The following is a 284,653-nucleotide window of genomic DNA, read 5'->3' as shown; positions in this document are numbered from 1 at the left end:
TCCCAAACTGAATTAAGGTATTAACTAGTAATTTGACAACATCCAGATCTTTTGTGCGCACAGCATGCATCAAGGTACAGTCTTGGTTATGATCTAAAATGCCATATTCAATCTCCATTTTATAATTTTTTATCAGAAAGTTAAACATTTTAACCTTATGGTGTTTGCAAACCCAGGAGATTAAGGTTAAGCCATGTTTGTCACACAAGTTAAAATCACAACCTTCTCGTAACAACCAGCTCAATATGTTTAATCGCGCTTTATAACTCTCATCTGGAATATTACAAGCAATCGATAAAGCAATTCTTCCATTTTTACCAGTTAAATCGACACTGCTGTTATCGAGTAAATATCGTGTATTAAATACGCTAACATAGTGGATACTTTCATAAAGCCTTCTTAAGAGTGGGTTATTTGTTCCAGACCAATAATTTTGATACTCCGTCATGTTCTCCATCGTACAACGTAAAAATTGTCAACACAAGCAAGAAAGAAAACACAAAGTTTATATGTGCTACCAAAGAATAACAAAGCACAAATAATAATTTTTGTCAATTACTTTCGCGATTACATTTTCTTGCAACAACACCTTGGGGACTAACATTAATATACTCCAGTTGCTATGGTAACATGGAAAGCAATGATCAATATTGCTTGATATATTCTTAAACTGCTCGTAGTATGATTAAAAAACAAAGAAATAATTAGCTATTGCCAATAGGTGATACTTTTTGTGCTTTTTTTAATTTTTTTATCCATCCAATCTGGTTATATTAGGGCGACTAGCTTCAAAATATATTCTGAAGCAGGGTTTCCTATGGTCAAGCAGTGAGTGTCTTACCGGCATTCTCTACCCGAGCCCTTTGAGGTAAACCTCCAAAGGTTTATCTGAAAGAGCTCTGGGGTCGAGAATGGGACAAATGTTTACCTTTTATTTTGCTAGTTAAGCCGATAAACATCTCCCTTGATCTTTCATTACTGGCAACTAAACTAGAGTACATAATTTATAATCTATGCAAATGGAAACCGGGTTACCCCTCGACCTTGTCCCCAGGGATCTTTTTCTTGGAGAGTATAGCTGAGTAGAGCGCCAACAAAGAATTTAAAACAAAAGGTAACGTGTGCCAATTTTACGTCTTGCATTGGAGTGTTATAATCCGTAAAATGCTTTAAAAACATCCCAACTTGACATTTTATTCTGATGACAGCTTGTATGTGTAAAATTGAATAAAAAACGAGTAGAATGATTAAAAAGTGGGTCAGAATTTATTTGCACAATGATAGGAAATTATTGGGTTTTTATCTGGGATACAAGGATAGCCCGCTGTAAGTGCTTACACCCTCGAAACGATCGCGTCTACAACACCGCAAATATTGTTTCAGAATTGTTAACCATGTTGAAATTAAAGCAATCATGATAGATATGCCATATATTATTTGTGATTTATTCTTTTTCACGATAAGTGAGTCTTTTTTTGTCTTTTGGTTACCATTCTCAATCCCAAGTCAATTTAAATAAATTTAAACATTTTCTTACAAATACAACTGTTTCGAAATACACTAGATGATGAAATTAAAAAAACATTGTTGTAAGCATAATATACTTGAACAAACCGTTTCAATCTCGTCACCAGGGCGCCTTGTTTTTTTTGACATTGATACGGCGATACAAAAAGAGATGAAGGGCGCTGGGACAAGATTGCAGCGGGTTCAAAAATAGGGTTTTATTTTTCTTTTAAAAAGCATTTCTCACCATTGAGACGAAGCATATTATTTCTAAATACTGGTAAGAGCCAACTACGCCATGAGTTTATTGACAACAGGATTGAAAATGACAAGGCTGTCTAGAGGCTTTTAGTTTTTGGACCCTAAGTCAGAGGTAGAGTAAGTTGACATAGCGTCAGCAATACCCATATCGTGACTGCCAAGTAATGGTGCAATTCGCAGACGAATTAATTAGAAAATAAGTAGAAGGTTTACCCATGAAACTTACTTATATATCTCCATGCCCTATTTTCTGGATTTGCAATTTTAAATCTATTTATCTTTTATGTTAATCGATCGTGACATATCGAAATTGTTTTATCTAAACCATCAAATTTACCATAATGCTAACTGTTTTTTGGATTGCTACAATCCGAACACTTTTTGCGATGTCCAAAACGGCAAACTTGAAAGCCCGCTTCTTAAATCCAACCTAGTTCCCAGGTTTTTTTACCTTTTTAAGTGCTAGCAGTCATTAGGCAACAAACCCTGGGGGCAAGGATATTCTTAATTCATGGATCAAATCCGGGGAGGAATGGTTCAGTTTCTTTTGTAACGTTTTAAATCGTTTCTTAATTAAAGAATAACTATGTTACAAGAGTAAATAGGTTGAGTGGTTCCATAATATGGAATACTTTATGAATATGTACATTAAAATATCTGCACTCTGTGGTTATATCTGTCTACAACCGCAACATGTCCCTCATCTGTTAAACAAACACCTGAGGGATGCTTAAACTGAGTGTCTTTATTACCTTCTGTTCCAAATTGTCCAAAATATTTTAAATCTGGTGTTAAAATTTGAATTCTATGATTATGAAAATCACCGACGATAACGTAACCTTCACGATCTACAGCAATACCGGATGGTCTATTAAACTCACCTGATCCGGTACCTTTCACTCCCACTTCTTTTACAAATATTCCACCATTGTCAACACAAATTAACCGGTTGTTTCCAGCATCTGCAACCACATATGAATTATCCTCTGTAACTGCCAAATGCGTGGGCGAATCTAATTGGCCAGGATCGCTACCTCGAGAGCCAATAGCAAGAATTGGTTTCCCATCCACGGTAAAAACTTGTAACCGGTGATTATCACGCTCAGCGACAACAACGTAACCGTTTCTATCGATAGCTACTCCGGCTGGATGGTATAATTGACCAACGCCACTGCCTAGAAATAAAAATAAATAAAATAATGGAATATTCCAAACATGTACTATAAAACTAACATAAACCTGTATGAGCAGGTACTCAGTAAGAATTAATGTAAAGTGTCCGCTATATACTGGTTATTGTAAAAGTTTCACCATAATTCAACCAGTTCCAAAAATTGAAACTACACGACGTTTGATGAAAATTTGAAGCGTGAAACTGACATTTTAAACCTTAATTCCAAGGTCTATAGCGCTTTGCTACTTATATATAAAACGCTACGGGCCTGGGCTTGAAGTTGACTATTACATACAATAATTTATGATGACTTTTACTCTACCTTTTGTGCCAAACTTTGCCAAGAACGTTCCGTCGGCACTAAACACTTGAATTCGATGATTCTCCCAATCAGCGACGAAAACGATACCACTTTGATCAACAGCAATCCCAGTTGGTCCTGTAAACTGTCCATCTTTTGTTCCCTTTGATCCGAATTCAGTTATGAATGCACCAAACTTATCATATGCTTGCACTCTATGATTTCCATGATCAGTGACGTATAGATGGCCATCTTTATTGACAGCCACACCCCATGGTTGTTTCAGTTCTGAAGGTTTGCTACCGTACGATCCAAACGTTAGGAAGGGACTCTCAATCTATAACAGATATGTAAGAACGATTTTAAACAATTTTGTGGTTCTATTTGTTGATTCATTGATGAGGAATACTTATTATATGGGATAATATTTTTTAATTTGAACTTCACGATTTTTAATATACAAGTCTAGTCGAGCCAAACTTTAATAGTTTTGTAAAAGATTTCTCATGCGGTTTTAACTAATTTTGTTTTGATAAAGTTGGAGAAAAGATCTTAACCGAATAAAACATTTTTGCAATGTATTATATATCAGACTTTAAATCTCTGTTAGTCTCTAATGATCTGTTAGACTCTAAGGATCTGTCAGGTGATTTACCATATAAAGAGAAATGGAAGAATATAAATGGCGGAATGTAAAAAATAAAATGAAGAAGAGTATTAACGTGACATAAGCCTCAAGTTAATTCAAGTTGTTTAATGACGAGCGAACTAAAACTAGAGTAGCTGTTATAGAACTGTCGTCTTCGTACTTGAAGCAGAAAAGAAGTCTTGTAATTAATCTTACTCCAACGTTTTTTTCTTATTTTGTTGTTGCTAGGAACAAGGTTTGTTAGTGATAATTAAAACCAATTAAAACTTAACTTTAATATGATCCTGCAAAGAAAAAAGTAGTTACAAAGCGGGTCATAAACTTACTTTCAGGTAATCAATGCCATCGTAAACTCTCACCACAAAATGATTGTTTGGAAAATTTCTTCCTCTTATCTTTACCGTCACATCGTGTTTACCTTTAGTGACGGGTGTATAACGCACGACAAACGTGCCGTCGTTGTTATTATGTAATTTATTGTTAACGTAAAAGCCTTCAGGAGCCTGGACCTTAATGCGTATCGATTCGTCGTGCGCATGCTCAATGCAAGGATCTCCGTTATGGTCAAACACTTCCATTACAAAAAAAGTTTCAATCCCAACTTTTCCGGTGTTAAGACCAGGTCCATAGAGGCGCGTTTTTGACAGAAATACCGTGGATGTGGATATTTTCCCCAAATTCTCAGCGATGTTTTTAACGTTGTCTGTATCATAAACATGATCAATGACGTCATTATCATCTGGCTCTTTGTAATCCAGATTTTCTAAATTTAATTTTGTCAGTCTCATTTTCATGACATCAAGCAATTCAAATATTTCAGCCTCGCTACCATGTTTGAATGCATAATTAACAAATTCCGTAGCCGACTTGTTTTTCATTAATCGTAGTTGTAAGTCTTTCTGTTGATCGTGGAGAATTCGGCTTTTTCGCTTGTAAATGCTGTCAATAGTTCCTAAAAGCTCTTGGCATCTAAATTCTATAGCTCGAATGCACTGTTCTCCACAGTTTTTTATGGCTTGTTTCGTAGCAACAGTCCGCGCGTGCAATCTAGCTGCCATGTCTTGAACTTCATCGACGGCCCGTTCGACTGGCGGAACCTTTTGTTTTTCATTTTCTTCAAGTAACTTCAGAATGGTAGGTTTCTGAGACTCCAAAGCTTCGGTCAATCCTGTCAACGTAATTAGAAACAGAAAGGTAATTTTGCTGCAATTTTTTTTTTAGAAAAACTTTTTACATAAAAAAACTTTGATTCTGTCCAATTGAGAGATTTTGCATAGCATCAGAAGTTGTGCAAGTTCAAAACAACTAGTCTTGAAAAAGGGTGAAAAAAAGAAAAATTAAACTTGTTTGGTTACGCTGTCTGTATAAAATTCAAAAACTTACGTTCAAATTTATGTCCTCTGTGTTCCAGGATAGTACACTCTTTGCATATTAAATCCTGACAAACTTCGCAGTAATATGTAAAAACCTCAGGTTCATGGTCTGGACAATACACATTGCGATGAACACTACTCTTATCATATCGCAATGTGTCTAACGCGATTATTTTGTGATCCTTTGTCACGCGGATCCTGCGATGGGCAGTAACACATTTCATACAGAGAAATTCAGAGCAGTCCATGCAACGCGATATTGCGTCAGCATCATCGCTACAGCTGGTGCAAATAATGGCGTTCTCTTTGGTGCATTGTATAAGCAGGTAGTCCATAGCGTTATTTGCGAAAAAGTTGTACGGTAACATCGAAACGTCGTTTTCCGGAACTTGAGTTATTTCGGTACAATGAAAACACTTTATATACGTCTTTTCTGTATTTTCATGCTCAATCTTTGCAACGTTGTTAATAATACACTCCTCACAGAATGTGTGTAAACAATCCAGTACACGTGGGTGAAAGAACGTCCGCTTACATATACGACAGGTTAGGTCGATGTCTTTTAGTTTTGTGTGGTCATGCTCGACATTGGTGTGTGTGTTTATATCGATGTGCGCTGCCATGCTGGACACATTGTCAAAGTTAAATGGCCATTTCTAAATGAAAGAAAGTTTGACGTTATGAAAAGCGTTATGAAGAGAAATAAAACCTTTCACTGTTTTGAGTTGATACACAGGGAATTCTAATTGAAGTCACACTTTATATAATGAAAGAAAATCAACAATAATTTCTACGTACAACCTTTCACTCTGTAAGTAGTGATGTTCTTAAGAACGTTAAACAAAATAATAAATATAATATGCTGTAATAAATGTCTGTTATGTACAGGTTTGTTTGTTAACACAGTGTCTGTTACTATAGACTTACTATAAATTTCTGTCCTACCTTAGATGATATTTCCAACTTCAAAATCAATTTTTTTAACACAAGACGCGGCTTAACATTTTGAAAAAATTTTATTTTATATTTTTTTGTTTCGCTTGATTGCATCTAATTAATCAAATCACGCTCAGTGATTTTCACCGAACATGCTGAGAAAAGGTTTATCAGAACATTTCAACTCAACGAATAAAATCATGCGCAAAGCGAAATATTTAGAAATTTTAAACCAATATCGATCCCAGGCCTTTTTATAAAGAAAGAAGTGCCAGAGAAAAAACGCGGGGAGCGAGTTGGGTTTTTAACTGATTTATTGGAGAATTTTTTCAATAAAAGCGAAACTTTTCTAGCTTTATAAAGGGTAGTAAAATTTCTTAATAATGTGGCATTCTTATTCTTCCCAAAAAATTTAAATTGGAAATTGAACCTCTTATTTATAGTAAAAATATTTTTAGAATTCTCATAATGAAAAAATTATTAACACTGTTTACTTCAACTTTCTCATGCATGCACGACTGATTTCAAAAGAGCTTTCTACTGAGCATGCGTCGTTCAAGCAATCGTTACGAGCTCTCGAAAACTTCTTCGGTTCAAAACAACGCATTCTAATAAAAGAACTATCAAATTGAATAAAACAACGAAGATTTGAAGGACGAAATAATGGCTATAGTGAGAAACGCTCGAGATATTTGTGATTTAAATTGTAGCTTGTGTGAAGAGAACTTTAAAAATCCAAAAGTACTACCATGTTTGCATTCTTTCTGTCAATCATGCCTGGACGCAACAGTAAGGTAAAAACAATACTTCAGTTTCGGTAACTAAATCAATAAAATAATCTCCTCTGTTTCAAGCAACGCGAAGATTGTTTTCTAGGGTTAGATGCTTTTTGCTTTTCATAGATATTAACTTTTAGTAACGCTATCAGGACCATCTGAAATTCTAAAAAAGAAAAGTAATACTTGTAGCGTTGCTTTATGGTCACGGAAGTATGTAACGGATACAATTACGTCCTTAGGACTCTTTTACGCCTATGATATTTGATAAACGGTTAGAGCCCTAGGTTGTAACGCATCGTTTTTTTATAGTGACGTGGATAATGTTTTAGAAGACTTTGCACCTATAACGATAGCAATATTCCGTCTGTTTGTGCATCAAAACTGAGTGGTGTTAAGAATGCACGAAATATTAATACGGAAAATAAGTTTAATGATTGAACTTCTGGGGGGTTTTTTCCAGGCTAGCGACTAGTCTGTGTTACAGTATTCGGCTTTCCATTACTAACCCTAAGATGGCAGCTGCAGATTTTGATGGGCAAAGTCCCGTACATCTTTCCTGGGTCTTTATTTCGCTCTCAGATTTGTCGCTAGCGGAAAAGAAGTGCTTTGTGCTAGCACGTTTTTTAGAAAGCAAAAATAAGCCATGGGAAAGATATTAAAAGAAAGTGTTTAGTATATTATACTTTAAAAGTCTAAGTTTTTTATAATCTGTTGTTTTAATAGGGGACAAGAACGGGTTCTGATATGTCCAACATGCAGCATTGACATTCCTATCCCCACAAAAGGTATGGACGCATTCCCAACCAACTCTTTCATCAACAATATGCTCAACATCCTTGCTGTACAAAATCCAACAAATTGCACGAATTGTGAAGACAGAGAGCTAGCTACATCAAGATGTTTAGACTGCGTTGAAAACTTGTGCCAAAATTGCGTCACAGCTCATGAAAGGATCCGGCAAACTAAGGGACATAACATCATTTCTTTTGAAGAACTACAAAACAACGCCGTGCACGATGCCATAAAATGTCCATCATTCTGTAAAGTACATGATAGAGAGGTAAGTCATTGATGCAAATCTGTGATTAGCTAATTAATTCTTTACTTAAAGCTACTTTGATATCATTACCTCAACCTTGTTCCCAGGGCTCTTTTTTCACTTTTCTTTTGGCTGACGGCACTCAAGAAAGAAGAACTTCTTTCTTGAGCGCCGTAAGCCATAAAAAAGTGAAAAGAGCCCTGGGAACGAGGTTGATCATTGTCTGCCTCTTTATAATTCAAAAAAGTGTTAAAACATAAATTGATTATTCTTCTCTAGATGCTCAAGTATTTCTGCGAATCTTGCGACGACGCCATTTGTCGAGACTGCGCGATATACGAACATCGCGAGCATCACTATCTAGATTTAAAGGAAGCAGTCAAGTCACACAGAGAAGGTGTCACTAACTTGTTGGACAACAGCAAACGGAAAATTCCTGTCATAAAACTTGCTCTGAAGGAAATTACAGAAGTTGCAGAAAGTTTAAGAGAAAGGTAACAGCGTTTATTTGCTACAATCGTAAACATGCAGTGTAGTTATTGTGTACATATAGTAATGGCTGCAACATTGTGGTAGCTCCATCACAAACAATTTCGCGATGTTTCTATAATAATAGCCGTATTTCAGTGTGTTCATAATGCTTGCAAACAACTTCATTCCAGGTGCCCACAAATTAAAAAATTTGCTGACCAGCAAACCCGTGGATTTTTCACTGGTTATTGACTACTCTTACATAATATCATTAAATGATTATATTTTGTAGAAAAAATTCGGTTGCTAACGTCATCAATGAGACTGTTGACTGCCATGTGAAAAAACTAGAGGAGAAGCGAGTTGAATTGTTGGACCGTTTGCAACATACTTTCATTGAAAAAGAAGCTGTAAGTCGATATAAAGATATGAAAATAAATTATATATAGCAATAATAATGAATTATATCAAGTCGCATTTCCCATCTTCTTTTTAGCTGGTTACTTTTATAGCTACAGCTTTACAGCTTAAGACATTAAGTCCCGGAAACGAGGTTGGTGCTTTTCAGTTCTGAAATTATTAACTAGAGTTTCTGACTTTTCAGGTATTGAAAGAACAACATCTAAGTCTTGAAATGGATTTAAACAACCTGCTGACTGGTAGTGAATTTGTTGAATTCATGATGCGGTATGGAAACGAGGCTGAGATTATGATGGTAAAAAAACTCATGGTATCGAGGCTGACTGAACTAAATAATAGTCAACCACAGTTAGAACCAGAAGAAAATGATATCGTCGAGTTCTTCTCACAAGATGAGGCTTTAAAGGTAAAATTATAATTATTTACTTATTTTTTTTTATCAGCTGCAACCTCGCCCCGGTTAGGTTTGTTTGTATTGGAACAGACAACAAGTTCTGGGGATGGAGTTTTATTAGATGGTGTTCTGTAAAAAAAAGTTATGTGTCTTACCCAGCTTGCACATGATGTTTAAGCTTTAATTAAGAAAGAAACAGTTAGACTTTCGCACTAATGCTACAAATAACATACAAAATGCTGTCATGTCTATTAGAAGGGTAAGAACACGTAAATTAACCGAAAAATATTGGTCTTTCCATTACTGGAAAATCCTGAAAAGAATATAAGCCTGGGCGCACAAAGTATCACAGACTAGACGCGCTTCCTTAACGGATCTGTGATTTATTTATTATAAAAATAATTTTTTCAATTTTTAATTCAATTGCAGAGCGTTATTCAGAAGTTTGGAATCCTAAGTACCAGTGATACATTCCCGCCATTATGTGTCGCAGTTGGAACAGGAGTGACGGCAGCCAAATTGAATCATTACACTGAATTTACGTTGATGGCAAAAGATAGATTTGATAATCCAATAGGTCGAGGTGAGAGCTTAAATTGGAAATCATTTTGTAATTTGCGTAGCTAACACCTTCGCTGGAAATTGCGTTTTTTCCTCCTTGCGGCTGCTAGTATCAAAAATATCTAAAAATATGATCTTTAAAGCCTGGTACTCACTGTGATTTATTAAGACGTAAAATTTACAATCTCTCTAAAACCTGTTTATGTTGCTGGTTCCCTTTGAAGTCTAAAATCCAATGTTATGGTGATATTGTGGTTTACGTTTCCCTTGGGGGTTCGTTTAAGTGAGTTTTTGTGTCCGTCCCCATTTTAGTTATAATATAAAATTATAACATGGATCTAAACCCTAGAATAGCCACAGTGATTATCTAGCTTAAAGTTTGTTAAAACTGTTTGAGCCACTTTAACATTCACAAATAGAAAAATAACATCGCATACGTATGTTCAGTTTTTTTTTATAATTCCACTTTTTCTGCAGGAAAACAAAAAGAATTATGTAAAATCTGTGTTAAACACGGACGAAAAGTAAGAAAAGAAATGTCTATTTAGTTAAACATTGTTAGCAAAAGTGGCTGGCGATTTGATTCAATTCATAAGAAGTTAAAGTATTAAAAAAAAACTTTCCTCTAAGTTATGTGCGACTTGTTGTTTTTAGGTGGTGATTATGTGATCGCTAAGCTGACAGATGGAAAAGGTTTGACAACTAATGTTGACGTGAAGGACTGTCAAAATGGCTCCTACACAATTGGCTACACAGTACAAAGCAAGGAAAAGCACGCCCTCTCTGTATACGTGAGAGAAAAGCCGATACATGACAGTCCTTTCGAAGTAAATGTTATCGCTGGTATCGACTGCGAAAAAATCGGTCCCATGTTAACGCAGTTTGGATCAGGAGGTGTAATTTCAAGTGTGAAGAATAATGACAATTATGAACCGTGGGGTGTGGTATGTGACAAAGATGGAAATATTTTGGTTACTGATCATAATAATCATAAAGTCCTGGTAAGTCACGTTTTTTGGAAGTTGCAATGCTGTCTCTTTTCATTTTTCTACAGCTTGATAACATTGCTTATTCCCAGGGCATTTTCTTTGTCGTTCGGTGATAACGTTTCAGGAGCAAAGAGATAGGCAATACTGTCAGAGATAGGGAATACTGTTTCATGAAGTTTTATCCTTTGATGAACCATCTGAAACAAAATTAATCAAACGTTTAAAGTTTCCTTTCTCCTTCTAAAAGTGTCTTCTTATTAAAATTTTTGTTCTTCCCACAGACGTTTGATGTTAATGGCAAGTTACTTTCGCAATTCGGTGTACGAGGTAAGAACGATGGAGAAATGTGGTATCCTACTGGAGTTGCTGTTGATAAACAGCTCAATATATACGTTGCAGATCATGGAAACCATCGTATACAGGTAATCTTCATATTGACCCTTCAAAATGGTAATAGATTGTAGAAAGAACAGAAAGGTCGCGTTTTAAGTCCGTTTCCAACCTCCACTGTAAGAAAAATCTCTCCTAATTCGTAGCTGATTGCTCGATCCCAGTGCAGACAAAATTTAAAATTTACCTACTGTAAAAAACAAAACAAAACAAGTTGAGCTCATAATCTTTTTCTTTTTTAATCGTTGCTCTTCAACATGTAATTGCTGTTTTTGAGCATAATTACATTAACTAATTGTTGAAATTTATGTAAGATTGTCAAATTGCTAAGCTGAATGGCCAAAAACATTTTCAACCTTGTTAAATAGAATGCCTCACTCAGAGCTGGTTCATGATGTCATGCATAATTAGTGAGCTTCAAGTCTAAATTCTTAACAATCAATTAGGATAAACATATTCCTAGATGAATTTTCAAGCTCTTTTATACAGTCGACGCTCGTTATCTCGAACTCCCAAGGGACCGAAAGAAAAGTTCGAAATAGCGAAAGTTCGAGATAACGAGCGTATTTCATGAAAAGTTCGAACTCAAGGGACCGAAGAAAAAGTTCGAGATAGAGAAAGTTCGAGATAACGGAGGTTCGAGATAATGAGCGTCGACTGTAGTTAATTAATTAGTTTTTTTAGCGGGAGATAAGCTGTAAGCATTGTTTGACTTTATGTAACTATTCACAGCAGAAATAAGATGTTTAGTTAATCTAGGAGTAACATGGCTTGCTAAGTTGTTGTCTTACTTCAGAGATCCCCTTCATCTGATGAGAGTATTTATTCCGCCCAGAGTCAATTCCATAGGACATTCTTAAGTAGCAATAAATGTAGAAACGGAAACAGTTCTTTGAGTGAATTAATTATTTGTGGAAGTTCCTCCATGGTGAAAGTAATTCCAATCTCGTTTCGTGCTTTTAGGGATGTTGTACTGTGTGCGTTTGATGTGCATATCAATTTTGAATGTTACATTATTTCATGTTTTCTCTTTTAATTAAGTTAATAGCAAGACTTAAATCTGTCCAAGCAATAACAAATCTTTCTGCTTCCATAGACATACACAAAAGATGGACAGTTTATAAGAAAATTCGGAACACGAGGAACAACCGAAGGACTACTGAAAGGTCCATGTGGAATTGCAATCGATCAGGAAAACCGGTTAATTGTGGCCGACCGTGACAACCACCGAATTCAAGTGTTCGATTTAAAAGGAAATTTCCTGTTTATATTTGGAGGGTCGGGGTCTGCGGATGGCAAGTTTAATTCGCCACGTCATGTTGCCATCACAACTGAAAATCACATCTTGGTGTCAGATACAAACAATTATAGGGTTCAAAAGTTTGACCAGAACGGAAAGTTTTTGTCAAAATTCGGTACCAAAGGAGCACAAGATGGCCAGTTTTTGTGTCCGTCCGGATTGGGTACAGACAGTGAAAATAATATTGTTGTTTCAGACTTTAAAAATATCGATGCACAATTATTTAGTTCTGATGGTCAATTTATTAAGAAACTGGGTGCAACAGTCAAGCAGCTGTCAAAACCAACAGGTGTATTCATAACGAGTCATGGTAACGTTCTTGTTGCCGACAGAGGCACACATAAAATACATATGTATTAAATAACAAGTCATTCAGCAGTGAATGCTCAAACTTAGATAGATATATTCTCAGTAAAAGAAGTTTATTGGTGCTCTGGCTTATAAACGTCTAACCATCATGCCTTGCAGATGAAAATCTTTTGTATATATGTAAGAAAGATTAAAAATAAAAAAATACAATTTTATCAATCATTTCTAAATATGTTGTCAGGGTTTTATTGTTTCACAGTGGCGCTAAAACCTTTGGTGTTTAGGTGTATTTAGCTTGCAAGCAAGGTAGTAAGTCATCTGGCGTACTTGCCCCATCAATATGTCGTAAATTTGAAACCCTGAAAACGAGGCTTACCTAGTCTTATGAATCATGTGGACATTTAACATAAAGATTCTTTGAAATTCCAAACCCACATCTTCTTGTGCCCCGTCCTGATCGTGGCATTTCGAAAACCTTGTAACTATTATTGTAGTATTTTAAGTTTTTGGGATAAAACAGGAAAAAAATCTGACTTGAGTCTGAGAGCACATGCTTTTTTTTTAAAAAAAAAAGGGTTCCATTAATAAGCCCATGAACTTTTTGAACTATCATGTTATTTTAAACAAATTTATTTTGTAAGAAAAGTTATTGATAGGCAATAGCAATGGAGGTAGGTTTATCATATCATGTTTGTTTTGTAAACAGTCATATTAGCTACTCTAGGCTCCGTCTACCGTCATTCCTCTAATTATAATTAGAGAAAATAAATTATCTGGTTTTGAAAATTAAATTTCGCCCAAAAAATAAGATGAAAAATTGACCTTAAGTTGCACTGAAATAGAGGGGTTTAAGTTTTTAATTTCCTTTGTTCTTAATACTTTTTTCTTTCATCTATCTTCGTTTTTCGTTGTACTTATTTACTTCTGGTAAAGCTGCTTGCCATTTTATTAAGTAAATTTAATTCGACGTCAAAAAATAAAGAAAACATGTCCCCTAAATTATCTGGTTCACACCCTAATTTGAGGAAAAACCTACTTCATTCGCATTAAACAAAAATTAGTAAAAAGAATGTGTGTGACATTCTTTTTACTAATTTGTGTGACGGTGCCCTATTTAATAGTTGGGTCAGTGGTAATAGTACTGTATCTTTAAACATTAGAAAGATTGTTACCAGGCAATCGAAATGATGGGTGTAGGCGATAAAAATGACTTATCTATTAATTAATATTTATCACTATTATAAGCGTCAACCACAATTAATATATGCTGATCGTACAATAAGTGGTTTGTTGACTTGACCACGACAACTTGAGTTAAGAATTTAATGTTATGTTGATCATATTTTTGTTGTTTAAAAGATTAACAAAAGAAAAAAATAAAGAAAAAATAATTGAGTAAGTGCAACTTGACATTTAAAAAAAGAAGTGTCTTCCCTTACGAGAAATAACCCCAAATAGTATTTTTATTTGTCCAAAGCAATTTAAGAGGGCATTGATTTGTAGAACTATACTTTTGTTACATGGCGGTAATACAATGTCACATCTAATAGTTGTAAGAAAAGTCACGTACCATCTTTCATAGACAGAGACATCTTTCGACCTTATTAAGATTTTAGAAGGCTAAACGATTGTTAAAGCAGAGAGGCGACAAAATGGGAACCCATCACAGTTGAGTACTAATTAACAAAAATTTAACAAGAAAAAGAATTAAACCATACATTGTATTATAATTATTGACCTTTTTATAACACATAATGACGTCATCTTTTCAATAAATAAACATTGTTTTTCCACTGTGATGAAACTTGATGAAATAATGTCGTAAAAAAAATGCTTTTTCATCAAAAAAAATTCAATAAGTAACAGGGCGCGATAAGTTTGTTTTATATTCAAAGGTGACTTTTGCATAGTAGTAAGTATAAAAAAAATATAGTTGAAAATATAATATGAGATGGGATTTTTTTTTTCGAATAATGATCTTTGTTTTCTTGCATTTCTTTGTAGGCTAAGTTTTGAACACTTATTTCCACAGCGGAATTGTGTGAATGAGAATTTGCAGTGTCTCTTTTCTGTGCTTCATAGAAATAATAATCACAGACTAATAAAAGCATGCTTTCCTCAGGTTTCGCAAAAATACAGTATTAAGACTGAGTACTACTTGCAGTCAAGCCGCTTTCTTACGAAAAAGAAAAAACATACTATTTAGGAGATATGGTGTTAAGCTAGCTGTTTCGTTTATGACACATTTTTTTACTGAAGGTTTCAATAAGCAAAATTAAATAAACTAGTCGTTAGCCCGTGGAAAAATCCACGGGTTCGCCCGTCGCTAAGCTACAATTTTGCGTGACAGACAGACGGACGGACGGACGGACAGACACACGTATACGGGCATTATAATATAGATAAAACGAATTTGTTATATGTTTTTTTCTCTAATTTGATGTTATTGTAATTCTAACGATGATTATACAATGTGAAAGAACGTGCAGAGAAAAAAAACCGGGTCAAATGCGCTAAGTGACGGAAAAATTGGATAGTCAAAGGTTATTTTAAAGTTTACCGTGCTTTTAAAGAATGTCCAAAAGAATGAATAAAAATACAACGACTAATGCATTCAAAGGAAAATTCCTTTTGCTTAATGTTAAAAGGTCATTGCATATGATTGAAGTGGATGACATAAGGTATAAACTTTCTATTTAAGCAAGTAACGTATATTGAAGAGAGCATAGAAGATCTTACTTCACTAACCTTAAAAAGATCAAACGCTTTCTATGGCAAAAATTTGAGTCAATACAGAGTTTTAGAAGACAAACAAAATTAGTTTGCCAAAGGGAAAGATGATATAAAGTATAAACTTTTTAATTTAAGGAAAAAGTAACGTATATTGAAGAGAGTATAGAAGATCTTACACTATGGTGCAAAGCCGAAACAGAAGAACACACAGACCTCGAAATGGTGGCTTCAGACGAAGAAACTACATGCACAACAAATCCATGCAACAAAATGCAGAAAATGAGAAAAATAAAATCGACAATCATAACTGGAACGTTGGTAAGTGCAAATATATTTTTCTCAAAGAAAACTTAATCACAAATGTATAAAGCATCATAAAATTTAAGCTTGCTTAAATATTAAGAAAAGATAAACCATGCTGCGGTTCATTCATCCCATTTGATATTAAACAATACAACCTCGTTTCCAGGGCATTTTGCTTAGTTGACGAAGTTGATAACGACGAAAAGCATCGTTGGCCACTCCGTAATAACGGCTCAGGGACCACAAGACCCTGGGCACGAGGTTGGGGAAAATATCATCTCAGTAGATTTTCTAGTAAGGTTTCAAGTACACACGTCACCATGACAGTACGCCATCTTTGATTATAGAAATTGAGAATAATTCTGCTGTTTTTAGACACCTCTATAGCTGACAATCAAATACGAGATTTGTTCACCAAACAATCATACTTTTCTTCACACTATAATGCTCAAAACGAACTTCCTCACCGATATTTTGCTTGTCTGCACGTCCTCTTAAAAAATCGTGTCGAGATATTAGAAAATTCAAAGTCATTGTCATTGGCTGCAGCATGGGCTCGGAAAGATTATACAATGGCAGAGTACTTGCTGAAAGTTCCTGATGAAAAATTTGGTATTAAGGAAGTATTGAGAGCGGTGACCATATTGGATTCTGCGCGAAACAAAAGAGCACAGGAAAGATTACTAAAACGTTTAGGATCACAAAATTGCAAAAAGAGGGGAAAATTGATGATGTTGAAGTCTCTTATTGGATCAATCAAAGCTGACATTCCAATGGTATGTTTAATAAAAACATCAATTTTTTACGAATTTTTCAAAAAAAAAAAAAGAAAAACAGCTTAGCCGAGACGGGACGAAATTGTCTTGTGTAGAAAATCTATATAAAAACAAAGTAATTTTTGGTATAATGCTTGATAACAGCGAAATCCTGACAAACTTCTCGTTCCTACAATCGTCCTGTCCCGAGTCTCATATCTAAACAGCCACTAAGCCTGATTGTGTTTCTCGCATAAGCAAATCCAGCCTGCTCTCGAATTTTCACTTGCTGATAAAAAATATGTTTTTTAGGCTGGCTCATTAAGTGGAGCATTAATCAAACATATCAAATTATGGGTACGCACGATTCCTGTCGAACGATTAGAATTCTACGCCATGCATTTTCCCTCGGAACCATGGAAGAAACTAGCAAATGTATGCCACTTAAATCCCAAAAAAGATTTTCCACAGTGCACGTGGTTTCTGCCATTTTGTTTTGAAAAGACTACATTGCCAGAAACAATCTTGCTTTCGGGAATAGCTAATTTGAACAGCGAAAATATTAATGAGGTTATAATGAGGACAGATATTGACTACACGATTGCAAGAAAATGGGTGGGTTATTTAACAAATGAAGCGAAAAAAAGAATTGCAAGTTACAGTAAAATCGATACAGTACTATGGTAATGACAGTAGTTGTCTTTAGACCCATATCTGTTCAGTCGATTGAAGAATATAAATATTATCATGTCATGAACATGCAAGTCTATTCTAGCTACGTTTCAACATCTACAATTGTCATGCGCGGCAACTGTTGATGTCGAAACGTAGCCTAAAGTAAACTCAGTTTTTAATGAAATTATAATATTTCTATTATCATCAATTATCAACAAGACCGAAAGGCCTCAACTTTTGAAAATTTATCATTTCCAGATTTGAGAATTTTGTTTTGGGTTTACGTATAAAATAATGCTTAAATTTATCAGAATTTCCCAAAATTCCAGTATCTGCTATATTTTTGTGTTTTTATGTGAATTTTACTAACATAAAACCATAAGCTAGAATGAGTAAAATTTTAAACTAAAACGCTGAAGCTGAGCTTAACTTTATCTAGAAACAGAAGTGTTAATTTGCACAGCGGCTTTGTGTTCTGCGCATGCGTAAAACTGTTTGTATTATGTACAGGTACTTTGAAGAGCTACAATGTGACTTGGTGGAGAAGGTGTTGTACGAGCGCTTACTAAGTAACGAAGAAATCAAATTGTCGTATGGAAAGTTAGTCGAGAGAATCATTCACTTCAAAGGAAGAACTACTTTGGGTAATTCTTAGAACTTTTCACCTCTCTTATTTTCTGACCTCTATTATTCCACATTAGATTACATCTGGGATAATTCTGACTATAATATTGTAAAACTACTGACAGTGCAGGCTGATAAAAGGTTACAGAGTATGGAGTGAGTTACGATTTTTTCTTTTCTTTTTTATTACTTTCGACTTCAGACACAATATATCAACCTCGTTCCCAGGGCTTTTTGCTCTCATCGGAGCTGCGCTTATTGATAGGTCTAACGAAAAAGTAGTCTCATCGTCCGATATGCAAAAAGAGACAACAAGTCCTGTGATCGAGGCTGAAAGAAAATTTTTAAAGAACAATTTAAGCTTAAAAAAAATATTTTTTCAACTTTAAATAGGGGCGTTTATTGGAGGGAGGCATTTAATTAAAAATTAAAAAGTTTTGTATTTATGAAATATTTTTTAGTTTAGAGAGAGTCTTTGTATCTTATCAATAAGATTATGTTTTGCATCTGTTTGCCTCTTCAACATCTCATTCTGTTCACTCTCTAATGAAAGGATTTGTTTTCAAATATTGTTTTCGTGAACCAAGATTGTTTGGTCTTAAAGATCTCCTTCTGCTCTGCATTTTCTTTTTTAAATCAATGAATCTTTCTACCTTTACTATTATCATTTTTAACATTCCGGAGAGAATCGTCTATTAGAGGTTGCGATATGTAAAGGGGCGTTAATTAAATAGGGTGTTAAATGGAGGGGCCTTAATTTAAGAGGGCGTTTAAAAGAACAAGGGCGTTTATTAGACGGTTTACCGTATATATATTTAATAACTTTAATTTTTGTATTGGTTGTTTCAGATTCGAAATGGACTCCCCTGTGGTAGTGATAGGGGACAAATCAGGTTCGATGGAGGTCGCTATTCGCACTAGTACAATCATTGCTAGCTTAGTGGCTGCAGCTACAAACGCTGATCTAGTATTTTTTGATAACAAGAACGTGATTCCTTCATTTATACCGAAAAATGTAGCAGACGTAAGTAACACTTGTAAAATTGTATAAATTTAAAAAAATATTAAACTTTTATATTTTGGTCAAGAAAAAAATGCTTAAGAAGAGTCTCACTTTTTTATGTTGAGGAAGGGTTCCACCATTAGTGCTGCTAGACGGTGACACTAAAGTCACATAATTATGTGACGTTATATCTAACATCTGAAAAAAAATTTAATGAATAAATTGTTATTATAAAATATCCCTTGATTCGACTAGCCGTGCCTTTTATGATATCGTGTTTCCCTACACTCATTATTTTTTATAAGCATAAAGCTTATAAGCATACTTAAGCTCACATGCTTAAAAAATAAGCATATACTAAGCATATTTCCCTCCCTCGGAATTTTTTCCATTTCTTCCCAAATCAAGTGTAAAAAATAGTATCACACAAAGGACGAGGTTAAGTGATAGGAAACAGCATTTTTGCATGAAATAATCTTTTGAACTAAACTATGTACAAATAATTGGAACAAAATGTTTAACTCAGTCCAGCAACTAGCAAGACAGGTAAGCATACGTTAAGCATAATTTTAGGCTCAAATTGGGAAAATCTTAAGCATATTGAGCTTGAGTCCAATTTACCCGTATGCTTATAAAAATAATGAGTGTAGCTTGTACCTTGTATAAACTCCTTGAAAATTGTAGTAATCCGTAGTTTGAGTTGTTTTTTAGGTTCTGCGTTTATGTGACGAGATCAAAGCTGAGGGAGTAACCATCCCTGCTGCAAGTCTCTATCCGTACTATGAAGAGAAAAAAGTCGTAAAGACGTTTGTTGTCGTCACTGATGAAGAAGAAACAGGAGTCTGTCATGGCGATAGGTACAAATTTTTTCTGTTTATACTTTTCCAAAGTAATCGGTTGGAGATTTTCTTACTTGTCGGTTTACTTGGTGTATCTGTTAAGCTTGAGGTGGTGTTGAATTATTTGAAGACAAAGGTGATGCCTAAGTGGGTACTGTCAAAATGAAAGTTAAAATTAAGAAAGTTTAGGGAAGAAGATTTCTCATTCAAGTAAAACAAGAAACAAACGAATATCTACGTAAAGAGGGAGTTTTTTATCACTTTTCGAGATGTTACTGCGGTTCTTGAAAACTTACTTCCTGCAAAGAAATGGCTTCATATAAAAGAGCTTGAAAAGTTGTCTATGAATTTTTATTTTTTTGAAAACTCTTTCTTGGTCTGGGAGATATAAGTTAAGTTAAGTGGGAGATATAAATTAACTAATTATAAGGAATTATAATGTCATTAATTGGAGACTCAGAAACGAGTACTGGTATTAATGATAATCAGGGTAACTAAGTATTAATACTCATGTAAATATGTTCAAACTATCAAAATGGATAGGTGAAAACATGTTTACATCACAACATACCTTGATAAACTCGGAAAAGCACCGCATTATTTTTAAATCTGTCATGCAATTAATTAGCATAATTATCAAAACTTCTTAGCCAATAAATCTTGAGAACCGGTCCAGATTTTTGAAAAATAGATAAATTCGTTTTGCAGGAGTTACGCCTTGCTAACCAACAATTTCTAGGAAAGTAACCGTAGTTGTTTTTAAAAGATCACAATTTGTAGATTTTTATTATCAGACGACATATTTTTATCATTTGTCATCTGCTATAGCAGTTGGTCACCATTCTCTTTCACTCATACCATGTTTTTTTAAATGCAGTATAACAGTTGTTAATCTTCCTTAGGTTCGCACACTTATTCAAAAAATATTATGAAGAAGTTTATCCAGCACGCTTGGTATTTGTTTCATTCCTGGAACAATCCGAATCGGGAGAAATGATCACCATGTTAAAAGAACATGCACCAGATATATCACCAATGCAATTCCGGTTCAACATAAATTGTCCCGATTTGACAAAACTGGATAACGTATTTGGTTTATTATCAAGCAAAAGCGAAGGTTTTTCGAAACAAGTTAGCAACGCAGAAAATTTGTTTCGACAGAAGGATATAACGAAAGCTGTGGAAAGGTTAAAAATATAATTTTTATATATGTAGTTAAAACGCCTATCTTTTTTAATTATTTGGAAATAATTTCTTCTGCTGAGTAAATGTATTTTATGCGTTATATTATATAAGGTATCTTGATTTTACTTCGCAAGGCGTGTGCTCTCGGATCTTTGGTGTCCAGGAAAATGAAAAGGTACTAACAACCATATTGCCGGCGTGAAGGTTGGTGACGAGTTGATGTTGTGAACATCAACTTTTGCAGATTATATTTGGTTTATATTGTATCTGTGGTCACGACCTAAGCATGCCACTGTCTAATTAATACAGACCAACCTAGTTCCCAAGGTCCGTTTTCGCATATTGTTTATAACAAAGATGTCCCGAAATCACAAAATCGGAAAAGGACCCTGGGGACATGGTTTGATACAGGCTAGGCTTCGATCCTCAAAAAAATTGTCGTAAACGTTACGCTATGGTTTTTAATTTTAAAAGTTTATTTATATTTTAACAGCCACTCAAAACAAAAACACAAAGCGTTCCTTTTGAATTTTTTCCGTATTCACTTAAAAGTTACACAAGTTATAATCTTCTCCACGTGAAAATCTATGCCATTTCAATAATTCGTGGTCGATACTCCATCATCTCCACCAACAACAACCTTTACAACATCGTTAATAATCTGGATAACAATTTTCTTTCCTTCAATAACAACGACTTTGTGTACTTTTTTTAATCCTTCGACAATTTTTGGTTTGTATTTATTGATCAATTCTTTTGTTTTGGCGTCGATTTTGTCTCCAAGATCAGTAACGGCTGTTTTTACTTTGGCCCAAACTAAAAAGAAACATAACTTGTACAATGGGGTTCTAACTATAGAAACGAAAATGGGAAGAAGGACAGACGATAAATAGGTAAAAAAATGCCAATATTTCACTACTTACTGTCACCAAATGAGAGAGCACTTGGTTGAGCATCACTAATCTCAACGTAAATTTCGGAAGTCTTAATTGAAGATGGACAGATTCCACCAGATGTAGCACTTTCACCATCAGCAATAACTCGAACAATTTGTCCACACACCTCGATGATGACTTTCTTGGTACCATCAACAACCACTTTTTTGAAGTTGTTTAAGGCACCAACAATCTTTGGTTTGTACTCTTCCAAGACTTTTAATACCTTGCCTTTGATGTCGTCCTTCAGTTTTGATGCAGCGGTCTTTACTTTGTTCCAAGCTGAAGTATAATATCCAGTTCGTTCAGAGTCCAATTTACAAAGCAGTGAATAATGCACAATTGTGATAGATAAATATAAGCATGCTTACTGTCAGAAATACCCCTCTTGACAACAGTAGTCGACGCCCCATCATCTCCACCAACAACAACCTTTACAACATCGTTAATAATCTGGATGACGATTTTCTTTCCTTCAATAACGACGACTTTGTGTACTTTTTTTAATCCTTCGACAATTTGTGGTTTGTATTTATTGATCAATTCTTTTGTTTTGGCGTCGATTTTGTCTCCAAGATCAGTAACGGCTGTTTTTACTTTGGCCCAAACTAAAAAGAAACATAACTTGTACAATGGGGTTCTAACTATAGAAACGAAAATGGGATGAAGGATAGGCAATAAGTAGGTAAAAATTTGCCTTTATTTCACTACTTACTGTCACCAAAGGAGAGAGCGCTTGGTTGAGCATCACTAATCTCAACGTAAATTTCTGAAGTCTTAACTGAAGATGGACAGATGCCACCAGATGTAGCACTTTCACCATCAGCAATAACTCGAACAATTTGTCCACACACCTCAATGATGACTTTCTTGGTACCATCAACAACCACTTTTTTGAAGTTGTTTAAGGCACCAACAATCTTTGGTTTGTACTCTTCCAAGACTTTTAATACCTTGCCTTTGATGTCGTCCTTCAGTTTTGATGCAGCGGTCTTTACTTTGTTCCAAGCTGAAGTATAATATCCAGTTCGTTCAGAGTCCAATTTACAAAGCAATGAATAATGCACAATTGTGATAGATAAATATAAGCATGCTTACTGTCAGAAATACCCCTCTTGACAACAGTAGTCGACGCCCCATCATCTCCACCAACAACAACCTTTACAACATCGTTAATAATCTGGATGACGATTTTCTTTCCTTCAATAACGACGACTTTGTGTACTTTTTTTAATCCTTCGACAATTTGTGGTTTGTATTTATTGATCAATTCTTTTGTTTTGGCGTCGATTTTGTCTCCAAGATCAGTAACGGCTGTTTTTACTTTGGCCCAAACTAAAAAGAAACATAACTTGTACAATGGGGTTCTAACTATAGAAACGAAAATGGGATGAAGGATAGGCAATAAGTAGGTAAAAATTTGCCTTTATTTCACTACTTACTGTCACCAAAGGAGAGAGCGCTTGGTTGAGCATCACTAATCTCAACGTAAATTTCTGAAGTCTTAACTGAAGATGGACAGATGCCACCAGATGTAGCACTTTCACCATCAGCAATAACTCGAACAATTTGTCCACACACCTCAATGATGACTTTCTTGGTACCATCAACAACCACTTTTTTGAAGTTGTTTAAGGCACCAACAATCTTTGGTTTGTACTCTTCCAAGACTTTTAATACCTTGCCTTTGATGTCGTCCTTCAGTTTTGATGCAGCGGTCTTTACTTTGTTCCAAGCTGAAGTATAATATCCAGTTCGTTCAGAGTCCAATTTACAAAGCAATGAATAATGCACAATTGTGATAGATAAATATAAGCATGCTTACTGTCAGAAATACCCCTCTTGACAACAGTAGTCGACGCCCCATCATCTCCACCAACAACAACCTTTACAACATCGTTAATAATCTGGATGACGATTTTCTTTCCTTCAATAACGACGACTTTGTGTACTTTTTTTAATCCTTCGACAATTTGTGGTTTGTATTTATTGATCAATTCTTTTGTTTTGGCGTCGATTTTGTCTCCAAGATCAGTAACGGCTGTTTTTACTTTGGCCCAAACTAAAAAGAAACATAACTTGTACAATGGGGTTCTAACTATAGAAACGAAAATGGGATGAAGGATAGGCAATAAGTAGGTAAAAATTTGCCTTTATTTCACTACTTACTGTCACCAAAGGAGAAAGCGCTTGGTTGAGCATCACTAATCTCAACGTAAATTTCTGAAGTCTTAACTGAAGATGGACAGATGCCACCAGATGTAGCACTTTCACCATCAGCAATAACTCGAACAATTTGTCCACACACCTCAATGATGACTTTCTTGGTACCATCAACAACCACTTTTTTGAAGTTGTTTAAGGCACCAACAATCTTTGGTTTGTACTCTTCCAAGACTTTTAATACCTTGCCTTTGATGTCGTCCTTCAGTTTTGATGCAGCGGTCTTTACTTTGTTCCAAGCTGAAGTATAATATCCAGTTCGTTCAGAGTCCAATTTACAAAGCAGTGAATAATGCACAATTGTGATAGATAAATATAAGCATGCTTACTGTCAGAAATACCCCTCTTGACAACAGTAGTCGACGCCCCATCATCTCCACCAACAACAACCTTTACAACATCGTTAATAATCTGGATGACGATTTTCTTTCCTTCAATAACGACGACTTTGTGTACTTTTTTTAATCCTTCGACAATTTGTGGTTTGTATTTATTGATCAATTCTTTTGTTTTGGCGTCGATTTTGTCTCCAAGATCAGTAACGGCTGTTTTTACTTTGGCCCAAACTAAAAACAAACATAACTTGTACAATGGGGTTCTAACTATAGAAACGAAAATGGGATGAAGGATAGGCAATAAGTAGGTAAAAATTTGCCTTTATTTCACTACTTACTGTCACCAAAGGAGAGAGCGCTTGGTTGAGCATCACTAATCTCAACGTAAATTTCTGAAGTCTTAACTGAAGATGGACAGATGCCACCAGATGTAGCACTTTCACCATCAGCAATAACTCGAACAATTTGTCCACACACCTCAATGATGACTTTCTTGGTACCATCAACAACCACTTTTTTGAAGTTGTTTAAGGCACCAACAATCTTTGGTTTGTACTCTTCCAAGACTTTTAATACCTTGCCTTTGATGTCGTCCTTCAGTTTTGATGCAGCGGTCTTTACTTTGTTCCAAGCTGAAGTATAATATCCAGTTCGTTCAGAGTCCAATTTACAAAGCAGTGAATAATGCACAATTGTGATAGATAAATATAAGCATGCTTACTGTCAGAAATACCCCTCTTGACAACAGTAGTCGACGCCCCATCATCTCCACCAACAACAACCTTTACAACATCGTTAATAATCTGGATGACGATTTTCTTTCCTTCAATAACGACGACTTTGTGTACTTTTTTTAATCCTTCGACAATTTGTGGTTTGTATTTATTGATCAATTCTTTTGTTTTGGCGTCGATTTTGTCTCCAAGATCAGTAACGGCTGTTTTTACTTTGGCCCAAACTAAAAAGAAACATAACTTGTACAATGGGGTTCTAACTATAGAAACGAAAATGGGATGAAGGATAGGCAATAAGTAGGTAAAAATTTGCCTTTATTTCACTACTTACTGTCACCAAAGGAGAGAGCGCTTGGTTGAGCATCACTAATCTCAACGTAAATTTCTGAAGTCTTAACTGAAGATGGACAGATGCCACCAGATGTAGCACTTTCACCATCAGCAATAACTCGAACAATTTGTCCACACACCTCAATGATGACTTTCTTGGTACCATCAACAACCACTTTTTTGAAGTTGTTTAAGGCACCAACAATCTTTGGTTTGTACTCTTCCAAGACTTTTAATACCTTGCCTTTGATGTCGTCCTTCAGTTTTGATGCAGCGGTCTTTACTTTGTTCCAAGCTGAAGTATAATATCCAGTTCGTTCAGAGTCCAATTTACAAAGCAATGAATAATGCACAATTGTGATAGATAAATATAAGCATGCTTACTGTCAGAAATACCCCTCTTGACAACAGTAGTCGACGCCCCATCATCTCCACCAACAACAACCTTTACAACATCGTTAATAATCTGGATGACGATTTTCTTTCCTTCAATAACGACGACTTTGTGTACTTTTTTTAATCCTTCGACAATTTGTGGTTTGTATTTATTGATCAATTCTTTTGTTTTGGCGTCGATTTTGTCTCCAAGATCAGTAACGGCTGTTTTTACTTTGGCCCAAACTAAAAAGAAACATAACTTGTACAATGGGGTTCTAACTATAGAAACGAAAATGGGATGAAGGATAGGCAATAAGTAGGTAAAAATTTGCCTTTATTTCACTACTTACTGTCACCAAAGGAGAGAGCGCTTGGTTGAGCATCACTAATCTCAACGTAAATTTCTGAAGTCTTAACTGAAGATGGACAGATGCCACCAGATGTAGCACTTTCACCATCAGCAATAACTCGAACAATTTGTCCACACACCTCAATGATGACTTTCTTGGTACCATCAACAACCACTTTTTTGAAGTTGTTTAAGGCACCAACAATCTTTGGTTTGTACTCTTCCAAGACTTTTAATACCTTGCCTTTGATGTCGTCCTTCAGTTTTGATGCAGCGGTCTTTACTTTGTTCCAAGCTGAAGTATAATATCCAGTTCGTTCAGAGTCCAATTTACAAAGCAATGAATAATGCACAATTGTGATAGATAAATATAAGCATGCTTACTGTCAGAAATACCCCTCTTGACAACAGTAGTCGACGCCCCATCATCTCCACCAACAACAACCTTTACAACATCGTTAATAATCTGGATGACGATTTTCTTTCCTTCAATAACGACGACTTTGTGTACTTTTTTTAATCCTTCGACAATTTGTGGTTTGTATTTATTGATCAATTCTTTTGTTTTGGCGTCGATTTTGTCTCCAAGATCAGTAACGGCTGTTTTTACTTTGGCCCAAACTAAAAAGAAACATAACTTGTACAATGGGGTTCTAACTATAGAAACGAAAATGGGATGAAGGATAGGCAATAAGTAGGTAAAAATTTGCCTTTATTTCACTACTTACTGTCACCAAAGGAGAAAGCGCTTGGTTGAGCATCACTAATCTCAACGTAAATTTCTGAAGTCTTAACTGAAGATGGACAGATGCCACCAGATGTAGCACTTTCACCATCAGCAATAACTCGAACAATTTGTCCACACACCTCAATGATGACTTTCTTGGTACCATCAACAACCACTTTTTTGAAGTTGTTTAAGGCACCAACAATCTTTGGTTTGTACTCTTCCAAGACTTTTAATACCTTGCCTTTGATGTCGTCCTTCAGTTTTGATGCAGCGGTCTTTACTTTGTTCCAAGCTGAAGTATAATATCCAGTTCGTTCAGAGTCCAATTTACAAAGCAGTGAATAATGCACAATTGTGATAGATAAATATAAGCATGCTTACTGTCAGAAATACCCCTCTTGACAACAGTAGTCGACGCCCCATCATCTCCACCAACAACAACCTTTACAACATCGTTAATAATCTGGATGACGATTTTCTTTCCTTCAATAACGACGACTTTGTGTACTTTTTTTAATCCTTCGACAATTTGTGGTTTGTATTTATTGATCAATTCTTTTGTTTTGGCGTCGATTTTGTCTCCAAGATCAGTAACGGCTGTTTTTACTTTGGCCCAAACTAAAAACAAACATAACTTGTACAATGGGGTTCTAACTATAGAAACGAAAATGGGATGAAGGATAGGCAATAAGTAGGTAAAAATTTGCCTTTATTTCACTACTTACTGTCACCAAAGGAGAGAGCGCTTGGTTGAGCATCACTAATCTCAGCGTAAATTTCTGAAGCCTTAACTGAAGATGGACAGATGCCACCAGATGTAGCACTTTCACCATCAGCAATAACTCGAACAATTTGTCCACACACCTCAATGATGACTTTCTTGGTACCATCAACAACCACTTTTTTGAAGTTGTTTAAGGCACCAACAATCTTTGGTTTGTACTCTTCCAAGACTTTTAATACCTTGCCTTTGATGTCGTCCTTCAGTTTTGATGCAGCGGTCTTTACTTTGTTCCAAACTGAAATGGGAAAAATTTGTTAGAAGTGAAAAATTTAGATTTGGAAGAAGTTAAGACATTATTATAGAAGTATGATAAAAGTGGAAATTCAAGAAAAAAATCATACAATCTGTAAGGGCGCGTTTTTCTTCAAAATTTTCGATAAATCCTTCTTCATCTTGGCGATTGATTGAGTACGATGAGATGGTGCTTGTGATTGCCAACAAGACAACGAATGCTAATGCAAACTTCATCTAAACAAGAAAAGTCATTTTTTATTCATTTCGAATATTAAGAAAAAAAGAACATTCACAAGTCACAAGTCATTTTGTAAAGATGTTCTTACCTTGAGAGATTGTCAGTGCTCGACGAGTGTCCAAGTGATTTTTCTGGCGATATCTTGAACATTTATGCATTTTCACAGCTGTAGTGTTTACACAGTTGACTGACGCATAAGTATCTTTGAAAGGTTAAGCCACACCTCAAATACACAAAAAATTGATCGCAGTGAATCGCAATGTCATCAAAATTCATAATAATCTCAATTTTTTCAAATTCACTGAAATGACATTCTCAACTCTACTGTGAATTTCTTCAGTGAACTACTACGCATTCAATAATTATATACTTCCAATTTATAGAAAACAATTCTAATTTTTCATTTAGTTCTAGCAGAGAAAGCGAGCCAATATTGTATGGGTGACTGAGACAATCATAACTTATGTAATCATCTGTGTTCAATATTTACTCAAGTGCAGATTGTGAAGTGGCTTAACGTAGGTGTTATCTTCTCACTTTCCACGATTTATACTTCAACACTAAAAGGCTATTTACATGAAAAATCGGTTGGGACGGAACGTTTATCGGAATGAATTTTGTCCTGCCGTTATATGAAAAAAAAACTTGTCCTGCATAGTTATAACCCGTCCTGCATAGTTATAACCCGTCCTGCATAGTTATAACCCGTCCTGCATAGTTATATCTGAAAGGTAATAGTCACAATAAACTGGATTGTAGTCTATATAATGTCGGACATTTGTCATATTTGTACCATGGCAAGAAATATAAAAATGTGGCTAAAAAGATGCTGGCAAGCACAGTTGATCTGAAATGTTTTAGTAATTATGCACTGGCTTTAAACGAATTATTTTGTTAAATTAATCGTTTGTACCTATATCCATGCTATTTGATCACAATCCATTATTTTTTTATTGCCCTTCCTTAAATTACCTAAATTCTGAAACTTAGGAAATATAGTTAATACAAAACTATTTCTCAAGCTAATTCCTTTACATTGTTGCAAAATACCTTATGCAGGGGCGGCACCACTAGGGGGCTGGAAGGCCCTTGCCAATAATCAAAGCTTTTCTGAAGTCCAAAGTAAATGCGTTTTACATGTTTTAGGACTCTAAAAACTGTTAACTTCCAGGGGCTTCGCCCCGGACCTTAACTGTTTCGGCAACTCGCTTCCCTCGTTGATTACCAATAAAATCTAAAAAACTTCCAATATGCCTAAGCACCCCCCTCCCACGTTGGAAATTGTGGCGTCACCCCTGTTATGACAACTTTCACGTCAATAAGCCTCATTCTCGACCCCAGAGCTCTTTAAGATAAAGTCAAAAGTACTACTTTCGAGGTTTTAATGAATTAATAAGCCTGTTTGTACTCAAGTTATTGCATTTTTGATATTCGTGAAATGCATCCTTCCCCTCCCCTTCCCCTTTCATTGTTGTTAGATAACCTAAAACTTTCTGTTTACACTTTCTTGTCATCAAATAAAATTTGCATTACAGTTGTTGTTGTTGTTGTACAAACAGAAATAATAACAAAGTGTTCATTGATTTTCGACAGCGCCACTCGGGGCGAAATCTTTAAAATCGTCGGATGGAAGATATATATACATAGATAGAGACAGCACAGAGCTTGGACGCTGCGCAGTTATTGGTGGTACAGATACCGTGTACTCTCAGTTTATCGCATGGCGTGGCTTGCAGGTTAACGGTCAACCTCGTGTTTTCAGATATTATTTTTGAAAGTTTTGAAACCGTATTTTCCTGCTGGTGAATGCTGATATCAATATTGCATTGTTCCAGAACATATATTTGTTTGTTAAAGTAAGACGTGTTGAAGCCCTAGCTGGGTATTTTGTACTGGCTCAGGGCAAACATACAAGAATACATCTTAAAAGAAAATTTGATTGGAGTGTCATTGAACTAGGTAATAAATATTTAAAAGTTTCCTATAGCTAGCTACAGTATTTTTCGCACTTAGCAGGACGCAGTATTTTAGGGATAGCTAACTATAGGCTAGCTACATATAGCTGAGTTTTCAATGTTTACAAAGTTTGTAATTTCTGTGGCATACTAAGGACAGGCATGAATCGCGTACAACATATCTAGGTAAATTAGCTTCTAACTTTACTGATTTTAGATGGAAAGGAATTGTTTGTCATAACTATTATTAACTTCTCTTTTTAAAGCTTACCTCCCACTTCAAAACAACTAAATATCACTCGTACAAGATTAGTATTTTTTGTCTGAGTTCACTTGTAAGAAATAAACGCTATCTTGTTTTATCAATGTGGGTGAAATGTGAATGTTGCTGGAAACACGGCAACGGCTGTGACATTGTAGCTCCGCACTTTGGTACAAATATGCACCCATAATGCCATGACACCGAAAATAGGTTAAATTTAAAATATTTCCAAGTGATTAACCATTTAAATATGGCAGAGGAAATGTGACACAAGTGAAGGAAAATATAATTTTTAAGTTTACATTATATATTTTTATATATATATATATACATATTTTTACAATATACCAATTTTTTTTGTTCAATACCTCGGCTGTCTTTAATTTGTTTGTTGTTTTACGACTCATAGTTTTGTTGCAGCTTTTTTTTACCATTTCGTCAGAGAAAAACATAATTGTAATATAACTCTTGTCTTCCCGTGGTCCTAATTTTATACTGTATTTTGCTGCATCTAATTTTTGTAGCTTAAGGCATGTGCAATGTAAGTGTTGCACTGGTTGATCAGGCCTCAAAAGACTTGTTTTCTTGCACAATAAATTGGGCTCAGTATTCAAGTAATGGTACGTGATCGTGTACGATCGGAATCGTGTACGCCAACAAGAAAATACGCGGGATCGAGCGCCATGATCGTGTAAACTTGTTCACGAAGACCTATTTTTATATAATATATGCACAAAACATTTTTTCTATTGTCGTAGAGCATTGTTTTACTGTGAATTATCAACATCTCGAGGATTTAAAAATTAAAAAATAAAATTAAAAAATTATTTTCAAATTTCACGTACACGGCTTTTCAGGCCCCATCTTTGATGTCGCGTACACGGTGCCTGATGCCAATGGTGAACGTAATTTTTTGAGGCCTGTTGATGTTAAAATATCAAAATAAATTGATATTTAAATGTTTTTATTAGGTGTTAGAAAATCAACTCCAATGGGCACACCTGCTTATCGCGCATTATTTGTACTGCTTGAAGTGCATTATTGCAGTGTGCTCTGTTGTTTTCATTTTTTATATGCTGAAAAATATTTTTTTAGCTATATTTATACTTTTTAGAATAATAGTTTGAGCCAGTACCAGTTTCACTCTTTGGGTCGTAAATCAGCGAAATACTGGGAAAATAAAAGAATTTTGGAAAATATAAGCAATTTGTATTCTGCAAAAAATTGTGTAGGTTGTTCAGAAAACGGCAAACAAATAAGTTTTTAAGGACAAAATTTGTGTCCGTTTGTGCCAGGCAAAGTGAATATTATCTTTCTCATCAAAAAATGTCGCAAATGTTAATCGTCAAATTAACTGTCACAAAATGAATAACATGTATAAATTGAACAACAATAACATATATTTAAATTAATAAAGCTATTACAATCATATCTTTCGGTCATTTTTCACTGTGTGGGAAAATAGGGACAACCTGGGACAAATTGGGTCACGTTCCTGCACCCTGCACCCTGGTTCCTGAATCCGTTTCGAAATCAACACGTTGATGATGTTATCAAAAATCATATACATTTTCTTGTCAGTATTTTCAGATTTTTACGATAAAGGCAATGAGTATACAAATTTTTGGTACTTTGGGGGGGGGGGGGGGGGGGGGGAGAGGCGACTTTGCAGAAGTCAGTAAAATTTTTTGTTTGTCGAAAAAGGTTTTTTTTAGAACCCAGGTGATGTCCACTGCAAAGTTGTACACGAGCCTAGGTTACACAAACCAGTAGAGTACAAGCAATAGTTTGATTGTTGAACCGAGGTCATACAAATACAAAGTTTAGAAAGTATTTCTCATGTTGTTACAGATAATAGCACTACATAGGTGAATATTTATAATAGCACATTTGTATTTCATTCTCAACAGAGAATGCTTCACCCCGATCAAACCTCTAATTATGACGGGCGATTATAATGCGTGTAAGTCATATTATAGAAGAAGATCGAATCCCGCTCACTGGCAGGGAGTATGTTAGTGATGAACAAAGTAGTTCTTCTACAATATGATAGCACTACTTTACGTACATTTCATAATTCATCAGATTCCGATAAAGGAAAAGGAATATTGGGCATTGTAAGCGGCGATAGTTTTGCTATAGTTTGGGGTCACCCACAAATTTATTTATTTGATCCTCATAGCCGAAATAGTTTAGGACAAATAACAGAATGTGGTACATCAGTCCTTTTAAAATTTGATCCATTGCAACAAGTTAAAAACTACATACGCAAAATATATGTGTCCCCTGGTCAAAGAAGGTGTCTTGAAACTCAATATTTTAAACATACTGACAACTGAACAGATAACCGATAACATTATGCTTTCCATTCCTGGAAAAACCAGAGCAGAACAGAAAGTACCGTAAATCCAAAAAAGGCCGAGTAAAGCATTAAGAGTCAACAAACACTTATAGAAAAACAGTACATGGCCAAGCTAAGGTAAAAGAATTAATAGGCATATATCAAAAAATGGTACAGGGTCAAGCTGAGCTAAGAGAGTCGATAAGCAAATATCAAAAAAATAGAACAAGGCCAAGCTAAATTAAAAGAATCAATAGGCAATTTTAAAAAAGTGGAACAGGGCCAACAAACGCAAGAAAATGCAGCCCAAGAAGGTAAAGCAACTAAACGTACGCGTGTTAACATTTTGCCCGATCCTAGCGCAAAAATAAACCAATTTAAAAAATGCATTGAGAATGGACGATTTTATATTTGTGTCATATGTAATCGTTCTTTGTATATAAGCGGTCAATTAAATTATTTCGCAATGTCGATTATTTCAGAAGAACATTCGTTTTAGAATACAAAGTTTTGATGGCAAAGAATACATATGTACGACATGCCATTTAAAACTTACAAAGGAAAAATTTCTTCCCAAGCCGTATCTAATAATCTTCAAATGTTTGATTTCCCAGTTATACCCAATCGTTATACCCAAAAGAATTTTATTTAAACGAATTGCAATAATGCCTAAGGGTCAGTGTCCCAAAATAAAAGGGTCAATCTGTAATGTTTCAATAAAAGCTGATGAAATAAGCAATGTCTTACCAAGAGAAATGGATAATAATGGTGTAGTGCAAGTTGCGGTTATGAAGAAACTCAATTTCAAATCTAACGTTTACTTAGAGTCTGTAAGGCCAGATGTTATTCGAGAAGTCCTTTATTATCTAAAACTAGTTAACCCTCTTTATGCAAACATTGAAATTAATGTCACAAACATACCACATTCATGGATTAATTTAACATCTAAACAAGAAACTAGGGAAAGTGAAAATGAAATGAACATTGACTTTACAATAAAATCGCCACCAAGTAAAAATATCAGTTTCGTAAAAACCAAGACTGAGGATAACTCAGACGATAGCGAAGAAGAAAATGAAAATCAGTTAAGCGAACATCGCTTGCTTTGCCAAGAAACATCTTTTGTTCCAACTATTCCACCTCAACAAATTGACGACGGAAATATTGTTATTGCTCCAGGCGAGAATAAAATTCCCATACCAATAATTTCTGATGAGCATTGTGAAGAACTTTCCCACCCTGATTTATTTCCAGCCGGTAAATTTGGATATCACACGAAAAGAAATATACCATTTTCCCCGACCAAGTATTTCAACCAAAGATTATTTCACACATTCGTAGAAATGTGTGATTTGGTATGGGCTGCGGTCTGTCATGGTGGTAACGAAAAGTTGCAAGGGGCGCGAATAGTATCAAAATCAAAGCCACCACAAATAGCGCGCTATATTAACCCAAAGTTTTGTTTATTTATATAGTATACCCAAAATAATGAAATCAGTAGATATATATTCTGTTCGAATTTCGAGAAATCTTGCATCAAATGAAGGTGCTCATTGTCTTGAAATGATTGCTTTGATTTACTGTATGTTGACAATGTTATAATGTTCAAAATTGACTCCAGTTGTGTGCTCCGCAGCCATACCTCAGTTATCGAAAAATAGTCACAACTAGTTTGTTTGTGCCTTAATATTTTATAAATTTTATCATTGTATATTTTATATTTTAATAAATACATTTTAATTATTTATCATCATAGTGTTGTGTGAGTGTTCAAACTGCTTCAGTTCTTGTTGTTTTTACATGAGACATTAGAAATTCGATTGACAAATTTCTTATGTTAAAACTTGGACATCCATGTGTATGTGTACAAATTAAAACAACATTTTACGACGTTTCGGGTATCATACACCCATTTTCAAGTAAAATAAAAATTATACAACAGGTCTATATCAACAAGAACGTTGCCATAGATACAAGATATATAAACATAACCAATACAATATTCAAGTATAAAGTATGTGTACAATACGAATGTGTGATCAAACCGGACGGTTTTCTTGTTAAATTATAGACAGAAGTTTCAAGGAGAGAATCTTAATTTAAAAAGTCGCATAAATATCGCTATGCAAAAAATTAAAGCGGACGGTCTTACACCAGAAATGATGTCTTTAAATTCAAAAGAAAGAGTTAAGTCGTTTATAGCCAGTGACGACGCTTTCACGTTTATGAACACGTTGAAAGGAACTCCTGCATATTCGAAACGATTTCTCTTTGAAGTTTTGGCTCTGGTAAAACAGCTAGGACTCCCAACGATTTTTATTACTTTGTCTTGCGCAAATTTGAGATAGAATGAACTGGTTAAAATCATCACTAAGCAACTAGGAAATGATATATCTGAAGAAGAAATCGACAATCTAAATTATTATCAACAAACTGAGATTCTTAACAGCAATCCAGTTCTTTTATCAAGATATTTCCAATAGCGAGTTGAGACCTTTTTGAAAGCCATAGTCGTCAACGGACCGTTAGGTAAAGTAAACTACTACACCATTAGAGTTGAATTTCAGGTAAGAGGTAGTATCCACTCTTTATTATGGGTTGCTAATGCACCAATTTTCCGTAACGATAATAAGAAAGAAAATATTGCCTTGTGGATAACATAGTTAAGTGCCAGCTTCCTGATAAAAAAAGCAACCCAGTTCTTTACAAACTAGTTTCGACATATCAAACACATTCTCATTTCAAATCTTGTCGTAAATATAAAAAAAGAATTGCCGATACTCGGAAATTTTTTGCAGACCATACAATTGTCGCTGAGCCTTTACCTGACAACATCTCTAAGGAAGAAAGGGAAACACAACTAAAGGAAAGGAAGACTATACTAGAAAAGTAAAAACTTACATAGATTCAAATTTGAATCCAGATGAAACTAATTATATCCAACCAGGTACAATTGAAGAAATTCTTTAAAGTTTAGCCATTACAAAAAAAGAGTATGAAAACGCACTGAGCATATCTCCTGATAGTGGATTTCAAATTTACTTTCAAAGGCTTCCAGATTCTTGTTTTATTAATAACTATTTCACAGAGGGTTTGATGGCATGGGAAGCCAACATAGACATTCAGCCTGTTCTTGATTATTATAAAGCGGTTTCTTACATGTGCGCTTATCTATCTAAAGCTGAAGACAAATCTTCAGAAACGATGAAAAAAGCGGCATCGCAAACATTAGAAACTGGTGATTCGTTATTTGTGCAAATGAAATCAATTGCAAATGCTTATCAAAATCATCGTGAAATGTCAGTCCAAGAAGCAGTTGCAATTATAATGCCAGAAATATGGTTACGAAAGACATTTCATGTTGTAGTTTTTGCAAGCAGTAACATTCTAGAGAAGAGATATAGGGTATGTCGTAACGAGGAAGAGATTTTAAGTTTGCCACCAGACAGTACTGATATTGTTAAACGAAGTATGTTGGATAGATACATGGATAGACCAAATCCAGAATTTAAAAAAAGGAGATACGTTGGAACAAATGTGTTATGCTGAGTTCTTGTCAAGCTACGCTATGAAAATAAAACCGAAACCAAAAGATAAAGATGACAGCCAACCAAAAGTACTTGAAGAAATAAAAGCTGATATTCACATGGAACCTCCTTATCCAAAAACTCTACCTCTTATGTCCATAAAAGAAACGTTGTCTTCACGAAAAGAAAAAGGTGTTCTAAGGTACCATGTGCCTAGTCGAGAAAAAAATCCAGAAGGATATGCACATCATTTGCTTTTTATGTTTTATCCTTTTCGCCAGGAAGCAGAATTGCTAAGCAAAAACTCAGGTACTTACTTAGAGAAATTATTAGAAAACAGTGTATTAGAAATTATAAATGTAAATAAAAGAATATGCGAACCATTCGGTGAACTTGTTGAAGAAGCGATGATAAATTTTCACACGAATGTAAATCATCTTGATTCCTTCGCTGAACAAGAAAATGACGAAAATTACGATAGCAATGACAAAAAATGAGACCGAAAACATCCCAGTTATTAGGAACACTTTTTCATCGGTTTGTAAACCTCGAATTTTCTATGAAATCCATAAAACGAAAATTAAATGAAATTCAATCAAGTTTTTGAAGTCGTAAATGGTTGGGTTAGAACTTACGCAAAAAGCTTGGCATGTAACGCACACCATAAGATTAAGCCAATTCACATCTTTCTAAAAAATTTCTGAGATGCAATGTTTGATTGAATTATTAAACAATATCAGAGTAGGTAAATTAGAAACGCGACACGAAGATTTACTGAAATCTAAATTTATTTTGCAAAATGACCCGAACAACCCCAAAGATGAGATTCATATCTGTGCTGAAAACCAACCTGCCTCTAAACACAACAAAAATATGCTAAACAGTATAGTATCGGATGAAATAAATATAGAGGCCATTGACAAAATTCCAGAAAATATTCCTGTGTCAATGGTGCAAAAACTCTATAGCCGCACTCAAATGGAGACAGGTGGACTAGCTCAAAACCTTCTTTTAAAACTTAACGCGAAAGTCATGTTGACATCAAATATCGATATATCTGATAAACTTATTAACGGACAGATTGGGACTGTTCATCGCATAAAAACCGATGGATTAGGGTTAAAAATGGCAGACGAAAACACAGGAGTTAAAGCTATGAGAACAGTCCATATGCTATGCAAGAAAAAGTTATTCCAATAAGCAGGATAGAAAAGGAAATCAAACTTAACAAACAGAATCTAACTTCACCTACTATGAAATGAATGCATTTCCCACTAATGCTGTCATGGGCTTGTACTGTTCACAAGGTTTAAGGAAAAACATTTGATAAAATTGATGTTTCTTTTGATTTAATAAAGCAACGAGCCTTTCACTCAGGACAAATCTATGTCGCATTAAGTCGAGTCACAAGTTTAGAAGGTTTATACCTAACGGGGACATTTTCCAGATCAGTTTTTAAATCAGACACATGAGCAACCGAGCAATACAATTATATGCAAGCACATCAAAAGATACAGGCGTAATTAGTGAAAATTTTATCATAGTAACTTTGCTTAATACAAGGTCCTACAACAAACATAAAAATGATATTAAGTCCGACAGCGTTCTCATGGAAAGTGATTTATTATGCCTAACAGAAACTCAGATGTCATTTAATTCATACTGCGACACAAAACTAAATTACTTTACTTTAATTCCAAACAACAATGTGGATAGGTTTTCTAGTCTTTTAGTTGGTCATAATGAAAATAGAATTATTTAATATTGTAAAAATTGCAGATGTAATAATTCTTTAAAATGACGAATAAAACCTTTCAAAAGAATCCTGTTAGTTTTCTACTTCTATATTGTAAAAATTCTCTTAATCGAGAGGAGTCATTATACCTTATTCAACATTTTTTGGGAAACGAAATGTTATACTCGGAGATTTTAATGTAAATACATTTAGTGACGAAAGCTATTTCCTTGATTTTCTCACTGAATATAAACAAGCTGTCACCTCCCCAACTTTTATATCCGGTTCACTTATTGACCACATCAATAATGTCCATGAGAATATCCTCAACACCTTTGAAGTCGATGCGCTCGTCAAAAATGTCTATTTTAGTGATCATGATGCAGTCAGGCTTAAACTTTCTCTAACATGATCAATCTTTAAATCAATTTCGTCCCCAGAGCGAAAGATATTTACGCTGGCTTTACCTTTTTGTTTTCTTTTTGTTTTTAAACTTGTCAAACTTTTGTTGCAGATAATATGCAGCGGATTTTTTTTCTCTGAGGATAGTCTCGCACTATATACTTATTATCTATGCTGAAGGCGGAAATCTTCAAGCCGTCGAGCTTCTTGTTTACTATAGAACACACTTCTTAAGTAAAATTCAACCAAACCAAATGAATGCACAACTTTTATCAAGACAAGAACTTCTAAACTGTCTAACCAGCTAAAATTTTGGAAAAAAGACCTGAATATAGTTATTGAAATCCACAAAACTAAAAACATTAAAAGCTAGCTAGCTCAGAGTGTCGGCTAGCTAGCTAGCTCAACTAATGTTTGCCGCAAAATTTTTTTATATTTTTTTATCGCCTTAACGTTAACAAAATCACAGAATCACTATGATGACCAACTCTATTTGTCTGAAGAAAAACATATTGTTCCTTTCACTTGTTTTGGTTTCTTCACCAATTGTTCACCTGCTAAAAATACTAGTTTAATTTTGACATCACGTGGCCTTTGCTATCTTAACACGACATATCTTTAAGAAAAATCTGAGTTATTAGGAGAAATGTTAATAATCACGTGTACGGGCCTGCATATTCGTATCGCCGTCCTGAACTTCAAAAGGATACAAGATGCCGAGATTAGCCTAAACATGATTCTTTGAAGCCGAACTGAGCTAAAAATTCTAACTAATTTAGCTATGCTGAATAGAAAGATAAAAAAACTATGCTGAATAGAAAGATAAAAAAACAAGCAAGCAAACAAAAAACGTGAAACAAAAGTCCCAAAATCTTCTTTTTTATTGAAACAGCCTAAATGAAATTTTATTTCTTCTTCAAAATGAAACTATTGCGCATGCGTATAAAGCTATTGCGTATATTTAAGTCCTTGTGCATTTGCACAAAGTTATTACGCATATGCAGTTCACACAATCTTGATTTGAAAAACTGCATGTAAACACAACGAAATTTCATTGCGGTTTGAAAACGTATTTCGGGTCCATGTGTGGGCTGCTTAACCCTGTTCCGTTCGGGGTTATTCGAACATATTATGACCGGGGGAGGAGTGTCTATAACGTTGAGAGGCTTTTCCAAATTGAAATAAACTTGACGCATTTATAACACAACAAGAAAGAAAAGTTATACTTATGTCAGCACTTTCTCTGAGACCTTATCGAAAGCTGAAATATGTCCACAATACCTTTATCTGCTCAAAAGTCAATTACTTTAATTCTAGAGCTAACTTTAACATTCTGTTTAAAAAGTTTCTGATTGCTAAACTAGTGCGGGGACACACCGGTGCAGCCGCCAGTGAACTTTTCCTTTGTTTAAATAGAATGAGGAAATAACAACCTACGTGCTTGGACACGACCCACTGTGTTACTTTTGGCAATACATGCTAGTCACCACCGTCGAAAAATCACCTCCAAGTAGCGACTGATGGAGATAGTTTTACACATACAGCCAGATAAAAGATAGACAATCTGTATATACAGGAATTAGGATGTTATTATCTGTATACCATTTCAGAAATGTGCGGTCTGGTAGTTTCTACAGTTACTACTTTCATCACGGAAATTTGCAATGCAATTGTAGAATGCAATTGTAAAAGATTTATGGGATGATTTTGTTGCTTGTTTTTTCTCAAAACTAAAAACGTTTATGCGAATCGTTTATCTGAATTTGGATCGACATGTTGAAGAGAAGGAATCCCCTCCTCCCTCCCCCTGGACCGAATAGGGTTAAGATATCGGGGAGTAATGCGGAAGTGGAAAGGATAGGGAGTCAAAACATCGAATCCTAGGCTCATTAAGTATCCGTTACTTTCTTACGAGAAAGGAGTAGAAAAAAGAACGTAACCGTATTGTATTGCTATATATGCATGTTATTACGTTAACATGAGAGTTACAAAGTTTTTTAGTCTGATGTGCCTGTCACTCCGTCAGTAAGGATTTTTACAATGCCACCATGAACTTCAATAATGATTTTCCTTGCTCCATCAATAACAACTGTCTTCACCTTAGTCAAAGCATCCTTAATTTTTGGTTTATACTCCTCAATTGCTTTCTTCGTTGCATCCGTGATCTTATCTCCCAGATCTTTCATTGCTTTTTGAACCTTGCTCCAGGCTAAAAATAAATTACATATATCAGCATCAGGAAAATCAATTTTAGATTTCCGATACAGGTGCATATACGTATCCTCAAAGTTAACAGAATACAGAGGCAGCTCTTTCCTTAAATATGTTAAAGAGTCAAAATAGATATTGAAGAGTATTATTATAGAATTGTTAATGTTCCTTTCAAGAGAAAAAAAATAGGTAGCTAAACTGTAGATTCTTTTAAAGATTGTCGCTAGATAGTGCAATACACTTACTATCTGAAATCCCACGTTTCACAATTGGTGTGTCTTTGTCAATCTCTTCGAACATCTCAAACAGATGCACTTCAGACACAGCAATAGCTGACTGTGCTTTAGTGATTGCATCAGAAGCAACTTTCCCAGTTACTTTGGCAATGACTGCATCGATCTTTGCCTTGATAGCCAGACATCCTAAAGTGAAAGCAAAATTACATATTCTTATATTCCATGTAAAAAACTTAAGATTTTCGAAAGTCCTGTTACTGTATTTGTTCATTTTTAAAATTCTGATTTTTGATAATATATTAGAAATACTTACTATCTCCAAGACCAAACGCTGTCAAGATGCTGCAGAGTTTTGTTGAGAGCTGATCCAAGCGTCCATTGAATCTGTCCACAGCTTTTAAGATTAAAGTTCTTGTGATAAAGCTGACTCCACTTAAAGCATTTTTTAAAGCTTCTTTGACTTTCGCAATCTTATCTTAAAACATAAAATCAAACACCATCTTTAATTTGTCACAGCATCGGAGAATGCGCGCGAAATGAACAAAAAAGTCATAACATTGAAATATTTGCAAGAAGGGAAGGGATGCTTCTGAAAACTTTTAAAGTTGATGTTGTTTTGATTTGTTTTGATTAGTGCAGAATGAAAAATACGCAAAAATTAAAGGGTTATAAAATCCCCTGATCTCTTTTTAAAGGATAAACAAAAATCCATATCACATGTTGAGAGCAAATTTAAATTATAATTTTGTTTCGAAAATATTAACCAAAGCCAAATTAATGAAAATGTATTCTTACAAAGGCATAATTGGCGCATGATTGGTATTTCAGTGCAAAGCATAAAAAGTCTGACGCTTAATGTAAGAAATAGTAATGTTGAGATGAGAACACTCACCGACGATGAGATAAGCGTTACTGCTGGTTGAAAGAATTTTCTTCATGGCTTCATCAATAACCTTGCTGAATATTTCAAATTCCTTATCACCAATCATTCCGACCGTGGACAACGTCTTTAACCATTTCAACATACCTACATCAGATAATAATGTCATTGTGTTTCATATAATCTCCGCTGATTTAGGTAATTTTCGTCGAGTTTGCGAATTTATCCAAAACATTTTCTGCCCAATAATCCCTGAAAATTCCTGGATTTTTCGAAAGTGATAAAAATAAAAGTCAACCGCTGTGATATAAGCATTATGTTAATAAGTAGGCTTTAAATGAAATCAAATCGAAATATTATCAGTAAAGATATAAAAAAAATTAAAGTGTCTTAAAATAGTTTATTAAGTGGGAAAAAAAAATCATCGTGAAATATTTCAACATGGCTGACTCGCAAAAATTAATCTTCTTGTACACCATTTTTTAGAAAAAAATAGTTTACGCAAAAATTAATTGCCTTACAGGGGCTACAAAGCGGTTCAAATAAGCTCCCCGACATGGAAAACTCTCCATCCTCGTAAATTCTGAATAATAGTGTCAAATAAATAGACCACTGGAAAGATCAAGTATTGTACATACAAATTGGTAATGAATAATTTCTTTTTTTTATGATAAGTTTGATATTTTTATTGTTATTTTCTAATTAAAAGAAATATTTTTTTTAGTATTTTTTTGGCGCTAAAATGAGCTAAATATATTAAATATCAGTATTTCGAAAGTTTGTTTTGACAAGGAAAACACAAGAAGACAACATGGGGGGCAATATTTGTTAAAAAATGCTATTCGACTAGCTAAAAGATTTAAAAGTGATGTTGTTGCTTTGACTGGCTTTATGTGCAAGAAGCTTGTTATATGCAAAATTTAGAAGAATATAGCTAACTAGCTAGTTCAAAAAAAGTTTCAAGTTTATTTTATTAGAAAGCTTGATTTAATAGCAAGATAAGTGCTTATCGAATAAATTATGGATGTCCAATATATGTATGGAACGTTTCTGTCATTTTTACTTATATTTGGATGTCAATGTGATATTTAAGATGATTTTAAACGTTACTTTTCGTGTAAGTCACTAAATTCAAAAATCAATAACTCGTTTTGAAGTCCCCCTTAAGATATCCAATTTAAACTTGTTCTTACAAAGCCGAATTTATAGGTGTCAAAATAGCTAGAAAAGATATCAAATTTTACCGTCCATCACAGCTTTCACTTCTTCTGTTGTCATGTTGGAAGAAATACGAATTACAGAGTGCTTTCCTAAGCGGATCACTTGATCTTTCATGTTGGTATTTTTCAACGATGGCAAAAAGGCTTGAAATAAAATTTCAGTATCGTGAGCAATCTCGCTAACAGCATCTGCCATGGCCATGTTGGTTATTTGAACTGCATCAGTAAGTGATTTGCTAGCTTTCTGGTATTTACCGCATACCTTTAAACAAGAAAAACAACAAACTTAATCAATTTAGCGTTTTACTGAAAGATCTTGCTCTACTAGGTAGTGATCCTATGGATTCCTCGTAAATGAATTGCTTGCATTTGAATCGGCTTGACTCTAAAAGATTACAGAATTATATTTCTGTATCATGCTTAACTGAACATCACTTACCCGTCCAGAAAACATAGCATCGCATTGAAATGCATATCCTTGCGAAATTACACCAAGAAGGAGTATACATACAAGAGACTTCATCTAAAATATAATTAAACGTCTCATTAGTATTAGCAGTATTTTTACAATGATTTTCAGAAGGAAAGGTGACAATTGCTACCTACATTGTACTTTGTTGATGAAGTAAGTGTGTATACTGTCAAAGATCTCACAAGAAATGAAATCCAATATGCCATCAGCGATATTTTAAATGCAAAGATAAAACACCACGTAGGCTTGGTTTGTTGATACAGTTGGTTGAGATCTTGAACGTCTCGAAAGCTGAACGGCTGTTTAAACAACACATAAGGAGTAGAAGTGGCTTGGTGTTTTGAAATAGTCCACTTTGCTTCCGTCTAATAGGTCGAGTATTTAACTCAAAGTGAAAAAGTACCATTTAATATATATGCACAATTGATTTTTTGGATATTCTTCGAAATGGACTACATTATAATAGCTAAAGTTCGCTACTTGTTTGATAAATAATTTAAATCAGACAAACTGGGTATAAGAAGCCCTCCCATGGTGCGAATTACTGAACAACCCACATTACATGTAGGGACAGACCCACGCCCTGTCTGCAAATACTTTGTTCAAGATTGTAGCATAGTGAAATTAATAATTCTCTTTAAACTGGAAACGACACCATCAAGTCTTTAATTAGCGTGTTTCTCTAACAAGTATTTCATTTGACTTAACATATTGCAACAAAAAACAACCATCTACTATTTTGATAATATGCCAAGTTGACTTCACCGTCGTTTTACTAAAGTCATGGATGTCTATGCTTGTGAATATGCTAATAAAGACCCTGGGCGTTAAATTAAAGGCTTGGGATATTGCTGATGTTCGGACACGCCCTCTTCATACCAGCTGTGTATACGCTCATTGTTTTTTTTATTGTGCGTGAAAGTTTAGTAACTAATGTTTAAGATTTATAGTTGAAGAATTATTAACATTTTCTGTGAACGCGTGAGTGACGAATTATCGAGCATTACAAGATGCGTAAAACCGATAAAAAAGCTCGTATTATGTTTTTTGTTTTAGAGCTAAGGCTTCCGTCAAATTATGTTTTATACTGTTTAAGACGTTTTTTTTAGAACTCTAAAAAGCAGGGCTATAACTTTAAAGCATGGGTACTGATCGAAGAAACACATTTTACTCCGGGATAAAGTCTTTGAATGGAAATCTTGTAATTTCACTTCGGTCAATTTAATAAAATATTGGAGTTAGTTTTACTTTGCCAAGAGTGATGAAATCTCTTGTGATAAAAGCCAGTTTAAGTAAACTTCAGACCCGACTTGATTTCCGCTCGCCAAATTCTTAACTTTTTGATTGCTTGAAGCATATAAAGATGCATTTACTTGGAATGTCTTTCATCTTGTATACTCTTAAATTAAATTCTTGATTATATAAAGTCATAAAAATAATTTAATACTAATAACATCGACATCATTCCTCGGGGCTCACAAAGTCTACCATTTATGCAATAAGAAGAGACGATCAAACGTGAAATTTCTTTTAAATGTCATTCGATGCTACGTTGAAAGGTTATTGCAAATACCAGCGAATATTATCAGCAGTGCAGAAGTTTTGTGTTTTTGTCAAACACCAGTCCCGAATTTGTTGATGTGCCGCTGCTATTTCTCAACTTTTTTGAAAAAAATAAATGTGATTTTGAAATCCTTACTTGAAACTTGATAAAATGTGAAATCTTGAGATTCTTACAAGAAACCATAGTCACAAGAAACAGAGATAGTCTGGAGATACATGTAAAGTTCTTTGAAACTCTTCACAACCCACCACGATTAAGTTTATGTTTTTTCAAACTTGCTGTTCTTCTGGTAACTTGCCAGCCAACAATATTTCCAGGCCTTGTTGATGGTAAAGGCTGGATTGACTGTTTGACTTTGAAGAACGCATACAGCGATAAAACGTACTAACTACATACCCACTCAGGTAACCAATGATGCTCATTTCTTTGTCAGAAAACTCTACACTATGATCTTTTAGTTTTACAACATCATTTCTTCATTTTAGCACCTGACAAATGGGCAGGAACATGGTTGGCTAGTTCAAAGCCAAGCAGCAAGCTACAATTTTTATTAAGATTTTCACCAAAAAGATTACTTGATTCTGATATCACCTTGTAAAATAAGGAATAAAACTTTTCAGCCTCACCACGAAAACACTGGATAACATCTCGAATAATTGCATAAGTTGGCAAATCATTATTTAAGGTACCAATTGTGAAAGACTGAAATTCACTCATAATTGATTGTGGGTAACATTCAGCCTTTCTATATACTTCTTAATGTAAAGGGAAAGAAAAAGAAAAGGAAGAAGAGCTTAACCCTATTCGGTCCATAATAACTCCTTAACGCTACGTTGTATGACTATGATACTTAATGAGTTTCAGTATTTATTTATTAGACACCTGCATGCCAAATTTTTGGTCCCATGCCTCTCAGAGGCTTTGATGTTGGCTATTACTCGAAACTACCCCTAAAAATCTCTATGAAACCTTCATAACTGGGAAAATATAATAAATAACCCCTGTTCGGATTATCCTTAGAACTTGAAACTTACGACACAACTTTGTTTCATCATGAAAAATCATTTTCCATGTTTTGAACATATGATTAATCAGATTCCCGATTTTTTCGGATTTTACCCGAAAATCGGGGAAAAAACCCGATTACGAACAATTTTTGGCAACATTTCATGCTATCTATGTGAAAACAGGATAATATGTTAAGTAACTTTTATTTGACTTTCAGATACCTTAAACAGAATGCAAAAATTCGCTTTAGAACTAGAGAAATTGAATTTTAAGCAGTCAGTGGCATTTTGAAGAAGAAAATGTGCTGACGCAAGGAAAAATTTATTGCCGCCCTTTTGTTCTTTTAATAATAATAATAATAATAATAATAATAATAATAATAATAATAATAATAATAATAATAATAATAATAATAATAATAATAATAATAATAATAATAATAATAATAATAATAATAATAATAATAATAATAATAATAATAATAATAATAATAATAATAATAATAATAATAATAATAATAATAATAATAATAATAATAATAATAATAATAATAATAATAATAATAATAATAATAATAATAATAATAATAATAATAATAATAATAATAATAATAATAATAATAATAATAATAATAATAATAATAATAATAATAATAATAATAATAATAATAATAATAATAATAATAATAATAATAATAATAAATATTTAAAGTGGCTAGCCCAGAAAATCACAAAAGCCTATAGTTAGTGGATTGTTTCCACTGGGGGCCACTAGAACAAAAAAGAAACAAAAAATGATAAACCTTAGACTGCCTCAGCTCAATCAAACATAGTAACATTTATAATCTGTGAAAATTGAAAAGAAAAAGAATAAAAAATAAAAATTAAAAAGTTAAAAAGTGATCTCCATTAGCATTTGCCAAATACATTAGAGATGGAAGTCTTAAACGAAAGCAGACTTCCATCACAGGTCACTTGGTCTGGAAGATTATTCCACACTTTTGCAGCTCTAAATGGGAAGGCTTTTTTGCCAAATTCCGTGTTGACCAAGGGAAGTGTGAACCTGTTTTTTAAAGCTCCTCTTGTTTGATGATTATGACAGTTTTTTGTCAAAAGGAATTTTGAGCGCATGTAATCAGGAGCAATGTGATTCATGGCTTTGAAAACTAATATGGCATCGTTTTTGATGAGTAAATTATTCATTGAATATTCCCTCTCTTTCCCAAGAAAGGTACGGACACATTTTAATCGTTTTTCTAGTTTTCCCAATCTACCTTGGGTGGCACAAGCCCATGCCGAGGAGCAGTAGTTGAAATATGGCATGACAAGTGCATTAATTAAAAGGTTTTTTGTGTGAGGTGCAATGGTTCTAATTTTAGAATATTTAATTAGTATTTTTCTATTTATGTCATTAATGTGCTTTTCCCATTGCATTTTTTGATCAAATGTTACCCCAAGATATTTAACTTTTTCGCTCCTCTTCAAAGGAATACCCATATAGTTGATAGTTTTGTTCTCAACTTTTTTTAACTGGCTGTGGTTGCCGAAAAAGATTGTCTTTGTCCGTATTAATAGTCATTTTGTTATTATTCAGCCAGAGGTCGACTTGCGAAAGTTCTAACTCGACCTGGGAGACAAGGGTATCCAAGTTTTTATGAGACGAAATAATTATTGTATCATCTGCATATAGATGGTGGTAGTTTGAATTGATGACAGATTTTAAGTCATCAATATACAAAAGAAAGAGCAGGGGCCCCAACACAGATCCCTGCGGCACCCCAAAAGCGTCTTCATGAAGCAGATCTGATCCTGTGTCGTTTACAAGAGTCAGCTGCATTCGGCCCGTTAAGTAGGACTCGAACCAGTCAAAGGCAGCATCTCTGATGCCAAAACACCATAGTTTTTTTAACAAAATTTTATGATCAACAGTGTCAAAAGCTTTTTTAAGGTCAATGAGCACAGCACAAACAAAGGTATGTTGGTCGAGCTCAGTAAGAATAAAATCAGAGACATCGACTACTGCAGTTTCTGTGGAAAAGAGTTTTCGAAATCCGGACTGTCTGTCATTCAGGAAGTTGTGCTCAGAAATAAAATGAGACATTTGCTCATGCACTAACTTTTCAAAAATTTTTATAGGAATTGGCAAAATGGAGATAGGCCGATAATTAGTAGGATCTGTTTTATTGCCACTTTTAAAAATAGGCGAGACCCTTTTAGTCTTCCAACATTTAGGTACATAACCAGTAAATAAAGATTTGTTGAAAAGACTTGATAAATAAATACTTAAAACTGACGAACCTGCTTTTAGCAGTCGTGAACCAATTCCGTCCAAGCCTGTGGCTTTATTAAGTTTTAGTGAACTAATTATTTTTTCGACACTTTTGGTCTCAATACGAGCCCACCGAAAATCGTGTCCGCTAACAGGTGGATTAACATTAGTAGTGTCAGAAGAAAATTACTAGTTTGGCACCAACACTGACAAAAAATGAATTGAATGTGTTGGAAATTTCTTTTGGGTGAGAAGTTTCTGTACCATCGTTTTGGACTACTCGTTTTATCGAGGTAGTATTGCCTGACTTATCAGGAACCAGTTTTTTTAGGGTTTTCCAAAGTTGTTTTGGCCGTTTTTGAAAGTCCTGCAAAACGTCATTATAGTTTGATTCCTTTTGTGACGTACTATAAGTGCGCCAAGTTTGATTCAATTTAAACGAGCCTATAAAAAGTTATTGAGAGGGGGGGAGGAATCCCCCACTCCCCCCGAACAAATGGTATAGTAGGAAGAACAAAAGAATACAAGTATTTGGGAAACTGGATAACATCAGAAAGAACGTTAGACATGCAGATACAGAAAATAAAAAGGAAAACTAAATGTCATAATAAAAGAGATATCATCAATTGGAAGAGAAGAAAATTTCGCCAAATTTAGCACTGAGGTACAGTTAACAATGTATGAAAAAACTGTAGTACCATCTATAGTTTTTAACTGAGAAGTGTGGATAAGACTAAGAGAAAAGGACTTGGTTAACCTAGAAGGAATACAGGCTGCTGCATTAAAGAAAATTTTAAGAATGCCAAATGGAACACCATATTGGGGGATTTTAAAGGAGACTGGAATATGGCCAAATTTAGTACCAACATCTAATACTTTATGAAAATCTAAGTACTTAGATGAAAGTAGACTTGGTAAAAAATAGTGCTAGATAAAAAAATGAGAGGAACAAAATAATGGGAAAAACTTGGAAATAGAGTTGAACGATATGGATGGTATGATAAAACAGGAATGAAAAAAACTAGTTGAAAGAAAAATATGTGAGAAAATAAAAAAAAAAAGGTGAAGAAAAAGAAATCACGATGAAAAAACTAAGACACCAAAAAAATCAGAAATTTGAAAGGCAAAAATATTTGAAATAAAAAAAGATAAGTGCAGATACAAAAATTTGGTTTAGAGATGAATGACATAGAAAACAACCAAGGGAAGGGAAGGAAGTGTGAATGTGTAGATGAAGAGGTTATGGAACATATAGAGACGTGTGAGAAAGTGTGGTAGAAAAGATAAAGAACAAGATAAGAATGAAGCAAGTAGAAAGTGATACAATAGAACACCTGGAGAGAGCGTAAAAATGGATACTTGGTGAAAAAAGATACCAACAGTTAAACGAATGAAGTAAACGAACGAGGAAAAAAATTGGATAGGAAAAAAGGAAAAAACAAAAAGGACAAAAAGAAAAAAGGAAACAAGTCAAACAAGTCAAACAAGGCACCAAATTGCTTGGAATAAATTGGAATAATTGGCAACAACAAAGAGGACGAGAACAAGATCAAAGATTAAAGATTAAAAGGGGATGGAGCCTTTCTTCTGCCGTTTCTTCTTTTTTCTCTTTGCTCCCAGGTGCCAGTACTTGCTCTGAGTGTTGGTATGTCGTGAAGGCCCTCTTTTTGTGAGGCAAATTTTTTGTCAGTGTTGACATGAAAAACCGGTGTGAGCTGCTGTATGCATAGTGTCGATGTCGTTAGTCACTTCATCGCTAATTTCTGGCTCAGTTTCTGTAATATCTTCGTCAATCAACCGCAAAATCAAATCAAAGCCGTCTCCTGATAGGTAATCTTCCTATCTGTCAGCCATTTTATTTTAATATGATGCTCTCATGCTTCGGCCACCTGCAGTCGGACAAGTTCATAAAAAAATCGGCTATTTCGGGTCGATTCATTATATTATCTCTGTTTCTTATCACTATGAGCAAACAAAAAAACTTGTTAATACAGTTTTTTTTTAATTCTGTGCTAATTGACCTCTGCTTGAAACCGAGGCTTGTTAGTAAAAGTCAAAAATTAAGAAGACTTTGACCGTAATTAATTAATTCATTTAATAATGCTGAATATAATCTTAAAGTTAAAACATCAATATTATAAAATTATAAAAAACGTGTAATCAGGAAATATCTGAGCTGTAACTAAATTTTCCTTTCCAAAATAATTTAGAAAAATTAAAGGTATACTAGAAAAGTTCGCAATGGAAGTCAATCTTTCCCAATTTCTTCATTATTACTAAATATTTCCTCTGTTTTATAGACTATTTAACAACATGTTAGAAAATCATTTGGCCATAATCGCCTTTAACTTTGCTTTTATCTATCAGAGAAGAAGCAATGTGCGAAACTTAGCAAACCTAGGTATAACAAAGATGTAATTTAGTGAGCAATAATGTTGTAATGCAACAATAAGGATGAAGAGAAACATCTATGATGAAGAGTTGTATATATATAGTAGGGTCATGATTTGAAGAGAGTTAGTTGTTGAATGATACACAAATGTGTTGTTTATTAGTTCCTTCCTTACTTCATAAAAAAATTGCCTGAAATACTTTTTCAAAAATGACGCAAATAGATATTTCTAATATTTATTAAGTGATTTGTTACCAATAATACATAATGCAAAGATTTGCAGGATCGAAAATGATGATAATATGTCAACGATCAGATTCAGCAACCTCGTTCCCAGGTCTTTTTGTCTCTCATTGTCGCTGCGTTTATTGATTCTCGCCGTCCGAAAAGCAAAAAGAGACAGCAGGTCCTCGGATCGAGTTGTAGTTTTAGCAATGTTAATGCCCCACTTTTGATGATAGTAACACCGATTACTGCTGCTGCTTCTTGTGCTAATGATGATAATGATGGATGAAGACGATGGCGATGGCGATACAACCAATCCTTTAGTAGATCTGAAAACTTTGTTGGTGATGAACATGGTTAATAAATAGCAGTTTCTTAAGGAGGTGCTCAGCATGTACAAAAAAACGGACAGAAGAATTTAATATCGGCAAATAAACCAAGGATGAAAATCAAGGAAAATTCGTGTAGGTTAGTGATTTCTAAAAGTCTTGTTAAGTGGTGCGATTGATGCATGTGGCGCGATTGATGCATTTGGTGCAATCATAGAGATATAATAAAAGAAAATAACTCTATGGCGCAATTGACGCATTCTCAATCAGTAGTGAGTTATTTACGAATTACTGAAAAATAGCTAAAAGTTGAGTTGCACGAAGTATAATATAGAAGGGACTACGAATTGGTTGTAGTGAAGTCCGATTATCTTTATACAATCTATCTTCCTTATCTTTCGCCCTCTCGAATTTCTATCTCCAACAACCTTTTAGGATCTTTGCAAGTTCCAGAGACAACATCAAAAATAAAATACTGAAGTATTTAAGAGAAAAAACTAAAAGGTTTTAAATTTTCAGGTCAATCTACATATTACATATTGTAATAAATAATTTAAATATGAAACACACAAAAAATATTACTAATATATTTGGTTTCGTCATAAAATTATTACTAATAATTTTTATGTTTCGTCACAGACGACCACGTGCCGTTACGATTAGCGAAATAATGATCAGAAAAGAAAAAGACTGCTGCAATATTCTTGGCTTTAAACTCTTTACTTTTGAAACATTTATAAAAAGATCTAAAAATTTTATTGTACCCTTTTTGTAATTTTTTTTAGAAGAAAAATTTAATAAAATTGCTAAAGTTTTTTTTTGGTTTCAAAGTTAATATTGTCCGATTCAATTTCGTTACAAGGGCTTTTGAACTTTTTCTCGAATTAAAACAAAAAAATAGTTCTGAGGAGAAAGGGCTTCGAATGATTTGATTGGAAAGTATAACCATAAAAGAATGTTTCTCGCAACAGAGTTTTCCACCTAGCAATATGCGAAACAAAAGTGATGATGACATCATAATTTGATGAATCAGCATGATATTGCATTTTAAATTATTGGGGTTATAGTCTAGTGTTAAAATTAGCAGCTTGTTGAATAATCTTTGTTTCCACACAAAACCATAAGAAAGAAAGAACAAAATACTAAGGAGAGTTTCTATTATGTTTAAAGATTTTGCCTCGATTACCTTGCATTTTCCTTCTTATATATTAATTAAAAACCAAATATATAAAAGGAGCAGGTGAAAAGGAGAGCGAGAGAAATGATGTTTTTACCAGACGTTATAAGCTGTTCGCGTAAAACAATAAGATCACGTGTTCAAAATATAAAATTTCTCTCATGTTATTGGACAGATGTTAAAACGTTAGTTCCCAGACCTGATCAGATTATTCCTTAGTGTTCTTCAATTAATTTTCTTTTCTTTCTTTATTTCAACAAAAACTTAAAAATATATAATAGAGTAAAAAATTTTGTAAAAAAATTCTAATAAAGGGAATAGAAGTGCGAAGTGGAAGCTTCTTTTTTATTCGTTGGGGTTATAATCACATTTTCCGTATGAAGAATATCCAAAACATTCCACGCAAATGAAAACCTTGGAAGAATATAAGAAAAAAGTGAAAAAGAAGAGTCCTTGGACTACTTGAAGTCAATAATATAACAAGATACATTATATATAATTAGACGAATATAATAATTATGTCGCAAAGAGATATCAGACGACAGTCAACAGCAGTGTCAATGACGGGAAGTCAGTCAAAAGCTTCTTCATTACAGAAAATAACAGGACCAGAACGAAAAAGTTACACTAGTTTGTTTATATTCGGTGAATCAAATCCTGTTAGAAGATTATGTCGAGCAGTAAGCGAGTCTAAGGTATCCTTTTCATGAAAAGATGGTTACTTACTTTGAGGGTGAAAGAAGAAAAAGAAAGTTTTCTAATTTAAGTAGCTTTGTGTCAGAAAATAAACATTTTATGTCGGTAACAGGGATTCAATAAACTTGAGAGTTAGGCCAAGTAGCATAAAAGAAAAGACACACATTATTTCATTTTTGTGTAGCGTGGTTAAATACACACACACAAAATTTTATTTTTAGTTTTTTTTGGATTGTAGTTCACTTTACGCGGTATCTAATATTTCTTCTTTTATATCTGTAATCTTAAACAAAATATTTCTATGAAATGATCTTTTTTAAACCATAGTTTTAAATTAGATAGACGCACTTTTAAACTTTCCAATGTTTTACAAAAGCTATTTATTTCTAGTTGCCAAGTTGAAAATGTTCAGACTAGTATAATTTCTGATGTCTTTCACATGTCGCCCTAATCCAATCTTCTGGGCGACAAAAAGCCCTGGTTTCCATGCTCTGTCGCGACTGTTAAGTAGCACATGTATCTAATAAGGTAGCATATTTGTAGCCCTCAGCCTGCAAAGTATAAACCAGTTTAATGCCTAAACGTATCATACTACACAAATTAAGTTTCTGCTAATGCAGAATCAAGATATAAAGCGTTCAGATAGAAGACAAAATTGTCTTTAAAATTTTAAACTGACTTTAGAGCTTCTACTGTGCATAAATATTTAGCAAAAATATATTTTTTATTTTCTTTTGACATTTAGAAAGCCGACATTACTTTTTTATGTTTTCGTACTCGTTGTATAGACTTGGGGTAGGCTACGTAATATAGTGTGGGGTAGATGTTTGTAACAACATTATGCTTGCTACTTATGCATACATTTTTGTGTCAGTGTTATCGTTATCCTTAACATGTGTTTTTCCAGCCATTTGATCACTTTATTCTTGCAACCATTGCTGTAAACTGTGTATTACTAGCACTCAACACTCCACTACCACATCATGATAAATCGAAGTTGAATCTACAATTGGTGAGCCCCTTTCCTATTCTTCTTCTTCTTTTTCTTCTTCTTCTTCTTCTTCTTCTTCTTCTTCTTCTTCTTCTTCTTCTTCTTCTTCTTCTTCTTCTTCTTCTTCTTCTTCTTCTTCTTCTTCTTCTTCTTCTTCTTCTTCTTCTTCTTCTTCTTCTTCTTCTTCTTCTTCTTCTTCTTCTTCTTCTTCTTCTTCTTCTTCTTCTTCTTCTTCTTCTTCTTCTTCTTCTTCTTCTTCTTCTTCTTCTTCTTCTTCTTCTTGCTTCAACAATATTTATATTTCATAAAGAATATGTTTTTTGCCTGATAGCGTTTAAAGGTTGTTTATATTTTATATTAGAACTCCTATATCCTTTTCTTACTATTGATATAATTAATAATTCACCTCATTATTTATATTTTGATGTTATAGGAAAAAGCGGAATTGTATCTACTTGCAATCTTCGTCGTGGAAGCCATTTTGAAAATAGTCACGCAGGGTTTTATATTACATCCGGGTTCTTACCTTCGAGCATCATGGAATGTGCTCGACTTCATAGTCGTTGTCACAGGGTAGGGTAAAAATTGTTGTGAATCTAATTAATAATTTATCCAATTACTTTTATTATTACTTATTTTTTATTACTGTGCCATGTTTTTACATCACGCAATGAGATATGGAAGTTTAAAAAGAAATTCGGTTTTTAAAAACTTTTGAATAGCATTTGAATCCTGAAATAGCGGTTGATTCAAATAGTGAAGATTGTACGCTCAATTAAAGATTTCTTTTGTGTTAAATTATTTACGTAAATTATTAAAGACTAGTTACAAATTCCGTGATAGAATCCACTTAGACAAGCAAACACTTGAAAGTATTTGATTTTATAATTTCTGACGACGTCATCATATACGAACAATTTTTTCGCAAATTTGTCTATATGTTCTGTAAAGATTAATCAGAAAAATCCTCCTTTCGCTTTGCTTCTTCGCGAGCTCGTGGGAATATGCATATTAAAAGGAAGATCTTCAAGGCCAGTAATAGTTTGAAATACTGATTAAAAAATACATATGGCATCATATATTTTCGAAAAACGATTAAAGAAATATCGGGGATAAAAATATTCCGATGACGTCATCAATCTGTCAGTTTCAAGATGAGCGGGCTATGGATAAGATTGCTATTTCATTACGTCATTTTCTTTTCCTATGTAAATTTCATAGGGAAATGTTTCAGGAATTACGATGGTCTAGCGGGAGAATTACCAAAAGCAATAAATAAAGTTGATGTTTTAAAAGTTTGTTTTGCGTTGTGTATTTCGCTCTTAACAACATAACACCTCAAAACGTGTTTTTTATTTGACCATAACGTGATAAGCAATGATAAAAAACTCACCGGCTTGTCTGTTTACAGAAGGTACAGAAATGCAACAGCTGTTTTGTGAGCATATCTGCTACACATATTTTCCTTTTATTGTTCAAAACTATATTTAATTTTTCCCTCTTCTTTTTTTTTCTTTCTGGTTGTTAGTGAATAACTTAAACCAAGAGACGGTGTAAAATATATGCTAGCTGTAAATTTCCTTTTAACGTTTTTGTCGTCATCAGAACTAAATCAGTCGAAATAAACATCAAATTAAATAAAATTATATTTCAGCGTTTGAGCAACGACAGACAGTATTAAAAATGGACAATGCAGTCTTATAGACCGTTTTTAGTTTTTTTTCACTATCTTTGAATATATACAGGTCTTCAGACCTACCTAACATTTTTTAATCCAATTCTTTCATATAAACAGGGATAAAATTTCAAATTAACAGAATTTTAACTTTTTCAATTTAGCATAATGAGTTTACCTATGCTTGGATTGAACATCGATGCCAGCTCTTTGAAAGCTCTACGAGCAGGAAGAGTGCTGAGACCATTAAAATTAGTTTCTGGCATACCAAGTAAGTTGGACCTGCTGTAGTCCTGAATAGTTTGCCCACCCCCCCTCCCCCCTCTCCGCATTATTGTGTGACTGTACGTTATCAACATAAGTAATTTTAATTTGAGGCCTAGTATAGGTCAAGGTAATTCTTGCAAGATTTTCTCTATAAAACAGTCAAATAGTTTTATCCTTTAAAAAACCTGTAAGAACCATGTTTATATTAAAGATGTAGATTTATTTGCTTAAGTGTGTGTAAGTATTCCTAGTATAATGTGATTGATGCAGACAGGATAATTTTACTTAATCTCAATAACAAAATAGAACCCAACTAAAGTTACAGGCAACATTTCGGGCGAAATACACGGCTCATTTTTAATTTTTTTCAAGGTTTACAGGTGGTCATTAAATCTATCATGCGCGCAATGGCTCCCTTGCTACAAATTTGTTTGTTGGTTGGTTTCGTGATTGTCATCTATTCAATTATTGGTTTAGAATTTCTTAATGGATTGTTTCATAGTGTTTGTTTTCTTAAAAATTCGACAGGTAAGATTAAAACTTTCAGTATTCTTTTATGCCAGTATCAATATCAGGTCCTAAAAATGAAAATAATACAGTGTTGAACAAACTTAAACGGTTCATGTCGTATTTTAACCCTATTTGGAAACAAGGCGCATATTATTTTCTTTTGCTACAACCTATTACAGCACCAGACTCAACTCCCTGGTTCTTAGAAATCACTTAAAAGCTAATTTGAGGCAAACAAGAGAGCATTGTGTATTAAAAACAGAGTTAGATTTAAATTAGCATGTAAATTCATGTTTCGTTATGAAAGAAATCCATAAAAAAACTCTATTATTACATGTTCTTTCAAAATGACAGTTGAAGATAGCATTTGAACTGGTATAAGATTAAATCTGGAATACTTTTTTAAATTCGAAAATAGCGAAGACAAAAATTTTTAAAAACATATCCAGCTAAAAAATAAGTCTATTAAGAAAGACACTAGACAATCACTTAAAGCATAATGGCAAATGAAAAGAAAAGCTGCCACTCGTCTATCACGTTGTTTTCATGTAGAATTTCAAGGCGGTGAGCCCCAACTTTGTGGCGAGAATGGCTTCCAATGTGACGATAATGCTGAGTGTCGTGAACACTGGGAAGGACCAGCGTTTGGTATAATTAGTTTTGATAACATGCTACTTAGTATGTTAACTGTGTTTACTTGTATCACTTGTGAAGGATGGACGGATACGATGTATTATGTAAGTGTCTATTCTAAATCGTGTCGCACTAGGTTTATTTTTTTATTTATTGAGCATTTTAGCCTATCACCAGGGTTGTAGAGGCCGGAGAAAAGCATTGTGATGCAGCCCAAAGAAGGAACAAAAAATGAAATTTTCAAGTCACATTTGAATAATTACTGACAAAGTATCCATTATCTGAAAATAACAAGATAAGCATTCTTTCAAAACTTCTCCATGAATTTTCTAAAAACGCAAGATCAACCATTTCTTGGGCAAATGTAACGTTCTCTTGCTGAAATGTTTTTCAATGAATCAAGTGTCAAGAGATTTTAAGTTTATACTAAATCATTTTCGATATTATTTAGACATTTGATGTTTATGATTTGCATGGCTATCTGTTATGGATCTATTATTACTCCTTAAATATCATTGGTGCACAATTCATGTTGAATCTCGTTCTGGGTGTTCTCAGTGGGTATGTAAGCATATGCAAAAATATTGTTAGAGTTTGAAGTGTTTCTATACTATTCTTTTCATTTGATTGTTTAGAATTTATGAAATTTTTGTTAAGTAAAAAAATATTATTTTAAGGGAATTTGGAAAGGAAAGAGAACGTGTTGAAAATAGACAAGCCTTTTTATTGCTACGTCAAGGCCAACAAACAGATCGAGCTTTGGCTGGTTATATTGATTGGATTGATGCAGCAGAACAAGTTCTTGTAAAAGAGGAAGATGAGGAAACAGGTCAAAGTACGACAGTGATTTTGTTTAAAGTTTTGTAAAAAAAGTAACTCTTTTTGTACATGAGAAACACATTAATCATGTTTTATGGATACTTAAAGAAAATCTTTTATCCTCTCTCTTCCTTATGACAGTTTTCAATAACGTCTTTTACCAAACATTCACCGTTAAAATTCACTTGTGTTCTAAGGCCCTTTAGTACCTGGCAATGTAATGTTTTTATTGACTTATATCGATCACATGATCGAGCGCTATTTTTCTGTTTGTCCAATAACTTTATATTGCATTAGTCATATTTCAAAATTGACGTAGAACGCCTAAATTCAATATAAAAGTATTAGCTATAACTACGCTATAGTTACGGCAGACTTTATAAACCTTTCAGCGCACGTAACGTTTTTTTAGGAAGATCGAGAACGAGAAAGAAGACCGAAACTGGGAGTGTTGGTATGACGAGTGTGTTGACTAGAAATGCAGCTGGAAAAGCATTTCGTTTGAATATTACAGATTCGATGGAACAACAGTGAGTGACTTTGTTATATTTACGTAATGAATTAAAAAGCAACTTTAAACCCTGGTTATACCAGGCTTTCTTCTGTATCAAATATTTTAGATGGCTTAAGCAGGAATTTAGATAACAAAAAAGGAATTGTTTGGTGAGATAAAAACTTGCTGACGTTAGCAGTTGTGCTATGACATCATCGTTTTGATGAGGACACGAGTTTTCCCTGCTGACCATAAGTCTATTGGATTGGTTTACATGTGAATTTTGTTTGTTAAATGGTTCCTCTATTATTGCCCTTTATTATATTTCCTTGTATACTTTCATATTTTCTGTTTATTTTCATTCGGTCGAAGCACCTGTGAACTGTTGCTTGGTCAAAAAAATTGACCATTCGACAGCCAAATTTCCAGACCCCTACTTCGTCACTATAACTACTTTTTTCTTACTTAATTTCACAGGGAAACTTGGAAAGAGAAGTTCCATCGTAAAAATCGTCGTTTTCGAATCAGAATACGAAAAATTGTTAACCATGCCGCATTCTATTGGTTAGTGATAGCATGTGTGTTTCTAAACACTATTTCAGTTGCTGCGCAACATTACCGGCAGCCGAAATGGCTGACAGATCTCCAAGGTAAATATATATAGTCTTTCTGCAGAATGCCTCCTTTAAAATTGTCACTCTGATTAAGGTATGAAATTGAAAAGCCGCAGGTAATTTGTTTTTTTATTTATTATTTTTTTCCTCCATAGATATATCTGAATTGGTGTTTCTATCGTTTTTCTTGATTGAGATGTGTTTGAAACTTTATGGGTTGGGAGCAAGAACTTACTTCCGATCAAAATTCAATAAGTTTGACAGCGTGGTAAATATTTTTTGTTTTGATTTCTTAGGCTGCCCTGTGGCTTGACGCAAGTGACCCCAGGAACGAAAATGGACCAAAGCATGATTTTTTGTTTTGATTTGATTGGTAAAAATAGGTCACACCTAGCTCACAAAAAAATAGGCCAATTTTAATCTGATTTTTTGTTCGTTGATTTTGACCTCCTTGGTTAAGTATATGTTTGTGTAGCAAGTGCACCAAGTCTTTTCTATTTTAAGGTAGTAACGGCTGGTGTTTTTGAGTTGATAGTTTCAAAAATCTATGGAATCAGCATGGGTATTTCAGTTCTTCGTGCACTGCGTCTGCTGCGACTGTTCAAATTTACAAGGTAAAAAAATACTTCACATTTGTTACTATACTACAAAGAGAACAATCCCTACCCTATCGGAAGAAAAAAATATTTCCCGATGTAAAGAATAAGAATATTTCATCCTGCCAAATTTATTCTCTGACATTGAATGTACGATAGCTTCTGAAATGTAACAAATGAGGATTATTTTTGCTATTAGTGATAAAACTTTCATCCACTCACAAAGAAATATGAATGTCCGGATTAAAAAGAATGATAAAAAAATAGCAATCTTTGTTTTTCCCGACGAAAATTGTTCTCGATAACGTAACTTAACTATATATGATGCTTGACTTTTCTTCTATAGATACTGGAGCTCACTAAAAAATCTGATTACATCGTTATTGAACAGTATGAAATCAATCATTAGTCTGCTGTTTCTTCTCTTCCTCTTCATTCTCATCTTCGCTTTACTTGGCATGCAGTTGTTTGGTGGAGGGTATGTGAGTCATCGTTTTCTTGAAGCGAATCTAAAATCGATTAAAATATACCAATGTTAAGCAACCTCAAACGCTAGATGAAGTTTTTTCCATCTATCGATATCAATCTGACCATCTGACAACAGAACCAGTTTACTTTATGGCAAACCTATTAACCTCCCAAAAAAAATCCAGATAAAAACTGTAGCTCAAGATGCATTAAAATTTTGGAAATTACATTTTTGTTTGTGAACTTAACGCAATATAAGTTTTGATTTCATCTTTTTTTAGTTTTGCACATCGAGTTCAACCCCCACGGTCAAACTTTGATGATTTTGGAAATGCTATGTTGACTGTATTTCAGGTAATCTTGGTTATCCAATATTTTTTTCCCTGCAAATCAAAAAAAATAAACATTAAAAACTACATATAAATAAATATATATTTTTAGATTTTAACTGGAGAAGATTGGAATCAGGTTATGTATGAAGGAATTTTTGCATATGGTGGTCCCAAATCAGCAAAAGGATTAACCATCTCCTTATATTTCGTCACGCTTGTTGTGTTTGGAAATTGTATCCTTTTTTCATTTTTTTTATCTCTCTTGAAATATTCGTCATCATTTAAAAATCTTAAATTTAACTAACGAAATAGGTCTATTGGATATGGCAGCTCAAATATGACGTTACATAGAATAAAATGTATACTTACGTAATGCATTTTTTTATCATGCCTGGCCGGCGAATGCAGGTCCTTGTGCATCGGGGGTGACATTAAAATTTTCTACATATCCAAAAGAATAACTTTCATTAAGGACTCATAAAAATATGATAGCAGTTTAGAATACAACTAAATGGTTATTTTACTGTCTCCAAAATACTAGCATAAAAAATAAATATTAACCATTAGATCAGACAGAACAAAGATACGTTATGATATTATACCAGATTTTTCCTTAATTCTGTTCTAGACACTTTATTGAATGTCTTTCTCGCCATTGCTGTTGACAATTTAACAAACGCACAGGAACTAGGGGAAGACGAAAAAGCTGCCGAAAAGAAAAGAGAGGAACATAAAAAAGAAATTAAAGAGAAATATGCACCAAAATCTACAGCAATGTAAATAACGTTAATTCTATTTCCGTTGTTATTGTATATGCTACGGGGAATATAATCAATTGGAAATGATTTATATTCATGGGGTGTTTATGTATAAGGGTTAGGGTTATTGCTATTATGGTGATAACCAGTTAATATGCATAATCCCCGAGTTTATCACAATCCCGTAACATATACTTGATTCATTAATAAACAGTAAATAACAAGAAATACCCATTGTTCATATTGACATGTTTCAACTGTCACGTTACATCTTCAAGATTTTTTTCTATGTGTTAGACCAATGAACAGGGGCGTTGTTTGCCGTCTTATGATCACAAGAGGATTAAGAACGTCCCTTTATTGAGGTTGGCGTTACCTACAAAATGCATATCAAAATATAAACTGCTATATATTATAGCAGTTTCCTCTGTGAATAGAGTTCTGCACAACATACCATCGTTTAATGTAACCTCGTATTTATTTTTCTTTTTGTAGAGAAGGAAGAGGGTACGATCTATCAAGGGTATGCGTTTATATACTTAGTGCATTTAAATTTTAATAGAATTACAAAAATGTCCGCCCAATAAACATAGAATCAATTTTTCCTTTTGATTATTGGCGCACCATTCTGCTAGCCAAAAGACTCCATTCCACACGGAGTCTTCTGACTGTTGGAATATGGGCTTTAACTGATTAAATATCTTTTTCAGGACAGAAATGGGGTTGTTATAAGCGAATTTGAAAGAGTTCCCATAGAAGGTAGAAATTACAATTATTATATCGTGGTTAGTTTGATCATGGTTTTAAAATATTTGAGATTATATTTGTAAAATTATATAAGAATTAAATTATAAAATTACAGTTAAACGTTGACTATATAATACACAATTAATAACCACGTGACTAAAATAATTAGTATAATTAGCATATTAATCGGGATTTTTTTCCTGATACAACACAAGATAAAAAATGTTCCTTAGTGGCTACCTTTGTGGTGTTTTTAGGTGGGCATGCACTTCCAGGTCAAAACTGGATAAAGAATTTGAAAAATCCCGGTAGAATGACAGGAAATATTAAAGGTGATGACGGAAGTGGCATGTTGCAAGTCAATACACTTTTCGTATGCTTTCCTGGAAATCCGTAAGTAACATAAAATCTTTTCTAATTATGTGTGTTTTTTCACATTTTTTTTATTTTGTGTTTATAAAAATATTGCAATTAACAATAAACGTTTTCAGAACTTACTATCTTTCCCTTCATTTTCGTTTCTCATATGTTACCTAGTGTTAAAAGCTTTCCCATACTTTCTTCCATGCTAGTCAGATATTCTTAAGATTCTTTTTCGTTGCCGTAAGATTGTTAATGGACTCACTCACCCAAACCTTTTGTTTAGAATTCGCATTTTTGTGCATCGAATTGTATCGTCCAAATATTTCGACAACACCATTTTAGCTTTTATTTTAATAAGTAGTATGTTCCTTGCCATGGAGGATACTACTGGTCGTCACGTGACACTAAACAAGGTAAGCCAATGGATAATTGTCGAATTACGCCTATGTCTTTTTTAATCGATGCAAGATCTTGCTAAACATTTTATTAGTTAACATCATACGCGCTCTTTTATAAGAACAATTTTATAAGAACAAAGATTTGTGGGAAAAATGAGAAAAAAATATGTACAACTTTAGGCTATAAAAACAGTGATATGAATCATTGTTTTTAAAACTAAGAACAAATCGAGCCTAAGTTGTGTAAAAAATAAGTACAACCTAGGAAGTGTAATTCCCTGCAATTCCCTCTCAGCTCAATTGTTCATGAACACAATTACAGAGCTTGCGATCAGCAACAAAAAAGACACCAGAATACTTTAAGAAAAAAGTCTATAGATAAAAACAAAATGAATATTAATTCTGAATTTTTTTACTATTAAGAACAAATCAGACTGAAATGAGGTTCAAAAAATATAACAACCCGGCTCGTTAAGTCCGATTTTACTGGCTCTTTTAAAAGAGCGTGTAGAAGCTACAAGTGTCAATTTTAATTCTTGTTTTTGTGTTTTATAGGTCTTAAGAAATTGCGATTATATTTTTACGTCGATATTTACGTTAGAAGTAGTTTTAAAAGTAAGTGGTGTTTTTTTCTTGATTATGAACGAAAGTTTTTCTTGTGTTTACAGATAAGCCTGTACATAGTGGATATATTGCATCGCAGACATTTTCTTTTCATATTCTTGCATTGAGATCTTTTTTAAGCGTTGTTATATCAACCTTGATTTCATGTCTGTACCGTTTTTCGTACATTTTATCCTCAAACCGAAAAAACGATACATATCCTGAAAAAAAGTCGTTAACCTTGGGCATTGATTATTTACCAAGTTGTGTGTGTTCTCGATAACATTTTTAGAGTGTGTGCTGACACACCTGTACATAACGGTACATGTCTTATGCAGATTTCCCATATAGCAATATCTTTACAATAACCATTAATTAGTCCCCAATCTTCTGTGCTTCCGTGCATATGTTACACACCGGTTAGAGTTCTTAATTTTCTTTTAATGCTTTTTTTATTAGGTTATAAATTATGGAGTTATATTACATAAAGATTCATATTTTCGTGATGCATGGAATTTTATTGACGCCTTGGTTGTCAGTTGCTCCATCGCTTCACTTGTCCTCAGGTACAACTTCTCATCTTAAAGCAATTTTCTGTTTTTAGGAAACAGTATTTTTGTTATCTTTAAGTTAAAATATAGTTAAAATCTTTCGCTCACATTTCCTTTCTACAAATCATCTTGTTATAGAAACACTTAGTGTTGTTGGCACGGATAAAACTTTGGGCTAAATCCTTTTCTTTTACGACACAAATTTCCATAGGGTCCGTGAAAGAGAGTTGTAACTGCATATCCTAAGATTTAGCAGTACAAGGACGTGTATCAAATCGCAACATATTCGTGTAGATACTTCATTCCCTAATATATAACTTCCTTACATTCTAAGGGTACATTTACATGTTGAATTTTTTCAGTCAAGACGATTCATCATCCGCAGATTCAAAACGAGTGATAAAAGTACTGCGTGTGTTGAGAGTGTTACGACCTTTAAAAGCTATCAATAAAACGAAAAAATTAAAGGTAATTTTAAATTATTTTCTTAACTTACCCAGGGCTACTTTTTCTCTTTCTAGTCTCGATTATCGGAAAGATAAAAAAAACCTGGACTCGAGGTTGTAGTCCTGTTAACCGAAATTATAGAACCTTATTTCACTTTCGTTTTTAGGCAGTTTTTCAATGCATGGTGTATTCTTTAAAAAATGTCATTAATATTCTGGTCATTACGATTCAGTTTCTGTTTATCTTCTCCGTGATGGGAGTTCAACTGTTTTCAGTAAGTATCTAACTTAGATGATACCACTGACTAAACCAAACCAAACTACTGACCAATCCAAACCAAACAACTTCAGTTTTCTTTTCCATGACGGCTAACTTTGTTAACAACTTTAGCTAGAGATTTTGGGACGAAGTTTAATATTGCCTTAGGGACTCATATGATAAAATTTTCCTCTATCTGAAGCGCTCAGCTTCTCTATATCTATTTAATATTTCCATGCTTTCAGAAATCTGTAGTTTTAGTCAAATCATACCAGCAAATGCTTAAGGTGAAATTTATTCGGTGTACGTTTTTACCTTTTTTTGTTTATTTTTGTAGGGAAAGTTTAACTACTGCACAGATCCATCTAAAATGGACGAAGAAAGTTGCCAGTAAGACTTTACATTGTTTTAAGTGATATATTTTATAATAAATTTCACTTTAACTACAAAGCGAAATGACCAAATGTAGCAAATCAAGCAGATTATTTTATTTATGGTCTCTTCTTTAAACGTGCTCCGAAGTGTCACTAGTTGTACTTGACAAAGAACAAAGCCATTGTCTTTAAGATGTGACATTTCCTGTTTAGAGGACAATATATCACGTTCAAAGACAATGATTTCCACAACCCTGTTGTGAGTACTTTAACTTTACTCTCACACATTTATATCTTTCTGATTACTAAAAACTTCTTTGTTTTATATTCTACTAAAAAAGAACTCTCACACATTTATATCTTTCTGAATGCTAAATATTTCTTTGTTTTGTGTTCTACTAGGAAAGAACTCGAGAATGGAAGAACAGGGAATTTAATTTCGACAATGTTTTCAAAGCGTTGGTGACATTGTTTACTTCCTCAACAGGAGAAGGATGGCCTAAGTATGTTTGACGAAAACATTAACAAAAATTCTACCAATTTTTTTTTCGGACTTATAATATTGTATCTTCTCGTTTTTCTTATTTAGTGTGATGTTCAACGCCATCGATAGTACGGATATCGATCAAGGTCCAGTCCTTAACAATCAAATTCAAGTTGCTCTTTTCTTCATATTCTTCGTTGTCATCTTCTCCTTTTTCTTTCTTAACATCTTTGTTGCTTTGATTATTCTGACATTTCAAGAACAGGGCGAAGCAGAAGAAGGAGATAGTGAATTGGACAGAAACCAGGTTAGTGTAATATACCCGGGGTCATCAAAGGAAGTTTGACGTTTTTGCAAATGTTTTCAACTTTTTGATGACTTCCGGCAGCACTTAATACGATAAAGGACGCTTTTCCTTTTATGTGGTGTACATGTGTAATAAAATTCGCTGAAATAGACGTCATCTTTTTTTATAATGGAATCTGTAAATCCTGAGCGTCGATGTTTGAACAATGGAGCTGCATCCTTGAACACTGTAATAAGAAACAGCCTTTAAGCTGCAAAAAATGGGGAGGATTTGACCATATACATGCGAGTTGGCTTGCAAATGAAACAAAAATCTTTCATTTTCTTAAATCTGAGTATTATAAGATATGTTTATATAACTGCGCCAATTATTAGGCTATTTCTTTATGAAGCTAAGATTTCTACGACGCGATATGTCAACAACTAACTAATAAAAACTGAATACAATGCTTTAAATGTGCGCTCTTGCACGAAGTGTGTCTATCACAATGTAAATTATTCGCACAGTATGTATTCTGTATAACACCTTTTTTAGAGAGGGTGCTTACATATTGCGATGGAAGCCAAACCAGCCGAACGTTTTATGCCGGAAAACCCAAACAGTCTGCAATACAAAGTGTGGCAATTTGTTGATTCAGTTCCATTTGAATACTTTATCATGTTGTTAATTTCTGGAAACACGCTTATTCTAATGTTAAAGGTAGGTTAAGTGGAGATTTCACGTGTCAGTTTAGTGTAATTCGTTACTTAACTAGTCAGTGGCCGGTGAAAAATCAATGGGTTCGCCCATCCTTCTTATACCGCATTGCGTGCGTCTCGTTACTTGCGGTACCATTTTGCGTGACAGACAGACGTAGCTATACGGGTATTATATAGATGTTCAATGAATAAGTGCAAGAAAGCTTGAACGTTCAAATGTAAATTTAACGAAAACAAACCCAAATACATGTTTTTAAGATGCCATATCTCAAATTGATTCCTCAAACTAAGGATATTTTAACCCAATGTTTGTTATGAAAGTGCATTTGGTGCAGACACAACGTAATAAATTTTCCATTAGTTTTTTTATTTAATTTTTAGTTTGATGACCAACCAAAGGAATACGAAGCTTATTTGGACGTAGTAAATGTTATCTTTACGTTTCTCTTCACTGGTGAATTCATGTTGAAGTTATTCGCACTCAGACATGTGAGTTGTAATTTTTTAACCTTGCTGAACTTGAATGAAGTTGGTGTGAAAATCGCCAGATATGGTTTGTTAGGTGTAGCACTTACTGTCATCTCTAATGTAATCATGTTACTTTTGATCAACTTTTTTAGAATTACTTCCGAGATGGTTGGAATGTGTTTGATTTCATCATTGTACTTGGAAGTTTGCTAGACTTTGTCTTTTCAAAAACCCTTGTATGTATTTCATAACTTGATTACAACGGAGGTCTCCAGATAGCTAGAATCTTTCTCAGACCTTTGACAATACTCCCAGTTAGCGAATGTTAGATTCTAGGACATTCGAGTTAGCAAATATGTTTGCGCAATTGAACTTGCGAGTTTAAGTAATCGTTGGTTCGAGTTACTGAGATTATACCGCGTGTCTATTAGTCCTGGCTATGTTCTGGTAATTCAGAAAGTAACTTATTGAACTACAGCTTATTGTTCATCAAATGTTCTGTACTTGGTTATAACCAAATAAAATACTTAGGAATTGTGAAGGACGTGGTTAAGCAGTCAATAAAGAAATTTGTACTAGTTTTTTGGTAGAATTTAACTGAAAATACTGAAAATTTTCGCGTGAAAAAAACACCACATACTAATCTGGTGTGGCCATTTCATTCAAATTCTACATCTAAGGTTCTGAATTACTTTTTTACTCCTTAGCAACAAGGTACTATCCCATTCGATCCGAGTTTGTTCCGGTTGTTTCGTGCAGCGCGCTTAATAAAGCTTCTGCGAAGAGGATATACAATAAGAATTCTTCTATGGACCTTTCTACAATCGTTCAAGGTAAGTAATCAAATGTTTTGTGGGTTCGTAACAAGGACGTTAAAGATGTGGTATTTTTTTGTGTTATACATGAAGTCTACAATTTGTAAAATCGTGAGTTTTTGAAATCACTTTGGTGTGCAAGCATACTAACGAATTACCAATAATATTCGCAGGTAACAATTTTCGCGCAGATTTTGACCAAATTCGCAAAACTACCTGCAAATTAATGTCTAAGATTAATACCGGCGAAATGTAATTATTTCAATCCGTGATACTAATATCATTAGGATAAATAACAATTTTTGTTGGAATCTGTTTGTTAACAATCACCTTCCTAAAGTCATTCCAAAGGAAATTATAGTGCTAAGATGTTTTTACTTAAAGGGAGACTTAACACATTATTCATCACTGCAAGAGCTCACTAACTATTTCGTTTCTCATTTTAGGCATTACCCTATGTTGGCATGCTTATATTTTTACTATTTTTTATCTACGCAATTATTGGAATGCAGGTGAGTGACGTCATAAGTATTAACACACGAAAAAAAATCTGAAGATGTACCGTAGATTATATCATCATAATTTTCTTTAGATGTTTTCGTTAATAAGAATCGATTCAGAAGAAGAACCATGGGCACAAATTAATCGCCAAAATAATTTTCGAGCATTTTTCCCAGCCATGCAAGTTTTATTTAGGTAGAAATTAGTTCTTTCTCTTTTTTTTCTAACATTTAAGATCTGGAAAAATAATGGATTGATTAAATAGATTCTTCTTCTGAAATTTTGGATTTCTATTGCTAATTTTCCTAAAAAAACAACAAGAAAGACATTCCGAAGACGAGAATGAAAGGATAAATGATATAAAAAATTATCTGGAAACTACTTACATTGAGACGGCCACAAGGTATATCAGATTTTCCACAAGGGTACCTGTAATATTAAAAAAACCATTACCAAGCCTGAAACAAATCGAGTTTTAAGTTATATAAATGTCAAAGACCTACTTATATATGCTTTGGAACTAGTAAATCTGACCATGGATTACTACTACACTTTATATGCTTGATTTAGGTCAGCCACTGGTGAAAACTGGCATAACATCATGTTAGCGTGCGGAAATAATGCCGAATGTGATAGAAGTCTACCAGCTTCTGTTGGAGCAGCTTATTGTGGAAATAATTTCACTTACGCTTATTTTATATCTTTTATATTCTTTTGCTCTTTTCTGGTAAGTATTATTATTTAGCTATTTCTTTCTTGATTTTAACACAACAGAACAATTTTTGAAAAGAGAGAGAATATCTTTTCAAGGAAAAAGAGCAAAACATTGATCTGTCCACCATTGTATACAACAGCATATACACTATTTAATTTCGAATAGTCAGCGCGAAAAAAATCACGTGATTAAGACGAACGATATAATTTTACGAAAATAAACGGCGTGTGTAAAAACGCTTAAATTAACCCGCGCATTAATCAAGGCTGGTTAAGCTCTCAGGTCATGCTCTTAAATTGTTAAAAAAAAAGTTAAACTACACCCATTTGAAAAAGTATAAATATGATTTTTTAATAATTAATTTTATTTTAGCCCTTTTTAAGTCTTATTTTTTATATAAATATGTGAAATTAGCTCTCATTGAAAAGCACAGTTTCTTTTCGTGTGGTGTGTAGTAGAGAGTTTATTTCGAGCAAGAATTTCTTTCAACAAAGTTTGCAGTCGCGTCAACGTTGCTTTCAATATTTATTATATATTTTTTATAGTTGTTAAATTTATTCGTTGCTGTAATTATGGATAACTTTGGATACTTAACTCAAGATGAAAGCATACTTGGTCCACATCATTTAGATGAGTTCATACGCGTTTGGGCGGAGTTTGATCCAAGGGCAACGTTAGTAATTTGTTTTACTTATATCTTGTTTTACTCGTCATAGACCCAACACGTCATGCGAAAATACGTGTATTATCTTATATTTTTGTTCGTATTGATAAACGATTAAAATAACGCTAAAGAAATACTTTCACCTGGAAATAATTTACAGGTTGAGAAGTAGTGTTCTAAGTTGATTAATTTTTGCGAATTTCGCATGCTTGACTTGTATTTGCGAAAATTTCCGAATTCTTGGAAAGGTTCGAAAATAAGTCTTCGCGAAAATTAACATAAGGTGACTTTTTGAGAAAATTCTCTCATGCTAATTATGGGTAAATAAATATGTAAATGAAACGAAAGCTGTAATGCAGTAAGTATTTCTTTTCAGCGGACGCATTAAACACACAGAAGTGTGTCAACTATTACGTCAGATGTCACCACCTATTGGTTTAGGAACAAAATGTCCAAAAGTTGTAGCCTATAAGGTAGGTTATACTATTCTGTTTCTTATTCCATTGCACAATAAAATTATTGTTCTTATCCACTCGATAAACTCTGGCGGGTTCACATGATCATTTCTTGTTCTTTAATGCATTTTTGTCGACGCATAAGTGTGTATTGCTGTTGTCTTTTTTGTAGCGCTTAATTCGAATGAACATGCCGCTACATCCAGATAACACAGTGGACTTCACAGCAACTTTATTTGCGCTAGTGAGAACAGCCTTAAACATTATGACGGAACAGAGTAAGTGCCTTTATATTCCTCTGCATGATTTTTTCCTTAAGCAACAGTATCACCAATCTTCATTCTACGAGCATCAATAATGTGAGCTTCGATAAATGACAAGCAAATGTGGGACTTACAAATGGAGTGATTTATTGTCTAATCTGAAGTGTTAAAAAATATAAAACAGAAGGCACTGAGAAAGTAATGTACATGGATAATATACCTCACCTCAGCATTGTTTTTATTCGATTATGGAAAAGTTAGTATTGCTGTGGACCATTGATGTTTTGATCATTATATGAAAATAATACAAACATGATCAGAGACATACAGATTCTCAGTTGGAGGAGGAGCAAGATTACAAATATATGGGACTTTTTCGTATGTGGTGATTTATGGGACTTTTTCGTATGTGGTGATTTATGGGACTTTTTCGTATGTGGTGATTTATGGGACTTCTTCGTATGTGGTGATTTATGGGACTTTTTCGTATGTAGTGACCAAGGAGACCCTACCATGGTTGGAATCTACTGAGCAAAAAAAGAGATTTCAACTCGTTAGACTGGCTAAAGGCACTATAAGAATTTGGACAACAATACGAAACTGCATCAATAAAGACGAAAATAGATCAATAAATTAATTAAATTAATTAAAAAGATCAAGCCATTGTGTTTCCTCTAGTAGAATTTTTTCGTGTTTGATATTTTTTTTGGTTGGCGAAAGGAGGGTTTGCCTAATTAACTACGCCCTGAATATACCTCAACATAATACAATATTCTATTCTCTTAGATATTAGAAGAGAGAACTATAGAAAATTTATATATCTTTCAAATATTAAATGTTTTGGAACAGAAGTTTGACAATAGCCGTAATTTTACTTGATTTTTTCCTAGACAACCTTCATAGCAACGATTTAGAATTACGTTTGATGCTCAAACGAGTTTGGCCAAATATAACGAAAAAGACACTGGACCATGTGATTCCTAAGCGCCCGCAAGGTAAAAGTTTAAATATTATTAAAGTTAGTAGTTATACCTACAATAGCCGTTATTCCTTCATCAACACAAGAACTTATGAAACAGATCATCACCAACTGTCTTATGTGGAGAGGTTGGAAGATTGACTAAAACAAGTTGATTTCTTAGTTTTTGTGTAGAGCTGTATGTTGCTTCGCACAACACCTTTGCATCCAGCAAATGTTTGCATAACAAATATATTCTTAGTGAACTTACCCACGCCTGTCTGGTATAGCATGAAAATATGTCCTCTTTTTATTTTATTGCAGGTGCTAACCAGATGACAGTTGGTAAAATCTATTGCGCCAAACTGATTTACGAAAATTATAAACATTTAAAAAAGTCTGCTCCGAAGAAAACTGTGGTAAGAGTTGATACGACCAGTTAAAGCACCAACACTGTTTAGAAACAAAACCAACCTGGCAGAAAGGGCATTTTGCCTTGTTGATAAAATTATTAGCGGCAACTCTGTAATAACGGCTTAGGGGCCACAAAACCCTGGGGATGAGGTTGGAAAACAAACAGAACATAGCTGTCTTGAAATATCCTGAGATAACACCCTTAAGGTGGTTCCCTGGGAAATAAAGCCCTTTTTCATTTTTTTTTCAATATTGAGTATTATATACTGTTGGAAAGGTTATTCTCTCAGCTATAAGGTGGTATAAATGGTTTTCCAAGGTCCTGCAATAATTTTGCAAATTTTACAGAAGTTTCTATACAGTTAGAACCTAAAATTTCGAAAATTTCCTTAGCAACGGTCCTTAGAAACTGATTTAGGCCAATATCTTTTTGTTAAAAAGTCGTAAGGGCGTGAAAATGCCGCCATTTTGACGCCAAAGGGCTGTTCTATCTTGCACGGCAAAGTTTTACTATAAGATATACACCGAAACCATCCTGAAGTGCTTTCAAAGTTAGAGCTCCTGGTGAAAGGTCATAAATTCTTCCTCCATTTTTTAAACACAAATAGCTTGATTCTTTTAACCAATTAAAGTCATGGCTAACAAGAAAAGTTATCAGAAGAGAAGATCAAGGAAGAGAAAAGGTTTTAATGGTGCAAATGTTACAGCCAGCAATACAACATTAAACGGAACATCTTCAGAACCAATCCAAGAACTCACCGAACCTGAACCGTCAACACAAACTGGAGCATCAGCTGCCAAATTAGATTGTAGTACTACCTCAGAAACAATTGAGAAAGAGTTTGTTGCTAACTGTAACATTATAATAGAGAGTGACTTGTTAATGTCTTTGATTTTTATGATAGGAAGATGCCCAGACTGTGCAGCTTCTGTAAGCGTGGAACATCTATTGCAAGCCAAAATGGGAATGGCTCATTTCCTTTTAATCTCATGTGCAGAATGCCCATGGAATTTGCAGTTTTGTTCTTCTAAAGAGTGTGATAAACCAGATCCAGTTAATGGCAGAAAAGGTTATGACATTAATAGAAGGACAGTAGTTGCATTTCGTGAGAATTGTATTGGTTTCAGCGGCATCGAAAAATTTTGCAGATGCATGAATATGCCACAACCAATGACAAAATCAACATTTGAAAACATTAATTCATTGGTCCACAATGCTTATGTACAGACTTCACATGAGTCCATGGCTACAGCAGCAAAAGAAGTGCATGAGAAAACAAAAAGAAATGACCCAAGTAGTGTTGATAAAGAGGATATCGCTAATATAGCTGTCAGCGGTGATGGCGCCTGGCAAAAGCGCGGATTTTCATCCCTTAATGGGGTAATGACATTGATCGCAGATGGAAAGTGTATTGACACTGAGGTTATGTCGAAAAAGTGTAGAGTGTGATGTTTGGGAAAAGACAAATGACACCCATTCTGAGAAGCATAAAGAGTGGAAAGAAAATCATGCTGCGTTTTGCTCTATCAACCATAGAGGCAGTTCTGGTGCCATGGAGATTACCGGCTTGAAACGTATTTACCATCGCTCTGTGAAAACTCACAAACTCTGATACACTTTTTACATTGGAGACGGAGACACAAAATCTTTTGTGGAACTTTGTAGTACAAATCCCTACCCAGGACACAGCTTGAACAAAGGTGAATGTATCGGGCATGTACAGAAACGTGTCGGAACCAGATTGCGAAAAATTAAAACTGACCACAAGGGTGTAAAGCTTTCAGATGGAAAAGGCATTGGCAGAGGAAAGGGAAGACTCACAGACAAGATCATGAATACACTTCAAAACCATTATGGAATGGCTACCTTAAGGGAACTTATTTTGGCGGGAACTAATTTTGGCGGATTTGGCGGATTGGGGCAAAATCCGCCAAAATTAGTTCCCGCCAAAATTAAATATTTTACTCACCCGCCAAAATTAGTTCCCGCCAAAATTAAAAAAAATCGCCACCCGCCAAAATAAGTTCCCGCCAAAATTAAAAATTTCGTTGATCCGCCAAAATAAGTTCCCCTTAAAAAATCGACAAAAATCAACTTTTTTTCAATTTTTTATATCTTTTAGAAATATACCTTTGCGCTAGAAATATTATGTCATAATAAACCTCTAATACAAGATAATTTTTAATCAATATTTATGATTTCTAAGTCCTTGCTTGACGATGGTGACGACTTTTTAGGTTTGTTGTTAACTTTTTGCCTTTTTGGGGCTGGTGCAGCTGAGGTGTTTCCAAAAAAGTTTCGAATATCTTTTTGCTTTTTCGTCTCTTTGCTTTGGCTTTTGGCTGTATTTTTTTTACGCTTTGGTCTCTCTTCGGTTGGAACCACGACATCTAAAATAACTGCAATATGTAAGAACGAACCAAGAATCAATTCCTCTTTCGGCTCTGTATACAAGGCTTCTACAAGTTGTTGGTATCTTGCAAGAACCAAAAGATTGTTTACTGTCCCTGGTAAAGTAACAGTTATTTTACAGGGGATCTCCAAGCCTCCTTGAACGAGAGGTGATCTTCGATAGTGTACACTTGTCAACGTGGATTTCATAGACGCTCCTCTGTCCAGAAGAAATTTTGTAACCCTTGAGATTTCTTTGGGTAAATGGCCAACTGGTTTGTCATTTCCGAATTCACAAACTTTGATTGCAAATCTATCGAAAACATTGTTGTTCTCATGAAAGCAGTCCAGTGATTGATTTTCCTCAGGTTTCCAATAAGTTTTATAATAATGGAATCCTCTGACAGCAGCTGTAAACTCGAACGTCTTGTTGTAAGCCATATGGACGTCTTTTCTTTTCTAGCTCTGATGAAAAACAAAAATGTCAATCGATCGATTTTTTAATTGCCTAGCATGAAAATAGAACGTTTTTGTTCTATTTGTCAGTGTAGACCGAACTTTCCCAATTAAATAGAATGTTTTTGTTCGATTGGTTAGTCTAAACGGGCCTTAGCGAAGAAAAAAAGAATGTTTTTGTTCGATTGGGTAGTCTAAACGGGCCTTAGCCAAGAAAAAAAGAATGTTTTTGTTCGATTTTTAGTGTAAATATAGGCCAAGTGAATGGAATGTTTATGTTCGAGTAAATATACAGGATACAGATAACTTACGTTTCCTTTTTTATCTCCCGGCTTTCAAAATGTCTTACATCAGGAAGTTAGCTAAATTACAAGAGAAAGAAGCTCAACAAAGGGCCGCTGAAAAGGAAAAAACTTCAGACGAAACACCTTCAAACAGTTCTAGGGAACAAAGTAAGTATTTCTCTTTGATGTTTTTTTTTGTTATACCTACCTGCGAAGAAGTTTCTTTCTTTGTTTGAAAATTTTTAATTTTTGGTCAAAATTCGCAATTACATAGTGGTTCGTTTTATTCATTTTAGGCCCACAACCAACTGACTTCCAGCAAGAATCATCCCTTGGTTCGTTAGACTACGAAGCTGTTACAGACGCGACTGAAAATGTTAAATCCAGTGGCAAAAAATCATACAACCGTTGGTCAGAAAAAGAAAGATTTGATATCGGAAAATATGTTGCGATTCATGGTGGTGCGGCTGCAATCACAAAGTTTCAAACCAAAGACAGGCCGTTAAGTGAGAGTACAGCTCGAAGATTTGGCAATCTTTACAAAAAAGAGCTGAAAGATTCAACCCGAGAAAAACGTAGCGTGGTAACCAAATTTGTTCCTTTGAAACGCGGTAGACCTCTGTTCCTTGGCAGTCTAGATGAGATGGTACAAAGATTTTTAATTGCACTGAGAAATCGAGGAGGTGTTGTTTCAAGAACAGTTGCAACCGCTGCAGCGAAAGCTCTAATATCACGAAACCCTCAATTTGAGTTGGGGCATATTAAAATTGATAACAGTTGGGCAAAAAGCCTCTTCAAGAGAATGGGTTTCAAGAAAAGAATGAAAACGACCTCCAAAGTTGAAATCACTGAAGGAGCCAAAAAGGAGTGCGAATTACTATTTCTTCACGATATTGTTTCGACCATCGAACAACACAGCATCCCTCACCAACTTGTTATGAATCTGGACCAGACACCTCTTAAGTTTGTTCCAAGAATGAATCACACCATGGCGAAAAAGGGTTCATCGTCCGTCCCTATCGTTGGATCTTCCGACAAAAGATGCCTTACTGGTACCTTTATTATTACGCTTGATGGTTCTTTTCTGCCAATGCAACTGATATATGGGGGGAAAACAAATCAAAGCCTCCCAAAGTTTGAATTCCCCGAATCGTTCTCACTAAGCGTTAATCCCAAACACTACAGCAATACACAAGAATCCATCAAAGTCATCAAAGAGATCGTTCTAAAGCACGTTGAAGACCAGAGGAAGAAGTTAAATAACCCAAAGCAAGCTGCTCTTCTAATATTCGATGTCTTTCGAGGACAAATTACTGAGGAAGTTACCGAATTGCTGAAGAAGAACAACATCTTCCTGGTTTTGGTTCCAAGTAACATGACACATATATTCCAGCCCTTGGATCTTACTGTGAATAATCATTGCAAGCAATTCATGAGAAATTTGTTCACTGAATGGTATTCAAAACAGATCGAGAAAGAGCTATCCCTTAACAAAAAGATCGAAGATATAAATATTCAATTAAAGCTGACCACCATCAAGCCTCTTCATGCAAGTTGGCTCCTCCAGTTTTATAACCATATCACTTCGGCAGATGGCCGTGAAGTCGTTTTGAATGGGTGGAAAGCATCTGGAATTTACGACGCAGTTCGCATGGGATCCACTTCACTTGAATCCCTTGACCCTTTTCAAGATCTATCACCGCTGCCAGAAAGCAATAGTGTAATTACTCAGCCCATAACCGACATAATCAATGCGCCAGATTTATTAAAGGATAGCTTCATCAACGTGCGAGTCGAAAATGACGATGACAAAGAAGAGGAGTACACGCGTGACGAGGATGACATAGACTTTAGTCGGAATGCATTTGACATTATCATAGACGATGAAGAAGAGTAGATTTTTAGTATTTGTTTTAAAATTCTTTGCTTTGTAATGCTTATTTCTACATCTTTACCAAAGAAAATTTTCGTTGAAATTTGAAAAAATCCTTCACTCGCCAAAATTAGTTCCCGCCAAAATTAAAAAATCCGCTGACCCGCCAAAATAAGTTCCCGCCAAAATTAAAAAAAACCGCCACCCGCCAAAATAAGTTCCCGCCAAAATTAAAAATTTCGTTGATCCGCCAAAATTAGTTCCCGCCAAAATTAAATTTTTTTTAGATTTCCTTCGTCCGCCAAAATTAGTTCCCGCCAAAATAAGTTCCCTTAAGGTATTAGACAGAACACTGATAATCTTTATGCTATGCGTAAATCTGTTGCTGCTGTCCTTTTTCATTCGACAAATGAACCTGATGAAGAAAAGCGTCACATGTACTGTCCCCGAACTGAGAACTCTTGGTGTAAATATCAAAGGGATAAGATAACTGGTGAATCTACTTACAAAGGGCATTTAAACATTGATAAAGTTGTCTCAGACCTCATTGCACCTGTATTTTCAAGCAAAGACCTTGGAAGTGAGGATCTACTTAAGAAATGCCTTCATGGTCAAACACAAAACGTAAATGAGTCTCTCAACAATGTCATCTGGTCAAGATGCCCTAAAAGAGTTTATGTTGGAAATGCTGTTTTCAAAACAGCAGTAGCATCTGCAGTAATAGCATATAACAATGGAGAAACAGGACTGTTACCAGTATATTCCAAACTTGGTTTAGAACCTGGTTATTATACCGAAACTGGTTTTCGTAAAGCTAACACAAAACGTGTGAAAGAGTCAAACCGCAAGTCTACTGACAGAGTTAAAAATGACAGAAAAAGGCAGAGAGCTGCCAGAAAAGGTTATGAAGATAAGAATTTGCTTGAGGAAGGGGAAACATATGGATATGGTGCTTTTGTTGGACTTTAATTATTAGTTTATGAACAGATTAGTTTTTTTTATACAAACTGTTTTTTTTTCTTTTACCGATATTTCAAAACAAGATTTTTGCAGATTTTTGAACTCCTAACAAAGATAACTTTTCATTGGAACAAGCTTTTGAGCTGAAATTTCGAACATCAGTTCTTCATTCTATTTAGGAGGGACTGTGTGAATTAGTTTTTCAATTTTACTATTTTTTCTTCTCCTAGAATCTAGTATGTTGTCATTGATATTCTCTTTTCCGGAAAAGTCAAGTTTGGTGGCCAACCCGATGCGATTTAGATAAAAAATTAAAAAAGTAATTCACTCAGTCCCTTCAGCTACTCAATATTAACACATGTGCAAAGTTTTATCTTGATTGGAAAAGTCTACCTAGAGATATCCTTGTTAGGAGATACCATATGTTTTTAGCCTATAATTTGTTAATTATGCGCATAATTAGTGACGTCATCAAAAAAATTTAAGAAAAGAAATTTTTTTCTTCCTATTTTATTATGATACAACTTTGTGCCAAAGCATTTTGAAAAAAAACCATTTTTTGGAAAAAAATCCTTGTTTCCCAGGGAACCACCTTAAGATTTGGAAACTGTTACCAAAAATTATTGTTTTAAAGTGGTATTAGCTAACCATGTTGTTTTTAGGTTGTGTCAAATGGGAATGGTTCTGCAGTCCACAAGGAGACTATAGTGGAGGAGGAACCTCCCCCGGTAGTGGCACCTGTAAAAACAAAATCACCTTTCCATATAAGCGAGGTAAATAAAAAACTCGATTATTTTTCACGTCGCCAAGGTACAGTAGTTTTCAATTCAATATTTTCTTGTTATAGCTACTACCAAGCGTAAATGGGGCTTTTAACCTCTCCACGCCAAACTTAGCGAACTTTTTTTCATATCGTAACTCTCCACCGCAAAGGTTGTCTCAATCTACGTATTCTGTAAACAACGAACAACCACCGCAGGAGGAGGCAGCTGCTCCATCTACAAGTAAACAGCAAATCGCGCTTGCTATAAAGTCTGGTAAAAGTCCATACGAAATGTACGGTTTGCCAGAGTCAAATGAAGATGACGACTGGTGCTAAGAATCTCAAAGAAAAAGAGGTTTTTTATTGGAAAAATTGAACTTTCTGCAGGTCGTTTGACAGATCTATTTATCAACGTGCATTTTCACACACAAACACAAAAAGAAGTTACATGTCATACGTTATATATAACAGCATTATCTGAAAATGTGTGAATGTCGAAAATTAGTGACTATATTCACGACAAAATTGCAATCTTAACAGGCAAACTTACCAAGGTACATCTGTTAGAACCAAAAAGTGGCAGCACTTTAGGAAGTGTTTTTGTGAACGCTAAAAACAGTGGAATAATTGTTGGCTTATTTAACTTTCATATAAGAAAAATTTTGTTTTTACTTGAGCGGGACATATTTTTACAGAAAAAAATCAGATATTAAATTTTAAATGATTTTTTTGTCCTGTTTTAATCGAGAAGTTTATTACGCGACAGTATTCTCGTGACAACAAAAACTCAATGTGCTAACGTATAACTGTACATTTGTTCAATTTATCCAAATACGATGACAATATGGCATGAGGCTTTTGTTGGCGCCAATGCTGGTTCATAAAAGGTACAATCGATCTGCATGCTCAACTTAAGATTTAATAGAGCTGTCCTGTTTAAGTTTACTGACTAGCCATATATCATGAATTAGACCATTTTATAATTGTGGTAACCATTATGGATCTTCACGCAAGTAAAAGGATGTGACTCTGGCAGCTAGCTTTTCGGCAGTAAGGGATAAAAAAGATACGTGAATTTCTTACTCGGCGCTTTTTAAGGAGCACTATTTAAAATTTTTTGGAATTTTAGCATAGGAAGAGGTCTGGATTAACTAAGTAAATACTGACACTGAAAAGTATTTCGATGACAGAAATTTTTGCGAATTTTGTGAATTGATATCTGATCCCCAAAATGCCCATTAAATAAATTCACGGGTTTATTGTCTGACTTGTTCACATGTTTCCTGAAGAAAATAAGAGTTTACAGGCAAAATATGCGTACAGTATACTTATTTAACCATATTAAACCTGAACTTTCTTGGCCAGTGTATTGGGGGGAGGGACAAAATGTACCCGGGGGTCATAAATCCAAATTAAAAAAAAATGCTTAAGCGACGAAATTGGTATAATTATAGAATGTCTTAACTCCTTCAATGTAAGGACGTCACGGGGATTTGAAATGAAGCCCGGGATCAGAAATGACATCACAAATACCCTAAGATAGGTCAATTTCCCTACTTCAGTTATATTTTAACTTCTTGCATGTTATCCACACTATAACATATAACACTGACTTGAACTGTTCTCTTCCAACAAGCACTACAGGAACCTCGTTTTAACAGTTTTTCCATATTCTTTGAGTGAGATAGATGGATTTCTTGTGACACTTTTTCTCTCCTCAAGGTTACGTGAACAGCAATACTTCTTCAAACCATAGAGTTATTATTCAAACTCCACAACCAAAATTGTTACATCCTTCCTTTTTGCGATTACTCTTAATTGAATAAATGCAATCTATTCTGAAGTATCTTCGCTATCAGAAGCTTCTTTCTCTTCTTGCACTTCATTTTCGTTCGTTTTGTCCCAGTCCTTCATAGATGCACCCAACATGAAGTCATCACGCAATACGTCCCATTTCTTATTTTGCTTGTCGTTTTCCTTGCTATTTTCCTACATATGAAAAAAAATTAGTAGCTTTTTATTGCTTTGGGAGGCTTTGTTAGTTTTCTTTTTCGTAAATGAGAAAATATAAGTTTTGGGAATTTTAATGAAGTCAGCAGTCAGTATAGTCAGCGAATTATTAACCTGTTGCATTTACTGTGAAGAACGTAAAATATTCATCAATATAATAAGGGTCTTGCACTTTTGACAAAAGATAAAGGAAATACAAGGGTTTAATAACTGCAAAAAAAGCCCTACAGACGAATGCAATATTCTCGACCAAGCATTTATCAATCACGAATACCCTCTAACAAAAACGTAAAAACGTGTCAAATAAAAAATCATAGACGTAGTTATGCACATGTCTAATTTACCTCTTCTGATTTCTTTTTATCTTTGTTAGTTTTTAATAAATCCATAAAACTTGACTTCGTAACAGTTTCCACAGCTAAACAGAAAAAAAAATACACAACATAGCCACAACTATGGACGACCATGGTTAAACACTGAGAACTGCGGTCAAAATCGCCTTTGGAAAGCGGCTTTAATTTTTGGGAAATCAAAAAGGTGAAAAAGCTGCACAAAGAATAATTTTCGCGGTCTTTTTGCGTTATTTCGCGAATAGACCATTTTAATATTTTTTGTAAAGAATTACTTTAAACTGTAGGTTTTTCGCAATTTCAGGTCTACTTATTGAAGTAAGGTAGCTTTGAACTTTCTCATATCTGGTGCTAACAATTATTCTTATCAACTACGAAATGTGTCGATCAAAGTTATTGACTTCCATTCCCTTTATTTCTCCAAAATTTAGCAGAAACAAAAACAAACCGAAGGTCGGAGCATACGTGGCGCGTTTCTCCACTTCGAAAGACGAAAATTTTCTTATGGGTTCTTTAGAAAGTACCTACGAATGGTTTTGGGCTAACTACAATGCAATGTGGTATATTAAAGACCAGAATATAAGAATATAAATCCATCTAAATGTACTAATGAAATTTCGAAAGAAAACTTGCACCACTAGACAGGGTTTGAGAGAGGTTGAAAAGAATGAAAAAATTTACTTCTTCCATTACAGAATTATACCCCCTTAAATGCCACAAAGTGAATTTAAAATTTGTATGCTGATGCCAACATATTTGTGATGGATTGTACAAAAAGTTAATACAATCATCATGTAGAAAAAGAAGAAATAGTAGAGAAATAGTTTAAAAATCTTGTAGCTAAGGGCTCAATTTTGTAAAGATTAATTTTAGAAATTACGTCATCTCTAATAATTTCATGAAGATGTATTTTCGCAGAGATAAAAATTGTACCTTTCGACTTTCTAGCCTCTGTTTTCGCTTCCTTCATCTTCTCAGAAACAAGCTTTTGATGTGCACTTACAGCATTGAACAATTTAACAACTGAAAAAAACAATCATTTTTATACCAAAATGCTTTAAACAAACGCCCCATCTCTATATAAACGCCCATTTAATAAACACCTAATCAAAAGTTTTTTTTTAGTTTTCCTAATTCAGGAAGTTTAAAAGTAAAGAAAATAATTTTACTATATTACTACATTTCAGGTTTCAAGATAAAATTATAAAAATGAGGACATTGTCTTTAATTTGTTAGACGTATAGACCATGAGTATGAAGATATTATTGATGTAGAGCAGACAAAAATTTATTAGTAATGAATTTATGATGATAATAGGTATGTAAAAAAATGGAATTCTACAAATTTTTGGATTTAACGCTCAGTTTAAAAATGGCTCCAATAGACAACAACCCTAAAAATCTCGGGCGTTTATAAAGGCAATCGTTTTAACTTTTGAATAAAATCATGAAAACACACCTCCTTTTGTAGCAATCCTTTTTAGCAGAACTTCTTTTTGTGCGTTTGATCGTGTAGGTAAGACATGGTTCTTCTCTCTTTTTTCAAGTCGCTCCTCAGCTTTATCCTACAATTTTCATAATATATTTTATATATAGGCATTGTACCATATTTCAATAAAAAAATTGACTGCAATAAAAATATGAGGATTATAAAATGGTAGGAAGATAAGCTGGTACCTTTTTAATTAAAAGCTCTTCCCTCATTTCCAGTTTCCTCTTTTGAGACTTCTTACTCTTGGACAAGATTGCAGGCTGAAGAACAGAAGAAATCTCAGTAGCAGCATGCTGAAGTTTCGTTAGAAATTGTCAGCAGCAAAGAACAAAATGTTCACAGAATGATTCGAAAGGTTCAAAATAACCTACCACAGATTCCGGTAATGGTTTGGCCAGAATTTTCGAAATAATATCTCCCATTGCAACCATACCGTGATTTTTAACATTGTTGTCTCCTAAAATATACATATTTACATATTTTTAGTTTATTGCACATAACAAATAAAAAAGAATGAAAAAGTTTATTTATTCCATAATTTTCATTATATATATTTGTGTTTGCCAGTTATTTTCATCATTTCTTTATACCCAACAAGGACTGTTTTCGTGTAGCTACAAGGTGTTTTTTTTAGCAAAATGTTTGACCAAGGAAGTGATCCAACATAGTGTACAGAATGGTCTGACTTTGCAAAATGCACTTGACTTGGATTAGGCGCTTTAAATAAAGTCATTTGAGCCCTAAAAATAATGCATAGATATTATAAAAGTTAATTGATTTTTTTTGCCAAAATGACACTTGTTTGCTCGTCCCAGAACTTGGGATTTGCATGTCGGTTTGCAATCAAATTTTGTGAGTAAACATATAGGGCTTATGCAAGCTTACCCACAAAATTTGATTGCAAACCAAGTTGCAGATCCTGAGTTATTGAGTCGTCAGCAAAAAAATAAGAGGCCTGGGACGAGCGAGCAAGGGTCATTTTGACAAAAAAAATTATGTTAATCAATTAACCTTGATAATATCTATGCATTGACAAAGTTTGAATGCACACTCCCTAATAGGCCTAAAATTACTGATGAAAGAAAATGTTCAAATTTGCTATTACTGAAATATGACATCATAATTCATGCAGCATAATTAAATCTGAAATTCTTTAAATGTGAATATCTTGAGAACGAAAAGAGCTTTTTAAAAAATTTAAAAAGACTTGTTTACCAACTTTTTAAGCTCTATAATATAAGCCCAACATTATTTTATACCTCGGGTTCCCTTTAGTGTGCCCTGTTAAACACTGATATTTAATCATAACTTACATATCTCGTTTGATTAAAGCTTTTACACACCATTTTAAATTAGTTCTTAGAACCCTTGGCACTCACTGTCAAAATTTTAAAGTGAAGCACGATAAATAAATGGTGGGCATGGTTGTAGGGTGAGACAACAAGCACATATTTTTGATGCTCTAGTTTTTTAGCTCTGTATACCAATATTCCCATAAAATTATGGTTGGTCAGGTGACTTCAAAGAAGAACTAACGAAAAAACATATACATTTTATATATAAATTGTATATATGTTTTTTAGAATTAAAACATTCTTACATATTGGGAAAACAATATGGTCTTTTCATTTCTTGTGTCCAAATGTGTGTCCTCAATAATAAATAATTACGTTAACAATCGCTGCCATTATTGAACAAAAGCCAACTTGGTTCACAAATGTTTGCTGATTTGTGAGATCACATGATAATGTCACAAATTTATAGCAAGGTTTGAGCGATAAAAAAAAACAAGCTAAATGCTTGTAGAAAACATCCCCATAGAAAAAATAATTTCCAAGAATTTGACTTGCCAAAAACTGGTAGAGAAATAAAAACTTAAGACTGTTTTTGTTTTGCTCACAAAATGACTTCCAGCAAACTTCATTGCGCATAATCATTTGAACTTTTTTTTCTCAAGCTGGCAAATTAAAGCAACTGTCATCTTTAAAGATCTTTTAATAACACAAGAAAATTTCATAATAAATTTCCATACGCATAATATGGGCTAAACGTGCCTTTGCTATTGACAAGAGTGTTCATTATTGTTTTATTAACAGCAGGACATCAAGTCTTGCATCCTAAAAGTCCTGCACATAGCTTTAGGGGCCTTCAAAAAATTTCTTTGGCCCTGTTAGTGGGATATCGCCGCTAAGGGGGGGAGGGGGTCTGAAGTTTGAAAAAAAATCCGCTAAGGACTAAGAAATTTAAAAAACTTTTTTGTGACCAGAAAATTCTTCGTCGCTTGTGAGCATAATTCCTCTTGTCATCAATTCCGATAACTTTTATCTACAAAACACGCCCCTGAGCCTTCCAAGATTTATCTGAATGTGTGTATTTCACATAGGCAAATCCGCTATAAGAGGGGAGGAGGGGGTCCGAATCTTAGCGATATCCCACAATTAACAATAAAAATAATGGAAGATATACTGTGATAGTATCACACCCAAGTTTGTTGGCAGAGAGTTCTCAAAGAAGGATTTGTTTAATACAATTTGCTTAATGAAGTCACATAATTCTGTTTACTTTGAAGGTCATCTCTTTTAGTGTGGCTGAGTTAAATCGACAAAATTGAAAGCAGTGATGCATTTTGGGAATAAATCTTGGATCCGAGTTAACTTGCTTGAAATTTTTTATTTTAATATTTGATATTGTTAACCCGGATAGATTCCAGAATTGGGGCAAGTTGGGTAATAATACAGGCAAGTTCAGGAGTTATCAGAAAAAGGTAAAATTTTTAGTCCATAGCTATAGCTATGGGTATTTTCAGCGAGTCAGCACCCTTGTACAAGGGACAGTCTAATTTTTCTTATACTGATCTGATTGCACAGGTTTTGGTTGGGAATATATTATTGAATAATTAAATTCTTAAGAGAGTGTTTTTAAATGTCTAGCTAGGACAAGAAAATATGTGATTACTACTACACGGACTTATACATAGACTGCTAGCTAGCTATACCATTTCAACAATTTCTTGCTAGCATTTTTCGACATCATTATGTTCAAAAACGAAAAGTTAAATATAAATAAGGCTAGCGGTACCATCATCACTCTCGATATCAGCATCAATACCTCCATCATCTTCGTTAGGATCTTGAGCACGTTGTTCTGCTGCCATTTTGTTTGTTTGTTTTATTTTCTCACGGTCCACAATAATTTTGTAGCGAATCCAGACAACCTCGTTCCGAGGATCTTTTGTCCAAAAAGGACGGTGTTAAGTAAGGCACCGTGGAAAATAAACGCAAATGAAATTAATATGAGTACAATTAACTCGCGAATTGTCTAAAATATTTAAATCTCAAAATTAAATTACCGCAAAATCATATATTGTATAAAATTTCAATTAAGCCCTGAATTTTCAACCTCGATCCCAGGGCCTGTAGCATTTTTTGATATGAGGATATCAATATAATATAATCAATGATTTATCATATCAAGAAACGCTACAGGCCCTGGGATCGAGGTTGCTGAATTTTTATACAATATATATGTTGTTGTCATGATATAAACATAACACATTAATTTAAAAAATTTGCCTCAATCTTTTGGGGCGTTACTTACCTAGAATGAGTTAATCGCATTTCTTTCAAAATTTAGAAAAGAGGATCTAAGCTCTGGCATTAACGTGGCGCGGTATTATTTAGACTGAAACGTTTCGGTTGTGATGTCATGCATAAATTAGCAAAACGCTGGTTATGATGATGCGTCCGCATAGAAAGCTTGTTCACAAAAATGATTTTTATTACCTTCACTTTTTAAAAATTACATTGTGGCATTAAAAAATCTGGATTCTTTCCCGAGGATTTCAAGATATAACTTATTCTTAGACATCGATCCCATGTGTCGTCACCTTTTTCACATCGAGGCCGGCGTTACCGTTAGCTGTCAAGTAAGTGGCTTTGACATCAGGCAACAAACCCTGGGAAATGAGTACGATTAGACATTTCAATGTTTTGTTAAATTACCTCGACTCAACTTTGCTGTAAAGACTTTCCCAATTAACCTCATATAGAATTCAATCGTGGGGTTAGCTTGCGCTAAATGATTACCCAGTACCTTCTCCGCACTGCTTAAGTCACCAGCCATTGTGGATTCTCGGTGACCTTTGCTAAATTCCATGTACCAATGCCTTTTTCGAATTTTAAAAATGCATATTCTTTTTTCAGCCGGAATGAATCATTTCTTTCGCTGACAGACAAAAATAGTTAATTTATGCAATTTTGAATAATCCTACGGTTGCCGACTATTTTAATAGGCTTTTTCAAATTTAAATGCGGATTTGTTTTTTGTATTCTCGTCGCCGTTGAATTTACAAGAGCATAAAAAATAGAACTACTGTGTATTCTTAACTTCCATGACGTCACGACATGGTGCTTCTTGCATACAGCTAGACCTCGGCATTTTTTTATTGCATTGTTCAGAAGCACATCAGTCCAGAATTGTTGCGTTTTTTAGTTTTGTTTTATTTCATATTGCACTGACTTTGTTATTTTGGATGAAGTCCAGGGGTACACAATATTACTACTGCATGTAATCAAAGTTTGTGTCAATTACGCCAAATAGCTCTGTTTGAATGTGTTACTTAAAGGAGTATATCGCTACTGGTGATTCATTCATGCTGTTGTTAACTCACACCCGTGGGTGAGAGTGTTTAAAATGCAACGAGAGTTCGGCGGAGGTAGCAACAAAATTAATCAGGGCGCCGTATCGATCAATATTTGCTGTATCCGTCTATACGAACTTTTTCATGCTTATTTATTTATTATTTTCAATAAATTTATTTATCTGTTGCCTTAGTTCGAGTGCTAAAACAGTTTCGGTTTCTTGTTATTATTTAAAATTCTTGTGTGAAACTTAAAATTCTTGGCTAGAGACACCAGGAAAGCAGGCTTGTGGCAGCCATTGTAGACGCGTAGGCCAAGTAAATTGCGCTGAAATATATCCGATGTTCGTGTGAGTAGCAAATGGTCAGCCCAAACGCACAATATATTATTTAGATAAAGTAAACATTTCAAATACTTCGAAATTTACCAGCATACATCCACCAGCAAATGTACGGATACCGTGATTAGAATTAAACCACAGGTTTTGCTAGCAGAAAATGGGAATCCTGTACAAAAATTTGCTGAAAAAGCCAGAACATTCCGCGCAAAAACAGGTGTAGTACCCAAATAGATTCACCTCTCGCTCCATGTTTAAGTTTCAAGAAGTATTTTTTAACATAAGAATGAAAAAATTCTTCTATTGCTAGCCCGTCCCCCCTATTGTTCATAGGGCTTTTTTTCAGTTTGCCCTTTTCTGGTTTTGAACCCTGTGTATTTAAAAATAGATACGAAGCATTTAGTTTTCGGTGAGTAGTATAGTGTTTATTCGAATGAGCGCTCAGAGCGTAACAATTCATTTTCCAACTTTAAAGGAGACGTTTCGACGAAAGCGCTCAACAAATAATTTACATATAATAACACGAATCAATCGAAGCAAAAGAAAAAAGCACTTGTTTTAGAACTGTTGTAAGATATTTACAGCATAAAAGTAGGCCTAAAAACAACCTCGATTGCAGGTAGTACTTTTTCTTATAGTACCTGGTCCTAAAAACTAATTATGTTGCAATTTTTGGCACTTTTAAGGAATCTCAAAATAAATAAGTGAGTTTTTAACACTTTTTTATCATATAAAAAGGGAAGTGCTCACTCATTTTTTGCTATCATATTGGGCAGATCAATTGGTTTGAGTAAAAACAGTAAAGTAATTTTTAAACAGAGGATAAAAAACAGTAAATTTATCAGAGCGTGCATCTCAAAATAAACCAATATTTTTATAGTGTGTAGCACGGATAAACTATAGAAACGTATAGAAAGGCGGATTTTCACTTAAAAGCAAATGGTCGAATGAATCGATGTCAAACGACAGAATAGTGCGTTAGCGCAAGGATTACAAAGTGCGAAGAAATTACAAAGTGCGACAAAACAGATTACAAAGTACGACGGGATAAGGCAGCATTGTTTCAGTGGAAACCTGCCCGTACTGATGCATTTTTACTTGCGTAGTGCATTGTGGATATAAATAAGTCAGAATTTCACGTCAAAACAACGTTTTTTAAAATTATAAGCAAGTCATACGACAATTAATATCGTAAAATGAATGTACTCGGCTGAGTTGGTCCTGTCAGGCATCAACTATGGCAACGAATGTCCAAGCGCTAGTCATGCTATTATTGTATTCCCACATGCAAAACAGCTAACCGAATAATTCATGTATTCCACCCCTATTATTGAATTGACGAAGCTTGATGCTAATTTAACTTTTGTTGTGATTTTTTTGTAATCAATTTCATGTTGATTTCATCAAGTCATTCAAATCGTTCAAGCATTAACTTCTTTTGTTTTAAACTTATTTACTAAAACTGATTGGTTAAATGATTGAGGCGGAAACTTTTTTAAACATCTGCAAACGCATTTTTTCTTCGTAAAAATTTCTTTATAAGCATAACGTTTCAAAGAATATTCTGGCTCAGGTAGGGGAATTTTTTAAGAATATACTATAACTCTTAGTGAATTCTTCTCATTTTCTTGTGTTACAGCATTATCGTCCCCAGAGCTCTTTAAGATTAAATCAAAGAGCCCTGGGGACGTTAATTAAAATACCCATAACGGATGTTATGGGTATTTTAATTAGACACAGACTTTTCTACTTCCTTATACGCAATAAGACTTAACACCACTGTACTTAAGTTTTGTGGGTGTTCTTTTAAAGGTCAAACCTGTACCGTTTATGTTTTTAAGTATTTCAGTTTGCTGTAATAAGCGTACTGCAAGCACACTCTAAGCCTGACAAAACGAGGCCTGAGCATGTGCTATAACTTGGTTCTTTTTTAAGTCAGGTGATATTGTTAGGAGCAATATGTTAAACTATACACGTTGCCAAAAACCAACCTTTTCGAATATTTAGACGTCTTAAGAAGGACAACAGAGAGCTGAGGAGACCAAACATGGGTCGTCCTCTCTACTCACACTTTTGTGCTGGATAATGATTTTTTTTAATAAACCATATTTCAAATTAAAAAAAGCAAACAAAATTCTGTGGTCTTGGAGTATAGATTTGTCGATTGCCCAAACATATAAAAAAAAACAAAAAAATACTTGCTTTCAACCTATTATCACCACTTGTCCCTCCCCCGACCGTATTAAATGTCGCGGCGCGATCCACGCCAAATATATGATAATATAACTGCGTATCTCCTCTACAGTGCGTATGAAACATTACAGAATATGTTATCAATGGACGTATTATTCCATTAGCATGACATCGTCATTTTTATCAGTAAACGCAAGCATTGTTCTATCCACCAGCCTTGAAATTGTATTTCTCGTTATTCTCTGTGCTTTGCTTAATATGTGACTTTGAAATTCCACAACTTCATTCAGTTTATCCAAAATTTCACTATGCGTTGACATGTACTTTACATTGAATTTTTCGATCTAAACATAGAAATCACATTAGCTTTGAATAATACAATATTCACTATAAATTTTAACTCTTGCTACCATAATCAAACTCTAAACACCCGTATCCGCATACTTCTCACAAGGTTTTCTTTTATTTAACCAGTTACTATTTTTTTACCTAGGATAGCATCTTCAGTCCCTAATGAGGGTCCTGCGAAGGGGTCCTAGTAGTGCATTAAAAGCTTCCATTTAAGCTACCAAATCGCCAATAAAATCAATCATACTTTCATGCTGAACGCTAATAGCGTTAATATGTTCGTTATGTCTGAAGCACTTTGCGTTATACATAACAAACATATTTCAATACTCTCTCTGATACAGTAAGCTAACTATCTATGGTGATATATTACCAAATAGCTTTCCAGCACACACCATACATTTTGAAGTGTTCTGCTTAGCAATTGTCACCACTGCAGTGTCAAGTTTATCACGTGACTTTTATTAGTAAAATGGATACAGATTAACAGATAATAATAAAATATATAATAAAACCCAGGATTGACTTACCGCATTGACTCCTGTTTCAGCATTGTTACGAAGAGCCTCTTGAGTTTTAATGATGTTATTCAGTTCAGGATTAAATCGTCGCAACTTGAAGTAAACGCTACTTAAAGCTTGTCTTGCACTGTAGCTTTTTTTCTTATCTGTTTCTTCTTCTCCCAACATTTCAGTTACCTACAAATAACAAGAAAATGCTGACATTAATATGTCACTCTAATCGGTTCCCAACTGACAGTGTCAGTAATTTAAAGAGGAAAATAAAATACCGAGAGTGCGGAACAGCTGTTTCCTGGAATCGCTATTAAATGAAACTCAATGAAGTTACCAATTATATATAATAATCATTTTTCATGGAATTCTAGTGAGCAGCAGCCTTTAGACATTCGAAAAATATTTTCTTTTACGATTAACGTTGTTTAACGATATTCAAACTATTTTGTTAGAAAAACTGCTTGCCATTATTTTCTTGTAAAATGCATTTAGTTAAGACTACGTATGGTATTGTATATTCACATTGATGCAAGGGCGAATCGCCGTTTTGATGCTTGACAATTGGGTAACTCCTGGATGACCTAAGTTTTTTTGTTTATAGAAAGAATACACGCGGTTTGAGGAATTTTTATCTGTATCGTTAAAACTACCTTTACAAACAGAAGACCTGTACTAAATAGATTGAAAAATAGATGCAGAAAAACTTATATAACAAGTTAAACTTTTACCATAGGAGCAAGGTGTTTGTTTGCGCAAATCTCAAATTCTCTAAGCTTCTCTGGAAATCGCCTTTCAATGTCCAGAATTTCTTCAGCTTCTCTTAAACGAGAGTGAGCAACAGCTGTTTCATTTATCCTTATGAATGCTTCGGTGAACAGTGCAATCAGGAGGTTAACTGTTATCGTACTGACAATTATCAAATAACCAGCCACCAAAAGCTGGGACACAACCTTACGATCTGCTTGTAACGTATCATAGTCATAATCGCCAACTATTGCCAGTAGATATAGTTGATAAACTAAATCGTTGAATTTTTCATATTCTCCTCCTTCGCTTTCTAAAACCGAGATGAATACAAAACACTAACTTTTATTATAGACTGGATGTTAGTGACTTTAGGAGTATTTACTATCCTTCTAGGTTACCTATCAAAGCGTTTAACTGGAATTTAAGCTTATGCGAATGAAAGTACAGTGGATTCAATCTAAAGCGATCAAAATTGGTACAAAAGAAATGTGCACTTCATACTAGTAGAAATGTTTTCGTATTTTTGACCGAGTGTTGGTGTACGTTATATAGAGGTGTCTGATGTTGATTGCATTAGTTTCAGATAGATTTTACTCAAGTACTCACCTTTCTTTACGCCACCAAACAGCACCCAAAAAGCCACCACACATGGTATAAAGAACTCAAAGAATAAAAATGCGAATGTCACTGAAGCAATAGCGGATTCCTCCAACATTACAATAAACCTTCCTAGTGATTGTTCATACCGAACGTAGCGATTTAACCTCAGCCAAGCTAACAGGATGAAGATCGTACAATAACCCGTCCACACTGAATTTATTTTATCAATATGTGGAAAGATAATATTTATTAAGGTAATTATCCAGGCTCCTGTCCCAACTAGCAATGACATTAAGTCTATTACATTCCATCCATCTGAAAAAAATCTCTGTGATAAATTTTTTGCGACTGATTTCTTTTTTTTCAGTAAACCTTTTTCAACAATCCAACGTGGATGACAAAATTTCTTTTCCTTTTCGCATTGATGCAGAATTCTTCTCCTTTCTTTGTAGATTTTTGCATTGACTGAGATGAATCTTTGATATATCTAAAACATGTTGCATGTTTTTACACCAGGTTGGTAGCAACAGTTTTAAGGACTGAAAAAAGTTATTACTCCGTTTTAACAACAACTTATTTAAAGTCACCGAAAAAAGTATGTCTTATTTGTTAACTGCCTAGACGTTACGGCACGACGTCAAAGTATTTAGAATGACGTCAAAACCCTTTTTTAATTAGCTAAGTCATTACATTGCATTTTTATATTTAGGGTGTTGGAGACGGCTGGAAATACCTGACGTCATCTTCCGCGTGGGTAACCAGGGGCCACCGAGGACCAAATTGGTTAAGTTCCCGTAAGCTTGGTCATACCACACGTTTCGGAACAGACGGGTTAATGACGTCATCGAAATTCCTTAAATACCCAATATTTCTTCAACTGTTCGTCAAAAGTACATAATCCTATACATTTTTTTGATCAGCGTTTCAAGCTCTACACAATAGAGCCAACAGCTAAAAAGTTTTTAAAAATTTTCATACATTGCCATAATTGTTAGTTGAAAGTACACGATTTTATACATTTACTTGATCAGCCTTCAAGCTCTACACATTGGAAGCAACGGCCAAACAAACTTCTGAAAACTCTTTCAGTATGGTCATTGCTCGCGTCATCAAAATTTGAATGACATTTTTTTTTAATTTTTATTGTTTTTCAGGCTAAGTGGATTTTTCCACGGGCCTTACCGACTAGTTTAGACTAATTTCAATGCATTAACTAAGGTTATTAAAGCAACTTTTGCGTGAGTAACTAGGGACACCCAACTAGTCACAACGGCTCAGGATTCCTTAATAGGGTATACGACTGTTATTATAGATTAATTATTAATTTATATGGATCTTCAAACATAACCATTCATATTATAATATTTGAAAAATTTTCATATTTGCGCGCATTCAATGTAAAACATTAGCCCAGTTTGCAGTGCATTTATGTTATATTATACAGTACCAAAGCACAACATCTTACCAGGTAAAACTGATATACTGCGATAAATTGAGCAAATGTTGATGTCAACACCTGCATTACATTTGACGAACTCCAATCTCCTTCTCGTTTCGATGGTATCAGCATGGTTGCAGTCCATAACAATGTATACAAAAAGGCAATCCCAACATTGATTCTGATAAAGACTTTGGCAAATTTTTTAGATTTTAAGTCAATTAATTTCAAAATTACAGGATGTGTAATCAAGTTGAGGTCTCTTCTCTGCACTATAATCTAAAATAGAATATTACTTGTATAATCTGTCAATTAATTCACAATATTATAATCTTTTTAAAAGTGACGAACAAACAATATATTCATATTTGTTGTATTTTTGACTTGGAAAAGGCGACAATCATCGTGAAAACAACTGAATGTAACGATATATGTATAAAAATTCAGTACAAATCATGAGCAACATGTAGTTTCTGAAGCTCGTTTAAAAACCCATGAACTTCCTCTGTTATAAAATATTACCTCTAAAGCGGTTGGGCTATCTGTATTGGGGGTAAAACGGTCTTTTGTTCTTTCCAGCAAAGTAAAACGACGTTTTCCCAAGCAACTTAAGTAATACTTCTTCTGTCGCATGAGTCTATCCGTGGTGACAAATTGATCAAGCGCACAATATGCTGTACTTGTTGGCATTTTTATAATGATGTTGTCAATAACCGAAACTGCATTCTCGTCATACGCTGCTGTAGGCAAGCCCAAGTCCAACATGTAATCGCACATATTTCGCTGTCCTATAATTACAAAAAAATTAAAAATTAGTGTCAATCTCACCCAGCATGTTTCATAGGTTTCAGGGAAGCTATTGAAACGAGGAGTGCGTTGATGAAAAACTTACAAGCGAATTGCAATTAGCATAAGAAATCGAAGTTAAATTTTTTCAGTATTTTTTTGTAAAACACACATATATAACTTATATAATGTTAAGATCAATATTTTTTTGTAAAACACACATATATAACTTATATAATGTTAAGATCATTACCGTTGGTACAATCATTATTCGTTTTTACCAAAATACCTTGTGACTATGAATTATTTTCTATTAGAAAAACTGACTACAAAACTTCCTTAGATTGTTACAATGTACATTGACTAAGATTGCGCAATTAATTAATGGAGCGTTATTGATGATTATTTGTGGCTCCAAAGAGTTCAGGGCAATCATTATTTTATTCTACATATTTCCTGCGTTTTTAATTATGACAAGGTTTCCTAAAATAGACAAAGTACGTATATATGTGTTCAACCTTCTTCAGCTGCCACAAAGAATGGTGTTCTTTCTTTAGCATCCCTCTCCAAAGGGTTTGCACCAAACTTTATAAGCATTCCAAATGCATCCACCGCGTCATATTTTGCTGCAAAATGTATGGCGCTTTGTTCTTCTCCCTTGATGGTACGATGATCAATGTTGGCTATAACATATAAGCCGATAGGAAGTTTTCCTTTACAAATCATGACAAGTTTACACTTATAGAAACATCTGGATACCAACATCCGATAAGCGGTTTCACATGATGATTCCAATGCACTATATAGAATTTTTCTTGACGCAATAATGTTGAGCATATTGAATGTCCGATAAAAACAATAGCCTGACATATAGGAACTGAAGGAGTTTTAATGTTTTAGTTTAAGAAATATTAACATGCTAGTTATTAGGCTGCATTGACCTGAAGTTCTAGGTAAAGGATTAAAGGCACTACGAACCGGTTAAAATGCTCACATTCCGTATATCCCGCGCACATATTTAAAATCCGGCAAACACGTTTCACGCAATGAACAGACCAGTGCACTTTACACACTGGCTCAAATATTTTTTCTAAAAGTATATTACAAAGAAATATTTCAGCAAGACTCATTCTGGATGAAAACATGACCAAAGCTGGAGAAGATAAAAATTATAGATATATCTATATGTTCGAGTGTGTAAATTACATACATGCCGGAAAATAGACATTTTTGTTTTACGCCGCCATCAGCTCGACTTTCGTGTAAGTCACTAAAGTCGAAAACCAGCAGCCGTTCCGTAGCCCCTTTAAGAAAAAATTAAGACCTACCACCATTATGTATTAACCATTCGATCATCTCAACATGATTACACGCTGAAGCAACAATTAATGGCGTTCTACCCCAGTGATCCGCAGCATTAATGTCTATTCCTTTAATTCTTAAAAAGTTAGCAAAATCAGTGCTCCACTCTCTAGCGACTTCGTGCAATAATGATTGACCATGCAGATCTCTTGTATTGACATCTGCACAAAGTCAATAAACCGATATTAATAGAATTTTTTCAAAACAAAAAAATAAAAATATGTTATATCGAACCTGCATATTTTAATAAATTGTTGATGAACTGATAGTCAACAGAGTAAGTGTCAGGACATGTGCCAAGAAATGCGAAATAACTAATTAGAGCATTGTTAGCAGTTGTGTGACCGTCTTTGTCATTCGCCATTTCAACTTCCATTTTTTGAAATGTTACCGCTTCATCCAATTTGAAACCCAGGGAGCCTAGGTAAGTAAAAATATCAAAAGAACATAGTCGTTTATACATATATATGATATATTGCTAAATGCGTAAGATGTACCTATAATCACTATTGAGGCTTTAAAGGAAGAGTGTAAGCAGTTAAAGAATACATTTTTTTTTGGGGGAGGGGGATAGCGGAGTACTACAAATGTTACATAGTTAAAGATTCTATAATGCCTTTTTGGAACGCCTGATATTATATTTTATTCTTAACCTGTTTCTAACCAAAGATGGCATTTTCAGCAATACAGTGTTATCAAAAATATTTTATTATTCAGACAAATTAAACAGTGTTCAATGGTAGCGTTGCACCTTAAAGACACTCTATGGTTTTTTGAATTATCATTTCTATACTTCTTAGATGTTACTTATTAAGCTTTTAGTAAATATATAATTCATTTTCTTCGTCGACGAAAGATTTCGGCAAGGTTAACCCGTTAATGGTATTTTAAATATATTTACCTTCCAAACTGGCAATTTTAATATTAAATATTCCACCGTGATCATCTAAGGGAGCTGGTCCCCGGCTCCATTTTGCATCGGCAAGGCTTCCAATACTTTTTTGCGACTTTAATTTACTTAGATCTGAATTTTCTGTTTCTTCAAGCCAGCTAAGGCGATCCATTTGTTCAAACAGGTTCACTGAATCGGTATCACTACCTGATTCGGATAGATTTTCACTGCAATGAAACAGCGTTTCATTGTTGCTATTTTCGTTAGATTCATTATCCTCCTCGCTTTTGCCATTAAAAACGGAATTTTGGAAGAATGTAGTCATGATTTTTGCATTCCAATTCAATTTTACCAATCAGATGATCAGAATCAGATAACTTGCTATGTGTGTCGCTCAGTCAAAGTGTCAGCCGACTCTAAATACGAGAGAACCGTGCCAGAAATATCTAGTGGATGACGAAATATCATTTCAAAGGAAGTTCTTAACTGTTTGCCAATTACTTCTTCGTTGAGCATTGAAAACATGGATTAAAGATTTTGACACGCGAAAAAATATGCCACATGTGCATGAATAGAGATGCATCTTTCTAATATGTATTAACGGTTATTTTTTACTGGCCATGATACATTTTAGTGCGTATTGCTTAAATAAGATTTGTTATAATTGGAAATGCATGCATACTCAACGTATAACTTATTACCAATGAATGGTGTTTTAACCTTTCTTTTATTGTCTTTGGCACTTTAGATGACCACCAAGCAATAACATTTTTTAAATCTAGCTTCCGATTTCCAAATAAATTAAGATACCATCACAGCATTTGTTTTTTAAATACCTATCGCAAACACTAGAAAATTAACCTCAAAGTTGATTGGGCAATGAATCCACTATATTAAGTCGAAGTAAATCTTTTAAGTCTTCTATTAAAACTTTGACCATTTTGCCGACAAGCAATGCAATAAAATTAAAATACTTTGATGTTTGCCGCTTCAAGTTAGCGAATTCCTATGTTTGTATAAAAGAATAGCTTGTATTTATGTTTTCTTTTCTGTTCTAACCTTAGTACTTTCTAATAACTACAAATCAAGCACAAAGAAATATCATAACTGACTAGAGTTTGAGTTGTTCTTTTCAATGCGTGGCATGCTTTAAGTGTGCCATGTACATGGAATAACATGTTTTCCATACGTACAACATGGTGCACACTGTAATAAAAACAGGAGCTAAACTGATAATTTTTTAATATATAAGTAGTAATCTTTTAACAATGCAATAAAGGATTTTTTCTGCAACACTTTATTCTTCGAATTTTATCACATATGGCGAAATTAAAAATGCTGTTTCATCAATTAGGTAGTCTTCCAACTGGTCGGTTTTACCAATTCTGAATATATGTGAAAGTCATCATTCAAGCTAAAAAGAGAAAAAACAGGTTATTATTTTAAAATATTAAGTAAGTACACTGCAAAATACAAGAACAAGAACAAATTCCGACTACATATCTCACAGGTAATAATCAGCAGCACGTGTAATACTATCGTATCGCGTAATTTTACTTCAACATTTCGCTGAAAACATTACCGTATAAAAAATCCGTGTAAACAAAATTTAAAGTCGACATTATTTTGCGGCTAGCTAATTACTATTTCAATAAGCATTGAACATATGGATTAGAGATTTTGACACGCGAAAAAGTTTTTTTTGAGAGCATAACATTAAAACTCCTTTTCTTCTTTTTATTTATTTATTTTTTTTTGTTCGATTTTATTTAATTTTACTATATTATTATCAATTTTTGAGTTACTGTTACTTATTTATATTATGACACGAAAATAACTGCTGTTTTGATCATTTTCTCACTTTTCGTTATAACTTTGCGATTTTCTTGACGATATAAACGTACCATGCAGTTTTAAAAATTTTCTCTATAATAATAGCCGTCGTCTGTCTGTCTCTGCGCGGACTCCCAGCTGAGTTAGAAAATCATGTTACGGAAACACGAATATCAAGTGCGATATATTTTTATCCTCTTTGTTGCAACGGGTAAATATAAAGGACGGGCGAACCCGTGGATTTTTTCACGGGCAACGACTAGTTCAATAATAATAGCCGTCGTCTGTCTGTCTCTGCGCAGACCCCCGCCGAGCTAGAAAATGATGTTGCGGAAACACGAATATCAAATGCGGTATATTTTTATCCTCTTTGTTGCAACGGGTAAATATAAAGGACGGGCGAACCCGTGGATTTTTCCACGGGCAACGACTAGTTACTTATATAATGCGCCATACACGAAATAGCATGATTTCCCTAACTTCAATTGATAATTTTCTTGCATGTTAAACAAGAGACGCTGATTGGTGTCAACACATACTGTCGTTTTGATTTCTTTTTTGACTACGATATTTCTCAAAGAAGCGAGATGTAGGAGGGGGAGTAATCCGAATGATTAAGTAATGAACGATCTCTTTAAATTATATTTGTCTTGCAGCTAATGCGACTCCATTCTAAGTAAAAACTAACATTTTTGACTTTTCATTGCAGATTTTTTTAATAGTGCCTGAGTCAAATTTTTGAAAGGGCGTTTTTTCCTGTTTTTTTTTTTATAGATGCTGGTCACATCAAATTCTGCTGATGTAAACATTTTTGAATTTGTTATATCGCATCATCACCCGAAAGGCATAGTCATCTGTATTAGATTATCAGAATAATATTGCTAGTATGTTTCTTTGGTGTTTCTAACTAGCTACTAATAGAATTCACCGAATATTTCACCGAATACTTTCCCAGATATTGGCTGATCAAAAGCATTCTCTAAAATTCAAAAATGTATGCTGTTATTGACTGTCCTTATTAATGACACCATTTCGAAAACATTTGTAACTTACAAGCACCTAATTCTTACAAAAACAATACGTAATGACGTAATAGATCACGTGAACAAAATATAAATTTTTTTCCGCTTAAACTTTTTATATTGGATAGAAATTTATTCCTCCATGTTTCACGCAATAATTATTTACAAGAGCTGGAGTTTTTCATAGGTGAGGAAGGGGCGGGACTAGGTACAAGATTAAAAAAAGGCAAAAACTAATAGGTTTAACTTCTATATGTTCGGTGTATGTTAGTCTTACGTAAATTTTTCCTAGCATTTATGGTGACACAGACCTCTTTATCTATTTGAAGGAATATCTTGCCCTTCTGCTTAAATTTTTTTCGATTTTTCCTGATTCTAAAGTTCTCTCCAAGTTTGTCGTCAAGGTTATTTTTCTCTTTTTTTTGTCCTGAAGTTGTTGTTGTATTGGGACTGCTCCTGTTTGCTTCTTTCAACACTTTACATAATTCTTACATTTCCTCAAGACTAGTTTAGGTTCAACTAAAACCTTTTAACCCGTAATATTATTATCTTGCTAATAATTTTAGATACTAAATAAAGTGTTTCTTATTGTTGAATATCCTGTCTGCAAAAGTTTCTTTAGGCTTTAAGTCTATTTGTTTTACAATTTTATCTTAGAAAAAAACGCATCTTAATCTCCAAGCGTGTCTTTCTTGTTTTCACGTTTTGATAACGGTCAAATATCGTGTCAAATATCGTTTTCACTGGCGCTTGATCAATCGTCAGTGAAAACGACATTCTAAGCCTATAGCCATCTCTATAACAATAGCCGTATTTTGTTTGTCTGTCCGCAAGAAAAGTATTGTGTGACGGGCACACGAAATGACGTGTAATTTAAAGACAGACGACCCCGTTTATTTGTGAGCGGGTTAACGACTGGGCTATTATAATACTGTTAAGGTGTCTGTGGACAAACGTTATTGTGTCTTATCTGTTATCTCTTCTTGACATATACGTATACATTAACTTTAGGCCTGAACTTAGTTATAATTAGAGAATTGTTGTATTGTGCTTTTAAGTGACGTAACTGCATTGCACTTTTAATGTTAAGGCTAAATAACCTGGAGAAAGAGTAGATGCATGTTTTTATCCCCTCTCAGTCTTCAATTTGTCAAAAGTCGCAGAGTTATGTGAATTTACTGATTTAGGCCCGCTAAATTAATGACGTAACCAAAAACCTTATAATGATTTGTCAAAAGCCATGTGGTTTTTGTATACGTTTTTTGATCAGCTTCTTTTTTCTCATACGCAATAGAAGTTTCGAAAAAACATATTTCCAACCATTTATTTTGAATATTGACGTGTCGGTGCTGACGTCATCAAAATTTTTGAAAATCAAATATTATTACCATAGTTAGTTAGCAAAAGTAGATTTTTTTACTAGACTTAAATTTCTTAATAATTTTTTTATTCTATAGCAAATTTATTTCTGACGTCACCAAAATTTTTTTCTTTAGATATTTCCCTCTCTAATCAAGTGGATATTTCCACGGACAAATAACTAGTCTTATGAATTAAAAAAACTAAGTCCGTGTGTTTGTGTGTATCTGGCAGTTATAAAAAAAAATATTCAATGATTTAATCTAAAGAGGAAATTTTTGTATGTTGACAGGTACTTGATGACGTCACAAAAATCTGTCCGTGATTGTTTGGTTTTCTATTCCAAAAGTGGATTTTATAACGGGTGAACAACATGATATAAAATATTTAGATCGAATGCAATTTCTTGTAAACAATTAACAACTGGATTTAAAATATGTATACAGAGTTAAGAGCTAAAAAATGCATTGACGTATATAGATATACACGAAATACATGTCGAAGAACCATGACGTTTAAATCGGTCTATGAATAGATATATTATATAACATAGTTATTCTTCAAGTAGGTTAATATCCCGTTATACAACCCACAAAGCATTTTTTAATCATGAGCAGTATTTCTATGGAGAAAAAAGCAAGGTGGATGTATTATTCCATAGGCATAGACCCGTCAGTTGTATCGGTCAATGCAAACACTGTTCTATCCACCAGCCTTGAAATTTTGTTTCTAGTTATTCTTTGTGCTTTATTAAAAACGTGACATTGAAACTTCACAACTTCATTCAGTCTATCCAAAATTTCGTTACGCCTTGTTGACATGTACTTTACATTGAAGTCTCCCAACTACAAAAAACGAATATATTATATACTAAACTATATTTCTAACAAGACTAACACATCGGATAATTTAAAAAACATTTTTAAGTCCTTTCTCGCTCAACTGGTTTGAATTTTATTATGTTGGGGGGAGGGGGATGAAATCAATGTAAAAGTTAATAAAATTAAATCCTAAGTAAACCTCTGTCAAAACGTCCATCATGAAGAAAATTGACGTAAAAAGAAAGTTATAAAAATTCACTCAGTATAAGCTAGTGTTCGTTTTTACAAAAGTGTTGCCAATTGCCTAATTCTTTTTACCAATTTTTTTTGTAACGATAAACTTTAAAGATAAAGATAAAGTAATCATAGTTTATTTAGGCCGGTATTTGTGTATACGTGTGTAAACATTTGGTATTAGCAAACAAGTTGACAAGTACCAGTAGCTTCTGTAATACAAATGAAAGACAATACAACTTACCGCGGTTCCGCCTATTTCGACACTGTGACGAAGAGCCTCCTGCGCTTTAATAATGTTGTTCAGTTCAGGATTGAATCGACGCAACTTGAAATAAACGCTACTTAAAGCTTGTCTTGCACTGTAACTTTTTTTCTTATCTGTCTCCTCTTCTCCCAACATTTCAGTTACCTGCAAATTACAAGAATGTGCTGTCAACAAATGGCACATCGCTACCGGCAGCACATACGATGATAAAAAATTGCAGGATCCTAGCATGGTCCTTGCTACTTTCAAATGATGAAGCTTTTAAGGATTTTTGTTGAGTGTTTTTAAGTCCGGAACCAAAAGTGCAATAAGGTGGAAATGCTTCAGCCAGTACCTCCTGCTATTATGTGAATTCTTCACGAAATAGTATGCTGCTTGTTTTGCAAATATTTTAATATGAATGATTTAGTATGATATTTGCTAACACTCTTAACAATTAAGAATAATAAAGAAAAAAACGTTCATTGTAGTATCAGCTGAAGTTCTTTTTGAAAAGGCAATTAAGTTGCGTAAATAAAATCACGATTAATAAATGGAGAGTTCGTGTACTAAATAAGGAGAGATTTTCACGAGGGGAAATGTTTGAGGTACTTTCCTATATTTTTTAAAAAAATCGGCGAAAATAGGTCTTATAAGTAATATGTTTTGTTGTTAAGACAAAATGGAAATGATGAAGGCGCAAATTAATTTGCCCAAAACGTAAATAAAAAAATGGAAAAAGAAGTCAACCCGTAAAACTAAATCCACTTGAGGCGTGAGTATACAAAAAAGATGTGATATTTTAAAATGCTATTAATTCATCAAAACTTTATTTTAAAACATTAATAAATAAATTTTTAGGAAGCTCGTATGATTTTCTATATAACAGTACATAAATTATAAAGAAAAACAAATTTTGAAGGTTTTATAGATACGTTGCAGATATTTTAAATCATTAAAGTTAGTTATAACTCATAATGACTCCAAAACAACTTTCCCTTAATAGTTCTCTCAATTAAGTAGTTCAATCGAAATTTCATACTTATTCCATTTCTTACCATTGGGGCACAATGTCTATTTGTGTATATTTCAAATTCTCTAAGCTTCTCTGGAAATCGTCTTTCAATGTCTAGGATCTCTTCAGCTTCTCTTAAACGAGAATTAGCCACTGCTGTTTCATTTATTCTTATAAAGGCTTCAGTAAACAATGCAACCAACAGATTCACTGTTATTGTGCTGACAAGTATGAAATAACCACCCACTAAGATTTGGGACACAACCTTACGATCTGCTTGTAACGTATCATAGTCATAATCACCCACTATTGCCAGTAGATACAGTTGATAAACTAAATCGTTAAATTTTTCATATTCTCCTCCTTCGCTACCTAAGTAAAAAATTATAAAATGTTAAAATCAAGGATTATACACCATCAAGTCACAAATATAGGTATACAGAATGAGATCACGAACTATCACTTAAGATTTTATGACAGAATCATGCGATTTATATGTTATATGCTAATTACTAACAAGCATGATCTAAAAAATTTTTATATGTACCTTTTTAGCAAATATTGAATGCACTAACCTTGCTTTACGCCACCAAACAGCACCCAAAACGCAACCACAAACGGTATAAAGAACTCAAAAAATAGAAATGCAAATGTCACTGAAGCAATAGCAGATTCTTCCAACATTGCAATAAACCTCCCTAGAGATTGTTCATATCTAACATAGCGATTTAACCTCAGCCAAGCCAACAAGATGAAAAACGTACAATAACCCGTCCACACAGAATTTATTTTATAAATATTTGGAAAAATGGTATTTATTAAAGTAATTATCCAGGCTCCTGTCCCAACTAGCAATGATATTAAATCTATTACATTCCATCCATCTGAGAAAAATCTCTGTGATAAATTTTCTGCTATGTTTTTCTTTTTTTTCAATAAACTCTTTTCAACTACCCAGCGTGGGTGACAAAATTTTTTTTCATCTTTACACTGGTGCAATACTCTTTTCCTTTCTTTATTAATCTTGGCATTTACTGAAGAAAACCTTTGATAAATCTAAAAAAAACATATTAAAAAGGATTTTCCAGTTAATGGGCATTTTTGCTTTTAATTCTGTTCAGGCCAGGGTTTAGGAGGGCTTGTGGAGTTCCCAGTTTGGGGTTATAAATGTCAGGTATTGTAAAAAAGTCCTATTATCCTACCACAAAACGAATGATGCCTGCATGCCAATTGAATTATGACTGTTGGTTTTGCTGACGTCAGCGATTATTAGTAAAATTCCAGTTTCTTAATAATTATTATTTTAACTATTTTTTGATGATTCAAATTGATTATTAAATTAATATTTCTTGGAGGCACCAACTACACCACAACTCAAAAAATTATGATACTCGTTCTTGATGCGACGCATTGTATATTTAGTGTACTTAAAAAGACTAAAAAAACTGGGGGAAATATAGATGAGTATATGAGTGTACAAAAATATTAAAGCATTCGGGCATAAAAGAGGGCTACTAGCATTTGAGTTCTAAAAATACAAAATACAATAACAAAGTATATGAGAGACTATGATTTTGAAAATTGACGTTGTACACCCCTAAAATTCTTTTTATTCCAAAATGGTAAAAAAATCGGCTTCCGAAGGTTTATAGGGCATTTGGCTAACCGTTAAAAAATAATACTAAAGAAAGTATACCATGATAGAGCATTTTTGATCGGTGCTGTTATTAATATTGGTACTGAAATAAAGATCTTATGTATTGAAAATTCCAATTGCAATACCTAAGGAACAACAACTGCCTATAACGAGAAGGAGGTCCTCAATTCTAAACAGCAGGGAACAGCTCACACTTTTATAGTGTTCACCTCTAACAGAGATTATGCCCATGTAAGAGATGTAAATACCAAAGCAAAACATCTTACTAGGTAAAACTGGTATACTGCGATAAATTGAGCAAATGTTGATGTCAACACCTGCATTACATTTGACGAACTCCAATCTCCTTCTCGTTTTGATGGTATCAGTATTGTTGCAGTCCATAACAGTGTATACAAAAACGCAATACCAACATTGATTCTGATAAATTTTTTCGCAAATGTTTTTGATTTTAATTCAATTACTTTTAATATCACGGGATGAGTAATCAAGTTAAGATCTCTTCTTTGCACTATGATCTAAAACAGATAATCGTTATTATCATTGATAAAAATAACACAGTTCTAGATAATAGAGAAAAAAGAAAGGGTATGCTAAGCCCAGTGTTTTGTAGATAAAGGCTAGAAATACAAAGCTTTATAATGGTACATCCGTGTGTCCATTTTATGCTAAGATTATTTTACTGCGATCAGACCTGCAATCATGACGGGCGAGTATTATCGTTGTAAATCATATTGAAGTAGAACAGTCTTGTGTGTCGTTAATATACTGCATCTCAATAAGCGGCATTTTATCTGCGGTACCAGAAATGGAAGCCGCAGATAAACTACTGTATATTCAGAGAATGTTAGCGGTGTACACAGATAGTTCATCCTGATGATGCATATATGTAGATGAAGGCTAGTTAAGTATGCATGGTTCGGTAAACAGCATTTAGTAGCACCGTATTGCAAAGCAACATTGAAAGAGAACGATAGGTCCTGGAAATTTGTAAAAAAGGCAATATGGTAACATAATCAGCAATAAACAGTTTCGAGAGGTTTGGATTTTAATCAAATACAGTAAAAGTAGTTTTTTTCTTATTTCTCTACTATATTAACATAATTTATTCAACCTCCCTGTTTTTGGAAGCCAGTCCAACTCCCCTTAGATGAATCTACGTCCTATGAACGCTTTTTCATAAGAACTGTAAAATGTTCTTGCAGAAATAAAGTCACGTGAAACCAACATATTGTGCTTGTGACCTGTAGTTTGACAGGAATCCAACAAAACTCAATTAATAACGGAGCAAGGAATTCAGTGCATCTTGGTGTGTATGTAAACATTTTATATTCGCGACCGCGTAAAATTTTACCTCTAAAGCAGTAGGACTATCTGAAGCAGGTTTAAAACGTTCTTTTGTTCTTTCCAACAAAGTAAAACGACGTTTTCCCAAACAACTTAAGTAATACTTCCTTTGTCGACGTAGTTTATCTGTGGTGACAAATTGATCGAGTGCGCTATACGCTATGCTAGTTGGCATCTTTATGATGATGTTGTCAATAACAGAAACTGCATTTTCGTCGTAAGCCGCTGCAGGTAAACCCAAGTCCAACATGTAACTGCACATGTTTCGCTGTCCTAAAATCAGAAAATAAGATGGCATCACGACAATGTGCGCCATTTAAAAAAAGTCAAGAAACCGAGCTATTCAATTCTGCAAAGCCAAAAACCGAATGCTAAAACAAAAGAAATATGCCTCACTGGTTGGATTGCAATTGTTGTTATCAAAATATTTTTACATGGCAATATGCGTATCAGTCAAACCTGCTTCAGCTGCCAAAAAAAATGGTGTTCTTTCTTTTGCATCTCTCTCCAAAGGGTTGGCACCAAACTTTATAAGCATTCCAAATGCATCCACCGCGTCATATCTTGCTGCAAAATGTATCGCGCTTTGTTCTTCTCCCTTGATGGTACGATGACTAATATTTGCTGTAAAGAATAAATATGAAACTCTTGTGACTTTTTGTCTTGTTTTTGTGCATGTTAGCATATAATTGCATATGGATAATGGCAATGTAGCAGTGTAAAACCTTACCACCATGCTGTAATAACCATTCGACCATTTCCACGTGATTACATGCTGAAGCAACAATCAATGGCGTTCTACCCCAGTGATCGGCACCATCGATATCTATTTCTTTAATTCTTAAAAAATCAGCAAAATCAATGCTCCACTCTCTAGCAACTTCGTGCAATAATGATTGGCCATGCTGATCTCTTGTATTGATATCTGCGGAAAGTCAAAATCAATTTACGTCACCAGATTTAATATACAAACAAAAAAATCTACAGAAAATAATATATCGAACCTGCATATTTTAATAAGTTGCTGATGAACTGATAGTCAACAGAGTAAGTGTCAGGACATGTGCCAAGAAATGCAAAATAGCTGATTAGAGCATTGTTAGCTGTCATATCTCTTTCACTATCGTCTGCCATTTCAACTTCCATCCTTCGAACCTTTGCATCTTCAGATTTTTCGATTTTAAGGCCAAGCGAACCTAATAATGTAAATTTTACAGGATGTTGCTTAGTTGTTTGTTTGTTTACTATCTACTTGTTTTTTCTTTTAGGCTACTACACCAAACTAAATCACGCTTAATCACGTTTGTTATTAGAAAAAACTGCACAACATTTTAAATAAGGTGTGTCTCGTAACATACTGTTGATTTTATAATCCCTGTTTACTGTTTCCTTTTTTCTTTCATTTTTATTTGTTCACTTTAAAGTGAGCTATTGGTTAACAGCAGGTTTCTTTATTTTTAAAGAATTAAACCTCGTGTTGTTATATACAAAAGCTTATATGTGTCCCTTCCAGAACATATACAAGGCACCGTTTGGTGTGTACAATTCGTAGACATATCGCAACATATAAACGTAAAGAATAAAGGGGACTTTTTTTACGACCTAGTTAATATGTTATTAAAAACTTAGATGTCAAAAAGAAGCAAATGAAAAATATCAACAAATTCATCTTTTGGAAAAAAGTTTTTGGAAAAGTTTTCATATCCCCTGATTTTTCCCCATTCTCTCCGACGAAGTATAAACAATAGTTTATTCAAAAATTCACGTAATTGCAATGCACTTACCTTCCAAACTGGCGATTTTGACATCACTTATTTCGTCGAGATCACCTATAGGAGATGGCCCCTTTCTCCATTTGGCATCCACGTGGCTTCCAATACATTTTTGTGATCTTAAATTGAGTATATCTAAATTTTGCATTTCCTCGAATCGATTTAGTCGATCGACTTGTTCCAGTAAGTCCATGATATCGCTGTCACCACCTGAGTCGGACAGATTTTGACTGCAACTAAAAAATGCATCATCATCACCACCTTGATTAGAATCGTCATTGTGCTCGTCATCGCCATTATACGTAGGGTTTTCAAAAGAAGTAGCCATTATAAATCGGTGTCAAATTTGCTCAGGACAATATCATATCAATTAAATCTAAACGCGAACGGTCTGTGATAAATAATTTTACAATTCTAGGAGGAATCTGTGACTGCAATTAATTACTACGTTATTACTTGTAAGAAGAATGAGAAGAAGGATTACCGTTTTTGGCACGACTAATTACTAACTATGAACATCAGTCAAAGACGTGCACGATCTCGGTGGTTTCTCAATGATGTTTTGCTTTGATAATACCTATTGAACAGATTTTTGCAACTGATATATTTCTATCAAAAGAGCAATATTTTGCTTAAAGTGCTCACTAAATCTCTGAGGTATATGATAGGTGGATGTTTTCACACTCTACTATTTTAAGAGTTTAAAGAAGATTACCATGTGGTCATTGTTGTTCTGGATAACACTGGATCCTTTATGCACTTTATGTGCATAAAGGATCCCCGCCATGCCAGAATTTCATTTTGGTATTTGTTCGATTGTTATCTATATTTTTTACAAGGCAAATTGAGCGAGTTAATTTAAGGGGAAAGGATTTTAAAGGGTCAGACTCAACCTCGTCCTAAGGACTCATCTGCACCTATTAGATATTCTGACAAGACCAAAGCTTGAGCAGTCTCGTAGTATATCATAGGCGTAGAAGAGCCCTGGGGACGATGTTGGGTTGGACTTCATGAACTTTTAGAAAGCCTCTATCGGTTAAGAAATTTTCAGGTTGAACCCAACAAATGTGTCTACAATCTAAATCAATATTCTGTTCTGAATGTTTCTTAAATCACTGTTTCATGCTAAGGATGCACGAAATGGCTGTATTTTGTTGTAAATCACTACTTCATGCCAAAGATACACGAAATATTATTGTGCAAAACGGAAAATCTTGGTGAATTTTCCACGGGCTAATAGTAGTTAAAAAAGTTGTTCTGTTAGCCACAGTGGCAACCTCTTCCCCTGTTCTCTTTTTTGATTTGCTCTATAATAAGATACTCTGGGGACGAGAATGCCAAAGTGGTAGCTAAACTGATCATTACACGACTAATCACACGATGACCTATTTTTTCCTGTTTGGCGCTTCTTCTACAGTGCAAATTATATCGTAATTGCAATATGCGGAGTGCAATTATTTCTTAATTGCACTCTAGAATCTTAACATCACTCTCTAAGGAGCGCCGATAATTTAAATATTTATTTTCTCGCGTTTTCTGATAAGTCAAAAGAAGATTTCTTTACAATTATAAAGCGGATAATAAAAAAATCAAAACATTGAAATTGACATCCTGTGCTACTCTTACAAAAATAGTTCATTGTGTGATTAGCTCGTAATCGAACGTTTACTCGTGCAATTGGAAATAATCAAACTCGTAGTTTTTTTGCTTTTTAAAATTATCCTCGTCCTAACGGACTCGGAAAATTAAAAGCAAATACTCGTTCGGATATTTCCTAATTGCACTCGTAAACGTGTGACTACATATACAAATTGCATGGTGGTCTTATCGTTAGTACGTCATGAAAAATCAAATCGAAAATAATTATAAAACCTAAATCGCCTGGCGATATATCTAACTTTTGAAGTAAATAAGCACGTATCTCTAAGCACACCATTTTAATTACCAATTTTTATTAAAAACAATTCTTGTAATTGTAACAAAGCTCCTTGCGTTTCTAATGAAGCTTCAACATGTGCATTATATACTTTTGTTATGCTATAAACTTTTTTTAAATCAATAATTATACACATTTTTGTCAACTACCTTCTCCAAGACATGTCATGGAGATGGTAATTATTGCCTTAGCTGCATGCAGTGAAACTCTTTTATAGATGTGTTTCAAAGGCTGAAATTAAAAACTAGATGACGCAACAATATCAAATCAATATAATTTCTTTGTTTTTGAATTTAAGTACATGTCTTACAATAAAACATTTAGTACTAGTTCATCTTAATTTTGCAAACTTTATGATTCCGTCGGAATATCATGGAAATGAAAAAGCCCTGGGGACGAGGTTGTCCGACAAATGCTGGATGTATCGAAACAAAATTCTGCAAAACTGTAAGCGCTGTAGCAACATATTTGGAATTGGTGCCATTCAAAACCTTGTATCCACGTTTCATTTTTACGATTGTAAACGAATCTTTAAACCGTGGATCACAAACATAAATCGTGGTCACATCACAATAAAAGTAAACCGTGGTCGCATCACAATATAGGTAAACATGGCACCTTTTTGTAAGCAAGGGGTTACTCCTTTATGACAGTAAAAGAAATTTTATTTAAAAAAAATTACCTTTATCGTTTATAATTTCAAACAAAACTTAGGAGAAGCTAAAAAAATATTTTCGGGGAGTCCTTGTTTTAGCGTCATTGTTTTTGAGATTAGAAAAATTGGGATTCGTGTTTTAAAGACTGGTTTTATAACTAACTCTTCTATAACAAGTTGCATAAGAAATTTCATAAAAAGCACGCTTATTTATTATTGATTGATGGATTACAAAAAGCGTATCGCTACTGGTGGAATTTTGTATACACGAGTTGTTTTCATTGTTGATGATTATTAATTAAGAAAATTACGTTATTTCTCCTTTAATGTACATGTTATATATAAGCAAAACGATTAAAAGCATGTTGTGGATAGATAGATAGCGGAATTTTTAAGCATATGCTAAGCTTGTTGCTCAGCCTTGGTGAATCCAAAGTTTTTTTTTCTTATGTTTGAGGTATTTTTATTAGGCAGTCTTCTAAAACTTAACACCACTACACTGTCCTTGGACTGTCTGAACCTGGCCTTATGTACCTTTATCTTTTTGTGGACCGTTTCATCTTACCCATGTAGCTCACAAGGGAAAGTTTAAGTTTTTAATTCGATTCTTCAATAAGAACGACGTGTGCGTACTCTAAACCTGATTGTGGTTTCCACATAAGCATATCCCAGCCTGAATTCGAATTTTACTTTCTTATAAAAAAACATGTATTCATATGTTTACTTTATTTTTATCAAATGTTATTTCTGACTATCGTGGTTATATATAATATATATATAATATATATAATATCAACTCTGTTTCCAATTATGCCCTACCTAATTCCTAGGACCTTCTGTCTTTTTTTCGAAAGCGAGTCCGTTAGATATTGAAAAAAGAGATTAGAGGCCCTGGGAAGAAATGCTGACGTTAGTCTGCCAAATTTAGATTATTTTCGGTATATAAAAGAAACATATCTCTATATGAAAGAAACCTTTACAATGAGAGTATGAGAGTACCTAAAATTAAAAAATGCCTTAAACGAAGTAGCTTTTTTTTTAAATTTCCACTTTTGTGTTACACTTTTGTGTATTGTATTAGATAGACCTGAGAGGGTAGAAAAAGAAATCTATTCATCCAGCCATCTGTTTTTCTAGGATGAACTTAAAAATCTTTGCACAATTTTTTTTTAGCTTTCGCCTATCGTCAAACACAATAATTGCATTTGTTGTGATTAGATAATCGTATATGATATCACTGAATATAAAATTTAACGTGTAAAAAAATTTGTTAAGTTTATCTATATGTGTATATAAATAAAAAGAATGTGTACAAATAAAAAAAGATAAATGTGGTATTAATGTACAAAAATACAGAAAAAAGAAAAGATGTTTGTATAACCAACCTATACATCTTGTTTGTTTAATTACATTTGGCAACGAAAACTATTATTGTTCTGACTCTGTAATAACATATAATTATGTTTTATTTAACATAATTATGTATCTTTTATACATGTTATTTTTATTACACAAAATTTCAGCACAGACTGGATGTGCTTACTTATTAATTTTTTTTTTTAGAGTTAGCTGTTTTAACTTCTGTTTTCCCGAATATTATGAAAATATATAGATTACAACATGATTACAATGACCATAAATATTTCCAGAATTAAAAAAACTTTTTTAAAATAAATGTTCTTATAATCAACAAAGGAACTTAGGATAAGTACGTTCTTAATTTTTTGGCAAAACCTCCTGTGTTTCAGTATTTTTGTAAAATATCATTTATGAATTCTCTTTTCCATAATGGCGGTCTCCATTATAAGACGCCCTTGTAGCAAAAATTATGTTTTTATTCTTGTACTCTTTACTTGTAACAGGGTACTAACAACCTTGTCCCTAGGGCTCTTCTACGTCCATGATGATATCCTGACGCTGTTTCGCAAGATTAACAAAGGCAATGTTAAAAGCGAATCTACAATTGTTTTCCGCTGTTGCTCAAAGGTCAATAACCTAGCTGACTATTATTTACTTATGTATATGTTTATGTTACCTGCAAATTGTACTTCGTCTCCGGGGGTATCTTACCTAGAACCAATTCACAGGGTAATCAATGGCATCATAATGCAAAATGGTCTGGAGACGGGGTTGCTTAACATGCATACACAGTACACACCTAACGACAAGCCAATTAGGGGCAGTTTTTTAAATAAAAATAGAGTTAACTATTTAAGTTAAGATTAACTTTTTCTTGAATTGTGATAACAGAGTTATTTAAAATAAGCCGAAACTTTCAGTAGAGTTATCAGGACAGTTACAAAATATATTTACAGGTCTAACTAATTAAAAAATAATTAAAAAGTAATTGGAATAATTATAATGTCTTAAAATGTCGGAAATTTGTTTGAATAAATCAATTGCTATAATTTAAATGAAGTTTGGCAAATTTTAACCCTGTTGATATTCCACCACTTCAAATAACTTTTAAGTGGCTTAACCCAAAGCTCGAGTCCTGGAAATATCCAGGCTAAAGTTAGGCAAAATCAACCCCACCGTTGGACTGTCATAACTCCTGAGAACCGAGTTGTTATAAGAAGTTCTGGGATGTTATAGAAATAGGATGAAGTTGGCTACTCCACCGGGGTGTGCGTTTAATGGCGTGTCCAATTAGAGAGTCTACTGGTACCGGGAAAAGCAAAAATAAAATTGGCCGCACGCTGGAAGAAGATAAATTAACCTCGTTACCAGCGCTTTTTTGACATTTTAATCTTAAACATTTCTCGCAGTCTTCATTATAAAAGCGAAAATTGTCCTGGAACAAGGGGGAGGGGAAGCGCCTCTTTAATATTCCTTATGTCTCCCTATTGCTTCGAAATTTTCCAGGGAAATTATCGTTTTCTGTTTTCAATCGTTATCTAAATTTAGCCTGCAAGAGTAATCCTACGGTTTGATTCTGTGTGATTAAATTAGTGTATTATGCCAAGAGTTGTTTTTTTTATATTAATATATTTTCTTATTCTTATTTTCTTTGACAACCTACTATACTAATTGCTAAGTCCTCTCGGGTTAAAAGTCTTTTGTGGCCTCTAAACTGTCCAGCCAACTCAAAATGAAATGAGCTCTCTCTATCTTAAACTTCAAAAGGGGTAAGGAAATTCGTTCGGAGAAAAATCGGGATATATAAAGAAAAATAATGTATAGATCATGTAAAGGGACCAAGGTGCTAGGTATTTGAAGGTAGATGGACTATTCTGTAGATGATAATTTCTCTTCTAAATACACAAACCAGACAAAAAGATTTATACACTTAGTTTTCTTCATAATGTAAGGGTAGGATTAAAATATACAAAAATAAAATCCTTACCAATCAATCATTTTTTCTCTATCTTTTAAAAAATTCTGTGTGCAATAGACTCTCAGTATTTAGTAAAATAAAAAACTAGAAATATATGAATTAATTTTTGTATATAATAGGCAATCCCATCGAGATTCAATAAAAATGATGGCAAATTGAATGCTTTGTTTTGTTCACATAATAATATTTAAATACGATAATTAACAGAGTAATCCTTACCCCGTTTTGTAGTTCATACTCCGATTTGTAATCCGTTTTGTAATCCCTACCCCAATAACCTGTTTTATAATCCCTGTCCCGATTTTTTATCCCCAAAGCTGTCCTGGTTTGTAAGCCGCTCCGTCCACATTCATAATTCCTATTTGTACTTTTTGTCCCAATTTGTAGTCCTTTGCCATTTCTGACTTACGATGATTGACTGAACCCACAATAAATAGAAATGTATAAGTGACTTTTTTATTAAAGCAGATGAGACCATGGAGAAAATGACATGTTATTTTGATACATTTTTTTTTTAAAAAAAGTTGAAAAAAATATTTAGGCTTGCAAAAATTAAAATAGATTTTCTGTAATTTTTAGCGACTAATTTTTAAACCCAACAACGACCTTGAAAAGAGCTCACCACTATACCCTGACCTAACTGTTTTCCGGCTTTTTAAGCCCAAAAGTAAGTAAATTTGAGAATTAGAAAAAAAAATTGCGTAAACTTCTATGCTTTCACAACCTCGTTTTTAGCGGCCCTTTTTCTCTTTCTGATATTTAGACAGCGAAAAAGAAGAAGACTCCGGCATGGGCCTGTATTCAGCAACGCGACAAATGCAGTGTTTGTTCAATTATTGGGATATTATAAAACAAACTTGAGACAAGCATGTTGTGGTAAGTTTGGTTTTGGCGCGCAGGTTGGATATTTTTCTTACCGGATATAGAACATCTTTCATCACTTTTTACCATTATATAATTATACACAAATTTTAGAGTAAAGTTCCCGCACAAAATCAAAATTGTAATGTCTGAAATTACTTGCTCAATTGTTATAAAACATTATGATTATTAATATTTTTTGACTGAAGTTTTTTCCCAAAAATAATTTACTCTGTCTGTTCTTGTGCACATACAGGCCAGGTGGATAGTGTATTTCCTAGTGGCATTCTTCAGCACGCCTACACAAAAAAACAATCCATGTTAGGACACACTAAAGTACCGAAATGGAGAAAAGTAGTCGTGTTGACATAAACAAAATACAGATCAAAATAAATGATTTCACAGGGTACCAAGACTAAACGAACATACAAAAATGCGTCACTGCAGGAAAACATTACCGCCCTGGGGCGTAAATGGGTGTTTGTAGTAAATTATTGCTGAATTATTTATAATTGAGTATTTTTACGCATTTGTCAAATGGGTGGCTAAATTAAAAAACAATGGGATATATTTCTTTTTATTGTGATGGTCACGGGGTCAATGTACACAAAGTTGAAGATCAAAATGGCAAAAATGTTGAATAACATGTAAAGAACATATTTTTATTATTTTGTACTACTTAACTTGCCAATACAATAGCGAGTAAAGATAAAGGAAGTAAAAAACCAAGGAAGAAAGATGAAGCTACCATATTGCACGTTCGATTTGTTATTGAAGGTTTCCGGTCTGTATATTTATTCAAATTTGGCGCCATCTCATGTTAACAAACTTTATCGTTCGAAGTTGGTAGTATATTGTGGAAAAGGGACTCAAAACATGAAATAACATTGTTGTTGGTTATGACGGATATTTCTTTAGTTCAGAAAAGTTTAAACGAAGGTTATAAAAAGCTGTTACTACTATAGTACGTAAAATACTCATGGTTATTTCAAGCAAAGGATGTCATTTTTGATGTTTACGAAAAAGTACATTTAAAACCTACTTATTTTCACCCCATACAGCCATGGAATTTCTATAAAAATGTTGTTAGAAAGATATATAGGTAGTCAGTCGTGAAATAGTTTTTCTATTTGGTATTATAGTAGTTATCTTAGCAGATTTTAGGATTTAGAAATCTATATATATTTTTCTCTCGCTTAAAATTTATTTTCTGGCTGCCACAAAATAGTTTCTTGTTCGCCTCTCTTTTAAAAAAGTTAAACTCTGGTTTTTCTGGTGAAGCTCCGCATACACACGTTTTTTACAAAGGCATAATAAATCATATAATAATAGCTTATAATTAATTTCTTTTAAAGACCTGTTTTAGCAGTGTGACGATTTCATAACCTGCGTGTACTTTTGGATGTCCAAAACTGCAATCTTTTCGTCCATATCGTCGTATTCAAAAGTTCAAAATGGTGAATTTGTAACAATGATTTATTAAAAGCTATAAATTATTTTCTTTGGGAGCTGCAAAATTGAAAAAGTTTATTCATGTCTTTGCCAGGCAATAATGTTTCGAATTATAATGTCATAATGCCGCATAATTAGCTAAACTTTCAAGTCATTTGCTCACGAACCAATAAGGGTTTTTCAAAAAAAGAAAAATAATGTTTTCGCGGGAGGTAAGGTTACTCACTTTTAGTCTTCAAGGCTTATTTACTATTTTGGCTTCTTTTGTGTATATGCCACCAAGGTGGTAGAAACATATCCACTTTAACGACCAGGACCCAATTCTTGATCTTAAATATTCCTACATCCCTAAAGGACACGTGAAACCTGCCTGCTACTAACTACTAAACTAGAATTTAGAATATAAGAATAGAAACAGGATCAGTATATTTGGAAGTTTTTTTATGAGTTTTAACACCACTAATAACATTGGCACGAATTAAAAACTGATAAAAAGAGGCAGATGAAGAAAATTGAATGTTCGATCTATTTTAAGTTAAATTTAAGGTAGAACTAAGGTAGCTAAAAACTTTTTGGGCAAAGTAGTCACCTGGATTCGAGTTTAAGTCTAAACCTTGCTGCTCATCTTGATCAAAACTCAGACGCTGCCTTCTTTTCTTTATAAGGTCAGCCGTTCGCATTTCTAAAAAATATTGACAGAGTATAGAACTATCGATATATTGGAAAAAACGAAGATTTGATAAAGTGGTCAGGATGTTGTCAATTTCGCGATTGATATAACAACCAGGAAATTTTTATCACACGTGCTGTTTAAAAGGCTATAATTTTTATCCTGTTATATAGAAGAAAAGAAGTACAAGACAAAAAAAACATTTATGTTGTACGTATCGTGTATTTACATTTTACAATGTTTCATGGCAATGTAAAGTATATTGATGTTTAAGGAATTTTAAAGGTTCTCTGGCAATCCATTTCTACTTCCGTGGTTTGAAAATCACTAGCAGTGGTGTATTATTCGTTTCAGTTAATTTTGAATCCATGATTTAATTTTGCCTCAAAAAAGCATAGCTAAAAAATCGAATTATACCTCAATTAATTCGACACAGCTTATAAGACATAAAATATCCAGGACTAATTTATGCAAAGCAAGTATATTGTTTCAAACAAAAAAAAGCGACAAAAATGTTATAAAGAAATATAAAATTATTACTCGAAGAATTTACAATAAATCCCAAAATATAAATCACCCTCTAGGTAGAAAATTCTATTGTCCACTTCGCTTCCTTGCATACGCTCCTAAACAGGCGCATATTCCAAGAATTCCGATCAACAATCCAAGTATTAATGCTGTTGCATCACCACCATCAAACGCTTCCACGGGTTGTGTGCCAAATATAACCACAGAGAGAATGGTGAAGCAGATAATTGTTAGTGTATCACTCAAGTTTGCCATCACGGTGTATCATTAAAAATGAATCAAAAATAAATAATTTATTGTGTTGTACTTTGGTTATTAAATAGCTCCCTAAAAAAGAAAAAAAATGTTTAAAAATAACCTCGCTATGTAATATGTTAAAGTACCTTCCCTCACTTAAACGCTACTCTCAAAAGGATGTGTATATAATCGCACATGTAAAAAATCACTGCAGTACCAACTGAAACTGAACATTTTACACCATGATGAAATGATTAAGCTTAATTGAAAAAACGTCTATCTATATACATATATTTTTATTAATAAATGACTTTACTTTTAAATGATTTTATGAAATTTTGATCCTGTTTTTTTATTAAAATAAATAATGAATTTATGTAGCAGCGCCATGTTATAAACCATGGTCAGTGCTGTTATCAAATTTTAAGTTTTCATCTGACCATGGTGAGGTGAAAAGTTATTGTGATATTGTAAGGCGATGGTCAGATGGTGAAATCGTGGTGTCACTGTTAACCATGTTGGTCAACCATAAAATCATGGTAACAGTTAACCATAATAGGAAAAGAAAACCAAGTTGCCATTTAACGCTTCAAAAACATGTTATACACATGGTTAAAAAAGGCATTTAAATTATTTTTTAGACCTCGTAAATCATGTTTAACCATGGTTAACCTGTATACTTAATGTCTTGCGTGTTACCAATTCCAATTCTAAAAGCCAACATGACCCCAAGAATCATTGCAATGGTACATATAGCAGTCATTAAAATGTTAATATAACACTTCTGTTTTTGTTGTTGTTTTTTAAACAGCTCTTTTCGTTCTCAAGATATTCACATTAAAAGAACTTCAGATTTAATTATGCTGCATGAATTATGATGTCATATTTCAGTAATAGCAAATTTGGACATTTCCTTTCATCAGTAAATTTAGACCTGTTAAGGGGTGTGCATTCAAACGTTATCAATGCATAGATATTATAAAGGTTAATTGATTAACATAATTTTTTTCCCAAAATGACATTCCCTTGCTTATCCCAGGCCTCTTAATTTTTTGCTGATGAACTCATAACTTGGGAATGATAAGAGCTTTTTAAAAAATTTAAAAAGACTTGTTAGCTAACTTTTTAAGCTCTATAATACAAGTCCAACATCATTTTATACCTCGGGTTCCCTTTAAGGCATGAGTATAGAAAAAAGGTGTGATATTTTAAAACGCTATTGATTCATTAAAACTTTATTTCGATGCATCAATGTATATATTTTTAGAAAGCTTGTATGATTTCCTATATAATAGTATAAAAATTATTAAGAAAAAATAAAGTTTGAAGGTTTAATAGACACGAATAAAAAACAACCCCTACCCTACAAGTGAGATCCCATTTACAGAACTACTAAGTTCTCATGTTTGCTGTTTGCTTTTTTGGGATCACAAAACAATAATCTAAAAACAATTTTTTACTTTTGGAAATATTTAGCATTATATTTTTTTCCACAATTTTTAACCTCTGATCTTCGGAAAACTCATCATAACTCGCCTTCTACTCAAACTCACAAAATAAAATAAAAAATCATTTTTAAATCAAACATTTTTCCCCACGCTAGAGGTGCTCTCCACCCCAGAGCCTTTACAGTTTTGTAAAAGAGGTTTTAAACGTTCTCTTCAAAAATGAACGCTGTGAAAAAGAGGTTTAAAGTTTTTTACAGAATTCTTATACTTCTGCATAAATAATTGGTAACATTAACTAACATGTTTTTTTAACACCTTTTTATGCCCCACGTGTTTGCTCACATTCGCAATCACACACAGTCCAGTATGGGTAAAACAAAAACAAATTGTAGAAGCAAAAATCACAAAAAACCTGATGACACAAAAAACCTGATTTCCCATAAGAAGTATATTCTTATGGGAAATGGTGTAAAAAATCTTCAAAAGAATCTTTCAACTACATACAAATATCGTTTTTCTCTTAAAAGCCGCTATCATTTTAACCTTTAGTAGTAAAATTAATAGCCAAGATTATGTGTGAACAAATATTTGAACTTATCACATAGTAAAAAACTGATTTATGACAATTTTTTCATATTTGAATTTGGAAAATATCCTAACGTAAACACATTTTTTTAAAAAAATATTTTTGCACCATTAGAAAGATTAGATTTTTTCCCATCCAATCACTGTAAAAAAATTTAAAAAAAAAAAAAAAGATTTTTTTTCTATTCTCACGCCTTAAAAAAAACATAATCCAATATGCTTAGAAAGAAGATCAATGGAACAATGATAAAAATCAACAATCTAAACACAAAAGCTATGTTTGCATTTTGTTTTAATTTTTAGGAAAGACTTCTTAAAATTGGCAAGGATATGATGGATATTTAAAAATACTTAATTTGGTGTTATAGTCTTGATATTAGTTAGCATGAAAATAGTTCTTTAGTACAGTTGTGACATAGTCAAACACAAGCTTTAAGCTTGTCAGGGGCACAGTTCCACAAAGTCATTGCCATACAGGAGAAGCAAAGATAGAGCCCTCAATAGAACCTTTCTTTGAGAAACCAAGACCAGGTCTTACTTGTAGCCAAACATAACTGATATCTGCTGGATGATTTTTAGAACAATTTAGGTGTATTCAATTGAAGTGTAAAAGTTTCTTTTATACCTTAACAAAATACTACAATATATTTATATCTATGTTTACGATCCACAAATATATGCATTTAAAATTTCTGGAGAGTTATCAGAACAATGGATCTTTTTTCACAGTTGGGTATGCCATCTATTCAAAAAACACGAGTTAACAAAATGCAGCTCAATCACTATTGTTTTAGTAGAGAGGCATGTCGCAAGGAGGTAGTATCCTCGCCTCGTCTACTACATGTGCAAGAGAGATAGCATTGGATCGATAGCACAGTCGGTAGAGTAATCGCCCGGAAAACGAGAGGTTTATGGGAAATAAATATATTGTAAGGAAAAAAGAAAACTGATTTTATTAAGAAGAGAAATAAGCCACAAGGGTCATTTTAGTGGCAACAAGCTTTGAAAATTGCCACCTTGTCTTAAAGGGGACCTTCCACCCCAAAAAAAACTAGTTTCTTTTTGATCTTGTATCTATAAGAAAAGATAAAACATTTAATTCAAATTCACCTTTTCTCATCACATGGCCACGCTGAATTTGCTAAATAATGCAAGTTATGATTTACGCACATTAGAGAATATGCTGAACATTCATGCAATTTTGTACGAAATATATTAGATTCTTAACATTAATGTTTTCGAATAAATGTTACTTGCTTTAAAAAGCTTCACTGGGCCGGTTTGTGAATGACACAACATTTTAAGCAGGTCTATTAAGTAAATCGCTTTTTAAGCCTTACATATTTGTAAACACCACACAACTACTCCACTTCAATGCAAATTTTTAGGCCTGTTTTTGAGCAAATGTCTCATTACCAAATACACACTTCACGTTTTATAAGTATAGCTAACATTAGCATTAAGTGAAGCCTTTTAAAATTTTGAGCCTCTCCAAGCCTGAAAACTTTCTTAAAATAAATATATTATTTAAGTTTTGGCAAATTCTTAAGAATTGGTAACATAATAAATAACCACTTTAAAAAAGAATTTAGAAATTAAACAAAATAATTCAATAAACAATCACCATCATTTTGTTGGAGAGAAAGGTTGCCCCTTACTGTCAATGGTTGCAGAGGTAACTTTTTTGTACATGAGTGGTGGAGAGGGGTGTGTGGGAAAAACATAAAAAAAGCTAGCTACCCAAATATAAAATAACCACGATAAAAATAGAATATACATTACAATTACGTTAAAGTTTATTTCAATATCTTATGTACCCAACATAAAAAGATGAGATAGTTCAGCTATCAAATCAATTGGAATTCATTTCTTTGACCTGAACAACTTTTTATCACGTGATATCTGTGCGATGCGGACCAAACAAGATAATGCTAGGCATATGATATTACGTAAGGACATAAAAATCTATCTACTTCGGTCCGCGAGTACAGGCAAATTCTAAATGGCTGTCATGGAATTTCACTTTCGTTTATCCACACAGGAGAAGACTATCAGGAAAGGATATCTGGCTAGCCCAGCCTTGCTAGCTGCCTGTCCTTCTTCACCGGTTTTGCTATGATGGGGTTAGAATTTCAATGAACCATTTAGCTAACTGCTGTCTAGCTGTTTTCTTTTAAATTTAGACTACAAAAAAACTTCTCTTATTTTTCTGTTAAAAAAGAGTAGCACCTATTTTTTTGTATTTTTGTACTCACGTTTTTATTATGATTTTATAGCTAGCTTTGAATTTATTAAATTGCAGAATTTAAGTTAGAAAAAATGGCAAAACTTTTATAGAAACTTTTTCCAAATTTCTGGAATTTTCCAATATATACATTTCACAGTTAGGCCATCAAAGGGTGCAGATGATAAGCCGCATACGCCGTAAAAAGTGCGGGCATTTTTGGTCGAGTTACTTGATAAATAAGTTATATATAAACTTTATTAACTCCTTTATCTTCAAGCACCTTCTTCCAACTACCGTCTGCATGCTGTGTTACAAGGAATTGCATTTCGGGAATGTTCCTGGCGAGTTCGGGAAAGTGCAGCCAGTTTCGGGCGACAACCGCCAATTTTATTCGAATAGTTGCCCGAACTCGGCCTTATATATGTGGGTGTTTGCGGCTTATCAGCACCCTCTTTTAGGCCACCATCAAAAACATGTTATGTTCGCGTCCTCCGACCGACTCACTTTAGGTAATAAAAACCAGAGTTGGTAAGTCGAAAAAAAAACAGAAAATTTTTTTCGCGAGATATTTTAAAAAAAGGAAATTTTAGCGAGAACTAATTTTCGCAAAATTGACAAAAACTCGCAAAAATTAATTACCGTATAAAAATATTTCCTTTAAGGTTCTCCTGTGGCTACTGACAGTTTACAGGGCAATGAAAAAGGGTCTGAAAACAATGTTGAATAGCACTATACTGTTTTTGGCCCTGGGAATGAATTTGCTTGCTCTGATCTGAAAATCCTGCGAAAAAAAAACGCACGACCGACAACCGACACATTTTTGCAGGATCTTCAGGATGCGAACATAACATATTTTTGATGGTGGCCTTATTATGATATTTATGTAGTATTACGCAAAGTAGTGGTTTCGAAATACAATGCCGCACGGCATGGGAAAAATCTGAAGAAAACAACAACAAACACGTTTACCGGCCCATAGTAGTGGATATTTTTAGTAAAAGGAAAAAGTCGTTTTCAATTTTAAACTTAAAGTTAAGTATATATTCTAAATTGGTTTTAAGATGATTAGTACAGTGCAACTAATTGTACAGATAAATTCAGTTTGATAAATTACAGTTAAATTTCTTAACTGTGAAAAAGTGTATTTTGGATTTTTCGCGAATTCATGAGTATAACGCAAAAATAAACTATTATTTCACACTTTTTCAAGAAAATATATTCAGACGCGGGTAAAGTAAAAAAAAGTTAACAAGTTTTAAATCCATTGAATGTGTTTTTGAGCCTTGTTCCAAACTTTATTTTTTTGTGTGGAATAGCTATCACTGTCATCATTTTTTAACAAGAAAACTTTTGCGATTTGTGTTAACAAATATTTTGTGGGAATAAACTTTTGTCATTTGGCTGGGTGAGGATATTGCTACTGTGTGTTGGCTCTATTAATATTGATTTCTGTCTTTTTTGGTTTTTGAAGATTCCTGAATGCGTAATATAATAATGTAAATATATATTTTGTATATAGGTAACAAACATGTTACAGCTTACAAAAACAACATTTTCTTACATGTGTAAGGCAAGGCAATTGCATATTTCAAGATTAAAAGTAAGTTATTAAATTTAACTTTTGGCAGCTAGCAGAAAGATGGCTGATGTAATTCTAGCACTCACTATTTTTTTAAAAGTTTTCTATATAAAATGCATTTTTAGGCAGACTCAAAAGTTCTTAGACAACTATATACATTTTCCTAAATGTTTTAGGGGACACTTACTTCAAAACAAAAAGAACTGATGGCAAAAGGTCTTCCAAAAAGGAAACCTATACCTGGAGTTAAGAATGTTATTTTAGTTGCATCTGGAAAAGGTGGTGTTGGTAAATCCACATCTGCTGGTAAGCACTCTATCCATATGTCATTATGTATACTTTTTTTTTTGATTAATTGATTATTTTAATTGGTTGATAATTGGTTGGTTTTTAAAATTATTTCAAAATTATTTATATATTAATTCGGGCATATGACTCCACAATAAAAATAAGTATAAGAAGTTTGATTGATGATGACATTTTTTTATTTTAATTTAACGGATATTTCGTCTTGTTACTACAAGACATTATCAACGTAAATTGTTACAATTATCTTACAAGTTTTTTAAATATAGTTTTCAAAAACTACATAATACACAGAGGATAAACAATACTTAACAAAACATATAACAAATAACGGCGAACACAAAGGTATTTAATTTATATACCATTGGTAAGGGTAACGTGCATCACGTGGAGCACAAATGCACTCCTCCCCTTGTTGACTATAAATGATTTTTATCTAAAACAATTCCTGTACATTAAGTGTGGGACTGTTATCACGAATATACATGACCTCAGCTATTTTTTTTTTATTTTAAAGTGGTGAACATTATCTATTAAAATATACTGAAGTTATGTTTGTTGTTTACTTTTATCCCTATTCTTTGTATGTTTTCCTATCTAATTTTGAAAACAATAAACATATTTTTTATTATTACAATAGATAGATAGATTATCATTTGAAATAAGTTGTTAACTTTTGGTAAGGTTGTAATAACACCTTGGAAGTGAAAAAATGACACTTTTACTAATAAAACTTTTAAGTTCAATTTACGAAACACAAAAATATACTAAATTTATAAAGCTGACCATATAGTGAAGAACGTGCTAATTTCAGATCCATTAGGTTGTTATATGGTAGCGTTAACTAAAAATATGTAAAAAGAACTTCTTAGCTATAGGTGTATGGTGCTTTGTTTACTCACCATGGGTATTGTTCCAATTATCCAGGCTAATAAGAATTGTCTTTCTTACTAGTCAATAGCATAATGATTTTATATTGAATTGGCTTTTGACCTAAGGTGACAGGATTGCTTTCTAATTTAAACATAAATTTCCCAAAGTGTCCACCAGAGAATATGAAAACAGTTGCTAAAAAAGAGAAATACGGCAACAATGGAAAGTTGTAGAAAAGAGAATTAAGGAACCAACGATAAGTTGTAAAAAATGATAAAAAGAGAAATTAAAAGAAGTTGTAAAAACTAGTCAGTAGCCCATGAATAAATCTACGAGTTGGTTCTCATTCTGTATATATCGCATTTCGTATTTTCATAACAGGACTTTTTTCTCGCCACAAATAGACAGACAGAATGCAGCTATTATTACAAAGGAGAGGTAAACGACAAGAAGTTGTTCAACAGGTAGTGTAATGACTTGTCACGCTTCGTGAAATTAGGATAGGTGTCACTGGAGAAGAGTGTTTTTACTTAGGTACATGCACAGTAGAATTTGTATTGTGTGCTTTTCGCTTAGCATCCTCACTATTTTGTACGGAATATCCCTTTAATCACATCACAATGATGTCTTTTAATTGAAATACATTCGGCTTTTGGGTGCATATGCATGTATCATAATGCAATGTGGTGTTAGAAACAGTCTCAAAACAGTCTTAACAATACTTTACTTGAAAATCCTGTTTAAGTATAGTATTTTTTTTTGCTTTAAATAAGCATTTAAATAAAAAAAATAGATTACCCCCATGCTTCCCTTTATTTTAGTTAATATCGCTGCTGCCATTGCCAGATGTCAAAAGGTAATATTATGACTGAGAATCGTATGTAATATATGACAAGCATGTTACACCTTTTTTATAAGCATAGTGTATTTTTTCTCCACACTTCAACCTCATTTTATGCCTATTTTATGTAATAACGTTTTACATAATAATTTTATTTATATTTAATTCTTAGTTATTTTTAAATTTTAAATTCACTTCTTTCACGTAAGCACATTTGCCTGTAACATATTTTCACTTACACTAGAGCATATTTCTATATTTATTTAAGAAATACATCGATTTTTTTATATTTTGTTTTCGTTCTATCTTTTAGTACATAATTTTTGCTTTGGAAGTTGATATGTTGTATAAACAAATATTCATTTTTGTTATTCAGCCTTAAGATTTTCAGAAATCTCAGCCTACACGTGCCACTAAAATTTACGCTTATAAAAAACTAAATAGTTGTAGCAAAGTTTGATAAGTGTAATGGTTAACCTCTTCATATGTATTTATCAGTATCTTACATATTACTATTTTGTTATCTTTATCTCTAACATAGAATGTTGGCATCCTTGATGCAGATATTTATGGACCTTCCATTCCAAAAATGATGAATCTCAATGCAGAGCCAACTTTGAACGACTGTAAGATTCTCAAATACTGGATTGGGCTGGTGTTATTTAAAGCAGAGTTTGTTTGTTGTGATCCAGATTTTCTTTTAATTTTTTTTTTTTTTTTTGATTTAGTGAACCAAATGATTCCACTTCAAAATTATGGTATAAAATGGTGAGTTACTGAAATACCTTTTTTTAAACTGCTTATCCAAAACAGTGCTTTCGTAAATCGATCAATCTGTAAACATGCTGTCAATTTGTCAGAAAAGCAAAGATGATATTTAACGTTACTGCACTATCATCATAACCCCGTATGGTTTGATATACATTTTTTTAGCATGTCAATTGGATTTCTTGTAGATGAAACCTCTGCCGTTGTGTGGCGTGGTCCCATGGTACGTAATACGTGAATCGTTGTGAGGATGAGTTTATAAGAAGTTAAATGCGTTTTTTTTTTTTTTTGCGGAACTGTAATTTTCAAATACTAGAATGTGATCAAATTTCACAAATTATGCAGAGTTGCGAAATTTTTCGTGTTCCTTAAGGCTTCTGCTTGTATCTTCGTGTAACGAAGCCTTAAGACACAAAAAGTTTAAAAAAAAACAGAGTTCGTTGTATCAAAGGTTTGTTAAAGTAGGACAGGCGGAATTTAGTTCGTTTAATCGAAAGGTTATTGAGGATTCGCAGTTTCGAGAGTTCTCTGTAGTTTTATTTGTAAGGAAACACCAAGGAGTCAAAAAACTCAATTAATTGGCTTATTTATTATTTTTCGTATCTCTATATTCGCTGAGAGTCGTATCTACCCAATGCGTATTATTTTTCGCTTGCTGTTTTTGTTTCAAGAAGAAAAAAATGATTGCGAAAAAGTGTTTTTAAGCCTCGAAATTTGGAACAAGAACTGCGATATAAATAGAATATATACGCACGAAATACATATAATATATTAATGTTCGCGAAATGCAAATTTATTATTAAGATAGCACTGATCAATCGCCTTTTCTTTTTTTTTTTCAGGTGATGTCAGCTGTGCAGAAACTAATAAGAGATGTTGATTGGTCCCCTCTCGATTACTTGATTGTCGACATGCCACCGGGAACTGGTGATATCCAGCTGTCTATATCACAGTTGGTACAAGTAACAGGTAACTTGAAATGTATACACGTGTATTCAAACAAATTTTGTCAAGGCTTGATAGGTTAACGCCATTGGTTTCTCGTTAGGAGTTATTGTAAAATTGTTACTTTGAACCACAATTTCGAAATAATTGAATGTGATAAAATTTCGCGGATTTTTCAAATTCTCCAAACTTTTTAGACCTTAGCACGTAAATTGTTTCAGCAATTTGAAGTACATGTAGATGTTAAATTCGAAGATCAACAGCTTCGAGCGTGGAAAATAACGAATAAGTATAAAAAGTTGTTGTACTGATGCTCTATACTAATCTGCTACCATACCGGAGTGTGATTAAAATATAGGTAGTCTGAAGTCAACGAACCAGCTCTCAATCTTCAATGAACTTCAGTTTGATTATGTGTTATTCTATCTCCTTTTTAAAACATTTTGTTTGGTCTTTTAAATGTTTAGGTGCTGTTATTGTCACGACACCGCAGGATATCGCTCTTCTTGACGCCCGACGTGGGGCGGAGATGTTTCGCAAAGTTGAAATCCCTGTATGTATATTGGATTTACCTAGACGGTAAACATCTGTTGGCAACCTACCTGGGCGCGTGAAACCACGTCACCTATGTGTAGGGGTCTTGTAAGGCTGTAATAGGCCACATTACAGCCTTTGGAGGCCTGGCACGTATTTGGCAGTGTTCTAGAGGCCTGGTGCCGTGGGAAACGACTTATGACCAAGGACATTGTAGTGCATTAAGTATGCAAATGTTAACAAAAAATATTTGTGGCCAAAAAAATTGGTAGACAACAGAAAAAGCGAACCACCAAAATAATAAGAATTTTTGCGGAATTTAATTTGGCTGCTTTTTTCCAATCTGCCAAATTTTTTGTTTGGGAAAAAAGCAAAAGGGAATATCCCCTTTTGTTAACAAAATTTAATTTTTTTGAGAACTTTATCTCAAAAAAATGTTTTAGTCTCTTGCGAGTTTAAGATAAAGAGTCCACTGTATTAAAAATTAGTACTCGTAAGATATTAAGTTAAATTCATTTATGCGTTGAAGGTTATTCTTCTTTCTTCATAAAGTGCTCAATGTTGTTTCATCAGAGCAAATACACAAGTAAAGATAACAATGGTTTGTATTTATATAGGTATGCACATCTTTAAAAGTATTTTTTTTCTATCGCCTAATAATATAGACTACTGAAGATTGTCGTCCGTGTGGCGGCATAAAACTATTAGTTTAGAAAATACAAACCATTTTTTTCTTTACTTGTGTTAAATTCATTAAAATACTTTTGAAAATGTCTTTGTGTATGTTATTTCTGTCGCGTGAAAATTTATTAACATGAGGTACGTTGAGTTACCATTTTGAAAATTTGAGCTGTACAAACTCAAATAAAATTATGAAGATTTTAATAAAAATAGTGTATGAAAGTGATTTTCGTGGATCATTGTTGGCGTGTAATGTCCTAAAAATGCAAAGTTTTACAAGAACTGACTTCCTGTGATCTTTTCAGGTATTAGGCTTGGTGCAAAACATGAGTCAATTCATTTGTCCGAATTGTCATCACGTCAGTCATATTTTTGGACAAGATGGAGCGATAAAATTGAGTGAAGAATTGAACGTAGAATTTATAGGTAGGCTTTGAGAACATTTCTGGATTTTTTAAAGTTATTTACTTATGTTGATCAAGTACATAAAAAAGCATCCCTATTTTAAGGTTGGCGCAGATTTAAGTTAGCGAGCGATGTGTGGAAAAAAATAATTTCCCGTGGATTCAATTGGGAGGAGTCGCAAGTTTTGTGTGGGCTGAATTTTTTTACATGCACGGTTTTCTATATTTTTAAAACTAACCTAACCATAAAATAAAAAAAAGTATTAGGCGATAGAAAAAAGAAGACTTTGTAAGATGCGTATACCTACATAAATTTTAACTTTTAAACAAAAGTATACTTTAATTGGAGAAACTTTCGCGAGATAGAAAATTCGCGAAATTTTTTAGATAAACTTTCGCGAATGAAGAAATTCGAAAAATTTCGCGAGATTAACTTTCGGGAATGAAGAAACCCACAAATTTTTGCGAGATAAACTTTCGCGAACAAGAATTTTTCAGTTAAAAAAAACTCAAAATTCTTAGCATAATTGAAAATGTTATAAATTTTCTTTCTTAAAATAAGATTTATAACTATTTTGTGCGTTTTTGGTGAAAAATGATAAAATAGCTTACTGGATAAACTTTCGCGAATGAAGAAATTCGGAAACTTTCGCGAGATAAAGTTTCGCGAATGAAGAAAATCGCACATTTTCGCGAGACAAACTTTCGCGAAAATGGCGAAAAATCGTAAATTCGCGAAAGTTTCTCCAATTAAAGTAGTATTTATTTTGTACAAAACATCTGGTTCCTCGATTTGGTTATAGATGGTTTAATTTGGCGAGTGTATAAAAACCTTAAATTTGATGATAGCAAAAACAAAAAAATAGTGGTGTCAAAATTGCCACTACCATGCACAGACCTAATAACGCCTACTTTTTAGATATTTTATTTTTTTGTCGATTGAAAACCCAGGATGTAAATATACTGTTCGTTATTTAGGAGATATACCGTTAGATATCAATATACGAGAAACATCGGACAAGGGCGTGCCAATTGTTTTCGCCGATAGTACTTCCATTCAGGTATAACTAGCATCTTTCAGTTACATTTAAAGCTGTCGTGGTTGAACATTCATTTTCTTTCTGTTTAATTTTAGAGCCAATGCTACCATAAAATAGCGCGAAGATTGATCGAGACAACAAGCTAGGGAAAGAAGAATGACCAAACCGTGGAGAAAAACCATATGGGATGGGTAACCGAGTCAATTTGCTCCTGACGCGAGTGTAAGGAATGTTTGGACATAATTCTTTGCTGGCCACACGGCAAATATAAAAACTGTTGTATGATAAATATTTTTTTATTAAATGTATATATGATATTAAAAATAAAATAAATAGTAGTAAATAATATAATATTTGAAACTCTTGTCTTCCAAATTCATCTGAATTTTAAATCCACCAGCTGTGCACAGTTTATACCACGACATGTAGCTCGACTTGGACGTACCATGAGACCGTGGTTAGGTTTACTAAAAATAAACAAGTTGAATCGCACAAATTGGTAATGTTCAAAAAAAAGGATTTAGAAAAAGTGACGCACCAGTGGGCTAAACAATTTGTAAAACAAAGCTGATTTCGTAAATGTCCGAGTAAGATAATTTAAGAAAAACTTTCGCGATATATTTACGCGAATATATCTTCCGTAAAACACGTTAAAGCAAAAAACGCAAAGTTTATTACCTCACAAATAAACATTTTTGTCTCATTTTCACACTCCCTGGTGTTTTATCGTGCTAAACTTCCAATCAAAACATTATCTATCATCAAACTTACCAAGTAAAATACTTTTTATTTTCCACAGTACCATCGTTTTTTCCATCTAAAAATAGAAATTGAAGATTACTTAGTCACCCAAACATTATATGCGCCTGATTCGTTGCTTGGAAGAGGTGGTATATTTCATGCACCGTTTACACAACCAGGCTTTTACAATCCTGTACATAAACTTAAAAATGGCAGCTTTTTGGCCATTGCTCAAAATGGCAAAACAGCATCTCCCGTCCAATCCTTCGCGATGTGTGGGGACGGTAAGAAGCGTTAAAAATTGCGCTAGGTGCAGTAGTCTGGTGTGAACATAATTTGTGAACTTTGACAAGTTCAAAATGCGTGGTGGGTATGTCTTAAAACAACGTAAATGATTGCTTGGGTATGATCTTTGAAATTAAGCATTTATCCCAACAATTTTTTGAACATTTTAAAAGACGATGGTATATTCGTGTAGCATCTTAAATTATACAGTCAAACAGCTATGCAGAACATTAACATTAAATTAATTCTAGAATGAAAAGTAAAAATGAAAGGTATAAACAGAAAGAAATATAGTCAACATGCATTTTTTTTGTTTTTAAAAAACACACTCCAACTCTCTCTCTTTTCTTCATCCATGCAAACTCTACATTGTTTTTTCGCACTGAAGTTGGGCGAAAGATATCTATTTGATGTGTGCAGTTAACACAAATTAAGGATGTGTTTATAATTACAAGGAACATATACGTACTAGGTTTTCGTAGTTCGACGCCAAGCCATATCCCGTCAGAAAACTCGACACGACCAATGAAACGAACGATACCAAGTTCGTTATTGGCGTACACGCTCATACCCTGTCAACAATAAAACGTTTTACGAACATTGCCACAACCTTGCCATTCAAAATCTTTAGGGGATTAATTATATGGGGTAAATTGTTAGATAAAAAAACAATTTTTCGTGAATAAATTTTCGCAAGCCTTTACATTTTTCACGAGAATAAAATTTCCATAAAAAAATGAGGTTGACAACATATTTTTCTCAATTTATACCGTTTCAGGATTTTTTCTGTAAGGGACACAAAATAAAAACGGCTGAAAATACACATCAATATTATATAAGTGCTGGGTATCACTTTTTTTGAAATTTCGCGAAAATAACCGAAACATGCAAAAATTACGTGAATTAAATCCATGAGCATAACGCGACAATGGTAAACAAGTAAACAGAGATGCAAGGTTGCCCGTTGCCAAAAGAACACAGAACAATATAAAATCATCTCATTCTCTCACTCAAAAGTCGCGTAAAATAAGTCCCTGGGACCAGGTCACATTTAAACCTTATTCTCCAAGGGCACACAAGTAAACAGTCAAAATTACCTGTTGCCATGGCGCATGCGATTTGAGCACATTGAATGACACAAAATCAACTTACGTTTTTCAAAGTAAAATTAATTTGAGCGCCCAATGTTGTATCCAATCTTAAATTTAAAGAGGGAACCAAAATAAAAATGATGAGCTTTCGAAAGAAGTAAAATATATATATATACATATATCTGTACCTGGTCCGTTTCTTCTGTTGGGGCGTACTTGAAGCAGAACGGGGCGTACTTGAAGCAGAATGGAGTAAAATGTTTCTATTTATGTTTGCATGAGGGATTTTAGTATTGCCTAAAATAAAAGTGAAGATTTTGGTCTGAAATAGCCAAGTTAAGTGCTCGCCAAATTTAATTTTTTTCATCCATCGTCAAAATAAATAAATCCTTGCCAAGATAAAAATTCAACTCTTTTACAGACAAAAAAATGTGTTCTTCGAAACGTGATCATTTTTGAAAACAAGGATATTTCGCCTCGTCTGGAATCAAATGATGATACTGAACGATCAACTTTCCAGTCAATAACAGAGGAAATAAGAAAGCACTTTGACAATAAAGTTGAAGCGAATGATGACGATGAAGATGACGAAGAAGAATGGAAAGATGAAAACGTTAATTTAACAGAAACGCATTCGACATAATTATTTACGACAAAGAAGACAAATAAAACTAGGCTAAATTTTACTAACTAGTCGTTAGCCCGTGGAAAATCCACGGGTTCGCCCGTCCTTTTTATACCGCATTGCGTGCTTCTCGCTATTGCGACCATTTTGCGTGACAGACAGACTGACAGACAGACAGACAGTCAGACAGACAGACAGACGTATACGGGCATTATAATATAGATAATCCACGCCAGGTCCCATGAAGTGCCGAAATATCGCGAAAAGGAGTCATACTAACGTTAGAAACAATTAGCACGTTTAAGGGTTTAAAATGTAACCAAATAAGCCAAGTTCAAAATCCTTATTCCGTTGTAAACATTGACAAGTGAACTTTGACAAGTCCAATTGTTTAAATGTTAAGATAGAAACAGTCAAATTACTACTTGTGGCGATGGAAATCAAAATTTGCGCTCAGGCGGCACCTTTTTTTCACTGATTTTAGCTTATCCATGTTGACAGTTAAATTCTTATTGACAAACCACTTACAACCTATTTAAAAATTAACGCCATCCCTTATCATTATAAAGTCTCATAGAGCCACGAGTCCTCATGAATGTTAAATTCTCTCTGGGTATGAATTTAGAGATTTGAAAAAAAACTCCATATAAATCCACCTTTTTTTTTTTGTGAATTTATATGGAGATTGTTTAAAATGGCAAATTTGGCTTGTAGTTAATTTTAAATTTTTTTAAATATTTTAAATTTGCAGTTGATTTACTTTAAAAGATTAAAATAGTTTAAAATTGATATTTCAACAAAACACGCTAAATTTGCCACATTTTCAAGACGCTAAAATTCGACACATTACGGACGAACCTATGCATTTTATAAACACCTTATCATCAAATTCTACGAAACAACACTTTTTATTATAAGCACAGAAGTTGCATATATCTTATACTTATACAACGAAAAAAGTGCTTGGAAAGAGAGTTACCGTACCGCGTTTTAATAACACCACTAAGACCGTACTCATAGCAAAAGATGAATAAACAAGTCAATTTGCCAAGACAAGGCTTAAGATTTGGAGTCAAAATGCAGGCATGTACATAGCCAAACAACCTCCCTCACAACACACCCCTATGACCACCCCTGTGCCCAAACCCCCCACCCAACTTTTTCCATGTGATGTGCTTCATAAATATTTTATAAATTTATAAATATCCGCAGACGCCAATCACACTTACTGTTTGTGGACTTCTTAACACTGTTTTGTGTGCCACTAGAAATTTCAGTTGATTTGGTCTGTACAGGTTCAGGTGTAACGTTCTCGTCATTCAACAAGCGTTCTGCAGTGTCATTATCTATAAACAAAAGATGAGTCACTAGTTGTCACTATATTGTTAAATGACTAGTTCAACCATTAGTCAAATCGCTAGTCCAGCTATAAAAATATTCTGATGACAGCAAGTTCAATGCATTTTTTAAAAAAAAATGTTTTATGCTAACCAATATATGCTAATCCAAATTATAATCCAAAATCCTACGGTAAATGTTCACTGTGATTTTACTTTCTATGATACATTATATTTTTCAATTATAAAAATGCTTCCTATAGAGGCTGAACAGCACGTTTGTCGGCATGGGAAAATTTGCTGAAATGTGTTTTTCTTACAATTGAAATATGCAAGAATTATCCCGTTTGTCCCCGGGATGGTTGTTTAGCCTTTCTCAAAGAATGAAACGCAATATTTTTTATTTCTTAAAAAAGATTATTGTAAATATTTTTAATGTTAGTAAGGGAAACTCGCAATTTAAATAGATTGTATGGTATGAAAAAACCTGTAAATCCTTTAACATGATGTGTAATGCAAGGATTGTGAAGAGGCCTTGTTAAAAGAAATGTCTCACTTACTGACAGTATCGTGAAACGATTCTTCTTCACCATAAATTCTGAAATTGAAAAACACGTCTGCTGTTAGAATCATAATTTCATTTTTTCCAGTACTAGTTATCGTGCATGTTTTGCGCATAAAAATTGTACCATTTTGCGCATTATTATAATTTGAAAACTCAGAATGAATAAACTGTTTTAACTACAAAAGAAAATCTTATTTCCCACCTCTTAACTTTATTCAACGGCGCAAACACTCCATGTTTCGGACTACACTCAAAATATCGAACACCAGATACCGCTCCGTCGTTTTTCCCTGCCGCTTGATCGAGCTCAACACCAACCCAAATTCTAAGAAGGGAATTTTCTCTGTTAGTCACCATTTGGCCATATCACATCTTTGTGCGTCCTGATTTTTGAAAAAATGGCTGTTAAAGGTTAACAATAAATCGCCTATCTGATAACAGCTGCTGTGAAATCTGTGAATATGGCCTGAAGCCGTAACATCTGTATAACGGACACTAACATTCGGGATTGTTTAATTTTACGTCAAATAATTAAAAACATATCTCTAGAAAAATCTCTCTGTTTGCATAAAGGGGACACTTTTGCACATATATCCGCTTTAGGAAGGTTCATGACTATGCAGTAGTACACATACCCCGATGCAAACTTGGTTGGACCAACAAATTGTACAATACCAATCTTCTGACCAGCAACAACCACTTTTTCACCTATCTATAAGGTTTGGAGCAAAATAAGGTATGACAAGTATTGTTAAGTAAGGTGGAAATTTCATGCACCTTAACTCAAATTAAAAAATAATTATTTCGACTTAATTATTATAGTTAGAAATGTGAAAAGAGTTTTGGCGCTTCTTTTTCTGAAGTTCCCATCAAAAACAAACTTTCGAATTTCGGTTAAGCTTAAATTAGTTACGCTAAACTCTTAGAAATCTTTCTCCGTCTCTCCATTGATGCACTTACTTCTAAGTTTGGCCTATTTGAATCTGCAGAAGATGCTACTAAAATAAGAAAGAAGGTTATCAGTATAAACAGAAGCATCTTGAAACAGCATTTATACACATTGAGATATCTCCCAAAGAAAAGAGGAACTTACTTGAACTGTTTCGTGAACCATTAATTCCCAGTGGAACTGGTAATGTTCCATCGTATTTGTTTACACGTGTCAGCGGTGCGAATATTCCTAAAAAAACATTTAACAGAGAAAATTTGCGAAATTTTTTGCATTTCCCGGACAAGAACTTTTGCGAAGAGTCAATTTTACTTCTACAAACACTAACTTTGGCAAATTAAAAGAATTTTTTTATTTAATGCTTATAAACTTTTGAGAACCAATAAGAATTTCGCGACATAAACTCTCATGAATGTGGCAAATTTCGCTTACTTAATCTAAATTTTTTCGTTACCTTTTTCTGACATCAATTTTTAAATTTTTAAACGCAGAGAATCAATTTAAAATGTTTCAAGACGGCCTTTATACATTTTGCTAGTAGTACTGTTTCATACAAAATGTTAGTGAAGGGAGAGAACACAATAACATTAATTCTCCTAGGATCCTTTTCTAATTACAAAAGATTGTCTCCAGGGATAAATCGTGAAAGCCACCTATTGGGGAGAATGCCTATTTTTCCCCATTTGAGCCAACTGAACTTAATAGGATGAACGGGCCAATGTTAGCAGTTATCCTAATGTTTTCTTTATTCAATTTATTTCACCAAGTACATCATCTATACTCAATAAAAATAAATTCAAAATTCATAACATACCATATTTCGGTTTGCAGTCAAAATACTTTACTCCTGCGATGGAACCATCATTTTTACCAACTGGTTCATTTAACTCAATACCTGCCCACTGACCAGATGCAAACTCCGTTGAACCGCAAAATCTCAACATACCAACCTGTTATACTGGTATGTTTAGTCACTTTTTCAATGGCAAAATATTGCTTAAAATAGCATGATTGCTATTGTTTATCATATAGTTAAATGTTGTAAGAACAGCTTTAATTTTTGCCTTAAAAACGGTACAATTAAAATCTTTAAATTAAACTATACCTTTCCAGCCACAATTACTTGATCGTTCATTTCCAAACCCAAAGCTTGGAGTGTGGATAGACTTAAACTCTAAAGTCGTGGGATATAAATGTATACATTAGAACAATGAAAAAATGTAGTTGCTGACGTCGCAGTGAATATACAAAAAAATTGGCGATATTTGTTTACATGCTGCCTGTAAACAATCTACTAAAAAACATTTTCTAGAAATACTCCACTTTCAAAAAGTCACAGAAAGACACACAGAAGTAGCCTACTATTATATTAGATATTACCAAGAAACAAGGTTTCTAAAATTAATTTGTTAAAAAATTATTATCTAAAAAAACAAAAAAAAGATGTGGCATAATAAGAGAAGAAATTGGAAGATATTTTTGCGATTCAGACGAAAGAAACTTTTCTGGTCTTTTATCCGAAATGCAAAACACATTTTTTCAATTTAGAGCGCTCACAAAAATACTGCACTATTGTTGATTTCCGCCAGCGAAGGCGGAATCTGTAATATCTATCTTAATTTGCATTTTAAAATTTTTTTGAGAACGATGATTTAAAATATTTTTATTTTATACCTTCGCCAAATTTATTTTTGTGATTTATTTTACAAAATGTTTTAGAACCTAACTTTGCAAACAGGGCCCACAATCACGAGAAAAAGATACCTAAAAATTTCTTTCCATAAAAATTCCCAACGGCAGAAACTGTTAAGCTAAGGCGCCACGAGGAACATTTTCATGCGCGTGCTATGCAACATGTCCCATAGCATGCGCATGAAAATGTTTCTCGTGGCGCCACATCTTAAGCTAAGGCGCCACGAGGAACATTTTCATGCGCGTGCTATGCAACATTGCTGCATAGCACGCGCATAAAAAAAATTACTCGTGTCCCATGCCTATTTTTCACTGCAATGCAGCAAAAAAATGTTGCATGGAGCAAACATTTTGCTCCACAACTTCGGGGACAAAATAGATCTGAATCTATTTTGCTCCCGTGCTCCGGGGACAAAATGTGCTGAAAAATTTGTTGTGGAGCAAATGTTGCACGTGTCCCCACCTTCTGCAACAAATATTTTACAAAATTATTTGAGGCATTATTTTATTGACCAATCAAATCACAGAAAGATATAAACAAGTTTTTTTCTTGAGAAGTTGAACTGCAAGTGAAGAGTAGCTAGTGAGAAAATAGCGAAAATGGCGGATGAAAAGAAAAAACTATCAGACGAGGAGAAAGTTACTTTAATAAACTTTTATAAAGCGAACCCAACGTTATGGGACAGTGGGAATATATATTACAAAAATAAAGACAAAAAAGAAGCTGCGAAAATAGACCTTGTCACTGAATTTGAGGGGGCGTATAGCTGTGATTTTCTAGAAAAAGCATTCCATTCTCTTCGTTCATCGATGCTCCGTGAAGTTAAACGTAATGCTGGAAGCGAAGTTCCATCGAAAAAGTGGAAGTTTTATGAACAAATGGAGTTTATCGTAACTGATCTAACAAAAGAAAAGAAAAAAGCGCAACTTTCGTCCGACGAGTTGGAAGAATTGATTGATTTTTATCGTGAAAATCCCGCGCTTTGGAACCACACTCTACAAGATTATAGAGACAGAGTGTTGCGCGAAGCTCTGATGGTCAAACTGAGTGAGCGTTTTGATGGGAAGTATACCGTAAACGAGCTCAAAACGTCATGGCATAACGCATTGACAAAGTATAGAAGTGAGCGCAATAGGGAGATTGGATCAAGATCCTCTGGTGCAGGTGTAAACGAAGCATATTTTTCTACCTGGGACCATTATAATCAAATGGATTTCGTTGAGATTACTTGCGATATGGATGAGACCGTCGATACAATGAACGAGGATGAACCACGTACCCCTGCTCCTAAAAAACGACGGGAGAAGAAGATGACGGAGGAGCAGTGTGCCAAAGCCGAACTGTGGAAAGCGTTGACAACTTCCATCACACAAAGGGCTGATCACCATGAAATCCGGCCGCAACAAGCTTCTACATATGGATGCGAAGCGCAATCTGCTGTCGAAAAACGTGCCCAAATTTTTGGAAGTACAGTGGCCGACAGTTTGGTCCAGTGCGAACTAAAAGATTGGCCAAGGTTGAAGAAAAAAATCATGGATATTTTTTTCGAGTATGAAGAGCAGAAACAACACCAATCTATGCCTACCAACCATCATGCTCGTATGTTCGCAGCTTCAACGTTTACTCCATACACCCCATCATATCCCATGGCAAATACATATACTGGTATGCTGCAATCGCCACCTCTACCTTCTCAAAATCAGCCGTATTCACCCGCAAATTCATCCTGTTCGAACGATACGTTTTGATACGTTACGTTATGGTTGGCAGACATTTTCTGGAGTAAAATAAATCAGAAAAATATATTAAACGTTCAGTAAATCTTATCATTTTTTATTTATCCTCGCAAAAAATAAAATTAAATGTCAACTCTAGCGCAATGCCACTGCCAGCGTACAGCACCTTCCATTACGAAATACTCCGTGAACTCGTCTCTTATTGCTTTGGCTTGATTACTAGATCGATTGCCGTAAATGTCATTGGACAGTGAAAACCATGTGCCAGTAGGAGTATCTTCTCTCCAAGCACCTTCGATAATTTCACCACGCTCATTCTCTCGGTCGACAAGACCAATTGGTAGCTCAATTTTGCCCACAGAACTTTTGCTCCTCTGCCAGTTATGCAATGCCACTGTTGCCATTGTGATGGTAGAAACCTTTTCTGGTTCTAAGTTTATAGGTCGACGAAAAATGCGCCACCGATTTGCCAATATCCCAAATCCGTTTTCAGAAATTCTTCTCTTTCGTGACAGTCGATAATTGAAGATGCGTTTGTTTACTGTCAGATTTTTTTGTGGATAAGGCTTCATCAGGTAATTCTTAAGAGGAAACGCATCATCTCCTGTTATCACATACGGCACTTTGTTGTTTCGACCTGGTAAATTGCAAACCTCTGGTAAATTTAGCGATCCACTGTCTAGCGCCTTCTTTAAATTACATTGGTCCCATATACCTCCATCAGAATTTCTACCGTTCGCTCCAACTTCCACATAAAGAAACTCATATTCTGGCCCGACAAGAGCCATGAGCACTACACTGTCTGTCCCTTTATAGTTTCGGTAATGAGACCCTGAATTTGGGGGCTGCTGAATGACGATATGCTTCCCATCAAGAGCACCTAATCCATTTGGGAAGTTCCAACGCTCATTGAAATTTCTGGAGATATCTAGCCATTCCCCCTGTGTTTTCGGAGTTGAAAGGAAGGTTGGACCCAACCTCTTTATGATAGCTTCAGATACCTCCATAACAGCTGCTGAAATTCTTTTTCTTGACACTCTGAATTGAAATTCTAAAGACCTGAAAGTCTCACCAGTCGCTAAGTAACGTAGGGCCACGCAAACGAGCTCAGCTGGTGTGATAGAATTCCTCATATTTGTATCTTGTTTCTGCAAATCCTCAGAAAGAAGACCGACTAGGTATTCGAATTGAGCGTTATTCATACGTATATACCCTCTACATTTCTTCTCATCGTTTTTTATTTCGTTGAAGATTGTATGAAAAGCGCCAAGACACTCTCTATTCCCAAGCCACGGTTGCACCCAGCAATTTCTTGGTGGTTCTTCACGATCTTCCTCTTCTTCTTCGTCCAACAAAAGTAAAGCTAAAATAACTTCTCTGTTTATTCCTGCCATATTTTAATCACACATGAACTCAATAAAAAACTTAAGGATACGGTATACCCTTTGAGCATGATTTTTTAACTTCGATTTTCGAAATAATCTTGCAGCAAATAAAGCTAAGGCGCCACGAGGAACATTTTCATGCGCGTGCTATGCAACATGTCCCATAGCATGCGCATGAAAATGTTTCTCGTGGCGCCACATCTTATTTGCTGCAAGATTATTTCGAAAATCGAAGTTAAAAAATCATGCTCAAAGGGTATACCGTATCCTTAAGTTTTTTATTGAGTTCATGTGTGATTAAAATATGGCAGGAATAAACAGAGAAGTTATTTTAGCTTTACTTTTGTTGGACGAAGAAGAAGAGGAAGATCGTGAAGAACCACCAAGAAATTGCTGGGTGTAACCGTGGCTTGGGAATAGAGAGTGTCTTGGCGCTTTTCATACAATCTTCAACGAAATAAAAAACGATGAGAAGAAATGTAGAGGGTATATACGTATGAATAACGCTCAATTCGAATACCTAGTCGGTCTTCTTTCTGAGGATTTGCAGAAACAAGATACAAATATGAGGAATTCTATCACACCAGCTGAGCTCGTTTGCGTGGCCCTACGTTACTTAGCGACTGGTGAGACTTTCAGGTCTTTAGAATTTCAATTCAGAGTGTCAAGAAAAAGAATTTCAGCAGCTGTTATGGAGGTATCTGAAGCTATCATAAAGAGGTTGGGTCCAACCTTCCTTTCAACTCCGAAAACACAGGGGGAATGGCTAGATATCTCCAGAAATTTCAATGAGCGTTGGAACTTCCCAAATGGATTAGGTGCTCTCGATGGGAAGCATATCGTCATTCAGCAGCCCCCAAATTCAGGGTCTCATTACCGAAACTATAAAGGGACAGACAGTGTAGTGCTCATGGCTCTTGTCGGGCCAGAATATGAGTTTCTTTATGTGGAAGTTGGAGCGAACGGTAGAAATTCTGATGGAGGTATATGGGACCAATGTAATTTAAAGAAGGCGCTAGACAGTGGATCGCTAAATTTACCAGAGGTTTGCAATTTACCAGGTCGAAACAACAAAGTGCCGTATGTGATAACAGGAGATGATGCGTTTCCTCTTAAGAATTACCTGATGAAGCCTTATCCACAAAAAAATCTGACAGTAAACAAACGCATCTTCAATTATCGACTGTCACGAAAGAGAAGAATTTCTGAAAACGGATTTGGGATTAGAAAAAAGAAGACTTTGTAAGATGCGTATACCTACATAAATTTTAACTTTTAAACAAAAGTATACTTTAATTGGAGAAACTTTCGCGAGATAGAAAATTCGCGAAATTTTTTAGATAAACTTTCGCGAATGAAGAAATTCGAAAAATTTCGCGAGATTAACTTTCGGGAATGAAGAAACCCACAAATTTTTGCGAGATAAACTTTCGCGAACAAGAATTTTTCAGTTAAAAAAAACTCAAAATTCTTAGCATAATTGAAAATGTTATAAATTTTCTTTCTTAAAATAAGATTTATAACTATTTTGTGCGTTTTTGGTGAAAAATGATAAAATAGCTTACTGGATAAACTTTCGCGAATGAAGAAATTCGGAAACTTTCGCGAGATAAAGTTTCGCGAATGAAGAAAATCGCACATTTTCGCGAGACAAACTTTCGCGAAAATGGCGAAAAATCGTAAATTCGCGAAAGTTTCTCCAATTAAAGTAGTATTTATTTTGTACAAAACATCTGGTTCCTCGATTTGGTTATAGATGGTTTAATTTGGCGAGTGTATAAAAACCTTAAATTTGATGATAGCAAAAACAAAAAAATAGTGGTGTCAAAATTGCCACTACCATGCACAGACCTAATAACGCCTACTTTTTAGATATTTTATTTTTTTGTCGATTGAAAACCCAGGATGTAAATATACTGTTCGTTATTTAGGAGATATACCGTTAGATATCAATATACGAGAAACATCGGACAAGGGCGTGCCAATTGTTTTCGCCGATAGTACTTCCATTCAGGTATAACTAGCATCTTTCAGTTACATTTAAAGCTGTCGTGGTTGAACATTCATTTTCTTTCTGTTTAATTTTAGAGCCAATGCTACCATAAAATAGCGCGAAGATTGATCGAGACAACAAGCTAGGGAAAGAAGAATGACCAAACCGTGGAGAAAAACCATATGGGATGGGTAACCGAGTCAATTTGCTCCTGACGCGAGTGTAAGGAATGTTTGGACATAATTCTTTGCTGGCCACACGGCAAATATAAAAACTGTTGTATGATAAATATTTTTTTATTAAATGTATATATGATATTAAAAATAAAATAAATAGTAGTAAATAATATAATATTTGAAACTCTTGTCTTCCAAATTCATCTGAATTTTAAATCCACCAGCTGTGCACAGTTTATACCACGACATGTAGCTCGACTTGGACGTACCATGAGACCGTGGTTAGGTTTACTAAAAATAAACAAGTTGAATCGCACAAATTGGTAATGTTCAAAAAAAAGGATTTAGAAAAAGTGACGCACCAGTGGGCTAAACAATTTGTAAAACAAAGCTGATTTCGTAAATGTCCGAGTAAGATAATTTAAGAAAAACTTTCGCGATATATTTACGCGAATATATCTTCCGTAAAACACGTTAAAGCAAAAAACGCAAAGTTTATTACCTCACAAATAAACATTTTTGTCTCATTTTCACACTCCCTGGTGTTTTATCGTGCTAAACTTCCAATCAAAACATTATCTATCATCAAACTTACCAAGTAAAATACTTTTTATTTTCCACAGTACCATCGTTTTTTCCATCTAAAAATAGAAATTGAAGATTACTTAGTCACCCAAACATTATATGCGCCTGATTCGTTGCTTGGAAGAGGTGGTATATTTCATGCACCGTTTACACAACCAGGCTTTTACAATCCTGTACATAAACTTAAAAATGGCAGCTTTTTGGCCATTGCTCAAAATGGCAAAACAGCATCTCCCGTCCAATCCTTCGCGATGTGTGGGGACGGTAAGAAGCGTTAAAAATTGCGCTAGGTGCAGTAGTCTGGTGTGAACATAATTTGTGAACTTTGACAAGTTCAAAATGCGTGGTGGGTATGTCTTAAAACAACGTAAATGATTGCTTGGGTATGATCTTTGAAATTAAGCATTTATCCCAACAATTTTTTGAACATTTTAAAAGACGATGGTATATTCGTGTAGCATCTTAAATTATACAGTCAAACAGCTATGCAGAACATTAACATTAAATTAATTCTAGAATGAAAAGTAAAAATGAAAGGTATAAACAGAAAGAAATATAGTCAACATGCATTTTTTTTGTTTTTAAAAAACACACTCCAACTCTCTCTCTTTTCTTCATCCATGCAAACTCTACATTGTTTTTTCGCACTGAAGTTGGGCGAAAGATATCTATTTGATGTGTGCAGTTAACACAAATTAAGGATGTGTTTATAATTACAAGGAACATATACGTACTAGGTTTTCGTAGTTCGACGCCAAGCCATATCCCGTCAGAAAACTCGACACGACCAATGAAACGAACGATACCAAGTTCGTTATTGGCGTACACGCTCATACCCTGTCAACAATAAAACGTTTTACGAACATTGCCACAACCTTGCCATTCAAAATCTTTAGGGGATTAATTATATGGGGTAAATTGTTAGATAAAAAAACAATTTTTCGTGAATAAATTTTCGCAAGCCTTTACATTTTTCACGAGAATAAAATTTCCATAAAAAAATGAGGTTGACAACATATTTTTCTCAATTTATACCGTTTCAGGATTTTTTCTGTAAGGGACACAAAATAAAAACGGCTGAAAATACACATCAATATTATATAAGTGCTGGGTATCACTTTTTTTGAAATTTCGCGAAAATAACCGAAACATGCAAAAATTACGTGAATTAAATCCATGAGCATAACGCGACAATGGTAAACAAGTAAACAGAGATGCAAGGTTGCCCGTTGCCAAAAGAACACAGAACAATATAAAATCATCTCATTCTCTCACTCAAAAGTCGCGTAAAATAAGTCCCTGGGACCAGGTCACATTTAAACCTTATTCTCCAAGGGCACACAAGTAAACAGTCAAAATTACCTGTTGCCATGGCGCATGCGATTTGAGCACATTGAATGACACAAAATCAACTTACGTTTTTCAAAGTAAAATTAATTTGAGCGCCCAATGTTGTATCCAATCTTAAATTTAAAGAGGGAACCAAAATAAAAATGATGAGCTTTCGAAAGAAGTAAAATATATATATATACATATATCTGTACCTGGTCCGTTTCTTCTGTTGGGGCGTACTTGAAGCAGAACGGGGCGTACTTGAAGCAGAATGGAGTAAAATGTTTCTATTTATGTTTGCATGAGGGATTTTAGTATTGCCTAAAATAAAAGTGAAGATTTTGGTCTGAAATAGCCAAGTTAAGTGCTCGCCAAATTTAATTTTTTTCATCCATCGTCAAAATAAATAAATCCTTGCCAAGATAAAAATTCAACTCTTTTACAGACAAAAAAATGTGTTCTTCGAAACGTGATCATTTTTGAAAACAAGGATATTTCGCCTCGTCTGGAATCAAATGATGATACTGAACGATCAACTTTCCAGTCAATAACAGAGGAAATAAGAAAGCACTTTGACAATAAAGTTGAAGCGAATGATGACGATGAAGATGACGAAGAAGAATGGAAAGATGAAAACGTTAATTTAACAGAAACGCATTCGACATAATTATTTACGACAAAGAAGACAAATAAAACTAGGCTAAATTTTACTAACTAGTCGTTAGCCCGTGGAAAATCCACGGGTTCGCCCGTCCTTTTTATACCGCATTGCGTGCTTCTCGCTATTGCGACCATTTTGCGTGACAGACAGACTGACAGACAGACAGACAGTCAGACAGACAGACAGACGTATACGGGCATTATAATATAGATAATCCACGCCAGGTCCCATGAAGTGCCGAAATATCGCGAAAAGGAGTCATACTAAAGTTAGAAACAATTAGCACGTTTAAGGGTTTAAAATGTAACCAAATAAGCCAAGTTCAAAATCCTTATTCCGTTGTAAACATTGACAAGTGAACTTTGACAAGTCCAATTGTTTAAATGTTAAGATAGAAACAGTCAAATTACTACTTGTGGCGATGGAAATCAAAATTTGCGCTCAGGCGGCACCTTTTTTTCACTGATTTTAGCTTATCCATGTTGACAGTTAAATTCTTATTGACAAACCACTTACAACCTATTTAAAAATTAACGCCATCCCTTATCATTATAAAGTCTCATAGAGCCACGAGTCCTCATGAATGTTAAATTCTCTCTGGGTATGAATTTAGAGATTTGAAAAAAAACTCCATATAAATCCACCTTTTTTTTTTTGTGAATTTATATGGAGATTGTTTAAAATGGCAAATTTGGCTTGTAGTTAATTTTAAATTTTTTTAAATATTTTAAATTTGCAGTTGATTTACTTTAAAAGATTAAAATAGTTTAAAATTGATATTTCAACAAAACACGCTAAATTTGCCACATTTTCAAGACGCTAAAATTCGACACATTACGGACGAACCTATGCATTTTATAAACACCTTATCATCAAATTCTACGAAACAACACTTTTTATTATAAGCACAGAAGTTGCATATATCTTATACTTATACAACGAAAAAAGTGCTTGGAAAGAGAGTTACCGTACCGCGTTTTAATAACACCACTAAGACCGTACTCATAGCAAAAGATGAATAAACAAGTCAATTTGCCAAGACAAGGCTTAAGATTTGGAGTCAAAATGCAGGCATGTACATAGCCAAACAACCTCCCTCACAACACACCCCTATGACCACCCCTGTGCCCAAACCCCCCACCCAACTTTTTCCATGTGATGTGCTTCATAAATATTTTATAAATTTATAAATATCCGCAGACGCCAATCACACTTACTGTTTGTGGACTTCTTAACACTGTTTTGTGTGCCACTAGAAATTTCAGTTGATTTGGTCTGTACAGGTTCAGGTGTAACGTTCTCGTCATTCAACAAGCGTTCTGCAGTGTCATTATCTATAAACAAAAGATGAGTCACTAGTTGTCACTATATTGTTAAATGACTAGTTCAACCATTAGTCAAATCGCTAGTCCAGCTATAAAAATATTCTGATGACAGCAAGTTCAATGCATTTTTTAAAAAAAAATGTTTTATGCTAACCAATATATGCTAATCCAAATTATAATCCAAAATCCTACGGTAAATGTTCACTGTGATTTTACTTTCTATGATACATTATATTTTTCAATTATAAAAATGCTTCCTATAGAGGCTGAACAGCACGTTTGTCGGCATGGGAAAATTTGCTGAAATGTGTTTTTCTTACAATTGAAATATGCAAGAATTATCCCGTTTGTCCCCGGGATGGTTGTTTAGCCTTTCTCAAAGAATGAAACGCAATATTTTTTATTTCTTAAAAAAGATTATTGTAAATATTTTTAATGTTAGTAAGGGAAACTCGCAATTTAAATAGATTGTATGGTATGAAAAAACCTGTAAATCCTTTAACATGATGTGTAATGCAAGGATTGTGAAGAGGCCTTGTTAAAAGAAATGTCTCACTTACTGACAGTATCGTGAAACGATTCTTCTTCACCATAAATTCTGAAATTGAAAAACACGTCTGCTGTTAGAATCATAATTTCATTTTTTCCAGTACTAGTTATCGTGCATGTTTTGCGCATAAAAATTGTACCATTTTGCGCATTATTATAATTTGAAAACTCAGAATGAATAAACTGTTTTAACTACAAAAGAAAATCTTATTTCCCACCTCTTAACTTTATTCAACGGCGCAAACACTCCATGTTTCGGACTACACTCAAAATATCGAACACCAGATACCGCTCCGTCGTTTTTCCCTGCCGCTTGATCGAGCTCAACACCAACCCAAATTCTAAGAAGGGAATTTTCTCTGTTAGTCACCATTTGGCCATATCACATCTTTGTGCGTCCTGATTTTTGAAAAAATGGCTGTTAAAGGTTAACAATAAATCGCCTATCTGATAACAGCTGCTGTGAAATCTGTGAATATGGCCTGAAGCCGTAACATCTGTATAACGGACACTAACATTCGGGATTGTTTAATTTTACGTCAAATAATTAAAAACATATCTCTAGAAAAATCTCTCTGTTTGCATAAAGGGGACACTTTTGCACATATATCCGCTTTAGGAAGGTTCATGACTATGCAGTAGTACACATACCCCGATGCAAACTTGGTTGGACCAACAAATTGTACAATACCAATCTTCTGACCAGCAACAACCACTTTTTCACCTATCTATAAGGTTTGGAGCAAAATAAGGTATGACAAGTATTGTTAAGTAAGGTGGAAATTTCATGCACCTTAACTCAAATTAAAAAATAATTATTTCGACTTAATTATTATAGTTAGAAATGTGAAAAGAGTTTTGGCGCTTCTTTTTCTGAAGTTCCCATCAAAAACAAACTTTCGAATTTCGGTTAAGCTTAAATTAGTTACGCTAAACTCTTAGAAATCTTTCTCCGTCTCTCCATTGATGCACTTACTTCTAAGTTTGGCCTATTTGAATCTGCAGAAGATGCTACTAAAATAAGAAAGAAGGTTATCAGTATAAACAGAAGCATCTTGAAACAGCATTTATACACATTGAGATATCTCCCAAAGAAAAGAGGAACTTACTTGAACTGTTTCGTGAACCATTAATTCCCAGTGGAACTGGTAATGTTCCATCGTATTTGTTTACACGTGTCAGCGGTGCGAATATTCCTAAAAAAACATTTAACAGAGAAAATTTGCGAAATTTTTTGCATTTCCCGGACAAGAACTTTTGCGAAGAGTCAATTTTACTTCTACAAACACTAACTTTGGCAAATTAAAAGAATTTTTTTATTTAATGCTTATAAACTTTTGAGAACCAATAAGAATTTCGCGACATAAACTCTCATGAATGTGGCAAATTTCGCTTACTTAATCTAAATTTTTTCGTTACCTTTTTCTGACATCAATTTTTAAATTTTTAAACGCAGAGAATCAATTTAAAATGTTTCAAGACGGCCTTTATACATTTTGCTAGTAGTACTGTTTCATACAAAATGTTAGTGAAGGGAGAGAACACAATAACATTAATTCTCCTAGGATCCTTTTCTAATTACAAAAGATTGTCTCCAGGGATAAATCGTGAAAGCCACCTATTGGGGAGAATGCCTATTTTTCCCCATTTGAGCCAACTGAACTTAATAGGATGAACGGGCCAATGTTAGCAGTTATCCTAATGTTTTCTTTATTCAATTTATTTCACCAAGTACATCATCTATACTCAATAAAAATAAATTCAAAATTCATAACATACCATATTTCGGTTTGCAGTCAAAATACTTTACTCCTGCGATGGAACCATCATTTTTACCAACTGGTTCATTTAACTCAATACCTGCCCACTGACCAGATGCAAACTCCGTTGAACCGCAAAATCTCAACATACCAACCTGTTATACTGGTATGTTTAGTCACTTTTTCAATGGCAAAATATTGCTTAAAATAGCATGATTGCTATTGTTTATCATATAGTTAAATGTTGTAAGAACAGCTTTAATTTTTGCCTTAAAAACGGTACAATTAAAATCTTTAAATTAAACTATACCTTTCCAGCCACAATTACTTGATCGTTCATTTCCAAACCCAAAGCTTGGAGTGTGGATAGACTTAAACTCTAAAGTCGTGGGATATAAATGTATACATTAGAACAATGAAAAAATGTAGTTGCTGACGTCGCAGTGAATATACAAAAAAATTGGCGATATTTGTTTACATGCTGCCTGTAAACAATCTACTAAAAAACATTTTCTAGAAATACTCCACTTTCAAAAAGTCACAGAAAGACACACAGAAGTAGCCTACTATTATATTAGATATTACCAAGAAACAAGGTTTCTAAAATTAATTTGTTAAAAAATTATTATCTAAAAAAACAAAAAAAAGATGTGGCATAATAAGAGAAGAAATTGGAAGATATTTTTGCGATTCAGACGAAAGAAACTTTTCTGGTCTTTTATCCGAAATGCAAAACACATTTTTTCAATTTAGAGCGCTCACAAAAATACTGCACTATTGTTGATTTCCGCCAGCGAAGGCGGAATCTGTAATATCTATCTTAATTTGCATTTTAAAATTTTTTTGAGAACGATGATTTAAAATATTTTTATTTTATACCTTCGCCAAATTTATTTTTGTGATTTATTTTACAAAATGTTTTAGAACCTAACTTTGCAAACAGGGCCCACAATCACGAGAAAAAGATACCTAAAAATTTCTTTCCATAAAAATTCCCAACGGCAGAAACTGTTAAGCTAAGGCGCCACGAGGAACATTTTCATGCGCGTGCTATGCAACATGTCCCATAGCATGCGCATGAAAATGTTTCTCGTGGCGCCACATCTTAAGCTAAGGCGCCACGAGGAACATTTTCATGCGCGTGCTATGCAACATTGCTGCATAGCACGCGCATAAAAAAAATTACTCGTGTCCCATGCCTATTTTTCACTGCAATGCAGCAAAAAAATGTTGCATGGAGCAAACATTTTGCTCCACAACTTCGGGGACAAAATAGATCTGAATCTATTTTGCTCCCGTGCTCCGGGGACAAAATGTGCTGAAAAATTTGTTGTGGAGCAAATGTTGCACGTGTCCCCACCTTCTGCAACAAATATTTTACAAAATTATTTGAGGCATTATTTTATTGACCAATCAAATCACAGAAAGATATAAACAAGTTTTTTTCTTGAGAAGTTGAACTGCAAGTGAAGAGTAGCTAGTGAGAAAATAGCGAAAATGGCGGATGAAAAGAAAAAACTATCAGACGAGGAGAAAGTTACTTTAATAAACTTTTATAAAGCGAACCCAACGTTATGGGACAGTGGGAATATATATTACAAAAATAAAGACAAAAAAGAAGCTGCGAAAATAGACCTTGTCACTGAATTTGAGGGGGCGTATAGCTGTGATTTTCTAGAAAAAGCATTCCATTCTCTTCGTTCATCGATGCTCCGTGAAGTTAAACGTAATGCTGGAAGCGAAGTTCCATCGAAAAAGTGGAAGTTTTATGAACAAATGGAGTTTATCGTAACTGATCTAACAAAAGAAAAGAAAAAAGCGCAACTTTCGTCCGACGAGTTGGAAGAATTGATTGATTTTTATCGTGAAAATCCCGCGCTTTGGAACCACACTCTACAAGATTATAGAGACAGAGTGTTGCGCGAAGCTCTGATGGTCAAACTGAGTGAGCGTTTTGATGGGAAGTATACCGTAAACGAGCTCAAAACGTCATGGCATAACGCATTGACAAAGTATAGAAGTGAGCGCAATAGGGAGATTGGATCAAGATCCTCTGGTGCAGGTGTAAACGAAGCATATTTTTCTACCTGGGACCATTATAATCAAATGGATTTCGTTGAGATTACTTGCGATATGGATGAGACCGTCGATACAATGAACGAGGATGAACCACGTACCCCTGCTCCTAAAAAACGACGGGAGAAGAAGATGACGGAGGAGCAGTGTGCCAAAGCCGAACTGTGGAAAGCGTTGACAACTTCCATCACACAAAGGGCTGATCACCATGAAATCCGGCCGCAACAAGCTTCTACATATGGATGCGAAGCGCAATCTGCTGTCGAAAAACGTGCCCAAATTTTTGGAAGTACAGTGGCCGACAGTTTGGTCCAGTGCGAACTAAAAGATTGGCCAAGGTTGAAGAAAAAAATCATGGATATTTTTTTCGAGTATGAAGAGCAGAAACAACACCAATCTATGCCTACCAACCATCATGCTCGTATGTTCGCAGCTTCAACGTTTACTCCATACACCCCATCATATCCCATGGCAAATACATATACTGGTATGCTGCAATCGCCACCTCTACCTTCTCAAAATCAGCCGTATTCACCCGCAAATTCATCCTGTTCGAACGATACGTTTTGATACGTTACGTTATGGTTGGCAGACATTTTCTGGAGTAAAATAAATCAGAAAAATATATTAAACGTTCAGTAAATCTTATCATTTTTTATTTATCCTCGCAAAAAATAAAATTAAATGTCAACTCTAGCGCAATGCCACTGCCAGCGTACAGCACCTTCCATTACGAAATACTCCGTGAACTCGTCTCTTATTGCTTTGGCTTGATTACTAGATCGATTGCCGTAAATGTCATTGGACAGTGAAAACCATGTGCCAGTAGGAGTATCTTCTCTCCAAGCACCTTCGATAATTTCACCACGCTCATTCTCTCGGTCGACAAGACCAATTGGTAGCTCAATTTTGCCCACAGAACTTTTGCTCCTCTGCCAGTTATGCAATGCCACTGTTGCCATTGTGATGGTAGAAACCTTTTCTGGTTCTAAGTTTATAGGTCGACGAAAAATGCGCCACCGATTTGCCAATATCCCAAATCCGTTTTCAGAAATTCTTCTCTTTCGTGACAGTCGATAATTGAAGATGCGTTTGTTTACTGTCAGATTTTTTTGTGGATAAGGCTTCATCAGGTAATTCTTAAGAGGAAACGCATCATCTCCTGTTATCACATACGGCACTTTGTTGTTTCGACCTGGTAAATTGCAAACCTCTGGTAAATTTAGCGATCCACTGTCTAGCGCCTTCTTTAAATTACATTGGTCCCATATACCTCCATCAGAATTTCTACCGTTCGCTCCAACTTCCACATAAAGAAACTCATATTCTGGCCCGACAAGAGCCATGAGCACTACACTGTCTGTCCCTTTATAGTTTCGGTAATGAGACCCTGAATTTGGGGGCTGCTGAATGACGATATGCTTCCCATCAAGAGCACCTAATCCATTTGGGAAGTTCCAACGCTCATTGAAATTTCTGGAGATATCTAGCCATTCCCCCTGTGTTTTCGGAGTTGAAAGGAAGGTTGGACCCAACCTCTTTATGATAGCTTCAGATACCTCCATAACAGCTGCTGAAATTCTTTTTCTTGACACTCTGAATTGAAATTCTAAAGACCTGAAAGTCTCACCAGTCGCTAAGTAACGTAGGGCCACGCAAACGAGCTCAGCTGGTGTGATAGAATTCCTCATATTTGTATCTTGTTTCTGCAAATCCTCAGAAAGAAGACCGACTAGGTATTCGAATTGAGCGTTATTCATACGTATATACCCTCTACATTTCTTCTCATCGTTTTTTATTTCGTTGAAGATTGTATGAAAAGCGCCAAGACACTCTCTATTCCCAAGCCACGGTTGCACCCAGCAATTTCTTGGTGGTTCTTCACGATCTTCCTCTTCTTCTTCGTCCAACAAAAGTAAAGCTAAAATAACTTCTCTGTTTATTCCTGCCATATTTTAATCACACATGAACTCAATAAAAAACTTAAGGATACGGTATACCCTTTGAGCATGATTTTTTAACTTCGATTTTCGAAATAATCTTGCAGCAAATAAAGCTAAGGCGCCACGAGGAACATTTTCATGCGCGTGCTATGCAACATGTCCCATAGCATGCGCATGAAAATGTTTCTCGTGGCGCCACATCTTATTTGCTGCAAGATTATTTCGAAAATCGAAGTTAAAAAATCATGCTCAAAGGGTATACCGTATCCTTAAGTTTTTTATTGAGTTCATGTGTGATTAAAATATGGCAGGAATAAACAGAGAAGTTATTTTAGCTTTACTTTTGTTGGACGAAGAAGAAGAGGAAGATCGTGAAGAACCACCAAGAAATTGCTGGGTGCAACCGTGGCTTGGGAATAGAGAGTGTCTTGGCGCTTTTCATACAATCTTCAACGAAATAAAAAACGATGAGAAGAAATGTAGAGGGTATATACGTATGAATAACGCTCAATTCGAATACCTAGTCGGTCTTCTTTCTGAGGATTTGCAGAAACAAGATACAAATATGAGGAATTCTATCACACCAGCTGAGCTCGTTTGCGTGGCCCTACGTTACTTAGCGACTGGTGAGACTTTCAGGTCTTTAGAATTTCAATTCAGAGTGTCAAGAAAAAGAATTTCAGCAGCTGTTATGGAGGTATCTGAAGCTATCATAAAGAGGTTGGGTCCAACCTTCCTTTCAACTCCGAAAACACAGGGGGAATGGCTAGATATCTCCAGAAATTTCAATGAGCGTTGGAACTTCCCAAATGGATTAGGTGCTCTCGATGGGAAGCATATCGTCATTCAGCAGCCCCCAAATTCAGGGTCTCATTACCGAAACTATAAAGGGACAGACAGTGTAGTGCTCATGGCTCTTGTCGGGCCAGAATATGAGTTTCTTTATGTGGAAGTTGGAGCGAACGGTAGAAATTCTGATGGAGGTATATGGGACCAATGTAATTTAAAGAAGGCGCTAGACAGTGGATCGCTAAATTTACCAGAGGTTTGCAATTTACCAGGTCGAAACAACAAAGTGCCGTATGTGATAACAGGAGATGATGCGTTTCCTCTTAAGAATTACCTGATGAAGCCTTATCCACAAAAAAATCTGACAGTAAACAAACGCATCTTCAATTATCGACTGTCACGAAAGAGAAGAATTTCTGAAAACGGATTTGGGATATTGGCAAATCGGTGGCGCATTTTTCGTCGACCTATAAACTTAGAACCAGAAAAGGTTTCTACCATCACAATGGCAACAGTGGCATTGCATAACTGGCAGAGGAGCAAAAGTTCTGTGGGCAAAATTGAGCTACCAATTGGTCTTGTCGACCGAGAGAATGAGCGTGGTGAAATTATCGAAGGTGCTTGGAGAGAAGATACTCCTACTGGCACATGGTTTTCACTGTCCAATGACATTTACGGCAATCGATCTAGTAATCAAGCCAAAGCAATAAGAGACGAGTTCACGGAGTATTTCGTAATGGAAGGTGCTGTACGCTGGCAGTGGCATTGCGCTAGAGTTGACATTTAATTTTATTTTTTGCGAGGATAAATAAAAAATGATAAGATTTACTGAACGTTTAATATATTTTTCTGATTTATTTTACTCCAGAAAATGTCTGCCAACCATAACGTAACGTATCAAAACGTATCGTTCGAACAGGATGAATTTGCGGGTGAATACGGCTGATTTTGAGAAGGTAGAGGTGGCGATTGCAGCATACCAGTATATGTATTTGCCATGGGATATGATGGGGTGTATGGAGTAAACGTTGAAGCTGCGAACATACGAGCATGATGGTTGGTAGGCATAGATTGGTGTTGTTTCTGCTCTTCATACTCGAAAAAAATATCCATGATTTTTTTCTTCAACCTTGGCCAATCTTTTAGTTCGCACTGGACCAAACTGTCGGCCACTGTACTTCCAAAAATTTGGGCACGTTTTTCGACAGCAGATTGCGCTTCGCATCCATATGTAGAAGCTTGTTGCGGCCGGATTTCATGGTGATCAGCCCTTTGTGTGATGGAAGTTGTCAACGCTTTCCACAGTTCGGCTTTGGCACACTGCTCCTCCGTCATCTTCTTCTCCCGTCGTTTTTTAGGAGCAGGGGTACGTGGTTCATCCTCGTTCATTGTATCGACGGTCTCATCCATATCGCAAGTAATCTCAACGAAATCCATTTGATTATAATGGTCCCAGGTAGAAAAATATGCTTCGTTTACACCTGCACCAGAGGATCTTGATCCAATCTCCCTATTGCGCTCACTTCTATACTTTGTCAATGCGTTATGCCATGACGTTTTGAGCTCGTTTACGGTATACTTCCCATCAAAACGCTCACTCAGTTTGACCATCAGAGCTTCGCGCAACACTCTGTCTCTATAATCTTGTAGAGTGTGGTTCCAAAGCGCGGGATTTTCACGATAAAAATCAATCAATTCTTCCAACTCGTCGGACGAAAGTTGCGCTTTTTTCTTTTCTTTTGTTAGATCAGTTACGATAAACTCCATTTGTTCATAAAACTTCCACTTTTTCGATGGAACTTCGCTTCCAGCATTACGTTTAACTTCACGGAGCATCGATGAACGAAGAGAATGGAATGCTTTTTCTAGAAAATCACAGCTATACGCCCCCTCAAATTCAGTGACAAGGTCTATTTTCGCAGCTTCTTTTTTGTCTTTATTTTTGTAATATATATTCCCACTGTCCCATAACGTTGGGTTCGCTTTATAAAAGTTTATTAAAGTAACTTTCTCCTCGTCTGATAGTTTTTTCTTTTCATCCGCCATTTTCACTATTTTCTCACTAGCTACTCTTCACTTGCAGTTCAACTTCTCAAGAAAAAAACTTGTTTATATCTTTCTGTGATTTGATTGGTCAATAAAATAATGCCTCAAATAATTTTGTAAAATATTTGTTGCAGAAGGTGGGGACACGTGCAACATTTGCTCCACAACAAATTTTTCAGCACATTTTGTCCCCGGAGCACGGGAGCAAAATAGATTCAGATCTATTTTGTCCCCGAAGTTGTGGAGCAAAATGTTTGCTCCATGCAACATTTTTTTGCTGCATTGCAGTGAAAAATAGGCATGGGACACGAGTAATTTTTTTTATGCGCGTGCTATGCAGCAATGTTGCATAGCACGCGCATGAAAATGTTCCTCGTGGCGCCTTAGCTTTACAAATTTTTTTTTTTTTGTTTCGTTTTTTTTCTGTCATTTTAACAAACCTATATATAAAAATTTGTAAGAATAAAAAAATGTAAGGAATACAATGAAATTGCAAAAAACTTGATAAAATTTTAAAATCTGAGATAATTTTCTCACTCTAAAATCCTTACATGAGTTTTTTTTGGTTCTGTATTCTGCATGGCAGTAGACAACAGTTGGTGTAATGATGCAATGACTTGATTTGATTTAACATCTGATGTGTCAATATCATCACCTAAAATATGAAACAATCTTCCAAATAATTTTTTCACGAATTTTTAAATAAAAACAAACAACACCTTAGACGTTTTAGCAAAAAACAAAAAATCCAGATTTATGGCTACATAGATAAATTTTTAGTAGATCACACTTCTTTAATTATTCTTCCTGTAAAGATTTCAAAAACTTAACCGTTTTATACATTCAAAATAGTGCTTTTAGCATTTTTTATTAAAAATGTTGTTTAAACAGAGAAAGATACTCTGACATTCACGGTTTTAACTACAGTAAAGAGAATCAATTTGAAAGAAAATAATTAAAAATCAATATAACAAACTTTATAATACATTTCAGGAGTTTACAACTACTTACCTAAAGGGATACAACTAATCGGTAATTTTCCCAATTTATTTACGTAGTGAGGATTTGCGCCATATGAAATCTAAGGAAAAGGAAAAAATAAAGAAAAAAATATTGGAGTGAGCTATCTTTTTTGATCTAATTTCATAGCGTCCATTGTAATACTGTTTCAGACTTGTGCAGATTAAAATCCCCAAATCACCTTTAAAACGTTTTTTTGGTTCCACTACATGACTTCAAGACTACTAGTCCATAATATCCCTACCCTGCCCCATCCAAGAAATATGCTGATAGTAGTCGCGTACCAGTGTTTCTACAGAATCGTAGCTTTTGTTAGCACAACCAATATGAAGCGCTGTTCCACCGTCAAATTCTTTGCTGCATTGATCAATATCTAAAGTAGAGAATGGTTTTTAAATTTTCTCGCCTTTAATTTTACCAACATAAAGATTATTCAAGTGAATAAAGCCATATTTCAGCTTTTTCAGAGAAAAGAATATGATACTACTTTGGGCTGCTGTAGGTACTTATATATATTTTTAATAGAGTAACTTTCGTGAATTTTACTAATTGTATACACCTTGGCAAAAATTCTTGTTAAGAAATATAATCTTTCTAGAATTGACATGTTCCCTAAAATAATCTTCACAAATTTTTTCAAAAAACAAAAGGTTTTTTTCTTGATTTTTTCTCCTCTTATTCTCAATAGTTGCTATAGTTGCTATTCAAAGGATGACTCTTTTATTATTTACCAACAACAACCACATGGAAATTTACTTGGACTCCCCCTTTAGAAAAAACAAAATGATAGGCACAAGTAGCCTACAACATCACGGTCTAGGGTTATTTACAAGAGAAGAAAGACTAACTTGTCCACAAAACCTTACTCATAAGTAAACAAGTTTATACTTTCAAAAATTTATACTTTCATAAATTTCAAAAATAATTTAAAACATGCGAATATTTCTATTCTAGTGCCACTCTTTAAGTCAAATTTGAGGAGACTGATCCCGCTGCTGACATCAGCATGTTGAGACCTTCATTACTATATACTAGTCAATAAGGCCCGTGGATAAATCCACTCAGAAGGACAATGGAAAAATAGGTTGTTTCAGATGTTTAGTTGACGTCAGCAGTGTAAATCCAAAAAAAAATGGGCGATATTTAATTTATTTTTTGCCTGTAATGTGTAGAGGTTGAAACTCTGATCAAGAAATGTATAGGATATGTTTCCAACAAACGCATTATGAGATAAAAGGGTTTAAAAATTTTGCTGACATCAGCAAAAACCCACCAAAACCCAAAATTTTTTATATTAGGGTTTGAAGGTTTTTGTTGACGTCATCAACTCGTCCATTCTGAAACAGATTTGAGGACCCAGGTTTGGGAAACTTACCCATATATATAAGATCATCGCATATTACCTTAAAGGGTAATTTAATTTGCTTTTACAAATTAGCAAATACAAAAATAATAAAATATCCAAACAGTCACACTGGTGTAAAAAACAAAATTCATGCAGAAGTGAGCTAACAAGCTGTTATCTCACTGGTGTAAATGAACTTTGTTCAAGTGATATCAAAGTTTAGATCAGGCACATAATACCACAATTGGTAACATTAAAATAGTACTTCTGATAAAAGCTACCTATTGAAAATAATTTTGCAATAAAATTTATACCATGAATGTTTCCAGCGTCCAGTAAGATTTTAACAACTGGTTTGATGTCAAAGAAAACTGCATAATGAAGAGCTGACATATCTGTCCATCTACATTTAGCAATAAGATTAGCACCCAGACTAATCAGTTTTTTAACAACCTTGCAAGATGTTTCAATATCACCAACACCAATTGCACCAGACTTTGCTGCATAGTGTAAAAGCGTCATATCAGTCAGCCCGTCTCTGTCATCAATATGGCCTCCCCTTTTTAATATTTCCTCAATAAGAATTTCAATATGTTGTTGGGTTTGAGGAACCCATTGTCTCATTATGGCAAATATTTCAGAAATGGTAGTTCTTGGACTAAAAAAAGTTAAAAACGAAATAAAATGGTTAATAAAGTGAAAAAATCCTATTCAATGAGATTACTGGTCTGATTACAGATCTTGCATATGTTTTGACTGCAATCCTTTTTATTAAATGAAGATATTTTGAAGACATGCAGCACCTGAGCCCTATTTTATACTCTTAAGCAAAAGCCTGGTCAATTGACGAGTTAGCCTCAAGAGTAGATAATCCTAGCCACATGTATTTTGAAAACTGAATGAATTGACCTACTTGGATAGTATATCTTGGCAACCAGCACATGTTGGATCAAAAAAGGAAAGATCCAATTCTTGACACTAAAATTATAATAATGTAAAATTACTATTCCAACCGATAACAGTATGCAAAAATTTAGAGATATACAATATTGTTTTTTCAGCAAAACATAAAGTGCACTTGATGTTAACTTATATATTTATGCAAAAAAACAAAACAAAAAATTAAACAAAAATCAAGTCATTTCTCTCGGTGACATAAAGAAATTTTTCTGCCCTAATTGCTAAAGTGGACATATAATCTATAATCTATAATCATCTAAAGTTATGCTTGCATTCTAGAGCTTTTAAAAAAAAAAGTTGATTAGTTGATCAGGTAGAATTTCCCTGAGGTCTTTCCAATACACTTCTTCACAGTTTAAGTTGTTCACTTATTTTTGAAATTCTTGCCCAACTGAATGACAGCCTGATGTGGGGATCAAACCCACAACCACTTGGACATGAGCTGAACGCTCTACCGACTGTGCTACTAATCCCTATTTATCAAATTTATGTCTGTGTTTGTTCAATTTTTAAGAAATGGTATTTGTATTGCTCATTACTTTAGCTATATTTGTAATAGATTATATTTAGAGAACTTTTAACGAATAATTTATTCTCCTCCATACATTTTTTGTTCTCTTCAGTCCTCTCCTATAGACACTGCATTTGTCCATAGTTGCACTAGGCCTGTCTTCCAAATTTTTTTTTAAATCGTAACAGTGTGTTGCCCATGTAACAAGGTGTAACCTTATTATAGGAATCTTTAGACTGGCCCATGTTGTGGCTGTTTCTAAAAAGTATCAATAGTTACGCCCGTTCCTGTTTTTAGTGTGATTTTTAAAAGCACAGTCCTTTGTCAATATTGGGCCCATCCGATCTTGTGACACAGTCTTCTAAAATCATTGGAATTGTTTGTCAATAGTGTTAGGTCTGTCCCATCTTATGACACATTTTCTAAAACTGCAGGCATCCTTTGTGTACAGTTGAGTTTGCCCCATCCGATGACACAGTTTTTTAAAAGCAGAGGATTCCTTTGTCAATAGTTGGGCCTGTACCACCTTAAGACAAAGTTGCATACATTTGTCCTAGTTGGGCCAGGCCCGTCAATAGATGGGCCATCCCAACTGTAAACACACCGACCCCTCCTATGACAGGCCGTCCTGTCTAAAGACGGGCCAGTGTCCGTATTTGGGCCAGAACGAAAACAAAACAAAATGAAGCAATCTGAAGTTTGTGATTGTGACAGATGTGGATCATCATTAACATTCAATACCAATTCTTAAGTCACCATAGATTGCTTTGGGAGCTTTGGTGATATTGTTATTTGAAGATTTTTCCTGATCTACGGAGTCAGGTTTTATAGTGACGTGGTGAACAAAACATAATTTTGAAAGAGGCCTGACCTGCTGAGAAATAGCTAGCTAAAGAAATGTATAAAAAATAGCTAGCTAGATAGCTACACCACAAACCTCTTCACATATTGGTGGATCAACAGCACTGAATGAACATGGTGTCTTTCGGGAGGATGCAGAAGATTCAGAGTTCCCGCCACCATTTACTACCTAATGAAATGGTACACATTAGCATTAGCTAGCATTTATAAAACCTTTTTCCAACAACACGTTTTAGCATTAATACATGCTAAAAAATAAATTGATTCTCGTTAACTTACCATAGCTAATATCAAAATATACCCATATTAATAGACGGTTGATATACACTGCCTTCGGCACCACTTTTCTGAAAAAAGAGCAATCGTGCGTGGAATGTTTACAAATTCGCAGCTCTCGTCTGCCATTATGAATCAGATTTCTCTTGTGCCTGGCATCAAGAGGAGGGTGGAAATGAATTTCGCCATTCGGGAGAGCACACAAGACCTCAACAACCGCTCGATTTATGAAAATAATTTACTCCCTGTCCGTAATCGTTTGGTTTTTTTGTAATCTGATGACAGTTTGACGATGAATCCTGTATTAAATGGATAACTAAAGAAAGGGTCAAAACGCACTTCCCTTGGCGTTTAAAATTTACAACCAGAAGGGTAACGATATTATTCTGCGGCTCCACAAAGAGAAAAAAGTTGATAGAACAGAAGCATGTTCCTTAATTATCGCCAATACAAAATTCCATTGCTCGGCTTTTTTTCTTCTGAACAACTCCTCACAACAAGAAGTTAGTTTCCGGTTAGATTTCCTTGCTTTGTTTCATTCACTTGGCATTTGTTAATCCGTGCACAGATGTTAGTTAATATCGAAGTCCATTAAAGTTGTAACTAAAATCCGTTGGTTCAACCCCTGATCTACCGATTTTAAGTTAGTGGGGAAGAATTGAGAATGTTAATTATTAATTCAACCTTTGTCTTCGTAGCTTCGTAGCTGGATTTTTTACATCCTTCTGATGTAACCAATTTAAACACCTGGAGAAGAGAATGCAATTAAAATGAATATTGGCAAAATGGGGTTCTTCCTTTTCATTATTTAAACTTGCTACCCTTGCAAAATTTGATAATGCGATGGTCATTTTGGGCAAACATTAACTCACCATAGGTAGTGTGGTTTAGCTGGCGCACAAAGGCATAATGAGATCAACGCAGTTTATCCGCTTGTTTTAAAACTTCATCTGTTTAACAACATAGCTAAATGTTTGCATCCCCATGGTTAATATAATAAAAATATTTTATAGTTTCATTTTCTATTACCATAAATTTTTAGTAATAAAATTATATAAAAACACGACACAAACATATAATATATACTAAATGTCTACTACTTAATGTAGTATTGAGAACTCGTCATTCATCTTGTTCACTATTAACTGTAGACGAGATCTCACTGTCGAACATTTAATCCTTGGTTTGTAAAAACATCTCTTTGAGCATTTTCTTTCAATGTCACTCATAAAATGTCCAACTATGTCCTGTGTAAATTCATTTGATTGGTTAAATCTTTCTTCTAAAGATTTTAGATTACCTTCTAGGTCAAAATTTTGTTCTTGAAGCTTGATAGCCTGTGTGTCTTTCTCGATTATTTCTCTCGATAAATTTGAAATCTCATTCTCTTTTTGACAACGTTCTTGTTCTAGCTGTAGTTGCAAAAAAGATACTTCTATGGCATGTTCTGCCAGCAGCTTGGCGACTATGCTTTCATTCTCTTGATGGATTTTTTCTTCTCTTTCTTTCATGTATGCCAATTCTTGTTCCTTTTCCTTCATATTGAATTGACATTTTGATATTGTTGCCTTTAATTCTCCAACTTCTTCGAGCTGCATCTCATTTTTTTTCTTCAGATGTGCTATTTCAGCCAACATGTGGGCACGTTCATTCTCATAAACTTTTACTTTTTGTGTTGACTCTAAAAGTTGCACTTCTAAAGATTTACTATGTGTTTCCGCTGCCTCAACTTTCATCTTATATCCTTCAACGCTTGCATTTAAAAGTGCATGTTGTTGATTCATCTTCAGTAAAACTTCGTTGATGGATTTATTTGCAAGCTTTGTTTGAGCTAGCTCTTTCTGAAGAATTTGATTCTGCTTTGAAATCGCTTCATAAGCTGAATTCGATCTTTCCTGGTCAATTTTCATTGCAGCTATGGTTGCATCTTTGGCTTTAATTTCAATAGCTTGATTTGCTATGTCATCTTTCAAGGAAAGGATAATGACTGTGTTATAATTCAGTTGTTGCGTCAGAGTGTTAATAGCAAAATCTATTTCTGTTGCCTAAAAAAGAAGGTTGTTTAAGAAATCACACCTCCTCAATCAAGAGGTACTTAGTAAGTTATGGTGCAAATTAGGCCAATTTGATATAAGAGGTACAGGTACTGAATGACAAATTGACAAAATAACCGCAGATTACAATAAGGGTGTCAATCAAACTTACTTGATTGGACGCGATGTTAAGTTTCTCCTCATCTGCGACCATTGTTGCATTCTCCTTCAACAACATAACGTCTGGGTTACTGCTTTGTTTAACTTCAGCATCAGACTTATTTTGTACAAGCTGGTTGTTGATAACTTGTTTATTCGATTTGTTTCTATATTGATTCTTCTTCATCTTCCGTTTACCCGCCATCGTAAATATTTCACAAGTAAACTGCAAATGAATTACGATTCACGACAAACAATTTGACGTCAAATAATATGAATACTATACAGCGTCATTAAAAATGGTGTCAACTTCCGCCTCTGTTGCTTAACAATTTAACCTCTCTCTCTTTATCTCTCTATTCTCCTATGGCCGCCAATAAAGTTTTTATCCATAATAAATACACATATCCAAGTTGTTTATCTCTTTCTAAAACTGTAGCTGTACAATTCAATATTCATTAAGTTGGTTGGATTCTTTGGATTCTTTTTTAGTGGTTAAGTAGCGCAGATAACATTCTCACTAGAGGTGCGATGTACTTAAAAATTACTTTATCCTCTTTTCTGGTGCTGCTAAGTATTCACAGTATTATTCGGTGCGAAGTTGTGACTATCCTATCTCCCGAAAGACAATATGATTATCTTTTCTTTAACGGCACCCAAATATAATTGAGATAAATGACCCACTGAGCCGTGTACGAACGTACTAAGATGATAGCGCCTTTTAATATATCCTAAGTAACATCGCAAACAGAAGAATCCCCAGTCTATTCAAGCATCCTGTTGATGACGGGTAAAGCATCACTTGAAAATGTTACTTAAAGGCTTTCATGTGTTAAACATTGTCTTACTATAAACTCGTTTCACCGAAGTTTCACTGAACAGTACTTTTAAAATTTAACACGCTTATTTTTGAAGTAGTCAGTAATAATTAATAGTATTGAATCATAAGATATAGGAGACACACTGCGAGATCGAACCAGACGTTACGGTTACTGCTATGGTTACGGTTTACGAGCAAAACAAGTCGTTTTTTTTTATTCTCGCGCTGTAAATGAATGCTTAAAGAGCGGGCCGAATAACACAATTTAAACTGTATAATAACCAAACTCACTTAAATCTTATAGGCCTAATAATATTCTTCTGACATCCCTACCCTGGTAAATAATGAACTTTCAAAAACAACGCAATTAGTTTTTTATTTAAGAATTTATAAACTGCGACAGGCGTGGTTGTGCTAATTTCGAAGGGTGAACCGTAAGAAGGTCTGAGGGACCTGGCACGTTTAGAATATAAATGGTGGCCGCAAAATGACGTATACTCACCGGTGGGACGCATGACGCTGCGGAAAGTTTGAATCAAATCCACTAGGTGGCGTTTTGCGGTGCTGCATGCTGTTATTGTTAGCATGTTTTATTGTTATTTTCTACAAAACAGAGTTAGCTTTTCCTTCGTTTGAGATCTTCAACGGATTTTCCGACTTAAAGAAACCTAAAAAGCCCTGGGGACACGCATTAACTGAGCACGGCTGCTAAGATTCATGTTAATTTTACACGAACCCAGGCGCAATTTCAACGAAATTGCGAAAACGAAAGAACATTTGCACGAGAGCCAGGCAGCTACGTAAACAAGTAACAAATAATCGACTGTTTTGTGGAATTCAGAAAGTATAATTTTATTTTATTTTGTTTTTTAGTGAATTTGATCTTTTTTAGAAATAATAAAAACATAACGATACGTCATTCTTTAGCTAGCTAAATATGTGAATGGCCTTTAGAGCCTCTCTCAGCCTCAATGTATGCTTAAAAATTGTTTATCAACGGACTAAAAAACATTACTTTGGATTCTGAGGCCATCGAAGATTATGAGATGAATTAATAAACTGTCCAAAGGGTCACTTTTGGTCCTAATGTGACAAATATGTAAATAAGCGGCTTTTTTAGAGCAGAGCCATAATGTCAGCTCAAACTTGTGAAATTGTGGAAGCCATTTTAATTTTGTCCGCGGTTTGACAGTAGTGAAACCAGCCGTGTGCTATATAGTAATATAAAACTTAGTACTTTATGCTGTGTGTAATATGAGACAGTCAGGGAAAACTAATAATAAGCCTTTGAGAGTATAGCTATTCTGTTTAGGAATTACGAGAAAGCAGTCGAGAAAGCATTACGAGAAAATGTTCTGTTGAAGCCTGAAAAACCCTGCATTTTGTTATAAAATATAACAATTGAAAGTACTATTTTTAATCATGGTAAAAAGTATCAAAACCAGTTGGCGTCCGTTCATTTCTATAATATATGTACAGACTTTAATACCTTTCATCATCCTTAGCACTTTTCAATAATAGCTTGCATCTTAAATGAAAGAACAAAAGGCTTCTTATTGTTATGGTTTGTGCTTGATGATTATAATAGAATACAATTAAGTTTATGTGTAAACAAAAGATATGCGAAGGATCTTTTATATTGATAGATAGATGGAAGTGCATATTTTACTACATGGCTAGCCTCACTAATATCGAGGGATATAACCTGTCTATTATTTCCAGGAGGAGCCATGGCTTAGATGGAGAGTCCTAGAGTATTTAATGCTCATTTTGAGCTACGCAGACACAATTAGGGCCCGCGCTCTACTAGACAACTCCCAGAAACATCCAACGGTCCACACATGGAGCCATCTCCCCATTTTCCCTCACCGCTTGGGTTAACCCAGGGGCCTGGTGACATTCACTTGCCCATGTTAAATCGCTGTCAAGAGGAATCGAACCCCGGTCTCCCACACAGTGTACGAGAGCTACAGTCCTGATTGTGAGTAACTATACACGAGTATACGAGTACAGGTACATTTAATGCCAAGTAAAGACGAGTACGAGTAATCGGTGAGTATACTACTCCATACCCTCGAGTATAGCCTCTTGCGCATGCGAGTACAGTAAGTGAAAGATTTGTGAGTACGTGTGTGAATATAAGATAAAAAACGGGAATTCGTTGTAGCATAATTTTTATCGATAGCTCACATTCAGGCCTCGTCAGTACCATGGCCCACAAGGGTCACAGTGCGAGAATTTTTTATACACTGCGCGAGAATTCTAAAATGTGCGAGAATTTTCTGCTACACTGCGTGAGAAATCTAACTGTTGTGCGCAAGAATTTCGAAACTGTGCGCGAGAATTTATATTTGTGTTAGAAAGTTTCTTATGAAAATCAAATTTATGCTATTTTACAGACCTTGGTCTGAAGTTTATCTGCAGTATCCTGAAACCGAGGTTGAACTCCACCACAGCGCCTCCCATACCATTTATGGAGGATTTATTTAGGTATCTCGGGGTGAGAGCAAAGTTGTTCTGTTTGTTTTCCAAATTCAAAATGGATTCTGTACTCAGACGTTTAGTGAGGGAAGAAGTTAAGGAAGAAGTCAGGAATGAGGTGAAAGAAGAAATTGAAAGAAGTATTTTGTCAAAACAAGACCAAGACCAAGCTTGTAATGGAGAATCCAGTGATATCAAGAACGAACAGAAGAAACATGGAAACATCACTACCAGATTGAACACTTTGTTGACAAAGATAACCAAAAAAAGTGTTCGTGCTGCTGACAATGCTTCAACAAATAAAAAGGATATTAGAATCCAAGTAAGGTGGATGAGAGAGGTTGGAGGAAATTGGATAAATGTGAAGCCGTTTCATTGCTTTAAATCAGGAGAATCAAACTTTCGAGCATTTATTGACCAAAAGTCTGGATGTTTATTTTGGTGTGTGTGGAAAGAACTGTTTCAATGAAGACCGACTAGAAGTGACTGCAAAACTGGAAGATGTGTCCGGTACTACAGTCAACTTACGGGACAGTATTCCAGATTATCTTAAAGAAAGGGGTTTGTTTCCATCAAAAACATGGTTTGTTTTGAGAACTAGTTTAAATGATAATGGTCCAGAGCTTGAAAATTATTTTGATTATGATTACAATGATGATTGTATGTGACTCTCTGATTCTGAGCCTATTACTGCTGCTGGTCCTGCTTTGAAAAGAAAAATTTGTGACACATGCTCGGGCACTTACTTCAAGTTTTGCATCAGATGTAAGATAAGGAGTTTGAACAGTCATTGCAGAAAGATAGTCAAAAGAATTCATTTGACTCTGAAGGTGGATCAACATCCGAAGAACCATCCAATGAAAATATTACTGACAGATCTATCGAAAATTTGCGAGAACAACGTATTAAAGCTTTATCTAGTAATTCACCAAAATTAAACTTGGAGAAAGAGTTGAATGTTTTGTCAGCGAAGTTCATGAAAAAAAGTAAGGTAACTTTTAATATCAGAAGAAGATGTGTATTTAATGATGTTATGCAAAAAATGGAGGTGTTTTTTTTCAGATGCTGAATTGTCTCCTTTCAAGGTAGAATTCACCAGTATGGGTGGTAAGGAAGCTGGTGTAGACACAGGTTGTCCTACTCGTGAGTTAATATTTACTTACCTATTTACTTACTTACCTATGGCCGTCAAAATAATGAATTTTTCATCCATGATCTGCAAAAGTTAACAGAAGATCAATATATGTTTTTTGGAAAATTTGTGTCATTATCTTTATTACATGGTTGCAATCCACCATACTTCAGTGCTGGTCTCAGTGGCTTTATAGTGGGTGAGTTCTTTAAAAACGAAAACCTATTTTTGCCTTCATGTCATTTTACTGCTTCATGAAATATGTACATTTCGACATTGTTTGGGGGGAGGGGGGGGATATGGTTTTAAAGGTTCAGGGTCGGTGAGTCTAAGGATTAACTAACATGTGATTTCCAAGGTGGCATTTGGTTTACATTAGTGTTGATGTATGGAAGCTTTATAAAAGGCCTTGTTTGCATGTGTTTCAGTGAATTATTTGGCAAATTTTGATATTGACTTCTTGTTTATGCCTGAGATTATTTAATCTATTTCAGGGCATAAAGACTGTTTATGTTGCATTGATGACATACCCAGCATTGACCTCAAAATTAAACTTGAAAATATCAGAAATTGTGATAAAGAAGCAGAATTTCAGTCTCAAGTTCAACGTTTCCATGAACGATTTGACTATGGTTACAACAAACCATGTCCGAAACTAGCAGACAAAACTGATTTATTGCAAAAGGTTGCTCACCACATCATAATATCTATGCAATTAGAGGAAATTCAGCAATTTTTAAAGGGACTTGAAGCTTTTGGTGTTCTTGATCTGCTTAGAAAGCATCCTTTGGAAGCCATGAAGTTATTCACTTACAACCAAGATCTTGTTGATCCTGAGGTTATCAAGTTCTGTTTTGATGTAACATATTCGAACGAAAGTGATAAAGCTGCCCTAGAGGAAGATATTTTTTACAATTGGAAAAACTTCCTCGATGAATTGGGTCACGGTAAGTCTATCACTGTTAAAACTTTCACCGTATCTGATGTCGAGAATGAAAAAACAGGCTAAATCAGAGAAAAAACTTTCACTAGGCGATGTTATGATGTTTCTCACAGGCTCTACTGTTGTACCTAATAACGAAAAAATCAAAGTTCTTTTTGATCATATAACTGGAAAGGGAAGAATCAGTGTTTCGACATGTCAGTATCAGCTCACTTTTCCGGTTGTACCAAGATATACTGGGTCAAAATTTTCTAGAAACATTACCAAAGATATTATTAATTCGCCGGGCTGGCATTGTTTAAAAATACTTGTTGTTTGATAAGTATATTTTATCAGTGGTATTCTATTGTTTTTTGAATTAGCATATTTTTTAAAACATCATTCAGCTTTGCAAATATTGCCCACGACAATGCTTGAATTGTGTTTTTCATAGCCGTTGACACGGGGGGGGGGGGGGGGGTGTCTTTTGTTTTGTCTTCTGTTTTTGTTGTGTTTTAATTCTGAATGACACAGATTTTCTTTCCTCTATTTTGTTCTGTATTTTATTTTTAATGAAGCTGAATCAGTGCTTTTTATCATTGATAATGGACCATTCTTCTATTTTGTTTTTTATTTTAACTTTTAATACAGCTGTTTCAAATGTATTAAACATTTTGTTTCAAGATTGAAGATTTCAAGATTACATCTGTATTTTTCAACACCAACTTGTTACATTGCTATCTACATAAATTCTGCTACAGCATCAAGTAAAAGAAAGTATATTTCTAAGGCTTGCTGAATTGTACTTGGACGTCCATTTGGGTGTCCTTTCATTGCAAGGACTGTGTCTGCAAATTCAATAAACTCAGGCTCGTTGTCTGCAACAGCAATAGCAAATGTAGGATCGTTGAATTCGCTGATGTCACTAATGTCAACAAATTTCTTGTATGATTTGCTATTGTATAGCTCTGGTATAAAATGTAAGGTATCTGGACGTCTGCGTGGTAGGGTTGAACCTCTGCTCGGTGCAATGATATGTTGATTCCAGCGCACCGCCATATCATCTAAATCTTTTCGAATCAAGTGCATGAAACAAAAACGAGCGCATTGAGCAATCAATACATTGCCACCATCCAAATAGCCCATCCCAGAAAGCTCTGCAAAAAACTCTCTCCACCACATTGGTCTATCCTTGGCCAACTGCGACCAAAAACATTCAATCCTTTGATTGTTCGGAGAGGATCCCACGATGAAACTGCCGAGACCAGCATACTCATCCGTGTGATCAGCCCTCATGCGTATCTGAATGGCCTCGATTATGCTGTTCTCGGTCCCGTCGTCGCTTCTTATTCTAGTAGGTAGTCTGTTCAACTGGGTTACAGCTTCTAAGAAATAGTTGGCAACAACTTCTGGTCGTTTATTTGTGGGTCCAACTTCGAGCCAAATTAATCGGTGGGAAAACCCGTCAATACAACCGTGTATACTGAAACCGTAGGGCTTCAGTTTGTCATGCCCGTCCAAGTGCCATAAAAAATCTGGCCCAGGTACGCTGTAGATTCGGCGCCTCAACTGTTTTTTTGCGCGACTTTCAACTCCTACTGGATCCAACTCTCTTAAAATTTCCATGACAGATGGTCTTCTGGCTGGTATTTCGTTTGCCTTTATGGCCTTCCACAGCTTTCTGTAGCCTAAAAAAAGTAAACAACTGTAATAACAGTTTTCACGCCTGGTAGAAAATGCTTGGGAACAAGACATTAAAAAATTTAAGTCCTGTTCGTATACTCATGCTATAATACCTAGTGACTTTCCACTTCCAGTCAATTCACTTGAAATCGCTTGAATCACTTCCTCTCTGGACTCGTACTGACCAATGCGTCGTCTCAAGCCCATTTTTCTTAAACTTCTTTTCAATGTTGACAAACTTATGTAAATACTGTGATGAATTGCAAGAAAAGATATTATTTCAAGATTTGTCATGTCTTGAGAGAAGTATTGCGATATCAAAGAATCACGATCACTGTTAACACTCACTGAAATGCATGGCAAGTGCGTTGGTATAGGCATTATGGCTTCGAGCTATGCTTTCGAAAATCCATGCTGTTTCCATTAAAAGAGAAAAAAGCGCGAAAGAAAATTAATTTTAAAGACCTGATCGATGATATGTAGGCCTGCGATATTTAAAATATTTTTTCGTCCAGTCTATATAAATTTTCTCGCAATATTTGGAAATTCTCGCGCATTGTTGAATATTCTCGCACAGTGTACAAAAAAATTCTCGCATAGTTTATAAGCTCTCGCGCAGTGTAGTGGAAAATTCTCGCACATTTTAGAATTCTCGCGCAGTGTATAAAAATTCTCGCACTGTGACCCTTGTTGGCCATCGTACGTCAGGAAGAAAATTGCTGGTGTGCAAGCTTCGCACGCCATGATACTTTTCAATCATTTTGAGGCATGCAATGTTCGCACGGCATAATTTTTAATGGCGTGCGATGGCGTGGGCTCATATTGTTCCATTTTTTTCTCAAGTCATCATAGAACTCGCATACAGCAACGCTAATTTTGCCATGTTTTAAAGCAGGTAATTTATTGCGAAGAAACTGAAATGTGCGATGTGTTCATTTTTCATTATTTTTTTTAAAAAAATTGTATGTTAAATATAGACTATGGTAAAATAGTAATAGCAAAAAATACTAGACGCCAACTTTGTATTCGTAAAAGTAGTTCGGTGGTTAAACAAAAGACTAAAATTTTTATGACGATTTATAAATTTTCGTCGTAACACCCTCCTCTGTTATAAATAACTTCCAAAACAACATCAATACATTCTGTATAATTTTCAAAACAACACAAGAAAAAGTCTTTCTGCATGTGGCAATTGATCACCGTAACTATAATTAGATATCATGCTGACTCTCTGCTTGCGAAAGAACATGCTGGAAGTGATTTCATATAACGAAAGTATATAGCGAAAGCATATAAAGAATAGACAGAAAAGTTGAACTTTAAAATTTATTTTTTGATTTTTTTTAATTTAAAAAGAGCAACTAAATTAAAAAAGATTAAATGTTTTTCTTTAATATAACTCGCGGGTAACATGATATATTTTTTTACAGATTTACTCGCGAGTAGTTTAATTATTGCATACTTGCCTTATTAAAAAGATTACATTTATTGTACTTTTATTGTACTTGCATTGTACTCGCACTCTAAATTATTTTACTTGCATTTTTTTGTACTCGTATTCTCAAAGATGTGTAGCTTTACTCGCAAGTGACCTTAAAAAATAAATAATTTACAACTTATTCGTCGTCAGAAAAAAAATTATTCCAGACACCTTTATTGGACTGAATATTATTTATTTTTGTGTGCGACTAGCCCCCCCCTGAGGTATTTAGTGTTATTTTTTGGTTTGCGAAGATCGCACGGGAACATTCAAACATGGAGTGTGTGGGCGTGTGCACATGCGATCGCACATTTTTTCTGACGAGGCCTGCACCTTTGTCTGCTACCTTACACATTGTGAAAACTTTTTCTTCGTATTCGCGTCATAAGAAATAACATTTTATTTTACATAATTTTTTTATGTTGCAACAAATTCTCTTTAGTTTACGTAAAAATGTATGCGTTGCTGTAATGGCTCTTTATAACTTTGAATTTATATAGTTAATTTCTCACCGATGAGGAAACCCTTTGCTATTTACATCTGTTATCTAAATGCTTTTTTCTCCTAGCTAAATGTTTTGTTGCTACATTCAAACATTATTCCTTTTTCTTCGCAAGCATGAATTAAACAATGAACTCTGGAGACTAAATTAAGCCAATCACATTTAATTTTATTGTTTTGTAAGTAACCAAAAGTAAAAACGTGTGTAGCAGGGAAATCTTGGATCCAGTGAGAATGATGTGCACCCGAATTTTAAGTGAGTTTCTAATTACTTCAAAATGGGTTGTCATAAATTATAAGTAGCTTTTAAGTCTATCGTGTAGTTATCAGCATTTCAGCATTTTAAAAGTTTAAAGGAGCATTTCAGCACTAAATTTTGTTTCTATGAAGCTTTATGCTCTTATATGAAAAATATTATACTAAAAAATATCTTGTATCAAGGATAGGCGTCTTAGTTAAAATGCATAGAAATGAACAAAATAATGAATTATTACAGATCGTCTGTAACAAAGATATACGGAAGATTCTTTCTCATGTTTTTATAATTTTATTATCCATTTTCATCTTACCAATCATAGTGTGCATGATAAAATAAGCGGCAGTAATGCGGAGGACAAAGCTTCACGTGTCTTATTAATTGTATTTTTAATTTTTTTCACATATTTTGTGGGTACCTGTTGTTTGAAAGTAGCGAATATAAAAAAGAAAAGAAAGAATGAATATCATTCAAACTATCATGCCATACCGAATGAGCCTACAGCACTACTGACCATGGAGAAATCAAATTGTCCTGCAAAGTTCCAGAGTTTTTTAAAAAAAATCAAAGATGTCCTAGAATTGTCCTTGAAAGTAATCATGTTAGAAAAATGCAATTCCATATTAAAATCTTTTTACAAACATTATTACAGAAAGGATTTTCTCAAGTTGCAGTTAAAAGTAAAAACTTTTTAGCTAAAGTTTTCCTAAACTTTTTTATTTTTCATCATTAAGCATCATTTGTTATTTAATTTGTCATTTTTTATTGAATCAAAGTTTTTCTTTTAGTCCTAAATTTTCTCAAGAAATTAACATTCAAATTTCGTCAATGTTTTTTATGTGCATGTGCCTAAAAATGAAGTTTGCATTATATATAATATAGTCACCTACTGCAACATTTTGTTTGCATAATAATCTTTTAAACCAATCTAAATGATTGAAAAACTACTTATTGCTTTAGACCTATCATTTACTAAACGAACATAAGGTATACTTTTTATTAAGTTTAATGAATAAAGTTCCACGACTTTTAATACCTGTGAAAACTAATCCTCATAATGATGAGAAAAATATTTCATTGGATTTTCAGGAAAAGCACTAGTGAGAAACTACAAGTTCATCACATAAAGAAATTTCATAGATTTAGGTGAGGTAAAGTTAGTCCAGCTATAAAATTCACTTTAATAAGAATATCTTAAATTTACAGAACGCAATATTGCATTGCTGATTACATACATTTTTTTTAAACAATCTGTTTTTGTGTAACTGTAACTTTCAGCAATAATCCGGAGGATTCGCATGACAAACTTTTTTTGAAATAGTAATGACTTTTTGTGCATTAAAACGCCATCTTGGTTGCTTTGAAAACTACCGAAACAGGATTGGAATAATGCAAAAAAGTCACCATAGTTCGCTTGAAAACCATAGTTGGCAGAGGGGTAAAAACCCACCTATTTTTAAAACATGTCCTATTATTAGGAACCCCACCTTTATTTTATTTATTAATAGCCCCCCCCCCCCTCCCTATTATTTTGAGGTCAAACTATATTATATGTAACACTAACACAGGATTCGAATAAGTAAAGTCGGTTCGCAAAAATTTTGGCAATCTGTAACGAAGTAAACCACCATATAGATTGGCTTGGGAACACTTTAGATCAATTACCATTTTTCTATCGCTGTTTTTCTTTCTTAAATTTTTTAAATGCGATCTAAAAAAGCATTTTTATTGCCGCTTTTCGTTCTTAAACTTTTGAAATGTGATCTAAAACAGCATTTCTATTGCCATTCTTCATTCTCAAGTTTTTAAAGCGCGACCTAAAAAGGGATTTTTATTGCCGCTTTTCGTTCTTAAAGTTTTAAAAAGCGATCTAAAAAAGCTTTTCTATCGCCATTCTTCGTTCTTCAACTTTCAAAATGCGATCTACAAAAGCATTTCTAATCGCCACTTAAAAATATTCGATTCACAATTTTATCATTTTCTTCACAAAGTGATTCGCAAAAATGGCATTTCGAATCGCAAATTGCAAATTGCGAACTGCTAATTCGAACCCTGTAACACCTTATTAATTTGAACTTGTATTCAAAGACATCAGAAAGCACTTTTTGATATTATTGTTAAAAAATAATGGAACCTGCCCCAAAGCGATGTTAAATAGTTGAACAAATTCATAGTGAGAAAAAGTTAAAGTAAATTAAATTGTGCTTTTGCTAATTCCATTTGTCTGATTGTCTTGCCAAGAAATGTGACTAAAAATACCTAGTATTTTTGGAACTTTCAGCAAGATCACTAATGCATAAAATCTCTCTAGTTTTCCAAATTTTTAAAAAATGCCACTAGATAAATTTATTGAATCTTTTTACCATTTTTAACTTATAATGATTTTTTCTAATAGGTTTTGATAAACAGAAATATAAATTTAGATATATTATTGAATAAACAGAAGTAACTTATTAAATGAAAGAAGCAGAAAGTGGCTGCAAACTAAAACAGTACAAAAAAATGAGCAATTTCTGTTGTAAGGCTAAATTAACCTTATTCATGCCGTTTTGGAGGCCAAACCAGGGATACTTTTGTTAATAAACTTAGAACCATAAATGCATTATGCTCAAAATCTTGGGAGCTGTGTTTTTATCATTTTGGATATCATTTTGAAATATGAAAAAACAAAATTCCAAAATTGCAGAGCAGGTGATGTGCTTGTCCTATGTGAAAGACATTTCTATTGTTTTTTAACAATTTGATGTATAAATTATATATATAATGTACTGAAATTGTTAACTTAATATACTTCACAGAGGTAGAGAAATTCGCCCTCCCATTCCATTATGACATTGGGCGTTGTTTTATTTTGTTTAGACACGACCTATTCCCCTTTTTTTTTTTTTTTTTTTTTTTAAACCCTTGATATTTATATAACAGCTATAGATATGCAAAAGCCAACACAAATCTATTATAAAATAAAAAAACAAGCAATGTATTCAATAGTAATATGATTTCAAATAATAAAATTTTGTTACTTTGGCACCTCAAAAAGCCTTGAATTAGCCACAAACAGGTAAAATGCTAATTTAATTAGAATAAAACATGATTTTTTATCAATATTTAGAAAATTAAAAAAAGGAACGGTATCATCAAAAAATATTGCTAAGTCTTGTCATTTAAAGCATGATTTTTAATTGTCATGTAACAGACTTCATTCGTACCAAGTATTATGACTTCAATCCAATACAAGAAAAGTAATTACGGTAGGGCATTTTCGCCCTTCCCCTTTCCTGCCCCGGCACACTATACTCACAACCTATACCTTGCATGAATAGGGTTAAATGATCTGTCTTACTTGTGCTAGGTAGTTTAAGAAACAATAATTTACTCTAGAACATAAAGCAGCCCCACCCTTTTTACGACAGCCCCCTACTTTACTCAACTCATCCTTGTTTACTGAGAAATTGGAAATTCTTGCCTCTCTTTTTTATCCAACCAGGTGAATTGGGGGAACATCACTAAATTCTAATTAAGTAATTCTTAATCTCCTGGGATCACTTGATCAAGCTTATTATTGCCATGTCAAGTTAGCCCATGTTCCTGTTACTTGATTAGGGTAAAGTGTGGTAATGCCAGAACCTCTTTAGGGTCAAGTACAAGCGTAAGCTCAGACAATTTTTAAAATAAAATTTGCTTTTTTTGTTCAATAACTTTCAAACCTTCCAGAACTATCCCAAATTTTTCCAGAAATACAAAATTTGAGAATTTTATGCAAGCAAACTTTCAATACAATTGTTTCGTGATCCATTGTATTTTATCTACTTTTGGGATACAAAACACGATATACTACCCTTAATAAGCAATTATAGTGGTAGTATATCGTGGTATATAGGAATTTCAACCTAGTTATCGAAAAGTTATAAATTGAGTCAATAATTAAACTTTTGGACTACTTGTGGAACAAACAATTATATTATACTTGTGAAAGTGCCGAAAACAATATATATAATTTAAATTACAGAAAGTTAAATGGCAGCTAATAATGTCAACGCTATCAATGAATTATTGAAACCATTAAGTAAAATAATATTCTGTTATTGTCAAAGATTTTTTTATGATTTACTCATTTTATTTTTCACCAAAAGACGACCATGCCAAATAATGGCTTTAAACTTGACGGTTGTAAGACCATTATTTTTAAAATACCGGTGATTATACTCTGCATAAGAAGCATAATGATCACGCACCTCAGGAATAATAATGATTTTTGTTCTATTTTGAAGTAATTATAACCAACGAAAGCTTATTTAAAACCAATATGTACATTCTAGTCACTCCACTGATCATCAACAAAGCCCTTTCAGAGTTGGAAACCACAGATTACAGGTGATACCTAGCCATGTGATCCTTCACTGATATGGAGGTGAACATGGATAAGATATGGAGGAAACAAGTGTGCATAATTGCACTTACAAATGGAACGGGCAATATATTTTTGGCATTATTCCATTTGAATTTATTGTTAATTTTAAAACTAAAATTATGTTCCTTTGTTAATCTAAATGAAAAAACGAATTACTAAAAAAAAAATTATAGAGTACCAAGTTCGAAAATCAAAATTGCTTAGCTAGCGAAACCTTTTGTGGAACTGGGGGAGCAGTTAATGGCTTGGTTATTATCCCATTCCTCAGAATGGGGAGCGTCTTTGCATGACTACAAGCAATCGCTCCCCCTTATTGGTTAAGCCTGAGATATGATTTAAAATAAATTTTGCATACTTAATTTGAATTTAATCAGAATAATATATTACTTGAAGTAGCCAGCTTTTTATATGTACAGGCTTTGTTTAAATGAACTATTGTTAAAATCGCCACATAATATTCTCTTTATTCCAACAAATTTAATTTTTTTTGTTCAAGCAAAGACATATTGTTATATTATTATACATCCGACTTCTTTCAGAAAAGAAGTCTACATCTATTTTAAAATAAGGATATTTAAATAAAATCAGTTGTATATAGCATTTCATAGAGGCCGATGTTATAACTTTGCAAAGTAATCCTAATGTGATTTAGACCAATTAACATTGGTAATCCTAACGCTGTACAGTAACAGTGTTTAAATTAAGTAAAAATGAAACAAGAATATTTTCAAATTCCCTGCAACATGTTTACTTGTGAAATGTACACAGTGTGACATCACAAATCAACAAAACAAAGTTGGCGTTTGTTCGATAATGGTGGCAACCATTTTTGTGGGACAAAATTCAGACAGAAAAAAATCGTAATCAAGAAAAGAGTAAGATCCAGGTTTAGTGCAGGCAAGTGAGATTAATCTCATTTGCAGCATAGATAGGTTTCTAGCTTGAAATTTCCTCGAGATAGGTTTCTAGCTCGAAACTACCTCTGTCCAGTAAAGATCTGGCACAGCCAGATCTTTACTGGACAAGGCAAGCCTAATGTATAGTTAAAGGGGCTGTACTTTATTTTCAATAACAGTTTGGATGCATTTATTTACCATTTAGCATTTTTGGATTTGGACTTTAATGTGAATAATTTATTTTTCCAATATTTGTGTATAAAAATGATAATTTTAGATGGAAGATTGTGAATTTTTGGTACAGTGCAAAGTTTTGGTTGAAGAAAGAAAAGTTGATGATTTGCTGTTGATACTAAAGAATAGTGATAACAATGTGAGTTTTTTTTTACTTAGTATGTATTTCAATGAAAATATTTCCTATTAGCTGATTATTTTTTTATCATATCATATGGAACTTTTATTCATTGTTTTTTTTTCCAATATTCACAAATAACAAAATTATTGGTTACTACTTCAGAGACCTGTTACATGGCTGGTAAAATGGTACAAATGTATGCTTGCTACAAATCTTCTGTATGTCACACTCTAAACACTTAGTACTGGTAAAATGTTTGTTACACACCAGCTACACCATTTACTGTGTGTACATTTATGTACAATATGTTCTCTGCACTTTCTAATAAAAACATAGCTATTCCCTGTAATTGCTGAGACAATTTCTATGAAATTAATTATCATAGTTCCATAATTAATCATGGGAAACGAATAGCTGTGCATCACCTATGGCTACAGTAAAAAATTTATGACTATATAGACAAGCTCTTTCAAAAAGTACGTATTTTGACTTGGCCACATATAACCATTTTTACATGTTCAAATGGCATAATTTGATCATGTAACATAAAATACAATAAAGTTTGTATTTTGAAGGTAGAACACCTTCTATTTTTATGCAGAATATGATCATATAAATCTATTGTCTTCTATTGCAATTGAAATTATAACCAATCATAATGCTTTTTTAATTGGGTTATTGGGTTGTTTAGTATAAAAAATTTATCTTTAAATAATGTCATAAACTCGTCTTGTGTATCTTAATCCAAATAGTTTAAAGGCAGTATTTGCCTTTTCAACATCTGATTCTGTTGTTTTTCTTCTTTGATGACTCTTTAAAGGATCAACTACCTGCACATGCAGGAAACCAAAATTCGCATTCGAATCGAAGGTTTGCATTGTTTAAATGTTTGCAAATTCAAATGTTCGAAAATGGAACAAAATTAACAAGAATACTTCACCTGTTATTGGATCAGATTGATTTGTTTTGTTGCTCCCAAAAAATTGACTGTTTTTCTAAAAACTAAAGGGTTTTTTCACTGTTTTCACTTATTAACAATTATAATTTTACAGGTTGACTACGTCAGAAATATTTACAATCCTGGTATCAATGTAGGACCTGTTGAAACAAAAAATAGTAATAAATGAAATTTTAAAATAGGTAATAATTTAGGTAAATTTTTTTTTTCTATACATATTATACAAAAACAAATAAATAAATAAGGTAATCGAGAATAAATAAATTAATTAGATAGGTGAAATGGAAAAAAGCAAACTGGTACACTGATGACACTGGTACACTGATGACGTAAGAATGGGATAGCACGAAAATTATTCTACACTGATTAGTCAAAACACTCACACACAGGCAACAAAATCATTAGAGAGAGAATTTTAGAACAAAATGAAAGGCAATTAGGATAAAAAAGTGATTCAAATTGGATCAAATAGCATGAGACAAACAAAGTTATGGAGGAAAGAAATTAAACAATGCAAGAAAACCAAAAATCAAAACAAAATATACATAGTAACGATACTAATAGAATGATCAGAAAAATATATACATATAAATTACTACACTGCTTAGTAAAAACATTCTCAGGCAACAAAATTAATAAAGAGAGAAACTTAGAACAAAATGAAAGGCAATCAGGATACAAAAGTGATTCAAATTGGATCAAATAGCATGAGACAAACAAGGTTTTGAGGAAAGAAATTAAACAATGCAAGAAAACCAAAAATCAAAACAAAATATACATAGTAACGATAAACATGACTTGAACTAGAAAAACAAACAGACAGTAAAAATAAATTGAATAACTAAGACAAATTAACTACATTGATATTTCTTTTAAAAATAATAAATGACTTTTCGTTTCTCAAAGGTAAATCAAGTTTATTGAACAGCAAGGTTCCTTAATAACAAGTGGTTTTGCGACCAGCTTCGGTTCGAACACGTGGTACTCTGAGTAACGATTTGTTACCACGTGTGTTGATTCGATGTTCTATAAATTCGTATTAAACATTTTGAATTGGTTCCAGGTTGTGAATCGATTTAAATACATTGCTTACCATTTTTCGATTTCTTTGTAGATCAATTTCCGGCCAGGACATTGCAGAATCTGTGCCAATGATCCTTTTTGCTCTATTTTGTTGCGCTTGAAACTTGATTTTCCAGGTTAAGTTCAAGCCAGAAAATAGAGGGTAGCAATAATGAAGCAGTGGATTTATCATGGATTTGTAGATAGTTTCTGCCACCGTTGGTGGTAAAGTATAACGAATTTGACTGAGCAATGTAACACGTGAGCATATTCTCTTGTAAACCGAATTATAATGAAAATTCAAATTCAAATGTTGATCTAATGTTACTCCAAGATATTGGTACGATTCAGGTCGGTTCAATTCTACAGTATTGATATTGATCAAACAATTTGGTTGTTTGGATGGACGGGAACCATATAATACAAATTCAGTTTTTCCTTTTTTAAGGTTAAGTAGCAAACAATTGTCGTTCACCCATCTTTGAACAATTTCAGCTTCTTCATTTATAAGTTTCTCGATGTTGGATGATAATTTGTCGGAAAAATATAGTACAGTGTCATCAGCATACATCAACAAGAAACATATGGTAAGCTGGGACTGGAGGTCATTAACTAAGATAAGAAACAACAAGGGTCCAAGAATGGAACCTTGTGGTACACCATGTGTTATACTTTCTACATTGGAATATACTCCTTCATACACGACAAGTTGTTTTCGATTAAACAAGTAGTTACTGAACCATTCAAGTTCAACTCCATTTATTCCATAGTAAGGTAACTTTTGCAATAAGCATGAATGATTGACGGTGTTGAATGCTTTCGAAAAGTCCATATAAAGAACACCAGTATATTTACCTCCGTCAATGTTGTGTCGAATGTGATCAACCAATTTTGAAACCGCATGTTGTGTAGATCGATTGCGACGAAACCCACATTGACAGGAACTAAGTAGGTTATTGTTCTCTAAATGGTCTGTAATTTGATGACAAGCAATTTTTTTGGATATGACATTCAGGACAGATATCGGTCTATAGTTGTCAAAAGAGCTCCTTTTTCCTAAAGATTTATACAATGGTGTTACTTTTGCAGTTTTTTCAGCTGTAGGAAAAGTTCCTACTTTAAAACTCTAATTTATCAAGAATGATATCGGTGGTGCAACACCAGATGCTTTTGATCTTCTTATTGATTTCAGAGTCGGTAAAACATCGTCAACAAAAACTGGACTGAACTTAAAAGTCACTTTTTGAAGGTTCACGCATCTAAGGTAGCTTTGACATGGAAACGTTTTCCATGTAGAGTTCGAAATTGAAGGTATCTTCTTCGATAAAGAGGAACCAATAGTTGAGAAAAAGGTACAGAAATTATCAGCAATACGCTTTTTATCTGTTACGATACAATCATCAATTTTAAATGATCTACTCAGGCTTTCCTTTTCCTTTGAGGGATAACATTTTTTGATTTGGTTCCAGAATTGCTTTGGATGATGCATGTTTTCTTTGAAAATATGTCGTACATAGTTAGATTTGGCATGACGTATAGCGTTTGTTACATTATTACGCATACGTTTATAAGCGGACCAATCGATTTTGGCATTAGTACGTTTAGCCCCTCGGAGATAATAGTCACGAGTATTCATTTTAAGTTTAATTTCTTTCGTCATCCATGGGTTATCCTTGCCACGAATTTTCTTTTCAATTAAAGGTGCATGAATATCAATTACTTTAATAACATAACTCTTAAATAAATCCCAAGCAGCGTTAACATTTGGTTGAGATAGACAGTTTTCCCATGGTACGTTACGTAGATTTGATTTGAATTCGTCTTTGTTGTATTTTTTGTAGTTGCGGACAAATACTTTACGCGGCATATATTTTTTGACATGCATCTTACGGACTATACCAACAAGATCATGATCGCTGTAAGAATTTGCGTGAACAATTGAATCTGCTATTTTAGTGACATTGGTTGTTACTATGACATCAATCAACGTTTTAGTTGTTTTGGTTGTTCTTGTGACTTTTTTAATCGTTTGTATAAACCCATGAGACTTGAGCGTGTCCTTAATATTTCCCGGGTCATTACTCGCATGATAGTTACTGTTCATGTCTCCTAAAAGAATGGTCTCTTTTTCTTCTGCCGTAACTATTGACAACGACTCGTAAAATTTGGTTTTAAAGTGTTTATCAATATATTTTGAATTTTTAAGGGGGTTTATAGGCAATACAGACCAATATCGAACGACTGTTTGGTACGAATATTTCGATCCATAGTATTTCAAGACCATCAGTTTCTAAATCAAAACGTCGTTGATAACTAATATCTTTCCGAATATAACAAAGAACGCCTCCACAAGGTACATTTTTACGATCTTTTCGTTCAATGATGTACCCCGGAACATAAAGCTCAGCATTCGTTACAGAGGAGTCTGTGTGACTTTCTGAAACTCCGAAAATATGAATTAATTTTCCAGAATCCAACAATAATAATTTTACACTGTCTAATTTATTCAATATGACGTTCAAGTTCTGATGAAAAAGTTTCAAACCACGCTTCTTAATGAAAGCTGATAAATTGTCATCAATGGACTTGCAACGTTCACTCGGCAGGTTTTGACTCGAGCAAAATGAGCAGTAAAATTTTTCAGTGTTGTTTTCATAGACATCGCGCATACATTTTAAATGGAAATTCACCTTACAATTTTCACATTCTTCTGCTTTTTGATTCTTTCTGATTGTCTTTGAACACGATGTACAAACATTTCTAGTTCTAGCCGGTCCAGGGCACGATTCAATATCTCCAGCAAGTAACAGGAGTAACTTGAAAAATGTTTGCTTCGAACGATAATCTTGTGTTCTTGATCATATTGCCATATCGAAGGATAAATAAACGTTTCTTTTGTGTCAATTACTACATTACTTGTTTGAGAGTAGCAGACAGATGTTGCATTTGTGAAACCTGGACATTTCACTGTAAAAATTATGAAATTGAATAACAACAACAAACGCTCGTCCGCACCGCTTGCTGCCATCTTGACTACCCTCTTGGACAAACAGGTGAAGAAACAAAAAAAAGTATAAAACCTTATAACTTCATCATAAATTACAAAGATATATAGGAAGTTTCCACACTAAAAAATTAACTGCTTGAACAATTTGAGTGAGAACAACTGAAGTCATTAGTTTTTATTCAAAAAATGCGTCTTCTAATATTTCTCTATTAAACGTTACTCCTAAGAGGGCATCTATATTGTTATTTTATATATACTATATTTTGGTTTTTAGGGTGGGGTCTTTAATAGAGGAGCATTTAGAAGAAGGGTCTGTTATTAGAGTTTTTTACAGTATGTAAACAAGACACACACAAAAAAAGGTTTATAAAGCTTGGAGGAAAACTGAATTCACAGGGAAATTTATTGATGCTTAGAAGAAGGAAAAGTGTTTAGAATATATTTAGTTAACATTGCACTTTAAATTGATATCATAAGACTTCTATGTGAAAGAAAATGGATTTCAATTTCTGGGTTAATTTTGGCAGGTATGACATCTCTACTGTGTAATGACTTGTTTTCTTCACCTTTAACAAGGCCAAGTAGTTTCTCGAAATTTCTTGCACAAAGGAAAGGGAAAGTGATAAGAAGAAATTAAAAGTGCGAAGAGCAAATGGTTTACATGATCAATGTCATATAAAATTTAATTTTTGAGACAGCTCAAGAGTTGTTTTAACCCTGCTACCCTACGTACAATCTCTAAATGTTTTTTCCAGGAGCGTATTTCATATTGTGGATGGGAACTTGTTGGCATTTTTTTTCAACATTTAAACCAATTTAGTGAAGAGGAAGTAACTGCCATCAAGTCATGTTTAAATGTCTTATTGGGGGTAAGTGTCATGCACTTTATTTATAAAGTGTTGTAAAATAAGTTTGTCGGTAAATCGGCCATGAAAGTGTGTTGTGCAAAAGTTTTTTTTTTTTATTTTAACTGCTAATTGTTTAGTTTAATATCTTCATGGTTTTCTGTGTTATGGCATATTAGCATGACTCACTGCTTTTTCATTTGTTTTTTTAAATAAATCTACATATTATTATCTTGGTCAGAGTTGCTTACTTCTGAAGCCATACTATGTATATAGCTATTACATTTTTCTACACCCTCAAATACCCTGAATTCAATAACTGTTTACAAGATGTTTAATATAAATAAAATATCTATCATAGTACCCAATACATCTGTCTGTGACACAAAGTATACCAAGTTTCTTCTTTAAAAACCAGTGCATTTCTGCAGCTATAGTCACAGTAATAACACCTGTGCAGATTTTTGAAATCCCTAAGGACATTATACCTGTCTTCTAAAAATTAAAATCACAGAATCACATTTAGGATATTAGTCTCTTCTATCTGGGAAATATGTGTAGCTGTAAAGGCACCCTACTATTGCCCTTCCCTAAGGTGCCTGAATTCTTGAACTTGGTATCACCAAACTTTTTTTTATGCCATTCCTTTACATTGTTCCAAAACCACCCCATAAAACGTTAAGTCAATAATATTCTTTGTACTGAAGGTACTGTATTTTAAATATACACAAAATTGGCTCGAATATTTATGACTATATTACAACCACTGCAGTTTATATCTGTCGACTACTTGACTTTTGTCTGAGGAAAATTATTTCATGGAAAAGGAAATACCAAACCAAAATAGTGGAAAAACATTCTTGACTAGTATATCACAGTTTACCTAATGCAATGAATTAAGTAACTGACATCAATCCCAAAGAAAATTTATTCAAATTATAGAAAAATTTCACATAGGCATGACTTGATTTATAAATTTTTTTATAATATTTCCGGTTTGTGGATCATTGAATTGTAAAAGTTCATTCGTATAAAGTTAGTGGGCATTTGTTCCTTGAAAGTAGCAAAGATTAAAAACAGAAGTGTATTTTTATCGACAACACTTAATTAACATTTTCTTATTATTTTCAACTGCAATTAATAAGTAGCACTGGTTTTAAAATACATGTCATTTCAATGTGCTGAATATGATTTAAAAGAAACAAATACATTATAGACGAAAGATCAAAAAGAATAATGTCAATCTGGTACACGTTTATATTCAACAGTAATAGGCATTGGCTTCCTAAAAACTGTAAACAGGAATGTAATGAAATGATTAAGTCAAAGAACGATAAGAATTTCTCTTTTCAATCGGAGAAATTTGTTGTATCTTAGCATAGGTTATCTATTTTTTGATATATGTGTTTTAACGGAATCCACAAGTATGAAATAACGTCTGACTTTAAATTATAGAACTGAAAATTTTGTAATTATATTTAGAAAAAACACTTGCTTGCTTTGATATGAGGCATGATTACTAAAAGGAAATTAGCAGTCGGCCTATTCATACCTTAACTGTCTCGCTTACATTGTTTTTTAGGTTTGCAGTTCTAAAGAAATGATACTAGCATTAGTAGAACAAATCTCCTCCTTATGCTCCTACAAAGACTTTGTTATTCTTGTTGATGCGTGTTCTCAAGGTGAATATAACTTTTAATGTTTGCTGGAAACTGTTAGAATATTGGTTCATTATAAAGTTTTACTGTACGTAATTTCATATTGTAGCTCTTTTGAAGTTGAAAAGCAAACAGTCCATTCATTTTGAAGATGTGACAAAGGAAATAACCAAATATATGGAAGATGCTTTGTCAGATAAAGAAACTGTGGAAGCAGAAGAAGAGTATGAGCATAGTGACACAAAAGATGAACTTGAAACAATGTATGATTGCATATGCAAGTTTACATCAACCATGGTGGCAAAAGTTAAAAGGAGGAGGTGTGTGGACGTGGATAATCTATATAGTGAAACAACATCAAATGATTGGTGTGAATATGAAATCACACAAAGTAGAAATATTTTGTTTCAGTTGTAAGTAAACACAGTTAATTTACATCAACTTATTTGAGCTCTTCAATGCTTCTGTGATATGCTTAAGGCAGTTCCCTATTTATCATATTTTATAACAGCATTAAAATCCCTTTTAAGGCTGGTAAAATTCTGCGGATTTCTTGTATCTTGTGTCCTAATAAGTGTGCCACTAATCTTTGCATATCCAGTAAACTCTGAACCAAGGATATTAATAAAGGGCGCCGCTTTTAAAAGGAATTGAATAGGATTTAAATGGTTGCTTTATGGTTTGTATCTCCTTTTGTTGCCTGACTGATACAAAAAACCAGTTAGTATGAAAAAACCCGATAAATTAATTGGTTTACGTCTTATTCTAACAGATCTTTGTATGAAGGCATATTAACCGGTTTTGGAAGCCATTACTAAAATGGTAACATAAAAACGTAAACAAATAAAAAACATTTTCATAGCACACAAAAATATAATTCCTTAAAACCATCTTTCGTTTGATTTCACCTAAACAATGATTTGAATTTGTTTTGTGTACTTACACAATTTTAAATCGAATGATTTTGAATTCGAGAAGTATCCAACTCGAACATGCATTTTTTCTTCCTTGGTGCCTTGGGAATAGGAACTTAAATATAGCTTTGTTTGTTTTGTTTACAAAGGAATATTTATTTGCAGACCAGATACAGTCAGGTAATAAAACTTGGTCAAGGGCACAGACCTCCAAGCTCGATCTGTACTTTTGACCTTGGGCTTTGTATGTACAACATCACAACCGCTCAGTATCTGTTAAGTCTTGTACACCTTAATTAAATAGGTGTACGAATTATGAAAAAAAGAAAAAAGAAAACTCTCATATTGCTCTAAAAACTGATTCTTTGTGATTTTATTTCTTTCTTTCTTTTTTTTCCTCTTTTTTATGATAAATAAATATGGAAAACATTTTCAGATGACTTTAAAAATTAGCTTCACCATAATGTACGTAGAAAACTGGATTGCCAAAGAAGTTTTTTTTAAATCTTGGATTGTCCTTGTTGCAAAGTCCTCGACGGAAGTACTGGTGTCATAATTGTCAAGTTGATATGATGTGATTTGCCTATCTTTCTGCGTTTCAACTTCTTATATTCGCTCTTAAATGCGTAGTTATAGTAACAATATACAACTGGACAGACGATACTATCTAAAAAAGCAACAGTATAAATAATAATTTCTGTCAAACTTTTTGTATTCCCACTGTGTTTTAGACCTGTTCTTGTGTTGATTAATTTATACGTAATGCATGGCACCCACATGACAATATAACTCAGCATGATTTTAAACGTAGTTTTGATGGACTTTTTAATGACTTTGTCTTCCACTTTTTTATTACTTTTAAAGCGATTTACTATTGATTTTAATCGGTTGTCACAAAACTGAGACGGAGCGGACAACTTTCCATTCTCTGTTTCGTTTCTCTGATTAAGTGCACTGACGATTGCCATGATTTTTGGAGAATCTGAAGTACTTGGGAGAGGAGTCATGACATGTTGTGGACTTACTAACAATGTGGAGGGCACCTCGAATGGAGTTGAGATTGTGTTAAGATTGGTTTTTGATTTTATTGAGTCTTGCAATGGATTGACTTTGTATTTTTCTTTCATGGTTTGGAACACCATTGTATAAATAACAATAATCGCTGCAGAAGGCAAAACCATGTTGATGATAATAATGTAGTAACGCCAGGTTGATGTTTCATGGTAAATCAACGCAGTATTCTCATTCGTTAGGAATGGTATAGAACTAGTTATAATAATATACATCCAGACAAAAGTAATCGAAATTGTCATCCGTTTCCTTGTTACTTGGTTCTTATAAGATGCCAGCAGCTTAACAGCCAACAAACGGTCTATAGCGATCGTTAATACATGAATGCAAATGCCACAATTGGCTGTGGTGAAGAGTGCTTGTGATAGCACCGACAGTATGTGGTTCGAAATATGCAACTCTCCTATTTGACATGGGATCACAACACATCCTTGAAACAAATGCAGAGAGAGAAGGCTTATTAATAACACTGATGAAGGATTGCTTCGGAGTTTTGAAGAGGTGGTGGTTATCAGCAAACATGCTGTGTTTAATATCACTATGGTAACGGATAAAATAATCATGAGGATGCTGAGAATAATATCTCTGTATAAACCCATGCCAGCATCACTTTCTCACAGTCATTTTTAATAACAGGCGATCAAGTTTGAAGCTGTTCTTTCCTCTTGTGTGACATGTGTTTTTCTTCACTTCAATGTTTTAAAAAACATTGTGCATATAAAATTAAGTTGTCTTCAAAAAACGATCATATTATAAATAGGTTTTTTGGAAATTGAAAAAAGCTTTGCTGCAATGTATAAATAATTAACCTAGTTATATAGTTTCACTTGGGTTTGTTATGGAAAAGTAAAATTTTTCTTAATGAGAAATATCTCCGACAGACACTGTACATCAATATAATGTATTTTTTAAATATTTTTTTTCACGAATTTTTACTTTATTTATTTATAGCATAATAACTTTACTTTTACTTTTAAATTCATAATGAATCTGAAAAAGCTTTAAAATGTTGTGCACAACGTCATTCCATTTCAAATTGATTAACAAATCGCCAGCAACAAGGTCATTAGGTTAACCGTTCTAATGTTATCCACAAAGATATAGCACGTAGTGGATATTTGTTCCAATTTTCTCCGATAAGTAAGGTTAATAACTATACTTCTTACAGCTTACCCACAGTTTGTATACCTTTGCCAAACCACTTCGAATAAAATCAGTTCAATAATTACAATATTTGGTTAGGTAATCAAATCACTGAGAATGTATACCAAGAATTATAGATTATACTATACTCTATGTCAGGGGCTGTAAAATTGGCTGTTTAGTGGGACCTTAAAGCTTGGTCCTCAATAACCTAAAAGTTTCGTGAGTACATGTTGTAACTGAGAGACAGTGTACAATAAGTGTTATAGAGATCTCTCTAATTATTGGGGTGGAGGATTAACCTATATATAGTTGGAGTAATTGGATAGTGATTGAAATTGTGATTTTAGATTTCCATTGAACACATTGCCTTTGATTTATTTCTTTATTTTAACTTCTTTGTCAAAGTTGATTTTTTCTCTTGTGTTCCATGTATACTTGTTCCCCCTATAATTTTAAGACTTTTGTTGAAATTGCCCCCAACACCCCCCTCCCCTTACACACACACACACACCCCTTTCTGCAAAAACAGATTACCTAAAGAACAGTTCCATCCAACATGTTAAAAGCTTATGAGCAAACTGGTTTTTTTTCCTTCGAAGAACAGCTAACATATTTTTTGCAGTCTGTTGTGTTTTTTAGGCATCCTAGTGAAGAAGAATATCCTTTTCAGTTTCCATGGTGACTGGAATAAAATAACGGTAACAACACCTTCGTATGGAATACACAGTATTTAAAGTTTAATTTTTTTCTTAAACTCAATCCCTCTAAGGCGTCACTAGTGCAACCTTATATTTGGACCAAATATTTGGAGTGTTAAGTTTAATTGTTAAATTTCAATAATGACTACTTGACTGTTTGATTGGTTGTACATCACTTTCATTGCAATAAGGCAGGAAGAATTCCCAAAGGGGAAAAATAATTGTTTTTTTTTTATAGATGTGTGTCCATGATTTGATGTCGTTTTCTCAACTGCTTGAACATATAGCGAAAGGTAATCTTAATGAGTAACATACACGGTAATAAGATCAAATAAAATTGATAGCGTCTACATGAATTATGCGTTTGTTGAATTTGTTTTAGAAAATTTGCATCTTGATTCTGTTGGATTTGTGGCATTTCTTCATATCACTTTTGTTCAGTCAATTCAAGTTGATCAATTTCCTGTGGTGTATAGGTTTGTACTGATGCTTCCTTACTTTCTCATAATGAAATATATTCCGAATTATTAATGCGTAAATATCATGTACAGGGTGCTGGTTAAAATGTTGAACCCTTAGCATATCCATTCATAGAAAAATACAGTAATATATATATAAAAATAAACTAAATAATTTCGTTAAGTTTTTTCGTGAATTCTTTTGTTCTTTGTTGTCCGTGGTCAAATTTGCCAATCAAGTATTATTATTTGCTTTTTCTGCGTGCTTTTATCATAAGTATTTTCAGGACATTTTTATTTCGCTAGAATATTTGAGGTTTGGCAACTTTGTTTTTGGTGTTTTACCCTGATCTGTACATGCGCATTAAAAAAAGAATATATCCATTCATCGTAGCTCGCCCTGTCCTAGTTTTGTAAGGTCGCTATTGTCTACGTAACACCGGTTCTAATGGCGGTAATTTTTTTTCTATGTCGCGTGAAAAGTCGTTGAGTCGATCGTCATTAGATGTTTGCGTATAAGAATTTCGTGAGCATTTGAAGTAGCGCCTGTCGTCATTAACGCCCTCTCGTTTTAAAGCAGGCCATAAATGACCTAAAATAAAAAAAATTCCGCAAACGGAACAAGTAAAATAGTGAAAATTTCATGTTTAGATGCGACACTCTGTTTCAACTAGCCTCTCGACATATAGCTGAAACTCTTCGAATGTAAGTATGGATGTTTTTTTTTGAGCAGCAAACTTTACATTGTTATAATGTTTTGATTTGTTTTGTTTTTAGATCTGCAGATGATTCAGTGAGGATGTCTCTGGTGAGTCACTGCTATTAATCTTTTGTCACCCCTCCTTAAAACCCCTCAATTCTCCTCAATTTTAAGATGTCTCCACAAAAATCCTCGAATCTCCGCCAAAAGTAGACGTTAACATTTTTTTTCCTCAAATCTCCTGATTACCTGATCTTCTCAGTTTTTATTTCAGAAAACTACTTGTTTTGTTAAATGTTTTTATCCCCATAATGCAACAAAATGCTACCATGGGTGCAGAAATAATTTGTTTTTTACTCATGGCGTTACCTTAAAAATCAAATGTTCCTAATATATTTTTAATTTCTTTGAAAAAATTGACCTAATCTCCTTCTTTTTTTATATGAAAATACCGTTTTTTTTGTTTTTTTTTAATAAAAGCTCTTATCAAAACTCCTCAAAACCCTTCAAATTTGACTTCACAAAAAGAGTGGCAACCAAATCCTTTCTTCTTACCAATATGAAAAGTAAGTTAACCCAACCAACTCTCTCAAACATTTCATACCTATTTTATAATTTACTCCTTAGTACACTTTTTTCTTTAAGTGTGTTCAAAACACAAACCGGTCACGTAAATTTGAATAGGTGACTCGAATGTTACTAGTAGAAGACTGTTGTATTTTTAGGATTTATTAAATTTTTTATTGAAACCGCTGGAAGATAAAATCTTCTCTCGAGTGGCTGTTGAAACATTTTCAAAAATTGCACTAGTAAGTCGAGTGTTTTATAGCTGTGGAAAAGAAAAACCCTTGGATTGCGTTGCTAAAATAAATTTCATCAACATCTATTTAATTTTAGGGGTTATCAAACGTAATGATATGGTGTCAGCAGGAAAAGTTGGTACGTGTACTTAAATGGGACTGATTTTTGAGAGTATTACTGTTTACTAAATTTAATTTCGCAGGTCAAAAAATTTATCAGTTATGAGTTTTTTGCGATTGATCGCTTGCAAAAAAAAACTTAACCGGTTACAAATTCTCGTAAGATATTCAAATCACTATATAATAATAGCCGTATTTCGTCTGCAATATGGCTGCCAAGATCACTTCGTACTAAAAATGCACGAAATGTGTACGATAAACGCGGAATATAAGGGACTGGCGTATCCATAAATATATATAACCACGGGTTAACGACTTTAGTCTCCTTTATTAATACACGTGTGCTCAAAATGGCTGCGCGCATCTTGATTTCGGGTTCACCGTAGAGTAGATAATTTCCTGACGGGGACCCGCGGATTTTTTACAGGCTAACGGCTACAGTCAAAATAATTGCGCCGTAGCTATATTTCGGACCCCATGCAAAGCATAAAGGTATTTTTTAACCGATATTCATTGACTGAGTTTGGCGTCTATCAAGGAAGGACGTGAGGGTGGTCATTTTTTGTTAAGGAAAGGAAAGCTCCTTGTTTTTACATTATCGATTGTATACCTCTAATGCATTTGCTCGTTACTGTTGTGACATGCTAACAAAGTCAGCGATAAAACTAAACATAAAATAAGTGCGATTAATTGATTACAGTATGATTGATGAAGTGATGAAATATTCTAATGTTTTGATTATTTAGAGACAGAACGCTAAAGAAATTTTCTCTCTATATCTGCTAAAAATACAAACAATAGACAAATATCTGATATTGAGGTAATCATTTTTATTTATTTATTTATTTATTTATTTATTTATTTACTTATTTATTTATTTATTTATTTGATAACTTTTCTTTGTTTCATTTTTATATTTATATTTCAATCTTAGTTGTTTTAAAGGCTTACTTCCCGCGAAAAAACAATTTCTTATGAAAGAGTTGTCTAGGAATTTGAAAAATCTTGATTAAGTCTTACGAATTTAAGGCATCATGAGCTAGCTCTAAGTAAGGCGTCATATTCAACATTTTTACCAAGACATAGTTTAGCCAAAAAACAAAAAATCCATGTTTTAAAGGTAGTTTATGACGTCATAATTTCTCATAAATTAGCGGAATTTACATCTATTATCTCAAAAACTACTAAAGAACCGCTTTTTAAAAAAAGATTCCTAAATAACTTTCAAAGGTCTTTTATATGAAAGCAACTTTCGCAGGGGGTAATCTGTAAGTCAGCCTGTTTAATTTGACTTTGAATGGGCGTGTTTTTAATTTTAGTCTTTCACTTGGGGAAAAAATATAACTATTGTCCCCTTTACTTTGCTTTAGCAACATATGTGCTCGGCTGCATGTATATGTTGGCAATAAAAAATAGCAAATAATAATTAGAATGAATAAAATTTGTTTAGCTATACTAACTTTTTTATATAAGATCAAATTTCATAAGAACACGAGCGTAACATTTTGCCATAAAATAAGAATAATAACAGATCCAGGCTCAAATCATTATTTTCTAAGATTAAGAACATCACGAGTTTTTGCTATGAGAACAATACAGGATTTAAATTCTCTTAGTTACAACTCTCTGTCAACGTTAAGTTATTTGTTGTTGTTGTTTTTTTTTTTGCTTGCGATTGTTTGTTTATTAACCGACAATAACAATAATGTCTTTGTATTGGTGAGATTGCAACCGTGTTTATAAACACACTATTCTTGGGCGTTCTCTAAATAAGAAATTAAACTGAAGTTCGAAGGTTTGAAAAATAAGAACAGCCAGCTTTAAATCAGATTTTACTGCAACGGAAATGCTACGCGAAATAACAGGTGCTTTTTCTAATAATATATACCCTATTAAAGAGAAGCTACTCCGCACATCACTAGCTTCTCTTTAATATGATTACATGGATTTGATTCGCCTGTCTTGATCAGAGGCCATGATCATGGTGAAATATTCTTTGTTGGGGACGAACATACGGATGTTTAATTATAAAAAAATGACCTAAATATATACCCTGTCTTTAATCAAAGAGCTAACCATAAGGCGTGTGTTTATGTTTAGATCTGTGTACGACCAGTCTCAACATGCAGGCTTACGTGGTTATTTGATCAAATTCATCACAACTGCGCTAGTGGAATTTTATGATGTAAGACCGCTTAATGGTTACGAATTCACACGTGTCGTAAGATCTGTGTTGAACTGTACCTGACCAACCTTTTAGTGTGGTATGTTGGTCTTGTAAGAATAGTGGGTGGCAAGCAATGCAACACTTTGGGTAACTTATTGAACAGTGCAACCCAAGATAGCCTATTAGCGCGGGTTTGAAATCAGTTAAATAAAAGCATTGCCCATGCACTGTTTTTTCTCTCTCATTTGGTCAGCAATATAATAAAATGGGTTACGGTTTCGCTTACTAAATAGGTTCAAGGTAATCAATTCCACCTTTTTGTGTACAAAACATTGCATTTGCTACTAAATAAATTTCAATGTTTAGATGAACGAGGATGTATACGTGAAGGATGTCTCGACACTTGCACTCTCGTATACAGAGTTGGTGTTAGGTGAAAGTAACATACTGAACGAATCAGACAGGTATTTTCCTCTGTTTTTTTGTGCAATTACGATATATGTTGTATCGCTTTAATATTTTGTTTATTAGGCATCGTTTACATGAGACCGAATTCGGGCGAAGTTAAATTCCACATTACAATGTAAAGTGCGACTGCGACTTATATATAATGTTTTATCTGGGTTGCATTTCATTTCGGGGTGGTCCATAAAGGATTGAATACCCCGTGGGCAGAAGTGACTCAACATGGTTTGAGTTCACGTCAGATCTTATCTAAGCGTCCTATTTCGTGCCTTAAGTTTTATACAGATAAAATTTAACATAGGTGTGAAGCCTATCATGAAAATACGGATAGCGATGTACCTAAATATTTCTATTATTGTTGTGCCTCGTAGCGTAATAAATTTTATGTTTAATTTTGAAAAGCGTGCTCTAGTGTTCTTCTGCATAATCCTTCTATTTTCTGTTTTACTAGACTTATGGCTGGCCTAAACTTTGTGCGTTTTTGGTTGTTAAAAGATCCTCAAAACGAAAACAAGGTAGCGATGCATTGGTGCTTGTTTAATGACATGTTTTGTCGTAACTAGTTCTTGCGTGTACTTTACGCGAACTTTAACGTCATTCGCGAGAATAAGTACTGGCAAGATTACCTTTCTTCTACTCGCATAAATAAATACGCTGAATACGTATGGGAATATTAATAAAGGAATTTTCTTAAACGCATAGACTGGTGTGTGGAACCTGAAAGATTTGTTGAGAAGAAATTTTCAAGTCATCCGAAAGTGCGCTGATGTTTCAAAGCTGGAATTGGAAAGCGCATTGCAAAATGTTGAAAACACGTCTTGCGAGGGTGACTAATTCTTTTCGTCATATTTTTACGAGTTCCCGCTGAATATAATGACAATACACGGTTTTTGTTTAGAAATGATTGAAGTTGTCATTCCTGGTGGCGAAGCCGTCAAGAATTTTTCACAGAGTCAAAAATATGACGTAAGAATGATTTTTCATAGTTATTTCTTTTCTTTCGCTCACCTATCTGCCTGTTTGTCCATCTGTGTGTTTTACCACTCGCTTTTTCTGTAGGTTTTTTTGTGGATAATTATTGATACGTTCATATATATTGGTTCGTTCGTTGGTTTTTCGTTTATTGTTTTTTTCGTTTATTTTGTTATCGTTCATTCTATTTTGTTATCTATATTATAATACCCGTTATACGTCTGTCCGTCTGTCACGCAAAATGGTACCGAGAGTAGCGACAAGCACGCTATGCAGTTTTAAAAAAACGGGCAAACCTGTGAATTTTCCACGGGCCACCGACTACTAGTTATTTGTTATTTTTGTTTTTGCTCGTTATATATTGTTATCGCTCTTTATAATTTGTTGGCGTTTTCTTATGGCTCGTTATATTTTCTTATCGTTCGTTATATTTTTTTATCGTTCGTTATATTTTTTATCGTTCGTCATATTTCCTTATCGTTCGTTATATTTTTTATCTATCGTCATATTTCCTTATCGTTCGTTATATTTTCTTATCGTTCGTTATATTTTTTCATCGTTCGTCATATTTCCTTATCGTTCGTTATATTTCTTTATCGTTCGTTATGTTTTCTTATCGTTCGTTATGTTTTCTTATCGTTCGTTATATTTTTTATCGTTCGTTATATTTTTTATTGTTCGTTATATTTTTTATCGTTCGTCATATTTCCTTATCGTTCGTTATATTTTCTTATCGTTCGTTATATTTTTTTATCGTTCGTCATATTTCCTTATCGTTCGTTATATTTTCTTAGCGTTCGTTATATTTTTTATCGTTCGTTATATTTTTTATCGTTCGTTATATTTCCTTATCGTTTGTTATATTTTTTATCGTTCGTTGTATTTCGTTATCGTTCTTTATATTTTTTTATCGTTCGTTATATTTCCTTATCGTTCGTTATATTTCGTTATCGTTTGTTTATTTTCTTATCGTTCGTTTTTAGGTTATTCAAGCCGCCTCAGTGTGTTTAGATCTAATGCTTAGCATCGTCGCCGTAATAGACAAGACCCTTACCTGGCACTCTTTTCTATCTGAAAAAGACGAATTAGTGACATCAAGTAAGACTTAATTGAAAACTTTAGCTGTCGAGACCACTATCGTGAGAAATGAAAGCCGGCAGAGGAAGTAACGTAATTTACTTTAAAAACATAAGCAGACAGACATTTATTATTAGGACTTTGTTACCAATAATGTTTTATTAGAAATCAGATCAGATCAATAGCTTTGATTTATATTTGTTAGTCATAATGTGACGTAATATATGTTTTTTGTTCACCATATTTTCACGTGTTTTTTTTTTTAATTGTTATTAAAAGTAAAGTAACACAAGAAATTTAGGCTCTTTGGAAGTTACATAAAATGGGGCGGAAAGTTCACGTTTTGGTGTTCCCGAAGGTGAATTTTCTCCTGCGCCTGTGATCCTATCATTTTCGGTCCTCTTACGTCACTATATCTGGCCCCTTCTGGCCTCTCCACCTGTATTATTCCATCGGCGGCCTTGGAATTTAAAGGGCTGAGATTATATGTGGATAAACTCGAAAGAAAAATAATTTTTTTTTAAATTTTAATTTTAAGCCCACACTTGGCGGGTTATTTTTTTATAAGCATTTTAAACTTTGGTTAAAATGAACCAAAAGACATTGATTATGAGTTCGTTTTGTTGTTTTTCCAGATGAGAACTTCTTTAATCTTCCAGCGGAATGTTTTTAAAGTTGTTTAGGTCCGAGTTGGTTCATTCTAACGTTTACTTTAAAATATGTAAAGAAAATATTATTAATAAAAAAAATATATCTATGAAAACTGACTCTATTATTTTGTTCTTTTATAACTCTCCGAATGAAGCAACAGCGAGGTATTCATACCTTACACAAAATACATGGACGAAAAAATAAAAAAAAGTAATCACGTCTTGAGAATTACTTCTTTTATTATTTATATTTCTTTTCAATTAGTGTATTAAAAAAACGTATTTATCTCATTAACTTGGATAGAACATTTAAAAATGTGATAGCGTTCGTGTATAGCCTGATTCTGGATGAAGTGAGGCGGTGTGTGCCGCTCTGCAATGGCTCGATTCGATGAAATTGCAGGAAAAGTGGAAGAGTTTAGAGTTGAAGTAAGTATTTATAACATGGGTTGGGTTTGTGTCAGACTTATTTTTATCATGACATTCATGGAAATAATTTTTCAATGGAAACCCATAACAACGGGGCGAAATTATTTACTTCGAAGATTTTTTTCCTACACAACCGCACATTTTTCCTTTTACGTGTATCTTCTCCAAGTTGTCTGAACGCGTCAAGTCCACACGTTGATATGTTTATACATTTAAATGACACCAGCGGAGGAGAGTTAAAGTGACTTCCCTAATCACCTATTTTTAAAACATGAAACAAGGAATTGCATAATTAATTTTGTTACTTCGCATATTTAAATAGCTATTTTTTATTCATATTTCATTCGCTATATTTTTTCAAGTAACGCTATATATATTTTTAATGTGTTTTTTTTTTCTCGCACTAAATGTTTTCAACAAGCATGTCTCGAGTAAGGTTTTTTGGTGATGTTGACAATTCTGAAGAGGAGGAGGATAATGATGACATGAGCAGTGTTACAACTAATGTAGGGGGCGTTGCGCCCTCTAACGCCACGAGAAAGAAAGGTAGTGGTATCTCGGTTGAGCTACCTGTGTCAGCGCACGAGTTACTGCTTAAGGTAACACAAATCTTTCACTGCGTTATGCCTGTAGTATATATATTTTTTAACCAAGAATCAAGAAATCTGGTTCTACCTGGTTGTTCTTATTTTTAGCCTTTATTGCTCTTGCTTTGTTCTCATATATTACGAGGATCTTTATATATTTTACGTAACGTTGAAAATATTCACGATGCAAAGTCTAAGTATACCAGGTTCTTAAAATCACAACCACTTTACTAAAAGCTTTTCACTTGAAATAAAACGTAAAAAGAAAAAATCAGTAAATTTTAGATTATTTTTGTGTACACGTGTTGTTATAAGAAACTTGAGGCTCAAATCTTATCGACTGTTAACTCGCAAAATTATTGGAAGAAAAAGCAAATTTACTTTTTCAGAACGCAGTTCTAGGGTTTAAAATGCTTATTTAGATCAAGGTTTATTGGTTAAGATTTTCAGGGGTTAGAAAAACATACAGGCTGATCCAAAAACATTTATTTTTTAAAAAAACGTGTATGTTGGACCTTTCCTCTAAGATTAGACATCCTTTGATTACAATCCAATTGTTATGAGAGACTTTGGACTTATTAGCTAAATTAAATTTTTGCAAGAACTTGAAGAGAATCTTCTGGAGAATTTTTGTAATGGTAACCTATTCTAAAATACAACAAAAAGCATAGTTGAATGAAAAGAACTCTTAAAGGCTTTGTAATGTTTTTGAGTACAAGAACGAGTGCAAAATGGGTTATATCAACTGTGTTCCAAATATTTCAGGTAGCAAGTATATTAGACAGCGAAGAGGATCGTGCACAATTATTCAATGCTTTACGGTTATACCACGAGTAAGTAATTTTTAATCATCCACAAATCTAAGTTAGTTTCTTTGACCTGTAAAAAATCTTTTTTGTAAGGAACAAATTCAGATAAAACTGAAGCCATATCTCGGGATATATACAACGACTTATTAATTCGCCTACACCGAGTTATTGATAACAACTAGAGGTTTCCTAGTCTTCCAACTTCCAAATACCATATATTTATTACCCCGCAGTTCTATACCTGACGTTGGATGTTGCTTATAACAAAGTGTATGTTCATTGTTTTCGCTTTTGTAGATCTCGTAAAATAAAGAAACTCGTTCGCGAGTTGAAAATTGTTCTCAACACGGAAAAAAAGTATCCTTTATTTAAAGTCATCAGGTATATAATATATTTGGTTGTCCTTAAAATTTTGCGATTTTAAGAACGAAACAAATAAAACTGGTTGTACGAACAGACGGAGATTTACTCTGTGAGATGTGATGAACGGAATTTTTGTGAAAGTTTATAAAACCAGCCAAATAAATTTTTGCTTCTTCAGGGCGTTACTACCAAGCCATCATGTAGCATTGTATGATAAACTTACAACAGTCAGCAAGTAAGACATTTCTTTCCGACTCTCCTTAGTATATTCTTTTTTGCAATGTCATATTGGTTATACTTTCATTGAATTCTATAGGAATGGTGAACGTTTAATTCGCATCCAAAGGACTGGAAGCGGTTCTATGGGTTTCACATTCAGAGGAGGTGAGCATCCATTTTTCAAATCCTTGTCTCCAGGGCTTGTTGTCTCGTGTCAAATTCGCTAGTGCTTACTTTCCTTCAACTCCGGCCACAAGGAGTCCTGGGGACGAGGTTGCTATTTTAAACCATTATTAGTGTAATTATTAATGTGGAACCAATGAGTTGACGCAACTTATACATATATGAAAAATCAAAACAAAACATTGGAGATGCACAAAACGTAAATAAACCTCTTCCTTATTTAAGCAACCTCGTTTCCAGGGTTCCTTACCATCCCAATGCTAAAAATACAAGACCATTTTTTGGTTTTATTTTATTCTCTGTTCTTAAAATTCTGTTCTGGAAATGAGATTAGTATTGGTTGATTTATTGTTACTTAGGTATAGAGCATGGTATTGGCTTTTATGTGACGTCGGTTAGAGAGGATTCTCCAGCACATAAAGCTGGTCTCAGAGTTAGTTGTTTATTCTCTTCCTAAATCTTTAAAAAAAGTGAAATCATTTTGGTCAACTTTTTGCCGTTCTGCGTTATATGAAGATTTTGCTAAGAACGTCTAACTTATCTCAAAGTACTTCTTAGATAAATCGAAGCCTCCTGCGTTATTAGCATGTTTCAAATATAGGAACTATTCATAGCATTAATTTACATATTTATATCTCTTAGTAAAATTCTATTTTTTTGGTTAAAGGTATCAGATCAAATTCGGAAGATTAACGGACTTCCCTTACATGAGTCTATTCACGAAGAAGTGTTGTCCATCTTTAGAAATAAATCATCCGTTACATTGTTAGTCAAAAGTAAGATGTTTGTAGCATACTAGCTTTATGTCCTGTGGAAAATTATATTTCAACTTTTTAGTTAAAACGCAATAAAAAGACAGAGTTGACGCATACAAATAAATTCATGGCGCTATACCTAAAGCATTAAAAAGGTTCAAAACTCAGAAAATTTTAAAGGATTCCGGTTTTAATAAAGACGGAACTCAAATAAATTTGTATAAAGTCACTGTTGAAATTCCAACGAGAGTCATAGTGTAAAAGGAATAATGTGTTCCCTGTCACTGTGTTCCCCAAGAACATTATTTTACATCAAAATTATTTTGTTCTTGTATAAAGCTTACTAAAGAACTAACTAATTTTTTTGTTTTTTAAAACATACATTTTCTTCTAGACATTGGACGAATCCCAAGCAAAATGTAAGTTAGGCTAAGTATTCTTTGATTTTGAACTTATAAAATTTTCCCTGCGTTAAGCAAATGAAATGTGTTTAGCTCATCTATCGAATATTCTTCTGTTTAGAAATAACGAAATCGTTTGGAGCGTTATAAGTGATACAACAGAACCGGTTGTACAACCAGTAAGTGTAAACAAAGAATTGGATGGATTTTTTCTATTGGCCTTAGCTAGTGGGGTTTTTGAGATTTTCACCTCCTAGATTGAGTAAAAACGCAGTCTCTCTCACACAAGTTTTTCTCCATATTAATTGTGATTGATAAAATGTTTTTAGGGGACCGTCCCCTCCGAATTCCTGGGGAGCTACGGCCATGAATTAACAAGGTAAAATCAAACAACATCTTTTCTGCTTGCAGTCACTACAATTTATAAATTCTTTTTTTTCAGGATGTTACAGAAGAAAATGTGAGTTTTATAATTTTTACAGCAGTTAAAAAAACACGAAAAACTGGCCAATCCTCAACCTCGTCCTTAAGGTCTTGTGACCCCTGAGCCGTTATTTCGCCGCTATCAACTTCATCAACAAGGGAAAATGCCCTGGGACCGAGGTTGGCTAATTCTTTAATGTTGATAAATAAATTATTATACGTTGTTTTAGGACAAACAAGAAGAAAAAGATCGTTTGTTAGCATTTAAGGTTGGGAAGGATGGCCTTGGATGCAGGTAGTTTTTCCTCCTAAAATTCGAGATAACGTGTGAATAATTTGACACACACACATACCCAGTTAAAGATTTCACATACCCAGTTAAAAGTTACAAATTTGATTGGGAATTTTTAGCATCCGAAGCGGAATTAAAGGACACAGAGGAATTTACGTTGTGGCTGTTGAGAAGAACACTTTAGCTGAGCAAGTTGGTTTAAAGGTATCTATTTTCGTGCAGTGTTTACTCAAAAACACTAAATACGTCGTCGTTTATTTTTAAATTTGAATTTAGATTGGAGATCAAATCCTTGATACGAATGGAAAAGATTTTGTTTACATCTCTCACCTTGAGGTTAGCTCACACATTTTCTCTCTATTTAACCCTCATCACCAAAATCAAGGCTCGCATATGTGTAGAAGTGGTTGCGGGTTATTTATCCCTATTAAATGGTCTGTATTTATTTTACAGGCTGTTGAATTTTTGCGTGACAAGGTTCAACTCACCATGATTGTAAGACACAGTACGGTGAGTAAATAAATTCGACATGTCCACAGATTTTTAGTCATTTTACTCCATCCTTAGAGTAACTTTGCTGTTTTTTTACGTCAGGGTTTTCTCTTTGATCGTGCGTATGTATGGTCAAAGAGAGAAACCTTAGCAGCAGTCATTGTTATGTAACGTCACAGCAATTGACGTCATGCTAGCAGGTTTTTGAATGAGTGAGTGAGTGAATAAATGAATGAATGAATGAATGAATAAATGAATGAATGAATTAATCAACGAATGAATAAATAAATGAATGAATGAATCAAGGAATGAATAAATAAATGAATGAATGAATCAACGAATGAATAAATAAATGAATGAATGAATGAAAAAATGAATGAACGAGTGAATGAATGGATGAGTGAATGCATAAATGAATGAGCGAATGAATGAATAAATGAATGAATAAATAAATTGATGGATGAATGAATGAATCAACGAATGAATAAAGTGTTTAATTTACTTATAATTTTTAGGAAGTTAAAAGAATTATCGAAGATTCTGAGAAAGGTATGAATATTACTTTGAGGTTACTAATATTTCAAACTGTTGTATTGAGTGACAATATATTTGTGATATAGAGGTGATCGAGGTAAAAGAAGAACCGCTGATCAAGAAAGTCAGGTTCGGAGACGAGTAAGTCTTCTTTCTTGTTTTTAAAACTATTTATTTCCAATTCTGTTTTCACTAACTACTTACTGTACATGGTATAAGCATATCCTTGTTGTTTTTGTAACAGGGAAAAGGTGGAATACATAGATATTGAGCCATATGAAATTAAAGACGAAGAAGACGAAGATGTTGTTCTTCCAAACGAAAGCAACTTTGATGTGAGTTTCAGGGATATTGAGAACACCAGGAACTCTTTTGTAGTCGGTTAAAGCAGTAAATATTTTTTTGGGAAGACAATTATTACATTTCGAAAATTCTCTACCGTTTGGAATTTTTTCTAATATGCTATTATTAGCTAGTTTTAAGAGGGATATGCTCGATGTCAATCAATAAAATCAATTGTAGTCAGACATCTGAACAAAGATTTCGTTACAGTATGAAACGCATGTGCCTATATAGTCAGTAAGTAAGTAACAGTAAGTTTTATATCCTTGGGAATTCCATCCAATGATAAATATATCACACATGGCGTAATACGCACAGAAATTTTGTAACCATAGCAACCATCGTGGTTACATATAGGAACTGAGCCGTATCTACTTTGCTTTAGTATCCTGAAGAGATTTTAGAAGGTAGAGAAGTACACTATGTTTCCATTCCAAAGGTACGATAAATTTTCTCTTTTAAACAGTTTTGAACGTCGTTCTATAATTCCCCTCAGTTTTTTTTCTACAGTTGTAACCTTTGTACGTTTAGAAAGGACCGCTTGCTTTCAACATTGAACAGAAGGGCGATAAAATTCTTGTAAAGTCGATAGCTCGTCGCGGGGCAATAGCTGAACATGGTATTAAACTATTCTAGATTGTATATTTCATTGAGTCTGTTCCTTCATTTACCATTCTTGTGTTCACTTCCAATCCATTTATTACCAACTGCATAACTGGATGTTGTTTAACTATCGATGTTTCTTATTAGGTTTTATTCGAGTTGGTGATTGGTTATTGAATGTGGAGGGTACAGAACTGATCGACGTCACAGAAGCACAGGCTAATGCGAGTATTGTGAAAGCTTTCAGTGACTGGTCGGTATGTTGTTGTTTGTTTACGCTTGTTTGTTTGTTTGTTTGCGTATATTTGTTTATGTTTGTTCGTTTTTTTATGCTTGCCTGTTTGTTTGTTTTGTTTCCTTTCTTATTTTAACATTTTGAGACACTTGAATAGGCTGTTACTTTTTACAATCAGCAACTTGCAAGAAAGTTGCTTGAAAGGAATAAGAATTTTATATTACCATTGAGCTTACTGAATGGTCAATTTTTTTGCTTTTTTAAATTTGATTTGGGCAGTCCAATTGCCCGCAATGAGAATAATCTCTTAAGCTAATATCCATACATAGATCAGATCGTAACAACACGGGACAGCAAGTAAAAATATTGCAATCCTATTGGTTATGATGCAAATTTTTGCTTCTGTGTTTTGTTTTATTTCTCTTGTTTTAAAACTCTTCGTCCTCCACTGCAGAAAAAGTTGAAAAAGGATTTTAACTTTCGCTTTGAATCAGAAATTGTAAATCTATCATCCAAATAACTTTCGGGATTCATTTTATTCTTTTCCATTTCATGCTCTTTCTATTTCCATTAACCAAAATATTGATACATTGAGTGCGTTTTTTTTATTTAGAAATACATCGAGTTTATTGTTGCTTGCCCACCTGGAAGAATTCCAAGCAGACTTCCCACTAAAGAGGAGACTTCCCAGACAGTCAAAGAGAAGACTTACTTTTTATCTGCTAAATTGTTAAACCAGCATCGAAAGATGTCAATGGGAGGTGTGCGTGGCGCTGTTGAATCGTTTGAGTTGCAAAGTGATATTGTTAGTAAGTCACGTAAGAAGAGGAGGGACAGTATTGAGAAGGTATGTGTGTCCACGGTATGGCTGTTTTAGCAATGTTGTACCGACGTAATTAGTAGTGGAAAACGTTCTGAAATCATAAATCAAATCTTGGAGGTAGAAATGAGAAGGAAATTGAACTCATCTTCGTGCGCATTAAAATTCTATTCAAATTGCTATTGTTTTGTCATCCCTTTGATATTTATGCGCGTTGTGCAGTTCACTGGATTTTAACAAAAACACATTACGTAACTTTTCAGCACGCTGTTTTTTTATATATAAAAAACGTGATTTTTTGGCAAAGCACTTTAAAATGAACTAATGAACCAATGAAATTTACTCAAAGCTGAGACGCGCCAGAATTTAAAAGACAACATGAATAGATTTGCAACTGATCGCATCACGAATGATTTTAATAGAAACAAAAGAGTTCAATCTCCATTTTAATTTCTATCTCCATGATCAAATATAACATCTCTTCTTGTCACCTTTCATGTGGCAAGTTAACGACATGCCCTATGGTGCATGTTGGGTAATTAAAAGTGCTTTGATTTAGGAGATTTTGGAAACTAACACCTCTAGATTACCGAGAAGTGCATTGAAATTGCACTGGATTAATTTTAAAGGAAATGGAGCTAAATTTCTCCTCTACCCTTGCTTCCCAAGCCGCTGCTATACATATTTTTTTTAATATCTATAGACTACAAGAAGTAGACAGTGATAAAGGAATGGTAGCTTCCCTTATTTATTTATTAGATTCAACTATCACAAACCGAGACTGATGACAGTGGAAACAATTCTTCGTCGTCACAAAAAACACACAAGCAGATTTTTTCAAAATACACTTCAGCTGCTCCGAAGAAACAAGCTATATTAGAAGGGGGTACCATTAAAAGGAAGGCATCCGTTGTATCTGTAAACACGTTTCTTCGAAATGATGCAAATATTGATTCTGATGGAGAAGCTGCTGTAGAGGCCAGTAAAAAAGCTTCAACAAATGGGAGCAGCAGTATTCTAAAGCCTGTGGAAGGTCGTCTGGAAAATGTTGATAAAGATAGGTTAATTATTAACAGCGACGACGACCGACTAAATGATGGCAACGAACCCCGAAGTGGGAGAGCAAGCTGTATCTCTCCTTTGGTTACAAAAAAGTTACAGAATACTAATAGCAGCGAGGGTGTTGTTAATGCTTCAGAAATTCAACGAGAAGATATATCAAAAGGACATTCGTATGGCGGTATTGGATACCTCACGAAGGATTTTCAGCCATCAAGTCGTTCATCAGCACTGCTCGATACAAAAAATGCACCGGAACATGTGAAAGGAGATTATGGAACGAAAGATTTCGATACAACTCTCACTCTTTCTGAAGTAAATAAATCTCTTTCAAATTCCTTCTCCATACAGCGGTCTAAAAGAATACATCGTCATACTGAGCGAGGCAGCGTGTTAAACAACGGTCTGTTTGAGCACGGAAATTCAGCTGAAGCAAAAGAAATTATACCTAGTTCAACAGATGGTTCATTGTACGAAACTAATGCTGACGTCAATGCGATGAAATCAATGTTTGAAAAAGCGCCTACGGATGAGGGTCATTATAATATACAGGAAGGTTCAGTGAAACGAAAAAAAGATGTGCAATTATCGAGTTTAAAAGATCATTCATTTTACGAAACTAACGCTGATGTCAATGCGATGAAATCCATGTTTGATAAAGCACCTGAGAAGGAGGATTTTTACAAAAGGAACAAAGGTGATATCAATCATTCAAAGGCAGACAGTGGTTCAAGTGAGAATAATAAGTTTGGTGAAAGGAACGAACTAGTGTTGCCAGATCTGTTTTATACACCACCCGCTGATGATGAAGCATCGTCTCAAAGAGATTCAGCTCGATCTGCTAAAGACATATGCATAAATTCACAGCAGCAATTTGAAGAGTCTAAAGCTCAAGAGGATGAAATAGTACCCGTAACATTAAATGACGTTGAGAACGTTAATAACAAAGAATTTTTCACTAATAATGTTAGCAGTTTTGACGACAATCGGCCGACAGAGGAAACATCAAAGCGACGCTCGTTGTTAATATCACAATCAAGTGCTGATGTTCCGGTCCAAGTGCATATGGCGCAAGTACTGGCTCCTGCGGTTTCAGATTATCGGCGGAAGAAAATACAAGCGGACGAAAAGGTAATACCAATTATTTAAATAGGTAGAATCCGTTGACATTATGCCGTACTCTTTCGCTACTTTAAAGTAAATATGAAAGCTAACCGAAACATGGCTCGTATTTAATCCATTTAATGTACCACACACACAAAATTTGCTACTTGAAAGTTACGTTAATAATGCTTTAAGTGTGTGTGGCCTAGAAGAATAGGTCTCTCTCTTTCTATTTTATTTATTGCTGTTTGCCTTAATTATTTTTTCTCTCTTGGCCACACCTTTCAAAATGTTCTTAATATCCTAAAATGTCGACCAATAATATTGATTTCTTCTAAAAATCTCCTAAAATTGTTTGTCCAGATGCATTTTTCTTTTACGTTTTGAAAAAATAATATCAACCAGTATGTATAGTTGAAATGGTTTGACTACTAGTCGTTGATTTCCTCCTGAAACTTTGTCAACAAATTCAGATTCTATGCATTGTTTAGTGTTCTTTCCTAAAGTTTGACCCTTGAACCTCCTAAATTCTCATATAATCTCCCCAAAATCCTCTGCATTTAGAAATCTGTCGCCGCCCTGTCTGGGCGTAGCGTTTATTTAAAGGCAGCATTTGTGGATTTGTGAAAAAGACAGCTTTTAAAAAAGGATGTTTGAAGACAATGTCTTTGTATTTATATATTTAGAATGGAAAAGAGAGTATTATTGTAAATACATCTACTGTTGACAGATCACCGTACCAAACTTCTTCACCTGATGTCGTGTTAGGTGCAGGTCGGTTAAAAGACCTTCGAAACTCCTACGAAAGTAGTTTTGTTAAAAGCGATGAAAATAAAGCTCACAACAGCGGTAATGATCGTTTTCAAGTGACGAAGAACGGTCAGTTAGATCATAACAAAAGCTCTGACACTAACGAGCTAACTATATCTCGTGGGTCCAATAATTTGTTTTTACCGTCACCGTACCGAAGAGCACGTCCAGTGCACGATATGATTGCAGCGCCGATAGCTGATGTAAACAAAGAAAATCTGGGTGAAGTTACACGAGCCAATTCTAAGACACTGTCTAATGGGGAGAGCAATTGGATTTCCAAAAAACCTCTAACTCATGAGGAGATTATGAACATCGGCAAAAATGATAAAGAGGAATTGGTGACGTCATTTGAAAGGCAAGATGATCGACGCCCAGTATCTTACCCTTCTCACGCCCATAAAGAAGCAACAAATAACCGCCCATCTTCATTTCCTGCCGCCCTAAATACAAGTAATTTTTTTCAACAAACGAGCGTGACTTCTCCAAATGATTCAGAAGTAAAATCAATTCTTACAAAAGGGCGCAAAGGCAGCCCGAAGAAGGTACAATTCAGTAATTTTGTTACTTTTAGAACAACGGACATATTAAAACCACCTGTAAATAACCCAGTCTATACTTCAGAAGAGGAAGATGAAGGTAGTATAATGCTGCCGACACATAGCGTTAACGCCCACACGCAGAAAGAAATTGACGATATTGTTAACGTCATCAACAGTTCTTCTCCGAGTATTTCGTCTTATTCTTATGTCAACTCTACGGTACCGAATAACTATCAAACCACTGATTCAAGTATAGAATCCAGTGACTACGTCATTAGCGGCGATATTTATCGTGCTAGCCCTCGACATTTAACAGACAGTTTTAACGAATCCGGAAAAGGAAAGAAGTCAACAAGTAAAGGGTTTCTTCAGAAGGCAAAAAACAAACTAGCGTCAAAGTCAACTAAGAAGCAATCTGTTGATCAACCTCTTTCAGATGACACAATAGGTTTTACTAAAACTGTTACGCAACCTCCTTTAAGCTTTAATTTCATTGGACAAAGATCAGCCATGTTAAATAAACAAGTGGATTTACTTTCTGCGGAGAGAAGTCCGCGCCGCGATAATCGCATACGAAAACGACAAGCGGGAAATATTGCTGACGTCGATATTTTAGTATCGTAAAAAAAAAGAGAATTGAAGAACTGATTTGAGTTTCTTGTACATTTGTATATATTATTATATTTGATTTACTCTACATGGTGTTAAAAAGATATACAAGTCAACTTTCATACAAATTTAATATTTATGATTTAAAATTGTTATGAGAGCCAACTTACTGCTTCGCGGTGAAAATATTGGAGAATGTAGGTACGGTACAAACTTGTATTCAGCCTTTTTGAAACAAATGGCAAAACAGACGTGATTACCACAGGCATTAATAACAAAAAAGCAGGGTAATGGGATAAGTATACACAATATACTGGGTAAGATTTTAAAAGAACCAAACTTTTCTAAAACTCCAGCATCTTTTAGGTTAGTTTGGTTCCCAAATTAGGCAACGTCTAAATAGTCTTTTAAAAAAACAAGAATGGAAAAACCACCAAAAGGATTGAATCGTTTAACCTGATATATTTCTCGGGACGAAAATCCTAAAATTATAAGTAAAATTTGACAAAAATAATGATTTCCGTGTTGCGTGTATCAAAAGGAAATCATCGTTATATTCACCTCCTGTCAAAGTCAACTTAGCATGGCAAAATTACACCCATTCTATTATAAAAATATGGTTTAATAGTATATTAGGTTGGGATTTCAGGTTAAAAAAATAGAATAGCAGAGAAATAAGAATAATGACCAGCCTGATGTTAGAATTTTGATATTCTTGTAGAGAAAAGCGTGAAATGTTATAGAAATTAGAGGGTTATGTTAAAAATTTTGCAAAAAAGACTGTTTAGAACCTAAACACGACGAATTATGTATTATAAGAGGAATATTTTTAAGGATTAAGGACGATGGGGCTAAAGTTCGAAAATCGTCTTTACGTATGCCATTAATTACATCAATGTGCGCATATAGTTGATACACATATATTGATCGTCTTATCAAGCGAAATAACGATTCCACGTCTAAGCTGGCTGTGTAGTCATCAACGAATGGAAAGTAATTCTTGGCAGTGAATTGGTAGTAAAGGGTTTCAACATTTCAACAAAAGGGATATTTATATGTAGGAACACCAATTGCAGAGATGATTGTTCTGAAAGTAGGCGATCATACTGTTGACTTCTGTGCACTTTTGTTAAGACATACATCGTCTCAGGTGTCGATCCGGTTGGTGATAAATTGTTACATGTGGAGAAAGATATCGACTTGTCAAATAATGTCTTAAGTGTCTCTACTTTTTCTTCTGACTTTCCTTCCAGTTGGTATGTCAACTTTTTCAATCTTTTCTGAATCGAACTCTGCATTTTCTTAATATATTCATCTTTATTGACAATGAAAACAGACTTGACCTCGTCAGAGCTATGACAATGTAAGTTGGCGATGTTTTTAAAGCATTCAAGTGATCCATTGATAAATTCTGTTTCTTTTTATGGCCACAATTGTTGTAGGTGGAGTACGTCTCTTATACTAACTTTACCAATTTCACATTTTTTTATTTTTTTTGATACCATCTCTGTACAACAATTATGGCCTGAGCAAGTCAGGCTAGTTTAACTCTTTGAGTATTATCGAGAAATTAAGACATTTGCTAAGGAGTGGCTTTTCATTTTTTGTGAGATTTTGAAAAGTATATTTGAATATTACTTTCCCAGGGTTGTGTTTGTTTGGAAAATGCCATTTAACTTTTTGTTGTGAATTAGGCGTTGTTGATGTATCCGTTTATAGTTTCGAAAGTAACAAAAAAACGCAAATGTGTGTCAAGTCAAAAAAGCTGATAAAGTCACTTAAAATTTACTCAAAATAATTTTTAGTTTTGTAAACTCATTTTAAACGACTCATTTTAAATGGCTGATATTACTTTTTTTGGACAATATTTCTTTTTTTAGTAGTTTCACTTGGTATGCGTTTTGATTGCGTAAAATTGAAATCAATTTTTGTTTTTTCGATGTTTTAAGCTTACGAACGTTCTACCCCGCTCTCTTTGGTTCGAATTTACAGTAATTTCAATATAGTTGATAGGGACTGAGAAAATACTACTATAAACAAATGATTAAATGGTATTTATAATCGATGGCGGGAATATGAAACCTCCGCCTCGCAGCACAATTGTAAACTGGATTCTTGATTCCTGGAAGGAGCTGCTAGCTGAATTAATACGTAAATCGTTTAAAACGTGTGCCTTAACATCGGCTAGTGATGGGAGGGAGGATAAAGAGACACATTGTTTCAAAAAGCATCAACCCCATCAGGCTGGTCCTGCAATTCTCAATGAACAAATACAACTGGTAAACGAGACGGAGGACAACCCATTTAACTCAGATGCCGAAGAAATGATTGATGCAGCTCCCTTAGAGACGATCGTAGACGAGGACGAAGAAGGCGATAGTGATATTGAGATCGATTAGTGTTTGTTTTTATTATACTTTTAGAAAAATATGTTGTGTTAAAATTGTTGTTTTTATTTTTTAGCACACTAGATTTTTGCATAATTTTATGAGCCCCCATCCCATTTAACTCCCCTCCCGAATAAGCCCCCTCCACTAAAACCCATTTTGACAAATAATCCCCCGGGGGCTTAATCGATCATTTACGGCGAATTTTACTGACACATTTCATATTCGCCACGTCTTACCAGGTTTCTGATTCTTACCCGATTAAAAATGGCAGCGTGGATGCGGTCCACCTTAATTCAGAAAAACATCGAGTAAAATTAGGTTTAATATAGTTTATGCGAATAAATTATTTTCAGCATAATCACAATTAAGCGGGGTTTCCATTCAGCCATCTGTGTGCAGGCGTAGCGGACGGAGCGAAGTTGGCAGACAAAATCATATCATTTCCATTGTACGCGCTTATAAAAAGCACGCATAAAAAGCGCGCATAAAACTAGAATGTCAACAAAGATAGCAAGAGTTAACAAGTTACTAATTTTGCAAGCAAACCTACTGTTAATGTTGTTGCACCGGCTCAGAAACAAAAGAAAGATAACAGAAGAAAAAAGCGATTTTGGGTGCGACAAATTTTTAAAGACAGATAAGAAAGTGTGAATTCGAGCCTTTAGTTCGAGATCTATATTTGTTTGACAACGATTATTTTTACAGAAATTTCAGAATGTGTCCAGAGAAATTTAAACTCTTGCTATCCTGGGTAGCTCCATTCATTTTTAAATCAGGGACCAGGCGTCCCACGACTACGCCTGCTGTACATCTCTGCATCACTTTGCGCTATTTGGCAACTGAAGACTCTGAATATACAATTGCATCAAGCTACCGGGTCAGCCCAACAACAGTATGCCGTATCATACGAGAGACCACACTAGTTATTTGGAAAGTGTTGGTAGTAGGAACTATATGAGAGTACCAAATACTAAACAAGAATGGTTGAAAATCACTAATGATTTTATTGATCTTTGGAATTTTCCACATTGTCCTGGTGCGATTGATGGCAAACATATAGTAATTCAATACTAATAGTACCGGTTCCTTTTACTTTAATTATAAGAAAACGTTTAGTATTGTGATGCTATTTTGTTTTTTCCCCAACTGCAGCTGTTTTCTCTCCCTCACATTGTTTATCATTTATATTTTGCTCAATCATCAAAAATAACAAATTTTGATTGGCTCAAAAAAGCAAGTGGAAAAAAAAAAGTTGAAAATTTTCAACTTTCTGGCGGACAAAACTTCGGCATTCTTTCACTCAGTTTTAGTGATATTTCTGTATGATTCTTACGTCACAACGTATTTTTTCCGCCCGCCTGTACAAGATTGCTGAATGGAATCCCGGCTTTACACTCTCCACAAAAGAAGAACCCCCCGCGGTGAATTAATCTAAACGTTCCAAAAATTTTACAGATCACTTCCATCAAAATGTGTCCTTGTTTTTTACTTTAAAATCTAAAATTAAATCTTCGTTTACATGCGCATATTTCCAATATTAGTACTTAAATGAAGAAATCATCGATCGTTCTTGACCCCGTTTTTGATATGAAGATAAAACGCGTACGCGCTTCATCTTCACATCAAAAAACGCTATAGGCTCTGGGTTCGTGGTTGAGCAGCGGGCCATGCTTCCATTTGTCGCACATTTAGCGTATAACATATAGCTTTTACTTATTTATTATTTAGATAAGAGAGATATTTCCCGATAACCGGCGTTTTCCTTTGTCTTATTGCGTAAAATGAATTCCGGGAAAACATGTGATTTATTTCGACGATGGTGGTGCGGTGGGGCAGTACCCTATTTTTCGTTAAAGTCACCCTCGACCCAGGTTTTCTCCCGTCGTCTCTCATATATCAAAGGCGAAAAACCTCCGTGATACAATATATTAATGACAAATGTTTACACTAACGCCGGCTTTCCACAAGGCAGATCAAGAACGCGCAACAGGCAATGTTATAGTAACAATAGCCGCCCTGCTTTCCACCCCACCCCTGTTCCTTTACAATTTCAGCATCAAAATAAACTTTTGAAATGAATAAGAAATAAATTTTGTAGAATGGAGCTTTGGACTTTTAAAGTTTGGACACAGAAAATAATAAAGTTAAATGTATACAAGTATAAAAAAAGAACTTAGATAAGAAAAGGGTGTTCTTCTCTGGGCAATCTTTCGCTTTTTGAACAAAAGCATGTCAGAAAATCAAGTTTTTATGATTTAAATCAAAAATGGAAAACATTTTCTAGCCTTCGTGAATCACACAGCTCTGCTCACCTCCGAAACCGCCAAATGAGAAACCGGCTTAAGGTTAATTTGAGAATATTTGCCTGCAAGCCGAGGATTCCGTTTCCCAACTATCGTCCCCCAGGCATTTTGCATGGCCAAATAACGGCTCGGCCCACAAAACCCTGGGATGAGAGCTGCCGTTCCCCGATCTAAACCCGTGTGCAAACAAATTTAATTATAATGCCCTTGATGTCATAGAAATAATTAAAATAATTTTGGAATGTTTTGCGGAACCTCAATTTACTCCATGACTTTTATAATCAAACCATGCCATCATCGGAGAAGAAAAGAGAAAAAAAGACAAAAGGAAGCTGTAGGAAGAAGCCAGCTACCCCCAAAAATGATTTTTGTATATATTGACTTGCTTTATAGAGGATAAAAAATTTATTAAGTCTTTTGTAAATTTTTAGAAATCTGTTCTTGTTCTTGAGATATATACTAAAAATTTAAATATTTAAAAGCTGGAGAAGACATATATCAGAGATTAGATGCTTTTAGCTAGCTATAGCTATGCTCTGAAAAAATGCTGAGACCCAAATAGGCACTGTGCTCTACAAGACAACTCCGTACAAAATCTAACAGCCCACACAGTGTGCAATTTCCCCAATTTGCCTCACATGGCTTGGGATAACACCCAGCTATGGTAACATTTACTGGCCCATATTAAATCGCTGCCAAAGGGTAGATAGATAGATAGATAGATGTTCATATTTTACATGGCTAGCCTTACAAATATCAAGGGATATACCCTGTCTATTATTTCCAGGAGGGGCCATGGCGTAGATGGAGAGTCCTAGAGTATTTAATGCTCATTTTGAGCTACGCAGACCCAATTAGAGCCCGCGCTCTACTAGACAACTCCCGGCAACATCCAACGGCCCACACAGTGTGCCATTTTCCCAATTCCCCTCACATGACTTGGGTTAACCCGGGGCTATGGTAACATTCACTCGCCCATGTTGAATCGCCGTGAAGAGGAATCGAACCCCGGTCTCCCGCACAGAGTACGAGAGCTATAACCACTAATCTACGGCGCCACAACGGTATCGAACCTTGGTCATTCCCACAAAGTGTGAGAGTTGTAACCACCAAGCTATGGTGCCACTGCTGTTGCTAATGAATTTTCTGGCTGCTGTCACTGGGAAAGCCATGTTTAGCCCACACAATGCTTGTTCAGTCAGGGTAAACACTTAATACACCTTTACGATAATTCAATTGTACATGCGTTCCTACGGCTCTCCATCGTTTTACAATATCGGAAAAAGGAGGTAAAAATTGTGTTTTTATGAGAGTTTGTTAGAGATGAAAGCTTGTTTTCTCCCGTTTTTTAACTTCCGTTGTATCAATTTCTTTCAAATTTTCAGGAAACGTTGATAATAATGACATACAACTTATGTGTACTTTTCTTTAAAAACAAAACGTGTCAAGAAAAGTTATTAGGAAAAAACGTGTTTTCTCCTTTAAAAACTCTTTAAAAGTGTGATGTTTACCTCCTCCGATCACAAAATAAGCTGCGATGGAGTGTTAGTTGTCCTAAATTATCGTAAAGGTGTATTAGGCAACGGTAGGCTAATTAGGGCATACCACCTATTTATGTGACTCATTGTAGCCTAATTAGGCCATATGTAAGCTAGTTAACACATTACAATATTTAATGGCTTTTCACACATTCCTAAGAAAAAATCGCAAAAATCTTTGTTCAGAATGGATATTCTACGCGACCATGATTCCAAAATTGCACGGAAGTAAGAATTATGTTAAAATGAAATATATAACCTAATTAGGTTAAGTGTCGCCTATTTAGGTGAACACTGCCACGTTTTCGTCCGCCATATTAATTTTTTCCCTGCGGCGTGAATGGCTGAAATCCATTATTTAAAACAACAAATAATGCCACACAAGGTTTGGGCCATAAGTTACCAATGCGTGATGCAAATAAGACAATAATTGGTGAAAATTATCTGCAAGGTGGACAGATTTGATTCACAATTTGATTCACATTGAGAAACGCAATGATTTCGATGTATTTACAACAGAAAGTTTATGTTCGCCTAGTTAGACTACGGGTAGCCTAATTAAACTACATCACGTCGCCTAACTAAACGACTCGCCCAATTAGGTCATTCTGCCTAATTAGGTGTTTACCCTGACTGTTGTTGAGGGAAAAGTTGATGTTGACATAAACTCTGTTTTTCTGACTTAATAAGTTCTTAAGAGTTTAATGCAGCCAACAGTCCATTTTGAAAACATAAAAATACCATTATATGACAGGCCTAGTTTTAGTACAGGTGTTTGTGTAAAATTATTAAGACACTATATATATATATTTTTGCAACCACCTTTAAACAATTTTGATCCTACTACACTACTTTGTATTAAAAATAAAATGATACGAAAGATTTAATAAAATGATACGAAGTTTTTTATACGAATTATACGAACTAAGTATGAACGTTTTGAGACGATCCCTTATTTTTTTACGCTGTGATTTAAGAACAGTATAATAAAATTATTTCTTTCGAGATTATCGTTTAATTTTTTTTTCTTTGCGCTACAATTTGAACAGATAGTTAATTAATTTTAACTCATGGTGATGTATCGAGACTGCCTATCGAGGAAGCGCGATAAGGCTTCACGCGCGATAGAAATTTAGGAGCAAAAAAAGCTATACGCGATCCTCGATGTTAAGATACCTTTTTACAGTACTGTAAAGTTAGATTTCCCATGTTAATACACACTTTAACATATTGAAACTTGCTGTTTATGCTGCTCAGTTTTAGTGACTGTACAATAATTATTTTAATGGAATGGGAATAGAGTTGGTCAATAATGCAAAACTTGGTTGTTATACAAAGTTGAGTTCCTAAACAAGTGTGACTTTATATTCAATTTCTTTTTTTTTTTTTTGCCAAAGTAAAATGTCACTTTTTTGTTAATGCGATGGTATTTTTGTCTTTGCTGAGTGTTGATAGGAGATTGTTTCTTTCTTAAGAGCCAAATTAAAATATTATAATATATAGTTAAAAAAAACTTTTATTTTTATGTTGAAATACTGCAACTTTAAAAAAAGATGAGTTGATCTAATTTTGTTAGTTGAAAATTTTTTACCTGTCCGTTTCAAATTTTAACTAGCAGAGGCAGAACCTGATTCAAGAAATTATTTTGGGTGTTTCTAGTCACTATGGGTAGCACTGCAGGGAGTGATGTTAATGCAGCCTTTTTAACTTATTTTTCATATGTATTTAATGACATTTGCTGGTAAACTTGTCCTTTTCCATAATAATTTATATATTTTTTGCAATCATACATTCCCATACACAAATAACAGTTAATTAAGAAAGAAAATCAGATAAAAAAATTGTTCAAACTACATGTTAAGTAAAAATACTAAGTTTGCAACAACTTTCTGATCAAGAATGTTATAAATCTCTGCATTTGCTGAGCGCCAACATAGAAAGGCTGTAGTAACAGGTTGTAAATAGAATAAAATGTTGTGAATCTTGGAGGATTTTTTAATAAAGAGAATTATGTTAAAAAATAATATACTTACAGATGTTTTTCTTCTTGTAAAGTTTGCTTAGAAAAGGAATTTATTTGAAATAAAGCGATATTTAACACTATGAAATTGTCTCACTATTTTAAGCACCCATTAAGATGTTCTCAAAACAAAACGTCAACATCTTAATTGATCTGGCTCAGTCCCTATGGTGGTAGACGCATTGTGAAACTGGCAGTGCAAGACAAATAGTAAGGGAAGCACTATCCTAAGCACATTTACCCATATTATAACAATTGTCATGCCATGTCATTATGGCATGTTATCATGGCGTTTCTATTTCAAAGGTAATGTATAATGTGTCATTACTTATGTTCTAAATTTTTTGTGACTCGCATTCCATTTTTCAAATCCAAGAATAAAAAAGTAAATAAATTTGCAGGATTAAACGAGAAAAATTGGTATATTAACAACATGGCCTCTTGTTCTGCAGTGGGATGTTCAAATTATCAAAGAAGGAACCCAGATTTATCATTTTTTTCACTTGCCGACAAACAAAGAAGTTGCCTCTCGTTGGATAGTTAACATAAAAAGAGTTGATATTCCAAAAAATGTATTCCTATGTGAGCATCATTTTGAGAAAGACTGCTTTGACAGATCTGCTGATTTAAGGCATAAACTGCTGGGAGGTAAAGATAAAATTATTGGATTTCTCTCTGTGAACTCTCTGGCCTCCAAATTTATTCTAGGACCCAGAAAACGCAGATTGGTTCGTGGTGCTGTGCCAACAATATTTGCTCATAAACCGCTGGCTGGTAAAAGAACTGTTATCGAAAAGCTTGAGAAGAAAAGGGTAAATTAAAAGTTGTTCTTTTGCTCTGAAGAGTCTTACAATCTTGTGAGATTGCACAGTATAATAAACATCCTTTGAAATTACTATCAGCGATTGATTTGAATCTGACTCTTTTATATGATAGTTTAAAAGCCAATTATGTGTGTTCATAATGCTCTATAGATTATGTGGGCTGGATTCCAATGGACTCCATAGATATATCCAGAGATATGGGTATATTTTACATGGTTAGCCTCACAAATCTGACAGATGTACCTGTCCATTATTTCCAGGAGGGACCATGCATGTGTTAGATGGGGAGTCATTCAGTATTTAATGCTCATTTTAAGCTACGCAGACCCAATTAGGGTCAGTGCTCTACCAGAAGACACAACCTAATTTTCCTCACATGGCTTGGGTTAACCAGGGGTTATGGTAACATTCACTCAAACCCTGCTCTTCCGCGCAAGCTACAGCGCCATTAAAGCTAAGTGCCATTACAGCAGAGAGTAAACAATTTATAATGCTAGAAATGGCGTCTAAGAGTGACCATATTCAGAAAATTTTCAAAATTATTAAAATTCTCACAAGGAATCTGTTTCATGGATACTTCGCATACAAAAAATTAATGATAAAATCGAAAATGGTTCTGTTAATAACTTCAGCTGTAATGACCCAGAACTATTTTAGGAAAAAATACACATTAAATGAAACATGCTTTTTTTTACTAGTTGGTTTCAGAAGCACTAAAAGATGCAGAAGCACGAGAAAAAGCAGAAGCTCTAAAAAAAGCACAGGAACTTGAAAAGGCAGAAGCACTGAAAAAAACAAATAGAAGAAGTGAAAAGAATAGAAGCGCTGAAACAAATAGAAGCACAGAAAAAGGTAGAAGAACATATGAGAAAAGCAGAAGAAAAAGATAAGAAAACAAAATGTGATTGTTGTTTATCTGAAGCAGTTAATAAGAATGTGCATGCTTGCACACGTCATGTTTGTACGCAGACTGGGGTTTTTGTGAGAGTCAAAGCTTGCCAGTTTAATCCCCAAGTGTGTTTTTTTCCATAAATTTAATCTCTCTTTCATTTTATTTTACTTCCAATTAATAATTTTTCTTTGTTCAGCATTCTTGTAAATACGTCCAAGCTACAAACAAATCCAGATCTTTTGGTACACAAACCAAAAATTCCACGACAAGTTACCATATAGAATCTATTTGCAAAACATTTGGTATACCTGAACTAAAGGCAGCAATAATGTAAGTAGTTGTTTCATATACTTCAAATAATTTTAAAAACTGTGCAGAAATTGTGAATTCGTCCTCGTCATAAGTAAAAATCAAACATGACCTGTGAATTACTGTAACGTTTTACCAAAAAATATGGAGATTGTGTGATTAATCTTATACCATTGATTTTAATAAATAAAAATAATTTGTTACCTTTTTAACTGTCAATACTCAAGGCAGAAATAAAAATGTGGCCATGTGCGTAAAACGTGAAATCGTTTGTAGTTTCTTTTGAATAAATAAACCTTCCTTGTTTCCCTAGATCACAAGAATAAATCGATTTAGTTTTTGTATGTGCATTTTATGCCTAGGTAAATTGGATCAGCAAATTTGATATTTTTTCATTTTAATAAAAAATGAAGAAAGAATCATTTAACTCTTTTGATTTTGTCTAAGGTTGCATGGTGGGAGAATAAGCTGCATATGATATCTTTAATGCTGAGGAACATTATAAAAAGTTAAGTTGATAAAAATTATAAAGCAAGTCATAAAACAATCATATTTCGGCTGTGTAAAAAACAATAATAAAAACAGCAATGTTTAAAATTCATAAAAAAAAGTTTTAGATTAGGAGGGTTGGAATCCTATTTTAATAGATTTTTCAGTGCAAAATTGCGATGTTCTAGTTTCTTTGGTCAGTGGGGCTTTAAAAGCCAATTTTTGTTCATAAATTACTTTGTGCTTCTTAATTTAAACACAGTAACATAAATGTATTTGTTGATTAATAGTTTATTCCACTGACACATACGAGGGTTGAGATAGAGATTAATAATTTTTATTCATAGAAATTTGATTCAACAGCATGCTTCAAAGAAAATGATCTTGTCACCTTTCTTGGAAGAGGGAAATACAACATCGAGAACAACACCTGGCATTCAGTAAGCATCCTACTTTTGAGAAATTCTATGATTAAATTTGAGCTTTTTTTAATCTGTTAATACCCTGCAATAGCTTGAATGAGCACTTGTGAAACTAAGGGGCTGTTTATGTGTAAAATATTTCCTCTGTTAGCAGGAAAATGTTTCAGCATGATATCACTTTTACTCTCTGGGTATATGGCATGGGCAAAAAACGTTTTCCTTGGGTGAGAAAATACGATGTGATATGTGTTTATTATCTCTTTAAAAATAGCTGTATTCTGTCCATCTCTGCGCAAAACGGTACCGCAAGTAGCGAGACATACAAACGCGATAATAAAGGATAAGCTCCTGAATTTATCCTTGGGCCACCGTCTAGTCTACAATAATAAGAATCTATTGTTTAGTTTTAAAAATTATGCCAAATCGACATTTATTTATCACATTTACTGTATGAGGCAAAAATATTACCTTATTGAGACTTACTTCCAGGGAGAGGTATATGTTTCCTTGAAACATTTCTTTCTTCTACTAACACATGTCAATGAGATACCATAGAGTGATGCCTGCAAGGAGTATCCCAGCCGCATTTACTACATCTGCTAGGGAGATAACAATAGGCTAAAAGGGTAGTCAGTAGAGCAATTGTTTACAAGTGGAAAATTGTGGCTTTAGGTCTCACATGCACCCCGTCACCCTTGCAGCACTTGCAAAGCTAGTGTGCAGGTTATAAGAATACTTACACCCAAAGAAAAGTTTCAAAATATCATCTAGTTTATAAAAATTTTCTTCCTAAATAAAAATGGTTAGGTCTAAATCATTTCGGCACTCAGCAAGGCTAATGCTGATGTGTTAACAAAATTTCTAGATTTTCATCAGAAAGTTATTGCTAAGGTGGTTATTTCTTAATTTAGATGTAACTTGAACTTAACTTGAAAGGTTTTGTTCTCATGTTCATTGTTAATTTAACTGTTGTTTATGGGAGAGAGATTAAAATTGCTGACGTGAACAACAAGTTTGCTGATGTGAAAAACAAATATACCAAAATAAAGCAGGCAAGTGACATTTCATGTTGGTGATGTATTTTGCCTCTTTCTATTTTTGCTTGAAGCCTGCAAATTTTTTTGAACCTCATAACCTGTTTGCTGCCTCAAAATATACCTTTGTAGCCAAAATCTGGTTTGTTTAAGATTTACACATGGCTAGAAAACGTGATGATATCTTCATCTTAAAATGTAAAAACATACCGAAAATAAATACTCCTATAGATACAAAGTATATAAAAAAGGAAAATATTAAAAGGAGACCTATAAAAACCTGACAGCATCACTTCCAAACCAAAATATTTGGATGGAAATACACAAAATCAAGTTTACTTCGAAATTATAACTTAAATTGGAAAAATTGATTTTGCAATATTTCATCAGTTGAATTTTACAATTGGAAAATTTTTTAGAGTTGGTACGGTTACGACAAACAAGCAATTTTTGCTCTGTTGGAAAAATAAAAGCAGCACTAAATTTACTAGAATGATGGCACATTTTCTTCTTAGTAAAACTTTATTTTTTTATTATCTATAGATCAAACAGGATGGATTTGGAAAAAGAGAATGACCTTTCTTTAAATATAAAGAAGAAGAAACAGAAAGATTCTATGGTCAATTTTACTTCTCTCTTACCAGAAGGTGTTCAAAATATGAAAGAACTTAATCGTGATATGTTCACTGTTAATACTGTTTTTCCATGTATAAAATGCAGATCGATCTCTTGTGAGAAAATTTTATCTATTTTTCGTCGTAAATTACTGAAAAGGCCTAATTTTAAGCGAATTCGAAAAGGTCAAGATGGTGATGAAAGAAGTAAAATAATTTTACTGTGTCCGGATATCACATCCCTGGATGAGTTTACAACAAGTCAGAAAACTATTTTAGATGAAGAAGGAGCATTGTTTACAACGCATGAAATTGAGTTGACATATAAGGATTTTAATTTGGAAGAGATCCTGAAAAAGGTTTTGCCTGAAGATTCAGAGGAGTTGGTTAGTTCTTTTGAAACTGTTGGACATATTGCACATGTAAACCTTAAAGAAAACTTACTGGATTTTAAGCATCTGATTGGTATGTCGTCGCTTTGAAACAAAAAGGCCTTAAGTGCATTTTTCTTATTTTGAGGAAAAGCAAAAACAAAAATTGACTTGGAGTTATTTCTTGAGCTATTAGCCAAAAAATGAAAATTCTTGGTAATAAAAGAGGTAATTTAGGATACTTTAAATATGTCTTACACTTTTTTTGATATCGACATTTTCTGTGCCAATTTTGAAAGAAAAGTGACTTAAGGCATTTTAACGTTAACCTTTTTGCATTTCTCTTATTTTGAGAAGAAGAAGAAGAAAAATTGGCTTCACAATATTTTTTGACCTATTAGCCATAGAATGAAAATTTTTGGTAATAAAAGAGGTAATTTGGAATACTTTAAATATGTCTTACACTTTTTTGGATTTGGACAGTTTTGGAGCCAATTTTGAAAGAAAAGTGACTTAAGGCTTTTTAACGTTAACTTTTTAAAAAATAACATCAAGGGGTAATGAAAAATAAACATGAATGTTAAAATCATTGGGAAAAAAAAAGTATTTGCTTTAAGAAATGTTCATTTTATTGGACTTTGGCCTGGGTGTCAGTAACTAGTTTTATAAAAAATTGTTAAAGATCTTGGTATTAATGAGGGCACGTAAAATTTATGTTACAGACGGAATCATAGAAAATGTACCTCAGGGCAAACTTTAACTTTATAAGTAATATTTTTTGATTTTATTATCAGAATTCAAATAAATAAGACTAGAGTAATCTAACACCACCCTCAGGGATGAAAAGTCAAGGAATTATAAAACGTGGTTTAAAGTTTGTAAGTTGAAGTTAGAAGAAGTTAACTGCAGTTTGGTTTTTGAATTTTTTGGTTACACAGTACAATCTTGTAAACGATATTCAGTTAAGAGAAGAGAAAAGGTCATGCAAATAGAAGTTTAGTAGAACCTTTTGCAGAACATTACTAGTATACACAGTCTATCTATTTACTAAATATATCGTTAAAAAAATTAGAAATATTCAATTGGAACAGAAAATACAAATAAATTTAAATATATTCACCACGTGATGTCATGGATAGGGGGAGGGAGGTATCATTTGATACTGCCACCCTAATTTCACTGCCACGTGGTGAAACCCCACGTTTCTTTCCTTAGAATTTTTGTTTAATCAAACACTGTTTAAGATTTGTGAAAACCTTTGTATGCATGTTTAGTTAAAAATAGAAGTAGTTGATTGCAGTTTTTTTACATTATTTTAGGCTACTATACAATGCACATAGCAACAGATATCTTAGAAGATATTGAGCCAAGAATAGAGAAGTTTATTTAAAAATAAATTTCATTTGTAAATATATTATTAAATCTAGAAATAAATTAGATTGAATGGAACAAAAAATAAAAAATAAAATATTCTCAGAACACGATGTTGTAGATGGAGAAAGGGCGGTAATCATTTGATACTGATACCCTCATTCCACTGCCACGTTGTGATACAATCTCTGACTCCAAGTCCCACCCCTTAGAAATTTTTGTTTAATCAAACATTTTTCAAGGTTGTTCAAGAATCTTTGTATGCATGTAAAGTTAAAAATAGAAGTTTTTGCATTATTTTGTAGGTTATTTACTTTATAAATGAGACAAACATTTATGAAAATAAAAGTTTCGTAAAATAATTTTGAGAATATTGTTAGTATTGCAGTCTATCTAAATTGTTAATATATTAAATCTAGAAATAAATTAGGAAAATTTAAATGGAACAAAAAATAAAAATAAAATTGAAATATTGAAATCACTGGTAGAGTGTAACAATCATTTTGTAACTGGTAGGTTATCAAAAAAGGAATGGTGTCGTTCTGGAATCAACCCTTTAGAACAAAGTTTCTTTAAATCTTCTTTTTTTTGTGATGAAATACCACAAGGAAATGGATATTTTTCCATATGCTTTTTCCTCTGAACCAATTCTTTCTTTCTTATTTCTCTTTTTGGAGCAGAAAATGTAGCTTTGCGATACCCCTCATCATAGCTGTATTTAAAAAAGATTTGCTCAGGATTGTTGTACTCAAATTTTAATTCAACGATCTCTGACCAGTAGACTTTGTTTACTTTCCTATTTGACATACCTATTGTTTCATTTAAAGCCTTTTGTTGCTCCTTCTCTTTGGCAGTCATCTCCTCCTCTGTCTTATCAAGCATCACTGAATTGAATTCAGGAAAGGCAGATACATTTTTGTAATCAATAATATCTCTGTGGTTTAGAACTTCCAGAAAACATCGATTCTTTTTGAAAGCACATTTGATAATAGTTTCCCATTCAGCAGATGTGTAAATGGTTTTATTCCTAACCATTTGTTCAATCATGGAATGTGCATTGTCATTCTCACTATGTGAATGACCTGACACAAGATAGATTAAAGTGATGGAATTGATCCCACACGTGTACATTATATCAGATAGCATGATAAATATCATGCGATTGTTGTTTTGTCCTCCACATCTATCGCAAAATAAGAAAAAGTCACGAATTCCATCTTCGGATCTTTTTTGGATGAACTTCTTCAAACAAGTTGCAACTTCAACTGACCCCTTTCGACACTGTGATTTATTCCAAAAATAACAGTAAGTATCCATGTTATCTAGCTCAGTGATGGTAAAATTGTGGTTGGTTAATCTACGTGAATAGTAAAAGGAACTTGTTTGTCCGAAGGGACATAGCAAGACCTTTTGAAGATCAAAGGCTGCAGCAAGAACATCAGTATTTTCACTGGCCATTTTTTTACAGGTTTCTTTAATCTCTCGAACACGATCTTTATCATGAAGATGGTTCTTTTGAGACTGTTCAACTTCTTTATCAATTTGTGTCTTGTCAAGATTGTTGTATGCCTCACATGTGTCGCATTTATCTTTTTTTGGCTGTTGAAACTTCAAATTAAATTTTTCCTTGAAGACACGATAATAAAACGCATAGTTTTCTAAGGTGTACCCCTTTTTGCTGCACCACTCACTGTACATCCTATACATTTCAGCTACGCTGAGTTCTTTTGGTAAATACTCATATTTGGCATCTTTTCTCACATAATGAGACTCAACAACTTTGAAACAGCTGATGTGTTCAATTACTAGCTTCTCTCTCTCCTCCGAAGTTTTATGATTTTTGTGCCTGCCTCTGCCATCGACCAATGGAGCTCCTGTGTCTGTGACATTGCTCAAAACAGTACGAACTCTTTTCTCATTAATTCCAAGTGTGTTGAGGAACATAGTAGAGCACACTTTGACTTGTACACCATTTCTGATCAAAGTGTACAGCCTTGATGGAGGATCAATGCGGAGAACATGTCTTTCAAACTTTCTCTTCTTAACAGGCAAACCCAGCTTTGTGGCAAATTCTTCATTTTCTTTTATAGCAGTCAATCTTTTTTTCTCTATATCTAGGTGCAAAAGAATAAGTTGAATTCCTGTTTTTCACACTCACTCAATATGGTCTATTTTTTTGTGTCCAAGTTTAGCAAGTCTTTTCCTGCTAAATTGTTTCCTTTAAATAATAAATAGATCAACACCTGGAATCTCTATGTTCTTTGGAGCATCCTCATAAACACCACTCTCATCATCCATGTTCTTTGATCTTTCTGAAAAATAAATTAAACTACGTTCAGGATGAACGAATGTAGTAGTTTGCAACACTAAAGTAGATTCAAAATTTTGACCTACAGTCTTAGCCAGGGACTTTTTATTAACTATACCAAAATTTCAGAACTTACCATCCTCCTGCCCAATAAATTTTTCTTCACTACCTAAAAGGGAAGGAATATCACTGCTTAAAATATTTTATTGCTTTAATCAATTCTTTTTGTATGTTATTTGGAAGTTTGTGATTTTTCATGAAAACAAAATCCTAAAAAGCCACTTTTAAAGCTAAAAAATAAAAGGTAAAGATTAATAATTCAGACCCAGACAAAAATAAAACCACATTCCCTGCTGTATTACCTAGTACTAATTTACTGACATCAAAGAGGTCTTCCGGTACTTCAAACGATGGTGATTCTATAAAAAATATTAAAAAATAAAGCAAGATGTTAAAATAAGGAAACTCTAAAAATAGGCAATAATAAAGAGAAAACTTAAAAATAAAAATCTTTACCTAGATATATATACTTTGTATGATTACGAGGCAAATAAATAAAACAGTCAAATAAGGTATTTTAATTTTGTTACCAGGTTTGGAGTCCAAAATGCCTGCTTGTTTCAGAGTTGAATTTAGGGTCTCATTTCCTAGGTTGAAATCTTTAAACACTGGGTAAAGATTTTCTGGATTATCTATAAAAACATAAGAATCAGACGGTATTACAAAAGGTACTAAATGCTGTAAGTTTTCTAACCTTAAAATTAGAAAAAATTAAATGAAGCAGAAGTGTACCTGATTTTTTAGTCAAAATTTGAATAGGTCTGTCATCGCTTTCCTTGTAAAGGTTTTCCGTTTCCCATGAAGAAATTTCTTGGTCAACATCCCACTTTACAAGCCACCTACTTCCTGATTTCCCAGTGATTGACCCAAATACCCTTGCATCCAACCAAGCCTTCCCAAAGTAAGAATATGATTAAGAATACGATCCTCTACTTTAATCTGTTTTCTGTCAAAACGCCATGCTTCTGTCGATACTCTTGAAGCTATTTTTATTCTATTCATGTCTTATAAACTTATAATCTAAACTAACAAAACTAACTATAAGACTACAGATTACTGAACTTGGTTAAAACACATCTTTACACAATTTCCGAAATATGGACATTTGATTTTGTCATGCAAAACATTCGAAATGCCATGCAAAAGCTTCTTGGTTAAAATTCGAAAAGCGAAAATGTATCTTCATAACTTTATTCTTTCCAAAAGAGCAAGGTCAGTTTAATCCTTGTAAGCAGCATAATAGGAAAGCTAAGTATAGGTAAGGAACTATAATGCAAGTATTCAATAGCAAAGAAATTTCCCAGCAGCTTGAATGCAAAGAAATCCCAATCCAAAAAGTACAAACAAGTGTATAACAGTAACCTTATGTTGTGACAAAAAAAGTTTTTGACTTAGAAAAATCCTATTTAAGAGGATAAGTATGATAAGTAACAAATTTGGTTATAAACTCCTTACCATTACTGCAGCCCTATGTTATAGGCCTCACAGGCTTTTTTAGGAATAAAAAGCCTTAAGTATGACATTGGGACTTAAGTCTTTTTAGTTTGAAAAATAATTAAAGTTAAAAAGACTTAAGTCCAGTTTTTTATCAATACTGCATTTAAGTCTTTTTAGATCTATATTACCTGTACTTAAAGCTTTTTACATCTAAGACCTTGATTGGCCTCCAAAACTTACAAATATAAAAACATGTAAATAAAACTCATTTTAAATGAGAAATTTAGGAACTTAAGGCTTTTTAAACCTGAAGAATGATAGTACTAATATGAATCCACCATTAGTTTATTTTTCAAAAAAATGCACTTAAGGCTTTTTAATTTTAAAGCGACGATGTATAAATATTTTTTTTGCATATTTTTTGTTAAAAAATGGCTCTGTATGCAATTTTACGGTACATTCAAACAATTGACATGTTCTCACCAAATTTGCATACATCATTTCTTTCTTTAGGAGATTCCTTTTTCACTTAGTGATATTGTAGTTTTCACTATTTATAGGCTACTTGTCAGCATTGGCCAATTTATAATATATTTAAAAGCTTGTTTCAGATTTACTGCATTTTCTGATAATGCCACAAAAGCTTTTATCTGTTTGCACATATGTACTTTGACAAGTGTGCACACGCTAGCAAAAAAAGGCTTGTGAGCTTTTTGCACTATAGCAGAGATTGCAGTCAAATCGAAATTAGCCTTTACACTGTAATAGTGTGTCACACTGTAATAATGACCAACAATGTTTGTCCAACTTCAATACTTTTTCTAAAAACTTCTATGGGTTGGTATAAGTTTACACAAAAACAATCTAACACGGTATTAACTGTTATAGTGCCTTAGTATAAATGCTGGCCCTTTGAGAGACATAGGACCCGTCAGAAAGAAAGAATGTTGAAGTTGATATTCTGTTTATTTGCAGGTACAGTTGTGATGGATAAACACTTTAATGTAAAAACAGTTGTCAATAAAACTATTGTTGAAGAAACTTTTGGATTTTCTAAATTGAAAATTCTTTGTGGTAAAGATAATATGTATGCAACAGTGCAGGAGTATGGTTGCATATTTGAGTTTGATTACTCTAAAGTCTATTGGAACTCTCGGTTGCATAATGAACATAAAAGAATTGTGTAAATGCTAAATCCAAACGATGTTGTCTTTGACGTTTTTGCTGGAGTTGGACCATTCTCTATTCCAGCAGCTAAAAAGAAATGTTTGGTTTATGCTAACGATTTAAACGAATTTTCTTATGAAACGCTGGTGCACAATGCTGAACTAAACAATGTCTGTGAGAATTTTACATGTTTTAATATGGATGGCCGTGATTTTTTAAATGAAATTGTATGCAAGGAAATTTGCTCCATTAGTCACAATATTACAAAGCACATTGTAATGAACCTGCCTGCTTTAGTTCCTAGTTTTCTTGACATATTTAAGAAGAAATATGATAACTTTGACATACCATTAACCCAATGTAACAAAGTTTTTGTGCATTGTTATTGTTTCTGTAAAAGTAAAACTCCACAAGAAGACGCTGAGAGATTAGTTTCAGAATCTATTGGTCTTGACATTTCCACTAATGCTAAAACCCACCTGGTGAAAAAAGTTTCACCGAATGAAGTAATGATGTGTGTTTCATTTAAATTATACTGGTTTGAGTCAAAATGCATCTGCGAGGAGGGTGAAACCTTGGTGACACGAAAAAGACCAGGGGAAGGTGAATTCTTTTTTTTCTACCAGAAAAAAATTCAGAAAAACATCAATATTAACTAGACTTATGTTTTGTAAGCATGTAATAAATTGCAAATAAATTAATTTTTTTTGCTACATTTGAATGTATTCTTTTTGTTACTCAATAGGTGATTTTTATCCTGTCATTGTGGAAAAGTCTAGACGTTCAGATGAATAAAAAGAGACATCATGCAGATTGATAACTGGTCTCCACTGGACAATGGCGGCAATGAAATCATCTTACTATGATACAAATTTGATAAGATGTGATGTATTACTTTTAGTTATATTATGCATACAAATTAACATTTTTTCCAAGTACAGTTCACATGCATGACGAAACTGTATTCTTGAAACTCAAGTGGTTTCAATTAATGTTTTTGCCATGTGTCTGTGTAACAACATTTAGCAACAAATTTTGTATGGGAAGCGAATTCCATTGGTACAAAGTTTGTGCTGTTTCTGGGGTTTTTTACCTGCGACTATGATCCATATTGTTTGATGACGTAACTACACTTACAGAATAAACCTCTGTTAGGATCATTTCTTCAATTGACCTGCAAGCAACATGGGTTTTTTAGAAGATAAAACAGTGTTTTAGTAAGATAATAATCATTACTGAATTAAAAAAGGTATTTTCTTTGAAATATGGAGTCTGATTAATAGTTCATTCTATAGTTCTATTTGGTTTTGATGCATCTTGTTAGTAGGATAACAACAAGATATTTGGAGTAAGTCATTTTATAGAGTAAGATGTTATTGTTATGTTTTTTTGAGTTCTTCTCAGTTAATAAAAAAGTGACTTTGTGTCTTTACCTTATTCTAGTACTCTAATCATATGTGTTTTTATTTGAAACTTAAAAACGTACATGTTTTTTATAGAAACAACAACAGTTGATGTGCTTTTTTATAAGCCTGAAATGTTTTTTCGTTAAAAAATAAGGAACTAATGGCCAGATTAATGGAAAATGTAGTTTTATTTATAAAAACATACATGCATAATAGTACAGAAAAAACAAAAGTATTTGGTCTTTTATTAATCCTAGACTCAATGTTTATTCCTTTAACTTTTTAAGGGATTCAGGCAAAGTATTTCTTAACATGTTCTGTATAATGTTTGACACATCTAATGAAGAACATAAGCTAGGTTCTTTTAAAAAACCATGTATTGCATTTTACTAAGTCTTGAGCTTATCTTATTTTCAATCTGTTTGCTATCTTGTTTGTTTGTTTGTTTGTTTGATTGTTTTGCTTGTTTATGTACCAGCAGTTCAATGCTCTCTATAATTTTTTGACCTGTGATGCCTAAATTTTAAAAATTGTTAAAAACTGTTTTGGCCTGTTTTCTGGTTTGTAAACATACAATTATGTCATTTTTGTCTGGATGATGTCATTCAGATCTTTTTTATTCTAATTATTTAAGGTCAAGCAAATTTAGGGGCTTAAGAACATTGTGAGTGAGAGAGAGAGTTGTTAATACTTTGTTTTGTTTTATTTCGTTCTTGTGTGAGGTTATTACTGATCTTTTAGGCAAAAACCCTTTTTATGTGCATTTTTAGTTACTTAATTTGCTCTGCTGTTAAAGTGTATCAGCATTGGTTATCAGAATAATGAATCCTATATTTTCATGTATTTGATTTTTAGGATATATCAATGCATGCATATGCGTAATTTGTTGATAATCTAATATCTTAGTAGGGAATTCCTATTAAGTTGCTTTCTAAAACTGGCATTTTGGTTACATGTTACACTATTTGCTTTTATTTACTTTCTGGCATATAAAGCTGTTTATTTATAAAAGTTAAATTAATTGTATGAATAATGTATAAATCATACTTGGTCGAGACAACCCACTATTTAATCTCAGATTGTTTATTATATTTCACTTGAACCACTCTCACAACAGCAGCAGTAAGCTTTTGGTGGCCCGGGCTCAATTTTGCATAAGGAACAGACAGATAATGTATGTAATGTAGATTGGTCTTTAAACCATGTTAGCTCTTCCTGAAATACTGTGGTTGGCTTGAACTTTTGCCATTGATATGTAAAGAATTTATATGCTTTCTCTTGTTTGTGTACAAATAATTTGAGTTAACCATGTGTTATTTGAGTTAACCATGAATTAAACTTTTATTAAACAAAATTTTTCCTGTAATAGATGATCACATCAGCAAAAACAAAATCTTATAGTGGTTTTAGTAGTAGCCAGAATGCTCAAAATGAGCATTCCACTTACTACCAGAACTTTATGAGCATGGAGTAAATAATTTCATGTGAAGTTTGCAATAAGTTGTATTATGCTGATCAATAAATTTGTTCGTCAACTTTTTAACACAGCGTGAGAAATTAGCTTTAAAAGCCAGGAAAAAAGTTTATCCATAGGTGTTGAAACTCTCAGGTGAGGTAAAAATTGCACCCTATTTCCTAAGCAGATGTTGACACCTATATCTCCTGTTGACTTGATTTTATTCATGTTTTATCTATGTAGATTTAACAGTATGGATCAGAATAAAAAGGAGGAAAAAAAGAAACAGAAAAAGAAAGATCCTGTGACTAATTTTACTTCTCTCTTACCAGAAGGTGTTCGAAATATGAAAGAACTTAATCGTGATATGTTCACTGTTAGTGCTGTTTTTCCATGTATAAAATGCAGACCAATCTCTTGTGGGAAAATTTCATCTATGTTTCGTCATCAATTAATAAACAGATCAAATTTCAAAAGAATTCGGGATGACCGTGATAGTGTTGAAAAAAGCAAAATAATTTTACTGCGGCCTGACATCAGATCCTTGGATGAGTTTACAACAAGTCAGAAAAGTATTTTAGATGAAGAAGGAGCAACGTTTACAAGGCATGAAATTGAGTTGACTTATAAAGATTTTAATTTGGAAGAGATCCTGAAAAAGGTTTTGCCTAAAAACACAGAGGAGTTGGTTAGTTCTTTTGAAACTGTTGGACATATTGCACATGTTAACCTTAAAGAAAACTTGCTGGATTTTAAGCATCTGATTGGTATGTATTCCCCACAAATTTGCAAAAGGAGGACATCTATTTTTTAGCATTTATCAGTATTCAGTTTTATATTTTGCCTTTAAATAATTAATTAATTAAGTTAATAATAGTTAAATTAGTAGTTATTATATAGTTATTTTGCAACATTTTGCCATTGAATTGCCATTTTGTCTATCTTAACTAAGGAATAGTTCAAGAAATTATACTTTGTACGCACTAATTTTTGTGTGCCTTGATTTGCGTGCACTTAAAAAGAGTTGTTGGGTTGGTAGTCTTTATTAAAACACCCTACAGATAACAAAATATAAAATAAAAAAATGCTACGCAAAAAGAACATCTTGGCATAAAATAAAGTAGTAATAGATTGCAGGATGTGTAAGAATGTAAACATCCCGATGCTTTACAATTTAAGAGTTGCGAGGTCTGTCTTCTTATTTAAATAGTAGGTGTTGATTAATAATTGAGCAAGTTGTTCTTGTGTTGCTTTTGTAGAGGGATTATAACGTTGGGAAAATGATTAAATAGTTAATGTGTGACAAGCGTGAAGAACTAGTTAAAACACAAAACAGTGTTTTAGGATAATCTATAGTTTTATATCAATGTTTTGTTTATTTGCAGGTACGTTGTTGTTGGATAAGAATCCCAATATCAAAACAGTTGTCAATAAAACTAATTCTATTGAAGAAACTTTTAGATTTTTTAAAATGGAGCTACTTGCTGGTGAAGACGATATGTATGCAACAGTGCAGGAACATGGTTGTGTATTTAAGTTTGATTACTCTACAGTCTATTGGAACTCTCGGCTACAAACCGAACATCAAAGAATTGTGGAAATACTAAATCCAAACGATGTTGTTTTCGATGTTTTTGCAGGGGTTGGACCATTTGCTGTTCCAGCAGCTAAAAAGAAATGTGTGGTTTATGCCAACGATTTAAATAAATTTTCTTATAAAGCACTGGTGCACAATGCTGAACTAAATAAAGTCAGTGAGAATGTTAAATGTTTTAATATGGATGGTCGGGAATTTTTAAATCAGGTTATATGCAAGGAACTTTGTTCTATAAGTCACAATGTAACAAAGCATATTGTAATGAACCTGCCTGCTTTAGCTCCTACTTTTCTTGATGTATTCAAGGAGAAATATGATAACTTTGACATACCATTAACCCAATGTAACAAAATTTTTGTGCATTGTTATTGTTTCTGTAAAAGTAAAACTCCACAAGAAGACGCTGAAGTATTAGTTTCAGAATCTATTGGTCTTGACATTTCCACCAATGTTAAAACCCACCTGGTCAGGAGAGTTGCACCGAATAAAGTTATGATGTGTGTTTCATTTAAATTATTTTGGTTTGAACCAAATGCGTCAAAATGCACATGTGAAGAAAGTGTGACGTTGGTAACCAGAAAAAGACTGATAGAAGGTGAGTGCTTGCCTTTTTTTACCAGAATGAAATAAAGTAAAGCATGGACAATATGAACCATATTTTTATTATTGCAAGAGTTTGTAGTTACTTCTTAATCTTTTATTTTATAGGTGGTTGTTATTCAATTGTTGCTGAAAAATCGAAACGTTTAGATAGTTAGAGACATATCATTCCTGTGAAGAACAGTAGCAACAAACACAGTGGCAGCATTGTTAACCTGTCTTTATTAACCTGTAAATATAAAGTGAAATCAGATGTATGCAAACTAATGTGCTTGGATTTTAAAAACGATTTTTATTTTACTTCATATACATACTATTGTCTTTATTATTTGTTTATACACAGTTGTTGTTTTTTATTTTAGTCATATTAAGGGTGAGTTACACTATTATTAACTTTTCAGCAATCCATTTCAATAACCTCGAAAATAATAATACAGTGAATACATTTTTGTTAAGAATGATGACCAAAAGCCTTCTATTTCTCCTTAAAAACTTTAAAAGTTTTTCAGTTTCTTCTTCTAGTGTTGATAAATCGGAGATTTTACATCCCACCGTAAACCTGGAATGTCAAATTTAAATACAATTTGCCATTCCTTTTTCAAGAGGCACTTTTTATGTTTATGAATTTTGATGTGTTCTTTATGAAAGATAAAAGTGTAACTATTATTATATTTAGCTATCATCTTTATTATTTTCCAGTCTTTGTTCTTGTTTATCATTTTCTGCTTCCTGTTTTTAACCTGAAATTTGACTCTATTTTATTTCGTGCAATAAACTGAATGTGCTGGGTTAGAGAAATATTTGTCTGGAAGCTGTGTCAGTTAGCATGCAAGTAAGATAGTGTGTTTGGTCTTAAGTTGTCATAGTAACCCTGAAGTGTAATGTTTAAAAATTTGTATTTGTTACATTTTCAAATTCTCGTTTATTTGTATAAAAGAACTTTTTGTTTGTGTGACAGTTTAAACTTTAACTTTTAGTGCCTAAATGATCTGTATATTTCAAATTATTGCTGTTTTAGCAAGATAATAAATTGTTACTAATATGGAAAATCTATTCCTGTAAATCATGAAGTCTGGTCAGTTGGACCATTCTATAGTTTCGCTTGGTATTGATCCGTCTCGTTACTATGATAACGATAAAGGTATTAGGAGCAAATCGTTTTATCGGGTAAGACATTTAATTATATTATTTTGAGTTTGTTTTTGTGCTGAGTCAATGAGAACTATAACTGTTGTTATTTTTGCCAGCATTTGATAGTTACAGGGGTTATAATTTTTTGATGCAACTTTCTAAACTAAAGTTAAAAACATGTGATGTTTCGATTCACAAAAATAATTTTTTAATTTTTTTGCAGCAGAAAAAGGTTTAGTTGACAGGAACGCTATGTTACACTCACAATGTGATAACAATACTCAAACAAAGTAACATTTCCCTAAAAAGAACTGTTGTTTACTTGCAGCACTAAAATTCTTGTTGTTCCCTTTTGATGTGTCATTCCGTTTTTTGTCAATTTAATTTCCAAAGAAAAGTCCAAAACACTATGCAAAGAAATGCTTTAATTTTACCAGAACGCCCATTTTAACCCCTTTTATAGTGGTCCATGATTTGATACTATGTATTTTGCACTTAAAGAGTTCTACTACTTGCTTTTTTACTTTGGATATATTTGGAATGATAAAGAAGCTGCTCGAATTATTACTTATATAGTTACAGTGTTTTACTAAGTTTACCGGAAAACTAAATTCACTTGTGAAAATGTTACTTGATTGCACTATTATTTAACTCCTTATTATTACTTTATATACTTAGTGTTTTACTAAGTTTACTGGAAATTTAAATTCACTTGTAAAAATATTATTGATTGCTTGATATTGATTGCACTATTATTTAACTCCTGGTTTCCAGCCACAGCTTGTTGCTGGTTGAAAATAATGATAAAAGATGTCAGCAATTTTTGGGACCACTACTATCTTTATAATCTCTAACTCATAATCACTATCTCTATATTTATTTATACCTGTCATCTCTGTGTTTAATATGCTAGCCCAATTACTACCTCTGTCTGTCTGTCTGTTTGTCTGTCTGTCTGTCTGTCTGTCTGTCTGTCTACAGATGGTAGCTGCGCATAGACTTTTGTGGGTTTTTTTGACAGGTGAATTTCTGTAAATTTTTCCACATGCTGAACGAGTGGTCTATAATATCCAACGATGGTAGCTTTACGGCAAATTCTTGTGGACTTTCTATTTAGAACAAAAAAAAAGCTTTAGTAAATAACTTAAGTCCTACATTTTGAGTCATGTGAACATCACTTGTCATTCCTTAAATTTCCTTTAATGTCTTTAGTCAGGGTAAAATCTTAATTATTGCATCGCAGACACACCTTAATGTGTGATCCCTAAAATAGTAGAACTGGTCCATTTTGTGTTTTCCTATAGAAGCTAACTACTTTAATATATTGTCTTGTAGTAGTAAAATTTTAAAAAAGAAAAAGAATTGCAAACTGTAACTTCAATAAAATTTGACTTGCAACTCGGTATCATACCTTACTAGTCGGTGGCCCGTAAAAAAATACAGCGGGTTCACCTGTTCTTTTTATAACCTTATTGCGTGCGTCTCGCTACTTGTGGTACCATTTTGCGTGACAGACAGACGTGCATGGGTATTAAAATATAGGTTACACCAGCTTAATAAAATTTAACTGAAAGTTTTTATTATAAACATCCTGACTTTAGCTATTTTGTGAGACACCGGTACACCATTTTTGACACAATATCACTTATGTGCCAAAATCTTTTAAACAAATTCTTTTAATAAGTCATAAGGTTTGGTAAAATTTGCACCAGATTCCAGACTGAGTTTGGATTGTGCTTTTATTAAAGGGAGGTGTCGGAATATTTAACCTAATTTAAGCCGAAAAGAGACGGTTAAAAGGATTATTTGGTTAATAATAATTTTATTTTTTTCCGAAAAACTCACCCCTGTCCTTTAAAAACAGCAATAATAAATTCAAAACTAGCTAATATATTACTTGTTTTTTGCTAGTATCACCACCCTGGTAAGAAAGCCAACATTTTTGTACATTTGCATGATTTTACTCTTGATTTTCATGAAATGCCTACAATGCATAAATTAGCCAATTGTTTTTTCCTAATCTTTTGTGTGTTAGCCAATTTACAGAGATATAAAAAGTCCACATTCTGTATAGCAAAACAACTCTCTATGCACCAAGTAATCCAAATCCAGTATGCAAAGGGTGACATGGATCTCCTGTTTGCACCAAGTTGAAATGTTTAGGAATAGAAGTTGTTTAATATTTTTGTAAAAAACAAAAATTATTCATGTCTAAAAACCCTTTCTCAAGAATGTCTTTGAGTCATATTACTTATTAAAAAGTAGACATAGTTGGGTTATAGCATGCAAACATAGGTCGCCAGTTTCATTAAATTGCAGGGTTGAGTGTTGAAACCAAATAGGTTTTCTTGTCAGTAACGTCATTTCCTCCTAAAATTTTAGCAATGGTGTTTATATGTATTTTAGTGCTTTCTCAAAAAAGATTTGATGAAAAAAATTATTAAATCTTCTAAAAATGTCCTAAAATTATGAAGTTTTAAATTTGTGGCCAGCCTGCCAGCAATTGTATTACTAGTATTATTCAGCTACATTATTTCACACAGTTTTATTAAACTTATGTTTTACACAAAAAGAGTGGAAGGCATATAAAAGTGTTGTAACTTAGAGAAGTTTCACAGAGCAGAATTATTTGCAGGATTATGGCCTTGTTTATGACATATGGAAGTTTTTTTTCTTTTGATTTGTTTTGTCTACAGGTTTGATTTATATTAATAGAGGGAAAAAAATTTTGATGAGACGAAAATGTATCCTTTTTATGAAAAAGCTGCAAAAGTGTCAGGGAAATTTGTTGTTCGAACATGTCTGAGTTCTATCTTAAAAACTATCATTTGGCTAGTTGGGTTAAATAGTTCACTTAAACTATCCTAGTAGTTCTAGTAAATCTGGCTGTAACGTGTTTTTGATTTTACTGCTTAAAGGGGCTACGGAACGTCTGTTGGTTTTCGACTTTAGTAACTTACGCGAAAGTCGAGCTGATGGCAGTGAAAAACAAAAATGGCTATTTTTCCGGCATGTGTGTAATTTACAGACTCGAGCATATAGATATATCTAGAATATATATATTCTCCAGCCTTGGTCATGTTTTCATCCAGAATAAGTCTTGCTGAAATATTTCTTTGTAATATACTTTTCGAAAAAAAAATTGAACCAGCGAGCAAAGTGCGCTGGTCTGTTCATTGCGCAAAACGCGTTTGCCGGATTTTTAATACCGAATGCGAGCATTTAACCAGTTCGGATTCCGCCCCCCCCCTGACGGTTTGTTTTAATAACTCCTGATTGCTTTCTTATATGGCTATGATACGTACTAAGTTTTAACATTTATCTATTAGACACCTGCATGCTAAATTTTTAGGTCCCATACCTTTCAGAGGCTTTGATATTGGCCATTACTCGAAACTACCCCTAAAATCTCTATGAAATCCTTATAATGGGGAAAATATAAAAACTCCTGTTAGGATTATCCTTAGAACTTGAAACTTGCAACACAACTTTGTTTCATCAAGAAGAATCATTTTGAATAATTTTGACACGTGACTAATCCGATTTCCCGATTTTGTCGGATTTTACCCGAAAGTCGGAAAAAAACGGATTTTCGGACAATTTTTGGCAATTTTTTATTCGATCCATGTGAAAACCGGAAGATATGTTAAAAAAATTTTATTTAGCTTTCAGAAACTTCAAACAGAATGTAAAAATTCGTTCTAGAACAAAAGTAATTATATTTTAAGCAGATAGTGGCATTTTTAACAATTTTCAAGCTTCTGATGACGTCACAGAAAATGTGCTGATGCAAGCAAAAATTTATTGCCGCCATTTTGTTCCTTTTATGACGTAGTATAAGTGTGCCAAGTTTGATTCAATTTGAACAATCCTATGAAAAGTTATTGAGGGGGGGGGGCGGACCCGGTCATAGTATGTTCGAGAAACCTCGGACCAAATAGGTTTAAACTATAGAACGTTACAGCAATAGTTTTGTCAGGACTTATGTATATATCTTTTGTCTTTTGCTTATAGAAGTGGAGAGGCTTAACATCTCAACAGAAATGCGTATGGATTTTGTTAATGTTCTCACTGCTCTCACTGTTTTATGTATTCGCGCACAAAACTAGAGTTTCTGTAGGATCTATTCATGGAACGTTTGAACATGTCCCTCACCCTTTAAATAATCCACGACATAAAAAACTAGATAAAAAAAGATATATTGAAAAAATACATAGAGAACTAGACGAAAAAATTCGTCCTTTGAAACGTGGCCCACCCAAACTTCGGGGTGGTCTCGTCAAGTCCTCCACAGAAGATACTCATAACGTAGATAAACACAGACAGAATGTTAATAATAAGCCTGGGAAATTAGATTTGTATGTAAAGGATCTTGAAAAAAATAACGCAGTCAGGATACCAGAAGATGGCATGCGTAAACTTGCACCAAAAGATGACCCAAAGAAATTAGATCATGTTGATAATAAAAGCGCTGAAGCAAAAAATGACAAAATAGAAGATGCAAATGGAAAAAGCAAAGACTATGCTCGTTTTCCTGAGAATATTCCAATGACTGCAAGACAGTTGGGAGTAGTAGAGACATGCAAGCATGCTTGGTTGGGGTACAGAAAATTTGCATGGGGTCATGATGAACTTGCACCAATAGCTAGATCACACCATGAATGGTTCATGCTTGGGCTGACCATTGTTGATTCTTTAGACACCTTGTGGTTAATGAATATGAAGAAGGAATATAAAGAAGCCAGAGATTGGGTAGAGAACGAGTTGTCCTTCTCCAAGCCAGTTACAGTGAATTTATTTGAAACTACAATTCGTATATTAGGCGGATTATTGAGTATTTATCATATGACTGCGGATAAGATGTTCCTTGAGAAAGCTGTAAGTTGGTTTTACTTTGTGTTTTTAATTTTCTGTTAATATTTATGCTGCATGCGCTAACATAGGTAAGCCGGTCTGCACTTTCAGTGTTTTTTACAGTGTGATAATTTCAGAAGGTGAGTAAGTATTTTTTTCATATGACCTGAATGTCAATAAAAATTCTTTTGTTCTTGTTAAAATTTACCTCTTACTTAATTATAAGGTGTTATTTTTAGCCGACCAATATGCGTTTACGTTGATAATAAGGAAAAAGGATCTTCAGCACCCAATTTCTGTGAAATGTACTTTGTTTTGCATTATGTTGACATAAATTTAGGGAATTTATTTTCGCGTTTTCTTGTTCTTTAGCAGTTTGTCATTTTTAAAAGTGTGTTGTGATTATTCTTTCTATTCTAAAAAAACTGCGGAACATTAAAATTGAACATTTTGTGTTTATAGTTCCACTGCAGTATATCTTTCTATAAAATCTGAATCATTAGTTATGCGTTCTTTCTACTGTCATAAAGTTATTGACTACAGCTCGTCATGTTGAGGTTTTCTGTTATATTCTGGAAATGCTATGAAATATTTTACCTATAACCTCGACTTCTAAAATTCTACTACAGGCTGATCTTGGTGAGCGACTGTTGGGTGCTTTCAACTCACGTTCGAAAATTCCTTACTCCGATGTCTTGCTACGTGACAAAGTAGGCAAGCCTCCTTCATGGAGTCCAGATAGCTCTCTATCGGAAGTGACTACTATTCAGCTTGAATTCAAAGATTTATCATATGCTTTAAACAACCCTGCGTACAAGGTAAGTTTTAAGAGGTTATTATTTTTTTGTCCAGTGCTACTACACCGTGTTTGATAATGATATTCACTGTCGCTTTCATCCCCCCTCCTTCCCGTGTGGTCGAAGTTTAGTGGTAGTGTAGATTTTTCAAAACCATCCTACAGGTCTGGAAATATTGTTACCGTTCATTTATATTTATATTTTTTATTTATTATTATCAGTCGGCTGCGGACAATATTATGCTTCATATATTCTCACTTCAAAGAAACGCAGGCTTAGCACCAATATATATAAACGCTGACTCAGGAGAGTTCCGTCCTGGTTCTCACATTACGTTTGGAGCACGGGGTGATAGTTATTACGAATATTTGCTCAAACAGTGGATCCAAACTGGCAAGACTGATGAAGTGTAAGCAGTACCTTATGTTGTTTTTATATTATCCCTAAATTTCAAGCAGAATATTAATTTTTGTTTTCACAGAGACAACCTTAAAAATCAATTTACAAACTATTGACTTCACTTTGAACCACGTGAGATTCTTTCGTAGAAATGTAAGCAGCTGTCAAAAGCGAAGTTCCAAGGAGATGCTATTTGCGCGCGATGTTTGCAGGGTATTATGTTGTCGAAAGCCTGTCATATTAGCGCAAATAAGGCCACTTCTCATGAAAAACTGCACACTAGCCTCACTGATGCATATTGTACTAGATGGTCAATTATTTCTTTAACTGAAGATTTTGAGCAGGGGGAAATTTAACGTTTGAGTCACACTAAAGTCGGAATGCGACTACCGGATATTGTACTATCAGTGTACTAAAAAGACAATTAATTGGTATTTATTTAATACTTGTTTTTTTGTTTTTTGTTGTTGTTAATGCAGAATGAAAAAAGAATATTTAACAGCAATGGAGGGGATGAAAAAACTACTGGTGAGAAAAACAAAAACGACTGGATTAACGTTCGTTGGTGAACTGCTAGCTGGAAGAAATTTTAGTCCCAAAATGGTAAAGTGTTTCACGAATATTTTATTTTTATTATGACAACAATTGCAAAGTAATTCGAAATAACGTTATAAGTCATTTTACTGTAATATACCTATTTTTGTATTCGTAGTTTTATTGGTGCAAATTTCTATTTAGGACCATTTAGTGTGTTTTCTTCCGGGAACACTTGCTCTTGGTCACTATCATGGTCTGCCAGCTTGGCATATGGAGCTTGCCAAAGAATTGACGGAAACTTGCTATCAGATGTATGCAAGAATGGAGACAGGTTTAAGTCCTGAAATAGTATATTTTAATACTGAAGAAGGTGCTGCTGTCGATCTATATGTCAAGGTTAGTTAGCCTAAAGAGGATACTGGTTAAATTTAACCTTGGTTGCAAAAGATAAATCTACACTTTGATTTTTAGAAAAAAGCTTGGATTATTTTTTAATTTTAATTTTGCCAATGAATAAAAAAAATAAAAAAATAAATAAATAAGAATAAAAACAACGGAAAGTAAAATGATATAAAACTAAAAGAAATATTTTTTTGAATTTTTATAAGATTTATTCCAAATTTAAAATGTTTCGACAACTTCAACTACATTCACCATCAAAGGCTGGGTCATGTAACGCCCACTCTAATTGATTTTACTTTTCATTTGTTCATCTGTGATCTCATAGACAAAAGTTACGCCCATTGCAAAAATTAGCGGCATTAAGAATCGATGTTGGAAGGGGCGTATTTATTCGACACGCGCCCTATTTTTTTGTTGTATTTGCTTTCAGCCTTTGGATGCACATAACTTGCTTCGACCAGAGACTGTTGAATCGTTACATATTATGTATCAAATTACCAAAGACAAGAAATATCAAGAATACGGCTGGAAAATTTTACAAGCCTTCAATAAACATTGTAAAGTGCCGTCCGGCGGTTACGTCAGTTTGAATGACGTCAGAAACAGTGCAAATCCCAGGCCAGGAGGAGCGAGAGACAAGATGGAGAGCTTCTTTTTAGGAGAGACGTTGAAGTATTTATATTTACTTTTCAGTGACGTTGATGTTATTCCTCTTGATAAATATGTGTTTAATACTGAAGCACACCCTTTACCAGTATTTAAACATTAATTTCTTACTTATTCATTTTATGCAATTTTGTAGATTTACTAGACTGTTTGTTATTGACTTTGTTCAGTTAGATTCTGCAAAATAACCAATTTTAATTAACTTTTACAAAAATTGTGTACAATCATCGCATCAGTTCAACCTCAATTATGGTTAATCTTTTTCAGCATGAAATATTGCAATGTTTATTATGAAAAAAAATAATGACTTTTTAATATGCTATATGTTCGAGTTGCTACAACTTCTAAAAAATCTGCAATTTGCGGAAATTTTTTAAAATATAAAAAAAAAACATTATTCAAACCTGAATTTCTTATGTCTCTTGTATTAAAATTAATTTTTTGTTAATCCGTTTGTTTTTCTCATTAACTCACGTGATTAAAAACTTTGTTTTAGGGATGTCAAACTTATTCTTTTCCTCAAAAATTGTTGTTGTAATTATGTTTGATCTAATCATAATTATCCAAAACATTCTAAAAGTAGGCTTAAAGTCTCAAAAATAGCCTGGAATATATAAAGAAAATGTCCTAAAAAGATGAAAAAAGAGTTCTGGTATTTGTAGCAAACTTGATGCACCGAAAATACTCGATTAAACTCCGGAGCTTATTTGTCAGAAAATATTTTTGAAGATGTGACTTATTAGACGGGGGACTTAATAAATTGACAACAATTTTTTTAATATCACACATTCAGCAAACAATCACAGGGCTTAGTTAAAAGATGATGGCCCATGAAAAAATTAAGGGAGTGTTTGTAGAAAATCTTTTGCTACTTTTTCTTGCTTTTGCATATTACAAAAAAAGGTTATCTCGTTTTCTTTTGTACACCTAGCAACTGTGACGTCATATAAAGAAACTATTAACATATGAAAAGACATTTCTTTTATTTGCCAACGTTTTTAAATTATTGCTTTTAAAGGGTCAACTTTTGAGGTTTGTACTAAGTTTTGAAATTCTAATAAAACCGAAAACATGTTTTTATTAATTAGTTTTGTTAAAAATAAAAACCCTTTGTAATATATCCTAATTAAAGGGTAATTTAAAGTAAAAGGGTAAAGCCATAATCCCGACCTAACGAGTTTTAGCTGTGTTTTGATGCTCGTATAATTTATTTATTTACTTTTTATAACCACATTTTTTAGAGGTCGTGTCAATTTTAGTGGCATCAAAATATTGTTTTTTTTTCTTTAGATGTTTATTTATTTGGTTATTTGAATATAATAAATACTCAAATATTAGAATTATGTCTTTTTTATGATTCACTCTTTGAGTTGATCATGTACGCTGTAATTGGTTATGAAGAATTCATTTTTATGATTATTGTGTTGCTATTGGTATCGTTAATAATGCATTGCGGGGTATGTTTAGATAGGATGGAATTTACACTGGAAGGGTAGAAATTTGTCAGCATACAGTTTTCTCTTGTTTTGTGTGCACTTGATTTTGCTGTCTTTATGAAAACATTTTTTATGTAACCTCATTTTTTGGCCAGGTCTTAGATTGCCTAAAGTTCCTTCAATTGATTAATTTTTATAAAAATAGTGAATTTTGCGTTTCTCCAAAGCACACTGAAATGCGGGTCCATGCAACTGGAAAGGTTACTATGGTAAAGCAAAAGTTCAGGATGTTAAAGCGTGAGATTTGGCAAAAGGATGTGGTCTAGCAACCGGGCTGCTTATAAAACTTTATAACTCGTACGACAAAAGTGAGCAAAAACATTATGGTCAAAAAACGTGTTACATTAGCGCGCCAAAGTTTAACGGACGAAGAATCCGGTGTAATCGAGAATACGTAAACATGGTTTTTATCCCCTTACTGCAATCTTTTTCTTAACGCCAGTATGGTTAAAAAAGAAAAAAGTTGGCCAATAATTAATCACGAGGCTCTTAAGTACAGTGTAATTAGTTAACAAATATTTTAATCACCTAAATTTACACACGTACACATGTTTGGGAATAACTCGAACGTTTCATACTTTAGTAGAAAAACTTTTTGCAGACTTCTACCGTCGCATTGTTGTATGAAGAACAGGCCAGTATGCTTTTGGAAAGGTACCGTGTAGTCATTAGTTTTAATGGTGAAATAAACTGCAAGTAATTTTACATGCAGGCGAGATATTTGTTGCCACAGTCACTATCTGCTGTTGTTGTTGTAGACAATATTTGATATTCATTCCACTAATTCCTAATTTGCAGAACATATTTTGTTTGCATGGCAATGCTAATATTTACTTTGATGTAGACCAAAATATTGATATAAAAAAACTTTTTTACAAAAAAACTTTCACGTATAAAATAAAATAGCATCTCGCTTTATTAAAATGTCAACAAACTGGTTTCTATTTGCGCATTTTATGTTAATAAGAGTGGTTTCTATAATCAATGCAGCGTAAGATTGTATTTCCAGCTTAAAATTTTGCCCTAGCATGAGTAATTGTTACATTTTTTTTTGTCTATGTATTATTTAAAATGGAAATACTTATATAACCCCTTCCCTGATCTTCTTTCAACTCGTTACTAATAATTCAAGACAGTGACAAGGAGCCCTGGGTGCGAGGTTGGTTAGTAACGGCGCGAAGTCAGAAAAACCACAAGCATTTGTTAAAATCTTGTTGTGTAACGTTTTGTCTGTAATGTTAAGATATGTTTTTAATAATGGGGGTCGCTTTGTGTCTGCTTAGATAATACTTATTTAATTTCTTGATTGACCTTTTTAACAGTCTTTCATCACCATAGAGCTTTGTTAAACAATTTAGTGAGACACATCGTTTGGTATTTTATTATCTCGCCTAAATATAATTGCATTCAAAATATTTAATTTTGTTATTTGCATATCGAGAAGACTTTTAATCTGTAGTGCTAGCTAGCAAAGGTTGGATGTGCTCTTAAGAAGTTCTTGTGTTTTGTGTAGCAAAATGGAAGTTGCAGAGCTGTTAGCCCAGTTGGGTGATCCTGGGTTGTATCAAATCCTATTGTATATTTGTTTGTTTGTATGCAACTCCACTGTCTCGATGAACCATCTTATTATGGCAATATATGGATACACACCAAAACACAGGTATGTATTCCTTCACAATTTTTTTTATCAACACGTTTACACGTTTTTTTATAAGTGTTTTTTTTTTGTTTTTGTTTGTAAGAATATTCGTTTCAATCAACATGTATATTCTTAATTTTCGGACAAAATCATCCTGATCTATTTTTAGCATATTTTTAGCACATTTAAGATTGAGTGATCTGAGAATGCAAACTGGTGTGAAAATCACCCTTATGGGGCTGTTGTTCAAACAGCCTAATTTAACTGACTGACACAACTAGATTTAGTGGGGGAAATCACTTCAAATGAAATTTGTTATTTTTTGGTTACGTTTCATTAGAGCTCAAGCGAAATATCAAACTTTTTGTCTAATTTTATCTCGAATATTCTTATAAAGTATATTCCTAGATTTTGATTCTGCTTTTCGCTATGCATACCAAGTTAGTTTCCAATGCTAAAATTGGCATTTATAAACATCTCGCTAGATAATTAGGCTTTTATTAAAATATTTTAGTAAATATATTACTAAAAAATTTACTAATCCAGAACATTCTGGGTTGCAAATAATTTTTTTTCCTAGAAAGGTATTTTAAAAAATAACTCTAAAACTAAAATTAATTTGTTTTCTTAATTTCAAATGTAAAGTGACGCAGATTAACAGATTAGAACGGTTCTGTTACTTATGTGTAAGCAAATAACGATTTAAAAGAATTTAAAGTTTCTTGTAGAAATAAATAAAAAAATTATTTTCAGGATTTTACGAAAAAAAAAGTGTCCAGCTAGTTCGATGATTCTTTTTTAAATTGTAAATATTTCACATACGATAATACACGGTTCGATAATTCGGGAAAACTAACACTCCATCGCAGCTTATTTTGCGATCGGAGGAGGTAAACATCACACTTTTATAAGAGTTTATTAAGGAGAAAACACGTTTTTTCGTGCAAACTTTTCTTGCCGCGTTTTGTTTTTAATGAAAAGTACACATAAGTTGTATCTTATTATTATCAACTTTTCCTGAATATTTGAAAGAAATTGATTCAACGGAAGTTAAAAAACTGGAGAAAACACGCTTTCATCTCTAACAAACTCTCATAAAAACACGATTTTTACCTCCGGTATTGTAAAACGATGGAGAGCCGTAGGAACGCATGTACAATTGAATTATCGTAAAGGTGTATTAAATAGCCGTCAGACCGTTAAATCTTTTGAATCCCGTGAATACCCGATCGTTGTCTTATAAAAATATATCTTGAAATATGAATTACATTGAATTACAACCTCGTTTCCAGGACATTTTGCCTTGTTGATGAAGTTTTCCGTAATAACTCCGGAAGCGCCTAGGGCCGAGGTTGATTGAATTCCTAATTTTTTTTTTTAAGAAAGTAATACTTTTTTTTGTCTTTTGTGTTGGTATGTTAAAATATACAGAGTAAAAAATTTAAAAAACCTAAAAAATTGTTGAAAAATACCACAAGTTCCCGTAAAAAGCGTTAAAGATTTTCTTTCTTTATAGCTGTACAATTCCTGACGGTATGCTGAAAAACAACAGTATTCCTACTGAAATTAAAGATGGAAAAACCTCGTTTGAAAAGTGCAAAGCGTTTTTGAGTTTCAATGCTACACTTGGAAGCAAAATGGATTGTCCGAACGGATGGACATTTGATATCAGTGGAAAGGAATCATCAATCGTGGATGAGGTAAAGTTGATTTTCAAACATTGACAACTGACTTTGTGACTATCGTAAATTGTGAAGGAACCTTTAATTTGTTTCTTTCTTGTCAACTCATAACGCAGTTAACATATTTATAAGCATTTATGAAAACTCTTTCCTAACCATTCTGTTCTTAACACGATTTTTTAAAAGAAACCACTCCATAAGAATTACTCGTCTAACAAAATATTAAAAGACATTTACTTAGTTGATGAATCATTTCTTACCTCCAAATACTCAATTTATTGGAATGGCATTCAGGTATCATTACCTGGGGTAATAAGATATTAGGCAAGTATGGAGTAGGTTTTCCTTACACACGAAAGACTACTTAAAACATTTACGATTTTAACGAAACAGACATCTTTAATAAATAAAAAAAAAAAGGAAAGAAGAAAGGAAATTTGTTTGTAACATGATGTCAAGTTTCTACAACCTTGGACAAAAATATTTGTGAACAGATTTAAAAATTCGTCCTTAAAAGTACTTGGAAAAACGCATATTTAACGTAAATACATTTTTGGCTTGTGAAAGTTGACCTGACAACGCCCTCAACTGACCTTCGGTTTTATGGTTAATTAATGCCTTTACAAGCCCTAATGTGGGATGCTTTAAAATTCCACATGTCAAAATGATTTTTCAAAAGTTTCTTATTTAGCCTACGTACCTGAAAAAATTGAACTTCTATGTCCTATTTCTTTCTTCAAGGTCCTACCAGCTGCAAAAGTTTTCGTCAGTGTTTTTTTTTAAGAATTACCCCAAAAAAACTTCTCCAGATAATTTTTTGTTCAAGATTGTAGTTGTAAACTTGCTTAGACAATAATGTCCTTATAGAGAACTCAACATATCGACAGGTAACTCGATTTTTACCCTATTGTCAGACATTACTTTTCTTTTAGTGGTCTCTTGTGTGTGACGAAAAATATAAAGTCAGTGCGGCCACGACAATTTATTTTGCCGGTGTCATGATTGGTGGTGCTATTTTCGGACAGTTATCCGATAAGTTCGGGCGGAAACCCGTGTTGTTGGTTTGTTTGTATGGACACATCCTACTTGGTCTTGGAGTACATTTCGCTTCTTCATACGATGCATTTGTAGCTATCCGATTTTTTCTCGGATTTCTTGTACAGGTAAATGATTATATTTATTAGTTGACATTTCACATATGGAACACATCGTGAAGTAAAAAATGATCGAAGGGTTTAAATATCGGAATATCAACATATAAAAAATGTTCAAGATGATTTTGAGATCTTTGTGATACACGCTTTAAATATATTTAAGAAATATCTTATGAGCAATACAATACAGATGAGAATTACACAGTGGGCTAGTCAGCCCTTAGATAAAATTTCAACTTTGACCCTTGAATTGTACAATCTTGGTCAACATATGTCAAAACGGGACAGCTATTTTCGGAGTCCGCCGCCACAAGTAATTACATAGGCTCTATTATATTCACTCCCTCTCAACTTGTCACAGAGCACACTTTTTATGTCAATTATTTGGTCAAATCTAAACTTTAAAATGACTTCAGCGTGACCATTTCCCCAAATTTTCTTCCCGGACGTGGATTATTACGTTGTGCTGGATTGTTAGATGCGTCTAGCTAATTTTTGACGCTATCTCTTTGGCGTACTTGTGTTTAAAAGTAGCGATTTTGCATCTCGCCGATAACATATTAGTGGCCATTCGAAGCTTTTGTCGTACAAAAATGACGAACAACTGGCTTTGACATTAATTCTATCTGAGTATATATGTCGACACACATTCACAAAATGGAAAACAAATTCAAGAGATAACATTTTAAAGTCTAAAATGATAAATAATAAAAAACGCTTCAAGCCCTGGGATCGTGGTTGCAAAAGACGCTTGATGATAACATGATTTTTTTTTCGACCTGCTCCCGCAGTCCCTGCGACATCGGGGAACTATCAGCCCTCTTCCTTTTTTTGCTGAAAAATGACTAGGTGTTTATGACTGAATAACACAGGATTTGAAACAAAATGCTCAAAATGCTATTTGATATATTTCACCCTTTTGCACCTCACCAACGTTCAAACCCCTGATGCGAAATCGTGCTTTCATAATTAAAGCTATTGTAAAAAAAATCAGAAATGAGACAATATCTTCCACATCTTTCTTTAAATGCACGTACATTTTGCACTGGTCATAACGCTTTGAACTTGATTGCTATACAGTAGCTAGCTGCTAAAGTGTCGAATTTGATATTGACGTGAAAGATCAGTCAGATACCTTTGTTAAACCGCAACTGCGAGGACTAGCTAATCGCAAGAAGCTTGCGTTGCCATCAGGATTTCGTTGCTTTCAAAAAATTTACTCAAAATGTAAAATGTTAGACCCGTGCTAGCTCTTAAATTTTGTGCATCATCTGTAGAAACGTGATTTCCTTCCATGAATGGCAAAAATATCAAAAAACCATTTCATCAGCACATTTACATGACTTTGTGAAAATATCATTGGGTGAATCAACAATATTATGTGCTTAGTGCAACCCCCGTCACAGGACTTGTGATATTTTTTTTATTTAGATGGTCCGTAGAACATTTTTCCTCGATTGCTCATTATCTTCAGCCTGTTCTGGTTCAATCAGCTGCGTTTCCGTTTGTTTACACTTTAAATAAAATAGCCGTAGTTGACACCAAATTTTGGGAGGTGCAGGGCAGGCGAATTTGAGATTTTAATGTTTGGCTAAAAATGTATCCTTTCACAAGCTTCTTTTATAATAATAATCGACAAAATATCATTTGGGACGCTACAGACCTAAATAAGATATATGCTAGTCGGTGGACCGTGGATAATAAATCCACGGGTTCGCCCGTTCTTTAAATACCTCATTTCGTATGTCTCGCTACTAGAGCTACCATTTTGCGCAGAAACAGAATACGGCTATTATTATAGAGAGACTAAAGACTAAAAATTATACATTTTAGTTGTTATTTTATTCGTGTGTTTTCGTCATATAGGGTATACAGACGTCGTCATACGTTCTGTTGGTGGAAATGACGGTTGTTAAATATCGGCCGATATGTGCAGGCATCTTTGAGGTGTGCTGGGCTGTTGGTAACTTATGGATGACTTCACTAGCCTGGGCAATTCAAGATTGGAGGAAGATTCAGTTGGCGTTGTGTTTACCGAGTCTAATCACGCTGTTTTACATCATGTAAGTTGTAAACAAAAAAAAAAAAATTCAAGATATTTTTAAAGGGACGTTTGCTTATGTTTCTCTTTTTTGAATCTATATTTAGAAAACAGATTTATATTTTTTCTTGTTTGTTTATTTTACAGTTTTGTTCCTGAATCAATACGTTGGTTGGTGAATCAAGGCAAAAATGAGCAAGCAGAGTATCACGCTAGGAGAATAGCACGGTTCAACAAAAAAGAACTACCAAACGAGTTGAACCTTTACGCAGGCTCGAAAGCGGTTAAAAAAGATGGCAGAAATTATTCCTTTCACGATCTTTTCATAAACAAAGAAATACGAAAGAGGACTATGCTTATGGGCTATATTTGGTATGTTAATACTGTTACTAAAAAATTTGCGGCGAATATGTTTACGACATTTTACGGCGACCCGTTTAGCATGATTTTATTATTGTACCCAGGGTAATTTGTTGGTATTCTGGATATCAAGCAGGAAAAAGGTCCACTTTAGAATACGTATTATTGGTATTTTTTAGCCTTATTTAATGCAATTTAATAATAGTCCTAAATTTGAAGTTCATTTTTAGTCTAAAGAAATTTTGAAATTTAAAAATTTTTGTTTAGTAGATTTCAGCCATAGTAGCGCCTTGTGGCTGAGTAAAAAACAAAATTCAAATTAAATATTAACCTTACCCCTGAAACGATTGTACCTCGATTGAAAACGGTTTAAATCATTGCTATGAAACCTTATCCACAAAGCTGTTTTGGTCTTTTACTTTGGGATAGAAACGTAAAAAAGCTTGGTTATGAGATTTCTTCTTATGGTATTAAACAGTACATTCGAAAAGCCTTTTGTATGTGAGCTGAAGAATGCAAATTCAATCCTTCCAGAAAAAAATTTTATACAAATAAGTAATTACAGTAACTTTGTTTACTATTTCTTAGTTCCAAGTAATTTAAATAATACTTTTTCTTAGGCTAGCTTCTTCTGTCGGCTACTACGGATTGATTTTGACTACTGGTGGACTTGCCGGAAACCGATATGCAAATTATTTTGTCAGTGCGTCTGTAGAAGTAATAGCGTTTATATCCGTCATATTTATTTTGAAATAGTAAGATTTTTTCTTTTTTCTCTGTACCATCCATTTAGCATTAAAGGATTACGTAGTTATTCTTTGTTCTCTCATTTTAGCTTAACTCGTCGCAGACCTTTGATGCTGTATTATATCTTAGGAGGTGTGACCTGTATCATAGCGGGAACGATCAAGAAAAGCGACAATATAGGTATACACATTAAAATCCCTAAATTAGTTTGTTCGAAATTAAAAAGGGATCACAAAGCCTTTCGCCAGTCGAATTTGTGTAAAAATCAGTCTCTAGGGACTTCTTATTGTCACGGAGAAAAGCCAGAAAAAAAACGTAAGCACCCTCTCGATTAAATCCCCCTCTTTCAAGTCTTTCAATAAAAGCCCCTTTTACCTGGGCGACAATATAGGTAAGGACGTTTATTGGAAAGATACCTTTCCAATTAACGCCCTTTTTACACCTCTTCGAATTAGGTGCCTGTCTGAAAATCGAAAAATGTAGTAAACGCCCTAGGCTTTTGGATCATGACTGTTAAAATTCTTAAGAGTTATTAATAAATCTGTTCCCAGGGTACTTTGTCTCTTCAAAAGAAAGGCAATACGCCTTGAAAAAGAGATTGACAATTCTGTTATTAGAAAGGAAGTCTTCGACTGATTATAATTTTTGCAGAGACTTTGCAGTAAAATAATATTGCTTAAAGCCTCGTAATTTTGCATAAAAATATCAATTCAATTATCAAGTCAATTAATGATATAGATCAGACTACTTGTAAATCTGTTGCAACGAAAATGCGTCACCAGGACGTGGCGAGCATTTATTTGAAAAAAATTTTAGCGTAAACTAAAACATTTAGCACAGCTATCAATGGCCACTGAGAAGCGATTTTCTTCTTTAGAGAAGCTACATGCCCTTTTTCAAGTTCCACCCCAGCACCTTTTATCAAAAAGCGCAGCGCGTGAATTCTAATTACGTTTAAAATTTTCAGGATTAAAGCCTTAAAATGTGCTTTAAATTTGCTTATTTTTATCCGCCCGTACTTCTCAAATTTAAAGTCAATGTACAAAATGTAAATATTGTATATCGCTCTAACCTCAATCCCAGGACCTGTTGCATTGACGGAGGAGACAAACAGACCTTTCGTCAGACCTACAAAAAAGGCAGCGCCAATGAGACAAGCCATGGGGACGAGGTTGATATCGCTCGCGAAAATAAAAAAATGCCTCAATTTGGTACACACGTTTTTTTTAACGTTATATTATTTACATAAAAAACTGCTCATAAACAACCTCGTTCCCAGAGGTTTTTAAAGTTTTCACATAAGTTCTAAAAAGGGGACAAGGTTGGTATGTATCGTTTTAGTAATGGAAAAATAATTGTTCTAAAATAGTTGTTTCTCTGTAACCCTAAGCTCACATTCTATTCTGATACTCTATGAAGGAATTTAAGCCTTCCTATAGGTTCCTATTTTTAGCGTCAACGTTTTTTCTTAGCTAGGCTCTTTTAAAAAGAAAAGCGTATATCCAATATGTATTAATAAGAGAGGATGAGTCTTTTATCCTTTTTATATCGCAGTCTCAAAAATGAGATCATAACGATGAGTATACCACTATAATTTTCCCCTCCCTTTATTTTCAGATAACAACGAAGACATTGCTACCGTTTTTGCCGTCATTGGCAAATTTTTTCTGTCAGCTGGATTTTCTACTATTTTTCTTTTCACTGTTGAGCTCTTCCCCACTGTGGTTCGGTAAGTGTTTTTTAATCTGTGAAGTTTCCCCTGCATGACGTTATGTTATAAATTGTTATGGCCTCACCAGACAACGTGGTATTAATTCAATTAGGGGAAATTTAAAAAGGAAATTTGATATTCTCCAGGCATTGTTCAAAATTTTTTCACTGCTGTAGAAAAATATAAACGTGGAAGTGACATCACCGTGACAGTCTTACATTGGATATATCTTTTAATTTAATATCAAATTCTAAAAGCGAGTAATTCTTTCTACTTTTTTACCTAACGTAAACATTAATTAATTAAAACAGCATAGAAACGAGGTTTATTTCTTTAACCATAGTACGTTAGGCATGGGATCATGTGTATTTTGGGCTCGAGTTGGCGGTATGATTGCTCCGCAAATTTTACTAATTGTAAGTAATTATTTTACTTACTTATTGATTATAAAATACCACACTCATACCCAGGGCTCTTCAACGCGTATGATGTTTTGATGTATCCAGAGCCCTGAGGACGAGGTTGTTCGTAATCCTGGATAGACGATGATTAAAATATCCTTGGAAACGAGGTGAAAGTACTGGTTATCTTTTTTTAAATTATTATTACCTTGACCTTTTTTAGGGCGATTATACATTCGATGAGCTACCATATTTAATTTTTGGTGGTTTAGCCCTACTTGCGGCTGTCGCAACATATTTTGTACCGGAAACCCGAGGCCAACACCTGCCAGAAACTATTGAAGAGTTTAACAAAGATTTCGATTGTGAAAACGGAAATACACATGATTCGAAATTGTAGAACACTATTGGTTTCTTTGGGTGGTATATTAAACTACACGCATATTAACCAGGCGAACTAATGTTATCCTTCAGGGGTTTACTGCCTGAAAAGTAACAGCATTTAAGGAAGGGGCTGCCAGCCCTTACCCCAATCCTACTCCCTGGCTGTCCCGGCCTGTTTTATATATACACATGAAATTCAAAGACAAATATATAAAAACTTACAAAATTCTAATACTTTTTTTTCTTAACTTAAACAAATTTTCTACCATTTATGCTGGATTTTTCTAGTCTTACGTTAATTTTGCTAAATTTATAAATTTTCTGCACGAGTGGGCATCTTTGTTGTAGCGACTTACCATACATGTAGCATATAGAATTGCGGTGATGTCAGAAAATATGTTGTAAAAATATATATCTTTGTATTAATAAACCACTTCGCTATGTATTTACATCACCATTATAAAAATATATCATTTACATAATTTACATTATATGTACCTAATTAAACATTAATTCTTCGTGTGACCATGCAATATAGACTGAACAGATCTAGCAAACCTCGATTTGACATTTTTTATGATCGATTTTTTTTGTCGGACATGGTAAGGTCCATGCGCTATTTCGTAATCTTCATATATTCTCCGTAATAATTTTTCGGCGTCGTCGTGAAGAGCTGACATTTCGATGTACGACTTATTCAGTTGACACATTATATAGTTTTCTAGGTTTTCCTCACAAGGTAATTTTCGGTTAGAAATTTTGTCTTTTTTATTTCCAACGAAAATTACCGGCAGCGTTTGTTCTGTGCAGCTATTACACAGGATATTCATTGCGTGTTCAAACGAACCAAGTTCTTCAAGTGAAAAAACAATCACTATAATGTCTGTATGTTCCATGGTTAATTTGTCCATGGCCGGAAAACAAAAATTTCCTGATGTATCATTGATTTCCAAAAATACACTTGCCTCTCCGATTTCGACAATTTCTTCATAATAATCAAAAATAGTTGGTTTGCAAACATCTATCTCTTCTTTACCAATTAAACGGCGCGCGATAACACTTTTTCCGACTCCGGTTCCACCCATAAGTGTCACCCGTAATTTTTTATTACAACATTTGCCTCGTGTCATGTTCCATCTGTAAATGAATTTGTCTGAACAGCTGTCGTTCTTATATAGTTGTTTATCTGATAAAACAATTTTCCCGGAAAAAATCTTCTTTATACTTCCCTGTATCGTTTTAAACAGCTCGAAAAAGCATCTACAATGAAGGGATATTACCGAAACTACTGATAATCTGAATCGTTTGCAATAGAACCCTATCCAAAACTATGGATGTGTTTTTATTTTTAAAATAATACTCTAATATAAACTTTCCTCGCACAAACAAAGAATGAAGACGACATTTACTCATGTCCGTCTCGTTATGACCGATAAATGTCTCTACTTACTCTACTATATTTGAAAAAAATTAAAATAACACAGCCAACTAATGAAAAAAAACACGATAAAATAAATATGCGACCTGTCTGGTAAGGGTAAAAAGGGAATAAAAAAAACAAACCTATAGGTCTGGCTTTTATTTTGCGGCCGTGAAAACAAAAACAAAAGTCCTCCTTCGTAGCTGATTTAGATACACCAATTACATTTACTTATTTGTCAAATATTTTTTTCTAGGTGAGTTCCCAAAGAGCTTTATGAACTTCCCAGTTTTATTTAGTGATTCAGAGAGACGCTTAGCAATGAAAACGGCGAATTTTCCCTTTCTTCCTAATATTAAGCAGTGTATTGTCACAAATAAAAATATTTCCCTGACTTCTTCTTGACCATCCAAAAGAATTTATGCCATTCGGGTAACTTCCTTACAAGAAACAGAGTAAACCCCTCAGTGTCAAGAATAAAATATTCCCTGACTGATGTATATCTTTCAATATTTGCCTCCGATTTTTCCAAAAAATGATGATTATTTTAGTTTTTCAGGCTTTGCTGCATCAAATTTTTACAGTCTCTCATTGACTGCGATAATTTAAAAAGTTTATTCATTATTATCATTTGTAATTTGTTTCAGTGAAGCAAGTTTAAAACAGTAAATTTTTAATCAAACAAACGAAAAATTCTTAACCAGCTCGGTAAACAACAATTTTTATCATAAAAATTTACGGTAACCAAATAAAAAAATAAGTCTGCATAAGTCAAAAGTTTGTAGCGTGCAGTTTTTTTAGTCGAAATTTTAAAGCGTGAAGCTTTACTATCATCCAAAATTGATAAATCAAAGAAAAAAAAAGAAACCTTAAGCCAATTTTTTTCATTTATTTATTTATCAATGTGAAATGAAAGGAATAACTTTAATCGGATTGGCTGGGTTAAAATTAGTCGATTAATCTTGTAGGAATTGTCTTGTAAGATTTATCGACTATCAATATTAGGTTAATTTTGTAAGACTTATGAAACAACATTAAGATCAATCTTAACCTTGTTTAACATAAAAACTTTTCTTCAGCGTGTAAACAGAATAGAGTTATCACCACCGTACATCCTCGATTAAGCGCCCCTCTTGAATAAGCGCTCACCCTTTTTGTATTTTTTTATAATCTCCCTTCTAAATAAGCGCCCAGGGACGGTTATTGGAATATTAGAGTCAAAGGGGGCCTCAATTAGAATATTTTGGAAAGCATAAATTTTTTTATTTGCTATTATTTTATTGAGATAGAGGAAATTTAACCGTAAACTTACACATTTTCGCTTAGAGCATGTTACTTATACCTGTTCATATATATCTTCTGTTTTTATTCTGTACGACCGGAAGTTTCCTAAAAACCAAGCTTTAACACAAAAATGAGATTTTTTTTGATAAGCACCCACCGTAAGTTGAAATTTTAAATTAACGCCTGGGGCGTTTAAACGAGCATTTACAATGTTTAGCATTTAGCGAGAAAAAGGTGGGTCGAATTAAAAGCGGCAAATTTAAATTTCCAATTTCCGGGCAATATTTAATTGTGAAACTGACGATTAAAATATTTCTGATTAGCATTTTTTCTACAAATTCTCCCAACAATCGACGTAAATCTTTTAAATAAAATATGGTACACTAACCTAATAATCACGTCAGTGTTTTTCATTCACACCATCATCGGGCTTTCTTATGTTTAATCCGTCTTCCCCGATTTTCACAACTCTTATCCGATATACCTTCAGTAAGAAATTTTAGCAGGGAAAAATTATTGCGGAATTAATTTGTCAGGAATTTATTTGTCAAGAATTTATTTTTGATATTTTTGCCCACATTTGTAGAAATAAATCCTGCAAAATTGTACCTTTTACGTTCGGCGAAAGTAAGCAAAAGTTGCCCTTTTTTTTGTGAAAAAGTGCATTCTTGTAATAGAAAAACCACGCAGCCTCTAATATTAGATATATTTCTGTTTCGATGGATTAGACACACGTTCATGAACTCGCTTTAAATATTATACATCAAGCCCCTCCAACTTGTACAATCTGTTCTAAATTTGTTCGTATCGTCTGAAAGTTATCCAGCCACGTTTCAAGTTTGCTTTCGAGCTCCTTCCACTCTGCTTTACCAAACGTTCTTCGACTTGTTGACCTAGATAAAAGCCAGACGTAGTTAAAGTAAATAAACTAGTTGTTATGCTTTAAAGGTAGATAAGGCGCGCCATATATAAATCTGGAAAAAGCGCCATGGATGAATCTGGAATATATATGTACTTAGAAGAAAAGAATTCCTTTAAGATACACAAATTATTTTAATATAAGTAACTACTTTATAAGAAAATAGTTGCCATGAAAAAACTACTACTTGAAAAAATGTAAAAATATTAAGTATGAATTTTTTTCACAAATGCACCCCATCAATCACTGACATTTCAATTGGCATGCTTCAAGAAATAAAGCTTCCTTAAAACACTTAACCCCTTTTACTCGATTTCCGCAGAGCGAATTGGTAAAATATTGCGAGTTTGAATATTTTTAAGTCCATCTAGAGAAGTCGTTTGTTTGCCTTATATAATTTTACTTCAACTGCCAGTAAAATCTGACCTGAGACAGGCTGATTTATTCTTCTTTTGTTCTTCATAGTAAAAACAGAACTTTAAAAGTTAGCGTCTGGAAGTTTTTCTGAAAGTTCTCTTCTTTGTGTCTATTTGAGAGGAGTGGGTGTTTTTGTTATTAATGAAAGCTTAATGATTGTGTGACTCTCTGTCAAGCAATAAAAAAGTTTTTCTTAAAAACCAGTTTCTTATTTATAAAAGATACTAAGCATTTCGAAACCACTATTAAATAAATTAGGATATCTTTTAATAATAGTTTTAATTGCTTATTTAGTGTCATATAAACCAAATCACTTATTAAATTATAGTTTCGTCACACACTCTCAATAGTCCAGTGTTTCCACAACTTTCCATCCTTTTCAAGCTTTATCATTAGGGATTTCGTGATAACAGCAAATTCCCTCTCTCCAACGATATTGTTGTTACATGTCAGATGCCAGAAACACGTATTGTTCTCAAGGGAAATTAGATTAGACTATTACATTTTTTGAGAGTGACAAAAATTTTATATGACGAATATATATTTTAGAATGCCCACTTATAACTTTAATGTAAATTGTTCTTGTGTCCAAGTATATTCTAACTTAAGAAAATTAATTTTCGCAAAAAATTTTTGTGAAAATAAAATTTAATATTCGCGAGAACAATTTTTGCGAAGTTGGCAAATACTAACATTTTGCGAATTTTGCGAAAAATAATTTTATGACATTTTGTCATGTAGGAGACATAAAGACTACTAAACTTGAATTCACATATATTCATTATAGTTTGAAAATCAGAAGAAAAATTAGTGTAAATCGTTCTTCAAAAAAAAAAAACAAAAATCAAAATTTCACGCAACATAATTTTTGCGAATTTCACGAATAGCAGGCTTAACTATAAATTTTCGCGGATACTAATTTTCGCGAAATTAAAAAAACTTACGACATTCACACGGACAAAAGTGATGAAATTTTTTCCGCGTGAAGAATATAAATAGTGGAAGCTCTTAGCGTGAATTTATTTTCGCGAATAATGCCTATTTTCACCTTTTGCGATAATTTGTTTGAACATAAGGCTCAGAAAATGCATTGAAACTTCATAATGCGGAGACTATTAGTATGTACTTTAAGGTACGAAACAACTTGAGGAGTGCAAAATCAAAAAAACAATCGCTAATTTTTTTTAAGAAAAATAAGTGACGACTCGAACCTGCAAGCTAACCCGCAAGTTTATACGATGGCAGTACGAACACCATCACAACATGGCTGTATAATGGAATTATTTAAACAAAAAGTTTACCTTATAATAATCTTCTGGTTTATTTGATCAATCTTTGCGTGCATTAATTTTGATTTGACCACTGAAAAACAAAATAAAAATATTTTCTATATCTACTCAAAAACTTTGAAACAAAATTATGGTATCTCAACAAATATATGAAATACATTAAGACCAAGTCACAGGTAAAAACAAACAACATAAAAGTCTGGCTATTCTGTAGAATGAGCGGCGCCAAAATACAATTAGCAACATGGACCTATTCTTTAGCAAGATAGACTTATTCTTACAGTCTATAACAAATTCTTCTATTTCATCGTCGTCTTTCAGACCAAGCAGTTCTGTCATGGTGGCGAAAGAGATTTCTTTTTGTTGTATAGCGAGCGTGAGTGTCGTCAATATTCTCATTTTATGGATATTCTGCTCATGTATTAAACCTAGAAAAGGAAGCGACAAGTCGCATACACTCCTTCAAAACTTCCACAATCAAAAGTTGAATAACATAACTTAATCAATGTACAAGCAAATAAGATTTTATCAAGCGCAATTTCTACTTTGCTCTGAAATAGGACTCTGCTTACTGTATTTAATATTGAACACTCTATGTACTGTTACTGCTTACTGGGTCTGCACGTAAATTGTATTTGCTAAAACTGTTTTAAACCTGTGTTGAGTTTTACCGATAAAGATCTTCATAAATACCCATATGGGAAAAATATAGGAAGAAGATATTCTCGATGATGAACAAGCTTTTCATACAATCTAGGAAACGTTGACGATATTATGAAAAAAAATTATTAAGCGCCTCCCTCGAATAAGCGCCTCCCTCGAATAAGCGCCTCCCTCGAATAAGCGCCTCCCTCGAATAGGCGCCCCCTCTGAAAATCGAAAAATCTAATAAACGTCCTGGGCGCTTACTCGAAGCATTACGGCAATAATGGGAAAGATAAATTCAAGAAGGGTCTGCAAGCTGCATGGTGAACATGAAGGTAATGGTACCTGATTTTTTCAGGAAGTCTGTATTCTTAGAATGGAAGTCCAAGTAGTCTGATAACTGTCCTGACACGAAGATTTCAAGAAGCTAAAATAAAACGGATTTAAAACATACATACAAAAGTAATATACGATACACACAAAGATAACAGTGGAAAATCACAGTGGAAATTAAGGTATGCCTGTCTTGGATCCGTCACGCCTTTGGTTAAGAGTTACCTTCACTCAAAATTTTCTTAACAGTTATATATTGGACAAAAATCTCAGGAAATTTTCACAAAAAAGTTCCATATTTTTTCCCCATCATTTTCAGACCTTTAGTAAATTTTTTTCAGCAAATAAAGTTTTCACTAATGCCACACTACAAACTAATGATTTGCTGCAGCCTTACCCAATAAGTGAATACTTCTGTTCCAAATAATTATGAATTTGTTGCTAATAAAAAAACCCCTACGTAGGAGTTCACGAAACGTAAACATCTTCCATACACACGCACCTTATGTATTGGCTGTCCCTGTAACACTGCGACTGGTTTTAAATTCAGTAGATGGTCCATTATAAATATATCTGGTTTCTTTATGAAATTAAGAATACAGTTCTCTGCATCCGCCTTAGCGAGAGACGCACTGGCTTCGTCGTATGTTGATAACAATTCTAACATGACACGTGTGGCTTGTTCACTGCAAATAACAAAAAAAATTCCTTCAAACTGTAACATGCGAATTACACTGTAACATCCTTAAAGTTACTCGAAACACCTGACGCTACTCTGTATCAACTCGTTTTTTTCTATTTGCATGAGCATTTTTAGTCTGGTACTACTCGGTGAACTCAACTAGTCTTATAACATAAAATGACTACAGGGTACAGTCTAAAGTTGTGTTGGCAAAAGTCACTTTAACTTGCATTTAAAACAAGCAAATAAGCATGCATTGGAAAGTTATGGAGGAAAATCAAACAAATATGATTTAAAGAGTTACTTACAACAAAAGTACTTGCACGCCTTCTTGGGCAACAACAAAAATTTAAACCTTGCCTCTATAGAGACCGAGGACACTTCTTTTATATGGACATTTAATTTCTTTCTTAGCATGCTTAAAAACTGTTTCAGCCTCAATTACAAGATGCTCAAAAATGGTGGTCAATCTTATGTTCTCACCGTTGGTGCAAAAAAGCTACATTTTTACTAACATTCAAATAGAATACAATTTTTTTAAAAGCAGGTCTAAATTATAAAAGCTCTTAAACATAATTCTAGAATTATGCTTTATTACATAATTTTTATTGACTTTTATGGATTATTAAAAGTTAAAATATATATAAACACGCTAAGGTTGAGAAGTCCATAAAAGTCTATAAATAATGAGGGGTACCATAACAATAAAAGACACCATAAAAAGAAAGGTGCAAAATCAACCTCTCAAAGATGATACTCACCTTTTGTGTTCATCTTTTAAAGCTGTGTGCAATTCTCTGTAACATGTGCGTTTCTGTTCAATGCTAATATCCCACATCTTTAGCCACTCTTTAACCTGCGAAAAAATATTAGTTCTAATACCAATAGTCATGTTAATATATATATAGGTTTTTGCGATCAACGAAGATCAAATAAACCATTTTCGTTTAAGTGGATACCTGCCTTTACTTAATTTCCTTTTCTTGGGGCACAATATTTGCCAAGTCGCTTTGACGTGTTTAAATAAACTATACTGTTGCTTGTAGTATTTAAAACAAACTGACCATTTGTTTTGGATATCAAACCATTTTGTGATTTGAGTTATCCAATCAAATTAGGTTTTGTGTTTTTATCTAGTTTTATTGAAATCTTTGTGGCATTAATGGTTATTTTCAGCCTTAAACACATTTGTTTTTTATCCAAAACCAACAACAGCTTCTCATAAAAGCCTGATTTTCATTAACTCAAAACTTCAACATACCTGTTTCAACTGTGTTATAATAGCATTAGTGTGACCGAACTTTGAAGCCAGACGAAGTTGGCCAATGTATACATCATATCTCAAAGCATTACCTTCAGGCAAGCCAACAAATAAGTTGTTTAATCTATCAATTTAAGAAAAATTAATACATCAAAATATACAAAATATTAAAAAGTAGCATAATAAATTGCATGACGATTCATGTAAAATGTTCTACGTGAAAGCCAAGTTGGTTTAGTTAGCAATCACACCCAAAAACTACACTGGCATGTGTTCAATTGATGAAAAAAGGTTTTTCATAGCTTTAATGTTTCTAGAAACGCTACTTTTCAGGAGAAAAGTTCATGGCACGGACTAAGGATATTTCATCGAAATACGATTCCTACTACTGTGGGGAGCTATTAAGAGATGGTTAGTCATAGTGCATAGTTTCGATCTAGTCAAATACACGGAAAAGGAAAAAGATGCACTAGAATTGGATGGAAAAGGCTATCTAAAAGGTATATGCATGGGGACACACTAATTAGAAAATTAACTTTCCTTAGCCTAATTTTTAATAATTTTAATATACAAGTGCAACACACCAAGTCTACTGGTATATCATTATTTTTTTATTGCACTTATGGTGGTTAATACTTAGAAATCATCTCAGATCCAACCTCAATAACCCTTGGGTATAATCACCATGTGTATCATTAGAGACAGCAGATCATTATCCCATATATAAAAAGCCCAATGTAATGCTTTGCATGTTCTTTTTCGAGACCTCACAAATTCCTTACATAACTAAATATTTTGATAACAAGTATTTATTTCTAATTAAGAAAAAGCAGCAGTACATGTTACTATAGTTTTTTTCAAAAAAAGATTTTTTCTAAAGGTGGTTTAAGTTTACTAAATTGGGAAATTCAGGATAAATTCCTCCAATTGGGAAATAACTATTTAACAGCTACTGGATAAGACTTTACCCATCTTCATCTCTCCCTTGATTCCTTTTTCCCTCCTACCCTTCCTGCATGTTTTAATAATAAGAAACACAAAACCTACATTTTAATTCTGAGCAGGGCATTACTTTCCGAAGCACCCATCTCTGTTAATTTAGCGCAAAACTTTCGTGTCAGTTTGTCATCAAATGTACAGAAAAGAATAAGTGATATAAAACTGTTCATCATGGCTTCTAAATCTGGAAAGAAAAAAAAGGAAAATATATAAGTGCTTTAAGAATCAAGTATACAGGTGCTGAAACACTACAGCCAAATGATAATAAATTGAGAGGGAAAAAACAATTGATACGCCTTTTTTCTTTTCTTTCTCATTTTTCGTAAACATTTAGCAGTACAGTCATAAAATGGCACTACTTAATTTTTTGCACTCATAAATAAGTCATAGGCCAATTCAGTTAAAAGTCGGGCTAAGAGCAAATTGGTTTCAAACCAGAAAAACGAGCCTAAATAAGTTTCCCAGACAAACACTTTTTAATCCAATAATAGAGCATGGAAAAGGCACCAAAAAATATTTCTGACAAACAACAGGACAATAATATATTCTTACCATCATCACTAGCAGATTTTAACCAGTTATCGCAAGCATCCAGCAAACATGACAATTCCTCATGAATACTTTCTTTACTGTCACTGCTAAGATCAGACCCAGCTGAAATCAGATATTGACGAATCTCCTGTGCCTATAAAAAAGTAAGAAGCATTTTTAATCTCTTATAATATAGAAATTGTGTGCATCTGTAACAAGCAAACTATAGATGTGTTAAATCAGGGTTCAAACTTTTTTTTTTCAAAACAAAATTTGAAAAGATTTGAGGACTTTTGAGGAGCTTTTGTTAACAAAATTGAGGAGAATTGAGGAGAAAACTTGTAAGATAACTAAGAAACTTGGCTTTAAATACAAACACAACAAAAAAAGTATGGCAATACATTTGTTCTTTGTAAGAAACTAGAACAGACGGAAAAGCAAAACAATCATTACATAACACACTATAACAAAGAAGGGTAAATAAGCAATACTAAGCTAAGCCTGATGTTCACCAATGAAATTGATTCATTTTATTGGTGCAATATTCTGAAACAGTTTAGCCCTAGCCATAAGCTCTAAAAAATGTAAACACTTTCGTTAGCAATTGATACAACTATGTGTATGGACCAATTTGTATTCATTGATAATGAATGGGTTATGCTATGAAAGCAGTAAAAACAGAATTTAAATGTGTAAAGATGAAAAAAAAACAAGATTGTTTGAACATTTCTTCTGAAAGAATGTTCAAATAATCTCGTCACAACTGTCAATTAAATCCTTTCACCATAGATGGAATTGTTGGAATTGTGTCTTGTTTAATTTTGATAGCAAGTATACACTTAAAAAAAACAATTTTACAAGAGCAAAAGCCTCCAATTTTGTAAAAAAAATAAGAACAAAATAACCATACGAAGTTTTAAAATTAAGAACAACCCGAGTCTGAATTTAAAATAAGAACTACTAAGGAATATTAATTTTTATTACAATTGCAATTTGCTTATAGATACTTTTGGTTGTGATTTTTTTTTCTCTTACCTACAATAATTGTGTTGGTGTGATTGTTAATGAATAAAATTATGAAGTTGCATTAAGCAACACCAATTTTTTTTATATATATATAAATATAAAGAAAAATTCCGCAAAACTTCCAAAAAGTTTCCCTGAATAAGAACAAAGTAAAGATGTAGGCTAATGCTGTGTTCTCACTAAAAAAAAATTTTTTTCATACAATTATAAAGAAGTTTCTGAGATTTTTAATGATTAATATGTAAAATTCCTATCCCAAATAATACATTAAAATATTTTTCTTTTGATTTTTCTTCCAACAAACCCACTATGAATGATTATGCAAAATTATATCAGTTTTTCTAAAAGTATGCAATCACTAAATCACATATTTTTTATTATTTGTTTATTCTCAGGTTATTGTCCTCCATAATAAATGAACAATGCATTTTAAAAAAAAAACAATGGTGATAGCATATTTAAGGGAAGATAGTGTTGAACAAGAGGACATAAGTTTGACAACTTAGTATTTTTCTCACTGGAACTTGCTTTGTCTTTAAGCATTTTTCACAATCACTATCATTTTTTATAACATAACAAACTAAATTCAACTTCTAAATGTTCTTGAAAGTAGAAGAAATGCTGAAGATTTGATTTGATTTTTTAATGCTGGACTTGATAATATAAAGCTTAAAAAGTTGGTTCACTAGCTTTTCAATTTTTTTAAAAAGCTCTTTTTGTTCTCAAGATATTCACATTTAAAAAATTTCAGATTTAATTATGATGCTGCATAAATTATGATGTCATATTTAACGAATTTTCTGTCATCAGTAGATTAGTTGTATGCATTCAAACTTTATCAATGCATAGATATTATAAAGGAGATTTATTGGCTTGTCCCAGGCCTCCTAATTTTTTGCAGATGACCCCAAAATCCCTTGATAACGGGTAGGCTATGATAGCGTAATTAGTCTATAATACACTATTTAAGCAATTAATTTCGCCTAATTGTGCTATCAATATTGTTTTTTCTGCCTGCTGCCCTTGCATTTCATAGTTGTGCCAATTTTTTTAAGCACATAACTATTTTATTATGAACGTTTCGAACGTAGTTGTTGTGAAATATTTTTTTTCCACAATGCATGAATATCCATTCAAGTTCTTCATGGCTAATTAGTATGGCAAGTCATGTTAATTAAAGAATGAAATGATATGAAACGAATTTTTTAAATGATTCTTTTAAACGATTTTAAATGAAATTCATGAGTGAATATTACCATAGCCCTTGGTTAACCCCAGCCATGTGTTTTTCTGCACTAATGTTTTCTTTACCTCCAATTCTGCGCACGCATCTTTTTGGGATAATGCGCGCAGGAAAAACACAGCACTATGATTGAGTGTATTGAAATGCACTTTTTACCAACAGCTTGTCCTCAGTCGGAGCAGAGTCAAAATAGTCTATTCCTAGCCTAATCATATCAAGACTTTCAATTTTTAATTCACACACAAAATTTTGTTGATCAAGGACAAAAAATAAAACTATGTATACAAAAATAATGGCATGACTAGATGTGGTTGTTGTGATAATCGTAAAAGAAGAAGAATCGAAAAAAGATGACAAATCGCCTTAATAAGAGATTCTCTCTTACAAAAGTTATATACTATCCTAAATTCATAATTTGGTGTGGTTGTCACATTTTGGGTGGTAAGGGTGCACACACAGATACTATATATATAGCGTATGATCCGCCAACTCTGTGAATCCGATAACTCCGTGAAGCTGCTTTCGAAGCCTACAACAACTTACCACAGCTCTGTCTACCATTTTTAATGAATGAATTCAATTCAGGGGGTTTGATACTACCACTTAATCATTTTAGGGGTGTCGGAACTCGCACATGACAAAAATTACAACTTTTTGTGATTTTCAAGTCAAGCGCGAGGGTGGTCTTTTTTATATATATTGTTATCTCAGTTAATTGATTATAATTATGGTCATGTTATATATACCTTTACCGAGGTTCCAATGATTTGAGAATGTTTTCAAATGAATATTTTAATTTTTAAAATATTTTTGCTAGTCATCAGAAAGCAAACGTGTTTTTCAAATTTCACGGAGTTGAAGGATCCATCACGGCATTATTGGATGATAGTACATGTCGGATCCGGCTTATTTGTCCACAATTAAATGTATTTTTTTTCTTGTCATACCCCCTGAACGGTCCACGACAGATAGCGCTACGATAATAAAAGTTTCAAATAACCGATATGTTGAAGATATGGATATAAGGACGTTAAATGTGTTTTTTTCACGGAGTTGGCGGATTATACGCTACGTTATTTCTGCAACATTTTGAGATGTATGCTCCTAAGCAACCTACGAAGTATATACACAAAAAAATGTGCGCTAGCTACCAAAATTTGCAATTTTAGGGCATGTACAGGACAAATATTTTCTTGTTTTTCTATACCAAAAAAAAAGTTTTGATTTAGACTGCCATCATTACAATCATGGAAATCTAGCAATAAAAATATTACCTGATCTTTTTCAGGCAGGTCAATAAATACTGGCAAAGAACTCTCCATAACTAATGGCGAATGTGTGTATCGTTCACTTCGAAACGCGTGTCAGCAAAGGAACTAGTGTTCACTACTCGGGTAGCATTTTTACTATTACGATATGTATTTAACAGAATGGTCCGTATTTTCAGTCACCGTTCGTAAATGAAACCTACGCGTCCAAACTTCCTCAATTTTGTATGCAAGGGATTTTCAGTATTAGATTGACGGAGGTTTTATGCTGTCTCTGTCTATATCTCTATCTTCATGTGATTTTAAAGATATGCGCGCGTGTCGAGAGCGGAAATTAAATTAAGATGGAGCATGCGAAAAAAGAGAGAACATCTCAGGTTGAAAGGCAAACTTCCTGGTTCTTATAAAAAAGTGTAAATGTTTACGATCTCTTTTTTTTTGTTCCGTTGAAAAAGTCAGAGATAAACAATACTACAAAGAACATCAGCAGCAGATCACGAATCAAGCACTGGGATGTTTGCATGGATGAGGCAATCCCTTCGACTTTTTTGCGATCAAAGTGTGTGACAACGACAGCGAATAATTTGCCGACTACAAACGTCTAACTTCTTCTCTGCGAAACATCTAAAAATTGCCTGTTTGACAAAATTCCAAAATGTTGTCATGTAAGAAATTAAATGCCCGCGAAAATCGTTTGTTTTGCGACGGCGATAATTAACCTTAAAATTAAAGTTTAATTTGTAAACACGTGCCGCAAACATTTCCGACGCCTTTTTCATGCCAGTACTTATTTACGTCCGTTAAACCTAACGGAGTAAGCAAACACTTAGTAATTTAACACACTAGAAAGTACAGAAGGTTTTATGGATGACTTGCCAATGTTTACAAAAATTTGCAAATTTTTGTGCATGAACACGCATTCTGGGAGGTAAAATAAAAAGCAGGACCATGTAGAGAAAAATTGTTATTAAAGAAATTGAGTTTTTGAGAAAACACGAGATCTAAAACTCACGGGGGTTAGGGGCTGTTTATATAAGAGGCGGGACGGGACGATTGCCGGGATGATTTTATCCCGCCTTTATATGGAAAAAAGTGCGCCAGGACGATTTCACAACACAAGCGCCAAATTTAAATTTTTCTAAAGTATAATGGCGCGTCAAAACGAAAACAAAACAAAATTGCAAGCGAATAAAAAGATTTTTTTAACATCATCAACATTGTTGTTGCAGCTCAATACATTGTTAATGATTTTAGCACTTCAATACACTCACTATAGAACTCTTTTAACTGCATCACTTTTGAGTGAAAGCAAAAGAAACTGTTGGATAAAAAAACAGAAAGCATTGAAAGAGCAAAGGAAAAACCGAATTCCTCGTTCAACATGGTTCAAACAAGGACGAGTGGAACAGTGGTGGTTGAACATGTTTTTTGATGTTCTTCCCGAGGAGGATTGGAAAAAGAACTTCAGAATGACAAAGGCTATGTTTACTGATTTAGTAGATCAAATACGCATATGGATTACTCCTGACAACACATCTCCAAATTATCGAGCCTTGTCTGCAGAAAAAAAAGTTGCAGTAACGTTGTACTACTTGAAAGACACAGGATCTTTGTCAATGACAGCAAACACTTTTGGCCTGCACATATCTACGGTGTCAAAAGTCATAAGAGATGTTTGTAACTGCATAACTTACAAGCTTGGACCAAAATACATAGCCCTGCCAAAAACGAAAGAAGAGATGCTTGAAAAAGTAGGAGAATTTGAGGCCAAATTTGGAATGACGCAAGCTTTTGGCTGCATAGATGGCACCCACGTACAAATTTTACGACCTAGTGAACACTCACAAGATTATTTTTCTTACAAAATGTATTTTTCTCTTAACGTTCAGGCAGTATTTTGCCAACTCAGTTCGAATGACTTTGTATTGCATTGGTTTGTCTGCATCAAAATCAATGTTCTCAAACTCACACTTTGCTTTATAATCTAATAGACAGTTAATGAGGTTAAAAACCATTTCATCATTGAATCTAAAACACTTTTTCTTGGTTGGAACATCTGTTGGCTTCTTAACAAGTGTACGTTTAGCAGCCATGTTTGTTTTTTTCTTTCTATTGAAATATGCTGATAGTGCAAATATTACCTCGTTTGTCCCGGGACGGTGTGTTTATATGAAAAAAAACGTCCCGCCTAAGCCGGGATCCCGCTTAGCTCAAGCGGGATCCCGCTCAGCCGGGACGGGACGAAATTGTCCCGGGACAAAAAATTTTCATATAAACGCAAAGTGATTTTAAGTATAATTATTAATGAGAGCGGGATCCCGGCAAACGTCCCGTCCCGGCAATCGTCCCGTCCCGCCTCTCATATAAACAGCCCCTTAGTCTTTTTAACCATACATTTCTCTTAAAAAGTTTCAATTTAAAGTGAATATTTTTTTACTGCTGATACATTTCTTTGATTACTGTGGTCCGTTGTTCATACTTTCAAGCTACTGAAATGCGTGCGCATGTCCCTTACTCTTAACGCAAAACCAAAACAGTACATTGCACGAAAAGTCAACTATTCTTTTCAAACTCTAAACCCTCGATTTATTACAACTTCTACATCATTCTTCCCTTTATAATACAAATCAAGCACAAATAAAAATCTATCATCCGGTTTCACCATTGTTTCTGCGTTTTCTAAAAACGATTCGGGTCTATGTACAAACTTATGAATGGATCGCCCTTCCAGAACGTCTAATATGATGCCTTCAGCAGAGGAGGGATCTTGTTTTGGAATAAGTGAGCTCATTACTGCGACTTTCTTGTTTAAACCAAATAACAGGATCCTCAGCATGCAGTGCAGATCTTTTCGACCACCGGTAAGTGAACGCTTACTTTCTTCAGTTAACTCGACGTCACCAACGTTTTTAATCTTATCGCTGACCTCTAATCCATTTCTATCTATCACGCGGAAAGGATATCGTCCGGCTTCCTCCTGAGAAGAGTTTTGCGAACCTAAGGAAAAGTTATACATGCTTGACTTACAGATAATTGAAATAAATCCTATAATTGGTCGGATATACATGTTCTTTTCATAAGCAAGTGAGAATTTGAAGTAAGGCTGGGATATGCTTATGCGAAAAAACACAATTACGCTTATAGTATGTTATAGTATCGATGAAACAAATTAAAAACTTAAACGTTTCCTTAAGAGCGATAAAGGTAGGATGACACGGTCCTGTTTTTACCTTTTTAAAAAACTCCACAAAAATAGAAGTATAATTACACAAGCCCAGGTTTAGATAGTGTAGTGTTCTGGTGTTAATTCAGCTTAAGACTGTGTCTGATTAAAATACCGATGATATAGGAAAAAACGCATCAGAAGGATACAACAAGGTTGGGCAATACCCTTAGCCTATGCCTAAAAAATTCCCCTATTTAAGCCTGAATATGCTACGCGTTTAAAAAGAACATGTACTCTAGAAAAGATTTCAAAAGAAAAATTGCCTACTCAATATAGAGCGAATTTCTGAATGGCGGATTCGTTGCACAATAAAACCTCTTTGATTTCCACGAAAAACCATGAGTAGGCGCCAAAATTAAAATGTTGAATGTAAACACACTTTTAGAAAAAAAAATACTCATTTTGAATAATTTTTTTCAAAAGGAACCAGTAATGATTGAATTCTAATTGGTTAAAAAATAAACAGCGAAATATAAGTCTAAATAAGAATATTTAAAAAAAAGGAAAATAGCTCTCCCTGTAAAATATTACCCAAAACTCTGAATCTCACACATTTTCCCCAAACTTATAAAATTCCCTTTAACTTCCAGGCTATTTACCAGGTCAGCTCATGTGATTCCACTTAAGGTTTTTTCAAGAAGAAAATGAGAAATTCGGTAGGATCGTTGTAAAAGTAAACACAATAGACTCTTACCAGAATCAGAAAACTCGCTTTGAGGTTCGTCAACTAATCCACCAGATCGTTTTCTCTTCCCCACACTTGAATTCAAGCGAGGTGACTTTCTTTTCAGAGGGCTTTTAGGTGCGTCAGTTATAACTATAAAAGAAACATTTCAACTCAAATTCAACAAATACTACACAAAATTTAATCACATAATCACAAAGTCATAGAAAATTGGAGCATATCTTGGCAGAAATTAAATAAAGAAAATATTAGGATTACTGAAATGTACGCGCAACATTTTCCGGTGCATGGAATAAACAAGTCTCGCCGCATAATAATAAAAAAGTCCCTTGTGTCGCCCTAGCTTAGTTTAATTTTCGTTTTAATAAACCCCTAGCCTTAAAAATTTTTTCGGAAAAATCAAAGGAATAAGTTACCATTTTGGCTCACAAATAGACAGACAATTATAATAACAAAGGATGGAGAAAATCCTAAAAATATCAGGAAATGGAGAAAATTTTAGGATATTTTATGAGAAGGAGGAAAGCTTAAAAGAAAGAGATTAAGGAAACGTAGGGATATCAGAAAATGAAGCAAATCCTAGGAGATACAAGGATACAGGGCTAGTCTTGTGATCTCAAACGTTGTTTCCATTATGTTAAAAGAAAGAGTAGAACAAAAAATGTTTCTGCAAAAAGGTACTTAAATGCAAGCACCCTCAAAATTCAATCAATACAAAATACATAGATTTGTATATGTACTCTTTATTGCACAACTGGGTAGCAAAAGACTTCTAAATTCATTCTTTTTGAACATGATTTGTGATTTCTAAAGTATGTATTTGCAAAAGAGAACCACTTTTTTTGTCCTTGTACTACGGTTATTTGAACAATAATGTCACCAAATACATTTTTTCCCATCCTTTGAAAAGATATTCACTAAAAAAAGCCTGAAAATGTGTATAAAATGCATAGTACTAAAACACACAAAAAAGATATTCTTCAAAACGTACGTATATCAGATTAAAAACAGAAAGATGGAGAGCATTATTCGATGTGTCGATACGTGTAGATTACAGGTAAAAATACTCCCTTTAATGTTTTCAATATTTTTAGTTAGGTTTTTTACGCACCTGGGATAAACTCAATGACTGCAATAGTAGCTTGGATGCTCACCCGCATTGTTTCATACACATGCATATTATCACATATTTCCACCAGGTTTTCACTTGATATAACTTTAAAGGGGGAGTGCAGTGGAAACGAATTGACATAGTTGTTTAATTCATCTGGTAACGCTGGATGGCTAAAGTACCCTCCTTCATAGGAGTTTTGAGAAAGATAATGACGACAGTTAGCATTCTTTGACCACTAAAAAAATAATGTTTTAATTTGTTGAGTCTGTGTACTTGGTAAGGATGCCTTATTTCTAATGTCCGCGTTATTACTATTTATCACAACAGATCTTTATTAATCCTTCGCATTCATATTTTACTCTTATAAAAAATTTAAAAAGGTGATTTAGATAAATAAATCGAAAACCTCGATTTTCCGAGATAAAAAATTTTACACATACCTTCTTTCACACAGAATAACAATGTTTCTTGCAAATTATGCAATTATGCAAGTTTACAAATTTTAATTATTTATATATTTTTTTCTAACTAATGACTTACACATAACGAATTTCATTAGACTATTGGAGAAGAACAGAGTGCTGCATTAAATGTTCCAATTTTGCTGGTAATAAAAAAGAAAATTGATCCACTGGTTGCTACTAAAACAAACATAATAGCCGAGAAATCTCAGAAAGCTGCAAAAAAATTGATCTGCGGTTGGTACTAAAAAAGCTGCAAACAAACAAACAAACAAACAAATTTATCATACTGACCCTTAACACATTTAAGAAACCAATATATTTAACAAATGGAAGTGTTTTGACATCATCTAACTCCCAATCACTTGAAATGCTATAGAGTTGTGTTTCTCTTATAGATACAGCATACATCTGCATCCGTTGTTTCCCCGTGTAGGAAGTGATGTGTCCTTTGCACAGCACTCTTGTAGCCACCAACATGTCACCACATTTTAACTTGTCCACTGTTTCAGATTGTGAACAAGCGTAGATCTTTATTTTGATATCAAAGTCGGAAACACCTACGACGAAAAAAAGTTGCTGTATGCATACCTGTTTTAAAAGCGAAGTTACAAAAGTTTGGGATTTCACAAATACAAGACTGTCATTGCTAGAACAATAATACTAATGTCATGGTTCTGTTAAATACACTCTTAACTGAGCCCTCCTCCTGTTTTTAATTAAGGGTTTGTTTCAAGGGTCTGTCTCTCTCCCTATTGTACACCTAATGTTCTTTTTATAAAAAAATACAAAATTCATTTGATTTGTTTTCACTATGAAGGTTTGCGCTCCTATTGTTTATTACATAAAATAAAAGAAACAGACTTTTTTTTGCATCTACAAAAATTACTAGGTGAACATCAGCCTTAAAATGTAAAACGGTTTGGGTTTGAGCTGGATAATTTTTAAAAACAAATTTGTATGAAGAAATATGTGTCAGCAAGAAATACAAGGTATGGGAGTTTATCATGAAAATGTGAAACTTTGTATATATTCCAGGTGCTAAAACTGGGTTTTTTGAATGACTAGTGTGTACCAATTACGGTTATGCTAACTTCATTTGTTTACGTTTATTGTGATCATGACAACATCTGATTAAAAATCATTTTTGGTATTATAGTATAGAGATTACTTTAAACGTCAATATTTACATCTCCCAAATAATGTCTGTACACTGCTAATCCAAATAAATAGTTGGAAACTAAACTCAATGTTACCATCTTTTAAAACCAACCAACGGTACATCCAGAAATCTCCAGAGGATAATACAGGAGTATTGAGGCTCTTTCTTTCACGTTCGATTCTCCCAATAAAAGATATGCAGCCTGTTACATCAGCAATGCTATCAACAGGAACAAGATTCCGACCAAATACAGATGATGGAAGAAACCTGAAATAGGATAAACCTAAAACAACTATGTTCTATTTAAATAGCTATTTACATAGGATGGCTAGAAAAAATCAATGCACACAATTTCCAGCAAACTATATACGCACAGAGAGTAACTAAAAATAATAACGATAATAATATGAATATGTGTAACAATTTTAAATGTTACTTAGGAGCCATTTTTGTCATAACTAAGATTCAAATCTGTATACGCGGGTCCAAGTGACCGAAAAAACAGAAATTTAAATCCATGTGCTTCAAAATTTGTTGTATACTAATTCTTAATTTGCTGTGTATAATTATGAAACCAAAGCAGATTTAAGTTAATCTATTCTGCAAAAGTATCTAATTTCGTTTATGTTTTTGCATAGTAAGTTTGGACCCCCCTGTGTTTTTTAAATAATGCAAATTATTCAAAATGATTTCTTATCTCAGAAGTTTCATCAACAAACAAACAAACAAACAAAAAATTGACCAGGGCCAGAAAGATTTGACCTTATTATGTCCAATCATTAATTCTGACAGTCCTAAATGCACCAATTGATTTGCTCCTATAAATTTTATTCTGATTGCCCCAGATTAACAAAGAAATGTTAAATAGTGCATGCAGATCCAAATCTTGTGTACCAAAGAAATAGCCCCTAATTATCAGCAATTTTTGCAAAATTCGCAGAATTCTGCTTTACTCGTGAAATATTAGTCCCAATTTGCAAAAATTAATACCTGCTAAAAAATCAACAAATGGAAATTATTAAAAAAATATTTTTTGCAAAGTGAAGAAGAGCCCAATAAGCCAAAAATATTCAATAACATTTATTATTTGCAAAAATAATTATCCTGAAAACTTTTACAAAAAATTATCTGCAAAAATTGATAGCCACGAAATGTAATTAGGCATAAATTACATACCTGTAAACAATAATATCTGTAATCTTGTCGTTGGAGAATTCAACTTCTCCTTCTGGGTTGGAAGGATTAATTGACAACTCCAATCCAGAATCCTTTGATATCCCAAAAATTGTGTTTGATCGACTGGCATATCTCCTTTTTAAACGATATTTCTTCAACACAATATTCTGTCCAACTTGTATAGGTTTGAAATAAGACAAACATGCTTTGTTCCAAAATGTTACGCTACATGTAGTATTATCATGCTCAACTTCAATCGAAAAATTAAATGGATATTTACACTTGCCTTTCGAATCATAGTGATTTAATTTTGATTTTGCTATAACAGTCCCAAAAACTGGTAACATCTCTTTTGAATTAGATTGCTTGTTTTGAAGAGCCTTAATTGTTGTGAGATCAGAAAATCCAATTTCTGTTACTTTGATTTCTTTTTGAAGTCTATCCCAAGCAGATCCGTATAAATCTTCATTGTTATAAAGTGGCAGGTAATATTCTTTTGATGTACCTAATGGCTTGTCCAGAGATTCATCTTCATGAAGCATGGATTGTTGTGCAAAGACACTTCTAAGGATTTGAATGTCAGTTAAAACAATAATATTCACATGCACACTGACGTTAGTGTCATCAACTAGTTCTTCGTACTTTTTCACCTGTACAACATTTCCAATATTTAAAATCCCCCTATAAACAAGACTATTCAACTTTGGATGTAAAAGACATTTTACTTTTCTTGACTCGTTAGATAAAGTTACATCAAACGCATCCTTTGTAGTGATATCAGTTTTGAGGATAAAATCGTTATCAGTTCGATATCTTTCTATCTTTTTCACCAGCACGAAATCTAATTGTATTTTTTCATTTGACATCATTGATTAGTTAAAAGCATCAACAATCGAATACACATCTGGAAAATATTGCAACTTTTGTTACATCGTAATGGAACTAAAATTAAACTGGAGCTTTTTCTGGTGGCAGTTTATCCATTTCTTTCTTATTGAACATACCTGTCACAAAAAAAGAAGTTGTTTTTATAGAGCTTGAAAAATTGTCTAGGAATGATTTTACTTTCTGGAAAAATATTGATTGTTTTTAAGATGTATATACATACAAAAGTATCACATCGCTAACTTGCACAACAACATCTATAATTGTTTAGACAAGTACATTACATGTTTCAAGGTAAGTTTCAAATTCTTGTATACCTTTTGTTGAAACTTTTGTTGTTAATTTAATTTTAAAAAGGCTAAGGGAAATTAAGGCCAACTTTAACCTGCTGCATTTTAAAATATTTCAAAAGTATTGTTTGCAATAAGCAAACATTCTAAATGTCAGTTTCATATTTGTATTCTCTGTTATAGCAAAATTGACATTCTAATATTTATATACAACTTTTACATAACCCATTTATACATAACCCATACACATAACCCATAGTATTTTCTATTTTAAAGATTTATGGCATTTAACTTGACATTAGATTTAAAAAAGCTATATTTCTAAAAGTTTTTGAAAGTTTGTTTACTGGAAACATAGTTTTCGTCTATATTTAATCAAAAAGATGCAGGTTAGTTACAACAGTAATAACAGTTATTTTTAAAAATGAGTTTTTCGAGAGAAAAGTGTAGACTTAGGATTACACATGAAAAACCTATTACCCAACTTAAAAATATATATAAAAATATTATACTATTATATTTCCTAAACTGTGAAAGCAAATTATATAAAAGTATATCTATAAATCCCCCCCCCCCCCCCCCCCTTAACCTAGTGCATTTAATATATAAAATGTTATATATAACTATATATGTAACTATATTTTCAAAGAGAAAAAAAAACATCATAGCTATGAAAATCTTTTTTAGATACTAAAGATGGATTAACAGAGCCACAAAGTGGCACTTACCTGATTGGGTGGTGAAATTGTTTTTGAATTTCAGATTCTCAAAAATGGCCTAACATTGCTTCACTTTTTTAAATTTCATTAAAAAATAAAAGAAAATTACCAGCCAATAGTTGTTTTGTTCTTTTTTCTGGACTCTAAAGAAATATTTGTTGTTTTAACTCAGTTCACTGGAGTAAAACCATCCAGTTGCGACAGCGTACTATTACTGTTCCGCTGGTGGCTATTCCATCATCACCCTTTGTGCCCAGTTGCTGTTGTCGATCACACATTTTCTCTTATGCCTGATGTACCAGCTAAGTTTCAAGCATTATGCTGGCATGACTCTGCCTCATTCGCTACTAGTACTTTTACCTATCGATCCTTTTTGGCCTGCATTAAGAAAGTTTTGACAGAGCTTGGGGTTCCTGCCCACCTATATGGGCTCATTTCGACAGGGTGGTGCCACATATGCACTGGAAGCTGGAGTTCCACTGGATTCCATCTCCATCCTTAGAGACTGGAAGTCAGATTCTATTTTTCTCTACTGCATATTTGCACTTTTACTGTGTGAGTTTAATCATTTATTTTATTTAAGAACATTGTTGCAGCAGTAATATTTGGTTAATAAGTGACCAACAATTTGCAATCACGATATATCTTGACTTTTTTAAATCTGCCTTCCATTTTGAGTTTCAAATGACACAACGAATTAGCTATATATATGTACTGTTTTTCAAAACATAAATTGGTTTAAGCATGATATTTATCAACTTTCTTTGAAGATTGCTGAAAGTGAGCTTAGTGAGCAGTTTGCCAACTTTTTGAAATCAAATTTCTTAAATATTATTAGCTAATGATAAGCTAACAGTTATTTTAGTTGTGAGAAAAGAAGGTACTTTCACATTCACGCTATGATGGACATAGGCTAATAGCGCATCATGCGCACCATTAGCCCATTTGGCGATTCGGCTTGACGTCATAACAATTTTTTTGGAGGTGGAGTTTCTGTATTTTAACACATTTTGAAGTTTTAAGAACAATGTTAAGAAGTTTGAGCAAAGATAATTTTTTAGAGCGAAATCTAGAAAGGGGCCTTTGAAAAATTTTTTCGGGCCCCGTTAGCAGGATATCGCCGCTAAGGGGGGGGGGGGGTCTCAAGTTTGAAAAAAAAAACCGCTAGAGATTGAGAAATTTTAAAAATTTGTTTGTGGCCTGAAAATTCTTTGTTGTTTGTGAGCATAATTCCTCTTGTCATCAATTCCGATAACTTTTATGTACAAAACACGCCCGTGAGCCTTCGAAGATTTATCCGAATGTGTGTATTTCACGGACGGAAATCCGCTAAAAGAGGGGGGAGAGGGTTGGAATCTTAGCGGCGATATCCTGCTAATTGGGCCCGAAATTTTTTTTTCGAAGGCCCCATAGCTAGCTAAGCATTATTTCCAGACAGATTTTTCTTGTGGTTTCCTTTTGTTAGCTAATTATTCTTCCGTTTCCACACTTTTTTGCATTCTTCCCCCTACGAACTAGCTTGGCTTTCACTCAGTGGAATTTTAAAAATGGCGGATGTAGCTAGCACAAATGCGATTCGTCAATTAAGCAAAATGTCAATAATCACTACGTCAACAAAGCTGAACCAAATCGCCGAATAGGCAGAACCAGGCTTAATAGAGCACACTTCTCGCCTAACTAGACGAATTGCTTGTTTTTAGCTACTGTGTGGCTTTATCAGATGCTTATACACTCTAACTGTCCTGTTCTGCATGCAGTAGCTAGCTACCTGGCTATGAATATTTGATAAAAACTCTAATCAAACATATTCCAAATAATCAAGAAAATATACGACATTACAACAAAAAAATGACAATTAAAAAAGAAGAGACTTGCACTTTGACTGTTGGCCGGGCTTTTGTCGCGGCAACACGGGGACAAAGATGGTGGACTGATTAAACGAAAGTGAAACCTACCAAAAATAAAATTTCGCGGTTTTTCGACCCCGTTTCCCAACCCAGAGCCGAGTTATTAGGCCGCACGAGAATCAAAAACAATCCGTGTCAATCCGTCGGAAAAGTTTGTTGCAAATATGTGAAGTTTTCCTCTCTGGAGATCGGCACTGTAATTTGTGATAATTCTATCTCTAGAGATGGGCACCTTGCCGTTTCTACTACCGAGACTAGTGAAGCACGACAGGATGCCAGTCTAGTGTAGCGGTACGGAAATTATTAGTTTTTGGGTGTTATAACAGACTATACTTTGTTGGTTTCGCTAGTACCAGGCTGCTACGGTCGTTTTTGTTATCTTTTAAGTGATCTGGAATTTACCAAAGCTACATTTGTATCTCGTAAAACATGTTTCAACAGGCTAAAATTTGTTTTAAAAAACGAAATAAATCAAAAATCGTTGTTTTTATTGCTTTTTGTTTCATTTAGGTTTCATAAAAGCAGTGTTTTTAAATTTGAACTCATTTTTCTACGAATTTCATATTTCAGTAATACGCTGTAGAACTTCCTGCCGAAACGGCTGGTTTATTTTAAATTGAAATACACTGTTCAAGCACAACGCAGCAAATTAACCACCTGTTTCGCTTTTTACATTGTTTTCTTTGTTGTATGGTAAGTTGGTTCATATAATTCAGTATGGTGTGCAATTTGGTCAAGACGAGGATCATGAAGTACACTTCCTGTATATACTACAATCATGTTCATAAATTATTGGAAAAACGGCTTTTGAGGCTTTTTTCAGAGTTTGCCCCTCTCCCCCTACAGTCAGTGTTGATTTTGCGTTGATTTGTGCCCCAAAATACTGCCAGTGACTCTGGAAAAGACCTTCAACCAACACTGAAGAGTGGGGGGGAGGAGGAGAGTGGTTTTTCCAAAACTATTATGAACATGATTGTAGATATAAAAAGCTGCTTTATTCGAACATTTCGCTAATTCGAACATTTTTAAGTTCCAAGGCTACATTATGCTCGTTAATTCGAACTTTTGGGTATCGTTAAATAAAATTTTATAAGAAAATAAAAATTTCTTTTAATTTATCAATTAAATTGGCATTTCCAATGAAATGCAGTTTACAAGGTTGGTCGCAATGTTCGCCATTGACCAGCATTATGCGCAAACAAAAAGCAAACAACGTTAAAAGATTTTTATAAAAAGTTGTGGTAAAGTTGTAATAAAGTAATATTAGCATAAAACCTTAAAACGCTTAATGAATTTCTTGTTTTTTCTGAACTTCCAATGATCCGAACATTCGTTAATTGAAACAAATAATTTAGTCTCTTGCGTGTTCGACTTAACGGACATTTACTGTATATTTTTGCTAGCTGTGTATTTACATACAATTTCCACGATGTAAAATTCTTTTATGTATAAAAACAAAGAATAAATCAATTTTATTTCACACTTGTATGTTACGTTACTTTTCCAATCACAAGTTAATCTAATGTTGTTGCGAACATTTTCACGCATTAAAAATAATAAAAAGAAAGCAAGTGTGAAAATAATTTAGCAGCTACAGCGTTTATAAAGGTCAAACAAGAAGAAAATTTTTCATCGGTATTCTTACAGCACTCTGTTATTATGATAAAATCATCGGCACATCTTGCCAGCAAGTTCACATCTAACGTTGAAATATTTCTTCCTGAAAAGGTTGATGAAGGAGTGGCTTTCACAGCCGTTTCTGCACTATAACTAAAGGCTGCCACGAGATAAAGACATTGAAGAAGAGAAAGCTGTTATCAGGTACCCTTATAATAACTCAGAAAATTAAAACGAGTAATGGAGGTATAAAATTTTCATGTATAGCTTGGCATCTCTTATATCAATAGTGTATGGTATGTCTGTCTGTAACAGGCAAAGTTGATTATATTTTCTACACACCGATATTGTGAACAGGAACAAAGCTGAAAAAAAATAATCTTTTTTTCTAAATCAGAACATTAATTTGAGTTAATTTAGATAAAATTTCACAAGGGGAGTATTCTTTAAGTAAAGAGGCCAACATATATATATATATATATATAAAAGACCGACAAAAAAATTGCATTAGCTAAAGCGCAGTTATCATCATAATTGAGCTTTCCAGGACCCCTGGGAGAATATCAAACTTGAAGTCACTTAAGTAAAAACAGAATGTTTACTTGTCCAGTTAAAGGTGAAAGTTGTTTTGGGGTGATTTTAGACCAATGTAAAGAAATTTGCATCACAAATGGTTTTGTATTAGCTACATTTTCGTATAAGTTTCAGAATTCAAGTAATTTAAGGGAGTGCAATAAGACTTCTCAAAGACAATAATGGATTTTGACTGAATAACAAAGAACTAGGCTCGATTTATTTAAAATTATTTCTTTAAAGTCAGTGCATAATGCTTAGAAAGTTTAAGACCAAATTAGATTGTCAGAATGTTTTGGACTAAATGGTAATTCAGCTCAACCTGCACATTTTTATATTTCATGACACAATATAAATAGAGTAATGCATTATAGAGCATATTTCAATTCATTGCGTCTATTACTTCTGACTGTGCTAAGACTGTACATATAGTTAAGAAATGGCATGGAGCTTCTTATTATGTTTTTAGGCATGTTGGTTAAGATCTACCCGACAAATTTTTATATTTCACGACCCAGTTTAAATAGAATTAACACCCTGAGTAATTTACCACCATAACATCGCGAATCTTAGTTTTTAAAGGATAACAGAATTAAAGCCTCCCAAAATGTGATGAAAGTAATCTTAGAAAGATACTACTTCGGCTCCATTATAGCTAAAACTTTAGTAGCTTAAATTAAAATTCATCACTGGAAACTCAATATTGGTCATTTTACAAAGGCTCTTTGGTTTGCATTAAAATGCAAGCTGTCAAACTAAAAATATTTGGCACAATACACTGCCATTGATAAAGCTGTTTACTTATATTCTAAGAGTAAAAAGGTTATCAACCAAGAATTTTGTGGTTTGCCAGCTAGTTGGCTTGGTATTTTAAAAGCGCAAGTAATGTAGTATAAAAGCTAGAATAATTGGAGATCCTAAATAGTTTATGACTTAGTTTGTATAAATTTTTTATGAAGGCGAGGTGTAGTTTAGTTAAGTGGTAAGTCATTGCATCTTACAACAGCAAAACGTCTCGTGAAGATGAAATTGTTATTGATGTAAAGGATTCACCTGTCCAGTGCGTTCTTTCAAACTGTTTCTTAGGACCTACTTAGGTGGTATATATGTTATCCCAAGGACCTATGTATCCCAAGAAGGTTTATCCAAACTAATATCACCCACAAGAATTTATACCCACTGAAATTAGTGAATGTAATTTGCAATAAGGACAACGCCATCGTCAACTGCTATAGTTGCTTGTAGAAAAAAGAACAATAAAATTGATCAAACACAAACGCTTGTGGCTGTATATATATATATATATACATATAAAAAACTATATTCCCTTTTAATGTTTTTATCTTCCGCAAACATTTTTTAGAAACATTCCACCAACGCTTTGAAAGAATACACAAAATCAAAAAACAACACTAATTATTTTCTATAAAATATTTATGTTTACTTTTTTTAGAAGTTTGATATAACAGTTACTACTCTTTTTTTTCAACACATTTCAGCCTCCAGCTGTTTGGGTTCTTATCATGTGAGTGCTTCTTTGTTTTCGCTGTTTATGTTGACTTACAAGACAGGAATTTACAGTGAATGACTGAGACTTATGTACATGATTCTTCATCTGTTTTTTTTTACTTTATTTCTTCTTATCCACAAAATATATTTAAGCGAGGGAACAAAATCTACTGCAATCATAGAGAAAATATAATGATGTCGCCGCTGCAGGTTAGTTTTATATTAATACACACATTTTAAACTTGTGAAGATGCACTTGCCCATGTTTAAAGCGAATTTAAGACTTAACGCTATTTCTACCGGGAAAGTGCTCATTCGGACTAATACCAGCATGACCAAACGTTTTTAACTTGGCCTATCCTTGCGCGAAAATATCGATTTTGCTGGTTGTTGACTGCAAATAATTAACCATCTAACTCTTTTCTCCAGATTTATAAAATGACGAAAAAACTTTTTTTGTCTCAATATTAAATTGTCCAGATTGAAATAACTGTTTAAATTTGAACATCTGCCTAAATATTTACAACGACCGCGCAAAAATATCTATGTTTCTAAAGTTTTGGTTGCCTTTTGGCAGAGCGTCCGCTTCAATTGCGGAAGGCCTTGGGTTCAGACCCCAGTTAAGTCACGCCAGAATCTATAAAGGTGTAAATCTATCCTTTCTACTTAACGATAAGTATAAGGAAAGGACTGATATCTGAGGTAGCTGTCCAGTTGAGCCATTGCTGTGCTCTTCCCTTTCGTGGGACCCTCGTTAATAGCAAATTTAATAGGAACTGAAGAGGCTATCCTGGGTAAATAATTTTAGTAATAATTATATTCCCTATATGGAAACGTTTTACAATATTTTCAGCACTGTGCAGGATAGAAAAAATATTGTTCTAAACTTCATCATTACAAAAGTAAGATCTTCAACTTAATAAAAAAATTCTCTGCAGTATTATTAATTCTAAAAGATTCTTGATGCATTTTTTAATACAAAAAATAATACTTTATTTGGAAAGATGGTCTGCATAATTAGACAGTCCTTGGTAGAATCTGGTGGCCTTTATGTAAAGCTATCGCCTTTTTCTTTATTTGGTAAAATGTGAAAATACTAAAAATTCCCAGTCGTCACATCAGTTACAAACAAAATATCTGCAAAATCTCTTTTAAAATCTTTTTTTTTTTATTGTTGTGTAAAAATATTTTTTCAATTTTCCTATTTATTTCTGTATTCTCTATAGCTACGCTATAAGTAAAGTGGGTTTTCCTTATTACGAAATTCTTCATTAATCTTTCATATTTTTCAGTTACATATTTTTTTCGGAAAACTAAATTGACTTGAAACATTGAAAAAATGGAGGTGGATGGTGGTGAGATGTTGTGTATATATTCAGTAATTGATTTTTTTATGTCTTATCTTGTTTCTCAGCAGAAGCTTATGGAGGCATACAATTTCTTTTTGTAACACAAGAAATCTGCTAGATTAGGTATGAGTGCTGTAACTTTCAGGACCATGTAAAATTTCTGAACTTTCCAGTGGAAAGCTCTACAGAAAAAATCATATCACTGGTAATTCCTCTTATCTTAAAAACGTATTTCAATAAAACGAAAATTGCAGGAATTCTCAACCTTGTTTGTAGAGAACATTTGGAAACGAGAATTTCTCTCCTTCTTTAGATGAAGCCTAAGCAAATTTTCACCTTTTTTCTTAAATTGACAAATCCACAAATGAACTTTTGAAACAGAAAAAGACGAATATCGTTTAGTGTTCACAAGTAACTGTAACAACAAGTTGAAATAGCCTCGTCAAACTCACTTTATATCATCAAAGGTACTTTTATAATTCGATTCATTTATAATTTATTTAATGCACATGTTTCATAGCTACCTGGTGTATCCATCCACTTGCATGTGCGATTTTTACAAGCTCAACTTGTAGGTTAAAGTTTGTAAAAAATATAGTTTTAAAATATTGTCAAGAACAACTTAAAGAATACATATAGAAATAATACGCATTTTTTTAAAAAAATATTGTTAACAGTCTTACTACAGTCTTACTAACTATAAACAAGAATCTATCCAGTTTGCTCGCACATTCAGATCTTTACAAAATAGCTGGTAATTGAAAATTAATTGTCAGTTGTCAGCCAACTTAAGATATCCTAGAAAGTTTGAGGTGTTGAAATCTAGGATCGATTCCTATCTTAATTATTGTTTACCATCAGAACCAAACATTTTTGCATGTTTTAGATTTCGCTAAACGTTTGTGTTTCCTTGACTTTAAATGCATGTCTAGTGGTCAATGAAGTAGGCTTTTTAAAGAAACTTTGAACTGCGGATTTAAACCTCATTCGTATGCAAAAGCGAATATATATTTTTCTTCAAATAGAACGCGTGTGATTTCAAATTAAAATTATAGAACCGACTGGTAGCCTTGTGTTAGAGCGTCCGCCTTCAGTGTGGAAGGTCGTGGGTATAATTCCCAGCCAAATCTTTATCCACTGTTGACAAAAAAAAGGCGTTGAAAAAAATTGTAAAAAAAAAGGGAAAAAAATGTTAGATTATAATTCAACAATTTGTTGAATTATAATCCAACATTTTTTTTCCAACAATTAGTTTTATTCCCTTTTTGTAGTATAGTACAAAGCCTGAATTAGTTTCATAGTTTCATTTTATTTTTTTATATATTATAATTAGATTAATGTAGGGTTTTATACATGTTAAAAAACACATAACTTTCGTATACGCCTAACAGTCGCGCAGCGTGAAACCCACGAACTTTTAAATTTTTAATATGTAACATATATTAATGTCCAACAAATTTTTTAACATGTGATGAGTAATGAATACAAATAGTATAAATACAAGACAAATATGACTATACTAGTCGTTAGCCCGTGGAAAAATCCACGGGTTCGCTCGTCCTTTTTAGACTTGCGCAGCTAAGCTACCATTCTGCGTGACAGACGGACAGACGTATACGGGTATTATAATATAGACTAGTCGTTAACCCGTGGAAAAATCCACGGGGTCGCCCGTCCTTTAAATTAACCCGTTGCAACAAAGTGGACAGAAATATATCGCATTTGGTATTGATGTGCATTTTAAAAATTTCGTGTTTCCGTTACGGGACACGGCTTTCGCGGACGCACAGACAGACAGACGACGGCTATTATTAAAGAGATTGCAAATGCTACCAATATATTACTTTTAATTTGTATAGTGTTACTGAGCTTTTTTATGTAAAGCTTTAAAAATCTTACTTGTAATATAAGTGAAAAAAAAACTGTTAGCACAAAGAACTAAAAAAAAAAGTTAGACAAAAAATCTATTTAAAAACCTTTTTTTATTAATTGGCCAATTTAATTCGTCTAAAAAGCTGTGTAGAAACCACTGAAAAATAAGAAGGTTCTTTCACAACTCCGATTAAAAACTGAAGAACCATATCTTGACTTTTTAATAACTACTA

General features: G+C 33.7%; 28 protein-coding genes and 1 long non-coding RNA gene across 36 annotated transcripts in view; 16 read left to right on the top strand and 13 right to left on the bottom strand.

Annotated features, from left to right (window-relative positions):
• LOC130662843 (uncharacterized) overlaps window positions 1–684 on the bottom strand; it is a 1,886-nt gene extending 1,202 nt beyond the window's left edge. The window contains exon 1 of the mRNA XM_057461785.1: window positions 1–684. This exon is cut by the window's left edge and continues 1,202 nt beyond it. Within this exon, the coding sequence (XP_057317768.1) occupies window positions 1–457 (457 nt within the window). The 5' untranslated portion in view covers window positions 458–684.
• A 1,146-nt stretch (window positions 685–1,830) lies between these two features.
• Window positions 1,831–5,916, bottom strand: LOC130662838 (E3 ubiquitin-protein ligase TRIM71-like). The gene is made up of 4 exons (XM_057461781.1): window positions 5,275–5,916; window positions 4,218–5,059; window positions 3,264–3,579; window positions 1,831–2,942 (listed from the first exon to the last, which is right to left on the bottom strand). The coding sequence occupies exons 1-4, from the start codon at window positions 5,885–5,887 to the stop codon at window positions 2,416–2,418; spliced, it is 2,298 nt and encodes a 765-aa protein (XP_057317764.1). The 5' UTR covers window positions 5,888–5,916; the 3' UTR covers window positions 1,831–2,415.
• Window positions 5,917–6,618: 702 nt separating this feature from the next.
• Window positions 6,619–13,082, top strand: LOC130612808 (E3 ubiquitin-protein ligase TRIM71-like). The gene is made up of 10 exons (XM_057434159.1): window positions 6,619–6,994; window positions 7,703–8,039; window positions 8,126–8,191; window positions 8,298–8,512; window positions 8,782–8,899; window positions 9,094–9,315; window positions 9,733–9,886; window positions 10,519–10,865; window positions 11,135–11,275; window positions 12,340–13,082. The coding sequence occupies exons 1-10, from the start codon at window positions 6,864–6,866 to the stop codon at window positions 12,901–12,903; spliced, it is 2,295 nt and encodes a 764-aa protein (XP_057290142.1). The 5' UTR covers window positions 6,619–6,863; the 3' UTR covers window positions 12,904–13,082.
• Window positions 13,083–14,637: 1,555 nt separating this feature from the next.
• LOC130662852 (uncharacterized) lies at window positions 14,638–21,102 on the top strand. Its single transcript, XM_057461793.1, has 8 exons — window positions 14,638–15,903; window positions 16,264–16,664; window positions 16,956–17,326; window positions 17,829–17,962; window positions 18,068–18,098; window positions 18,792–18,966; window positions 19,657–19,802; window positions 20,687–21,102. Exons 1-8 carry the CDS (start codon window positions 15,765–15,767, stop codon window positions 20,982–20,984), a joined length of 1,695 nt encoding a protein of 564 aa, XP_057317776.1. The 5' UTR covers window positions 14,638–15,764; the 3' UTR covers window positions 20,985–21,102.
• A 385-nt stretch (window positions 21,103–21,487) lies between these two features.
• Window positions 21,488–28,371, bottom strand: LOC130662836 (uncharacterized). Its single transcript, XM_057461778.1, has 20 exons — window positions 28,328–28,371; window positions 28,109–28,235; window positions 27,709–28,002; window positions 27,365–27,601; window positions 26,982–27,275; window positions 26,638–26,874; window positions 26,255–26,548; window positions 25,911–26,147; window positions 25,528–25,821; window positions 25,184–25,420; window positions 24,801–25,094; window positions 24,457–24,693; window positions 24,074–24,367; window positions 23,730–23,966; window positions 23,347–23,640; window positions 23,003–23,239; window positions 22,620–22,913; window positions 22,276–22,512; window positions 21,893–22,186; window positions 21,488–21,785 (listed from the first exon to the last, which is right to left on the bottom strand). Exons 2-20 carry the CDS (start codon window positions 28,233–28,235, stop codon window positions 21,565–21,567), a joined length of 4,890 nt encoding a protein of 1,629 aa, XP_057317761.1. The 5' UTR covers window positions 28,328–28,371; the 3' UTR covers window positions 21,488–21,564.
• Window positions 28,372–40,405: 12,034 nt separating this feature from the next.
• Window positions 40,406–45,466, bottom strand: LOC130612807 (uncharacterized). Its single transcript, XM_057434158.1, has 9 exons — window positions 45,441–45,466; window positions 45,180–45,249; window positions 43,615–43,845; window positions 43,448–43,531; window positions 43,033–43,270; window positions 41,801–41,935; window positions 41,222–41,383; window positions 40,918–41,094; window positions 40,406–40,670 (listed from the first exon to the last, which is right to left on the bottom strand). The coding sequence occupies exons 1-9, from the start codon at window positions 45,464–45,466 to the stop codon at window positions 40,459–40,461; spliced, it is 1,335 nt and encodes a 444-aa protein (XP_057290141.1). The 3' UTR covers window positions 40,406–40,458.
• A 7,269-nt stretch (window positions 45,467–52,735) lies between these two features.
• On the top strand, window positions 52,736–79,220 carry LOC130612737 (voltage-dependent P/Q-type calcium channel subunit alpha-1A-like). The gene is made up of 42 exons (XM_057434088.1): window positions 52,736–53,138; window positions 54,047–54,151; window positions 54,564–54,703; window positions 55,970–56,076; window positions 56,445–56,600; window positions 57,135–57,319; window positions 57,667–57,776; window positions 57,893–58,050; window positions 58,447–58,564; window positions 59,005–59,177; window positions 59,297–59,409; window positions 59,646–59,755; window positions 60,084–60,215; window positions 60,487–60,559; window positions 60,647–60,770; window positions 61,166–61,313; window positions 61,791–61,818; window positions 62,006–62,054; window positions 62,300–62,435; window positions 62,689–62,818; window positions 63,359–63,418; window positions 63,866–63,972; window positions 64,320–64,425; window positions 64,571–64,678; window positions 65,000–65,052; window positions 65,250–65,295; window positions 65,439–65,539; window positions 65,626–65,827; window positions 66,362–66,526; window positions 66,907–67,014; window positions 67,146–67,229; window positions 67,701–67,826; window positions 68,255–68,320; window positions 68,401–68,504; window positions 68,880–69,036; window positions 69,570–69,697; window positions 70,065–70,161; window positions 70,316–70,421; window positions 71,297–71,401; window positions 71,689–71,783; window positions 78,406–78,516; window positions 78,591–79,220. The coding sequence occupies exons 1-42, from the start codon at window positions 52,962–52,964 to the stop codon at window positions 78,840–78,842; spliced, it is 4,959 nt and encodes a 1,652-aa protein (XP_057290071.1). The 5' UTR covers window positions 52,736–52,961; the 3' UTR covers window positions 78,843–79,220.
• On the top strand, window positions 72,148–73,760 carry LOC130612741 (uncharacterized). Its single transcript, XM_057434092.1, has one exon. It carries the CDS (start codon window positions 72,413–72,415, stop codon window positions 73,226–73,228), a length of 816 nt encoding a protein of 271 aa, XP_057290075.1. The 5' UTR covers window positions 72,148–72,412; the 3' UTR covers window positions 73,229–73,760.
• On the top strand, window positions 74,943–76,886 carry LOC130612740 (uncharacterized). The gene is made up of 2 exons (XM_057434091.1): window positions 74,943–75,078; window positions 75,207–76,886. The coding sequence occupies exons 1-2, from the start codon at window positions 74,967–74,969 to the stop codon at window positions 76,805–76,807; spliced, it is 1,713 nt and encodes a 570-aa protein (XP_057290074.1). The 5' UTR covers window positions 74,943–74,966; the 3' UTR covers window positions 76,808–76,886.
• Window positions 79,221–80,036: 816 nt separating the features above from the next.
• Window positions 80,037–85,605, bottom strand: LOC130612743 (RRP15-like protein). Its single transcript, XM_057434093.1, has 7 exons — window positions 85,436–85,605; window positions 82,729–82,814; window positions 82,543–82,617; window positions 82,325–82,430; window positions 81,800–81,889; window positions 80,861–80,934; window positions 80,037–80,495 (listed from the first exon to the last, which is right to left on the bottom strand). Exons 1-7 carry the CDS (start codon window positions 85,509–85,511, stop codon window positions 80,340–80,342), a joined length of 663 nt encoding a protein of 220 aa, XP_057290076.1. The 5' UTR covers window positions 85,512–85,605; the 3' UTR covers window positions 80,037–80,339.
• Window positions 85,606–90,231: 4,626 nt separating this feature from the next.
• LOC130612805 (uncharacterized) lies at window positions 90,232–96,540 on the bottom strand. Its single transcript, XM_057434157.1, has 14 exons — window positions 96,225–96,540; window positions 95,821–95,904; window positions 95,558–95,743; window positions 95,290–95,484; window positions 94,725–94,838; window positions 94,480–94,644; window positions 93,698–93,963; window positions 93,203–93,454; window positions 92,761–92,778; window positions 91,744–92,224; window positions 91,119–91,447; window positions 90,913–91,062; window positions 90,406–90,573; window positions 90,232–90,333 (listed from the first exon to the last, which is right to left on the bottom strand). The coding sequence occupies exons 1-14, from the start codon at window positions 96,538–96,540 to the stop codon at window positions 90,232–90,234; spliced, it is 2,826 nt and encodes a 941-aa protein (XP_057290140.1).
• Window positions 96,541–100,821: 4,281 nt separating this feature from the next.
• LOC130612739 (uncharacterized) lies at window positions 100,822–114,057 on the bottom strand. 2 transcript variants are annotated; one of them, XM_057434089.1, is made up of 11 exons: window positions 113,460–114,057; window positions 107,535–107,898; window positions 106,755–106,946; window positions 106,481–106,675; window positions 106,210–106,374; window positions 105,758–106,023; window positions 104,670–104,921; window positions 103,322–103,802; window positions 102,790–103,118; window positions 101,729–101,896; window positions 100,822–101,274 (listed from the first exon to the last, which is right to left on the bottom strand). In XM_057434089.1, exons 2-11 carry the CDS (start codon window positions 107,848–107,850, stop codon window positions 101,080–101,082), a joined length of 2,559 nt encoding a protein of 852 aa, XP_057290072.1. In that variant the 5' UTR covers window positions 107,851–107,898; window positions 113,460–114,057; the 3' UTR covers window positions 100,822–101,079. The 2 variants fall into 2 exon arrangements, with proteins under 2 accessions (XP_057290072.1, XP_057290073.1); XM_057434090.1 differs by lacking the exon at window positions 113,460–114,057 and adding an exon at window positions 108,007–108,101.
• Window positions 114,058–122,837: 8,780 nt separating this feature from the next.
• On the top strand, window positions 122,838–129,780 carry LOC130613330 (iron-sulfur protein NUBPL-like). Its single transcript, XM_057434684.1, has 11 exons — window positions 122,838–123,058; window positions 123,214–123,343; window positions 125,038–125,072; window positions 125,599–125,683; window positions 125,786–125,825; window positions 125,991–126,048; window positions 126,668–126,794; window positions 127,238–127,323; window positions 128,291–128,411; window positions 129,368–129,450; window positions 129,525–129,780. The coding sequence occupies exons 1-11, from the start codon at window positions 122,987–122,989 to the stop codon at window positions 129,573–129,575; spliced, it is 888 nt and encodes a 295-aa protein (XP_057290667.1). The 5' UTR covers window positions 122,838–122,986; the 3' UTR covers window positions 129,576–129,780.
• On the bottom strand, window positions 129,707–136,213 carry LOC130613329 (CAP-Gly domain-containing linker protein 4-like). Of its 3 annotated transcripts, XM_057434683.1 has the most exons (13): window positions 136,128–136,212; window positions 135,837–135,972; window positions 135,167–135,253; window positions 135,034–135,071; window positions 134,709–134,785; window positions 134,276–134,398; window positions 134,069–134,106; window positions 133,401–133,517; window positions 131,735–131,843; window positions 131,608–131,653; window positions 130,925–131,027; window positions 130,201–130,246; window positions 129,707–129,896 (listed from the first exon to the last, which is right to left on the bottom strand). In XM_057434683.1, exons 1-13 carry the CDS (start codon window positions 136,155–136,157, stop codon window positions 129,806–129,808), a joined length of 1,041 nt encoding a protein of 346 aa, XP_057290666.1. In that variant the 5' UTR covers window positions 136,158–136,212; the 3' UTR covers window positions 129,707–129,805. The 3 variants fall into 3 exon arrangements, with proteins under 3 accessions (XP_057290666.1, XP_057290664.1, XP_057290665.1); XM_057434681.1 differs by lacking the exons at window positions 129,707–129,896; window positions 130,201–130,246 and having other exon boundaries at window positions 130,276–131,027; window positions 136,128–136,213; XM_057434682.1 differs by lacking the exons at window positions 129,707–129,896; window positions 130,201–130,246 and having other exon boundaries at window positions 130,276–131,027; window positions 135,034–135,068; window positions 136,128–136,213.
• A 2,360-nt stretch (window positions 136,214–138,573) lies between these two features.
• Window positions 138,574–139,845, bottom strand: LOC130612804 (uncharacterized). The gene has a single exon (XM_057434156.1). It carries the CDS (start codon window positions 139,843–139,845, stop codon window positions 138,574–138,576), a length of 1,272 nt encoding a protein of 423 aa, XP_057290139.1.
• A 487-nt stretch (window positions 139,846–140,332) lies between these two features.
• On the top strand, window positions 140,333–141,082 carry LOC130612803 (uncharacterized). The gene has a single exon (XM_057434155.1). The coding sequence runs from the start codon at window positions 140,333–140,335 to the stop codon at window positions 141,080–141,082; it is 750 nt and encodes a 249-aa protein (XP_057290138.1).
• Window positions 141,083–141,187: 105 nt separating this feature from the next.
• Window positions 141,188–142,180, top strand: LOC130613332 (uncharacterized). Its single transcript, XR_008975650.1, has 2 exons — window positions 141,188–141,850; window positions 141,925–142,180. It is a non-coding gene; the product is annotated as an uncharacterized LOC130613332 (long non-coding RNA).
• On the bottom strand, window positions 142,107–160,194 carry LOC130613328 (CAP-Gly domain-containing linker protein 4-like). Of its 3 annotated transcripts, XM_057434680.1 has the most exons (20): window positions 160,048–160,194; window positions 159,845–159,937; window positions 158,350–158,414; window positions 157,751–158,094; window positions 156,376–156,464; window positions 156,083–156,152; window positions 155,623–155,726; window positions 148,528–148,596; window positions 148,237–148,372; window positions 147,567–147,653; window positions 147,434–147,471; window positions 147,109–147,185; window positions 146,676–146,798; window positions 146,469–146,506; window positions 145,801–145,917; window positions 144,135–144,243; window positions 144,008–144,053; window positions 143,325–143,427; window positions 142,601–142,646; window positions 142,107–142,296 (listed from the first exon to the last, which is right to left on the bottom strand). In XM_057434680.1, exons 1-20 carry the CDS (start codon window positions 160,048–160,050, stop codon window positions 142,206–142,208), a joined length of 1,848 nt encoding a protein of 615 aa, XP_057290663.1. In that variant the 5' UTR covers window positions 160,051–160,194; the 3' UTR covers window positions 142,107–142,205. The 3 variants fall into 3 exon arrangements, with proteins under 3 accessions (XP_057290663.1, XP_057290661.1, XP_057290662.1); XM_057434678.1 differs by lacking the exons at window positions 142,107–142,296; window positions 142,601–142,646 and having other exon boundaries at window positions 142,671–143,427; XM_057434679.1 differs by lacking the exons at window positions 142,107–142,296; window positions 142,601–142,646 and having other exon boundaries at window positions 142,671–143,427; window positions 147,434–147,468.
• Window positions 160,195–163,813: 3,619 nt separating this feature from the next.
• Window positions 163,814–195,531, top strand: LOC130662636 (glomulin-like). The gene is made up of 19 exons (XM_057461534.1): window positions 163,814–163,900; window positions 177,093–177,188; window positions 182,953–183,066; window positions 184,625–184,724; window positions 184,810–185,113; window positions 188,454–188,529; window positions 188,768–188,822; window positions 188,912–189,005; window positions 189,639–189,692; window positions 189,765–189,795; window positions 190,413–190,496; window positions 190,585–190,626; window positions 191,354–191,427; window positions 192,708–192,792; window positions 193,141–193,238; window positions 193,691–193,754; window positions 193,942–194,065; window positions 194,138–194,205; window positions 195,195–195,531. The coding sequence occupies exons 2-19, from the start codon at window positions 177,093–177,095 to the stop codon at window positions 195,318–195,320; spliced, it is 1,689 nt and encodes a 562-aa protein (XP_057317517.1). The 5' UTR covers window positions 163,814–163,900; the 3' UTR covers window positions 195,321–195,531.
• On the top strand, window positions 165,051–168,060 carry LOC130662637 (uncharacterized). Its single transcript, XM_057461535.1, has 3 exons — window positions 165,051–166,523; window positions 166,600–166,868; window positions 167,164–168,060. Exons 2-3 carry the CDS (start codon window positions 166,781–166,783, stop codon window positions 167,676–167,678), a joined length of 603 nt encoding a protein of 200 aa, XP_057317518.1. The 5' UTR covers window positions 165,051–166,523; window positions 166,600–166,780; the 3' UTR covers window positions 167,679–168,060.
• A 669-nt stretch (window positions 195,532–196,200) lies between the features above and the next one.
• Window positions 196,201–207,671, top strand: LOC130662635 (uncharacterized). 3 transcript variants are annotated; one of them, XM_057461533.1, is made up of 23 exons: window positions 196,201–196,367; window positions 197,720–197,787; window positions 198,061–198,144; window positions 198,305–198,361; window positions 198,443–198,510; window positions 198,888–198,961; window positions 199,196–199,304; window positions 199,678–199,702; window positions 199,806–199,863; window positions 200,127–200,144; window positions 200,338–200,402; window positions 200,519–200,603; window positions 200,676–200,735; window positions 200,853–200,909; window positions 201,407–201,440; window positions 201,512–201,566; window positions 201,670–201,760; window positions 202,153–202,206; window positions 202,299–202,386; window positions 202,518–202,627; window positions 203,219–203,452; window positions 204,185–205,615; window positions 206,275–207,671. In XM_057461533.1, exons 1-23 carry the CDS (start codon window positions 196,317–196,319, stop codon window positions 207,562–207,564), a joined length of 4,266 nt encoding a protein of 1,421 aa, XP_057317516.1. In that variant the 5' UTR covers window positions 196,201–196,316; the 3' UTR covers window positions 207,565–207,671. The 3 variants fall into 3 exon arrangements, with proteins under 3 accessions (XP_057317516.1, XP_057317514.1, XP_057317515.1); XM_057461531.1 differs by lacking the exon at window positions 196,201–196,367 and adding an exon at window positions 196,414–196,966; XM_057461532.1 differs by lacking the exon at window positions 196,201–196,367 and having other exon boundaries at window positions 196,416–197,787.
• A 4,830-nt stretch (window positions 207,672–212,501) lies between these two features.
• LOC130613267 (uncharacterized) lies at window positions 212,502–226,541 on the top strand. The gene is made up of 7 exons (XM_057434608.1): window positions 212,502–215,134; window positions 216,509–216,612; window positions 217,323–217,638; window positions 217,713–217,846; window positions 218,662–218,754; window positions 220,314–220,849; window positions 222,075–226,541. Exons 3-7 carry the CDS (start codon window positions 217,489–217,491, stop codon window positions 222,143–222,145), a joined length of 984 nt encoding a protein of 327 aa, XP_057290591.1. The 5' UTR covers window positions 212,502–215,134; window positions 216,509–216,612; window positions 217,323–217,488; the 3' UTR covers window positions 222,146–226,541.
• A 377-nt stretch (window positions 226,542–226,918) lies between these two features.
• LOC130613266 (tRNA (guanine(37)-N1)-methyltransferase-like) lies at window positions 226,919–232,495 on the top strand. Its single transcript, XM_057434607.1, has 4 exons — window positions 226,919–227,701; window positions 227,844–230,727; window positions 231,346–232,152; window positions 232,266–232,495. Exons 2-4 carry the CDS (start codon window positions 230,148–230,150, stop codon window positions 232,313–232,315), a joined length of 1,437 nt encoding a protein of 478 aa, XP_057290590.1. The 5' UTR covers window positions 226,919–227,701; window positions 227,844–230,147; the 3' UTR covers window positions 232,316–232,495.
• LOC130612802 (tRNA (guanine(37)-N1)-methyltransferase-like) lies at window positions 227,119–227,893 on the top strand. Its single transcript, XM_057434154.1, has 2 exons — window positions 227,119–227,701; window positions 227,844–227,893. Exons 1-2 carry the CDS (start codon window positions 227,119–227,121, stop codon window positions 227,891–227,893), a joined length of 633 nt encoding a protein of 210 aa, XP_057290137.1.
• A 658-nt stretch (window positions 232,496–233,153) lies between the features above and the next one.
• Window positions 233,154–242,283, top strand: LOC130613264 (endoplasmic reticulum mannosyl-oligosaccharide 1,2-alpha-mannosidase-like). The gene is made up of 7 exons (XM_057434606.1): window positions 233,154–233,324; window positions 237,303–238,166; window positions 238,772–238,960; window positions 239,161–239,348; window positions 239,818–239,941; window positions 240,077–240,271; window positions 240,708–242,283. The coding sequence occupies exons 1-7, from the start codon at window positions 233,223–233,225 to the stop codon at window positions 241,044–241,046; spliced, it is 2,001 nt and encodes a 666-aa protein (XP_057290589.1). The 5' UTR covers window positions 233,154–233,222; the 3' UTR covers window positions 241,047–242,283.
• A 690-nt stretch (window positions 242,284–242,973) lies between these two features.
• Window positions 242,974–253,121, top strand: LOC130613262 (organic anion transporter 3-like). The gene is made up of 11 exons (XM_057434604.1): window positions 242,974–243,093; window positions 243,953–244,099; window positions 245,595–245,778; window positions 246,693–246,923; window positions 248,781–248,977; window positions 249,103–249,327; window positions 249,936–250,070; window positions 250,151–250,242; window positions 251,680–251,791; window positions 252,117–252,189; window positions 252,398–253,121. The coding sequence occupies exons 1-11, from the start codon at window positions 243,080–243,082 to the stop codon at window positions 252,572–252,574; spliced, it is 1,587 nt and encodes a 528-aa protein (XP_057290587.1). The 5' UTR covers window positions 242,974–243,079; the 3' UTR covers window positions 252,575–253,121.
• On the bottom strand, window positions 252,759–254,210 carry LOC130613263 (GTP-binding protein Di-Ras2-like). The gene has a single exon (XM_057434605.1). The coding sequence runs from the start codon at window positions 253,686–253,688 to the stop codon at window positions 253,068–253,070; it is 621 nt and encodes a 206-aa protein (XP_057290588.1). The 5' UTR covers window positions 253,689–254,210; the 3' UTR covers window positions 252,759–253,067.
• A 1,741-nt stretch (window positions 254,211–255,951) lies between these two features.
• Window positions 255,952–266,035, bottom strand: LOC130613261 (eukaryotic translation initiation factor 3 subunit M-like). The gene is made up of 10 exons (XM_057434603.1): window positions 265,882–266,035; window positions 262,360–262,492; window positions 261,856–261,991; window positions 260,809–260,932; window positions 260,309–260,403; window positions 259,368–259,551; window positions 258,878–258,959; window positions 258,169–258,315; window positions 257,900–257,960; window positions 255,952–256,155 (listed from the first exon to the last, which is right to left on the bottom strand). Exons 1-10 carry the CDS (start codon window positions 265,927–265,929, stop codon window positions 256,026–256,028), a joined length of 1,140 nt encoding a protein of 379 aa, XP_057290586.1. The 5' UTR covers window positions 265,930–266,035; the 3' UTR covers window positions 255,952–256,025.
• A 2,381-nt stretch (window positions 266,036–268,416) lies between these two features.
• On the bottom strand, window positions 268,417–275,069 carry LOC130612500 (RPA-related protein RADX-like). Its single transcript, XM_057433823.1, has 6 exons — window positions 273,700–275,069; window positions 272,618–272,790; window positions 271,656–271,921; window positions 270,898–271,135; window positions 269,796–269,918; window positions 268,417–268,872 (listed from the first exon to the last, which is right to left on the bottom strand). The coding sequence occupies exons 1-6, from the start codon at window positions 274,566–274,568 to the stop codon at window positions 268,442–268,444; spliced, it is 2,100 nt and encodes a 699-aa protein (XP_057289806.1). The 5' UTR covers window positions 274,569–275,069; the 3' UTR covers window positions 268,417–268,441.
• Window positions 275,070–284,653: the final 9,584 nt, after the last annotated feature.

Source organism: Hydractinia symbiolongicarpus, chromosome 10 (assembly GCF_029227915.1).
Source record: "Hydractinia symbiolongicarpus strain clone_291-10 chromosome 10, HSymV2.1, whole genome shotgun sequence".
Classification (NCBI taxonomy): Eukaryota; Metazoa; Cnidaria; class Hydrozoa; order Anthoathecata; family Hydractiniidae; genus Hydractinia; species Hydractinia symbiolongicarpus.
This window is presented reverse-complemented; position numbering and strand designations above follow the sequence as displayed.

Coding starts and splice junctions, on each gene's coding strand:
- LOC130662838 (XM_057461781.1), bottom strand. CDS start 5,887: ATGGCAGCGCACATCGATATAAACACACACACCAATGTCGAGCATGAC. Junction 5,060..5,274: donor CAGAGGACATAAATTTGAAC/GTAAGTTTTTGA, acceptor TTACGTTGACAG/GATTGACCGAAGCTTTGGAG. Junction 2,943..3,263: donor GGCAAAGTTTGGCACAAAAG/GTAGAGTAAAAG, acceptor TTTTATTTCTAG/GCAGTGGCGTTGGTCAATTA.
- LOC130612808 (XM_057434159.1), top strand. CDS start 6,864: ATGGCTATAGTGAGAAACGCTCGAGATATTTGTGATTTAAATTGTAGC. Junction 6,995..7,702: donor TGCCTGGACGCAACAGTAAG/GTAAAAACAATA, acceptor TTGTTTTAATAG/GGGACAAGAACGGGTTCTGA. Junction 8,040..8,125: donor GTAAAGTACATGATAGAGAG/GTAAGTCATTGA, acceptor CCTTGTTCCCAG/GGCTCTTTTTTCACTTTTCT.
- LOC130662852 (XM_057461793.1), top strand. CDS start 15,765: ATGGTGCAAAGCCGAAACAGAAGAACACACAGACCTCGAAATGGTGGC. Junction 15,904..16,263: donor CAATCATAACTGGAACGTTG/GTAAGTGCAAAT, acceptor TGCTGTTTTTAG/ACACCTCTATAGCTGACAAT. Junction 18,099..18,791: donor AAAAGGTTACAGAGTATGGA/GTGAGTTACGAT, acceptor TGGTTGTTTCAG/ATTCGAAATGGACTCCCCTG.
- LOC130662836 (XM_057461778.1), bottom strand. CDS start 28,235: ATGAAGTTTGCATTAGCATTCGTTGTCTTGTTGGCAATCACAAGCACC. Junction 25,421..25,527: donor CGCTCTCTCCTTTGGTGACA/GTAAGTAGTGAA, acceptor GTTTCTTTTTAG/TTTGGGCCAAAGTAAAAACA. Junction 23,967..24,073: donor CGCTTTCTCCTTTGGTGACA/GTAAGTAGTGAA, acceptor GTTTCTTTTTAG/TTTGGGCCAAAGTAAAAACA.
- LOC130612807 (XM_057434158.1), bottom strand. CDS start 45,466: ATGAGCATCATTGGTTACCTGAGTGG. Junction 43,532..43,614: donor CTTCATCAACAAAGTACAAT/GTAGGTAGCAAT, acceptor ATTATATTTTAG/ATGAAGTCTCTTGTATGTAT. Junction 41,384..41,800: donor TAACGCTTATCTCATCGTCG/GTGAGTGTTCTC, acceptor TTATGTTTTAAG/ATAAGATTGCGAAAGTCAAA.
- LOC130612737 (XM_057434088.1), top strand. CDS start 52,962: ATGTCGCAAAGAGATATCAGACGACAGTCAACAGCAGTGTCAATGACG. Junction 59,410..59,645: donor TCAATAAGTTTGACAGCGTG/GTAAATATTTTT, acceptor TTCTATTTTAAG/GTAGTAACGGCTGGTGTTTT. Junction 64,426..64,570: donor ATAAAACGAAAAAATTAAAG/GTAATTTTAAAT, acceptor TTTCGTTTTTAG/GCAGTTTTTCAATGCATGGT.
- LOC130612741 (XM_057434092.1), top strand. CDS start 72,413: ATGGCTAACAAGAAAAGTTATCAGAAGAGAAGATCAAGGAAGAGAAAA.
- LOC130612740 (XM_057434091.1), top strand. CDS start 74,967: ATGTCTTACATCAGGAAGTTAGCTAAATTACAAGAGAAAGAAGCTCAA. Junction 75,079..75,206: donor AAACAGTTCTAGGGAACAAA/GTAAGTATTTCT, acceptor TATTCATTTTAG/GCCCACAACCAACTGACTTC.
- LOC130612743 (XM_057434093.1), bottom strand. CDS start 85,511: ATGGCAGCAGAACAACGTGCTCAAGATCCTAACGAAGATGATGGAGGT. Junction 82,431..82,542: donor AAGAGCTTTTAATTAAAAAG/GTACCAGCTTAT, acceptor TGAAAATTGTAG/GATAAAGCTGAGGAGCGACT. Junction 80,935..81,799: donor AGAGGCTAGAAAGTCGAAAG/GTACAATTTTTA, acceptor TTTTCTGTTTAG/CTGTGGAAACTGTTACGAAG.
- LOC130612805 (XM_057434157.1), bottom strand. CDS start 96,540: ATGACTACATTCTTCCAAAATTCCGTTTTTAATGGCAAAAGCGAGGAG. Junction 95,485..95,557: donor CAATTTATTAAAATATGCAG/GTTCGATATAAC, acceptor GACTTTGTGCAG/ATGTCAATACAAGAGATCTG. Junction 91,063..91,118: donor ACAAACACCTTGCTCCTATG/GTAAAAGTTTAA, acceptor CAATCTATTTAG/TACAGGTCTTCTGTTTGTAA.
- LOC130612739 (XM_057434089.1), bottom strand. CDS start 107,850: ATGGCTACTTCTTTTGAAAACCCTACGTATAATGGCGATGACGAGCAC. Junction 106,676..106,754: donor CAACTTATTAAAATATGCAG/GTTCGATATATT, acceptor GACTTTCCGCAG/ATATCAATACAAGAGATCAG. Junction 103,119..103,321: donor GTTTGGTGGCGTAAAGCAAG/GTTAGTGCATTC, acceptor TTTTTTACTTAG/GTAGCGAAGGAGGAGAATAT.
- LOC130613330 (XM_057434684.1), top strand. CDS start 122,987: ATGTTACAGCTTACAAAAACAACATTTTCTTACATGTGTAAGGCAAGG. Junction 125,684..125,785: donor AGAGCCAACTTTGAACGACT/GTAAGATTCTCA, acceptor TTTTTGATTTAG/TGAACCAAATGATTCCACTT. Junction 126,795..127,237: donor ACAGTTGGTACAAGTAACAG/GTAACTTGAAAT, acceptor TTAAATGTTTAG/GTGCTGTTATTGTCACGACA.
- LOC130613329 (XM_057434681.1), bottom strand. CDS start 136,157: ATGAACGATCAAGTAATTGTGGCTGGAAAG. Junction 135,254..135,836: donor TGACTGCAAACCGAAATATG/GTATGTTATGAA, acceptor ATGTTTTTTTAG/GAATATTCGCACCGCTGACA. Junction 134,786..135,033: donor CAAATAGGCCAAACTTAGAA/GTAAGTGCATCA, acceptor CAAACCTTATAG/ATAGGTGAAAAAGTGGTTGT.
- LOC130612804 (XM_057434156.1), bottom strand. CDS start 139,845: ATGGCAGGAATAAACAGAGAAGTTATTTTAGCTTTACTTTTGTTGGAC.
- LOC130612803 (XM_057434155.1), top strand. CDS start 140,333: ATGAATAACGCTCAATTCGAATACCTAGTCGGTCTTCTTTCTGAGGAT.
- LOC130613328 (XM_057434678.1), bottom strand. Junction 148,597..155,622: donor CAGAACCAAAAAAAACTCAT/GTAAGGATTTTA, acceptor CCACGACTTTAG/AGTTTAAGTCTATCCACACT. Junction 148,373..148,527: donor AAGTAATTGTGGCTGGAAAG/GTATAGTTTAAT, acceptor CCAGTATAACAG/GTTGGTATGTTGAGATTTTG.
- LOC130662637 (XM_057461535.1), top strand. CDS start 166,781: ATGTTTTTTGGAAAATTTGTGTCATTATCTTTATTACATGGTTGCAAT. Junction 166,869..167,163: donor TCTCAGTGGCTTTATAGTGG/GTGAGTTCTTTA, acceptor AATCTATTTCAG/GGCATAAAGACTGTTTATGT.
- LOC130662636 (XM_057461534.1), top strand. CDS start 177,093: ATGGAAGATTGTGAATTTTTGGTACAGTGCAAAGTTTTGGTTGAAGAA. Junction 185,114..188,453: donor AGAAATATTTTGTTTCAGTT/GTAAGTAAACAC, acceptor TATTTTTTGCAG/TCTGTTGTGTTTTTTAGGCA. Junction 188,823..188,911: donor GCTTGAACATATAGCGAAAG/GTAATCTTAATG, acceptor AATTTGTTTTAG/AAAATTTGCATCTTGATTCT.
- LOC130662635 (XM_057461531.1), top strand. CDS start 196,775: ATGTTTTCAACAAGCATGTCTCGAGTAAGGTTTTTTGGTGATGTTGAC. Junction 200,403..200,518: donor AAGGATGGCCTTGGATGCAG/GTAGTTTTTCCT, acceptor GGGAATTTTTAG/CATCCGAAGCGGAATTAAAG. Junction 201,761..202,152: donor CAAACGAAAGCAACTTTGAT/GTGAGTTTCAGG, acceptor ACTTTGCTTTAG/TATCCTGAAGAGATTTTAGA.
- LOC130613267 (XM_057434608.1), top strand. CDS start 217,489: ATGAGAAAAGCAGAAGAAAAAGATAAGAAAACAAAATGTGATTGTTGT. Junction 217,639..217,712: donor CTTGCCAGTTTAATCCCCAA/GTGTGTTTTTTT, acceptor TTCTTTGTTCAG/CATTCTTGTAAATACGTCCA. Junction 217,847..218,661: donor GAACTAAAGGCAGCAATAAT/GTAAGTAGTTGT, acceptor TTTTATTCATAG/AAATTTGATTCAACAGCATG.
- LOC130612802 (XM_057434154.1), top strand. CDS start 227,119: ATGCTAAATCCAAACGATGTTGTCTTTGACGTTTTTGCTGGAGTTGGA. Junction 227,702..227,843: donor ACGAAAAAGACCAGGGGAAG/GTGAATTCTTTT, acceptor GTTACTCAATAG/GTGATTTTTATCCTGTCATT.
- LOC130613266 (XM_057434607.1), top strand. CDS start 230,148: ATGTTGACACCTATATCTCCTGTTGACTTGATTTTATTCATGTTTTAT. Junction 230,728..231,345: donor GGATTTTAAGCATCTGATTG/GTATGTATTCCC, acceptor GTTTATTTGCAG/GTACGTTGTTGTTGGATAAG. Junction 232,153..232,265: donor CAGAAAAAGACTGATAGAAG/GTGAGTGCTTGC, acceptor TTTATTTTATAG/GTGGTTGTTATTCAATTGTT.
- LOC130613264 (XM_057434606.1), top strand. CDS start 233,223: ATGAAGTCTGGTCAGTTGGACCATTCTATAGTTTCGCTTGGTATTGAT. Junction 238,961..239,160: donor TAAACAACCCTGCGTACAAG/GTAAGTTTTAAG, acceptor TATTATTATCAG/TCGGCTGCGGACAATATTAT. Junction 240,272..240,707: donor CTGTCGATCTATATGTCAAG/GTTAGTTAGCCT, acceptor ATTTGCTTTCAG/CCTTTGGATGCACATAACTT.
- LOC130613262 (XM_057434604.1), top strand. Junction 246,924..248,780: donor TTCTCGGATTTCTTGTACAG/GTAAATGATTAT, acceptor TTCGTCATATAG/GGTATACAGACGTCGTCATA. Junction 249,328..249,935: donor ATGCTTATGGGCTATATTTG/GTATGTTAATAC, acceptor ACTTTTTCTTAG/GCTAGCTTCTTCTGTCGGCT.
- LOC130613263 (XM_057434605.1), bottom strand. CDS start 253,688: ATGACACGAGGCAAATGTTGTAATAAAAAATTACGGGTGACACTTATG.
- LOC130613261 (XM_057434603.1), bottom strand. CDS start 265,929: ATGGAGAGTTCTTTGCCAGTATTTATTGACCTGCCTGAAAAAGATCAG. Junction 261,992..262,359: donor AAAATCTGCTAGTGATGATG/GTAAGAATATAT, acceptor TTTTCTTTCCAG/ATTTAGAAGCCATGATGAAC. Junction 260,933..261,855: donor GCCCTGCTCAGAATTAAAAT/GTAGGTTTTGTG, acceptor TTAAATTGATAG/ATTAAACAACTTATTTGTTG.
- LOC130612500 (XM_057433823.1), bottom strand. CDS start 274,568: ATGATGTCAAATGAAAAAATACAATTAGATTTCGTGCTGGTGAAAAAG. Junction 271,136..271,655: donor GTTTCTTAAATGTGTTAAGG/GTCAGTATGATA, acceptor TTATTTTTTTAG/TGGTCAAAGAATGCTAACTG. Junction 269,919..270,897: donor AGTCATTGAGTTTATCCCAG/GTGCGTAAAAAA, acceptor TTTCTTTTATAG/TTATAACTGACGCACCTAAA.